The 278,679-nt window shown below is 51.7% G+C and overlaps 11 protein-coding genes, 1 long non-coding RNA gene, 1 other non-coding gene and 1 pseudogene across 31 annotated transcripts; 6 read left to right on the top strand and 8 right to left on the bottom strand.

Moving 5' to 3' along the window:
- The first annotated feature begins 12,660 nt into the window (after window positions 1-12,660).
- PALMD (palmdelphin) lies at window positions 12,661-50,852 on the top strand. 2 transcript variants are annotated; one of them, XM_036342838.1, is made up of 8 exons: window positions 12,663-13,241; window positions 27,158-27,238; window positions 32,472-32,599; window positions 42,505-42,619; window positions 42,765-42,798; window positions 42,917-43,030; window positions 45,008-46,084; window positions 50,474-50,852. In XM_036342838.1, the coding sequence occupies exons 1-8, from the start codon at window positions 13,197-13,199 to the stop codon at window positions 50,515-50,517; spliced, it is 1,638 nt and encodes a 545-aa protein (XP_036198731.1). In that variant the 5' UTR covers window positions 12,663-13,196; the 3' UTR covers window positions 50,518-50,852. The 2 variants fall into 2 exon arrangements, with proteins under 2 accessions (XP_036198732.1, XP_036198731.1); XM_036342839.1 differs by lacking the exon at window positions 42,917-43,030 and having other exon boundaries at window positions 12,661-13,241.
- LOC118672872 (basic salivary proline-rich protein 2-like) lies at window positions 21,413-24,810 on the bottom strand. The gene has a single exon (XM_036342840.1). It carries the CDS (start codon window positions 22,324-22,326, stop codon window positions 21,529-21,531), a length of 798 nt encoding a protein of 265 aa, XP_036198733.1. The 5' UTR covers window positions 22,327-24,810; the 3' UTR covers window positions 21,413-21,528.
- Window positions 50,853-54,972: 4,120 nt separating the features above from the next.
- FRRS1 (ferric chelate reductase 1) lies at window positions 54,973-78,293 on the bottom strand. Of its 2 annotated transcripts, none has more exons than XM_036343489.1 (16): window positions 77,964-78,293; window positions 70,958-71,153; window positions 69,745-69,881; window positions 68,425-68,519; window positions 66,980-67,127; window positions 65,367-65,549; window positions 64,202-64,300; window positions 63,189-63,336; window positions 61,764-61,877; window positions 60,800-60,912; window positions 60,011-60,097; window positions 59,146-59,243; window positions 58,853-58,911; window positions 57,877-58,020; window positions 56,593-56,654; window positions 54,973-56,141 (listed from the first exon to the last, which is right to left on the bottom strand). In XM_036343489.1, the coding sequence occupies exons 2-16, from the start codon at window positions 71,151-71,153 to the stop codon at window positions 56,049-56,051; spliced, it is 1,776 nt and encodes a 591-aa protein (XP_036199382.1). In that variant the 5' UTR covers window positions 77,964-78,293; the 3' UTR covers window positions 54,973-56,048. The 2 variants fall into 2 exon arrangements, with proteins under 2 accessions (XP_036199382.1, XP_036199381.1); XM_036343488.1 differs by lacking the exon at window positions 77,964-78,293 and adding an exon at window positions 77,232-77,445.
- A 13,736-nt stretch (window positions 78,294-92,029) lies between these two features.
- AGL (amylo-alpha-1, 6-glucosidase, 4-alpha-glucanotransferase) lies at window positions 92,030-133,792 on the top strand. Of its 2 annotated transcripts, none has more exons than XM_036343225.1 (34): window positions 92,030-92,201; window positions 92,767-92,913; window positions 98,978-99,188; window positions 99,936-100,102; window positions 101,003-101,206; window positions 102,427-102,608; window positions 102,768-102,879; window positions 104,168-104,294; window positions 106,309-106,411; window positions 106,504-106,601; window positions 107,687-107,826; window positions 108,868-109,055; window positions 110,379-110,502; window positions 111,444-111,607; window positions 111,873-111,974; window positions 112,327-112,482; window positions 112,580-112,730; window positions 113,196-113,320; window positions 113,409-113,521; window positions 113,629-113,763; window positions 116,670-116,800; window positions 117,691-117,827; window positions 118,890-119,023; window positions 119,492-119,667; window positions 120,648-120,750; window positions 122,420-122,645; window positions 124,113-124,224; window positions 125,704-125,839; window positions 126,737-126,849; window positions 127,379-127,590; window positions 128,574-128,671; window positions 130,043-130,130; window positions 130,234-130,367; window positions 132,747-133,792. In XM_036343225.1, the coding sequence occupies exons 2-34, from the start codon at window positions 92,832-92,834 to the stop codon at window positions 132,862-132,864; spliced, it is 4,602 nt and encodes a 1,533-aa protein (XP_036199118.1). In that variant the 5' UTR covers window positions 92,030-92,201; window positions 92,767-92,831; the 3' UTR covers window positions 132,865-133,792. The 2 variants fall into 2 exon arrangements, with proteins under 2 accessions (XP_036199118.1, XP_036199119.1); XM_036343226.1 differs by lacking the exon at window positions 92,030-92,201 and adding an exon at window positions 92,523-92,683.
- On the bottom strand, window positions 126,400-126,515 carry LOC118673824 (annotated as a pseudogene).
- Window positions 133,793-137,922: 4,130 nt separating the features above from the next.
- On the top strand, window positions 137,923-154,342 carry SLC35A3 (solute carrier family 35 member A3). Of its 5 annotated transcripts, none has more exons than XM_036344528.1 (8): window positions 137,925-138,073; window positions 141,729-141,933; window positions 142,543-142,697; window positions 142,777-142,899; window positions 145,880-146,051; window positions 148,297-148,415; window positions 150,471-150,604; window positions 151,636-154,342. In XM_036344528.1, the coding sequence occupies exons 2-8, from the start codon at window positions 141,747-141,749 to the stop codon at window positions 151,724-151,726; spliced, it is 981 nt and encodes a 326-aa protein (XP_036200421.1). In that variant the 5' UTR covers window positions 137,925-138,073; window positions 141,729-141,746; the 3' UTR covers window positions 151,727-154,342. The 5 variants fall into 5 exon arrangements, with proteins under 5 accessions (XP_036200422.1, XP_036200421.1, XP_036200424.1 ...); XM_036344531.1 differs by lacking the exon at window positions 137,925-138,073 and adding an exon at window positions 138,371-138,474; XM_036344530.1 differs by lacking the exon at window positions 137,925-138,073 and adding an exon at window positions 138,682-138,702.
- Window positions 140,007-159,161, bottom strand: LOC118673556. The gene is made up of 2 exons (XR_004973404.1): window positions 158,963-159,161; window positions 140,007-141,051 (listed from the first exon to the last, which is right to left on the bottom strand). It is a non-coding gene; the product is annotated as an uncharacterized LOC118673556 (long non-coding RNA).
- Window positions 155,794-155,898, bottom strand: LOC118673884. The gene has a single exon (XR_004973536.1). It is a non-coding gene; the product is annotated as a U6 spliceosomal RNA (small nuclear RNA).
- MFSD14A (major facilitator superfamily domain containing 14A) lies at window positions 157,595-178,784 on the top strand. 4 transcript variants are annotated; one of them, XM_036344522.1, is made up of 12 exons: window positions 157,595-157,645; window positions 163,573-163,668; window positions 168,074-168,136; window positions 168,919-169,046; window positions 170,457-170,571; window positions 171,124-171,342; window positions 171,539-171,652; window positions 172,254-172,325; window positions 175,203-175,315; window positions 176,426-176,523; window positions 177,194-177,357; window positions 178,008-178,784. In XM_036344522.1, the coding sequence occupies exons 1-12, from the start codon at window positions 157,610-157,612 to the stop codon at window positions 178,212-178,214; spliced, it is 1,425 nt and encodes a 474-aa protein (XP_036200415.1). In that variant the 5' UTR covers window positions 157,595-157,609; the 3' UTR covers window positions 178,215-178,784. The 4 variants fall into 4 exon arrangements, with proteins under 4 accessions (XP_036200415.1, XP_036200417.1, XP_036200414.1 ...); XM_036344521.1 differs by lacking the exon at window positions 157,595-157,645 and adding an exon at window positions 158,361-158,609; XM_036344524.1 differs by lacking the exons at window positions 157,595-157,645; window positions 171,539-171,652 and adding an exon at window positions 158,360-158,609.
- A 317-nt stretch (window positions 178,785-179,101) lies between these two features.
- Window positions 179,102-205,321, bottom strand: SASS6 (SAS-6 centriolar assembly protein). Of its 4 annotated transcripts, none has more exons than XM_036344518.1 (17): window positions 205,185-205,320; window positions 199,376-199,436; window positions 197,824-197,903; window positions 197,324-197,428; window positions 196,219-196,390; window positions 195,552-195,617; window positions 194,362-194,481; window positions 191,500-191,691; window positions 190,611-190,805; window positions 190,421-190,510; window positions 190,163-190,342; window positions 189,749-189,830; window positions 188,345-188,478; window positions 185,927-186,055; window positions 183,365-183,462; window positions 181,646-181,740; window positions 179,102-180,397 (listed from the first exon to the last, which is right to left on the bottom strand). In XM_036344518.1, the coding sequence occupies exons 1-17, from the start codon at window positions 205,247-205,249 to the stop codon at window positions 180,354-180,356; spliced, it is 1,908 nt and encodes a 635-aa protein (XP_036200411.1). In that variant the 5' UTR covers window positions 205,250-205,320; the 3' UTR covers window positions 179,102-180,353. The 4 variants fall into 4 exon arrangements, with proteins under 4 accessions (XP_036200411.1, XP_036200413.1, XP_036200409.1 ...); XM_036344516.1 differs by lacking the exon at window positions 179,102-180,397 and adding an exon at window positions 180,579-181,555 and having other exon boundaries at window positions 205,185-205,321; XM_036344520.1 differs by lacking the exon at window positions 181,646-181,740 and having other exon boundaries at window positions 205,185-205,319.
- Window positions 205,322-205,491: 170 nt separating this feature from the next.
- TRMT13 (tRNA methyltransferase 13 homolog) lies at window positions 205,492-214,503 on the top strand. Of its 2 annotated transcripts, XM_036344525.1 has the most exons (11): window positions 205,492-205,722; window positions 208,079-208,125; window positions 208,216-208,282; window positions 209,406-209,468; window positions 209,876-209,945; window positions 210,101-210,207; window positions 210,561-210,728; window positions 210,912-210,984; window positions 211,307-211,381; window positions 212,099-212,528; window positions 212,799-214,503. In XM_036344525.1, the coding sequence occupies exons 1-11, from the start codon at window positions 205,576-205,578 to the stop codon at window positions 212,992-212,994; spliced, it is 1,443 nt and encodes a 480-aa protein (XP_036200418.1). In that variant the 5' UTR covers window positions 205,492-205,575; the 3' UTR covers window positions 212,995-214,503. The 2 variants fall into 2 exon arrangements, with proteins under 2 accessions (XP_036200418.1, XP_036200419.1); XM_036344526.1 differs by lacking the exon at window positions 210,101-210,207 and having other exon boundaries at window positions 210,676-210,728.
- On the bottom strand, window positions 211,040-226,718 carry LRRC39 (leucine rich repeat containing 39). Its single transcript, XM_036344533.1, has 10 exons — window positions 226,568-226,718; window positions 225,284-225,474; window positions 221,051-221,156; window positions 220,319-220,475; window positions 219,001-219,137; window positions 218,050-218,195; window positions 216,965-217,117; window positions 215,332-215,471; window positions 215,140-215,214; window positions 211,040-213,267 (listed from the first exon to the last, which is right to left on the bottom strand). Exons 2-10 carry the CDS (start codon window positions 225,394-225,396, stop codon window positions 213,212-213,214), a joined length of 1,083 nt encoding a protein of 360 aa, XP_036200426.1. The 5' UTR covers window positions 225,397-225,474; window positions 226,568-226,718; the 3' UTR covers window positions 211,040-213,211.
- A 3,574-nt stretch (window positions 226,719-230,292) lies between these two features.
- DBT (dihydrolipoamide branched chain transacylase E2) lies at window positions 230,293-247,703 on the bottom strand. Of its 2 annotated transcripts, XM_036343662.1 has the most exons (11): window positions 247,609-247,703; window positions 246,187-246,310; window positions 242,923-242,998; window positions 241,043-241,224; window positions 239,479-239,600; window positions 237,604-237,820; window positions 236,775-236,941; window positions 234,798-234,875; window positions 233,428-233,619; window positions 233,244-233,315; window positions 230,293-231,642 (listed from the first exon to the last, which is right to left on the bottom strand). In XM_036343662.1, the coding sequence occupies exons 1-11, from the start codon at window positions 247,657-247,659 to the stop codon at window positions 231,475-231,477; spliced, it is 1,449 nt and encodes a 482-aa protein (XP_036199555.1). In that variant the 5' UTR covers window positions 247,660-247,703; the 3' UTR covers window positions 230,293-231,474. The 2 variants fall into 2 exon arrangements, with proteins under 2 accessions (XP_036199555.1, XP_036199556.1); XM_036343663.1 differs by lacking the exon at window positions 234,798-234,875.
- Window positions 247,704-250,385: 2,682 nt separating this feature from the next.
- RTCA (RNA 3'-terminal phosphate cyclase) lies at window positions 250,386-260,918 on the top strand. Of its 4 annotated transcripts, XM_036343973.1 has the most exons (11): window positions 250,387-250,664; window positions 250,770-250,870; window positions 252,769-252,912; window positions 253,547-253,670; window positions 254,550-254,608; window positions 256,013-256,154; window positions 256,523-256,647; window positions 257,778-257,836; window positions 258,812-258,906; window positions 260,027-260,131; window positions 260,499-260,918. In XM_036343973.1, exons 1-11 carry the CDS (start codon window positions 250,620-250,622, stop codon window positions 260,598-260,600), a joined length of 1,101 nt encoding a protein of 366 aa, XP_036199866.1. In that variant the 5' UTR covers window positions 250,387-250,619; the 3' UTR covers window positions 260,601-260,918. The 4 variants fall into 4 exon arrangements, with proteins under 4 accessions (XP_036199867.1, XP_036199866.1, XP_036199869.1 ...); XM_036343974.1 differs by lacking the exon at window positions 254,550-254,608 and having other exon boundaries at window positions 250,386-250,664; window positions 253,569-253,670; XM_036343976.1 differs by lacking the exons at window positions 250,387-250,664; window positions 250,770-250,870 and adding an exon at window positions 251,326-252,140.
- The last annotated feature ends 17,761 nt before the right edge of the window (window positions 260,919-278,679 follow it).

Genomic DNA, 278,679 nt, shown 5'->3' with positions numbered 1-278,679 from the left:
AATGTACTAGGACTGAGCAGGTGATGGGTGGTAACTAGCACTTTATTCCCACGGAAACGAAGGAGCAACGTAGAGAGCGAATGCAGCAGGGATTTAGAGGGGAGGTTTGAGTGCACTACAGAAGACCTTCGTGCCCTGGCCGGCGTGGCTCAGTGGATAGAGCATCGGCCTGCGGACTGAAAAGTCCGGGGTTCCATACTGGTCAAGGGCACATGCCCGGGTTTCAGGCTCGATCCCCAGTAGGGGGCTTGCAGGAGGCAGCCCATCAATGGTTCTCATCATTGATGTTTCTATCTCTCTCTCCCTCTCCCTTCCTCTCTGAAATCCATAAAAATATTTTCTAATTAAAATAGAGAGAAAAGAATATGCATCCCAGCTCCACGTAAATGTTATTATCACTGCTAGTTTGCATTTGAGAAGGCATGTCAAGGGCTGGGGAACTTCTCAAAGACGTGGCCTAGGCCCGTCCGTCATTGTTTCTACTCTTAGAGCCAGACTTGTCCCTGCCCTTTCCCGTGGCCAGCTGAGCCCAGGCAGGAGGCAGATGCGGCGCGAGGTGGTTATTAGGAGTGAGAACGGGTGAGTCAGGGTTTCCAGCCCACGCGAAGCTGCACCTGTTGTTATAAACAGGCCTCTTGTAACAGAGGGAGCGAGTCAGGGCAGGGCCAGGCGGCGAAGAGAGAGAAATGGCTGTGACACACGTTCTAGAGCTGCAGAGAGAGGACGCAGTCCCTGGTGAGGACAGAGGGCCACTAGCACAGCATGTCCTCTGTGCTGCCTTGAACACGCAGGCCCTTCCCGTCGGACTGCCCACCTCACTCAGGCTCCTCCCTCGGGCCCCCTCCCCAGCTCCTCCCTCGGAAAGGGGCTAGGACAGGGCCAGGCTCCGCAAAGAAACCTCGATGGTGCTGAGCTGTGCTCCTGCCTTTTTAAAAAATGTCCATCTCATAGTAGCAGTTAGGAATCTCCATACGGGCTTCCTGAGGGTGAACCATTTGAAGGGGGAGGATTTCAGGAGCTTTCAGCTCCTCCTCTCCCCTCCCCTTCCTCCTCCTTCCCCTCCTCCTCCTTCCCTTCCTTCTCCCCCTCCCCATCCCCCCCTCCTCCTCCTTCTCCCTTTCTCCTTGTCCCACTCCCCCTCCTCCTCCCCTTCCTTCTCCCCTCCTCCCCTTCCTCCTCCTCCCCCTTCCCCTCCTTTTCCTTCTCCTCCCCTCCCCCTCCCCCTCTCCCTCCTCCTTCTCCCCTTTCTCCCACTCCTCCTCCCCTTCCTTCCTCCTTCTCCCCCTCCTCCTCCTCCTCCTTCTCCACCTCCTCCCCCTCCTCCTCCTCCTCCTCAGGAAATGCCCACCCCTTGCAGCTATGACTTAGGTAGAGACTGCCCAGTCACCCCATTCTGATTAACCTCAGCTCCCGCTAGTGCCCCTGTGCTGACACCAGCCGGCCTGAGCGCGTTTGGTACCCGATTCTCCCCGCTGCCAACCACGTGCGCAGCACCAAGAGCAGCACGCGGCCTTGAGAAGCCGGGTCGAAGCCGCCCCTTCCCTTAAGACTATCTTTTCCTTCACGGGCCCCTCGGTGACACAGGCGCCTGTTTTCTTTATAAGCGTCAGGAACACCGCTGCCCTGGCAGCAAAGAAAGCAATGCTACAGCCCAGTGCGACTGGGCGACCGCCCGTCAGACGGAAACAGAGAAGAAAGCTCTGGAAAATAACAGGAAACTCGACGCGTTGCCTCTGCAGGGCGAGACCGTTGTCCCGCCCGTGCCCGGTGCCAGTGCCCGTCCTTCCCCCGGGGCCCTCGGGGCTCACTGTGGAGTCACCTGGCTGACATTGTCTGTCCTCCCCGCTCCGGCCACAGCAACTGACCAGCGACAATGTGGGGTGACTGGCAAAGAGTGGGAGGCCCCACGTTCCAGAAGGCCCCACGTTTTCAATTCCCGCCCGACCTACGGGGCTCAGTCATTGTGTGTCGATCTGTGAGCCAGGAGGTCAGGGTTCGATTCCCGGTCAGGGCACAGGCCCAGGTTGGGGGCCGGATCCCCAGTGAGGGGCGTGCAGGAGGCAGCCAATCCATGATTCTCTCTCATCATTGATGTTTCTCTCTCTCTCTCTCTCTCTCTCTCTCTCTCTCCCTCCCTCCCTCCCTCCCTCTCCCTTCCTCTCTGACATCAATAAAAACATATTTTTAAAAAATACTTAAAAGAAGAACAGTGAACTATGTCATTAGAAACGCACCCTGTTTGAGATGCAGGAGTGCCCGGCTCCCTGATCGCGCCCGCTCTCCCCGAGGCTGAACATTCTCTCCCAGTTGCCCCCGTGGGGGCCACGCTCTGCGCTATTCTTAGCTCGCAGCTCGGCCTCCAGCAGCTGGAGAATTCCGGGGAGTCCTCAGCGCCAGACCCGGGGACCTGGGGCTGGCCACCCTGCTTCCAACGCCTCTTTTTAAAATGCACGCGTGATTTCATAGTCTCCCTGCAGACTAACACCGCACGGTCCAGAACACGCGTGAACAGGATACATGGCTTCAGGTTTTAGCTACCAAACGAGTGCTGCTTGTACACGGAACGGAGGCGAGAGCAACGATCTCTCTATAGCCAGCGTGTAACAGGGCTGACCACGGGGCTGATAAATATAAATATACATACACGTACGTGTCTTTTTAAAATGAGCATCAAACTTAATGAAACACGGTTTTGGAGGCAGCTGTCTCCCGCATGCTCGAAGACAGCTGGGTGGTAGGTGGCAGAGAGGGTGGGCTTGGTAGGAAGCTTCGGTTTTCACTGTTTATTTTACGATGGGAAATATACCCGAGTATTTGTATCTTGATAGTAACATTCCAAGAAAGTAGAAATCAAAGAAGCAGAAGAGAGAGGGGAGATTTGGGGGGCAAGGACCTTGGTAGGTAAGAAAGGATGAGATCGCCCTGGCCGGGCGGCTCAGTGGGTTAAAGCGTCATTCTGATGCGCCAAGGTTGTGGGTTCGATCCCTGATCAGGGCACATACAAGAATCAACCAATGAATGCACGAGTAAGTGGAACAACAAATCTCTCTCTCTCTCTCTCTCTCTCTCTCTCTCTCTCTCTCTCCCCCCCCCTCTCTCTCTCTCTCCCTCTCTCATCAATAAGCAAGGATGAGATCTCACACATGAGTGGGGGGATCAGCTTTCTCTCTGAGGGGAGACGAACGCTGACGGCCGGGGTCAGGGCAGGTGGGTAAAACAGTGGTTAGAAGCTGGAGAATTCTCCAGGTGGAGCTTGAGGGTGACAGGAAGTAACTGAGGGCTGAGGAAAGAGGAAATGAGAAGCCAGTGCTGCTCATCGCAGCCGAAACCACCCGGGTGCCCATCCGCCGAGGACGAGGCACGGGAGCTGTGCTCTAGCCGTACGCCGGGCTGCTGGCTGGCAGTAACTGTAGACGGAGTTGCGACGCGCGCTCCAGCACGGATGGACTTTGAACACATTGTTCTGCGGGAAAGAGGCGGGAACAAAAGGCCACCAACTGTGCGCCCCCTCGCACACGGGGTGTCCACGACGGAGAGCAGGGCTGTGCCCAGGCTGGGAGCCGGAGCCGCGCTGGTGGCTGAGGGGGTGGGCTCTTTTGGAGGAATGACGATGCTCTAAGGCGGATCGCGGGGAGGGACGCACAGCTCCGACGCCGCTAGAAGCCGCCCGCTTTCCTGGGTGAATCGGGCAGCATGTGAATTATATCTCAATAGAGCTGCTTGTAAAACACAAAAACAAAAACAAAACCTTTGCCCCGGCCCGTTTGGCTCAGTGGTTGGAGCGCTGGCCCGAGGACCGAGGAGTCATGGGTTTGAATCCCAGTCAAGGGCACACACCCCGGCGGCAGGCTCCATCCCCGGGCTCGGTCAGGGTGCGAATCCCTGTCTCTCTCTCACATCGATGTAAACAAGAAAAAGAGAAGCTCTGAGAGAATTGGGGGGCTTCGGCCATTGGGCGGGAGACGTTTTCTGAGGCTGTAGCTCCACCCCAGCTGGGGATCCCCTGAGCCCCCTCTCTGTTAGCAGAGCTAAAGGCTGAAAGGCCTCTCTGCTCGGAAGCCGTCAGAAGGCACGGGTTCCACGCCCGCTGTGTCAGGATGCGCTTCACTATATAGAATTACTAGAAGCAGAGTCACTTTCCACCAGGGAAAGCTCTTCTCTCTCAAATAACCTGCTCGCAGCGAAAGCCGCTATCGCGTCATGAGGAGATTTTATTTTTAACAAGGACCACCGCTACCTGGAGGCCGTTTCCTTCTCGGAGACATTTACTCGGATTCCCAAGAGGAAGCGGGCGTCCCCCCTGTGCTCAGTGGCAACCTTATTTTTTTTAATATATATTTTATTGGTTTCAGAGAGGAGGGGAGAGGGAGAGACAGAGAGAAACATCAATGGGGAGAGGGAATCATGGATCGGCTGCCTCCTGCACGCCCCACACTGGGGATCAAGCCCGCACCCGGGCATGTGCCCTGACCGGGAATCCAACCCTGACTTCCTGGTTCATAGGTTGATGCTCAACCACTGAGCCACACCGGCCGGGCCCGTAAGCTTCTTAAATGTTTATATGGCAACAGCCGAGATGCTCAGTCCACTCAGCCAGAGCAAATAGACACCGAATAGGCCTTCGGCCAGATTCCATAAGCACAGAGCTGTGCAGGGAGAAATTTAATTCAGAAAGATCCCTGAGCGCTCAGCTTGGGACACAATTCAAACGTTATCCCCTGAGAGAGGCCTCCTGGGAATGAGCTGAACACCCACCCCCTCCCCCCCAAGGGGAACCTCCTGAAAGGCCGCTTTGTTCCCGCCTCAGCCCTTCACACCAGGGGAAGCCGGCCTGGCGTGTTTGCTCTTCCGTGGGGGTTGTCACCGCGGAAACCTAAGGCCCAGGAGGGCAGACAGCGTGTCCATGCAGCTCCGAACCCCAGCGGGTCCGGCTCCTTGGGGGGAGGTCCGAGGCCTGGGTGTCCCACATAAGAGCCCCATCCCATCGAGAAGTGACCCGTCTCCTAAACTGAGGTGCATGTCTTTGTGACAACCTCCTGTATTCAGAGGAGCTTCCTGACTGTGCAGGTGCTTCTAGCAGTTTCCGGAGCTTCGGAGACCAAGGATCAACTCCTCAGCTGCCCCCCCCCCCCCCCCCCCCGCACGCAGACCTCCGGAATCCCAAGGTGTACCCAGGAGCTCCTTCTACTGCACCCTCCACCCTCCCCCTGTCACAGGGAAACTCCAGCGTTGGGTGAAGTTGGAGCCTTTGAAACAAATGCAATCGAGCAATTTCAAAGCTCAGCTTAGCAGCTCAAAGCTCTTCTTTGTTTATTGAAGAATCTTAGCTAAAGTAGAAAAACACTACTGCAAAGAAAGAAGGGAAAGGGAGGAGGGAGGACAGGAGGGAGGGAGGGAGGGAGGGAGAGAGGGAGGGAGGAAAAGGAAAGGAAGGAAGGAGAAGGAAAGGAAAGAGGAGGGAGGAAGGAAGAAGGGAGGGAGGGAGGAAAAGGAAAGGAAAGAAGGAGAAGGAAAGGAAAGAGGAGGGAGGGAGGGAGGAAGGGAGGGAGGGAGGAAAAGGAAAGGAAGGAAGGAGAAGGAAAGGAAAGAGGAGGGAGGGAGGGAGGAAGGGAGGGAAGAAGAAAGGAGGGAGGGAGGGCTAAAGTCGGTGGTTTGGTCTGCAGTAAACGCAGAACAACAAAAGCCTGCTGCCCCAGCTAACACTCAGGGCTGCTCTGTGGGAGTCGACCAGCTCTCCCGAAAGGAGAGGCCAGTGGGCTGCCACCTGATGCCTATTCAATCCCGGGAACATGGTGTTCTTTGGTGTAAGGAAGCCTGTAAAGGAAGCCCAGCTATGAGGGGCGGGGGTGGGGAGAACCGAGCAGTTTGCGTGGTGGAATGTCAGGCGTCAGGGGAAAGTGCCGGTGGATAAACAAAGGCACAGCGCTGAGCGGGCGCTTTCTCGCTGCGGACAGCCCTTCTCTGTGCGGAGCCCGTGTGGGGGAGCCGCCACTTATGCTCTCATACACACGAGGCATGGGGGTGGGGAGGGGGGATACCCTTTGCAACGGCCTCTGCGTGTTTCCCCGTCCGGACATTCGCACACCGTGGGTCTGCATCCCGTCTGTCCGTGCGCACGTGGGCAAGGGGAGAAGGCCCGTCACACAGAGCCCAGCAGATGGAAGGGCCGGCGTGGCCCTGCTGGACCTGAGCTGCCTGCCTTCACCGCTCTGGCCAAGAGGCGAGGCTGTAATCCACACTCCATCCGCCACCCTCAAGCACATCCCCTCGCTCTCTCACACACACAGACATTCAAAGAAAGGAAAATGGGTCTGTCCTGCGCCCGAAAAAGGTCTGGTTTTCATTTCATTCCTATCCATTTCCAAGGGGGTGGTGTCAGTGAGGGAGGGAATCAGAAGAAAGCTGGAGAACAATCAGAGGTCAAGTGGGCAAAGGTCGTGCGTGAATGCGGCCTTGGGCAGCATGAACCGGTGGAGTCCCTGGCTGGTCTTTCCTTCCCGAATGAATTCCTGTTGTTCCCCACGCGGCAGCCGCCTTGAGAGGGCCGGGCGCACTGTGGGCCGGCGATGCCCAGGGTTTCAGCCTCGAGAATTCCAAGGTCCCCAGCGACTGAACAGATGGCTCTTTGGAATGTCACTTAGGAGGAGGTTTTCGTTCAAATTGTTTTTTTAAAATTTCCCTTCCGAAAACATGTTTATGTCACGGGATTAGCGCGAGATCGGGGCGAAGGGGTGTTCTTGTGGCTGAGACTTTAAACAATGAGTGACGGACAGGGGCAGGGGCAGCAGGAGGCAGCTGTCTGCTGCTGGACCGAACCCCAGGCCCTCAAAGCTCACAGGAAATAGGACTCGGTGCACCTCCGGCCCCAGGGAATTGCTGGTGCTCTGTTGGTAGCAACTGTATTTCTTGGAACTTTGTGTTCCCTGAGATTCTCACCCTACCCCCACCCCCACCCCACCGCCTGACTGCGGAGTGTGATTCTCTCAGCCCTTGCCCTGGGCACACAGGAGGCCACAGGACTCCTACAGTCAGACTCTCCAAAGGGGAGGGGAGAGGGGAGAGGGGAGAGGGGAGGGAAAGGACCCAATGATAAATTAACAAAGGCTTTTCATGCTAAGCGCAAACAAAGGCAAACTTCTAAATAAAATGGGGTATTTTTTTGTTTTCCTCCTGTTTGGGGCGCGGGGGGGGGGGGGGGTCTGTAATTTTTTTAGGTTTCTTTTTAAAGCCCTGAGGTACGCCGTCCTCACCGGCCCTCACCAAGCGTGCACCGCTCTGAAGAGGGGCCCATTAAATAGTGGAGAAGTCGACTTTCAGTTGGCATCTTTCAAAACACATACTTCCCCAATCTCCAGCTAGAATCACCGGAGTCTGAAAGCCAATCCCTCAGGAAGCAACGCCTTGGGGCCCGCCCTCCCGCCAGGGAAACGGACGGAAGGGCAGGCCGCTCACCCCGGGCGCGCTCCTGGCTCTGGCATCTGAATCCGCTTTCAAGGCACCAGCCGCACCCTGGCTCTCAGGGCGAGGGCTCCGCCCAGAAGCCAACCCCCCAGAGACGCTTAGAGCAGATTTTCCAAAGAATCAGACCGAGCCTCCCGAGGTCTCCACGGTCAGCCTCGTGGAAAGACTGCCGGGCGGAGGATGCTTCCAGGGAGCGAGCTGGCTCTCTGTCCACGTCCGTCCACCTCTGCCTCGGTTTCCCCATTTGGAAAGGAGCACATCTGACCGCTCCTTGGCTCACAGAGAAAGATGAGACTCCGAAGGAGGCCATGACTGTGTTGGGTTGTACATGAGGAAAGACACATTCAGCAAATGTCAAAGTCCTGAGAGAACCCATCATGTGACCTTTCTCAGCACTTGACTGAATGAATAATAAGCTCGTTGCCACGGATTACGGATCTGTCAGGCTCCGTGACCGCCTTTATCTAACGCATCACTTACCCTTGATCAAAAAGTAGCGTGAGCACTGCTGTCACACTCGGCGTCTCTCCGCTATGACGTGACTTTTCGAAGTCCATTCGCCCAGGACATGCAGAAGTTAGAACGTAGGCCCGCGTCTCCGATGCCAAGACCACCTACATCGATTAATTTCTGAGGGCGGAGAGTCAGGTTCTGGTGTATGGGAGTTGGTGGGAGATCCTTAATAAACATATGCAGACAAATCTATGACGTGTGCCTGTGTGTACACAGATGCGTAGCCTTTGACTACCACACGCCTTACGTAACCAGCTGAGGACTTACAGGCCTGCACACGACGGCTTGGCAAGTCTGGCGTCCCACCGTCTGCGAAGGGATCAGTGCCTGGGAGGATGAGTCAGCTGGTCCATCATTTAGAAAACCAGGGGCTGGGACTACACAAGTTTTCTCTGCCTCCCTGCCCGCACTCTCATTCGTTCTCTTGGCTAATTCACCGCACGCTGTCCAGCTCCAACTGGCTCAGATACTCGGCTCCGCGAGCGGGCCTCTCCGCCGGCTGACTTGGCGGGAGCGAGGCCCTGCCTCTGCCCTGAGCCGGATCTGGCTACTCAGCACTTTCGCACAGGGTCTGCTTGTCTTCTGTTTTCCTCCTGCCTCGCCACGCACAGGGGCTCCTTGTCTTGTGCATCCGTCTCGAGCACGTAGCACGCTGCTGGTTGCACAGTCAGCGGATGTTCACCCGACGTGCGACGTGTAGACGGATGAATGGACAAGCAACTGGAGCTCCCGTTTGCTGGTGTTACCCTCTACAATTCCCCATCCAGGGCCGCACCTGCACTCCCGGGGGGCCACGCTGTCCTGCAGGCCTCCTCAGGGAATGCAGGCCTAGCTGTCTGACCTAGGACTCCCCGTGTCGAAATTCAGGAACAAGTCGGACTCCAGGATCAATGACTTCTTTCCGGGGAGCACAGCTCCTCCACGGTCAGTTTCAACTTCTCTCTTTGCGTTTATGATCCCAGTGCAGACCCCACGGGAAAAGGAGAGTCACACGTAAGGAGAACGGGAAAGGGCAGGCAGGTGTTTCAGCAACAAAAGGGGCCCCACTCAGGATTCCTCTGTGGAAATCTACGGCGAAAACTTGCAGCTACTCAACGGTGACGCTTGCAATCCGCTACTCCTTCAACGAAAATCACCAACTTGGGAGGAAATGGAGAAATCATTTTCCAAAACAAAAGCTCTACACGCCCCGGTTCGAAGAGCAGCTGAGCCCACACAGAAGGCAAACCCAACCACCAACGCCAACCCCAGCGTCCGCGTGCGATCGCAGACCACGGCCTAGGCCAGGCGCTTCGGAGCTCAGACACACTCTTTGGGGCAAACATTTTAAGCAGCGTCGACTCGGCTGGAAATGAAAGCGCCCGGGGGAGGGCATCCCAGCGAACAGGGTTTCTGAAAACACCCAACCCCAGAACAATGGCGAGAAAGCTCCGGCACCCAGCCCACAAAGGAGGGGAAGTGAGTCAGGCAACGGGCCGTCCTCACAGAGCCTCGGACTCAGAACCAGGACGTGAAAAGCCCAGCCTACATGGTCCTTTCTCTCCCCTCCACGGCGCACGCGGTGCGGGGGTGTGGACGCCGCAAATGTCAGCGGATGGAGAGGAACCCACTGGGCGAAGGCACCTGTTGTCTTTGATCTCGGAGGAATGCGCACTCGGACTGCTGGCCCCTGACTCCTCCCCGGCTCACAGCAATGCCGACACATCCCATGATGCCGGTATCTCCACGTCCACCTGTCCACGGGGCAGAGGAGACCCGAGGCTAAGGCCCCAGCTATGTTCAGCATTCGTTTCTCCTGCTGTGCGCGCGTGAGAAGGGGACTCTTCCGGCTACAGAGCACTTTCGTTCCGTTCGCCGGGTGTGGGGGGATTACTCGGCTGTCTGTGTGCTTGGTTTGTTCGTGGGGTTTTTTTTAAATCTGTGGCTATTTCTATAGGCTGTTGGATCCCCGAGGCCGTGCTCAGGAAACAGCTGTCTCCTTCATCTCCAAAGGCCCCCGGGGCTTAGTTACATGTCCTTCTGCGCTAAATGCGGCAGTGGTTGGAATTCTAGGAAACTGAGCCTGAAAAAACAAAACTGTGATGTTCAAAGAGAAAGCAGCATGACGAACGCACACGTGCTGCTGTCTGCTAGAAGAATTCTTTTTTGGGGGGCGTAGGGGAGCACGCATGGGGGCCTCCGGAATACTTCACTTACAGGAAAGTCGCAGGCTAATCTTTACCAAGCGCCTAAGAAGAAACGGCTGTAGGCCGCGTCCTGTCTTTGGAAAACCATGCCACCGATCATCAGAGCCATCAGATCTGTGTGTCGTGCGCGAGGCATTCTTCCCACCTCAGCCGATGGCAACTGCCATGTGCTCCGTCTGAGAGTTACCTCGAAGCCTCTCTCCTCAAACCCCACATCCAACCGCAGGAAATCCTGTTCGTCCCACGTTAAAACACATCCACGGTCCAACCCATCCCCACTGCCCTCGCTGCCACCTCCTGGGCTCCAGCTGCCGTCGTTTCTCAACTGCAGTGGCGTCCTACCCGGCCGCCCGGCCTCCGGCTTCAGAGCATCTCCATGGCCTCCTGCCCCACACGGAAAACAGCCTGAGTCCTCACAATGGCCAGGACCCTGCCTGAGCTGAGGCCTGTGCCATTTCCAGCCACGTCCCCTGTCACCATCCTCTCCTTCCTCCCTGTCGGATCACCTTGTTCCTGAAACATGCCGGACCTGGGCTCCAAGACTCTCTGTAGCGTCGGTGACCTTCCTTAGACCCAGCCCTGCCCCCCTCTCTCCTTCACCCGGGTCAGACTCGCACCAGGTCTGACCCCTCTCCCAGGCGTTCCCAGCTCCGGCCTCTTCGTCCTACCTCCCCATGGCCTCTCCTATGGTCGTCCTACTGATAAAACCCAACAATCCACTCCATCCGGCACTGGTTCCTTAGAGGACTCCCACTAACATGATCCCCTTCTCCCCTCCTGTATTGTGCTTGCTCATGATGTTTGTCTTCCACCGTCTACTCAAATATGAGTTCCGGCGGATACATACGTACATCCATGCATCCCGAACACCTGGCCCAGCGCCTGACGCATCATAGGTGCTGGGTAAATACACGCAGGTTAAAGGAATAGCAAATGCTTTACAGTAGCAGCAGTTGTTAATGTTGTCCTCTACATAAATGAATACACGCACGGCGACGCCAACCAGTGGCCCCCACTCTGCTGCCTCCTGGATCCCCTGACCGCCTTCTTCTATCTCACCCTCCCCTTCAGGATGTTTTCCGGGAGCAGAATGAGATCCTAGCGGTAGGTTGATTTTAGGAAAAGATCCTGACCAATAACTGGATGGAGGCCCGTCGGTTCTGGGCAGCAGACACACACTCTTGACTGAGGTGTTTATCACCACCCGGCAGCCAGGATCTGCAGGTCGACGACATGGACCGTTTTGAAGGTTTGCTATTTCTTATCAGCTTAGATATCCCCCCAATGGGACTCACACTGGCCCACCCCTAACCACGCCTTCACACTCTTGTCCCCCTGAACATCTTTTGAGGGCGTAGGTGCTAGGACAGCCCACGCTCAGGTATGATTTCAGACGGGAAACCGGCAGCTTTCACCTCAGGTTCCATGGCTGGGTGGGGGGTGGGGATAGGGGGCTCTACATGAGAATATGCAGAAATCTCTTCTCTAAAGGGGATTCCCACAGGGTTCCACCGAGGGGTGACCCCGGCTACGTGTTCTGGGAGTTCCCTGGAGGAGGAGGCGGGGGGCCCTTCCCACCCTGCCCCGGTCCCTGAGCAGCCCGAGGAACAGCGGTTACAGTGTCGGGCTTCCAGGTCCCGGCCCTGGCCTTGCCACTGATTGGCCAAGTAAAATTTCCTCCCTGGGCCTCAGTTTCCACGTGTGTAAACCAGGCCTGTAGCATCTGTCTCCCAGGCTCTCGCAAGATCCACAGGATGCCCAGCATCTGCCCATAGGGAGCGCTCACGAGCACCAGCTGGTGTGGCACCGCCGTGGACAGCGCCACGGGCTTTGAACTGCGTGTCCCCTGCAGAGGTCGTCCCTGCAGCTCTCAGCTCAGTGCCCATAGGAAGGTGTCCGATGGCGGCCACACACGAGGGAGATGGTGATGAGGACCGCTGCTCAGAAGGGGATTAAGGAAATGGCAGGGAAGCATGGAGTCCAGGCCCAGCTCCAGCTCCGCCGTGAACTGAGCGTTCCAGGGGCTCGGCTTCTCCGCCGAAGGGGAAGGCCCGGCGGCGAGGACCCGTGGGAGCCAGGCATGTCTGCTCGCACCGACAGAGGCCCAGCCTTCCTCTTGCACAACCGGGAGGTCAGCAAGGGCAGCGTCCCAAGAGCCGAGCGTCATTTCTGATCAAGGTCCCAGGCAGGCCTGCCTTCCTCAGAGACCCGGGACAGGAGTTCATGGGGGGCGGTGCGCACAGGGGGTGGGGGGGGGGGTCCCTTGACAGCTGCGGGGCCAGGATCTCAACAGTCACCCTCATGCCCGCGATTCCCCGTGACCTGAAGGTTCCCCAAGACTCAAACCACTGCGGAAGCGGGAGGGTGAGGGAGAGGGGAGGCCAGTTTACCACTCTAGCAAGTTCTAAGGAAAGCCTCGAATTCGTCATGATTATCTATAGCCAATCAGAGGAGGGCTGACAGCAGGCAGAGGCCTGGGCCAAGTCAAGGTGAGGCCCTGTCTTTGCAGAGCCCGGAGGAGAGGGCAGGGGAAGTGCCTTGTACAAACACGAAGACCCCCACAGGGGCCCTGGGTGACGCTGGCGGAGGCCAGCCAGCCCGGGGAGGACCAGCCTGGGCTCCCCCTGCCAGCCTGGGGAGGACCCGGCTGTGGGCTCCCCTGCCAGCCCGGCAGGACGGGCGTGGGGAAGGAACAGTTAATGAGAGCGCTCGCTGTGCTGTGCGCGTTACAACAAAGGGCTGGCAGCTCCTGGAGGAAAGGGCTTGGGAGCCGAGCTCAGACTTGTCAGTCAGCGGAGCAGCAGCCGGCGCCGCCCGCCCGCCTGGCGCACCCTCATTACATGTGTCTGTCTGGCTGACCGGTGTGTCCATCTGCTCCCAGACGCCGCTGCCCCGCCGGCGGCCCCGGCTGCTCCCTGGCGGGACTGGGGGTGGATTTGTCCGGCTCCCGGTCACCCCTGCCCCTCTCCCAGGGAGGCTCCTGACCTATGGTGGCCGGGGACTTCCTGCAGCGTCGGCCGGGCTGGGACTCCTAGGATGGACGAGGCGGCGCTGCTGCGGGAGCGGCTGCAGGCCATCACGGTAAGTGCACGCTCCCGGCCCCGGGCTGCCTCTTGGGGGGCTGCCTGGGGGGCGGTGGCTGCCTCCGGGGGGCCGCGGAGCCCCCGCAAGTGGAAAATGAGCTGTCATCGCGCCTCTGCGGCTCCCTTAGCCCTCCGGACCCTCCCTCACCCCCGGGTTTCCGAACCCCCGTGCAGAGTACGCGCTCCTGATTTCTGCAAACACTGTGCCTGCGTTTCCAACAGCCGTCGGAGCGCGGAGACAGCCTGGCTGACTCCCGGCGCCTCAGAGACACAGTTTTCCCTGAAATCCCTATTTTGACAGACGTGCGATCCAAGGACAGGTCCCCACCTTGGAAACTGTTTAAAACAATCCCTCCAAAAGTTAAAATCCTTTTTAAAAGCGGGGAGAGAAAAAGACAGAACGCAAACAAGTGGAAACTCCGTGTTTGCGTGGGGGAGCGTGCCCCAGAAAGCCCCGCAGGATGGAAATGACGGTCCATGGCTGGGCTTGGGAGAAGCGCGTCTGTGAAGCCCCAGCCCTCGGTCTCCAGCGCGGGGCCTGACGGAGGAATGCGGGGCGGGCGGGGCGCTGGTTCTGGAAAATATTTCGTTGATGCCGGGAAGGAAAATAACGCATTTTTTTAGGTGTGTTCTGGGAACGAGTCAAAGCAAGAAATGAATTGCTTTCCTGAGGTGATGCAGCTTTTTAGACTTTAATGTTATTAAATCCTCTGCCTGGCAGGGACTGGGAACTCTGTGTGCCATGATCACTGATCATTAGCTTCACTTCGTTGTCTTTAGGAGAAGGAACTTTGGGAACTGGCACCCCAGCGTCTCCGCGTTTTCTGCCACTGAAGTGAGCTGCCAGGACGCGGGTGCTTTAGAGAAACCCGATGCCACAGCAGGGCAGGCGGGGGGGGGGGGGGGGGGTGTTGGTATTTTCCTTTGCTCTTCAGAGTCTCCGGCATAAGTAACAGCTAATCCCGGCTCTGGGTTTCTATGAAGTGGACACAGGGTCTCAGGGCCCCCCAGGGGGTCTGGGGAGTGGAGACATTCTCCCGGCGGGTGGGAAGGGCGGCACCGTCCATGAGACGTGAGACAATGCTCGTGAGACGTATGGCTTCTGGCGTCCACTTTCCTTTCTCGGGAGAAGGCGGGTCCGGGCCGCTGCTGGTTCGGTGTGCTGCTTCCTGTGTGAGGCCCGGCCACCGGCCGGCTGTCCTGCTCGGGGGGCAGGAGCTGGCCCGGCCGTGTTGGCTGTGGCCGGGCCTCTGGCCCGGCAGCTGTGGTGCCAAGGTTACTTCGTGCGGCTGCGTGAGCGGTGTGGGCACGGGCTCCGCGACCTCTGAGCGCCTGTCTCCGAAGGAGCCGAGGGGAACGATGAACCCCACAAAACACACAAGGAGCCTGGGTTCCGCATTGTTCTCTTTTGAACGGTGCAGCCCGGCCCGTGGCCCTGGTGCCCACCAGCGCACCTGTGGCTCTTACTGATTGTGCCCTGCCTTCCAGAGGCAGGACTGTGCCCAGCCGGCGTGGCTCAGTGGTTGAGCGTCGACCTATGAACCAGGGGGCCATGGTTCAATTCCTGGTCAGGGCAGGTGCCCGGGTTGTGGGCTCAATCCCCAGTGTGGGGCGTGCAGGAGGCAGCCGGCCCATGACTCTCTCTCGTCATTGATGTTTCTCTCTCTCTCCTTCTCCCTTCCTCTCTGAAATCAATAAAAATATATATTTTCAAAAATAATAAAGGTGGGGTGTGACAGGTATTCGGGAAGACGGGGACTCTTCACTGAGGCGCCAAACACAGGTGGAGACAGAGCAGGGGGGGCCACGGCAAGCGAGCGGGGAGGTCCCTGAATATAGCGACATGCACTTTGGGGACATTTAAAAACTGTATGAGTGTTCGGACCATTCCATTAGCGTCCACGGGCCCCATTAGCCAGGATTAAGCAGATCTCCCAAGTGAGACGCTGAAGCAATGCTGTGTTGAAAGTTATATGTTTGCATAAAGGTCGCAGGGAAAGAATTGGGGGAAGTCTACGGGAACAGATTTCCTCTAGCTGAGTCCAGTCTCCAGGTCCAGCACGGGCCCATTGGTCACCACCGAGAGGAAGGCGGGAGCAGTGCTGTGACCATGGAAACCACACAGGCCCTCGCCTCCCTCCCGGACACCCTGGAAATGCCAGCTTCCTGCAGCCCGGCCTCACCCAGGAAGCCACCTCAGCTGTGCCCCTGCCCTGGGAACACGCACACACATGCACACACATGTATATTCACACACGCACACACATGCGCATACAGTATCCAGAGACTGCAAGGACTATTCCTCTTTGGGAAGCACTTAAGATCCTCAAAATCTCCGGCCCAGGGACAATCTTCTCATTTTCACTGTTTCCCTCCCATTTCCCTCCACACCAAAGCCATCCTGTGTACGTGCCTCCAGAGCAAAATCATCAGGCGATTGCGCGGTGCTTCCAAACACGCCAACTCCGAGACGTCACTTTGTTAGAACGGGGAAAGAATGTTTTACGCTCTGAAATCTATTTGATTTTCATGTCGAGATGTGCTCCTCCCGTTCCTGGCTGTCAAACGCACTAATCTCCAGGCCGAATTCCTTCCACCTGGTTTTGGGTATCCAAACCGTCATTATTTCCACTGCAAGGAACTGGAAAAACAAATGCATGTGCCCGTAACTTCACAGAACCACGGAGCAGCCTTCCTGCTCCTCTTAAAAAAAAACAAAAAAAGGATCGCCCACAGTCAGCCGTGAAACGTGGCACCGGGGCCCTCACACCGGAAACCCAGTCGCCGTGATGGCGCCCTGTCGCTCCATCAGCGAGGCGGACTTCAGAGGAGGCAGAAGTCTTTCCAAGGAGAACGAGGCCGACGCCACCCAAGGCGGCTGCTCAGAAGCAGGCACTGCCGATTGCATGTGCGGATCCGGGCCCTGCTGTGCACACGGGCTCTCACCTTCCCCCTCGCCTGCTTCATCCCCGTGCAGCGCTTCCCCTCCCACATGACGGCCACAGCTCTCTCCGCCCAGGAGCTCAGTGTCCGGCCGCGGCCTCCAGCCGATCACGTATAAGTACCTGGTGAAAACGTCTCTCGAGGCTCATTTCCGGTCACCCACACGGAAACACAGCGGCTGTTCCACGAAGGAGGGCGGTGGAGGCAGACTGTGGACTGGAACTGGCTTGCGGTCAGCAGTCCTGGGGCTGAGGACTCCAGGCCCGAGTGTTCTCAGGAGGAGCGAGACGGAGGACCGACCGAGTCACCCCAGAGCCCCCTCTGCAGGCGCACCGGCCCCACTGCGGAACAGGGGGCCCGGGCAGCGGCTCTGTGGTTGGAGCGTCATCCCGTGCGCCAAAAGGTCGCAGGTTCGATTCCCAGTCAGGGCCCATGCCTAGGTTGTGGGTTCCATCCCTGGTGGGGTGTGTACGAGCGGCAGCTGATCAATGTATCGCTCTCACATCAATGTTTCTCCCTCTCAAATCAATAACCAACTATATCCTCCGGTGAAGATTGAAAAAAAAAAAAAAGAACAGGGAAGAGGCCCAGGGAGTCCCCTGAGAAGGAGAAGCTCCCGTAAGATCGGCCATGTCCGGTCCGCTCCTGCAGACTAAGGGACACCCTCCTGCTCGCGTCTCCATCCGGCTGTGGGTTGGAAAACACGGGCCCCGAATCGCATGGGGACTCGGGCAGGAAAGCTCCGGGTCTGGAGCTGGTGCCTCACACACTGAGGAGCCAGAGGGGGGCTCAGAAGGCTGAGCCCTGGATCTGTTTTCAGAGAACAGACCAGCGGGAGGAGAGGGCAGGAGGGAGCTGCCAGCCACCCTCTCAGCCCTTGTTCAGCTCACGGTGCTGAGCACCTGCTCCGCACAGCCCCGTGCGTGTCAGTGAGAAGGAGTGGAACTCGGGAATGGTGAGCGTGGGGGGCGGGGGGCGGGGCGAGAGGGGGCTGTTATTGGCAGCTGAGTGGCCGGGATGGGCCCGGAGAAATGGGTGCGAAGGAGGAGAGCGCTGTCCACGCTGGGACGTAACCACAGAGCGAGCACCTGCCCCGGACCGACTCCACCTGGAGGGGAGCCACGGGGAGTTCTGACCCTGGGATCTGACCACGGAGCCAGATGGGCAGCCAGCGCCGCGGGACCCGCGCTCATAAGGAGCTCGCACCCCGGACCCCCTCCCTCCTGCGGAAGCTTTCCCCGGGGCAGAAATCCACCGGACACAGAGCAGCGCCAGCACGGCCGCCCGGCTCTCCCGCACCCGCTGCCCCGCCACGGGCCCTCCCGTGCGGCTCATGGCCTTTCCGTCACTGTCCGGTCTCCTAGTTGTTACTGAGGCCGTTCACGACCACCGAGCAGGAACGACCTCACCGTGGGGCCCAGACACGAGGACAGTGTGGGGAGCCCTGGTCAACGGGTGCCCCACACTTCAGGACGGCAGCCGCGGAGCATTCGGTGACATGCTGGGCCCTCCTGGGCCTGCAGCCTTGCAGGGCGTCACAGTCACGCGCCCAGGGAGGGGCCCTACTCGCACCTCCCCGGCGGCCACGGGCCTCTCCCCTCCTCTCCTGCCCCTGCACACGAGGGAATGAAAGCAAGAGCGAGCAGCCGCTCTGACTATAGGGAGGCACCGCGTGTGTTTGGACCACTGCGCTGTGCAGCGTCGTCGGGGCTTCTTTTTAAATATATTTTCATTGATGTCAGAGAGGAAGGGAGAGGGAGAGAGAGAGAGAAGCATCAATGAGGAGAGAGAATCATGGATCGGCTGCCCCCACTGGGGATCGAGTCCGCAACCCCGGCCTGTGCCCTGACCAGGAATCGAACCGTGACCTCCCGGTTCATAGGTCGACGCTCCACCACTGAGCCACGCCGGCCGGGCAGGACTTCTTAAAGCAATAATGGCGCAAAGAGAGCATCCGCACCTGTACTCGGGGCTCAGACATTGTCACAGGAGGAACTGATTTGTCACGAGCATCTGAGGGTGCGCAGGAAGATGGCACCGGAGCTGTAGGCGTGCCTGCGTGGAGGACACCTGTGCCAGGAGGTGCGAACCATGAGGCCGGGCGCAACTTCCCACGGCGCAGTCCCAGGATGACTCCTTTCTCCCAGCGAAGGAATAGCGTCCTCACGCACGTGCCCTGCGCCTCTGTGCCAAGCACAGCAGCCGCCCACACGGAGACCACGTGGGGAGGCGCCGCGACGGTGGGAGCTCACTAAGGAAATGCGTTCTGATAACGGGCCAGCTTTCCCATTGCTGCGGGGTGAGAGGGCCGCCTCGCCAGCCCCGACCACAGGATGCCCTGAGCGCAGAGCACCACGGCTAGGTGCTGCTGGAGGGCACTGGGAGCTGCTGGGGAGCACTGGGAGCTGCTGGAGGGCACTGGGAGCTGCTGGAGGGCACTGGGAGCTGCTGGGGAGCACTGGGAGCTGCTGGGGAGCAGTGGGAGCTGCTGGGGAGCACTGGCTTGGTACCCGAGAGACCAGCATCTGCGGGGGAGCCCGGTCCCGTGTGGACACTCCCAACCCCGAGACCCAGAGGACAGAGCTCCTCCTAGAATCAAGCAAGAGAGTATTTTTGCCCAACTGGTGTGGCTGAGGGGGTGAATGTCTACTGAATGAACAAGCGGCCACTGGTTCAATTCCCGGTCAGGGCACATGCCCAGGTTGCAGGCTCGATCCCCAGTAGGGGGCGTGCAGGAGGCAGCCGATTGATGATTCTCTCTCATTATTGATGTGCTATCTCTCTCCCTTCCTCTCTTTTCCTCTCTAAAAAAGTTCAATAAAAAAATATTTTTTAAAAAAAAAAGAGTATTTTTATTCTACTATGAATATTTTAATTAAATGGAAACACTTCAGTTTTAATAAGAATAAAATAAGACTATTTTCACTTACATAAGTGGCTGTGGGGTCACTTTGGGAAGATGTACCGTACTGCCCTCATAGGGTATTCCCAAGCCCCCACCACCACGGCAGCTGAAGCACGCCCTTAGCTCACACGCACCCCCTCAGCTCACACGCACCCCCTCAGCTCACACGCACCCCTCAGCTCACACGCACCCCTCAGCTCACACACACACCCTCAGCTCACATGCACCCCTCAGCTCACACGCACCCCTCAGCTCACACGCACCCCTCAGCTCACACACACACCCTCAGCTCACATGCACCCCTCAGCTCACAAGCACCCCTCAGCTCACACGCTCCCCTCAGCTCACACGCACCCTGCTTGGGCCTCAGTAACGACATGGATCCGTTCGCGTCTGAGGCCAGAGTCACTTGTATGCATGATTTTCTTTCCTCATGAGAATGTAAGCTCCTTGGCGGACGCATCTACTTCTAAATAATTTTTAAATGTTACACAACCCTAGCGTCGCCTTGAACATAGCATGTGTATGGAAGTGCCTAAATGTTGGATAGACTAATAATTCAATAACTCGGGATCACTCCTGCCTTCCTCACAGATTCGGGCACTTTTATCATATCAGCTACATCAACATCAGCAACATCTCTCACATACTCATCTCTAAGTACTGTGCTTACTTTGGTCAAGTATGGGATTGAGGTCATATCATTGAATCACTGACGGTCACAATAGCCTTATAGTTGTCCCAGGTACATAAATTTTCATTATAACTAAGAGGTGGCCGTTTACAGAACTGGAATTTGAGGGTGTCACCTGCTGAAACAGTCTAAGTAAAACAACTAAAAATCTAGGCAATTGTTCTGTGAACAAAAAGCCCCTTTGTTAATTGACTTTAGACGGAAACAGAAATAGAAGTTGTCCGTAATGGTTAACACTGACACCCCTCGGGTGCCAGGTCCCAGCAGGTGTCTGTGGAGACACGCGGGCTCGTGGGGGAAGGTGGGGAAGCAGCTGGCACTTCACATCTGTTTCATGATGATGTGGGAAGGAATGAGCTGGCGAGGGTAACGTTTGGCATCACCAGCCGTCGAGCTAGACATACAACTTAAGACGGGCTGATCTTTTATTTCGCACATTATTTCTCAATCATGCTCCTATTCCTATGAAATCCGGCAGCAGGATAATCGCTCACTGCTGGGGACGATCTCATGAGGAAAAGGTGCTCCTTGCTTCAAGTAGAATCACACCTACGACATTATAAAATTTCCTTCTTAACGGCCTGGGTGATAGGAGGCATCACATTACCGACGCCCGCGTGACCAACAGCGTAGTCCTTAGCAACCCTCTGCCAGCCTGGTGTTGCCAAAACACTGGGGACGCGCCGCCTCCGCCTCCGCCTCCGGCCACAGCCTTCGTTACCTTCTTCCAAACCCCGAGATGAAACCGGCCCGAGTGGCTGCGGACAGGGGTGGGGCAGCGTGGCCGGGGCCAGCAGCCACTGCCGCACACACCTGCCTGCTTCTCTCTGCGGGCTCCCCACGGAGACAGGTGTGTGACTGCAGCAGGGAGCTAGCAATGTGCTCCTTTCCGAGGAGGCCCCCCTGCTGCTGGCTGTGCTGGGGCAGGTCCAGACCACGGTACTCCAGATGGCAGCTGTGGGAGCCGGACTAATTTGGCACCTAGAGGTTAGGGATTCTGCTAAAACCCTGCCATGCAGAGGCCAGCACCCAACAGACCACAAAGAATTACCCTGCCCTGCCTTGGCCGGTGTTGCTCAGTGGATAGAGGATCAGCCTGCAGACTGAAGGATCCCCGGTTTGATTCTGGTCAAGGGCACGTACCTCAGTTGCAGGCTCCTCCCTGGCCTGGGCCCTGGTCAGGGGCGCATGCAGGAGGCAACCAGTGGATGTGTCTCTCACATCCACAGTTCTCTCTCCCCCTCCCACTCTCTCTAAAAATCAATGGGAAAATATCCTCGGGTGAGGATTGAAAAATAAAAGAATTACCCGGCCCCAAATGTTAACGGTGCAAGGTGGAGAAAGGGCAGAGTGCAAGAAACCCTAGCACATGAATCCAAAAGAAAGACTGTGCCCGTCTCCATGGTAATAACGATGCCTATAATTCTTATTTAAAACAAGTACAAACTTTAATTCTACCAACTGGGCAAGGGGAGGAAGACCCTCCCTCGTGTGCCCTGGGAGAGGCGGGGCGGGCCAGGCGGTGGTGGGTGGGAGGGAGGGAGGGAGGGAGGGAGGGAGGGAGGGAGGCAGAGGTGTGATCAGAGCAGTGATTCTGCAGCGGATGTTGCCAGCTGAGGAGAGAAGGTCTGGGGCTGGGCAGCTCTGCCAGCCGGGTGTGGGGGGGTGGGAGGGGATCTGGGGTGCCCCTGATTCATGCGGGGAAGCGCTGGGCTCCCCGTGGTGTGAGGCCTTGACTAACCACTAACCGGACACAGTGGCGACCTCGGGCTTCAGGTTCTCGGGGGCCGGAGGCCGGGACGGTGTGGCCGGGGCTGGGGGTGCCCTCGCATCGGGGTGGGGCGCGCGCAGGGGCGGCTCAGGGCGGGCGGCGGGGGCCTCCCGTCCGCATGGCTGCAGGGGGCGCAGAGGCCCCGGCCTGGGCACGAGGGGAAGGGCCGCGCCGAGTCTCCCGATGGGCGCGAAGGCGGAGCGGCCGCGCTGGGGGCTGTGCCTCCTCCTCTTGGCTTCTGGGGTCTCAAACCAGAGCGGGCCGTCGAACTTGGCTCGTCCTTTGCTGCACTGGTTCAGCGCCTGCAGCACCGTGTCCCGGGCACAGGGGTCTGAGCGCTCTCGGCTCGGGGGGCATGTGTAGAGACTCCCCCTGCGCTCCGGGGGGGCGATCCTGACGGTCACCGGGCTCTGCGGGCGCCGTGAGTGCCGGGCACCGGGGATCCGCAGCGTCACCGTGCCCTTCGGAGCCATGGGAACAGCCCGCCCCGCGGGGCCCGGCCCGGGCGGGGGGCCGGGGAAGCGCCTCCTGGCTTCGGGCATCCGGCCCCTGCAGGCCCTGGCTCGGTGCCAGCCAGGCGGCGTGGGGGGCGGGGGGTGGGTGGGGGCGCAGAGCCTGGGGTGCGCACAAGGGACGTGGCCCTGCTCCCCACCCCGCTCCGGGCCCCGCAGGCGAAGCACGGGTCCGGGAGGGGGGAGCGGGCGCCCCCGGGCGGAGGGCCGCAGCGAGGCGCGGGCCGTGCGGAGGTACCTGCTCAGGTAGCTGCCCATGATGGGGCGACGGGGTCGCGGTCCAGGGGCCACTGGCTCCCGGGCAGTCCGGCTGTTTGGAGATTCCAGGCGGGTAGGGCTAGGCTGACCGTTGGCACCTCGGGGCGCAAGGACAGCGCGTGGGGCGCTGGCGTCTGGGGAGCCCCCGTGCGCGGGTCCTGCACGTGCCGGTGACCTGCGCGCACGGGGAACTCGGACCCGCCCCTGCGCTCTGAGGCGGGGAACCCCAGCTCCCACGGCTGGCCCTGGCGCTGGGCACAGGGCTTAGGAGGCCTTCACGTCTGCACTCGACACTCAGTGGGAGGAAATATCACCATTTCCTCCAGGTTCTGGAAAGTGTAGAAACTTGGCCGAAGGGCGCGTTCTTCCATGTCGTGAAAACGGACACATACACTCGCGAGCTCTTATAGGGAAAACGAGGGGCCTCCTTTCAGTGGGAAAGGGGCGCGTGAGTCTTTCTCCTGGGGACGCACATAATTTCCCGTCCGCTTCCATTCACGGGCACATCTGTTCTCTCTGAAGGCCACTGTGCTCACCAAGGCCGTGTCTCTCCATTCGTTTCCACTGGTGAGGGTGGGGGAGAGTGAGGCACGTCTAACACCATCGTTGGAAACATCCAAGTTCAAAAGCAAAGCACCCGCAGGCCTGGAGCGCTGGTGACAGTGCTCGGGTGCAGAGGCGGGTGCGAGGCGGTGGGACTCAATCCCTTCTTGAGAACTTCCCCCTCAGAAGGCAACTGTTGGGCCGGCCCCAACGCCGGGAGGGGAGATGGACAGAAAGGAAAAGCCCCCAGTCAATCACACCCACGAGTGGGCAACAGATCCCCCCCAGACCTGAGAAGCAGACAGCTGGATGGTGCGGACGCTGAAGAAGCCTTCATGGGGGGACCAGAGGTCCTGAGGTCAGAGACAGGCCGTGGTCTTGGGAGGCAGGCAGTGGGCAGCTGGTGGTACTGGGAACGGGATCCCTAACAGTCTCCACTCACGGATGATGATGATGATGATGATGATGATTATTTTTGCCAATTCCTTAGTTAAGGGATGACCCCCAGGTATCCTGTGGTATCTTTTTTTTCTGAAGACATTTTTCCTAATAGAACGACTCTCCGTAGCTCCCTAACCTATCTCTTACGGTGGTGATGGCATCAGACTACATGGTCTAGCGCCATTGGGGTTGGAGTCCTTACCCCGTATTTTTTCCCAATGTCTGCAGAAGTCCCCACCTCCTATCTGCGCTGTGACCCAGTGGGTGTCGTTCTGGCTTGAGGCCGATGCCCTCTGACACACCCGCCTCCTGCGGAAAGCTAGAGGCATCAGGGAGTCAGCCACCGTGTGCTTTCACCGGTAGGTCAACATGTTGACCCGGTAAAACCCGTTTTCGTGGCCATTGGAGACGCCCGTCTCTTCTCACGCTCCACCACGCAGCGGACCTCACTAGTTGGTGGGTGCTGGAGATTAGCGTCTCTCCGTGGTGCTCAGCCAGGACGTTGAAGAAGGACTGGAGATGTGTTCCGTTATCACTTCTCGGGGGCACTCCTGGCAGCCAGTGGGTGGAGGTCAGAGATGCCGCTCAACATCCTACCACAGGACGGCCTCCCACGACACAGCCATCGGTGCATGGGTGGGGGCCACGTGAAATTGATGGAGAACAAACAGTTCATGGAGAATAGCAACTTGCGGGGAATTGGCATTCACCATGTCTTCATGATGTCTTCCTAATCGTAAGGTGGCACCAGTTTTATTAATTCAAGTTTACTGTGTCCCTTAGGAATGTTTTACAAGTTCTTGTTGACATTTGACGTGAAGTTCACTCCCAGGTGTTTCAGTTTTTCTAGTTTCTAGGACAAGTAGAGCACTTTCTTCCCTGGTATCTTCTCATTGTGATTTGTATGCGTCAGAGGAATTGACTTCCATACATTAACATGGGGCCCCACTAATTGTTTCTCTAATTTCCTTTCTCTTTTTCCATCTAACTTTACTGGTTACTGCTGGAACCTAACTCAATTTAATATTTAAGATTCGGAACTCTTTCCACACTGGGCATGCTGTTTCCTTTTGAGCTGAGATTAATCTAGTTTATCAAGTTAGGGAATTCTCCTTAAAATTTTAATGTCTCATTAAAATTTTTTAAATGGTGAATTTTGTCAAATGTCTTTTAGGAATCTGTGGAAATGGAAACAGGAGTTTCCTGCTTAGATGTGCTGAGGGGATGATGTGTTTTAATCATAGTCTGTCATTCCTAAGACTGACCCTCCTTGCGACTGAAAAAATCCTACACGTGGACAAAGTACATAGTTCTTCTGATGCGCTCTGGATTCTGTCTCTAATATCTTATTTAGCTTTCTCTTTCCTAAATATTCTTGGAAGATACTGGCCTAGTGTTTACTTTGCGGGGGAGAGTCCCAATTTGGGGTGGGTTTTGGTTTCATTGTTACCTTGCTTCAGAAAATAAGAATTAAAGCCCTAGTCGGTTTGGCTCAGTGGATAGAACGTCAGCCTGTGGACTGAAGGGTCCCGGGTTCGATTCTGGTCAAGGGCGCATGCCCAGGTTGTGGGCTCGATCCCCAGAAGGTGGTGTGCATGAGGCAGCTGATCAATGATTCTCCCTCATCGTTGATGTTTCTATCTCTTTCTCCCTCTCCCTTCCTCTCTGAAATTAATAAAAATATATTTAGAAAAAAAGAATTTGGAGGCTTTTGTTCTTGTGGGGAAAATTTAATCAATAAAAATCCGGTGTAAACCGGTAAAAAACAGTCATTATAGTTTAATTTATTAAATGGGATCTTGTGTGTTGGTGCAGTCACCACCACGTATACTTCCTTTCCAAAGGAGAAACCAATGCCAGCCAAGCCCAAACTCCTCACTTAGAATAAAACTCATATTTGGGGGGGGGGGGGATCCCGGCTCTGCCACTGACGGGTTGCGAGAGCGTGGATTGGCCAGTGACCCCCACACCCGCTTCTCCTCCTGCGATGCCTCCTGTAACTATGACTATTAAGGGAAATATCACAGCACATCGTGTTATAACTATCGAGTGAAACGGTGCCCATAACGACGTTCCACAGCGTCTGGTGCAGGAAGTTAAAATATGACTAGTATTTGCTCCATACCAGCCTCCAGAGCGGGTGGCGACCTGACTCATGCGTTTGGGGAGTTTTTCTTCCCAACGGCCAGATCTTATCCAAGGGAAAGAAGTGGCCGGCTGGTTGCCTGGCGATTGCTTTTCCAAAAGAGCTGCTTCCGGAAGATGCCTGGTGAGGTCACCGTCTCCTTCCAGGCAGGGACGAGCAATGACATCAGGCTGAGCGCCGGGCTGTTTTCCTTCAACAAATGCACCTGAGCTTCCACATCCAAGCGAGTTCTTATCTTCAAAGCGGCCGCCTGGGGAGGCCGCCCCGCTGCAGTCACGCTGCCAAGGGTGTTTGGATCTCTTCCTTCTAACCGCCTTCGGAGCCGAGCCGGCTTCCGATCCCTCCGATGTCTCCACTGGCCACACACTTCTGTTCTGTGGGAGCCTCCATTTTTTTGGAAGCAGATTTAAAACCATCTCTTATAAGTCAGATGGACCGCATTGTCACCTCCGTTGAAAAATGACAATGGTGACCAGAAGGAAACAGGGCCTTTTGGCGCAGCTTGTGAAATCTCTCAAACACCTCCGACCACGGCACGCGTGATCAGAATGAGTGCCTGGCGTTCTGTGTGGTTAACAGGTTTCTTTAGCAAATTTTATCCCACGGAGACTCGCAGGAGACCCTGTGCCAAGCACTGTCCTAGGAACTCTTGCACATATCCGCTCATTTCATGCCAATGCCTCATGAGGCAGGTAGTGTAATCACCCATATGGTAGAGATGAGGCGATCGAGGCACCGAGAACTTAAGCACTGTGTCCGGGGACACCGAGCTGGCAAATGGCGGAGCCGGAACTGGAGCCCAGGCGATGGAGTACACGCGCTACCTTTTTCTCAACGGTGCAGGCCGAGTGCAGGCCCAGCCGTGCGTTCTGGGTTTTGTGAGGTTCTGCAGTTTGAAGTTGGTGAAAGATACAGTCTCGCCCCATGAGGTTTTTCTAACCTCAGTGTTGACAAGCAGTGCCTCACCCCTGTTCTCTCCATCTTCCCACAGCAAGTTACACAAGGAGGGAGCGGTGCCCGGGGCAGCGCCCGAGTCCGGCCTGCTTTCCCATCGCACCGCCCTTTTCCTCACCCTCACGCCGGGACGAGTCCCCCTCCCCAGGGTCCCCGGCCTCCTTCAGGGCGCCCTCCCTCAACTCGCTTTCCCATCGCACCTCTCCGCAGCTCCATCTTTCGTTGTCTTTCCTGATCATGTACTTTTGTGAAATGTTTCCATCACAGCTCACACCCAGCACCATTCTGCATTAGTTTCAGGCACACAGCCCGGTGGCCAGACAGCCCCACACGTCACAGAGTGGTCCCCTGGGGCCTCAGGCACCCGCCCGGCCCTCTCACGGCCACCACAATCCCACAGGCCAGGCGCCCCAGGCTGTACCCCGGGTCCCCACATGCCGGCTCTCTAACCCCCACGGCTCGACCTCGCTGGGCTCCTGGGGAAGACAGAGCGAGGAGAGGGGCAGGGGGGCAGGGAAGCGGCTTGGTTCTCTTTGAAAAAGCGCCGTGTCCTCCTCCAGCCACAGGTGCCCTGAACGGGCCCCTCTGCTCTCCTTGCTGTGCAGCAGGAGTTTGCAAAGCAGCCTCGTACCCGTGCCAGGCGCCCGTCGCTGGCCACCCTCTCCACCCCGGCACCAACCCGAGAACACGCGGTTAAGGAAACCGATGTGAAATGGGAAAGGTGACGCCGGGACTTGTGTATTTCAGGATAAAAGGAGAATACAGGAGGAAATCTCCGAGAAGCGCCTGAAGATAGAGGAGGAGAAGCTGCAGCACCAGCACCTGAAGGTAACGTGTCTTCCCTTCCGCCCAGCGGCTTTGTCCTCAGGGCCCTCCTGGCACTCGGGTTTCAACAGGAAATCGCGATAGGAAGAAAGACAGCCCCACACAGCCCTCCTAGCACCCACCCAGCACCCTCCCAGCACCCTCCCAGCACCTTTCTAGCACCCTCCTAGCACCCTCCCACCACCCTCCCAGCACCCTCCTAACACCCTCCTAACACCCTCCTAGCATCCTCCCAGCACCCTCCTAACACCCTCCTAGCATCCTCCCAGCACCCTCCCAGCACCCTCCTAGCACCCTCCTAACACCCTCCTAGCATCCTCCCAGCACCCTCCCAGCACCCTCCTAACACCCTCCTAGCATCCTCCCAGCACCCTCCCAGCACCCTCCCAGCATCCTCCCAGCACCCTCCTAACACCCTCCTAGCATCCTCCCAGCACCCTCCTAGCATCCTCCCAGCACCCTCCAGCATCCTCCCAGCACCCTCCTAGCATCCTCCCAGCACCCTCCTAGCATCCTCCTAACACCCTCCTAGCATCCTCCCAGCACCCTCCTAACACCCTCCCAACACCCTCCTAGCATCCTCCCAGCACCCTCCAGCACCCTCCAGCACCCTCCCAGCACCCTCCCAGCACCCTCCCAGCACCCTCCTGGCTCAGAGAGGCCGGCAAGCAGTGACGTCCGCCTTCCTGGCAGCATGTGCAGAGCTGAGCCTGCTTCTCACGGGTCAGCCTTTACTCCTGAGTGTCCTCAGGTGCCTGGACGCAGGGAGGGAGGCTTCAGCCCTGGCATCTGGCCCCGGACACGGCCTTGCTTACCATCCCGGAGGCGGGGCCACGAGGAAGCCCCTTTTCACATCCACGGAAGGCCAGGCCCGCCCTTCCCCAGGGGCCAGGCCCGACCCCAAGAGGCCCACCCACCGAGGACGCGGGGCCTGAGAGCTCAGCCCAGTGGGCGCCATGTTGGCTGAGAGTGGTTTGGGTCTTTGTTTTATTTTCTTTGGACGGAACATGAGATCATAACCCAAAATACAGCTCCATTTTAACATCAGACTTTCCCTCTCCCGTGGGTGTGGCCACTGTCATTAAAGCAGCTGCGACTCAGCATTTCCTGCCACTGGAGGCAACCAGGCCAGAACCTGGGCTCCCTGAGCAGGCCCGAGCAGAGAGCAGTCGGGTGGCGGGCTGCTACCAGCAGGGGGGACAAGCCCCTCGTGGGATCGGCCTACACTCACGGGGCCCACACCCCAAAGTCAGAGAGACCCGTTCAGCTCAGCCCATCTCTCTGGTGGACAAGGGCCGCCTCTGAGCAGACACGTCGCTGGAGACTCCAGGGCCCCAGTGCTCGGGATTCTGTGTGTCTTTGCTCCCATACGAACCGGCGTGTCCGCGTCTGGCGGGTCGGGGGGAGGCAGGCTGGCCTGCTACCCCAGGGTGTCCCCTGAGTTACCGAGCAGCGGACACAGCCAGGAAATGCAGGGTGTGCTCCCGGGGAACCCAAGGCAGTGAGAACCAGCTTTACCAAGTTATTTCACTGCAACGCGACCGAAGTCAGAAGACAAACCTACAGCAGTTTTTAAGATGGGCCATTTCTAACTCCAAAATCAGTGCTGTGGGTCGCTGCCTCTCTCTCTCTCTCTCTCTCTCTCTCTCTCACACACACACACACACACACACACACACAGTTTGGTCTCCCAGGGAACAAATTACTGCTCCTAAGCAAACACGTTGCTCTCTGCATTCAGCGATTGGTTTTGCTGTAGAACACGCAGGTGTGACCATTGCCTGGGTCCCTTGGTCCCTGGGTCCCTCTAGGACAGCGATTCTCAACCTTGGCTGCACATTAGAATCACCTGGGAATCTTTTTAAAATCCTGATTTCTGGTCCTCATCCTCCGGAAATTCTGTTTCTTTGTTACTAATGTGGTGGCTCCACCCCATCACAAAGGAACAGAATTTCCGGAGGATGAGGCCCAGAAATCAGGATTTTAACAAGATTCCCAGGTGATTCTACTGTGCAGCCAAGGTTGAGAACTACTGCTCTAGGACATAAGTTTCACACAGGAACCCTCTCACCCACGGGAAGGCCCACTCCGAGGTGGCTGCTCAGTGCAGCGCTTGCCAAAGCCGTCCACAAAGGAGAACATGATCTCCCATAGAACCCAGCGGGACTCTTCTAACCCAGCCCACCAAAGCGCTCATCATGCTTCAGCTGGTCACAGGTGTGCGGGCTGTGCCCAGGTGTGCGGGCTGTGCCCGGGTGTGCGGGCTGTGCCCGGGTGTCGGGATGTGCCCGGGTGTGCGGGCTTGCCCAGGTGTGCGGGCTGCGCACAGGTATTCAGGGTGTGCCCAGGTGTGCAGGGTGTGCACAGGTGTGCGGGGTGTGCACAGGTGTGTGGGGTGCGCTATGCTCAGGGCTACCTGGGAGCATGCTGCTGAGACCCTGCCACACCCCCACATGCACCAGGGCCTGCGGCCGCTTCTGTCTCTGCACAGGGAGCTGTCCACCCCCAGAGCTGTGCACTGACCCAAAGGGGTGGGAGTGGGGAACCGCCCTTCTCATCTGCATATTAATACCATGGAGACCAGCATGGCCCTGGTGGGCTATAGCCCTTCTGCCTGCAACCTAGTGGGAAATTCAAGATGAAGTAAATAATGAGGAGAACTTAGATGATGATTTTTAATTTAAATATAAGAATAGGCAGTAACAGGGCTCTGTGGAAGTGGGTCTGAAGCTGACTCTTAAGTAGAATTGGCGGAGGCGCACATGGGGCCTTTCCATCAATACATACCTCTTTTACTTATTGTTTTTATTGATATTTTTAGAGAGAGAGGAAGGGGGGGAGGGAGAGGAAGGGAGAGAGAGAAGAGAGACACATGGATCAGTTGCCTCCCATCGTACCCAGACGGGGGTCCGAACCTGCAAGCGGGGCCTGTGCCCTGACCAGGAGTAGAGCCAGCAACCTCTCAGTGTGCGGGACGATGCTCAGCCAACTGAGCCACGCCAGCCAAGACAGTAACGATTTCTTAAACACCTACATGTGCCAGGCACTAAGCTGGACGCTCGCCAAAGCTTCCAGAGAGTATAGAACGAAGTCCAGCCTGCGCCCTCACCGTGGAAGCTGCCACGCAACCTGTGAGGCATTTGTGCCGCCATGAGACTGCCTGGGAGGCCGAGGGGGCGGGAGGAAAGGGCGTCTGGTGAGCAGGCTCATCTCCCAGCTCTGCGGAAAGGGCTGGCTGACCCAGCGGCCACCGGGCACCCCGCCAGAGCACAGCTCAGGAATGTGGGCGAGCATTTGAAAACCTATCCCGGAGCAGGCGCACCCCGCCCAGAGCGCGCTGGCCTCCGCCGCGACCAGTGTCCCTTTCACTTGCTCCTTCGCCGCTTGTCCCCCCGCCCCACCTCGCTGACCGCGGGCCTGGTCAGTCCGCTCCAGCCACCACCCTAAGCGACGCAGGTGCACACACAGGAAGCGCACTCATTTCAAAGAGCTGCGGGCACTCCCTCCGAGCCCCTTCGCTCCGGGTCCTGCAAACACCCCGACCACACGCTGGGCGAGCAGCTTTCCCGGGATGTTGTTAGTGTCCTGACACCCGGGCCTGCCCTGTGGGTCATCTTGCCAAGCATCCTGGTCAGAGTCTCAAGCCACAGAGACACATAAAATACAACAAACCTAGAAAATGTCTCTTTTCTGGGAGCCCATTACATTCATGGTTTGAAGAACAAATGGATTCCCAACATCTGTGCCATGATGTGTAGGACGTAGAAGTGCTTCGGGAAACCTTTCCCTAAAACACTGCCCAGCCCGACCGCTGGCTCATTGGTTGAGCATTGACCTATGAGCCAGGAGGTCACGGCTGGATTCCCGGTCGGGGCACATGTCCAGGTTTTGGGTTCCGTCCCCAGTTGGGGGTGTGCAGGAGGCAGCCCATCAACAGTTCTCTCTCATCACTGATGTTTCTATCGCTCTCTCTCCCTCTCTCTCTCTGAAAAAATATATATTTAAAAAAGAAAAAAAACTGCCCAAAGTAACCAGAAAATATAAGCAAATATAATTCTTTAACTGCCAAAATGTCTGACTCCATACCACTTACATTTTCACATAGTTACTATGCCTTTGATTCTGAATGTCACTGTGAAATAGAGCCTATATGTTCATTAACTTCCTATGCTTAAGTCTAACTCGTGACATAACAGCAAAATAACTGTTTTTATTACTAGAATATGGCACCGAGTCATTCTGATTGCACATCCAAACGATAGGCTTTCTGTTCCTGCGATGAGCTCTCTGCCAGGGGAAATGGCGAGGTGTGGGTGACGCACCACGTTTTACGCGGCTAAAAGGAAAATCACTCTCATTCCCCGCCAGGCTGAGAGCCAAGAAGGCAGCCCCTCGCTGCCGGAATCACGCCACACGGCTCGCTCTCCGTGTACCGGCCAGCCCGTCCCCATGGCCGGGCAGTGACCAGGCCGCATGTGACTGACACTCCCGGCGAGGGGGCTGGGAAGGGCAGCAACGCCCTCTGACAGGGACCGCCTCTGTGTTACTGGGCACCATCGTCCACCAAATAAAAGCAAATTAAAGTCCAGGTGAATTCTTTAAAAAGGCGACAACTCAGGCTCACGTGGTGTCTTGGATTTCAGGAGATCAGCCCTGACCTGTGGGGATAACACGGACTGTGTCTGCGGGAAAACGTTTCCACAGCAGCTCAGCGGCTATAATTAGAGGCTGAGAGGACGCTCTGGCTCGCTGGGTGCGTTGTCCACGTGCCCTTGAACTCTGAGAGGTCAACCCAAACACCGTGACCTGGGAGGAGGGTGTCGCTCACTCCCGTGGTTTGCAAAGGGTGCTCCGTGCATCCCGGGTGGTCTGGCTGAGTGGATAGAGTGTCGGCCTGTGGACTGAAGGGTCCTGGGTTCGATTCTGGTCCAGGGCCCAGGCCCCAGCTGCAAGCCTGATCCCCAGCAGGGGGCGTGCAGGAGGCAACCGAGCCATGATTCTCCCTCATCATTGATGTTTCTATCTCTCTCTCCCTCTCCTTTCCTCTCTGAATTTAATAACAACATATTTTTTAAAAAGAAGGGTGCAGAGAAGGAAAAGGCCAGGTTTATTCAGGCAAGGGGAGGATTCTTTCTCTCTGAAGTGTGCCCGTGTTGAAACTCCTAGATTTGAGAGGGGTCAGAGGTCAGGGGCTGTGGACTGGCTTAAGGAAACGTCTCTGTGTCCCCTGACTCAGAAAAAGGCCCTGCGGGAGAGCTGGCTGCTGGACGGCGTCGGCGGCGGCGGGAAGGAGCAGGAGGAGCTGAAGAGGCAGAACCAGCAGGACCAGCGGCAGATCCAGGCGCTGGACCAGAGCATCCTCAGGTAGGGCCTCGCGGAGGCTCCCAGCCGCCTGTGTTCCGATTTAGTCCCCACGCTGCAGGGGGAAGAGCCGTTCTCACGTTTGGGGACAACGTCGGATCTTCCGTTTGAAATTTCTCATAGAAACTAGGGAAACACACCAAGGGGAACCATGGCGACGGTGCTGTAGATGTCCCTGCGCCTAGCAATGCAAGAGGGATTCGTCAAGTGCAGATCGGTGACGCCGCCGACGTGCTCATGCACAAGATAGCAGCACCGATAGCCTTTAGAGCAGCGCTTCTCACCCTGTGGGTCGCGACCCCTTTGGGGGCCGAACGACCCTTTCACAGGGGTCTCCTAAGACCATCGGAAAACACATATATAATTACATACTGTTTTGTGATTCATCACTATGCTTTAATTATGTCCAATGTGTAACAATGAAAATCCATCCTGCATATCAGATATTTACATGATGATTCATAACAGTAGCAGCATTACAGTGATGAAGTAGCAACGAAAATAACTTTATGGTTGGGGGTCACCACCACATGAGGAACTGTATGAAAGGGCCGCGGCGTTAGGAAGGTTGAGAACCGCTGCTTTAGAGTGATTGGCAGCTTACAAACACCGATGCGAAGCTAGAAGCACCTTCCTGGCCCATGGCAGGTGACCAAACAACAGGCCTTCGCAGCCCCAACCCCCGCCCGCCCCTGAGGACGGGACAGCTCTACAGGTGTGCTTCTGCTGCCCCCCTCACATCGCCCAGGCCTCCCTGGCCACACCCAGTGCTGGGAGGAGAAGGCGCTGTGGGAAGACCTCACAACAGTGTCTCTCATCTACTTCCCCAATGATTTGGGCACAGGCAGTGACCTCCTTCCCCAGGCCCACCCCTGCCCATCACACCTGCTCAGTGCAGCCGGCAGCTTCTGATCTAACCAAGCTTTCAATCACCTGGGTTTGAAATGAGGTAAAGGGTGTGGGGAAAAATCGGAAAGGTCAAATATACGATAGGATTATCAGTGTTATCACAAAAAAGAGACGGCATGGGAGAAAGAGAGAGGAGGAGGAGGAGGAGGAGAATGTATTTTCTAGCCACTTTAGACAGGGTGTCCCCAAAAACTGTATACAGACTTTAACAGCTGATAGCTCAATTTAAAAAAAAACATATATATATATATATATATATATATATATATATATATATATATATATGTTTTTATTGATTTCAGAGAGGAAGGGAGAGGGAGAGAGAGAGAAACGTCAATGATGAGAGAGACTCATTGATCCCCTGCCTCCTACATGCCTCGGATTGGGGACCAAGCCCACAACCCAGGTATATGCCCTGATCTGGAATCAAGCCCTGACCTCCTGGTTCATAGGCTGACGTTCAACCACTGAGCCATGCCAGCCAGGCCAGCTTCAATTTCAACAAGGAACTCCATGATGTAGAAATAGAAAGGTGAACGGATTTTGTTGCTGGTTATGGTTTAGCCAAATTTAAGTCATTCTCGTTCCGGTCCACGGTGAACCGCTACCTAAGGCTCCCATCGACCTGCACGGGACAGTGTGTGCCTTAATGAGAGGACCGTCTCCTCACAGCCAGCCAGCCACGCCCCGCATCACATTGCAGCGACGTAGACCAGCCGCTCCCCTGCGATCACGTGAGAGGGGAGAGAAACGGGGGAAAGGGCCAAAAGGGAGACACAAAACACCCACCACTTGTTTCTTCTTAAATTCCCCGTTGCCTAGAAACACTCAAGAAATTAATCCGCGGCAATTACAGGAGTCAAACCGTTCCCAGCATGCTTCTCGCTCTCCGTGTTTAACTCATTGGTTTACCAGATTTGCAGCAGTGCATCTGTTGTTGTTTTTAATTTCTCAGATATTCTGATCATTTTTAATTTAGGAGATTTTTAAGTTCAGCAAAAGGAGCTAAGTAAATTCATTTTCCAGGAAAAAAGGAAGAAATCTATTCACCACCACCCCCCAAAAATGCCTAATACATGCCTAGCACATAGCATGAGCATGTGACTGCACAGCTTAATAAATGAATGGATGAAAAAAAATGGATGATGAAGAGACAGAAGGATGGACAGATGGATGGATGGGTGGATGCATGGATGGATGGATGGATGGATGGATGGATAATGGATGGATGGATGGATGGATGGATGGATGGATGGATGGATAAATGGATGGATGGATGATGGATGGATGGATGGATGGATGGATAATGATGGATGGATGGATGGATGGATGGATGGATGGATGGATGGATAATGGATGGATGGATGGATGGATGGATGGATGGATGGATGGATGGATAATGGATGGATGGATGGATGGATGGATGGATGATGGATGGATGGATGGATGGATAAATGGATGGATGGATGGATGGATGGATGGATGGATGGATGGATAAATGGATGGATGGATGGATGGATGGATGGATGGATGGATGGATGGATAAATGGATGGATGGATGGATGGATGGATGGATGGATGGATGGATGGATAAATGGATGGATGGATGGATGGATGGATGGATGGATGGATGGATGGATAAATGGATGGATGGATGGATGGATGGATGGATGGATGGATGGATGGATGGATAATGGATGGATGGATGGATGGATGGATGGATGGATGGATGGATAATGGATGGATGGATGGATGGATGGATGGATGGATGGATGGATAATGGATGGATGGATGGATAAATGGATGGATGGATGGATGGATGGATGGATGGATGGATGGATGGATGGATGGATGGATGGATGGATGGAATGGATGGATGGATGGATGGATGGATGGATGGATGGATGGATGGATGGATAAATGGATGGATGGATGGATGGATAAATGGATGGATGGATGGATGGATGGATGGATAAATGGATGGATGGATGGATGGATAAATGGATGGATGGATGGATGGATGGATGGATGGATGGATGGATGGACTTAGAAAATATCGATGTGAGGGACCAGGTGAAGACTAGACAATGACTTGAACATTAATGAACTAAAAAGAAAAGTCTTGAAATTCTAAGCTTCTCAAAACACCTCTCTTTATATCCTTTAACTTTTCAAAGTGCTTTTGCGTTCAAAACAGTGTAAGGAACTTGAAGCATAAATATGAGACCACCCGCCGAGGGGACACAGACCTTGGGCTCTGGATGTGACTAAGGAAGGAAGGAAGGGGTAGGGGGTGTTGGTTTCAGTGACCCATCCCCCAGGTCCTGGTCACAAAGAAAGAAAGGCAGCCTTGGTTGGCTTGGCTCAGTGGGTAGAGCATCGGCCTGCAGACTGAAGGGTCCCAGGTTCAATTCCCGGTCAAGAGCACGTACCTCAATTACAGGCCCTGGTCGGGGTGCGTGCAGGAGGCAACCAATCTATGTGTCTCTCTCACATCGATGTTTATCTCTATCTCTCCCCCTCCCTTCCACTCTCTCTAAAAATCAACGAAAAAATATCCTCAGGTGAGGAATAACAACATAAAAAGGAAGTTCGAGGGCAGAGACTCATGGTGAGGGAGGAAGGTGTGTGTGCCAGGGGCGCAGGCTCACTCATTCCCCGGAGAGCTCCATACCCCCCCCCCCACCCCAGACGACGGCCTCACAGCCTTGCAGTGCATCTCGTCCACCAGAGTCAGATGTCGCTCCGTCCCTTTAGACCACCCACGACTAGCGGGTCCTTGTGGGTATCTGTGCTGCATGAAGCTAGCACATGGTCTTCAGAGAATGGGGTCCTGCTCTGGGCGTGCAGTGAGCACAGTGAACACTGGGGCGAAGCGAAATGCAGTGGCCGGGGAGCAAGAAGACAGTGGCGGCTCTGTTACCCGGAGAGAAAAATGTGAGGGGTGACCAGGACAAAGCCGGCGATTGTGTCCAACACAGAGTCAGTGGCTACAGGCGTCATTGAATGGGTTGTGTCGTTTCATTGTGTGATTACAAGTAGTTTATTCACTAAAAATATTCTTCCCTGCCACTTAAAAACAAGGAAAGAAAAAGGCTTTCCAAACTGAAGGAGAGGAACATCTGTGGTTAGCTTGCCACGCCCTGGGCACCATCGTTGAAGGCCCCTTGGGAAACTCCAGTCCCCTACGCAGAGGGCAACGTGAACTATGATTACACGTATTTAGGTCTTATTAAATGCCGGCACGTAGTACGTGGTTCCCAGCAGGACCTAATAAAAAATCGCACACCCAGCCCAGCCGGTGTGGCTCTCGGCCGTGTGGCTCAGTGGTTGAGCATCAACCTATGAACCAGGAGGTCACGGTTAGATTCCCGGTCAGGGCAGATGCCTGCTTGCAGGCTGGATCCCCAGTAGGGGATGTGCAGGAGGAGCCGATCCGTGATCCTCTCTGATCATTGATGTTTTTCTCTCTTTCCCTCTTCCTCTCTGAGATCAATAAAAATATATTTAAAACACACACACACACACACACACACACACAGCCTCTGCCTGCCAATGCGTTTGAGAGGCCCCCAACCACCCGTCCTCCACGCCCACCTGCAGGGTATGCGTTCACGGCCACCCACGTGAAGCTGCCTGTGTAACCAGCACAGGGAAGTGCCCGGCTCCCTGCCAACCAGGTGGGTTCCTGCATTCTGACGGCCGAGGAAACCCTTCCCATACAAAATCCTGTTCTGACGGAGAGGCTTTGCTTGCCCCCTAAATGATTCTCTCGTGACATCGCCTGCCTGCCTGGCAGCCTCAGACCATGGTAGCATCCCCTGCCCATCAGATAATGACTAACGTTTACGGCATTCTAGCTGGTGACAAGATTCCCCGCGTTCCTCGAGCGTCACTGGGAATTACTCAGCTTTTCCAGGCCTCCGCTCTGTCCCCAGTGCTCAGGGCCGACGCACACTTGTTTCAATGTCATGGAGGGTTATCTGAAGCCGCCGGCCGTGTGCGACTGCTGTTCTCTTAAAGGTTCAGGATTAGACGCAGGAGATCTGGCTCGAGGCAGACTCGCGCTTGCCCTTTGCCAAATGCCCTTCAGTCCCCTGGCGCGCTCCCCGGGGCGTGCGGCCGCTCCGGTGAGTCCGCTCTTCCTTATTGCCGCTGTCCGCAGCCGGCAGGCCTGGCCGTACGCGACTCCCGCCCTCCCTCCGTGCAGAGAAGTGCCTTGTCTTTTCCCATAGACTTTCGTTTCAGCTGGTGAGGACGTGTGCCTGCCACGTCGTAAGTGCTTATGAACGTTTGTTAAGTGTTTGATGGAAAGTATCGGACCCGTCTTTAAAACAATAAAACAAAGCAGCCCACGTTCGACTAGCCTACACTCTCAATTTTATGGAGCAGGTGTGGCTTGACATTAGCCTTGGCCAAACGATCTCTAAAGATAAAATATCTTTACCGCCGACCCATTAGGAACCATCCGCCGCCCATCACAGGTGACCAACCCCCTTCGGTCAGGGTTGCCTGGCCCAAGCGTCCGCTCTGTGCACTGAAGGGCATCGGCGAGGCCAGGGCTGTACCGTTACAGCTTCTCCCCTCCTTCCCCCCAGCATCCCCACCACCCCCACCCCCCCCACGGACCGGAGGCATCCGTATTAACTAGCTCATGACAATACAAAGCATCTCGGATTTGACGGGTCATTCAGAAACATGTAAATTCTTTACCCACCAGAGCAAAGACTGAATTATCTTTTTTCCATTTTTACTGGTTAACTACCCCAAAATGCAAGACCTGCCTGAGCAATTCTGCAAACCAATGAGGCCGGGGGGGGGGGGGGGGTCGCCTCTGTCCGGCTGGGAGTCATTCCAGGGGACGCGGGCAGGAGGCGAGTCACCTGATCTGCCTGTTGTTACTCTGCTCCCCCACCCCACCCCCCAAGTGGTCCCTTGGTTGCGTGGCCACCGTCAGCTCTCCACTGCCACCTCCGCATTCCAGCCTGGGAAGGGAAGATAAAGGGAGGACAAACACCTCTATTTTAAGGATATGACCTGAAAATGGCAGAGGTCGCTTCTACTACTGTCCTATTGGCCAGAATTTAGTCACATGGCACCATCTAATGCAAAGGGGGCTGGGAAATGCAGTCTGTGGCCAGGTAGCCAGAGAGACACGTGAAACCCTTACTGAGAGAACAGGAGCACTGGGGGTGAGGTATTAGCAGGTGGCCAAACAGACTAGTCGCTAGCCCGTTCCTTCATTTATCGCACGGATCGCATTTATTAATCAAGCACCATCCCATAACTATTACAACAATCCTGGCAATGTTGGAGCGCATTTTGGTTTTCTATCGAGAGCAGGATTTTCAAGGACAGGGTGTCCCTGAAGCTATATTAGCACCCCTTTGTTCCAAAAGCATCAATATTAAAATTGATCATAAGAGCATCGCCCCCATACGTCAAGGTTTCAGGTTGGATCCCCAGTCAGAGCATACAAAAGAATCAACCAATGAATGCATCAACAAGTGGAAAAACAACTTTTTAAAAATATTTTTTTGTTGATTTCAGAGAGCAAGGGAGAGGAAGAGAGAGACAGAAATATTAATGATGAGAGAAAATCATGGATCTGCTGCCTCCTGCACGCCCCCTACTGGGAATTGAGCCCGAAACCCGGGCATGTGCCCTGACCAGGAATCGAACCGTGACCTCCTGGTTCATAGGTCACACTGAAGCACTGAGCCACACCAACCAGGCTACAACAACAAATTGATCTCTCTCTCTCTCTCTCTCTCTCTCTCTCAAATTGATTGATTGATTGATTGATTGATTTTTTTAAATTTTTAATTGAAGATTGACTCTCCAGATGGACCTGGTAGGTTTTCTCTTTCCCTGGAGCTGTCGGAGCCGGCCCTCCCCCCAGCAGACATAGAGGAGAAGGGACAGCGAGTCATTACTAAGGAACACCTTTTAGGTCACACCCTGTGCCCGAGGCTTGCAACAGGACCTCATCTACCTCCTCCAGAAAGCCCTCTGGGAAACTATGACCCCAAACGAGGGAGCTGAAGCTGGGGCGGTTCAGTAACTCCAACGGGCGCCAGCTTTGCGCGGGCTCCCTGTCTGTGTCCGTGGCCAGAGCTGGGGGCGGGGGGGAAGCGAACCTTCACACACAAAATCACAAAATAGAGGCAAACCACCAGCGGCTTCCCAGTCTCCCGGATCCCGTGGGGGAGAAAGGAACGCAGCTCCCTGGCCCAGAGGCAGGGTCCAGGGTCAGGGGTCACACTGCTCAGCACTCGGAGCTGAACTCAACACCTGCTGGAGGCCACCTGCCTGAGAGCCTGTGAGTCCCGGACTCCGGCGCCGTTTGTCCAGCTCCGGGTGTGTGCTCTGTTCCACTCGCACCGCATCCGCTGCCCGTGTCACTCCTAAGCCTCCATCACTTTGGACAGCGTCGTGTTGAAGCAGAGAAACTCCTTGGCAGGGGCCTCGCCACCAGCGCCTCCCAGGACCAGGCTCGGCAGCCGAGGGAAACGGCGAAGCCAGGCCTGACTCCTGGGCGGAGGACGGCCCACCCAGCGGAGAACGGCTGCCCCGGCAAACCCTAAGGAAGGGCCGGGCAGAAAGGCTGCTTCCACATGGGGCTGGGCCCCACCAGCATTTCCATCTTCTCTCCTCATTAGCATGAAAAGTCGGAAACCCTGTCCCACCGCTGAGCGAGGAGGAGGCCTCTGCCTAAAACCCGTCTTACAGGCCTTGCTCCCACAGAGGCTGATGAGACAGGAGTTAGGAGCTCAGGCTCCGAAGGGAGGGTGTAGGGAGGGACTTGCTTCCCAATCCCGTCCTGCTCGGGCCGGGCCTCCCGGCCAGGGACCTTCCGAGGGCTCAGCTTGCTCATCTGTGCGATGGAACCATCGCAGGGCTCCGGGCTGGTGGGAGGACCAAGCAGGCCTGGCACAGGGTGACGCTCATACATGTGGCACGTGGTTCTAGTGGCTGGCAGGAGGTGCTGTGACATAGGACACGCGTTGCTGAGTTTGTTTTCTCCTGAGCTGCAGTCTGTCCGGCCCTCATGGCAGCCTGTCGGTTGTGTTAGCCCTTGCTTAACTCCACCGGCAATGGGGGGAGAGAAATGGACCCTGAGCAGCAGAAAAACCACCTTCCGAAATGACCCCTTCTTGGCGCATCCAGCGTTATGTTCTGTCCTTTTTCGAAGATAAAAAACTGCAGCTGTAATGGGACTGGGGACACTGTCTCGTGATGAGTAAGGGAGGTTGTTACCAGGCCACGGCACGAAATGAAAGCTGCCTGCTCTCCCCAGGGGACTCTCGAAAATAACCCTCCTTCCCCAGCCAGTGGCCATGGAGAAGGTGGACTGCAGGCACGGACAGCACCCCAAGTCCTCTCTCAGATCCTCTGTTATCTAAACTGGCACCTGCCCCTGCCCACCACCTCTCAGGAGCTGGGAGGGGCTCACGCGTCCATCGGCCCTGCCTCACAGCCCGGGAGGCACCAGGAGGCCAGTTCTCTGTCCCCACCGCCTGGTTCTCGCAGCCTGAGTCAGCACTCCCCCCGCCGCAGCTCCACCCGGGAAGGTGATACCTCCTAAGGAGGGGATGCGGCAATTACGGAAACTCTAACCCATCGCGGAGAGAGAAGCAGTGAAGGTTAGGGAGCCGTCGCCCAGTGACCTCCCCCAAAAGGCCCCAGGTACAAACAATTTTAGTTTTCAGTAGGGAGGGTGTCCCCCCAAAATGTCTACACACACTCTGAATAATTCCAAAGGCAGTGCTTATTAAAATACATCTCACTTTCAGAATTGATCTATCAGCTGTTAAAGTGTGTGTACCCTGTATATACAGGGTATACAAATATCTAAAACTAAAATCTTTTAAATATATACACACATATGAATATGTATGTGTGCATATGCATGTATACACATACTTTGAATAATTACAAGGATGTATATAGATACATATGTGTGTACATATACATGCAAATATCCTATATAATAAAGGGTAATATGCAAATTGACCCTAACGGTGGAACGACCAGGAATGACCGGTTACTGTGATGCGCACTTACCACCAAGGGGCAGATGCTCAATGCAGGAGCTGACCCCTGGTGGTCAGTGCACTCCCAAAGGGGGAGCTCTGCTCAGCTGCAAGCACAGCCGCAGTGGCGGGAGCCTCTCCTGCCTCCTCCACAGCGCTAAGGATGTCTGACTGCAGCTTAGGCCCAATCCCCCGGGGGAGTGGACCTAAGCTGGCAGGTGGACATCCCCTGAGGGCTCCCGGGCTGCCAGAGGGTGCAGGCTGGGCTGAAGGACCCTGCCCCCTCCCAAACAAGTGCATGAATTTTTATGCACTAGTGTGTGTGTGTGTGTGTGTGTGTGTGTGTGTGTGTGTGTGTGTGTTTGCCTTCTTCACTACACCACAACACAGCTCTCAGGAAACTGAAATCAGAACCAAGGATCATGCCCAGGGCTGGGATACAAAGGGTCCTTCCCTGTTAAATAGCTATGAGTCTTGAATTGAGCTTAATAATTATAATGTTCTAAAGTGTTGACTGGCTAGAAAAAAAAATTGCTATGATTTTTTTCCAAATCATTTATGTGGAGATGTGAGTACGAAACATTGGCGAACTGCACATGCACTGTTCCTTCTGTTCAACTTTAAACTTAAGAGTCTTTGTCCAAGAAATTCCTCGGTTTCGCTGGGAAGTAACATTAGTCATTGCAATGAAGACCCTGGGGCAAGGGCCAACCACTTCACCCAAGAATTCCTTTTGCCCAGAACACATGGTAACCTGGCACTGAGCACTGTTCAACCAAAGCTGGGTGTCGGGTGCCTCCCATGGGCCCAAGGTGCTGTGTGGTGGGAGCTGCGTTCTCAGACGGTACCTGGATACTTGCATGCCATCGCCCCAGGAGAGGGGGTACAGGGTGGGGGGATACACTTGAGAGCGACGCATTTGTCCTGCCGCAGCAATAAAACGTCTCTCTCTTTTGTTGTCAGGCTTGAGAAAGAGATCCAAGACCTGGAAAGGGCGGAGCTGCAGATCTCGACTCACGAGGAGGCGATTTTAAAGAAACTGAAATCCGTGGAGAGGACCACGGAAGACATAATAAGGGTGAGTGCCTGGATGAAGCCTAAAACCAGATTTCCCCTCCAAGCGGGTCCACGAGAGCGTACCATTCTTCAGCGCATACCCACACTCAGAAGCGATCTTGTCAACTGTATTAACCTTAAAGAATTCTTTTTTTTCTCTCTTATAGTCTGTGAAGGTGGAAAAGGAAGGAACGCCAGGAGGTACGTTTCTGAGCATTCTCGTCTGTCTCATTCAGATGTGTTTTGACAAGCCCACTGACATGTTTCCATGACCGTCCATATCCTCCAGCTGTATTTTGAATTGATATTAATTTTGCAGAGTCGATTGAAGACATCTATGCTAATATCCCTGACCTTCCAAAATCCTACGTCCCTTCCCGGTTAAGGAAGGAAAGAAATGATGGACTAGAAGACGATGAGCAAAATAGAAAAGGTACAGGAGGGATCTGCCTCCAGGGGCAGCTCGCGCCTTCAGAGCTTTGCAAGGTCACGTTAGCCACTTGCTCTGCCATCTACGCGCCCAGCTTATTCAATGGTCCGTTTCACAGACTCCCATGAGGTCTGGGGTCACCTACACAGGTAGGGGTAACCGGCCAGGAGTTCAGTCCAGGCGCTCTATTCCCTAGCAACGAGGTAAGGACGGAGGAGAGCAAGGCCGACGGGAACAAGCAGCTCTTGAAAGCAAAGCTCCTCAACTCGAAAGCGTCTCTCCCACCAGGTCCCACCCCATAGACACACTCTTGAGTGACTAAGATCCTCCATCAAACTAGAAACACTCCCCTTGGGCAGGCCAGGCGTAGTTTACCCCCATGGGGGCGGGGGAGGGAATGCGTGGCTTCCATAAAACAATGCTTCAAAGCTGCTGGGGAAATGAAGTTCTATAGGGGGAAGCTTTGCATTTTAGACCAGAAAGGGCAGGTACCAGCCCTTCGCTCATTCATTCAGCAACTGTTTAGTGACTGCGCCCTGCATGCCCAGCTCCGTCCTTGCGCGAAGAGCACAGCAGTGAATAGCACAGCAAGAGCCCGGCCTCGGTGGCTCAGTGGTTGGCCGTTGACCTATGAACCAGGAGGTCATGGTTCCGTTCCCGGTCAGGGCACATGCAGAGGGTGTGCAGGGGGCAGCCGAGCAATGATTCTCTTTCATCATCAATGCTTCTGTCCCTCTCCCCCTCTCCCTTCCTCTCTGAAATCAATAAAGACATATTTTAAAAATAAATAAATATAACAGCGAGAGCCGCTGCCCTCATGGAGCTGACATTCTAAGGGAGAAAACAGACAGACATGAGGTAAATAATAAACTATCCCGCATCAGGGAGTGAGGGTGCTGGAGAGAAGGGTGAAGCAGAGACGGGAGGGGTGGGGATGAGGGCTCTGCCATTGTCGTCAGGGAGCCGAGGCTGGGAGCCGGGGGCGATGAACGAGACAGGAAGGCGGTGGCTTCAGAAGGAAGGTGGGGACCACCAGCGGGAGCCTCGCCGCACTGCCATGGTGCCCACCGTCCTATTAGCTTCCTGACACAGTTAAAACGGCAGCTACGGGACCTCGCTGGGCCCTGGCGGGGCCCCAGCTCCCCCATCAGCAGGCTCGCTCCAGTCCGTGGTTGCAGGACCGCTGGCCGCTCTATTTTTAGCCCTTTCTCCACTTGAACATGGGAGTGAAAATGAGAAGCAGCGTCCGGCCAGAGGCGAGGCCTGTGACCCCAGCCCCCTCCCTCTTCACGGCCAGCTGGACAGTGACGCGAGCTCCCCTGGCAAGGGTGTCAGGAGTCCTCTATGGTCTCCCGTGGCTGCGAGGTCCCTGAGCAGCAGGGGCGGGGGGGGCTTAACCTGACACGGGACTGAGCGAGGCCTCTGCCTCTGGGAACGCAGTGCGGAACACTTCTCCCAGCTCACGAGGTCTGTGTCCTCCCAGTGAGTCATGCCAAAGAGCATAAATCCACCTCGTTGGGTTTGTTCCTTAGAAAGAACATAGCTTTGGGTGCCCGGTGAAAAGCCTGACCATCTGAAACCACCTGCTTCTCTCCTCCAATCCTTCCCACTTTTCGCTGATGTCACCCATCCTGACCTAACTCCCATCTCACCACAGTCTTGGTCACTGTGTAGTTGATGAATAAAATCAGAAATGCACAAACTAGACCATCAGAAGGGACCTTCATGTGTGTGTGTGCGTGCCTGCGTGTGTGTGTGTGCATGTGCACGTGTGTGTATGTGTGTGTGTGTTTGTGTGTGCGTGCGTGTGCATGTGCGTGTGTGTATGTGTGCGTGCGTGTACGTGTGTGTGCGCGGACATGTGTGTATGTGTGTGTGCGTATGCGCGTGTGTGCGTGTGCGTGTGTGTATGCCATGAGAAAGCAGGCTCGTGTACGAGAGGAAGCGGGAACTGATCGGAGATGGGCTTTGTCTCTGCAGCGCTGTACGCCATGGAAATCAAGGTGGAGAAAGACCTGAAGACGGGCGAGAGCACGGTCCTGTCCTCCATCCCGCTGCCGTCGGAGGACTTCACGGGCGAGGGGGTGAAAGTGTACGACGACGGGCGCAAGTCGGTGTACGAAGTCAGCTCCGACCACCCGGCCGCGCTCAACGGCACAGACAGCCTGGGGCCCGTGGAGGTGGAGGACCTCCTGAGGCAGGCGTCCGAGAGGAGCTCCCGGTCCCCGACCGAGTACCACGAGCCCGTGTACGCCAACCCCTTCTGCAGGCCCGCCACCCCGCAGAGGGAGAGAGCAGCCCCCGGGCCCCCCCTCCAGGAAAGGAGCCAGAGGCAAGCGAACGGACTGGGAGGCGACAGGAACCACTCCGTCCACCACGTGGACAACGGGCTGTCGGGGGAGAGGGGCGACCGCTGGCATCCCGACAGCCCCCCTCGGCCGACCCCTCACCCGCGCCGATGGGTGATTCCACCAGCAGAGAGGCTGCCGGCTGCTTGGGAAGGAGCCGATGGGACAGACGGGCCTCCGGGCCAGCAGGCGCCCTCCCCCAAGGCCGGGCCGGGCCCCAGAGGAGGGCTCGCTGGGAGGTCTGAGCACCAGGGCCCTTCTCCCACGTGGCAGGGGGCCGAGGAAGACGTGCGCTACAACATCATGCACTCCCTGCCTTCTGACATGGACGGCGCGGAGCCCGTGACCATGATCTTCATGGGGTACCAGCAGGCAGAAGACGACGCGGAGGAGAGCGGGGTCCTGACGGGCTATGACGGCGTCATCCACGCGGAGCTGGTTGTCATCGATGAGGAGGAGGGCGAGGGAGAAGCTGGGAAACCTGCCCCCCAGCCCAGGGCGCACGGTCAGGCGCCCCAGCCGGCCAGGCCGACACCTCTCCCCAGGAAGAGAGCGGAGGTCAAGCCCCCGGACCACGCACGCCACCCTTCTCCCCACAGACACTCCATGTCGCTGAGAGAGCAGGAGGAACGCCTGGGCAGCCCCGTCCGCCCGCCTCCACACGCCGCGCCGACGGCCGGGGACGGCACGGAGGACCCGTCGCTCACAGGTAATACGCGGGGCCGGGCTTGCCGCTGCTGTGTGGTCATGTGACAGCCCGGTCCTCGGTCGTTAACAAACCCTCTTGCTTTCCGCCTTTCGGACCATCCCACAGACTAACACACACTAAGATTGATCATTAACCCTGATTTCACTGTCACCCAACGTGAGTCAGTCAATTCAAAAGATAACAAGAAATGGGTTGGTTTTTTTTTAATCGTCGCCTTATTTGGGTATTGCACTGGCTGACATTGATAACTTGAAATGCGCCTTCTGTAGGGTGTGTGGTCCTGTGTGTGAAGGTATTTAGATCACTAATAAGTTAGCTCATTAATGTCGTATCTTTTCGCTCCAGAAGCCGATGCCAGCTACTTTTGTGTGCCTCTGTGATTTTAACTTCCTGCATACACTAACAAATGGCCTTATTTTTGCAAGAAAGAACAAAAACAAATTTTATTTTTAGTGTGATATTTTATCACTTTGCTATACCTTCTTTCTACTTTTCATAGTTTTATTAACTTTACTTCCTTAATTTTTCTATATTTTAAAATAGAATATCACTTTATCTAGCGGACATTATCTACAACATTTGATTTTGCATAGCCTTCCCTAACTCAGCTCATTTATTTTCACCATTTTCTATATCTTTGCACTTCTCGTTCCCTGTACAGTTTTATGGCTGCCTGTCTCTCTTAGCATCGAGTGGAAAACCACACTCTTTTTCTACAAAAGCGACAGCTCTTCAAGTTTAGATTCCTTGGTAGCACTTGACTAGGGTTCTCTACTCACCATTTACAAATACTAAACAAGAATCTGACAAAATCAATGATGAAAGCTGTACTTGCCTTGCTAAAGATGTAGACCACATACCCAGGCATATTGTAAGGGACATATATAAAGGAGACAGTCATTTCAAATGTCTCTAATAGAAGAATTCTCACTAAAAAGCAATAACTATCGCACTGCCTGTTTGGCTCAGTAGATAGAGTGGTGGCCTGCGGACCGGGTTTGATTCTGGTCAAGGGAACATACCTTGGCTGCAGGCTTCTCCCCAGCTTGGGCCCTGGTCGGGGCACATGCAGGAGGCAACCAATCGATGTGTCTCTCTCACATGGATGTTTCTGTCTCTCCCTCTCTCTTCCACTCTCTCTAAAAATCTATGGAAAAATGACCTCAGGTGAGGATTAAAAAAAAAAAAAAAAGCAATAATTATTGAGTCCCAACTAGTCTAGCAAGCAGAGCCTGACCATTCTACAGGAGTTTGCTAGTGCCTGGACCGTTCTTCTTCCTCTGCACCCGATAAACCCAGCCTTGGTTTGCCAATAACACAGTGAAATGGGTCTCTTCCCATCTGTGACCTCGTTCAATGAGGCTCATCAGCTGCACACTTACTCATCTGAAGCATTTCTAATCTCCTGGCGACTGGACACCTTCATTATCTTCCTAAACCCTGAACTCGATTCCACAAGCACCAAGCGTTGCATGGTGTGTCCCACACGATGGAGACCTGCTATCAGTACATTCCTTTCCCTTTCAAGAATGGGCTTTGTCTGCTGAGCAAACTTTGCATCTTGAATTCATTTTTAAAACCACACGAAAGACTTGGGATCGGGGAGCACGCTGTGTATGGCCGGGAGCTGTGACATGACCCACCCCGAAACCTCCCACTTTTTAGTTCGGACGTTAACGCCTCCTGAACGCCCCGACCCTCTCCCCTACCGTGTCCACGCCCTGACCTCAAGGAAAAGCCAGGAAGTGAGTCATGCTTCCAGACACTCCTGGCACTGAACTAACTCGGGAAAACAGGAAGCACCCTCCAGACCGAGGAACAATGCAAAGCCCGCGCCATCGGGCGGAGCATCTCACAAACAGGAGCACCGAATCCCTCCCTCGCCCGTCGGGACGCGGCCGCGTGTCGCTGCTCTCTAACTCGGCGTGTGGCTCGCAGAGCTGCTCTGCTGTGAGTGGGTCTTTTCAATAAGCACATCCCATCACCCATGCCCTCAGGGAGCCTCTGTGGGCATAGAATACCCAGCCCCTGCTTCACAAGCACCGAGTCGGTTGAACTTCGCCACCCACCCCCCTACCATGCCATGGTTGGTGTTTGAGAATTCACTTCAGTCAACCCCTTTGCTTATGGAATAGGTCCCCGTCTACATATCGATATTTCTGGAAGGCATCATAGTTAGGAATTTTTCTTCTCTTCATGTAAATGTTGTCATGAGAGCCTGAGCGAACAGCGATTGTGAACGTGGAAAAGAGCCTGGAGGAGGAAGAGAGATGGGAAAAGGTGGAGGCGGGAGATCCTAGAGACAATATTTTTCAGTCAAAACTTTGAGCAGCATACGACACGACAAGAACATGTCGGCATAACAGGGTCATGGTCTAAGACAGCGATCGCCACCCGGTGGCCCGCGCTCCACGGGTGATTGGTGAGGTCCGAAAGGCTGGCGACCGCTGGTCTAAGATACAGCGCAGTGCCAGACCTCCCGCCAGCAAGGGGCCCCAGCAAGCCCCTACCGGATGTCACCAACCTCCCCACCAGCTGGACGGCTGGCTCTCTTTGGCATCCTCACCAACTTGGACTTGGACTTCTCCTGGCTCTGTTCTCCCCTTAGATATGTCAGTGACGTTTCAGGATGAGGAGGTGGGGAACCTCAGCTCCGGGGGATTCACAGGCTGCCGGTGCCCATGTGGCCAACCTGTGCCAACCATTAGGAGCCAAGGGATCCTGAGAGTGAGGGGCAAGCTCTCTCACCAGGTTCAACCAGCCAACGCCATGAGCCTGCATCGCTGTGGGGAGGGGAGGCAGAGAGCAGAGAGGAGCAGAAAGGAGAGCTGAGAGCCCGGGTTGATTAGCTGGGCACCTCAGGGCCTTCCCACTGCCCACGCGCCCTGGCCCCACACATCTACCTACTTGACACTCACGCTACCTATTGCCACAGGAGCAGAGAAAGGAATTAGCACACTCTAACGAACGAGAATTCTTTTCCCCATTAAGGAATAGGAGAGTGAGAAACGGGACTGAATCACCCCACTCCTGAGCCCTCACACAGCTACACGTCCTCTAAGAATTTCACTGGATGTCATGTACGCTGTGTTTGCTCTACTCATTTTTCCAACCTTTACAGAAAAAGGTTCCTTCTAGTCCTGAGTCTGCTTCTGCCCCAGGTTAACAGTCGCTTGTTATTCCTACTACCCTTTTGTGCTACTAAAACAATGCTCACATTGTTGGACAAAACCCTCTCCGTGGACCTGGCCCTGCTCCCCTTTGGGGATGGGCAAGAGAGAGGGCCACAAAGCCACGAGGAGAAATGACAAAGCTTGTTCCGCCTCCAGCTCCCTCCTGCTGCGAGAGGACGCGTTCTCAGGTGGCACCTCCCAACTTCTCCCAGCAACAGAGACCACCCTCTTGGTCTGATCCCAAATTCAAGGGACTGTTCTTGACCCCGTCCACTAGAAATAACCATTCCCCTTCAGGCTTCCGGGGAAATACTACTCTTTTGTTTCACTTAGATGCGACCATTTCATGAGTGAAGTGACAATAAACACGATCATGGTTTTGTTACAGTATTGGATCCTATGTGTGAACAAGAGCTTCTTAGAGGTGTCGTCATTCATGTCATTTGTTAATGACAACTAATCACAGATGGCTGAGAAACGAGAGAGCATGCCTTCCCTTTTCTATTTTTTTTTTCATTAAATAACATTTTGCAATCAGTTAACTAGCTCTGTCACACGTGACTGTCATAACCGGTGCCTTGCAAGCCTTTCTCAACTCTTGGAAAATGTGGGGGAGCAGCTGAACTCTGAGCCCTAACTCTGGAGGGCGTGGTACCAGAATATCAGACGCGTCTTATGGATTCTAACTCGGCGTGTTATGATTACTCCAACTTTCATTACTGGTTCACATGCTTTCATTATAAAAAATTTTGCTTTTGTCACTCTCTATGCAAGAATGGAGCCCCTCGGTATAGTCAAGTTTGATGAATTAAAAGATAATGTAACCATGAAATAGACTTTGAGTCGATGCCTTTTTTTAGTTGTGCTTAGCTCAGGAATATGCACAAAACGCAGTCATTGACCTCGATGGAATTTATCGATAGCCAACAGTGAGGCTGTGCGCTAACCCTACATTGACTCCACCTTTGCCTTGCTTGCTGTGCTGATTTTTCTAATCTTTATAGTAACAGGCTCCTTCTAGTCTGACCCTGCTTCTACCCTGAGTTAATCATAGCTTATTATTTCTACTATCTTTTTGTGCTACTAAAACAATGCTCACATTGTTGGACAAAATCATCTGAGGTATGTTTCAAACTTTCCTGCATTCTATGAAATGGTCATTTCGAGTAAAAATTAAGATTTCTGTTTATAACTCTTTTTCTTCTTTAATTTGCAGCTTTAAGGATAAGAATGGCAAAGCTGGGGAAAAAGGTTATCTGAGAGGTGTACCATCTACATAAACATACTCCGGAGAAGAAACTACGAAATGTTTGCCGCTTTCTCTCCTGGATACTGTGTTTCTTTCTTTTTCTTTTCGATCCAAAAAAAAAAAAATTACGATTATATCCATATTAAGCCATGTGAGTAAGCAGTAGCCATTATTTGTAAAAATATATATATATATATTGCAAAAAAGCTGGGAGAACGAACACTCAGCTTTTCCAGTTACTTGACATGATTCAGTGGGGGTGAAAACCAGAATATTTTTATTGTCTTGATACCAAAGCATTTCTAATAAGAGCTAATTAAATTTAAGAATAAAGTTATTTAAAATAGCCTGACTCTATTCGATTCACTGATATTGTAATTTTGCGAATACAAATGAAAGATCATCGGGAGCCACTGTCCCTTGTCACAGAAACATCCATCTTTAAGTCTGACACGTGACCGGGCCTTCCCAACCCACCGAGGCTGTAAGACAACCACATCCTCCGCTGGGGAGAGACTTCAGCCCTTGGCACACGTCCAACAGGTGTGTGCGATGGTTACCCTCACATTTGGGGACGGGACTGGGATTATCTTGCCAGTGTGCGTGACTTTACAGATGGTAACTGACATGTTTATTCTTCTTGAAACATCACCCTTTCTGTCATTCAATTCAGTGTGAGCCCCCTGGTTCAATGACTGGGTACGACCCAAGGCTGGTCGATGGAGGGCTTCCCCTATTCTCAGAGGACACAAATCTGGTCTCAGGCTTGGCCGATGGTGGTGAACAAGACAGAATCCTGCTATCAACATACAATGAGAATGCGTGCAGCATGCATCCCTAAGGATTCTTGCTGGGGCATGACTCCTAATTTGAAGAATAGTCTGATGCCAGTTCTCTCCTACTCCACCCAACACCCTCACACCCACGCACACGCATCCTCCCCTGATCACGCCCACGCCTGGCTCCCAGGTCCTGTGAGTCTTCCGGTGAGTTTCCCTGCTGAGACGATGAGACCCAACCTCAGTAGCTGGGAAGTAGCAGCAGCAGACCCCACGGACCAGCATCACCCTGAGAGGCATCGGCCTCAGATGAGTTCTTTGTAAAAGCCAGCTGGTCTCGAGGAGGAAAGAGCTCCTCTGCTGTCTGGAATGTTCTAGAAAATCTGGGGATTCGAATTTCAGAGACACTTTTATGCAAACACCCCAACCCTGGGTCCCATTCCTTCCCCCTCTTCCCTAACCTTAGCCCTAACCCTGACCCTCCTGGGAGAAGTCGGAGGTTGGAATGCAATCTTTCCTTTTTCTCTATCTCCTTCCAGGATGTGCTCTGTCATTTTTGCTTTCAAGGGTTCCGCTATGACTGCATAAGCCTGCCTTCAGGTTTTCCTGCGCGACATGTCCCCCTGCGTCGGGAGTCAGTAAAGTTATCAAATTTGGGGATTTCCTAGTCGTTAGATCCAGAGCCTCCTCTCCTTCTGAGAGAATACCACGCAGGTTGTCATTCAACAGGTCCCTGGGGTTCAACTGTTCTCCAAAAGTTTTTCGTTCTTCTCTTCAAAGAGATCGTTTCTATTGATCGATCTATCTTCAAATCCACTGGCTCCTTTTTCTCTGCTGTCTCCATTCTGGTATTAATTCTATCCAGTGAGACTGTATTTGTTTTATTGAAGTGAAATTCACATAAAAATAATTTTTAAAATATACTTTTATTGATTGCAGAGAGGAAGGGAGAGGGAGAGACTGGGGATTGAGCCTGCAACCTGGGCATGTGCCCTGACCTGGAATCGAACCGTGACGTCCTGGTTCATAGGTCAACGCTCAACCCCTGAGCCATGCCGACCAGGTCAAAAAATAACAATTTAAAGTGAACTATTCAGTAGCATTTCTTACATTTGCAGTGTTGTGCAACTGCCACCTCAATCTCCAGAATACGTTCATCACCCCAAACTAAAAATCGTCTGTGCATCATGCAATGACTCCCATTCCCTCCGCCCCACAGGGAGGCAGACGATCAATAATGCTCTCTTATCACTGATGTTTCTATCCCTCTCCCCCTCTCCCTTCCTCTCTGAAATCAGTAAAAACATATATTTAGGAAGAAAAGAAAAAAAAGGAATGGGCCCCAGGGAAGGTCAGTGACCTGCTCACAGACCTGCAGCTTCTAAGCCTGCAGATGGTCGGAACCGGGAGGGAGCCAGCCCCGCCCGAGCGGTGGGCAAACTCACGTGCTTGGAAGGGCTCTAAGAGGAGGGTAGTTCTGAGCCAGAACCTGACAAGCTGGCTTTTGCCAGAGCGAGAGGAACCGAAAGGGCATCCCAGGCAGGTGGCCAGCGGTGACCTGGGCCCAGGGGTGAGCCGTGGGGGCTGGGCCAGGCGGAAAGAAGCGGACGCGGACAGGGACGGCGTGGGCCCTCATCAGCTGTGACAAGAGCTGAGAGGAAGCGTCCTTCCTTTCCCTCTCTCCTGGGTTATCTCACACGGGGACCTGGTCCTCTCTTCCTGCTCCACCAGAGTAACAGATCCACAGAATTCCAGCCAAGAGCTGCACGTGCCCCAGAACTTTCCGGCGGCAGGTGCCGCACTGCGCCCTGGGCGGGGCGGGCGGGACGTGGAAGGACGAAGCTCACTGGCCACGCGTTAGAGCCCAAACCCTGATGGAAACCATGCCGGGACTGAAGTGAAGTCATGCATTTATTCACAAACTTTGCCGCAAGCTCCCTGCGCCCTTAAGACTGATGACCACAGACCAGAAAATCATAAACACAGAACAGGCTCGGCAATCAATGCTCCCCAGCCACAGTCCTCTAGAATTAGTTTCATTTTTTTCCCCAAAAAACATACTTATTTGTATTGTATAGAGGAGCCCATCTTTAAGATAAACAAGCACCTGTGATTCTGCTCACTCCCGGACAACATCGCTAAAGACAGAAAGACATGTTGTTTAGCAATCACTGCTATCGAAAGAAATGTGTGTGTGTGTTTTTAAAAAGACACCCTGATCGTTTATTATAAAAATGGAGAGAAAGATTGAGAAAAGTGACGGTAGGCATTTTCTTTTATTTTTTTTTAAATTTATCTTTATTGTTGAAAGTATGACAGATGTCCACTTTGTTTGCTGTTATGCATACAAGTTCCACGGTTAAACTCTCCCCAACTACCGCACCCCCGCCTTCCCTCTGAAATGCATCCATCTGTTCATGGTTCTGGATCCATTTTGTTCATCAGTGTATTTTGTTCATTAGATTCCACATATGGGTGGGATCATGTGACACTTGCCTCTCTCTGACTGGCTCATTTCGCTCTGCATCACACCCTCCAGGTGCCTCCATGCTGTTGCTGTTGTAAGAGTTCCTTCTTACCATTCCTAGCAGAAGCATCCTGACTTGGTATTGCTAAAAAAGTTTCATCAATTAAGATTAAATGACAAAACCTTCACTGGGCAACTCTCAATCGATCAATGCTATATCCAAAGAGCACCCACAGATGAATCCGGGAAGAAGAAAAACCGACCATGCACATCAGCAAGTTCACGTACTGAAAACCAAACACACCGAGGTCCCCCTTCCCCTTCAGAGGCTCCTTCCCTGTCACATGCAGAACAGAACTGACCGCGAGAAAGGCACTAGCCTTTAAGCCCCTCAGAGGTGAAAACCGGTGAAAACCAGGTTAGCATACATTTCATTTTCTAGGCTTAAAAAACTTATTTCTAAACATACATGCAAAAGGAAGGGTTGGGCTGCGAGTAGCCGGGCACTTACGGAAAAGTCACATCTCACCCCTACGCTGCTTGTGAGAAACTCCACTAAAAGGAAGAAAAACAAACCTCCCCATCACTTCACCCAGTGAGAGGCGCCGGAGACATGGCCGAGGCTGCCTTACACCCGATAGAAGTCAGGGCCTCGGGCCAACCAGAAACGGTAACGTAATCAGAGCAGCTACAGAAGTGAACTGTGCGCCCTGCACTCTTATTATTTTCAGAGTGTCCACTGTGCTTGTGTCCTGTGCCGAGGATCGCTGTGTTCATCGGCCACAGGGTCAGAGGACTGTAAAGGGAAATATCAAACTGTTGTTACAAATAATCACAGGGAAGAAAAATCAAATGAAACAATGGACTTAATTTCAGTTTCTGACGCAAAATACCGACCCCCCCCCCCCCCCCGCCCCCAAAAAAAGGCAGGATTTTTTTTCAAATGAAGATCAAGTCAGTGGATTTTAAGGAAAATACGTCCATGATGTTATCTAAGTTCTGAAAAGGAATCTTGGCCCAAGGAGGCAGGAACCAAGCTGTACTTTGGTACAGCTGGTATATGGCGCCCCCCACTGGCTAGGAGTCCTCATGGCAGGTATAAAAGGCAGCCCCCAAATAGGAAAATGATTGCAGCAGGAAGGAAGATAACTGATTATTCCAGCTCATTAGAGCACCAGGAGTTCCCAGCAGAGCAGAACCCCACACGGCAAGAGAGGAACTTAGATGTGTCCACAAGGGTGAGCTTTATTAGTTTTGAAATTCGAGTCTACAATCTCCAAAGGCTGTCGGATTCAAATCTGATTGTCAAAACACCGAGCATATAAAAGGCCATCAGCTCTGTTGCTGAATATATAAAGGCAGTTTTTAAGCAGAAGATGCACACTCACATTTCACAGCTAGGGAAGACATAATATCCGTAATATGTTTCAATGTTAACAAAACCTACCATGGGGTCAGCCCCATTTCCACCTTTACCAAAGAAACAAGATACACAGAGCAAGGAATGAGTCCCCAAAACAGGACTGAAAAATACAGTTTCCCAAAAAGCCCTAGGAAAAAAGACCATTGAGATAAACTAGTAAAAATACAGGGTGTCCCCCCAAAAATGTATACACGCTTTGAATAATTATAAAGGCAGTGTTTATTAAAATACATCCTATTTTTAAAATTGAGCTATCAGCTGTTAAAGTGTGTACTCATTTTGGGGGACACCCTGTGGATGTTGTCTTAAAAGGCCCACAGTACTTCCAGAGCCCCAATATAGTTCCTCTCCTCGCCTTTCCATCCTAAGGTCATCCTTTATTTTCCAAATAGTTCTTGTTTACATTCCTAAATGCTAACATTCTTAAAATCTCAGCATAGAAATACTGGGAGGGGGCTAGGAGGAGGTGGGGGAGGGGAGACGGGGGATCAATGGTGATGGAAGGAGACCTGACTTGGGGTGGTGAACACACCAGACAGCGTACAGATGATGTGTGTGGAGTTGTTCACCTGAAACCTGTATCCTTTCATGAACCAGTGTCACCCCGATACATTCAATAAAAAGGTACAGAAAAGAGAAATATTCGAGGGTCACTTCTCCTCGACCTTCCCTTTAAGACTCGGACCTGCACCTAAAGGCTGGACGGCGCGTCACAGTCCACAGGACCCTAAGGGCCAGCCGCCAGAACCCCGCGTGGGCATGGCCTGGTCTCCAACTCGGATTTCCTGCCCACACCCGGCAGGCGGCATGGGCCTCGCGTTCCCCGGCTCGATGAGACCGTCACCTGGCCGGCACAGCAAGGCCGCGGCGGGCTCAGAGACGGCTGACGGCAGACAAGAATATGACGAGAAAAGTCACGTTCCCACAGATATACACGGCTAGCACCGCCTTCTTAAAGCCGTGGCCCTGAAAGGAAAACGCACAGGTGAGAGGATGGATCTCTGATCATGAAGGCTTTTGTCAATCCCATATCATAAAAGCCTAATATGCTAAGTTTCCAGTCATCCATTCAACCAATCAAAGTGTAATATGCTAATGACATGCTAAGGCCACTCGACCAGTCGCTATGATGTGCACTGGCCACCAGGGGGCAGACGCTCCGACCAGTAGGTTAGCTTGCTGCTGGGGTGCAGCCAATCAGGACTGAGCGAGATGGGCTGGACACGCCCTGGAGCCCTCCAATAGTCCATCCCCCACTGGCCAACCTCCCATGCCCCCCCCTGACCCCGATTGTGCACCCATGGGGTCCCTTGGCCCAGCCTGCACCCTCTCGCAATCTGGGCTGAGGGCCCCCCCCCCAAGTGCACAAATTTCATGTACCAAGCCTCTAGTAAAACTATAAACAAGAAGGACTTACTTCTGCCTCAGCCATGGTAAAGGTCTGCATAATCTGAATTCTAGTGTCATCCAGTATTTCAACTGCCAAGAGCAAAAACATGTGTCGGTAAGGCCCGTGGGTGTGCAGGCGAACACTTGCGCAGCGAGGCTCATGGGTAGGGTTTGCTGAGTCTGTTCTCCCATTTCCAGCTCCCGGGACATTCCAAACGTCCCCAATAGTAAGGCTCTCACACTCCGGACGGGCACTTAAACATGCTCTTTTCTAGGCAATTCCAACCAGATCAAACCCCTAACAATACAAGTGTGAAGTACATTTTTTTTCTTTTCTTTTTTATATTTTTTATTGATTTCAGAGAGGAAGGGAGAGGGAGAGAGAGACAGAAACATCAATGATGAGAGACAATCATTGATCAGCTGCCTCCTGCACGCCCCCCACTGAGGATCGAGCCCACAACCCGGGCATGTGCCCTGCCTGGGAATGGAACCATGACCTCCTGGTTCATAGGTCAATGCGCAACCACTGAGCCACGCCAGCTGGGCAGTACATGTGTCTTTTAAACAACAAGCCCCAGCTCCGTGGTCAGCAGAAGCCCAGCTGTATATGTATTCCTATCAGAAGCCAAGTACGCAGGAGTATTCAGCTCCCAAAAGCCACCGACTCCTAACGTCACAACATACTACATTAGACAACAAAGAGGCTGTGCTCGGAGAGGGCCACTTGATTTATCACTGGGGGGGTGGAGGAGGGGCGCAGAATACTAGACAGGACACCAAGGACACAGCCCAGACTCCACGCTGGTTGGACATCTCTCCACCCTCGGGCTCCAGGGCAGTGCCCTGCCTGGGACAGACAGCTGGGCAGAGTCAGCCCCTCCCTCATGGCTCACTCATGAGCCGGCTGTGTCCGACGTGCAAGGCCAGCAGAGGTAGCGCCCCGTAAACTATCAGAAGGGAACAGCTGTCTGCAGCCCTGCCCTGGGCTGACTCTGGGCATCCCTGCTTCCTCCGGCTCGGGGTCCCCCCCAGGCATGCGGGGCTCCCTGTGTCCACTGCCTCCCAGCCAGACCCGCGCAGCACACGTCCTTACGAAGACATCCTCCCTGAAGCCTGCAGTCGGCCCTTCTGTTTTACCCACAATTTATCATCCTGACAAACACGAAAGAGAAAGGCAGGAAATTCCCACAGTTTCTAGCCCGGAGTGATCGGGCAGGAGTGTTCAAGGCGCTCCCGGGAGCAGCCCCCCTTAGTATCGGGAACCCGACCGCTCCCCACCGGCTCACGGGACAACGATCCCGGGCAGTACCTTTGCGCGAGAGGCGGTACGCGTGGACCTCCAGCACGATCTCTGCCCCCACGTGCCAGGCGACAAACCCCAGCATCACGTAGGTCTTCCACGGGCCGGGAAGGGCCAGTCCCGGCAAATCCATCCCCAGGAACATCGCCGCCACTGCGTGCAGAGGGAAACAGAGCCACATGTGTATTTCCATGCAGTCGCCACCAAGAAGGTCTCTGTGTGTCTGCACGCACGCGGGTTGTAGCAGAGGACACGTGTCCAAAGAGCTGAGTGAATGAAATCACTATTTCAGGCCCAACGGTTACTCCGTGTTTCCTCGTCTTAGGACTAGACTGGGAGGGTCAGAGGAGAGACTGTAGCGATGCTCTAAAAAAGAGGCGGCTGCACTTTGCAGGTTTCAAGGCTGCGGGTGGAAGGGAGACCGGTACGGAAACCAGTGGCGACTGCGCTCCCCTTTCCACCAGGAGCCCCACGGGACACGGAAACGGGGGGGAAGCGGCGCCAGTTTAGAGACTTGTTACCAAGGCAGCAAAACACGGGAAAGTCAGACCCGACTCTGCAAACCGCCTTCTGGGAGAGGCACCATCCCCGAGGAGGGGCCTGGGGACAGAGGCCTGGGACGCCCCCTCCAAATCCCCCTCAAAGCCCAGCTCAGCCCAGCCCACAAATGACCCTCCACTTGAGCTCCTCAAACAGTTGGCGGCCAGCATCCTTTATTCTGTTTGCAAAGGCAAAAGCTAAAAAAAAAAGTCTTACAAGGAAAGTTTTAATGTCATTTTAAAAACCCTAAGCTTAAAACTGAAATAATGACTTAAATAGCTATCTCGAGAAATTACTTTCTGGATTTCAATGTTGAAGGCTGATTTCTCCTCAACAACCAACCACTCCGATCACTAATGCACCCAAAAAGGCTTTACGCCCAATTACAACTTGCATCATGGGCGACCGGCAATCATGTGTGAATGTGGGCATCACAGCCACTTACCGGCCACGATTCTAGCAGCTGTTCCCATCCCCCAATGCGTCCAGTTAAACAGGTGCCTCCTGCCACAATAAAGAAGCAAAAGGATCCTTAAAAGGGACGGAACCACCGTGAATTCCCCAGAGACCCCCCGACTGCCTAGGAATGAGACATCTGAAATCCACTTTAAAGCTTTTAAGTAAATAGAATTTATCACTGAATTTCACAAAATGCAAAGTGCTTCTGCTTGAAAAGAGATTCGTGTGCCGACGAATGCCCGGCACGTGAGGAGCGCCGTGTAGCAAGGCTGCGAGTACCTGGGGTCGTGTAGAGGTGGCCTCATGGCTGCCAGCAGGGGCTGCAGAACCGCCAGGACCAGCACCACGCAGCCGAGGTAGGGGTGGTAACCTGCACGCTGAGAGAGGGACCCCACGTTAATGCTCTCGCTCCCGCCCTCGGTTCACACCCACAAGTTACAAATAATACACATCTATGCATTCTTCATGCTTGCCTGTAGCTTTAAACATTGGAGGATGGTGATGACACAGTGATGCTGATGATGACAGTGATGATGGTAATGATGACAGCGATGGAGGTGATGGTGGTGGTGGTGGTGATGATGGTGACAGTGATGTTGATTATGATGATAGTGATGGTGGTGGTGATGGTGGTGATGATGATAGTGATGGTGATGGTGTGATAATGGTAGTGGTGGTGATGATGATGGTGGTGATGATGATGATGATGATGGTGATGGTGATGGTGATGGTGTGATAATGGTAGTGGTGGTGATGATGATGGTGGTGATGATGGTGATGATGATGGTGGTGATGATGGTGATGGTGTGATAATGGTAGTGGTGGTGATGATGATGGTGGTGATGATGACGGTGGTGGTGGTGGTGGTGATGATGGTGGTGGTGATGATGGTGATGGTATGATGATGTCCTTCACACCAGGCACACACTGCACACACTCATGCTCCACACTTGGTTATGAATAACCCACTTTTAAAAACGGGGGAACTGAGGGTCAGAGACACCAGTAACGTGTCCAAGGACGTGGCTGTGGCGTCACCCACGCACAGAAATATCTGTTTGCCCATCAACTGAGAATAAAACATCAATCTCCTTTGACGCTCAAGTGAATTTAAAGGAAAACACCCAGTGTAAGAGGTACTTACGCTACTCCAGCCTCCTCGGTAAATGAAAGGCAGGACGAAAGCAATGCAGGTGAGGAAGGAAGTAATTAGCATGAGCGCCCGATGCACCTGCAAGGGTGAAATGACAGTGAGAAGAAGTTACCTGAGCCCAAGAAAGGACTTGGTGTTACCATGGGGACAAGATCATGGGATGAGATTCCTCAAAGGAATGCTTTTGATTGACACCTGACATGTGACACACAAAAGATAAGGTGTGTTCTGCTTTGTTTTGAGGGGTACCAACTGACTCTCGCCTCTTGATCCCAAAGGGGGCAACATGAAAAGAAACGCTTCTAGTTCCCATCCCCCCCCCCCAGAGGAGACAGGTGACCTTGACCGGGGAGTCTGACGCGGATTGTTGCAGCACCCGGAGGACAGACCCCCTGTGGACACACAGGAAGCCCTCGCGATTTCCCTCCCTGCCCTCTGCCTTCCTGGCCCGTCTGTGCTCGGTGCAGCTGGACATGCAGGTCAGGGTCCTGCGGGTCCCAAAGTCTACGTCACACAGGGAGGCACGCGGCCCTGGCACGTCCTCCAACCCCGCCCGAGCCCTGCCTAAAGTCGCCTCTGTTGTGACCTCTATCAAGGACCTTGTGTCTGTTCTCAACTGGTTAGGAAACCAAAGGGCAAGAAGAAGAAATTACTAGGATCCCGAAATCACAAAACTATGCCACACACACACCAAGGGAAAGGAACCCACATAGTTCATGTGTTTGCTTGCTGCAACGTACAGCTAGTACGAAACCCCATGAACCTTCTCCTCCCGCCTACCTGGAACCAAGCGGATTCGCCGAAGAGAGGCCTGGACAGAACGGGCTTGAAGAACCGGGCAACGATGACACCCACGCTGACGGCCGTCATCCAGCTCATGAGCATCAAGGCCCCTGCAGGGAAGATGCGATGGTGACATCACCAACTCACCCCACTATCCTGCAGCGACCACGCTACGTGCTCGGAAAACAGAAACCACCAGCAAAGTACATTCAACTGCCATGGCATACCCTCAAAACACCCGGGTATCACAGCTTTCACTCTCACCACGACTGCTTCTAACAGCTAACACTTCCATAGCCCTACTATGTGCAAGGCACAGTCTCTAAGTGCTCCCCGTGAACTAACCTAATGGATCTTTACCACAATCCGATGAAGTGATTACAATTATTATTATTCCAGTTTTGCCGGATGGGGAAACCAAGGCAGAGACGCCATGTAAGTCGAGTCCATCCTGGCTTGAGCAGCCGTACCCTTAACCATTGTGCTACTAGAGCCTGAGTCACCTTGGAACCGTCTCACCTCTCACTCCAAAAACCAGTGAAAAACCAATAGGTGGCCCGGCCGGGTGGCTCAGTGGATTGGAGCATCGTCCCACACACCAAAAGGTTGCTGGTTCAGTTCCCAGTCAGGGCACAAGCCTGGGTTGCAGGCTCGATCCCCGGTGGGGGGCGTGCAGGAGGCAGCTCATCGATGTTTCTCTCTCATTGATGTTTCTATGTCTCTCCCTCTCTCCCTTTTTCTCTCCCTAAAATCAATAAAAACATATTAAAAAATAAAAATATTTTTTAAATATTTTTTACAGAAAGGTAAATACTGCTAACTGCAATGTGAATGGTCACACAGAGATTTCTAAACAGTTGCTAACTTCTGTTCGCCACGACTCCTACCCCAGCCAGCACCGAGCCACCGGGAAGGTTATGGGCGGAGTGAGGATGCAGCACACACACAGGGAGCAGCTCACCGTGAGCCCTCAGCAGGGGCGGGGCCCGAGACGCTCCCACGTCCTGCGGATCACCTGTCACCTCATGTTTTTCATATGTAATCAGAGGCTGCTGGGAGTGTCTATAAATTCGACCTGAAATTATAAAAAAGCAGGAAAAAAGAGATGAAGAAGAATTACTTCCTCAGAAGAGAAGGAATAAAAAGACTGTGTCAGGACCCTGGAAACAAAACTTCTCAAAATAATAGAAAATAAATATCAACAGAGATGCCATTCATATGCAAAAGCAACCTAAACCCAGATGCAGGGTCACATGACCTTATTGGGGGAAAAAACTAAAGAAATAATTTAGCCAATCAAGACATGAGGCTGGGAAGGTGGGAGTTACAGTGAGACGCCCACAAACAATGTTTCATCCAAATAATTACCATTAATGTGACCACAAATGATTGAAAATGGAAAGGATAATTCTTGAAAGAGAATACATGTGAAAAATAATCTAGAATTCTGGATTAAACCGACAGAAGCTGGGCCTGAGAGAAAGACAAGCACATTTCAATGCTCCATTTTGTGGCATTGATCGATTGGGACTGGGTTTGACTAACAAACCAAAGTCCCAAAGAAAAGTGATGTGCACAGTTTGAGAATGGGTTATCATATTATTGTTCATTATGTATAACTTTAAGCCTGTGGATGTAGAGTTATTCCTGTTAGTTTGTATTCGTGAGTATGGGTGTGTGTGAATTCCTACATTCTGAGAATCTACCCTACAGAAATACCCTTTACCCAAAGGTATATGTACAAGAATGTTCACAGAAATTTGTTTTATGCTAGCCAAAAAAATTTAAACAAGCTGAATGGTCATCACCAGAAGAATCAGTAAATAAATCATGGAGCATAGATTATTTTTAGAATACAATGTGTATCAAAAAGAATAAAAATAATCAAGAAATTTGAAAATATATATATATATATATGATATATCTTTGGCCCAAACAAAAATACATATTAGACCACGGACTACAAGGCAATAATTTCCAAAAAGATGTAACTTTATAGGAAACCAGGTATGTCATCTATCCAAAATGCAACAAAACCAAACATCAACAATAAAAAGCAGAAGAGCAATGGTCCCCCTAGATATTTATAAAATGACTTTCCTCGCTCTTCCGGCTTCTTATACCTGGCCCAAATGCTGCTTACCAGCCAGAAATTCACTTCCATCGTGAGCATGTGGCCTTACAGCGTAGTTGACCCTACCTTTGCCTAGTTTCTAGGGAAACGAAACTTAAAGGCCAACCAAGGTCAAAAGGGAAGGCAAGATGGAAGAGGGTTTTGGTAACTCTTTACCCGCAAGTGTAAATATTTTTTAAATGGGGGGAGGGGAGAAGAGAGAGAAGAAAACAAATCTTGAAAAGGTCGTTTTTATCAACACATAGTACTTACCATCCTTGGCTGCACCAGTTGCTAGAAATATGTAGTAGCTTGTGTTTAGGTCAAATCTATTCTCAACGCCAGGAAGGGTGATGTTTCTTCTGAAAGAACATTGCATCCCGCCATCCTCCAGCCTCCAGGCCATATCCTCGAGGGCGTCCTACAAGCGCACAGTGGGTCTCGTCAGCGCTTCCCCAAGATTTGCTAAAACCCGATGTGATCGCAGTCCTGCCCGTCCAAGCTCCTTTCTCGGAGACCCTCTGTGCGCGTCTGGTCTGCGCTGGCCTTGCTCCTCCACGTCCCCTTCAAAAAGTACAACAAACACTACCTCCCAGTCTGTCTTGATCTCACTTGGCACAAGTATTATTTTTACTTTGAGTCAAACCCCCAAATTCCTCTCCCCAGGAGAGAACCCTTGGCAGGCATAAAAACTCCATCTGGCCACTAACAATCAAAAACATTGAACAAACAATAGCAAGTAGCCCTAGCCGGTTTGGCACAGCATTTCACTGTGTGTATGGATATCAAAGCATCGCGCCCGCCCGGCGTGGCTCAGTGGCTGAGCGTCGGCCTAGGAACCAGGAGGTCACGGTTTGATTCTCGGTCGGGGGCACATGCCTGGGGTTGCAGGCTCGATCCCCAGTGTGGGGCGCGCAGGAGACAGCCAATCGATGATTCTCTCTCATCATTGATGTTTCTATCCCTCGCTCCCTCTCCCTTCCTCTCTCTCTCAAAAAAAATCAATCAAAACATTTTTTTAAAACACATCATGTTGCACACCTTAAATACACATAAACTTTATTCAATATATATGTATATCTAGTAAAAAAAAAAATAATAAATAAGGCAAAGTGCAGAAAAGCTTTCCCAGAGTGTTATGAGAGGGGAACCCTTTGGTGAGGCCCCTGCTCAGGCCCGACTAACTGCGGGTTCAAGGCCACTTTGCCACACAGACGTGCCGCTGTGAGCCGCGTGGCCAGAGGGTGGGCGGGCCAGGTAGAGGCTCCCAGAACTTTGACACCTACCCAGGAGTCCAGGGCAGGGTGGCTCCGCCCCGTCAGATGGGCAGGTCGGATGCTCACGGTCTGGTCCTCGTGAATACACAGGTAAGCGTCATCGTCGCCCTGGAGAATGATGGGAAAGGAGAAGAGTCTAAAGGAAGTTCAACGCTGTGCTTTTAAGTCCTTAATAAAAATCAAATAGTATTTGGTATTCTTAAATAATTTACTGGCAGCCTTGATACTATGGCTGTCCGATTTATGAATCAATAGGATTTTGTTATAATAGGAAAGCAATACAATTTCATTATAAAAAAAAAAAAATAGGCTAAAATAGACTTGACATGTTTATATGCCCATAAACCCATCCCCAATTGAACACCACGGTTAATGCTTTCATATATATTCATCCAAATCTATTTATATTTATACCTATATCTTTCTCTCTCTCCAAATAGAAAAATACACAGTTTTGTTACCTGTTTTAATTTATCATGAACATTATTCTGGATACTTATTTGTATAGATCTATATCTATGCCTTAAACATTTTCATGACTGTAAATGCGCTATATTATATCAGTTTTGGGGGGTAGCCTTCAAGATGGAAGGCACTGTAATCAAATATTGCTAATATTGTACACATTCAACACCCAATAGGGTAAGCATTACGTATGGAGGCCACAGTGTCTGAGCTCAGGGAGGCGTTCTTTGCCGGTCTGATTCCCATGTGTCCTTTCATCTCGAATGTTCTCTAAACTCAGATCTCATTTCAATTACTACCAAAGGGCAGGTTGCCCCTTCAAAGCACCTGGCATCATTCCAAGGTACAAGCGAATCTTCTGGATTTTACGTTACTGTGCGTAGATTTGGTTCTTTCGCCTATTCTAAGTCGCTCCCCCTCAACTACCCAGCAAGGTGTTTTATGGGCCTTGGTCGATAAGCTCCTTAAACAAGACCCAAGAACAACCCGTTAATCTTACACTCAACTCGGAATTAGCCCAGCTCAAGGTAAGAAATTTGGAGTCGCCGTGAATGACACCAGGAATCGACAAACCACAGCACACAGGCTCATTCAGCCTCAGCACCCGCCTCCCTCCCCACCCCTCCCTCAAGCGCCATCATCTGACCCGGAACAAACAGCTGACCCTCGGGGACTAATGTCACCCCACGGATTAGTGAGAGGTACCCACCATCCACCGGTCGTGGGAAAGCGCGAAGGACAGGTAGCCTTTGCTGGGGCCGCTCATCTCTACCGTCACCGACTGGTTGTCCCGCGTGAAGGACAGGAAGAGGCAGGTGGCCTCCTTCGCTGGGTCGCAGGCCCAGGGGCTCCGCACACAGAACTTCTTGCTCCCACAGCCCGAGGCACTGAACTGGGAAAATGAGGGGGCGGGGCTTCGTGATCAAACCAGCCGTTCATCCCCAAAGACAGAAGGGCCCCTCCCAGGGCACAGGTCCTAACGGACCCCCTTTTCACAACAGGACCCAAATAAGGGGGCAGGAGACAGGCCCCAAATTAGAAATGACCCGGGCAGTCGTTTTCAAGGTCATGAACTTTTCAGCGTAATTTCTTTTCATTAACATTTGGAAGGCACAGTAGTTGGACTGTAATTGTGCTCGAGTATTAAAGTCCCTTTAATACCCAAATAGTTCATGTTAATTATGTTCCCCAGGGAAGGCTCGGGGAAATTCTAGAAACTCCTCAGGGAGTGTTTAAGTCCACAGGGACAGTCTTGCCTGCAGGGTATCCTCCAGTTTCCAGAGGTGCAATTTAAAAATCAAACAGGCAAAACCTTTGCAAAATTGTGTATTTAGACCCTGGACTCTGCCTCTAGCATTTGGTTCAAATTTGATATTAAAATAATATAAGAGCCCTGGCCTGTGTGGCTCAGTCGGTTGAGCATCGTCCTGTGCACAGAGAGGTCACTGGTGCGATTCCTGGTCAGGGCACAGGCCTGGTTGCAGGTTCATCCCCAGTAGAGGCAGCCGATCCATGATTCTCTCTCATTAATGTTTCTCTCTCTCTCTCTCTCCCTCTCTCTCTCTCTCTCTCTCTCTCTCTCTCTCTCTCTCCTCTCTGAAATCAATAAATATATATTTAAATATATGTGTGTGTGGATATATATATATATATAAAAGCTCTACCACTACTTCAAGATTGTGCTCCACATTCCAAATCTTGTCTGAATAGAGCTTAAGCTTTAAGCTCCCACTCCATGTTTCATATTTGGTGGTGGAAAGAGAGAGGAGGGAGGGAGGGAGGGAGGGAGGGAGGGAGGGAGGGAGGAAGAGAATGGAAGCAGGAGGGAGGGAGGGAGGGAGGGAGGGAGGGAGGGAGGGAGGGAGGAAGAGAATGGAAGCGGGAGGGAGGGAGGGAGGGAGGGAGGGAGGAAGAGAATGGAAGCGGGAGGGAGGGAGGGAGGGAGGGAGGGAGGGAGGGAGGGAGGGAGGAAGAGAATGGAAGCGGGAGGGAGGGAGGGAGGGAGGGAGGAAGAGAATGGAAGGAAGGAGGGAGGGAGGGAGGGAGTTCTCTGCTGCTGCTTCCCCAGGTCTCAGAGGAACCGCATCCCGCTGGTAGGGACTGTGTCAGTGTGGTGGCCGCACTGGGAGGTGCAGGGCTGCGCTCCCCCCTCTAACCTGCAGCCCTAATGCTGGAGGAGGACCTCCCTCCTCCTGAGACCCACCTGCTGCCACCACCGCTCAGGGCGGCTGCTTCTCCTCACAGGGCCCCGAGCACGGAACCCCAGCTCCCAAGGAGGTGCTCCCCTAGACGGCGTTTGGGGACCCACAGGAGGCGACTCACTGGTTTGGTGAGACGGGAGACTGCAGGCGAGGCTGGCGAAGGCGCTGGTGTGGTCCCAGGTGTTGAAAAGGGCGGGGCCTTTGGCTGTGAAATGACAGGACTAGGAATCCTCACCCAGTAGATTTTATACTTCTCCAAGACCGTGGCCCTGAAACGCAGAACCGGGGTGTCAGCCAGAACCCCAACTGTGGCCCAGCAGGCAGATCAAAACTTCCAAGGGTGAGAAGGAGTTCAGAAGGGACACGCGACTTAGGAGTGCCTACCAGATCTCTGATGGCTCTCTCCCTCCTCCTCCTTCACCTTCTCCTCCTCCTCCTCATCCTGCTCTTCCTCCTCTTCCTCCTCCTCCTCCTCTTCTTCCTCCTCCTCCTCTTCCTCCTCCTCCTCCTCTTCCTCCTCATCCTGCTCTTCCTCCTCCTCCTCCCCCCTTCCCCTCCTCTTCTCTACTCTGACTTGTCATTGGGGGGCACGCTCCCAACGCCAGGCCAGAGACTAAACTGCACGATCCCCCCCCAACATGCCAAGACTGCACACCCTCATTCACCTCCCAGTGCTCGGTCAGCGGGCAGGGCAGCGGCCACCAGGGCGCAAGGCTGCCCGGGGCTCAGAAGCCGCCGCCAGCTGTGCGGGGTGACAGCCCCGTCTTCACAGGCCACACAACACGCGGGTGCGAGCCCTGTGACTGCGCGCGGGACCTGGTGCACGAGGTGGAGTGCAGGGAGGAGGCGTGTCGGGGGGCACTTCTCCCCTAAAGCCATGCCCCTCACGCCACTCAGGAGCCATTCACGCTACACCATGATGACCTTCTGGGAGGTTCCAGGGACACGCGCTCCGACCACCTAACCTGCAATGTGCCCCGCTGCCCCACATGTCAGGGCTGGTGTGGGTTTTAAAGTCTCATCCCAAGTCTATCAAGTCTCAGCCCAGCTCCCTGCAGACTCGAGGACTGTTGAGGGCTCCTGTCAGCGTGAAGGCGGGCGATGCTGCATTCACACATCCAGTGTCTACCCCGTGCCTCTCAGGAGGCAGGCAGGCCCTGTGCCAGGTGCTGGGTGCACGCTCAGGAAAAACGAACACAGCAGGCCTGGGCGTGGCTCAGGGACTGAGCATCCATCTGTGAACCAGGAGGTCACGGTTCAATTCCCGGTCAGGGCACAGGCCCGGGTTGCGGGCTCGATCCCCAGTGTGGGGCGTGCAGGAGGCAGCCGATCCATGATTCTCTCTCCTCCTCACTGATGTTTCTGTCTCTCTCTCCCTCTGAAATCAATAAAAATATACTTAACAACAAAAAAAAGACAGGGAGAAAGAAAAGAAGCCAAACAGCTGCTTACATACGCAGGCGGTGCTATCACCCCAGCAGCCCCCCCGCAGGGAAAGTCCGCCAATAGGTACAGAATGAGACAGACCATCGCTGTGGAATTACACCGGGGCAGGTCTCTACTCACAGGAACTGCACATGGTTGGGGGCGCTGCCGGGGGCGTCCCAGTAGACTCTCACTTCTGTCTTCTTGTGCGCACTGGTGTGGCTCACCGCTGACCCCTGTGATGAATGGAAAAGAGCTCTCCGTCAGCCCCTGGCCGGCTCAGCAGGGCCGGAGCGGACTCATTTGCAAAGGGACTTATTGGTGCACGGCCTCGGCCTCTAGTAGAGACCTTTTTATTAGAACAGGGTCTCACGTACCCAGTACATGCAGGTTGACTGGGGAGACCAGACTAGCTCTGGCTCTGAATAAATCCCAGTCCGCAGAAATGCAAGAGCTAAGGAGAACCCGGCCCAGGTGGCTCAGTGGTTGAGCGTCGACCTATGAACCAGGAGGTCAAGGTTTGCTTCACGGTCAGGGTACGTGCCCCGCTTTCAGGCTTGATCCCAGTGTGGGGTGTGCAGGAGGCAGCCGATCCATGATTCTCTCTCATCATTGATGTTTCTATCTCTCTCTCTGAAATCAATAAAAACATATTTTTTTTAAAAAAGGAACTAAAGAGAGTTATGAATACTGGGTGTGTTTGGCTTGCTATTTCATTTATACTATAAGTGTATATTCCTTCCATTCATACATGCAACTAGTATACAGGAGACTCATCAAAAGAAAAAATATTCCTGCCTCCAAATAGGTGGTGATTATATTTGCATAATTCCTTTCTCTCAATCTTACCTCCCTCTTCCTTTCACCTGGCAGATGCCCTGTGGTCCAGCTTTGGGGTCGGGTCCTCCAAGCAGCTCCCTCTCCATCCCCTCGAGCTTGGGTGTGGCTCCCTAGCTATGCTTCCCCCATCCTGTGGGTGCGCACTGTTCTACTCATGTGTCTGTCCTACATCCATGTCCTATCCGTGTGCTATGTCACGTGTCCGCATGCTTTACTCGTGTCCCCGGCTATGAGCTCTCCAAGACAGTTCCTGGGATAATAAATGCTTACTAAACAAACGAATGAATGACAAAAATTGAATTTCCGTCCCTCTCTAGAACTCTATCTTCAACATTTACACCTTCCCAAATCAACACGCTGAGTCAATAGCACATGAAGTATTAGGAGGCATACACTCTTCAAGCTCTGCCCTGCCTTTCCTAGGATGCGCATGTGTAAAGTAGATTGCCAGTAGTAAAATGGGGGCGGGGGGGGGAGGAGGGGTGAAGGGGGAGTTGGGTCACTGGGCATCTGTTTAGATGTTTGCATCACGTGGGCAATGTCGTTTATCTTGCACGCGCCACCCTCTTGTGACAAGGCCCGTGGAAACAGACAGAAACCAGTTTTAAACCAGCCACAAACCTGCTTATCTCCGCAAGTCAGAAGCTGGGACTCCTGGCTGTCAATCAGCGTGAAGGAGCCCACAGGAGCGCCGCTCAGATCCTCAGCATCCCGGGCCTCGATGAGAAAGCCTTTAAACTCCGGCCCCGACACCGTAACTGCGGCAACAGAGAGACGGGGAAGAGGTTTGGCACTGCCCAGAGGGAACTGCTGGAGGCGGCGCGGCCGGGTTCCAACGGCTGTCCACACACAGAGCTTCCCCAGGAGAGGACACGGCAGCGACCGTCCCCGAGACACAGCTCCAGGCTCGGCTGCACGGGACAGTCGCTGCGAGAGATGTTAACCGCCGTCCCGCGGGGAGAGGTGGGCCATGGTCAGGCCCATGAGGCCAAACTAGTGTGGAAAACGCTGGATGAAAGTAATGCTGTTTCTTCACTGCGAATCCTTAGGCCCTTTACCGTCCTACCACGCAGCATGCAACGCTAAGAAGCCTGATATATGCACATAAAGTGTGCTTTCCGAATACTCTTCTGGTTAGAGAGTGCTGGGAATAGTTGCAGGAAGTGGAGTTTGCAGAATGCTGTTCGAGATACACCTTTAGCCAGTCCACATTTTGCCAGAAGAATCAAAGAACTACTAGTATAAGAGATTACACTGTATCAAGAAAGAGAGCCCTAGCCAGTTTGGCTCAGTGGATAGAGAGTCAGCCTGCAGACTGAAGGGTCCCAGGTTTGATTCCTGGTCAGGGCACGTGCCCGGGTTGCAGGTTCAACCCCCGGTAGGGGGTGTGCAGGAGGCGGCAGATCAATGATTCTCTATCATCATTGATGTTCCTATCTCTCTCTCTCTCTCCCTTCCTCTCTGAAATCAATAAAAATATATTTAAAAATTAAAAAAGAAAGAGAAAGGCTCAATAAAAAGGAAAAAGAAAGATAAGGGTTTATGCTATCTCAAACCAAATAAAATAAACTTTATTTTCCTTTCTGTGGAATAAATAGTATTGTTCATGACAACACATTAAACATGATAAGCACATGTTTGAAAACCAGCCCTGAATGGGGAGCAGAGCGTCTGCAGCAGCTAAGCACACGCATGGGAAGCGTGGGGTGAGGACGATGGCATCCACCGAACAGGTGAGGGGCCTCCCTGGGACTGGGACTCCGACGGCAACAGCCCCTCGGGTGCAGCGGGAGGATGGACCTCGGCCTGTGAACGGGGAACCCCGCACGCGTACCTTCGATCTGGTCTCCCGGCATGAATGTCGTCCGGGCCACGGCCACGCTGTGGACGGGGTCGGGGCGCGGGGCGTGGCCGTGTCTGGGGACCATGTCCCCGCAGGACTCCGTCACTCTGCCGCTGGGATAGCCCGCCACCAGGCTGAGGCGCAGCAGCAGCAGGAGGGCCGCCGCGGTGCGTCCGGGAGCTGCCATCTGCACAGGAAGATGAAAGGGCGTTATTTTCAGAGGCAACTGAGATGAACGATAGAAGCTTCCACATGCAGGACAGGGGAGCCAGAGAGCCACTTGCTTTCAGCCGGCAGCCCCCCGAATCCTCAACGACGGGCCGCAGCGGAAGACGGTGGGTGGCGTCTCCACGGGCTGGCCCCCAGCTCCACCTCTTACGCGGTGAGGCTCGGAGCAAAGCCCCCGAAAGCCGGCACGGCCTCACGGCTTCCTGCCCCGGCGCCGCGACAGGACGAAGACAGCTGGGAGTCTGACCGGGAAGGACCGACTCGTCCAATAAAACCAGAGGCTTTATTCCGCGTCACCTAGAGAGCTTAGCGAGCTCACAGGAGCTGCTGCTGGATGCAAATGCGGCCCCTGAGCGCATCTGGCCCCTTCTCCGACCCCCTGCGCTAATCATGATGGCACGGCGGAAGGGAGGGGGGGCGTTAATTTGCAATCTTGGAAAGTGATGGCGACAGACCACCCATTGCAAGAGGCAATCTTTCTGTTCCCTGCGGCCCAGAGGCCTTGGATTAGGAAGCGCCATTGTCAGCCAGGTGTTTCTCCTGCATCCAGGTGAGGCCCTCCGGCCACCGGCCTCACGGGCACCACCGGCCTCACGGACACCACCGGCCTGACCGGCACTGGCTCCTCCGGCCTCACAGGCACCACCGGCCTGACCGGCACTGGCTCCTCCGGCCCACCTCCCTGTGCGTGTCTAACCCAAACCCGCAAACCATCCGGGCTGGGGATGAACAGGCGGGGACAGGTTACTGGTGGTGAGTAAAGGCAGCGTGTGGGCTCTGATGGGAAGAGCCCACAAAGCAGCTCATTCTCCATAAAAACGGGGTTTCCGCGCGGCCGGCGTGGCTCAGGGGTTGAGCATCGAGGACCCATGAACCAGGAGGTCACGGTTCAATTCCCGGTCAGGGCACAGGCCCAGGTTGTGGGCTCCATCCCCAGAGGGCGGCGTGCAGGAGGCAGCCGATAACTGCGAGGAGTGGGCCCTGCGAGGGTTTCCTGCTCAAGCACGGTTCTCAGGTCCCTTTGCTGGGGGCAGACCTGCCTTTGGGACCAGGTAACATTCTCTTGAGAAGATCCGAGTCATGGCTTTCACCAGGTGGCCGTGGCCCAGCCGCCACAAAACTAAAGGCAGGACGGGCCACGCGCCTAGAGAATGGCCCCGAGGGCGGGGCCGGTCCCGTCTCACAGTCACTGGGCGCTGACCTCTCTGCAGGGGGAGTGGCAGCAAGGCTGGGTCTCTGCTCCCTGCCATGCACGAGGAGCTGGATACTATCGTGAGGTCACGGGACCCCTGGCTCGGCTTCCTCATCTGCAGAACCCCGGCCGTGAGCCGGAATAAACGCAGGGCCGCCTCCCGCCTCCCGCCTCCCAGGGTGATTCCAGAAGGCACGGTGGGCACGCAGGCTGGGAACCGTGAGAGGAGAAAGCAGAAGACAGGAAGGGAAGTGACTCAGAGGCGCCCACCTGCCAGTCACTAGGAAAATAGGACATGTCCTAGCTGGTGTGGCTCAGTGGATAGAGCATCGGCCTGTGGACTGAAGGGTCCCGGGTTCCATTCCAGTCATGGGCACGTGCCCGGGTTGCGGGCTCAATCCCAGTAGGAGGCGTGCAGGAGGCAGTCGATCCATGATCCTCTCTCATCATGGATGTTTCTCTCTCTCCCTCTCTGAAATCAAAATTTTTTTTTTAATTTACTTTAAAAAAGGAAATAAAATATGACAAACACAAGGTCAGCGAGGGAATAAACAGGAGCGAGTCCCTGGCTCCGGGTCGGGTGCCACCGCCCAGGGGGAGGCTGTTTCCATGTCTCTGTGGCCAGTGATGCTTCTGGGATGATTGCAGGACACTCTTCCTTCAAAGGACACATTCACCGCATCGGCCAACCTGGGCCCCGGGACCACACAGGGAAGAGGGTAGGGCAGCCGTGGGCAAACTACGGCCCGCGGGCCGGATCCAGCCCGTTTGAAATGAATAAAACTAAAAAAAAAAAAAGACCATACCCTTTTATGGAATGATGTTTACTTTGAATTTATATTAGTTCACACAAACACTCCATCCATGCTTTTGCTCCGGCCTCCGGTCCAGTTTAAGAACCCATTGTGGCCCTCGAGTCAAAAAGTTTGCCCACCCCTGGGGTACGGGGTTATTCGTGGAAGCGTGTGAGCTAAGCCCTGGACTGTGCGGAGTGAGCGGTGAGCGAGAGGCCGCCTCCCAGCCAGAAGGGACCACCTTCGCGGCAGAGGAGAGGGCTGGGCTGGGCATGGGCGCTGCAGCGCGCAGACGGGGACCAGCTCCGATGATCAGAACTGTGAGTCCTGCTCTGTTAACCTGATGGTTTTGTTCGATTAGAGCAGTGGTTCTCAACCTGTGGGTCGTGACCCCTTTGAGGGTTGAACGACCCTTTCACAGGGGTCACCTAAGACCATCGGAAAACACATATATAATTACATATTGTTTTTGTGATTAATCACTATCTTTAATGATGTTCAATTTGTAGCAGTGAAAATCCATCCTGCATATCAGATATTTACATTACGATTCATAACAGTAACAACATTACAGTGATGAAGTAGCAACGAAAATAACTTTATGGTTGGGGGTCACCACCACATGAGGAACTGTATTAAAGGGTCGCAGCATTAGGAAGGTTGAGAACCACTGGATTAGAGAAAGCACATCCCCGCCTGCTGGGAGCTGTGCGCCCTGGGACAGGAGAGCTCACATCGGAATGCGGTCCATCCTCCTGAGAACTGCCTGTCATCATGGAAAGATTGACAACCTCGTGGCCGAAATGATCTAGTCCCGGAGGCACCTGCTCTGTACAACCCCCAGCCCCTATGGCCTGTCATCTGGTCCCGGGTGCCCAGAGGCGCCCGCCCTCCTGTACCCTCCCCCCGCCCCCGCCCCCGCCCCCAGCCCGCATGACTTGTAACCTGTGATTATCTGGAGTCTACTTTCCCACGCCTGTAATCCCTGCTTCCCCACTTCATCTTTGCCCTTCTACCCAATGTAAGCAGCTGGCTTATGGGGGTTGAACTGGCTCAAGTAGTGACAGGCAGCCCGGACGCCTTGGTTGTCCGGTTACATTTCCACTCGACATCACTGCCCCCTCCCCGGGGAGGTAGGCAAGTCCCGAGAGGAGCCGCGTTGCAGACGGAGCAATGTGAGTGGGGGCAGGACTGCGACAAAGGCTGCCGTGTGCATGAGCCTAATTCAGAAGGCCCAGCCACTCTCCGAGTCTGGGAGGCCAGGCAGAGATCTGGCTCGGGAACCAGAGCTCCTGAAGAACCAGGGTCAATTCCTAACTGTTTTAGTTCAACGTCTACAAACACTGGGTTGTCGGTAAATCGTAGCTGCCCCGTATCCACCACCCCTGCTGCCTTCCCTGCACCGGCAGGGGCCCACTTCTGACACTGTTGCGGTGAGACAGCTGGAACGCTCACCTGCTCTGTTAACGTAAAAAACCCATTGAAACTGTAAAGAATTTGTGTGAGTTTATTTGAGCCAAACTGTCGACATATGCCGGGAAGCAGAACCTCAATGAATTGAGATAATGCTCCAGAGAATGGAGGGTTACATCTGTATTTATACATTGAAATCAGAGGAGGGACGTAGGTGGGTTACATGAAATCCATTGGTGACAGATTAAGGAGGAGGGAGAAAGCAAAGGAGGGAAACCCCTGGGATTGGATAAAAAGTTAAATGATGGACACATACTTAGGTGGGTGCAGGATCAATTAACATGATAATGAAGGAATTTGTGGCATCTGTCCTGGCGCCCAGCACATTTGGCTGTGCCCCAGGGGCTCCAGAAAAAGGGAAGTTACAAGTTACCCAGACATTTCAAGGGTATGTTATCATAGATGCAAAAAGACAGACAGGCTCAGTTAAGGTAAAGGTTGACCTTGTCAGAGAAGATACCGGCCTAGGACGTAACTGCCCACCATCACTGCTTTTAAAGTTTAATTCTCAGACCATCCTTTATGGTGACTTTAGGTCTCTGAGTTTGCAAGACCCCCATGCAGGCCTCCCCTAAGCTGGTCAGGTCAGCATGTGGCCCCTTCCGTCCACACTCCTTTCATCCTCGTCTCCTGCGCTCACCTCCCAAAATAGTCCAGACCTTGCTTCCCGCTTCCCTGGCAATTTAACTCGCACGTCCTACAAACCCCCAAATCCAGGATTAATTGACCTTGAGAGCTGAATCTCAAACTGCAGGGGAACTGAAAAATGAGCCAAGTATTTCCACTTCCCCAGACGACGACGATGTCTCCCGCTCCGTTCTCACGGCGGGAAGCACAGGGAGGACGATTTTAAGAAATTAACCACTGAATGGGTCCGGTGGGAACATGATTTCCTCCCACCCTTCCAGGTTCCTCCGGCTGCACTGACAACCAGGTGACGCCAGGCGGGTCAGCAGGAGGAAGACAGGTGCCGCCGGAGACCCAGAGTCCCGCGTGCGGGGCCAGTTCGGCGAGAGCCATCACCTTCACTGCCAGCCTCAGCTGGAGGCAAAAGGAGAGCTTCCCTGAGCCTGTCCGTTGTCTTCCTGCAGCTACACTAACTGACCGGGATGTTAGGGTGACCCCCTCTTCCTACCCCTCAGGGCACACGCTCCCGCCAGAGGCACCAGCCCACGGGACCCCTCACTGTTTTCCCGTTCCCTGCAGATCTGTGGACGCACAGGGGCCACGCTACCCGACCAGCTCAGAGGCCTGAAGTCACCACAGAGGGTGGCCTGAATGGGAACTTGCTGAGTACACGCAGTTGGTGGTGGCGGGCATGTCCTGGGCTAGAATCTCCACGGCAAAGTCAGCCTCTACCTTGACTGAGCCTGCCTGAGTCTTTGGCATCCAGGGCAGCATTCCTGTGGAAAGTCAGGCTAAATTCCCTTTTCCAGACCCCTCGGGGCACAGCCTGTGGGCGGGCACAGAGCCTGGAATCCTCTCACTGTTACTGTTATCTTGTTAGTTGTTGGCTATTAACTCCCCAGTACTCACCCCTGTGAAAGACGGGTCACTTCACCTTCTACCCCACCCTTTACCCCATCCCAGAGGTCTCCCCGATTTGCTTTCTCTGCCTCTCTAATCCATCCCCGATGGAGCTCACCCAACCCACTTCCGTCTCCTCTGATGTAATGTATGAAACAAGGTGAGGAACTGCCATACTCCGGAGCTTCATCCCGACCCACTCAGCTCTCTGCTTCCCCGCAATGGTCAGGTTGGCTCAGATAAACTCGTAAGAATTCTTCACAGGTTTGGACGTTTCTGACGGCGACCATTTAAAATGCCATCAGTTACTGCGCCCTGAGAGCGAACAGTGTGGCCCTGGAAGTCACAGACCTGGGCCGGGCCCAGCGGTCACCGAGGGACCTCGGGCAAGTGACCTCAGCTCACCGGGCCTTCGCTCTCTCGTTCTGAGAGACGGTGGGAGCCACATCCAGGGCTTCCGTGAAGATTGCAGAGCCTCTGTGAACCCTCCGCACATCGCCTGCCGCAAAGCAGGTCCCCATTAAAGATGGACCTGCGCCTTCGGTGTGGCTCAGTGGACAGAGCGCCGCCTGCGGACCAGAGGGCCCCGGGTTCGATTCTGGTCAAGGGCACATCCCTCGGTTGCAGGCTCCTCCCTGACTGGGCCCTGGTCAAGACGCATACAGGAGGCCACCAATCGATGTATGTCTCTCACGTCAATGTCCCTCTCTACCTTCCTCTCCCCCTCCCACTCTCCCTAAAAATCAATGGAGACACATCCTCGGGTGAGGATTAACAAGAAGATGGACTGAAATCTCACCTGACTCCACCAGGCCTGACTCCACCACGCCCGACTCCACCACCTGCGGGACCACCACCTGCGGGACCTCTCTCTCTCAGAGCCTCCACCCACTCCCTGGTCCCTAATGAAAAACCCATCTCGGTTTCCTCCCACAACTGGAGATGCGCCTCTGGGCCAATTCCTGGAGGCGGCCGCCCGGTCCTGGTGGATCGGTCACAGCAGCCAGGAGCCCCCGTGGGACAGCGCCGGTGGCGACCTGGTAGGACTCACCCCTTCGCACAAAGCCGTCCTGAAAGGCTGGCTCCTGATGTCAACAAACCGACAGGCCAGGTCTAGTCCCGCCCTGCCCACCGAGGCCGCTCCCTCTGCTCCACCTTCTAATTCCAAGAAAAATGAAGATCTCTGAACTGAAGATGTTAGCTTAGCGAAGCAACGCTCCTGACAACTCATTTACAAACGGAAACACCCCCAGTGCCCCTGGGCGGCGTGGCAAGATGCAAAAAAAAAAAAAAAGGAAAAAAATTAAGGGCAGAGTTCACAGCTTTAAAGCTGCACCCGGGCGAGGGTGGGGGTGGAGGGAGCTAAAATTCCTACCTTAAAAGGCACTTAAAAAAAACCAAGTGAGGCCCTAAGTCACCTTCACACAGGTGACTACGTCATGCGGAGTGAATATAAAAGGGAGTTCCCACGGTTTAAAAGTTAAACCATAAAACACGTGGGTGAACAGCCATTGCCTGTCAGGCTCCACACAGCTCTGCTCTCAGCCCTCCCGTGGGGCGAAAGCTCACAAGTCAAAGTCACCGGGACCCGGTCAGCCCTGCCGGCGGTGGGCGCTCGGACCTCCAGACGGGCTCCGGGAGGCAGTTTGCTCACGGAGCGCCCTCCCCTGTCCCCCCCACCCCCCACCCCCCGGCCAGTGCTGTCACCTGGCTGAGTTCAACTTTTACAAATGTTTCCACGCTTTGCCAAGAGCTGGGACAGAAGCGGAGAAGACACCCTTACCTTGGGAAGGAGGCGCCGGCCAGCTTCCGGCTCCGCTACAACTCGGATCGCGTTTCAGCCGGTGGGTGGGGCCAGCGGATCCCCATGAAGACGGGCGACTTCCCAAGCCCAAGCCCAGCTGCAGAACTCGACCTGCAAGACGGGCCCTTGAGGGTGCGGGGTCTGAGCTGCACATTCTGTTTCACACCAAGGAACTTTTTTCTTTCTTTTTTTGCCAACTGGTCATTGTTTTTCTGAGAGAATTAGGTTTTTGTCTTTAGCTACAAACGCATGTGAAAACAGGCTATAGGGTGCGAAGGCAAACGAAAGAACCTGCTTGCCATTAGGTAGGGTGAACCAGATTCAGCAAATTAAAATATAAGACACCTGATTAAATTCGAATTCCAGATAACCAATCATTCCTCAGCGCCAGTGTTGTCTTACGCAATCTTGGCTGCGAATTATATTTTTTAAAGAGATCCGTTGTTTTTCCGAAATCCGAATGTACCCTGGCAGCCCTGTTACCCAGGAAATAACAGTAAATAGCAAACTCTTCCGTTCACTTCAAAAGACACAAGAGAGCCGGACTGCAGAGAACTGAAACTTGAACGTGTGAACGACACAGAGCAAAAGAATGATTTGACTTTGGATAATGTGCCCTGAAGTGGAGGAGTGCTGTTTCTTTTTAAGCCTTGAACCTTGTTTTTTTACAAGATTCTTTGGAGAGAAAAAAAAATGGGGCTGGGAAGGGCAGATGCATGTGACACTGAGGCGCCCGGCCTCACACTGTGACTAACACACACGTGCAGACGGGGAGAGGCAGGGCCGGGGCCTGTGAGCTCTGTAAACTCTAAAGCGATCGATCATAGGAGGCGATTCAGAGGGGGGAGTGTGCCACTGCGTTCATCTCTCTCCTTAGAACTAGTCCCCACTGACCAGAGCCCCTCGGCCCCTGAAGGGTGAGGGGAGGCTGGTTTCCGCGGCTCCCAGTGGCTCCCAGTGGCTCCCAGTGGCTCCCAGTGGGAGAGGTGAGCAGAAGTCAGCTGACCCCAGAGCCCCTGCCGCCCCTCCGGCCACCATGGCGCCAGCAGCTAGAGCAGCTGCTGTCCAGGAGGAGCCCCACTGAGCGACCCTGTGTGAGCCAAAAGCGGAGAGAAAGAGCCAGAAGCAAACAGCTCTCATTGTGTTACCGCAGCCTCTCACCCCAAGCAGCAGGACTCAGGAAGGAATGCGTTAATGGTGAGGCTTAGCACCGCCCAAAACCACCCTCTCCGGGCTTATCACTCCCCCAGAGGCCCCTCTAGTCCCCTGTCGCCGCCTCCCAGCTCCCCGCGGCCGCGGCCGGCGGGCTCTTTCCTCACCAGCCACTGGCCCGCTGTCAAGAGGAAGCCAAACTGACTGCGATGTTCGGTGGAGCCTGGGCCTGAGAAGCGGGCCCGCCGGCCTCCCCCGGCCAGGCCTCCACATTGGTCCACACCACGGGGTCTCAGGACCACTCTGCGACCGTAAAAATCCCTGTGACCGGCTGGTGCGGCTCAGTGGGTCGACCTATGAGCCAGGAGGTCACAGTTGGATTCCGGTCAGGGCACATGCCGGGTTGTGGGCTCGATCCCCAGTAGCAGGCGTGCAGGAGGCAGCTGATCCATGATTCTCTCATCATTGGTGCTTCTCTCTCTCCCTCTCCCTTCCTCTCTGAAATCAATAAAGATAAAAAGAGGCTGTGGAAGCCAAGAGGACACCTTGCCGCCGGCAGGAAGGAGTCTTCAGAGAAGAAGGCAGCAGTGCTGCCCAGCGGACGGAGGAGAACACATCGTAGACAGAAAAAAGGGGCGACAAACACCGCTTGTGTCCTCTTGGCTTCCACAGCCTCTTTTTATCTTTATTGATTTCAGAGAGGAAGAGAGAGGGAGAGAGAGAAGCACCAATGATGAGAGAATCATGGATCAGCTGCCTCCTGCACGCCTGCTACTGGGGATCGAGCCCACAACCCGGCATGTGCCCTGACCGGAATCCAACTGTGACCTCCTGGTTCATAGGTCGACCCACTGAGCCGCACCAGCTGGTCACAGGGATTTTTACGGACAGCACCGTGGGCTCCAAGGATGAATGATGACCCTAGACGCCCAGGGAAACGGGAACGGGGCTGTGGCCGCCCCGCAGCGCCCAGGTGAAGGCAGGAGCAGTCCTTACCCACAGCCTCCGCTGCAGGGAACCTGCGGGCAAACCCGGGGCTGAGCTCCTGCTGAGGCATCGAGAGCAAACCAGGCGAGCAAGCCCGACTCCACCTGGGACATGCGAGCTGAACCGTGTGGGCAGAGCAAGGGGCCCGGAAACGGGGCGCGGGCGGGGGGCAGTGGGCCAGCGAGTCTGAGAGTCTGACGGATGAGTCTGGATGGAGCCCAGGGCCCGGGTGCCCTTTCATGCGAGACCGGGCTGGCCTGGGCAAGTCAGGGCCTCCTGATGGGTAAAAGGCCACGGGCTCCACCCACCCCTCAGGCTTCCAGACGCCCAGGCAATGCCCAGCTGTCACCTCCCACCTCTGGGGGCACAGCTGCCCCAGGCCCCGCCCACGATCAGGTGGAGAGGCCACCGGAGGCAGAAATCCCCAGAGACCGAGGTCACTGGGGGCCACTTTTGAGTCTCTCTGCCTCAAACCGACTTACGGAAACCAAGCCACTGGGTGTCCTCGGGTGGCCCTCGCGCTGCCTGAACAGAGGGCCGCGTAGGAGGGAGGCGTGTTTGACAGCGAAGCCGCTGTGAGTCTGAAAGCGCAGGGACCTGGAGCGACTAGCAGACAGCCTGGGCCAGACCAGCCTGGCCAGGAAGCCCGGTTTGGAGTCAGTAACTGCGACCGTCCACAGGGGGGCAGTAGCTGCCAGGAAACTGAGTAAGACCAGCTGAGGGCCAGGTATCTTCCCACCTGGCCACCCAGGCTGTTTTCTGTCTGATTATTGGAAGGAGAGGGGGTGACTGGTATCTTTTTACCCACCAGCCCCAGCACGACCCACACAGGTCTCTGGACTCCTCCCACCGCTCCTAGGACAGCAGCGAGGTCTTAGGGAGGGGACGGGGGCCTGAGACAGGAACTTGGGGAGACCCTCCTTAGCAGATGCGGTTCCGGGGCTACCTTACACCTGCTCTGGGGAAGAGCCAGGTGGTTCAGAGTTGACACGAATGGGGGACTCCCAGGGGGAGAGAAGGTATCAAATATAAGGGGGATGTCGTGTCTACAAACGAGATACTAAGGAGGAAGGCTTGGTGCCATGTACACGCCTACACACACTCACATGTTCGCATGCACGCTGCACAGCAGCTCAGCGTTAGCGTGACCCGTCGGAGCAGGCAGATCTGACATGGACGAAACAGGACAAAACCCTGTGGATCAGAATGTGCCAGGGAAGGCTGTATTACCAGAGAAGCTTGATTACCTGTGCCAGGTATAAACTCAGAAATATTTTTTTAATATATCTATATACATTTTTATTCAGAGAGGAAGGGAGAGGGAGAGATAGAAACATCAAATGATGAGAGAGAATCATGGATCAGCTGCCTCCTGCACGCCCCACACTGGGGGTCGAGCCCACAACCCAGGTAAGTGCCCTGACCAGGAATTGAACCGTGACGTCCTGGTTCAGAGGTCGATGCTCCATCACTGAGCCATGCCGGCCGGGCACCTCACCTGGATTCTTGTGATGTGCCCCTCGCTACCCTCCCTGCTCACGCCTTCGCCCTCCTGCAGACTGCTGTCCACCACGTAGCCACAATGGCGCTGTGGTCATTCTGCTCTGAAGCCCCAGGCGGGGCCTCATGACACCCGGAGTAAAGCCAAGTCCTTCGAATCGTCTACCAAACTCTATGCCAGTGATGGCGAACCTATGACACGCGTGTCAGAGGTGACACGCGAACTCATTTTTTTGGTTGATTTTTCTGTGTTAAATGGCATTTAAATATATAAAATAAATATCAAAAATATAAGTCTTTGTTTTACTATGGTTGCAAAGATCAAAAAATTTCTCTATGTGACACGGCACCAGAGTTAAGTTAGGGTTTTTCAAAATGCGGACAGGCCGAGCTCAAAAGGTTCGCCATCACTGAGTCTATGCAGTCAGGCCTCTTGCCTCCCGGACCTTCTCTCCTACTCGGCTCCGGCCACGTGGGCTGCTTAGACTTTGTCCTGACCAGCGATGTGAGTACACAGGGTGCTGGACAAATAAGAGGGGGGCTCTGCGGGGGGCGGACCAGAGCTGCTCCCCAACGGAGGCCTGCACGCTCCCATCAAACAGCTCCGGGGGGCGTGATCCCGCCCCAGGCGCTAAACTCCAGCCTCGGGGACGTTCTCTAAAGCTGGGGTTTGAAGGGTTCACAGCTGGGAGTGAGTGGGCCAACACCTGCTCTCCACGCCCTCCGCAGCCTCGCCATTGGCCACAGCTGCCTGCTGACATCTGCCAACAGGACAGTTAAAAATAGGCGGGGACACCCTCAGAGCGGTCGGTGATGGTACAGCCGCCCGCGTTTGTTTGTCGGGTCAGTTGGCTCCCAACGTTTTCGCTTGTGAACCTTAAAAGAAACTGGAAATGCTATGTATCCTTCACGAATTTTCTGAGTTGGCAACCTAATGTTTTTTAATATGTCTACAAGTGTCTTTATCCATGGGTTAATGTTACTGTAGTGCTAGTCTGAGCCAGGGTTTAGCTACGCCTGTTTTTCATTTATATTTATGGGACTAAAACACCTTGTTCTTTTTTTATATATAAAATATATTTTTATTGTTTTCAGAGAGGAAGGGAGAGGGAGAGAGAGATAGAAACATCAACGATGAGAGAGAATCATTGATCAGCTGCCTCCTGTGCACCTCCTACTAGGGATCGAGCCCACAACCTGGGCATGGGCCCTTGACCAAAATCAAACCCGGGACCCTTCAGTCTGCAGACCGACGCTCTATCCACTGAGACAAACCGGTGGGGCTAACCCTTGTTCTTACACATCAGTAGATGACAATGAAAGTGTTATTAGGAAACCTTAAAATATACTAAGTTCGGGCACAACCTGAGAGAGAAAAGGAAAATCGTGGGAACGTGAAGTCGTTGGAAGCAAAAGGGAAAATGCTTCGAGGAGGGAGGGGTCGATGAGGTCAGATGCCACGGAGCGGGTGAGCCAGGTGAGGAGACAGCATCCTGTGTACCACTGGCACCCTCAGCTGGGGCCATGGGGACAGAGCAATGCATCCCCACGGGAAGCAGTTGTGCCCTCCAGGGGCCGTTTGGCAATGTCTGAAGCCATTGTCGGGTGTCGCAGCTGGTTGCAGTCCTTACCAGATGCCACAAAGGGGACAGGAAAGGAAGGAAGGGGAGGGGACTCGAAACAGTAATATTGAGCAAACACCACAGGATCCTAGCTGGGCAAGAAGGGATATGAATAAGGCAGACGAGAGCTGAGAAGAAACCGCACGAGTGAACAAACATACAGAGGAGAACTTTTTATCCAAGGCAAGATAGGAGCATGGCCGGTGACTTCCATCCATGTGACAAATATGCAAGCAAAGGCATGAACTGTCCCAGAGCAGGGCGTGCAGAACCAAGCTTTGATTATCATCAGTGACTGTGTGATATGGGCCCCTTTGTGGAGGCCGCCTGAGGCTCACTCGAGCTCAGAGGAAAGTTTACAATGTGCATTGTTAGGATTAAAACATGGGCTTTACTGCCTTGGCCGGTGTGGCTCAGTGGGTTGAGCAGCATCCCATGCACCAAAAGGTTGCTGGGTCAATTCCCGGTCAGGGCACATGCCCGCGTTGCTCAGTGTTTGGCTCTCACATCGATATTTTTCTCTCTCCCTCTCTCTTCCTCTCTCTCTAGAAATCAATAATTAAAAAAAATCTTTTAAGAGAAAGGCTTTATTGAGGGAACTCAAGGGGTCAGCAACAAGAACACTCACAGGCCCTTTGACTTTCATTTTCCCATAATAAAGCATGCAGGAGCCCTCGCCGGTTTGGCTCGGTGGATAGAGCGCTGGCTTGCAGATTAAAGGGTCCCAGGTTCCATTCTGGTCAAGGGCAGGTACCTCAGTTGCAGGCTCAATCCCCGGCCCCAGTCGGGGTGCATGCGGGAGACAACCAATCAATGCGTCTCTCTCACGTTGATGTTTCTCTCTCTTCCCTTCCCTTCCACTCTCTGTAAAAATCAATGGAAAATGTCCTCGGGTGAGGATTAACGAAAGAAGAAATATGCGGGAGCCTGGGCCACCTGATGGACACTCAGTCCAATACTCCAGGGAAGGGACCCACCCCAGGGTACTCTCCTGCCTTAGCGGGAGAGCATGAGGGCACCCTAGTAGGAGAGGCGAGCAGACACGTGAATGGTAGGCAGTCGGAAGGCACGCTGTTAATTCAGGGGCCGTGACTGTGAACGCTGGCTGGCCAGCCCGAGGACAGCAGCAACCACAGAAAGCCGCAGTTCCTGCAAGAGGGGCGATCGCGCCAGCGTCTGAGAGGAGGCTGAGTGCCAGTGTGGCTTCTCCCACGACAGAGGAGTGATTCCTGGCTCCCGAGGCCCGCTGGTCTGTGGCTTCTTGTGCCATGAAAGTCAATTAATAACATTGAGAACAGCTCGTCGTCACGTGTTTCAACAGACTCTGCTCTCTGCGTTTCTTCATCATCCTGTGTGGTCTCAAGAGAAAAGGAAGAGACCGAGGACATGGTTCCAATGGTTTCAAAGGGAAGAGGCGTCTTATGAAAGAAACCAGAGTGCTGTTGGCACCGGCCAACTAACAAGGCGTCCGTGTGCGTAACAGAGGATATTTCTAAATGCAAGTCCCGACACAGACGCAAAAGCAGCGCAGACATAGATCCCCAAGTTTCAGAATGGCACCGTGCTCCATGGGGGTCTTTTCCTTAAGGTGGAAAAAAAATAGAAAACAGAGAGAACGGACAAGAGAAAATGTCCGGTGTCTGGGAAAGATTTCCCCGCGACGGGCTTAGGGGTCTAGAATGAGGTCACAGAAGACACGGAGCCACTGCTGGGAGAGAGGAGGGCCAGAGTCCTCCACGTTGTGAAAAGCCAAAACCAGGGGTCCTCAAACTACGGCCCGCGGGCCACATGCAGATACAAATGTTGTCTTTGTTCCCGTTTTGTTTTTTTGCTTCAAAGTAAGATATGTGCAGTGTGCATAGGAATTTGTTCATAGTTTTTTTTTTAAACTACAGTCCGGCCCTCCAACGGTCTGAGGGACAGTGAACGGGCCCCCCGTTTAAAAAGTTTGAGGACCCCTGGCCAAAAGAGTTGAGCGTGGCAGAGAAAGCTACCAAGGAGCCCTTTTGGCTTCATTAAAAAGATGTTGTTATTGATGTTTAGAGAGAGAGGAAGGAAGAGGGAGAGATCGAGCCATCGATGAGAGAGAATACCAGTCGGCTGCCTCCTGTACGCCCCCTACTGGGGGTCGAGCCTGCAACCCGAGTGACCTGACCTCCTGGCGCATGAGATGATGCTCAACCAACTGAGCCACAGCTGGGTGGGGTTTATTTTTACTAGTAAACGCACTCCAAAGCTGCCTAAACATGTGCAATATTGAACTTAATCGCCTTTCTGGGAGAATTCAACAATGGATGCTGTCTGTCTCCCCCACCTGTGGCCCCACTCCCGCCCAAGAGTAGGAATGCTGTCATTTGACTAAAAGTATTGTAATCAGCCCTGGCTGGTGTGGCTCAGTGGATAGAGCATCCGCCTGCGGTCTGAAGGGTCCTGGGTTGGATTCTGGTCTAGGGCGCATGCCTGGGTTCCGTGCTCGATCCCCAGTAGGGGGTGTGCAGGAGGCAGCTGATCAATGATTCTCTGTCATCATTGATGTTTCTCTCTCTCCCTCCCCCTTCCCCTCTGAAATCAATAAAAATATACTTAATAAAATAGAAGTATTGTAATGAAGGCTATTGTTACCACATTTCGCCCAATCAGATCGACTCTTCACGAGACCCCAGGCCATCTCTGAAATGATGCCGTTTTATTCTCCAAAAAACTAGTTGTATGGCCACATCTGTTCCCTCTGTCTCTGTGCAATCCTCTAACCACTGAGCAACACTGGCCAGGGCAGCCTCACATTTTTTTTTAAATGTAACTTTCCAATGTTTGAATCTCTACATAAATTCTTTCCGGTAAAACGTTTAAAAAAAAAAAGAAAAGAAAAGAAAATGATTGCTTATAGGTATTTTTCTCTGTAACCAAAGAAGGACTCATTAGCTTTGACAAGACGTGCGGCCTGTGCTCCCAGAATAAACTCTCCAAAGTGCCGACTCATTCCACTTCACCGGGGAGTTTGCTGCTCGTCCATTCCCTGCATAAATAATAGTGCAAACCCATCACCGCTGCGCAAGCGGGAAAGTGATTCCCACGGTCGCTGTAAATTGAGAAGAGGGCTTTTTTAAACCGTAGGCAATTAAAATAGATTGGCCTTTGTAGTTACACCCCTGACCTTTCCTGCGAGTTCACGTGACCGGCAGTGACATACGTCAGTCAAGTGTCCGGGAAACCGGGTTGTGTTGGCCACAAAGCTGAGAGTTGAGATGCAGGTACCACTCACAGATGATACGTCATCTGATTTTATTCAGGCTTCGTATCCCCGTGGCCACCAACTCCGCCCGAAAAGGGCTGTCACCTTAGCTGTTGAGAACTGAATAGGACGTGAGTCGTTATGGCTTTGAAACAAGAAAGGAACCCATGATGGCGGTCCGAGTACAGCCTCGCTTCACATCCAAACTCAGGTATTTCATTTCAACAACAGAGTCGGATGGCACAGCTGCTCACTTCTGCACGATTTCCAGAACATTCCATATTTACATTTACAGTAAACTAACTACAGGGAAGTTACTGCGTGTGACACCTTCTCTCTTGAGGAAAGGCAGGGGAGAAAGGGCAAGGGATACACCGTCTCCTCTCATTATCTCCCAGGATGTTTTATGGGGGGCTTGCCAACAACAGGCAAAGATCTCCAGTTCTAGGCCGGCCAGTGTGGCTCAGTGGTTGAGCGTTGACCTGTGAACCAGGAGGTCAGGGTTTGATTCCTGGTCAGGCCAGGGCACACGGCCCATGTTTGGGGTTCAGTCCCCTGGAGGGGGCATGTAGAGGGCATGTCTCTCTCTCATTGATGTTTCTCTCTCTCTAGCCTCTCCCTTCCTCTCTCTCTCTAAAATCAATTAAAAATAAAAGATCTCCAGTTCCAAGTCCTGGGATGAGGGGACAATACTTTCCCCCCAGGAGCTCCCCGCTGATAGGGAGGTAGCACATAGCATTCCTGTGGGCGTATCTGACGCATCCTCCCACGTGCAAAGTATTGTTGGGAGACGCTGGCTTGTTCTCCGCCATTGTGAGGTGAGCAAAATGCCCACAGAGTCAGCCATCCACCAACTCCTCATCTTGAAATGGCGAAGGCCAACCCCTCCCTTTGAATTAGCCAATCAGGAAAGACCGAGCACCTGAGCTCCAAACAAGAGTGAGAGACGGGTCATGTGTGTCAGAGTAAAAAGCAAGCGCCAGCCCTCTCAGTGCGTGGTGCTCCCAGGCCATGTGCACGCCCTTCTGCAGGAGGAAGGATGTTTGCCTGCCGCCTGGCTCCCGCCCGCTGTGTTCCACCAGGACCCCTGAATTTGGGGTCGCCTTATTTCTTACAAAGGGACCCCCAAAGAGCCTCAACAATCTTGAAAAAGGAGAACAAAACGAGAGACCTCATGATTCCTAACTCCAAAGCTTACTGCCATGTTCACGGTAATGAACTTGGCAATGCTTTCTTGGATATGGCACAAAAAGCACAAAAAATAAAAAACAGACAAACTGGACTTCATGAAAATCTAAAGCTCCTATGGTTAACAGAGTGAAAAGGCAACCCACAGAATGGGAGGAAATATTTGCATATTCATACATATGACAAGAGGTTGATAGCCAGAAAAACAGAGAACTGAATAACAAAAATCTGAATGACTCCATTCAAAAAGTGGAAAAAGACTTGAATAGACAACTCTCCAAAGAAAATATAGGAATAGTTAGTAAGCCCATGAAAGACGTTCAATATCACTAATTGTTCAGGATAGGCAGATCAAAATACAATGAGGTGCCGCCTCACACCTACTGGGATGGCTACTAAAAAAAAGCAGAACACAGCAAGTGTTGGCAAGGAGGTGGAGTAACCTGAACCCTTGCAGACTGCTGATGAGCATGTAAATGGTACAGCTGCTATGGAAAACAGTATGATGGGCCCCCTCCCCCAAAGTTAAAAATAGAATTACCACACGGCCCAGCACTTCTACCTCTTAGTATTTACCCAGAATAATTGAAGGCGGGGTCTGGAAGAGATATCTGTACACCCACACGCGCAGCGGCATTATCCTCAGCAGCTAAAACGTAGAAGCAACCCGTGTCCACAGACTCCAGGATAAGCAAAATGTATACAGTACAATGCAATGTGATCACCATGAGACAGAAGGAAGTCCTGCCATTTGCTACACAAATGGACCTCGAGGGCATTATGCTGAGTGAAATAAGTCCAAGACAAACACAGTATAAAGTATGATCTCACTTACTAGTATATGTGGCATAAAAGGCTGAGCTCAGTCTCATCATGAAATCGGGGGTAATCGTACTGCTGTGCTGGGACTGAGCTAGTGCATGTGCTGGGCTTAGCACAGTGCCTGGCCCCTCACACATGTTTGCTGAATATTAGCTGTTACTACTTATAGGGCGTATCAGTTTTCAAACCATTTCATACATGTTAGTTTTATAGATCCTTACAAGAGAAAGTCCGAGAAGCTTAGGAACTAGAGCACAAGGGGTTACGTGACTTGCTTGATGCCTGGAGGAGAACGCTTCCCCTAATTCCGTTTCCTTAAAAGAGCTTCTTCCCTAAACAGACTCCCAGCGGCCTCTCCTCTGCAGCCCTCCCTTCCCCGGAGGCAGAGTGACTTACCTGAAGGCTAAACTGGGGAAGAAGAACCGGATGGGCTTGGCTCGCTCTGTCCTTCTTCCTTTGGGGAGTGGCCAGCAGCGAACATGACTCCCCCAGGCCTTCTGCGACTGGGGGTGAGCGGGCCGGTTCTGGGGTTTCCTCTGAGCTAGCTCCCTCGGCCCACAGACAGATCTGAGGCTGGCGTCTCCACCTAGACTTTCCTGGGGGTGAGGGGCGGGGGCAAGTTGGCTGGCTTCGTTGTCTGTGTGCCAATCATGGATCCGCCGCCAAGCCGAGGGACAGAAAACCTAGGGGTTTGTGAAACCTCTCTCCACGCGGTCAAGCATGCTGAGTCATCAGATCCACTTTTTCCTTGGAGACACTCTCCTGAGAGCCTTCCATCCGCCTTCCTGCTCCCAGCGTCTTTACTGCCTCGATAATGACTCAAATGGAGACTAAAGTACCAGGCAAACTGCGGCAGGGGCTACCGGTGACCTGCTCAAATCTATTCTCTCTCCCCTTAATAACAAAACGTGGGTTTGGCTTCGTTTTGTTGCTGCCTAGAGAGAGGGGATGTGTGTGTGTGCCTTGTGACTAAGTTCTGGCTGATAGGCGACACGCAGAAATGCCGTGTGGTGTGTCCAGGAATTCTTAAAGGGAGGAGGCTCGTCCTGCCTTTCTTCTTCCTCGTCCTGTTGCCCAAACTTGGATATGGCCGCTGTGGCTGTGGCTGTGGGTGTCTCCATACTGTGAGGGGGTCCAGAAGCAAGAGCGAGGAAGCTGTGGGCCAGCGAGGGCCTGGCTTCCTGTGACTTGACTGAGCTGCCACACCAGCTCTGAACTGCTAACCTGGAGGCTTCAGTGAGAGAAACAACCTTATCTCTGACTTAAGCCACTGTTGTTTTGTTATCAGCCCCATAGAAACAGCCTCAAGCCCTCCTTCCCCGTCCTTTCTCCCCAAGCAGACTGCCAGTCTACACCCTTTCATGTCAAACGCGGGAAGGGAGCCAAGATTTCAACAGCAAGTTAAATGTATTTGCAAGGGGGAAATGATTGAGCATTACATTGGGGGCCAGAGAACTTTAAAAAGCTCTATCCTAAGAACAAGGAAGTGGCCAGACGTCTGCACTTGGTGGCTGACAGTCCACAACCAAACTCCTGAATCTCACCCTCCAGGCCCGCGCCCGTCTCTCACACTGTCCACCTGGCGGACACCAGCCACCTGAAATGTAGCTCCCGGAATTGAGACGATCGGAAGTGAAAAATACACATCACACTTCCAAGACTTCACATGAAAAAAAGAATTTGAAATATCTAATTCATAGCCTTTTATATTGATCGCATGCTGAAATCATGTTTTCGATAGACCGAGTTAAGTAAAATACATTATTAAAATGTCACCTGTTTCTTTTTTTCTTTCTCTGACGGGGCGACTTGAAAATTTTCAATTACCTCTGGTATATGCTGGCACGGTATATTTCTATTGGACAGCAATGTCCTCTCAGGCTAAAAAACACGGGGGCCGTCTTTGTGGGGTTTTTAAAAAATAAATTTTTATTGATTTCAGAGAGAAAAGGAAAGGGAGAGATAGAAACATCAATGATGAGAGAGAATCATTGATCCGCTGCCTCCTGCACACCCCCTACTGGGGATCGAGTCTGAAACCTGGACATACGCCCTGACCTGTAACCGAACCAGGACCTCCTGGTTCATACAGAGGTCCATGCTCGACCACTGCGCCATGCTGGCCGGGCTGGAACCATCTTTGATTCCTTTCTCTCCTCGGCAAATTGTGTAGGCTCTGCCTTCAAAATGGGTCCATAATTCAACTTCTCACCACCTCCATTGTTCTGCACACACACACACACACACACACACACACACAGATGCGCGCGCCTACCTCCTGTATGGGTATTTGAAACAGCTTCCTAGCTGGTCGGTCTCCTTGCCTCCTTCCACACCATACCTGACAGTTTATTTAGCTACCAGAGGCCCAACGCACAAAATTTGTGCAAGAGTAAGCCTGCCTTCCCCCGGCTGCCGGCACCAGCTTCCCTCTGGCACCCGGGACCGTGGCACCTGGGCCACGTCCTCAACTTCTGGCCTAAAATACAGGGTGTCCCCAACAAATGTCTACACTTTAACCGCTGACGGCTCAATGTTGAAAATGAAATGTGTTTTAACCAACACTGCCTTTCTAATTATTCAGAGTGTGTGCAGCTGCAGGCAACAGGGATCCTTGATCTCACAGGATCCTGGGGCAGACACTGTGAGCACAGGCAGCGTGCACGCCGTGGGTGGTTACCGGGCCTCATGGTTGGTTACCTGGCGGGGTGGGTGGTTACCTGGCCGGGTAGGTGGTTACCTGGTGGGGTGGGTGGTTACCTGGCGGGTGGGTGGTTACCGGGCAGGTGGGTGGTTACCTGGCGGGGTGGGTGGTTACCGGGCGGGTGGGTGGTTACCGGGCGGGTGGGTGGTTACCTGGCGGGTGGGTGGTTACCGGGCAGGTGGGTGGTTACCTGGCGGGGTGGGTGGTTACCTGGCGGGTGGGTGGTTACCGGGCCGCCCGCACCCACTTAGTCCTGGGGCTGCATCATTGGGGAGGTGGCCCCGTATTGGGGCTACAGGTGGGGACACGTGACAGGGGCTGTAGCTAGGCCCTTCCTTTGAGACGCGGAGAAATCAAGGCTCAGACAACTTGGGACAAGTACACTGAGGCCACGAAATAAATAAAAATAAAAAATAACAGCGAAGACCCCAAACTCATGGAGGAACCGGCCCAGGAAGCCAGGTGCCTGGGCCCCCACCATCCCGCCCGTACCCACAGCGACCTCGTGACCTTCCCCGCGGCTCTGCGGGCTCAACAGCTCGCGGCTGCGACCAGAGGCCCAGGGCGGCCGTGCACCTGCCCGCCCCCTACACCGCAGCCACCGCGCCGCACGGCCCGCCGCGCCCACGCTCTCGCGAGACTAGCGGCGCGGCGCCCCCGGAAGTGGGCGAGGAAAGCTGTCCGCCGCCACCCGGGGCCGCAGCACTACAGGTCCGGTGGGCGACGAGGGTCTCTGGAGGGGACCGGCGCGAGGTGGCATCCGGGAGCAGCTCCAGGCCCCGCCCACAGAGTCCGGGCCCCGCCCAGGCGCCCTGGCCCCGCCCACCGCTGCTGAGCCCCGACCCCTGCGGCCGCCCCTCCCTTTGCCCTTCACGGCGCCCGGCCTGCCTGTGGGGCTCCCGCTGCTCCCGGGCAGCCTGCCTCTCCCGGCGCCGGCCTCCCGTCCCCCCCGACTCCGCTGCCGGCGCGGGCCCGGCGTGTCCCCGGAGCCGCACGTAGAACTTGCTGGTGTAAGTGCGAGGAATGCCGCGGGCCTCCGGGGGCTGCGCCTTCTTTCTATCTATAGCGCCGCTGCACGTCCGATGTGCACCGCAGCTATTCCGGGGGCGACAGCTGCCCGCGGCCCCTCTCCCCATTGGTGGCTGCCGACCCCAATTTGGGAACCGGGCGACCTCCCACCTGTTCCCTTGGAAGGACTAACCCCTTGGGCAGAGGTGCCATTGGAGCCTTCCAGCCGCTTGGCCTGGCCTGGGACTTCACCCCACCCACCTGCCTGATTCCAAACGCAGTGCTTTGGGGATTTTTGTTTGTTTGTTTGTTTGTTTGTTTGTTTTGGGGGGGGTTGTTGTTTTTTAATTGTAAGAATATAAAACAATATTCTTGCTTCGGTCATATTGTGTTTCAAGTGTCTAAGTAGCTGTCAGTTTGCCTTCTCTGGTCTTATTCATAAGACTCGCTCTTTCTCTGCGAGGGTGAACCACACTGAGAACATGTAAGTGTGCCTGGCAGCCCTGGAGGACTTGAGCACGTTGTTCTCTTTATCCTGACTGGTGTGTGTGTGTGTGTGTGTCTCAGGGGCCGCTCCCTGGATTCCGGAGTCCTCGTTCCGCAGAAAGGCCTCCAGCCCTCCAGCAGCCAGCATGGGGCACAGTAAGCAGATCCGAATTTTACTCCTGAACGACATGGAGAAGCTGGAAAAGACCCTCTTCCGAGTTGAGCAAGGTCAGTGGCCAGTTGTTGGAGTCGCTCTGCGTCTTTGATTTTTTTAAATTCGTTGTCATCTTCCATTTTTTAAAACTTTAAGATGGATGTAATTTCCAAGGACCCTTCGAAACTTGACTTGGGCAGAGACGGTGCTGTGCTCTAAGTGTCAGTAATGAAAGTCGATTGTCGTTGAAAAGATTTCGTATCAGCTATGTCGGAACCGGGATAAAATAGCCCATTTTTCTTTGCATGCAAACTTCCCCTTGACACAGAAGTTGGTAAATTAATTCCTGTGTATTTTTTTTCCTTTGCCTGTAACTGTAGTTTTACTCACTTGTAGCTCCTACTCTTTTCCTTTACTGGAATTTTGAATTAGCAAAACAGATCACAGCAAAAAGTGAACTATTATTTATGTTTATCCAAAGCCTCTCAACTATGGAGAAGGTAAAAGCTGAAAATAATTTTTTGCCAAATAAAAAGTGAAATGACTGATCAGATTATGGTGAAATACATTTGACCTTTTTAAAAGATCAAATTATATTTCCATAAGACTAATTCTGTACATGCTTTATTTTCCTAGACTTTTCGATTTTTAAGCATCAAAAAACATTTCACACTCATTTCTGTTCATGTAACCTGTGAAGTAGAAGTTTCATGTACGGAAAATAAAATGCGACCCCTTTTATTCATGTACCAACTGGACACTGTTACTAGTAAACATGTTGAAGGAGTTATTCCCTTCAATATCTCCAGTTAAATGTTTGAAAAAATGTCAACCATCAGATGTGTTATCTCCATGCCAAATCTTCTTCTACCTTTGGCATCACCAAGCACTCACTCCATTTTTGGCTTTCCTGACTCTGCACTTTTCTGGTTTTGATTTTATTTTCTACCCTCTTCAGCAAGCATGTCAAACTCACAGCCTTCGGGCCGCATGTGGCCCATAACGAATATTTTTGCGGCCCAGCCAATATAACGGTATATAAGAAACATTCTAATAAAAATTTCGTAACTTAACTTTTACAATATCCTGTTATACATAATTAATAACAAACTGCAACCTTCGCTAATGACTGATGACTATAATCATGTTGCCTTCATTTCCCTTACGCGCCTTACGTGCAGGCGCACCATTTCTCCCCACTGATACCAGCGGCGAATATTTTAGCGGCCGATGGCCATGCCAGTAGTCTTGGACTGACTTGTTTGGTGTACGCAACAGGAAATATTTCGCTTTCAGAGAACAAGAAAAATATGTTTATTTGCGTGACGCTTATTAATTTGTGCAGTTATTCAGTGTCTGTTAAGTGAATGTTCAAGAAAAAATATTAATTTCTATTAAAAAGTTCTATTATTTTATGTTAACGATGACTCATTTAGTTCAGCCCTTTGTATTCAGCATGTCTCTATTGAAATAAACCTGCGTTTCTATGAAAGTGGAAGCTTTTGGTTTTTGGGGGCCCACACACACGTAAACCTTGTTTATTTGGCCCATCTTAGCCTTTGAGTTTGACATGCTTGCTCTTGAGAGTTTCTGTCAACGTGGTGGTGCCTCCTGCTGTGCCCTCTGCCCCCATTTCGATTAATTGTGCATTTCTGCAGGGGATCCTGCTTGAGTTGTCCCTTCTCCTGCCTCAAAGGTTTGACACCCTCAGGGCTCCCTCGGAAGAAGGGCCGGGGCTCTGCCTGCCTCTGGGAGCTGGCCAGTCTCAGGGCGAGAGGAGGGAGCGAGGAAGTGCCTGGTTCGCCTGCTCACAGCCTGTGGGACTGCAGGGAAGTCACATTCGTTCTGAACATCGATTCTTCATCTGTGATGTGAAGGGCTTGCCCTGCTCTCCCACCAGCCTGGGCTTTGAGGCTCCCAACGAATCATAGGTGACTTCCAGGTCCTAAGTCGATGGAAGGCGTTGGTATCGCCACACCGGTCTCTTCTGGCCCTCGGTCCTCGGCTTCAGCCTGGATTGGGCGACAGCGGGCCTTCGGTAGCTCCTCTTGGACATGCCCAAATCCCCGTCCACAGCCGTCGCTCCCCATTCTCAACCCTTTGCTTCCCAGGTCCCTGGCTGATTTTTAGGGATGTCTCCATTTCCCTGGTTTCCAAGGCGACTCTTCTTTGACGATTTCTTCTCTTTAACTGCAATCTCCCTTTAAACCGTATGGTTTCTTTCCCCACATCTCTGCTTGCCCGTCTGTGTCTCTCCCACATGCCTGACTACGCCTGCTGGAATCGTCTTCTCCTAATCAGCTCTTCCCTTTTTATTCACCGGCATCTATGAAGTCACATTGAAACGCCCCTCCTGGCCCCCGAGGAGGTCTGTCACGAATGCACCGGCCCTGCCACGCCTGTGTCCTTGCTCCCCGTGATCAGTGGCCTGCGTGTGCGCGGTTCCCTGGTGAATTCCCTCCCCGGGGGCTTCCTCCTGCTTGTCCTGACACGTCCCCTCCTTGGGGTTCCCCCATGTCTAGTAAATCCCTTTCCTGTCCTTCCCCATGATGCCCACCTCTCAGCTTTCAGCTGGAACCACTTCTCCGGGAAGTTACAGCTGTCTTTGATTTCCGATGACACAATGTACGCGGAACGATGATGTGCCGAACCGTGTAGCCGTGTCTGAAAGCGTGTTAGTCTCAGAGTGTCCGGCGGGAGTGAATGGTCTGAGGCAGGGACAGGGTGACAAGCCCCGTGGACAGCGGTCAGTAGGTCTCGGCTGCTGGATTGCTCACCCCCAGGTCGAGCAACAGACATTGGAAACCCAGCCAAGCTACTGACGGCCTGTGAAGGGTTTATGAACCAGAGCGATGTGGTTGACTCTAACTTAGTGAAAACCGGTAATTCACCCAAATGACCCAAGGGGGGATATATCTGCCCCGGCCGGTTGGCTCCATGGATAGAGCATCAGCCCGTGGACTGTGAAGGGTCCCAGGTTCGATTCCGATCAGGGCACATACCTGGGTTTCGGGCTCGATCCCAGTACGGGGCGTGCAGGAGGCAGCCGATCTCTCATCATTGATGTTTCTCTCTCTCTCTCTTTCCCTCTCATTTCCCCTCTGAAATTAAACAAATAAATAAATAAATAGGGATATAGCCAATGTTTTTGTGCAGTAACGATGTGATCATATTATTTTAGAAGACAGTTGTGATGTGGAAAATGAGAGAAGGGGCATTGGATAGAGGACATCATTGAGAAAGCCGTTTTAAAAACATGCCCAGTTAAAGGGAAGGGCTTTCCTACATCAGACTTGGAAAAGAAGGGACAGAGTAGGGGACATTTTAAAAGGCATAGGACTTGGCAACCAAGTGGGTATGGAAAAGAACGACCTGGCAGTTTCTGGTTCTTTCATCTTTAATTGGTCACCAAGTCTTTCTTCATGTTTCTTTCCTTTTCACGGTTCCCTAACGAAGGATTCCAAGCACAAGACCAAAAAACTACCTTTTCTAGCCAAATCCGGGCCTTTCCCTGTCTTCCTATTGCATTTAGTGGCAGAGTAATGAACAAAACCAGGGCTCCCCATACCTGGACGCCTTCCGTCCTTTGTGTAGCTCAGCAGTTTTCAGCTCTTGCTGTGTAAATGGAGTGTGGACAAGAGAGAAGACTGAGTTGACAGTAACAGTGTGACTGGTCACCTCGCTGGTCGCCTGCAGGAGGGCTGCGGGGTGAGGACTAAGATAGCCGCGTCATGTGCGCTGTGACCGGAGCTAATTTTAGCCGGTGTGCAGTTAGCTATGGAGTCGGACACCCTCTGGGCGTTCTGAGCTTCACTTACTGTCTGAGAAGTTTAGTTCCAGGTGCTATGGACTGTGCACCCTTGGGGGGAAGCACTGGTCTGTCTATTGGGATATAGAAATAAACTGTAGATTCATCTTGCTTTTTTTGTGTGTTTTTTCCTCTCTCCCTCTCTCTCCCCCCATACCTACCTATCTATATTTGTGTTTCTTTAATATATTTTTATTGATTTCAGAGAGAAAGAGAGAGGGGGAGAGAGATAGAAACATCAATCACAAGAGAGAAGCATGGACCAGCTGCCTCCTGCACGCCCCCCACTGGGGATGGGGCTGCAATCTGGGCATGTGCCCTGGCCAGGAATCAAACCAGCAACCTTCTGGTCCCTGGGACAGTGCCCAACTGACCGAGCCACACTGGCCAGGCGCAGGCCATATACTTTCTGCTGCGGCTACTCAGCCCCGCCCTTGTCCCGGGAAAGCAGCCACAGACTCGTCCATAAATGCACGGGTGTGGCTATGGTCCGATCACACTGTACAGACACAGGGGTAGGTAGGCTGTCGTTTGCCGGCCTTGCTGTGCGGTGAGAGCATTTTGAACATGATAGTAATACTTCTATCAACAGGTTTGACCCATATAAATGAGTACCTTTCCACTTTAAAAAGTCGATAAAGTTTTCTAGTCTGTTTATATAACCTTCCAAATAAAGAATTTCAGTTGCTTTTCAAAGCATCTGTTTAGTATATAACTATGGCGCACCTTCTGGTGAGCTTGTAGAAACAATTGGTGCATGTCAGGGAAAATATATAGATTTACTAGCACCTTTCAACAAAAACCTGTGCCTAACCGGTGAACGGGACTGAAAGGGAACGCCATGGAGAGGACGCAGAGCCGCCAGGGGCGTCTGCCGTGCGGACGTGGGCGTCTTTGTGTGGCATTTTCCCAAATCTGAGGCCATTCAACCAAGTGTCCCAATGAACAGAACTTAGAGTCTTCAAATCGCTTTATCAAAAGGTGTTTAAAACTGATGACATGTACTTAACCCCATTTCTTCCAGAGACAGATCTGATCCATATTAACTATTAGCGACAGCTGGGATTTTCCCGTCCGTTCATAAATAAAATTCGCTCTTTAAAATATTGTTTACTTGTCTCTTACCCTTATCTTGCTGTCTTATAATGTACATAATCTATGAAATCCTCAGACATGTATGTTACATGGAAAAATAAATATCCATGTTTGGGGAATGCTTTTCCGGAGACAGACCGCGGATCCAGACGCCGCGTTAGCGTGTTCGGATGCCTTCACCTTTGTGCTGGGTCCTTGTGTCATCATCAGAGCAATGTTTGCACAAGCTGAGGGGACAGGTTGTCCACATCTGCCCAGACAGCCGATGTCCGCAGCTTGTCTGTGTTCAGAAGGGCACGCTTCCTCTGGGAGGGATTCGGTCATTCCCGCAGAGACGTAGCTAGGCAGGATTCGCACAGTCACTGCGCATTGAACCTTCAGATTTCACGTCTTCAGACGATTACTTCTCAGTCTGTGTCTTCATAAGCGTCGTGTAGAAAGGCTTCGTAACCAGCCCTGAGGAGCCGGGATGTAGGCAGTGCTTTGCTGGAATCACTCTCGCGGCTCAGAGCGCTGATGGGGCCTCGTCCCCGGGCAGGAATGTCGGGCTGGTAGCTTGAGAGGGTCTGTGTCCGACTGGTGAGCAAATACTGCAAACCAGAGCTCCTCATCCCCCCACTCCCACCCCTGCCCCCCGACCCCAGCCACTTCCTAATCTTCTGTCCCCCCCCCCTCTGGATTTGAGCGACATCAACAGGTATCGGGCTCGGATGCCTCTACAACTCCTGTTCGAGCCCCGCTTCTTCTTCTCTCCGGGAGGCCTGGCTTTCTCTGGATGGTGAGGCAGCTGTGCCATGGCGCCCCCCACACATGCCATACACTTGGACCCCCAGACACGCACTTCTCAGTTGGTTGCAGTTTAAAAAATACCAGCCGAGGTCTCGGGTTGCATGCCCACCACTGGGCAGTCAGTTCAGGGCTGGAAGGGGTTGTGGGGATGGTGTGAAATGGGGCCACGTAAGAACTCGCATACCCCAGCGTAGCCCTGAGAATCGGGATCCGTGTCCAGGGCAGAGGGCATGCGCAGCGCAGAGCGGACAGTCCTGCGACAGGCCCTGATGCTAAAATGTGAAATTGAGTGGAATCGGGAGGCAGTGTCGTTCCCAAGACAGCATCACGTCTGTGGCGGTCCGATGACCATCGCTGAGAAACCGCGGTTTTGTGATGCTTGCACTAAAAGCTCTATTGCGTCATTGTGGTCCTTCAAGTCCTGCAATAATGTGCTTTTCCTTTAGGGTTTGAGCTGCAGTTTCGATTAGGCCCAACGCTCCAGGGAAAAGCAGTCACTGTGCATACAAACTACCCCTTTCCCGGGCAAGCGTTTCACCGAGAAAAATTCCGCCCCCTGGAATGGGAGCATCCGTCCGGCAGAGAGGACGACTCGGACAAACACTGTGCCCTCCACCTCCAGCAGGCGGGCTCCTTCCACTACTACTTCCTTCAAGGGTGAGCCGGTTCCCAGCGGGAAAAGGAGCTTCACTTACTCTCTCGCTTAAATGTGTAGAAAGTTGCCTGATTCACCATGGCATTGCAGCTTCGACAGGGATTTCTTGAGATGCAAATAGAAAATGGCTCTTCTAGAAAGTGATTGGAAGGCTCATTGCAGATTCAAAGTATTATTATTATTATTTTATTTTAAAATGTGTTTGGATTGACTTGAGAGAGAGAGGAAGGGAGAGGGGGAGAGAGAGAGAAACATCACTGAGAGAGAATCATGGATCGGCTGCCTCCTGCACGCCCCCTACTGGGGATCGAGCCCGCAACCCGGGCCTGTGCCCCAACGGGGAATCAAACCAGCAACCTCTCGGTGCATGGGATGATGCTCAACCAACTGAGCCACACTGGCCATGCATTATTGTTATTTTTTTAAATAATAGCTTAAATACCCTAGACTTTCCGTGCAACCTGATGATAGGGTGCTACTGACTCGAGTGCCCTTGTTATCACGGACAGATTTTAGGACACTTATTTTTTTCTTAAAGCAGCATTATTGGACATATTATATTATTATGTAAAGATTGGAAAAGGATAAAACGTGGCTTTTCGTTGAGTTTTATTACAACTTTTTAAGTGGTTTTATGTGCCTAGAGATATACTATTAAATGGGACAGGCACTTCCAGCTAGAGTCAGACCATGAGACGAAGATTTCCCCCGTCACTGGGTGAGCGTTTTTATGTGTCTTCTTTCCTTAGGAATGAGAAGAGCGGTGGGGGTTACATAGTTGTGGACCCCATTTTACGTGTCGGTGCTGATGACCGGGTGTTGCCCTTGGACTGTGTCACTCTCCAGACCTTCCTCGCTAAGTGTCTGGGGCCCTTTGACGAGTGGGAGAGCCGGCTGAGGGTTGCGAAGGAATCAGGTACTGTCAGCGTTCTTTCTTTTCTCCTGTTTAACAACAAGTGTAATCGTTGTCTGTGATACAGATCTCACAGGCTTTGATTCTCCTTTTCATTGTGTTTCTTAGTACATTTAGTAATACAAAGAGATGGAACTAATGTAATTGTTGATGCTTGACCGTTTTTTAATGTATAAAACTGACAGATTACATGGTTCAACTCTAATGAAGAAACTCTGTGACAAAGTGAGATCATTATTGTTTCTGAAACTTTACTTTGACATATAAAGATGAGCGGTACACTATTATGATGTGTTGGAAAATGTATTATCATTACATATAACTTTAATTCGACAGATACTGATTACCTGCCTTCTGTGTGGGAGACATGTATGGAAGGAAGGCTGTCATACATGCAAGAGTAAAATGAAACTTAAGTTGTGTTTTACTCTTCAATAAGAGGTCATATTAGTTTTCTACTTTCAAGCTGACTATGGTGTGAAGAGATAAATGAGAAGTTCAATGTCATAACTAACACAAAATATAAGTATCGTGGGGCATTAAAAGTAGGAGAAAGATACGCTGATAAACTTGCTTAGGATGAATTTTCTACATGTAAATCTATCCATTCAACAAATATAAATCAAGCCCCTAATGTAACTAGACACTGCGTGTGATTTTTTTCACATACACCATCTCATTATCTCTGTCTTGTGTATGAAGACACTGACGGCCTGGAAGACTTGAGTGAACTTGCTTGAAGCGGCCTGTGGTAGAGCTTGGATTTGAACCCAAGCCTTTGCCTCCTTTCTGGTACCACGGTCGCCTTCAACTAATGTTTAGAATTACTTAAGGAGTTGTATTTTGCTTGGTTTAGGTGTTGTTTTCCTTTCGGTGATCTGTGCTTACTTTCTTGCATTGCAGGTTACAACATGATTCATCTTACGCCGCTGCAGACCCTCGGACAATCGCGGTCATGCTACTCCCTTGCTAATCAGCTGGAATTAAACCCTGATTTCTCAAGACCCAATAAAAAGTACACTTGGGACGATGTCGGCCAGCTAGTGCAAAAACTGAAAAAGGAGTGGAACATGCTTTGCATTACCGACGTTGTCTACAATCACACTGGTATGAGCTTCATTAACCGCTGTGCATTTTGACGAAAATATATTCTAGTTATTCATTCCTGGCCATTTCATATAACATTGGAAACACAAATGATGCTTAGGTATCCTTCAATTTAAAAACCACCTTATATAATACCATTTTTTCTTTAAAAGAAAACTGAAGTGTTGGTTGAATATATATAATCAGTATGTGAGTATCTGGGCGTAAACCAAGGAAGGGAGTTTTGTAAATCAAGGAGGGACTGATCGGGAACGGCAGGTGCAGGGGTTGGAAGGGATGAAGATGGAACGTAACAGGAAGTTTGGTGGTTAGGAGGTGGGTACCCTCGGCCGAGGGCCTGGTGCAGCGGGTTGCAGTGTGGGGAGACGGTGGAGGCAGCAGATACGGGATGGACTTTCAAGACATTTGTTCTCGCTACTAGGAGACTGTGCAGAGGTTAGAGAAGGAGCTTTTTAGACAGGATGTGTGCTTGTCTGTAGTCTCAGCTTTGGAGGGATAAGAGCGTATTTGAAGGTGGAGAGGAAGGAACCTCACCTCCCCCCGCCCATTCCCCCCGAAAATACCCGGGGAGAAATGAGTCTGTAGGAAAAAGGGGTGTCCACAACCTTTTGACTCTTAAAGTTAAGGTAAGAGAGAGAGCCCGAAGTTAGGTGGGATGGAGAAGGGTCCTGTCGCTCAGGAGACGGGAAGGGGGAGAAAACACATGGAAAGGGGACTGTTCTCCCGCCCTGGACCTCTCACAGCCAGACACGGAGCAGCCCAGACCCCAGCTGAAGGCACAGGCGACTCTGCCCACAGAGGCCAGGGGACTTGATGTTGGGCTAGAGCCCAGATGAGAAAGATGTCCTTCAGACTTTGAAAGAGTGTTTTATGGCCAACTCAAGGACCATCAGAGAGGTCGTGACCCTCAAAGGACACACCCCTTGTTACTGCCATCATGGCAGCGTGTTACTACAGCGGTGTTAGATCAGCGTGGCGTCCTATCTGCTCTCACTGAAAATGCCACAGCAGAAAAGCACCACGGATGGTGAAGTGGGTGGTGGGATCTGTGTCACAGACACAAAGTGTTTCCCCAGCACAGCATCCGCACAAGGCACTGACGTCTCACATATCAGACAACGAGCGGGCGACGGCGACGGCGTTTTTCACCTTTAAACCTAGCGCAGCTACTAACTTCAGTCCCTTACAAGCTCTTCCCTTACGTTTCCTTCTTCCTGAAGCTACGAACAGCAGATGGATCCAGGACCACCCGGAGAGCGCCTACAACCTGGTGAATTCTCCGCACCTGAAGCCCGCCTGGGTCCTGGACCGCGCCCTGTGGCACCTCTCCTGCGACGTGGCGGCCGGGAGATACCGGGACAGGGGGGTGCCCGCGCTGATCGAGAACGAGCATCACATGCATGTCAGTATGTATGGGGCTCCGCAGCCCAGCACATGGTCCCCACACATTCCACGCGTGGCTGAACGTCGTTTACGACCGGCCTTTTGATACGCGCAATGACATTTGCTTGAAAGGCTTTAAAAATAAGCACCTGTGTTTTAACTGTTGGCCATTTTTCAGTGCATCCGGAAGATCATCTGGGAGGATGTTTTCCCAAAGATCCAGCTCTGGGAGTTTTTCCAAGTGGACGTTGACAAAGCCGTTGAGCAATTCCGAGGACTCCTTACACAAGGTACAGCACACACACCAGTGCGCCTGTCGGGTTTCCGACACGTAACCTTACTCTTCTTTCCCCGCGTTAACCCTTTCATAGATGTGTGGCTATGTGGTATTTGTGTTGTTTTGATCAACTGTAAAACTATGCTTTGGGGAGCTCTCTGATAGTTAGCGGAGACCATCAGAGGGCAGGTCATAATCATATGTAACCTCATCCTTGCCTTTGGGGACTGTGTCTGTCCCTTCGTTCCTTAGTACAATGCTCAGAACACAGTAACTAGATTTTGAGAATCTATATTTAATCTTATTTTGTCTGTGCTTTTATAAGCCATTTCCTTTTTTAAAAATATGTTTTTATTGATTTCAGAGAGGAAGGAAGAGGGAGAGAGAGGTAGGAACATCAATGATAAGAGAGAATCATGGATCGGCTGCCTCCTGCATGCCCCACACTGGGGATCGAGCCTGCATCCTGGGCATGTGCCCTGACCGGGAATAGAACTGTGACCTTCTGGTTCATAGGTCCACGCTCAACCACTGAGCCACGCTGGCCTATAAGCCATTTCTCCGTCTCTTTAGAATAAGCCAGATATTAGTTCATGTAAAATCAAGCCCGGGAAGCAATCGCGCGCCAACACCTGATTAATCAGAAACACCTTCTAGAAAAGGAATGAAAAGTCACCCCACAGAACACTTGTTTACTTTTTAAATTTTTTCTCACTCTATAAGGAATGTGCTTGTTGGGGGAAAAGAGAAAAGTATGAAAACAACCCTGGGTGGAAAGAAAGTCAGGGGGTTAGTGAGACGGACTGTAGAAGAGAAAGCAGTCTTCGGGGAGAAGAACTCCTGGGGTTGTGTGTTTGTCTAAAATAACGTATAGAATGAGTGAATGCTGACGGAGGCAGGAAAGTGGGCCTGGGGTTGAACTGACAGGAATCCCTGTGTTTCTTCTTCCATGATGCTATTTTCTCCCAATCTCTCTTTTTATCTCTATCTCTCTATCTCTATGTCTCTTTACCTCCATGTGTGCATATGTGTGCATGTGTGTTGGGTGGTCCGCATGTGTGTGCATGTGTGTTGGGTGGTCTGCATGTGTGTGTGCATGTGTGTTGGGTGGTCTGCATGTGTGTGTGCATGTGTGTTGGGTGGCATGCAGGAGGTTGGAAGGGGGCAGGAAGGATGTTTGTGAAATAAACGTTTGTTTTATTGTCTATGAAAAGCATCGCAAACTAAAAATGTGGAGTCAGTAAGAGTTCATCTCCTTGTGGGTATTTGCATTGAGGATGATGTTGCCTTTTCTTCCTCAGGAAATAGGAAAGTAGCAACCCCACCTGATGCCCAGCGGCACCTGGAGATTATCCAGGACCCCGAGTACCGGCGGCTGGGCTGTGCCGTGGACATGAACCTCGCACTGGCCACCTTCATACCCCACAAGTATGTTGTGTGTTCTGTGCAATAGAGAATAAGCCCCACCCTGGCCAGCGTGGCTCAGTGGATAGAGCAGTGATGGTGAACCTTTTGAGCTCCGCGTGTCAGCATTTTGAAAAACGCTAACTTAACTCTGGTGCCGTGTCACATATAGAAATTTTTGGGTATTTGCAACCATAGTAAAACAAAGATTTATATTATTGATATTTATTTTATATATTTAAATGCCATTTAACAAAGAAAAATCAACCAAAAAAAATGAGTTCATGTGTCACCTCTGACACGCGTGTCATAGGTTCACCGTCACTGGGGTAGAGCGTCGGCCTGCAGACCGAAGGGTCTCAGGTTCGATTCTGGTCAAGGGCATGTACCTTGGTTGCGGGCACATCTCCAGTAGGGAGTGTGCAGGAGGCAGCTCATCGATGTTTCTCACTCTCTATCCCTCCCCCTCATCTATGTAAAAAATAAAATATCCTATCTAATAATAGAGAAACATGGTAATTAACCGTAACTTTGCTACCCTTCCCAATGGCTAATCAGGGAAATATGCAAATTAACTGCCAACCAAGATGGCAGCCAGCAGCCAGGCCGCTGAAGCGAACAGGAGGCTTGCTTGCTCCAGTGATGGAGGAAGCCAAGGTTCCCCGCCTGCCGCTGCTGGCCTCTGAGCTGCACTCTAAGAAACAATGTTGCAATTATAGAAGCTAAACAAACCCCAGAAACCTGCTTTCAGCTGTCAGAGCTGGAGCGAGCAGGACCGCAACAGTGTTACAATTATAGAAGCCAAACAAAGCCCAGATACCTCCTTTCAGCAGCCGAGGTCTCAGAGCTGGAGCTGAGCCTCAGAGCTAAAGCCGGCTCTAAGCTCCAGTGACAGCCATAGAAGGTAAATAAATCCCAGAATAAAAAAAAAAAAGAAAAAAAGGAGAGGTTGGGAGCTTCAGTTGCCCGCCACCCTGAAAACGGCCCTCAGCCCCTCACCCAAACTGGCCAGGCACCCCAGTGGGGACCCCCACCCTGAAGGGGGTGTGACCAGCTGCAAACAGCCCTCATCCCCTCATCCAGGCTGGCCAGGCACCCAAGCGGGACCCCCACCCTGATCCGGGACACCCTTCAGGGAAAACCAGCCGGCCCCCACCCATGCACCAGGCCTCTGTCCTATATAGTAAAAGGGTAATATGAAAACTGACCCTAACAGCAGAAGGACTGGGAATGACTGGTCACTATGACACACACTGACCACCAGGGGGCAGACACTCAATGCAGGAGCTGCCCTCTGGTGGTCTGGGAGCTCTCACATGGGAGGAGCTCTGCTCAGCCACAAGCCAGGCTGCCGGCTGCCAGTACAGCGGTGGTGGTGGGAGCCTTTCCTGCCTCCTCAGCAGCGCTAAGGATGTCCGACTGCAGTTTAGGTCTGCTCCCCGCTGGCAAGTGGGCATCCCCCAAGGGCTGCTGGGCTGCCAGAGGGATGTCTGATTGCCATCTTAGGCCCAATCCCCCGGGGAGTAGGCCTAAGCCAGCAAGTGGTCACCCTCGAGGGGTCCCAGACTGCGAGAGGGCACAGGCCGGGCTGAGGGACTCCCCCTCCCCCCCGAGTGCACAAATTTTTGTGCACCGGGCCTCTAGTATTAAAATAAAAAAAGAATCTATGACCCTTGGTAGAAATTATCTTTTCATTTCATTAAAAAATTATTTTTACTTTAAATAATATTGTATTTTCCAATTACAGTTCACATACAATCTTACATTAACTTCAGGTGTGCAGACCCATGATTCAATATTGATATAGCTCACTCCGTGGTCACCCTGATAAATCCAGCACCGCCTGGGCCCATACAGGCTCCTGCAATGCTGTTGACGGTGTTCCCCATGCTGTACTCTACGTCCCCATTTCGACTCTGTAGCTACCAGCTTGCACTTCTCCATCCCGTCACCTTTGTCACCAACCCCCGGGAACATTTTAAACGTAGGATGTGTAACGGCGTGAACGAACAGGCTTGTGTTGCTCTCTCTGCTCTAGCAATGGGCCGGCTGCGATTGACGAATGCTGTGCCTGGTTCCGGAAGAGAGTCGAGGAATTAAATGCAGAGAAACGCCAACTCGTCAACTCCCATCAGGAGCAGGTCTGGCCTGTCATTGCGCTGCCGTTGGTCTCCGAATCGCAGTACCGGCTATTGTTGTTGCTGTGACGTTAACATCACTTAATGTTTTCCAGGCGGTTAATTGCGTTTTGGGAAATGTGTTTTATGAGCGACTGGCTGGCCATGGTCCCAAACTAGGACCCATCACGAGGAAAGACCCTTTAGTTACCAGGTATTCTGTTTTTGTTTTCTTCTCATTAAAAGTTAAAAGTGGGCCCTGGACGGTGTTGCTCAGTGGATAGAGCATCAACCTGTGGACTGAAGGGTCCCGGGTTTGATTCAGGTCAAGGGCACATGCCTGGGTTGTGGGCTCGATCCCCAGTGCGGGGCATGCAGGAGGCAGCCAATCAATGAGTCTCTCTCATCATAGAGGTTTCTATCTCTCTCTCCCTCTCCCTTCTTCTCTGAAATCAATAAAAATATATTTTTTAAAAATTAGAAGTGGTACTTAGCTTTTCAAGTGAGCCTAAATGTTCCCTTTCGTGCATGACTTCAGTGCATCTCTTCAGTGGCAGTGGAAGCGCTGGTTGGGTGACTGGGCTTGCTATTCATTCATTCTGTTGGGCAGATCTTTAGAGACGCTATCCTCAGTGTAAACCACTGTACAGTTACTTACATTCATGTCACCGGAGGACTGCACCCTTACCGACCATTTCCGTGTCACTCAAACGGAGCAAGCATTCAGCTCCTTTTACGTGATGTGCGGCATCGGCTAGGCCAGTGGTCGGCAAACCACGGCTCGCAAACCGCGGCTCGCGAGCCACATGCGGCTCTTTGGCCCCTTGAGCGTGGCTCTTCCACAAAATACCGACTTCTGCGCATAGGCCACGAAGTTTCAATCGCACTGTACGTGCGCACCCGCACGTGGTATTTTGTGGAAGAGCCACATTCAAGGAGCCAAAGAGCCACACGTGACTCGCGAGCCGCAGTTTGCCGACCACGGGGCTAGGCACTAACGTGGAGCAAAAAATCGGTACCTCAGTGACTTTATTAGTCAGTTAGGAGACCTTGTGAGCTATTATTCACCGCGCTGACCCGATCCATTATAACGGCACCTCTCGCCCCTCAGATTCTAGGAGCTTTACTCCCAAACTCCGCTGCGGACGTTTCACCTGCTTGACATTTATCTCCTATGCATGGTGCCCAACGAGCCTCACTGGTTCTGCCCACGAGGGAGGAGCTTGAAGGCTCACAGCGCTCACTCACACCCTCTCCTCAGTTTCTCCGTGGATTTCACAGTTCCTCCTGTCGCCCCAGGTACTTCACGTTCCCGTTTGAAGAAGCGAGCCTGTCGGCGGAGGAAGCCGTGATCCACCTCCCGGACAAAGCCTGCTTCCTGATGGCGCACAACGGCTGGGTCATGGGGGACGACCCCCTTCGGAACTTCGCCGAACCAGGTGTGTGCGCGCCTTTGCTGCTCCTCTGTGGCCAGGGACAGGAAGCTCCTGGCAAACGTGAAACAGGGGCCATTTTAGCCAGTATTTTCCTTGCTAGGCTAGTGGTTTGTAAACTACTTCATCACAGAGGGACCAGAGGGCAGACGGTTTGAGAGAAAAGGATGATGAAAAGGATGGATTCGGCTTTCTCCTCCTCCCCCTCCTCTCCCCTCCTCCACCAGACAGCTCCTGTAGATCTGCTGTTCCCTGGGATTGCGTATAAGATTGTATTTGTGCAAAAATGTACGCTATAGCATTTTTAAAAGGCATTTGGGACCCCAGCTGTCACAGTTGTGTTGCCGTAGGAGAGATGTGCACTCATTGGCCAGAGGAGTAAAGTCTTCGAGGAGCAGCTTTCAACCAGAAACTAATCATCTCTGCGCTCCCTCTCTCGGAGCCCTGACACCTTATTTCTCGGCAGCTGTTTGTTGTTGCCGGGAGGAACTGACAGGGAACCCATCCATATATTTATTTTTCAACATTTCAGAACTAGAAGCCTGCTTTCATGACAGTCAGATTAATTTAAAGATCTCACTTAAAAGCAAAAAGGGTGTAACCTGGGGCGTAAGCATCCCCGCCAGCTCCTTTCTGGCCATTGTAAGTGAAACGTCAATAAAGCATCCTGTGTGTCATGGCCTTCATGTCACCTATTGCCACACGTGGGTGCAAGGTGGGGTGGAGCTTCCAAAGGGTTTGGTGGAACTGTAGCTCGAAAGGCCGATGACCCTGCCATTGCTGTTTTCCTTTAAGAAGCAGCTTTATTTTTTGACATCAAGCCCACAGTTTTAGAAGAGACTACGAGCCAGCATTCTTGCAAAGCAGATGAGACGTCAATTCATACTAATTTTTGAAAACTTTATCCCAAGCCACGCGAGGCATAATCTTAACCAGTATGTCCGTGGCTGCGGTAGAACTAGCCCACGGGGCGTATAAACAACAGTCTCCCTGGCGGCGTCTCCCTCTGACGCCTCGGATCACCGAAGGCACGCCCTCTCCTTCCAGGCTCCAACGTGTATCTCCGGAGGGAGCTGATCTGCTGGGGAGACAGCGTGAAGCTGCGCTACGGGCAGAAGCCGGAGGACTGCCCGTACCTCTGGGCCCACATGAGGACGTACACGGAGATCACCGCCACGCACTTCCAGGGCGTGCGGCTGGACAACTGCCACTCCACGCCGCTCCACGTGGCCGAGGTACGGGGGCAGCTCGTCTCCGTCACAAGGAGGCCCGCACCCCCTGGCTCCCCGGATAGAGTGCGCGTGCGCGGCCGTGCGCGCCTGGACACAGCGCGGACCTGCTGGTTGCATTTGAAACGCCTGCACAGTTTGCATAATTCTTTTTTCTTTTGTTAATCCTCACCCAAGGGTATTTTCCCATTGATTTTTAGGGAGCGTGGAAGAGAGAGGGAGAGACAGAGAGAAACCTCGATGTGAGAGAGATGACACATCAGTTGTTTGCCTCCTGCACGTGCCCTGACCAGGACCTGGGCTGGGAGGAGCCTGCAACCTATTGTGCCCTTGACCGGAATCGAGCCCGGGTCGCTTTGCTCGGCAGGCCGACGCTCTATCCACTGAGCCAAACTGGCCGGGGCACAATTTGCACAATTCTAACTGCATCCTTTGACGAGTTATTATGGAATACTGAGCGATAAAATGTTTGAGTTAATAGTTTTATCCTAATTTAGGGAAACAGAAAGTCTCTAGGACCCTACTTGTTAGCTGATAGAATTTCAAGTACTTATTAACCTTTGTGCAAACGCTATGTCGGAAATTTTGGAAGCGGACTGACTGTGGGTTAGGCGGTTATCATCCGCAAGGACAGCTGTCTGCAGCGAGTCGGTCGCTCTGCTCTGCGCCACACCGGCGTGCCTCATACAGGGGCTCCATCGGTGACGGCCTAGCCACCGCCTGGAACGTAGAGGCACAAACACACACACAAGCAGGGGAAAGCCTCACAGAACTGCAGCGCAGTGGTCTACCTTTTTAACGCGACACTAACATTTCTCTTTTTTCCCTTTCGTGTCCCTATTATCTTTACAAAATCTAACCATCCTTTGAACTCTTTCATTCTCTTTTTAAAAAAATATATATGTATTTTTAATGATTTCAGAAAGACGAGGGAGAGAGAGAGACAGAGAATAAAACATCCTTGATGAGAGAGAATCAAGGATCAGCTGCCTCCTGCACGCCCCACACTGGGGATCGAGCCTGTAACCCGGGCACGTGCCCTGACGGGAAATGGAGCCGTGACCTCCTGTTCCTAGGTTGATGCTCAAGCACTGAGCGCCACCGGCCGGGCAGTTTCGTTCTCTTTATATCTCCTCTGGTTTGTTGGGTATATCGGTCTGTTTTACTTTATTTTTTCACATGTACATTAAATGTCTGGAAATGCCTCCTGCATTCCCACCGTGTCTTGCAACATGGTCTGTTCCTGTGGAGTCCGCACCCAGGCTGCCCCTCCGCTCTCCTCCCGTCTTGCTTTCTGTCTCGGTGACATTCTGACTCTGCCTTTTGCAGTACATGCTGGACGCCGCCCGGAAACTGCAGCCCAACCTGTACGTGGTGGCGGAGCTGTTCACCGGGAGCGAGGAGCTGGACAACATCTTCGTCACCAGGCTGGGCATCAGCTCCCTGATCAGAGGTGGGCTGGCTGACGCGAGTGACAAGGCCTTGTGGAGCTCTCCATGAAGGCTTAATGGCTTCCAGCACAGTGCATGTCCTTTCAAATATTCCACACAAAATTCCCAATGTAACGCAGTCTGGTTTTGTTTTTGTTTTTGTTTGTGTGTTTTTTTTAGTAAAAATTTCCACTGTGGGGAAAAATATTTTATTTTTTTAATATGTTTTTATTGATTTATCAATCAACTGCCTCCTGCACACCCCCTACTAGGGATCAAGCCCACAACCCTGGCACATGCCCTGACTGGGAATTGAATCGTGACTTCATGGTTCATGGGTCGATGGTCAACCACTGAGCCACACTGGCCGGGTGGTAAAATATTTTAAACTGAAAGACCAGGGCGATGCATCGATGACTCCTGAACAAAACCATTTTGTTGTTGTTGAAAATATACAAATCTGTTTTTCCTCTTGACTACCTAGATATACGATAGAATCCTTAGATTCTTATCTAACCAACCTCCTAATAAACAACGCATGCTCCGTTTTATCTACGTGAGCCATTTTCCCAGTTAAATTATCGAGTAGATACATTTTTGGTCACTTAAGCTAGTGGACATTTGTTTAAATGTTTAAAGAAGTTTTTTAAAAAAATATATTTTTATTGATGTCAGAGAGAGGAAGGGAGAGGGAGAGAGAGATAGAAACATCAGTGATAGAGAGAGAATCATGGACTGGCTGCCTCCTGCACGCCCCACACTGGGGATCGAGCCCGCAACCCAGGCCTGTGCGCTGACCTGGAATCGAACCTGGGACCCTTCAGTCCGCAGGCCAAGCCAGCTAGGGCTAAAGCAGCTGTATTGTTGGTAATATTCATGTGGCCTTCTTTGGAAAGTCAGGCATGATGGGAAATCTAGCCTCGGACATTAACCACGAAGACTAAAGAGCCGTCTCGCTTTGCAGAGGCCATGAGTGCGCATAACAGTCACGAGGAGGGCAGGCTGGTGTACCGCTACGGCGGCGAGCCCGTGGGCTCCTTCGTGCAGCCCTGCCTGCGGCCCCTGATGCCGGCCATCGCCCACGCCCTGTTCATGGACATCACCCACGACAACGAGTGTCCCATCGTGGTGAGCGCCCGACCTGAGTCTCGCATGTTTCGATGTTGAGTTCTCCGCTGTTTAGCGGCAGTAACGTCCACGGACTTCAAAAGAGTGTTGGGTTCATAGGTGACTGGGGGACGTGGTGCTTAGAACGTCTTGTGATTTGTTCTAAAGCAAAGTGAGGCATCTTACAGAACGCATTTCTGTAATTGTCCTTTCACTTCATGATGCTGTCAGATGGCCCTTTGCATTGGACAGAAAATTAGCTTTGGGCTGTTTGTTTGTTTTCTAGCACAGATCCGCCTACGACGCCCTCCCGAGCGCCACGATCGTCTCCATGGCGTGCTGTGCGAGCGGAAGCACCCGGGGCTATGACGAGTTGGTGCCTCACCAGGTTGGTTTATGTGCTGTCTTCAGCACACGGCCCGGCCAGTGTGGCTCCGCGGTTGAGCGTGGCTCCATGAACCAAGCGGTCACAGTTCCATTCCCAGTCAGGACACAGGCCCGGGTTGTGGGCTCGATCCCCAGTAGGGGGCGTGCAGGAGGCAACCGATCCATGATTCTCTCTCATCATTGATGTTTCTATCCTCCTCGCCCTCTCCTTTCCTCTCTCTAACATCAATAAAGACACATTTTAAATAAAATAAAATAAAATAAAATCCATGTGGCCAGCAGCTTTGAGCATTTGCCCCCAAAGCTCTCCTTGTGGCGAAAGTGTCCACACGTTCTGCCTTCACTCTGTCCAGATTTCAGTGGTGGCCGAAGAGCGGTTTTACACCAAGTGGAACCCCGGGGCGTCGCCGTCCGACGCGGGCGAAGTGAACTTCCAGAGCGGCATCCTCGCGGCCAGGCGCGCCATCAACACCCTGCACCAGGAGCTGGGGGCCGGCGGCTTCATCCAGGCACGACGCGGGCTGTCCACGTTTCTTCCCTAAGGTGCCGTGTCCGCGCGAGTCTCCCCAGCCAGAGCGCTGACCTCTCGCTCCTCCTGCGCCGCAGGTGTATGTGGACCAGGTGGACGAGGACATCGTGGCCGTGACCAGACACTCGCCCAGCAGCCATCAGTCCGTGGTGGCTGTGTGCCGGACTGCGTTCAGGAACCCCAAGACTTCCTTCTACAGCAAGGAGGTGCCCCAGATGTGCATCCCCGGTAATGCCGCCTAAACGTGTTATTGGGGTCGTAGTATGTTGCTGTATGAATCCACACTCTGTTACTCACCCTGCCGTTGTGTGTCGCATGGACTTCAACCCAGTGACTGTGCTTGTCGTGGGGAAAAAGAATTCGAGATCTTGGTAATAATTTTGTTTTGTTTTTAAGCCTCACCCAAGGATATGTTTTTCATTGAGTCTAGAGAGAGAGAGGAAAGGAGAGGGAGAGAGAGAAACATCACTCGGTTGCCTCCCATACACCCGACTGGGATCAAACCCGGGCACGTGCACTCGAACCAGCTGAGCCACATCGGCCGGGGCGTTTTTGGGTTTTTTTTGTTGTTTTTTTAATTAACTGACTTTTCATCTTTAACTTTCAATTAAGTGGTTTTTAAAACCCCTTTTGCAATTCCTCATTTCAGATGGTTTCTTACGAAAGTCTGTGAACATGTTTGCACGCTCCTAGGTAAAATTGAAGAAGTCGTTCTTGAAGCGAGAACTATTGAAAGGAACGCAAAGCCTTATAAGAAGGACGAGAAGTCCATCAACGGGATGCCCAACGTCACCGTGGAAACCAGAGAACACATCCAGGTACTGGCGCTCCCCTCCCCTCCCGTGCTTAGCGTCCTGAGCGCGTGGGAATGATTCACTGAGTGGTCATGTCTCCCTTTGTCCGAAGCTTCACGAGAGTAAGATTGTGAAACAAGCCGGCATCACCACCAAGGGGCCCCACGAGTACATCCAGGAAATCGAATTTGAGAACCTGTCCCCGGGGAGCGTCATCATATTCCGGTACGGCAGCGTTCACACCGACGGCCCTGCTTCTGTTCAAAATAGTTTGCATTAATTTTAAGTAACTTACTCTTAGAGATTCACCCGTTTTCCACTCGTGTTTTCAGAGTGAGTCTCGACCCCCACGCACAGGTGGCGGTTGGGATTCTCCGGAATCACCTAACGCAGTTCAGTCCTCACTTCAAGGCCGGAAGCCTCGTGGTCGACAACGCGGACCCCATATTGCAAGTCCCCTTTGCGTCGTGAGTATGCCCCCTGCACGGAGGTCTGCCCCTTTAACACCCGGGGACGACCACCGGCCTGACGTGGGTGCTGTAAGGGTTCCTGCATCCTTGCCACTCACAGGGGGGCCCAAGGACCAGCAGCCCCCGCATCACCGATTGCTACCTTTATCCCATGTGCCTGCTCTCGTGTGTGTGTGTGTGTGTGTGTGTGTGTGTGTGTGTGTGTGTTGGCATGTGCGCTCTCTCTATAGATACAGGCACATATATGCACACACACACACACACACGATTCTGTCTACACTCACACACACACACTCACACACAATTTTTCTGAACGACTTGAGACGAAACTACATACCCACTTCCTACCACATCATTTTTTCGAAGATGCCAACGTGGCGTTCTGTTACCTAGCGACACCATCATTCACTTCTCCATTTTGGGGGCATCTAGGCTGCCTCCAGTTGTTCCCAGTTCTGTGTGTGTGTGCACTTTCACCTTCCCATAATCCCTTCTTCTCCCCCTCCTGCTCCCTGCCCGGGGGGCCACACCCAGGGAGAGGATGGGTGTGCAGTGTCGAGCTGGGCCCCGCTGCAGCCTCACCACCGTTAGTCTGACGTGAGACATGATAATTAGACGTCTTGTATCTCCGTGTCTCCGTCTGGAACACGGGCTTATAGCAGTACCTGCCGCTTAAAACCCGGAAGGGTTAGAGAGGATCGCGCATAGAAAGCGCTTAACACTGGCCTCATTGGTCATCGGGGGCGTTTCTGGAAGTGGAGTTCTGGGTTGGAACACATCCACCTGTTTGAGGCTTTTAACGTCGCCAGGTTCCCTCCAGAACGATTATGCTCTTTAATCACGTCCGTCTGTGCACGAGCGTCCATCACCCCTCCTTCCCAATCCCGAGTGTGGGCTGTGGTGTGAAGCATTTAAGCACAGGGCCTAGCAGCAGCTCCCTGGGACGCTCCATTTCGGACTCTTGTCCGCGGTGAGAAGTGAGACCGCGGGCGGAGGTCCAGTAGCGATGACGGGGGCCTCCCCACGGAGCTCTGGGGACTTCCTGTGTCAAACACAGCACATGTCTGACACATAGTAAGTGGTCCCGAAGTGTTAGCTGTTGCTACTCAAACTGGTTAACATAAAGTACTTTATAAAGGATATGTAAAGTTGTTAGATATAAAGCAACATCTCATTTTATTTTAAATATTAAATTAAATTTTTCTTTTGTTCGTCAGCCATTTATATTTATTGGTGATATGTCATTTTACACATTCACCCTTTTCTCTGTTGTGCTCAGTTATCTTTGTTGTTTTGTAAGAACTTTTATCATCAGAGATATTAACTTTTTAAAAATATGTATGTATATATTTTTATTGATCTCAGAGAGGAAGGAAGGAGAGAGAGATAGAAACATCAGTGATGAGAGAGAATCATTGATCGGCTGCCTCTTGCACGTCCCGTAATGGGGATCGAGCCTGCAACCTGGGCCTGTGCCCTGACCCGGGAATCAACCGTGACCTCCTGGTTCATAGGTCAGTGCTCAACCACTGAGCCACACCAGCTGGGCAGGGATATTAACGCTTAATTCAAACTCCTCTTAGCAAAGTAGTTGCACTCTGAAAAAAAATCGCGTGGTGCAGCAGCTTTGTGTTCCTATGGAATGCTCACAGAACGGACGCTCCTCCTCAACCTGCTCAGCTCACCGGGGGCGCCCCTTCCCCCCCCCCCCCCCCCCCCCGCTCCCCCAGGACTCTGCAGTGTGATGCGTCTGCAGCCTCCCCTTCTGCAGGGAGCTCCCTGGCCGCCTGTTGGGAAATAGGCCAGAACGGAGTTGGTGCTGACTCTGCCCAGGGATTTGGCCGGCAGCCTGCAGAGGGAGTCGTCCCAGCTGGGGGTGCTGGTTGAGACAGGACTAGAGGAGGAAGAAGGAAGTCCGGGCAACAGGGCGTGTGTTCCCATAAAATTCAAGAGGATGTGTATTCAGTTTTGGACAGGGAAGTTACCCGAGCACCTGGAAGCACAGGGAAGTGGGGGTCGGGGTACTGAGCTGTGGTCAGTTATAGAGCCTCCCTGCTGACCGAGCGAGCGAGGGAGGGACATCAGGCCACGATAGGCCCTTCCCTCTGACCATCACCGACAAGCATCTAATCCAAGGAGAGCCCTGGTGTCAAAGTGGCCGGGCCGACAGGCAGGGCGGCCTTTGGGAGAATGCCAGAGGCAGAGCCGGGACCTTGGTGACCCCTTTTCTGGTCCTTTGATAAGCATCTTGAGTTTCAGGAATTGGGGTAAAATGCTCTTGAAAATACAAAGGAGGGATATCTTCAAAATACAGGAAAATACAAAGGCGGGGAGACTTCGCCCAAACCAGAAAGATTAAGAAAACCAATTTGTGCCCTAGCCAGTTTGGCTCAGTGGCTAGAGCCTCGGCCTGCGGACTGAAAAACCCCAGGTTTGATTCCGGTCAGGGCACAAGCCCGGGTTGTGGGCTCGATCCCCAGCAGGGGGCCGGCAAGAGGCAGCCGACCCATGATTCTCTCTCATCATGGATGTTTCCATCTCTCCCTCTCCCTCTCTGAAATCAATAAAAATGTATTTTTTAAAAAATTAAGAAAACAAATTTGCAAGTTAAAGAACTTAGGGGTCAGGAGATGTTCCCAGGGTGCTTGTAACCAGCACCGTGAGGCCTGTGCTTCGCTCCCTGGGGTGGGAGCAGCGTTCCTCCCGCCGGACGTGCTGGCATGCTCCCCCTTTCACTGCTGTTGGGCATGTGGGCTCTGAGGCCTGTGGTAAGGATGAGTTGCTCACACCCGCATCGCTGAGACATCCTGTGGTCGTGGCGCAGGGTTTCCTCCTGCGTGTTAATGGGCGGCAAGTGGCCGTCCGTCCGTCCGTCCATCTCACCCGCTCTCTGTGTCGCTCAGCATCGCCTCCCGGTTGACCCTGGCCGAGCTGAACCAGGTGCTGTACCGCTGCGAGGCCGAGGAGCGCGAGGACGGCGGCGGGTGCTACGACGTCCCCCGCTGGTCGCCTCTCAAGTACGCGGGCCTTCAAGGTGAGCAGGGCGAGGGGCTTCAGCGTGGGGGGTGTTTTTTCAAGCGTCAGACGGTGTCTTTTTGATAAAAGTAAGAGTGTGGGCTGGGAGTCGGGCCGCCTGGGTTCAGGTGGTGCTCGGCTGCCCGCTCCTTCCTTGGCCTCTGCCAGGACGCTGCTCTGCCCCCTGCCCACCTCTAGAAAGTGTCCATCCTATTGTCCGGCATGAAGGCTTTTTTGAGGATGAAATGAGGTACGTCATTGAACTAGCAGAGTATGCTGTGGACTGCCCCCCGGGGGTGCGCAGTGGTTGAGCATCGACCCATGAACCAAGAGGTCACCAGTTTGATTCCTGGTGTGGGAGTTGCAGGAGGCAGCCGATCGATGTCCCTCTCTCATCGATGTTTCTTTTGTTTTTTGTTTATTTTTTTAATTCTTTATCTCATCGATGTTTCTATCTCTCTCTTCCTCTCTCTCTCAAATCAATTAGAAAACATATTTAAAAAAAAGAAAAGTCGCCCCTCTATGACAAAAATGTGCTGCGTATGCTTAGGACTTCTATTTCTCGTTAGGAGTTATTTAAAGATGTGCCCATATACCTCACTTAGACACTTGGTTTAGTTCCAAGTTCCTCTGTTCTGAATCAACATTGTTTCCAAAGTAGCTTTAGTCATATCACCATCGATGCTCTTGCTCTCGGAAACCAGCTCTCTGAGTCTTCCCTGAGTATGAATGAATCTACCGCCTGTCAACACAGACACACACAGACATCCGTTCCCTCCCCATGATGCCACGGGGCAGAGAGAGCATGCCAGCGGGGACACCGTCTGCCTCCCCAGAGGGTTAGCCACGAGCATGGTGGAGCCACGGCCTCTGCCAACGACATAACCTGACCTTCCTGTGACTTTGCAGGATTGATGTCCGTATTGGCAGAGATAAGACCAAAGAACGACTTGGGGCACCCCTTCTGTGACAACTTGAGAGCTGGAGACTGGATGATTGACTACGTCAGTAGCCGGCTCATTTCCCGACCGGGAGCTGTGGCCGAGGTAAGCACAGCCGTATTGTAGTCCAGATGGACAAGGGCACAGTAAGATCTGTGTTACCCGTTATACATATAATATTTACATAATGAGCAAGGGCACAGTAAGAACTGTGTTACCATGTTATATGTAATATATATATATATATATATATATATATATATATATATATATATATATATTATCTACACATACACACATACTAGAGGCCCGGTGCACAAATTTGTGCATGGGTGGGATCCTTAGGCCTGGCTGGTGATCAGGGCCAAGCCAATCAGGGCCTGCTGGCCAGGGGAGGGATGGGGCGCAGGAGGTTGGCCACTGGCCCTGAGGAGGGAGCTGGCCCTCGGCCCCCCTGGGAAAGGGGCTGTGTTCGCTGCCACCCGCTTCTGGTTCCCTGTCCCAGCCTGGGGCCCAAAGGCCCTGGTGGGGTCGGGAAAGGAGGCGATGGTTGCCGGGCCAGGCATGGGAGGAACAGACACTGACGCCACCGGCCGGCCATGGGAGGTTGGCTGTGGGAGGGCACTGATCACCAGGGGGCAGCTCCTGCATTGAGCATCTGCCCCCCAGTGGTCAGTGCACGTCATAGCAACTGGCCAACCGTTCATTCGGTTGTTCAGTTGTAATGGTTGCTTAGGCTTTTATATATATATATAGATGGCTAATATGCAAAGTGTCCCCATGGGAGTTCGACCAGGAGACCGATCGCTATGACGTGTGCTGACCACCAGGGATTGGCGTGGAGCGAAGGAAGGCCCCGGCTGGCAGCCGGAAGGCCCCGATCATCCCTGATCGTGAGTGGCCCTACCTGTGCACGAATTTTGTGCACCAGGCCTCTAGTATTTACATAATGAACAAGGGCACAGTAAGATGTGTTACCATGTCATATGCATAATATTTACATGGCTTGCTACCCTGAAACATTTTCCCATCATCTCTCAGTTCTAATAAATGGGTACCTGGTTGGTAGATAACTAGTCAGTAGAGTTGCAGGTTTGGATTTGCCTTTTCATCCACAGCCGGCCTGCAGACACGCCCCGTGCGCTTTTTGCATCATGTCCCCCGCAGGTGGGTAAGTGGCTGCAGGCCATGTTCTTCTACCTGAAGCAGATCCCGCGCTACCTGATCCCGTGCTACTTTGACGCCATACTGATTGGCACCTACACCACTCTCCTGGACACAGCCTGGAAGCAGATGTCCAGGTACCCCAAGCCTGGGAATAGGCGTGCTTGTGCAGAAGCCCTGTGCGGTCTGTTTATACGTGCTCTGAGAAGACCAGGTAGAGAGCACAGACGCAGAGAGCCGAGAGCCTTTGTAAGTGGGTCGTAACAGTATTAGCCTCCTGTCATTTGGAGCATACAAAAGCTTAGATAGTAAAATCTGTTCTGCCCGGCCGGTGTGGCTCAGTGGTTGAGCGTCGACCTATGAACCAAGAGGTCACTGGTTTGACTCCTGGTCAGGGCACAGGCCTGGGTTGTGTGCTCGATCCCCAGTAGGGGGTGTGCAGGAGGCAGCCAATCAATGATTCTCTCTCATCATTGAAGTTTCTCTCTCTCTCCCTCTCCCTTCCTCTCTGAACTCAATAAAAATAGATATTTTAAAAAATAAGTAAATAATGAAATGTTTGTGTTTCTACAAACAATACTTTCAGCCCCGCCACTTCCTTGCAGCTTCGTCCAGAATGGTTCTACCTTCGTGAAACACCTCTCGCTGGGCTCGGTGCAGATGTGCGGGGTGGGGAGGTTCCCCTGCCTGCCCCGGCTCTCCCCGGCCCTGCCCGACGTGCCCTACAGGCTGAACGAGGCTACACGAGAGCGGGAGCAGTGCTGTGTGTCTCTGGCAGCAGGTGAGGCGTGCGTACGAGGTGGGATGTGTACGTCAGAATAACTCAGAGAGGAAAAGCTATGGAAGAGGTTGTTACTTTTATTTTTTAAAATTTATCTTTATTGTTAAGAGTGGAAATAAAAAACACTCATGACGTTAGCCAAGATTTTATGTGGCTGCTTAGCAAGATTTCACTGAGGGTCACTAGAGAACATTAAAACCGCGCTTCCCATGTGATTGTTACTGTGCCGCGGGCATTTACAGTTACGTGCGTTTTTTATTGTGGCTGGTTAATCCTTTTCTCCTGCATGTTTCTGTAATTTTCAACTCTTGCCACTTTGTATTTTTTATGAAATATGTTTTACTACCTTTATTCCATCATATTCTACTTCTTCCCCAATTTTTAAAAATTAACCCAACCTTATAATGACCAAGAAATCATGAAAAGGCGCTCTACAGGCTGCAAAACACAAAGCGTCCGTTAAATAAGTTGTTATTATGTGTCTGGCTGCCGTCAAGCACTTTAACTGTGTTGTTATTGGCATTCTTTCCTGCAAGGGGCATTGAAACCTGAGCCAGCTACAATGGCCTATCTCTCGATGAACTTCGGTAAACGAGACAGTGGGGTTTCCATTAGCTTGCATCTTATTTTCTACTAGAAGCCCGGTCCATGAAATTCTTGCACGGGTAGGGTCCCTAGGCCTGGCCTGCGATCAGGGCCGATCGGGGCCTTCCGGCTGCCAGCCAGGGCCTCCCTTCCCCAGGCTGCTGGCTGCTGGCCAGAGCCTTCCTTTGTTCCACACTGCCCCCTGGTTGTCAGTGCACGTCATAGCAAGCGATTGAACTCCCGGTCTCTGGGTCGAACTCCCGAGGGGACAATTTGCATATTAGGCTTTTAGATAGATAGATAGATAGAGGAGAGACTTCTGGCTTCAACAAGCAGGAAGACAGACAGACAAGATAATGTGGATTAACATATGACTTTGCTGTGTTTTTGGTTAGGCTTGCCTCACTTTTCTTCTGGAATCTTCCGCTGCTGGGGCCGGGACACTTTCATCGCGCTGAGAGGTCTCCTGCTGCTCACGGGGCGCTACCTGGAGGCCAGGTAGGTGTGCCTAGAAAAGGCGCAGGTCGCTGTCTGAACGCTCCTCTCCTGCTCTTTGGACTTGCCTTCTCATGCGTCTGCTCTCAGCATTCGTGTTTTATTTTCATTTTCCACGTGTTCAGGTTTACACGTTCATAGGGTTTAAAGTCGTGCACATCCGTGACGTTAGTGCCTCACCGTGCAGACCCGGCTGTTGTCAGATCTGCTCCTTTGTCTCCATTCATGCACTGAGCACACCTCAGTCCATTTATGTTCTTTCACCTCTGAACGCCGTCCTGTGGCCACAGCCAGCTGTGAGGTGGGGGGACGTAAAGGAAAGCCATTTGGGGGGACGCCTGGACACATGCCCATGGACAGAGGTCTCTGTGTTCAACTTTCAAGCGTAGGGATGGCTCTGCATGGGGAAGATCGCTTGCATGCTAAGCTCTTTCTTAAAAGAATATTTTTATTGATCTTGAGAGAGAGAGGAAGGGAGAGGGAGAGAGGGATAGAAACATCAATGATGAGAGAGAAACATCATCGGTCAGCTGCCTTCTGCACGCCCCCTACTGGGGATCAGGCCACAACCCGGGCCTGTGCCCTGCCCGGGAACTGAACCATGACCTCCTGGTGCAGGGTCACCGCCCGGCCACGGAGCCGCACCGGCCGGGTTCAGCTCTTACTCATGGGAAGCGCCACTGTCCACACTAACACCTTTTCACTGTGGAAGATACGAAGTTTCCTATTGTGCTGTGATAAGAGATGGGCATTAAATTGGGATACAGAATTTTACATTTCTAAGTGGTTTAGCCAAACGCCCGGAGGCCTAGACGTGGTACATGACTTTCCGAGGCATTTACCGGTGGTAACTCTACCATTGAAACCTGCCTCCTTATCTCTTAGTTTCCTGCTCTTTTTAGAATGCCATGCCACCCACCGCCCCTTTAAAGGTAAAGTATCTCAAAAAACAAACAAAAAACCCCAAAAAAACAAAAATAAATAAATAAAAATAAAGTATCTCTTCCCAGTTTTTGAAAATTAATCATGTTCTTTAAGGTCAGCTTTTACCCATTTATTTTCTTACATGTTTGCTTTGCTCTTCATATCAGCTCTTTAAAAGAATAGAGTGCAGCCCGGCCAGTGCGGCTCAGTGGTTGAACATCAACTTGGGAACCAGGAGGTCACTGGTTCGATTCCCGGTCAGGGCACAGGCCCGGGTTGTCAGTTTGATCCCCAGTAGGGGGCGTGCAGAAGGCAGCCGGTCAATGATTCTCTCTCATCACTGATGTTTCTATCTCTCTCTCCCTCTCCCTTCCTCTCTGAAATCAACACACATATATTTTTTAAATAATAGAGAGCGTGTTATGTTTGAAATACCAGGGATTTCAAAAGGAGACTCTATAGCTCAAAAATCTCCCAGCCGCATCCCTGACTCTATAGGTGAGAGCCTGTCCCAGGGCGGGTCAGCCACACAGATGGTCAGCGACAGGCCAGGGCTGCACACGGGCTTCTGACCTCTAACCCAGTGCTCCTTGTCTGCCCTGACCACTTCCTCCGTGAAAACACCAAGAACTAGGGCAGGAGAGAAGGCGCACCCCATGACCGGCACCCCGAGGGCCGTTCTTGTTGGGTTCCTCCCGTGGGGGTTGGTGGCCCTTTTCCAGTGAGCCCCGTGCCTCTGCTGTTGCAGGAACATCATCCTGGCCTTCGCTGGCACCCTGCGGCACGGGCTCATCCCCAACCTGCTGGGCGAAGGCACGTGCGCCAGGTACAACTGCCGGGACGCCGTGTGGTGGTGGCTGCAGTGCGTGCAGGACTACTGCCGCCTGGTGCCCGGCGGCCTGGACCTCCTCCGCTGCCCCGTGGCCCGGCTCTACCCCACCGACGACTCTGCGCCTTTGCCGGCCGGCACAGTGGTAAAGCCCGTCTCCCGCCCTCACTTCTTTTCCCGAAAAATGACTCGGCTTCTCATACAAAATCAGACGCCGTTAGGGATCCTTCAGATAGCACTGGTTACCTGGCACCTGCGGGCCAGGAGGGAGAGCGGCGCTGAGACCCGCTGCCCGAAGTGGGGCCTGGGAGGTGCAGGGGCAGAGATGCCCGAGTGGGTGGGCGCCAGGGGAGACGCTAGGAAGTATCTAGCATGTCGCTGTGGCTGAACCTGCCCAGGTGGGTGGGACTTCAGCAGGAATGCGGACGTGGTGGGAAGACCTCAGAGAGAATGCGGTCACGGAGCTCCATGGAGCGAAGCCAGGTCAGGGTGTTCCACGCAGCCCTGTGTGGTGTTTTGTGGGGGGCCCCGAGGGTCGTTAGAGCCTGTGGACAGGAGAGCCAGGCTGGGAGGGCCTTGCCTACCAGTCCCAGGAGTTCAGAGTTTATCTTTCTTTTTAAATATGTTTTTTAATTGACTATTAGAGAGAGGGGAAGGGAGAGTGGTAGAGAGACAGGAACTTCATCTATCGGCTGCCTCCTGCACTCCCCGCACTGGGGATCGAGCCCACAACCCTGGGCATGTGCTCTGACCGGGAATTGAACCAGCGACCTCTTGGTTCCAGGGTCAGCACTCAACCGCTGAGCCATGCCGGCCAGGCGGAATTTCCCTTTCTGCACAGTCAGCTAGCTCACTTACTCTCTGAACAGTTCGCTCTAGTAGAAACTGTACAAGCTCCCAGGATTCCTTTCCATGTGTCAGCCAATGTCAGTGTGTCCATGGCCCAGACTTCAGGAGTCGAATGACAGTATCTATATATATAAAACCGTCCGACTGGTAGCTATGACGCGCACTGACCATCAGGGGGCAGACGCTCAACACAGGAGCTGCCGAGCTGCAGTGACTTGGCAGCTGTGGTTCTCAGGTGATGCACCCGGAACCAGAGAGGAGGGAGCCCGATTCCAGGATGCGTCACCTGAGAACCGCCCTCTCGCAATCCCGGACCCCTCGGGGGATGTCGGACTGCTGGTTTCGGCCCGATCCCCGCAGGCCAGGTGGAGGGACCCCCGCTCACTCCGCAGACACCCTTCGAGCCGTGGTGCTGCTGGCCGGGGAGGGAACATGGGAGGTTGGCTCCAGGGCGTGTCCGGCCCATCTGGCCCAGTCCCACCCCACCGGCCACCTAATTAATTTCATCTTGTTGTGCACGAATCCGTGCACCCGGGCACTGGTGTTAAACCTTCACGTGCCAAAGGTGGACTGTACTATTTGGCGTACGGAGCTGCCTCTCTCCCCAGCCCCACCCCTCACCCCCGTTTCTCCCCCCAAAGGAACGTAGATGTGTTCACAAGACTGGAGTTGCGGGGCTCAGGGCTCGGGGGGAGGAGGGCACGCGGGGGGAGGGATAAGAAAAGGGCACGTGTAACCCGAGGCGTCGCCTGTGTCCCCACAGGACCAGCCGCTGTTCGAGGTGATCCAGGAGGCTCTGCAGAGGCACCTGCAGGGCATCCAGTTCCGGGAGAGGAACGCCGGGCCCCAGATAGACCGCAACATGAAGGACGAAGGTACGCCCCGCCCGGCATGGGGCCCACGGGGGGAGCGGAACCTGACGTCGGCCACTGACGCGGCAAGTGGTCTATGCGTGTGCAGCGCCTCAGAACACGGCTGTGGGGAAGGCGGGCACCGTGCCTGCCCTCGCGGCTTAGCTGTAGCTTCTCAGGGAAAGGTCTAAACATTCACATCTTTGTCCGCCGCTGTGAAAGGCGGCTGGTGGCTGCATTTACGATCATGATGGTAGTCGCTAATAACCGAGTGCCCACTGTGTGCTGCCCACGCTGCAGGAGTTGGTCCCTTTTACACTCCCGCGAACACTGGGGTGAGTTATATGGTTCCCGCTTTTATTGCTAAGATGACTGGAGAGCAATAGTCTGTTACAAATAGGACTAAGGACTTCTTTCTGTTCATTTTTTGAAAGATCTTGTTATTCATTTTTAGGGAGAGAGGAAGGTAGAGGGAGAGAGAGAAGCATCCATGTATGAGCAAAACATCAATCCGCTGCCTCCTGCACGCCCCCTGCTAGGGACCCAGCCCACCACCTGGGCATGTGCCCTGACTGGGACTCAAACTGGCAACCCTTCGGTGCACAGGACGATGTCCAATCAACTGAGCCACACTGGCCAGGGCACTCTTTCTTATAACACTATTGCTTTTCATATAAAATGATAAGCTTTTTAAGTGATCTACCACAGGTATTTCAGATAACTCACTAACTCATAAGTTACATTTTAAACAGTAATTAACCCTATTTAGTTAATTTAGTGTTTGTAGTGGTAACATACAAATTTTACACCATATACACACAGACACACACACACACACACACACTATAAATGATATGGTTTTAAATCTTACATAATCACATACGACTTAGCCACGTACACATACGTGGTTGAATATATTGCTATTGTCCATAATTGAAACGTTTGCAGAAAAGGCATCTGACGCATTTCCTTTTGCAACTTGTTCACTCAAAAAATGTGCTCTGGGGCTTGGCCCATTTGGGCTCCTGTAAATCCAGCCGTTCCTGTCCGTGCCGCAGCTCTCCACGGGATCGCAGCCCAGGGCTGTCCGTCCCTCTGCTCACGAGCAGGGCTGCGATGGCACCGCTGGCTCTGGCCCAGGCGCGGGCAGGCTCCCGGGAGTGTCAGTGAGCAGGGCTGCGATGGCACCGCTGGCTCCGGCCCAGGCGCGGGCGGGCTCCCGGGAGAGGGGAGAGTGTCCGGAGCGAGCAGGGCTGCGATGGCACCGCTGGCTCCGGCCCAGGCGCGGGCGGGCTCCCGGGAGTGTCAGTGAGCAGGGCTGCGATGGCACCGCTGGCTCCGGCCCAGGCGCGGGCGGGCTCCCGGGAGAGGGCAGAGTGTCCGGAGCGAGCACACCTTGGAGGAAGGCGATCTCTGCGTTGCGGGCCTCCCAGCTCACCGCCGTCGTGTCCCTGCTGGTGACATGCCTTTTCCTGGCACAGATGTTCCCTTTGGCTCTCCTAGGTTTCAATATCACCGCCGGGGTCGACGAGGAGACGGGATTTGTTTTCGGAGGAAATCGCTTTAACTGCGGCACGTGGATGGATAAGATGGGGGAGAGCGACCGAGCGAGGAACCGAGGCGTCCCAGCCACTCCCAGGCACGGCTTCTCTGCGGCGCGTACAGAGTTACACCCTGGCTTTTTCTCTTTCTTTTCTTTTTAAATATATTTTCATTGATTTCAGAGAGGCAGGGAGAGGAGGAGAGAGATAGAAACATCCATGATGAGAGAGAATCATGGATCGGCTGCCTCCTGCACGCCCCTCACTGGGGATGGAGCCAGCAACTCAGGCATGTGCCCCGACCGGAATCAAACCCGGAACCCTTCATTCCGCAGGTCAAGGCTCTATCCACTGAGCCACACCAGCTAGGGCTGCAAATTCTCTTACAAACCTGTTTGTTTGGGTATATTATGAGCTCTTGGGCTTCCCTTTCGTTTTCCTTCAAAGCAAGCTCTCAAACGATGATGTTCGTCCTGGCTTCCTCCATCCAGTCCCACACCCGTGTTTGTGCTGTGATATGGGGAAGATCGCTCGCACAAATATCCCAAATATTTTCCCTGGGACTCCAGTTCAGTAACCTCTGAGTCTGCACGCCACCCCCTTGCCAGCCGCCTTCTCCTCTCATCCGTCATCTCCATCTGCTCCAAAGCATTCTTTTTAATGTGTCCCCATTCACAACACAGACCAGGCAAAGAGCCTGAGCTGAGGTGTACACGGGGTGAGTTTACTCTGCACAGTCAGCGTCAGCACAGCCTGTGGTAGCACCAGGAGGCCTGCTCCAAAGCATTTTTTAAAAATATGATAAGAGGGTAGGCGATGGCCAGTAGTAGGAAGCGGATCCCTCATCCACAGTCCCGTGAAGGGCGAGTGTCTTTATAGATGGTGGTTTTTATGACACGGCGGTTCGACAGCTCATCGCCGTCGCTGGTCGCATGCCCGGTAGGCAGTGCTTGCCTGGCTCCGACTCAGAGAATAAAACGTGTCTTTTGTTGTAGAGACGGGTCCGCCGTGGAGATCGTGGGCCTGAGTAAGTCCGCCGTGCGGTGGCTGCTGGAACTGTCCCGGAAAAACATCTTCCCTTACCGCGAAGTCACAGTGAAGAGACACGGTGAGCCGCCGTCGTATTGGGAGAGAAACTCCGGGCACGGTCTGCGTTCTTACCCTCCCCAGCCATCACCTGGCTCAGCGAGCTTGTCATGGGCAGCCCTTCAGATGAGCAGGGAAGAAAGCCGTTCATTTACTAACAGACTGTTACCAGGCTCCATAGCAGCTCTGAACTGAGATGTGAGAGGCGTCATCCTTACTAAGCCTCCTCCTGCACGCCCCCGACTGGGGATCGAGCCCGCAACCCGGGCCTGTTCCCTTGACCAGAATTAAACTCAGGACCCTTCAGTCCGCAGGCCAGCGCTCTATCCACTGAGCCAAACCGGCTAGGGCCTCCTGCTGCTTTCCTGTTCCCCAGCGGGACTGCGAGCGAGGTGTGGCTTTCCAATCAGGAAACCTTTACACGCCTTTTCCTCGGCCTGTTCTGTCCAATAGAACGCAGGCGTGAGCCACATGCATCATCGTAAACTGCCCGCTGATTGCGTGGGTCTCTCTGATTGCGCCCAACCATCACGCCTTGTGCAATGTTTCAGGAAAGGTTGTGAAGGTGTCCTACGAGGAGTGGGACAGGAAAATACAGGACAACTTTGAGAAGCTGTTCTACGTGTCCGAAGACCCGTCCGACCCCAACGAGAAGAACCCGGACCTGGTCCACAAGCGTGGCATCTACAAGGACAGCTTCGGCGCGTCCAGCCCGTGGTGCGACTACCAGCTCAGGCCCAACTTCACCATCGCCATGGTTGTGGTGAGCGGCGTGTGTCTGGTCTTCACATTTCAGAAACTGTGCGAGGGTGGATTTAGTTCCCCGTTCCCAGCTGTTCTCATGGGATTGATAAAAAGTACATGCTTAGTATCTGATTTAAATAATCTTTTCTCATTCATGAAGCAGTATGCCTGTCACCCTTAGCCAACCACATTCAGTACGGGAACATAGAAAACGGTGGATGGTGACGAATGAAGTCATCACTTCGTAACTCACATAAGAGAGGATGCTAATCGTAAGGCACAGCGGGCAGCTGGATCAGGTAGCGGGGCCAGATCCAGCCTGGCCACAACCCCGCTCAGCTGCCTTGACAGCTGAGGGCACCTGCACCTCCCTCACCCGCACTCCCTCACCCGCGCCTCCCACACCCGGTCAGGTGCCCAGTTTGGGGGCTCGATCCCCAGTAGGGGCGTGCAGGAGGCAGCGATCCATGATTCTCTCTCATCATGGATGTTTCTCTCTCTCTCTCCCTCTCCCTTCCTCTCTGAAATCAACAAAAATATTTTTTTAAAAACTTAATGCGGACTCTTAGTCACCGATGCTCTCTCCTCCTCCGTGTCACATGCTATTGGCGGCAAGTCCGTCTGTGTTTTACTCTGGCCCCAGAAGCAAGCGGTGGTGACCAGGTGAACTTCAAGGAGGCCACGGGGGCCTCCTCGAGGGGGAATTGGATGGGTCCACGTGGCCTGTGCTGTGGCAGCCACGGCAGCTTCCTTCCGGGCTGGTGCCCTGTGGGGACCGACTCAGGAAGGAACCCTCCAGCAGCCTCCTCGTTTCTAAGGCCAAGACCGGGGCTTCCAGTCAGCCCATTGCATTGGCTCCAGTTTGGCATCAGCACTCAGATTCCGGCCACACTGGGTTCTAAGTGGCTTTTCCAAGTGCGTAGCGAGTTTGAGTTTACGTTCCCCTGGGAGTGGAAATCATTCGTCGTGACCTCATGTGTGTTTGTGTCTGACACCCCGTAGGCCCCCGAGCTGTTCACGGCGGAGAAGGCGTGGAAAGCCCTGGCGATGGCCGAGGAAAAGCTGCTCGGGCCCCTGGGCATGAGGACCTTGGACCCAGAGTAAGTCGCAGGATGAGCTTTCAGAATGTGGCTCGGGTTCTAGTGAGCGTGGATTCTGTGTCATCGCGCATGAAAACCTGGAGGCAGATCCAGGTGGCGTGTCAGTATTAAGAAAGCCGTCGGTGTCGTCGTGCATTCACCATGACTGTTTTGTCAGCAGAAATCTCTGACGCTGCATTCACACTCAGTTTTAAACACATCTTCTGCATCTTCATAAAACATGGTGTTTGGAATGCCTTTAGCTGTCCTGCATTCGGCCGTCGGTAAAGGAGTTGTTAAGTCATAGCACTAACGTCGTGAGTGCCTTCTAATGTGACGGTGACTCCGTAGACACGGAAGTGCAGACACAGCCTCTCCTCCGAGCATCCTCACGCTCCACGTTGTCACTGCTCTCCCTTCTGCGCCGTCGCACCCCTATTTCTAGTGAAGCCAGTACACCATTTTGTCTCTATGTCCTGGTGATAAGTCTGTGCCCTTTTACATTCCTCCTCTTTCCCAGCTTTTATCTTTTCTTGAGTCTCCAATGCCCTATCTGTCTCCTTTTTCCCTTCAGGTTGGATGGATGCCCACCATCAATTCGCTTTCTATGTCCATGTGTGAGTCCCAGGTCCCTGGTGCCCGTTCTTTGTCCGTTTTTCCCATTTACGCACACTCACTTCAGCCTTGAACGTCGTGTTGTGTCTGTGCTTCCCTGCCTTCTGAGCGCGCTCCACATTTTCCGAGGCGATAGGAGCCACTGGCCAAAACTCACACCCACAGTTGACACAACTCATGTGGCAAGTCCTGTCTCCCTCCCGCAAAGAAAACAAGGAATCGTTTAATTAAACGGAGCAGAGGGAGCTGTCCTGTGTTATCTGTCGCAACCAGTCTGTCATACTTTGGTTTATAAGTGTGTATGAATTCCCTGTGTATTCAGTTGCTACTTATAATCTGATAATGTCCCTATTGAAGTTAATTTTAACATAATTTCACAGAGAACTTTAAAACACAACCTTCCCAATATTTCATAGTTAATAAAACTGTATCTTTAGTAACCACGAATTCACATTATTCTGTGTGTATTTTAGTGGTCATAGGCACACGAGAGGCCTGGTGAAATAATGTTCTGTAACCGATGTTAGTGTCGGGGTAACTCCTTGAAGGCAAGCTGGCTGGATGATTGGTAGACTTGTGCGTTAGCCAGTATTGGTCAGTCACTCCCGAATGCACCATTAAATTGCTCTGAACTCTGGGTTTACTCATTTAAAGTTCCATGAGGATGAGTGGGAGACAGAATAACATGATTGGCTTACCTCTGCTGTGGAACCTTTTTTCTGATGCTTCCTACATCGTGTCTGGTCTCTTTTCACCTGCGTGTCATTTCTGTTCCAGTGACATGGTGTACTGTGGGGTTTATGACAACGCCCTGGACAACGACAACTACAACCTGGCGAAAGGTTTCAATTACCACCAAGGACCTGTAAGAATTCCGTTTCTCTTTTCTGAGTTTTCGGGTTTTCCTCACTTAATGTCAGCTGTTCACAGCTCGCTCGTGCCTTCACTCGTTGCATCTTCTTTTCCAGGAGTGGCTGTGGCCCATTGGGTATTTCCTTCGTGCAAAATTGTATTTTTCCAAATTGATGGGGCCGGAGACCAACGCCAAGACGATATTTCTGGTTAAAAATGTCCTTTCTCGGCATTATGTTCATCTTGAGAGGTAAGTCGTGTCATGTCCATAACCAGTATTGGTAGAAAGCGACATTTCCTTAGAATTCACTGCTGTTCACTCCAGTTGTCCCAATGAAACAGGGAAGCTTTACTCTTCAACTCAAGGTCTATGAGGTAGTCCTGCCTTCCCTTCATCATGTTGGGTTGTTTATTTTACTCCTAAGACTTTATTGCATGATCTGTGCATAGTCTTTCACTTTAACTTCAGCTGCTCTGTCTTTTTGGATCCGGATAGCACAGGATAAATATAAAAAATGGGCCTTTTGAGTGAACAGATTTAAAGACATCGATAAATAATTTTCAGAAAAGCTCTCCTTGTCATTAAAGTATCAGAGTTGGCCTTTGGGCTCTTGTTTCAAACCCATTTGTCGCACCCTTTGTCCTGTTAGCAGATAAGTAACTCTCAGAGTTCTATGTCCTTATACAGTGAGGAAATTCAGGCAAAAGCTCTTCTGTCCCAAAGTCTAGGTTAAACCTGAATATGTACGTACATCTTATTGCTAACAATTGTGCATAAACAGCACGAACTGTATCCCCTTTGCCATGAGAGCTGAGGGACCTCCGTGTGTCACAGGAATGGGTGTGTTTGTTCCCTTCGCTTCAGTGCAGCCACGGGCACCCCCTGCACGCTTCTCTCCCATCAGCGTGAGCGTGTGTGACGGGAGCACCCCACGTCCCAGCCGGCACCGCCCCCAGCATTGCTCAGGGTCTGCACTGAGTCCGCTTTCTTCCCTCTGCCCAGGGAAGTCAGCACGCTCGCCCTGCCTGGTCGTTTTTCTCCTTCCGCCTGTGATCCCGTCCCCCCACCTGTCCCATGACCTTACTCCAAGGGTTACCCTGCACGTGATCTTCGCACCTGCCGGCTGGCTTTTGCGTTGCCCTCAGCACTCGGGCAGAGCCGCCAGTTTGCTGGGGCTGCCCTGGCAAAGCACCACAACTGAGTGGTTCGAGGGACAGAAAAGGATGGTCTCCCGCGCATCCCTTACTAGGGCGCGGTTCTCAGAGCGTCCACAAGACGGCACTGTTGCAACCCTCCCAGCAAGGGCTCCCGTTCTCTAGGTCTCTCCGTTTGGTTTTCTTTGCGGAAGAGCAGAATTCACTGCTAGGGTGCTGTTCTCGGGAGCCGGACATGCAGGCGTGGGTGGCCCGTGCCCCCTCAGAGGCGCCGGGGAGGATCTCCTCCAGCCCTCTCTCCAGCTCCCAGAGCGCCGCCCTGCCCGAGTGTCCCCGTTCTATAAGAACACCGATCAGGCTGGATCAGGGCCGCCTGCTGCACCTTCACTGACCTCCTCCGCTTCGAGGTCCTGGGCGAGGCCTCCCGCACGGGGACTTGGAAGGGACAGCATCCCCCCTCACAGACTCCCGGCCCCGCTGCTCTGCGCTTCCCTCTGACGTCGCCTGAACACTTGGAAACAAACATGGTCTACAGTTCCCATTTCTCTGTGGCAGTTTTTCACTAGCTGATGCTGTTAGTTATTATTCAAAGTATCTCCACATCTACCCAATGGAGTTATTTTTCTATTTTTATCATGAAATATTGGATAGCTACAGAAAAGCATATGTAACATAGCCACAAGCTACAAAGCACAGTAACGAAACAAACATGCTCCCAGACCCCGACTGAAGAAATGAAACGTCATAGAATTCTGTAATTTTAAACTTACGTTCTATATTGGAGAGCTTGCATTGAAATGAAGAATACACTTGATATGCTAATAACACTGTATTCTGATAGCAAGCTCTGCACGTCATCAACCTCCATAAACCTCTATAAACAGGAATCACTATATGGTACCTACCTAATGGGGCTTCTAGAAGCATTGAAATGAGGTCATGTGTCTAAAGCACTTAGTATAAGAGCATAATAAATGCACAATAAATACCAACTGTATTCAGCAGAATGAGAAATTAGTATGGAAGTTCATGTTTTTAATCACCATCTTTCACCAAATCATAATTGTATGTTTCTTCATTGTTTCACCTTAATTTTACAGTTTCCTCAAGATCAAACTTAATACATCTAATTTGAGTCTCATGAACTTACTCCAAAAGGAATGGAATTAGGCCAGAGGGACATTGGTCTCCTTTTCTACATATTGCTCAGAATGGGAGTTTCTCCTGTGTGTTCAATACCTAAAGGGATTCCTTTGTATCGGAAAGTCTTCAACCCCAAAGATGGAATAGAAAGAAGGATGTCCATCCAGACTCCTCATACACACACTTTAGGATGTCCTGTTTCGTAGCAAAAGACCCTGCGCGCATATTTTCTAAACAGGAAGGCAGAATCTCCAGGCCTCTTGCCTGTTTTGTTAACCCCACGGGATCCGTGTTAGATTACGTCTCATGAAACGGCTTTTCTCTCTTCTAGGTCCCCTTGGAAAGGGCTCCCGGAGCTGACCAACGAGAACGGCCAGCACTGCCCCTTCAGCTGCGAGACGCAAGCCTGGTCCATCGCCACTGTTCTCGAAACGCTCTACGACTTGTAGCTGACTTGGGGGCTCGTTACGTGTGCAGTCCCTGGTAGGTGGGAGCAGGGACGCAGTGCAAGTGCTTTACATGCACCAGCTCAGGTCACATGGAAAGTCTCACTCATGCAACATGGACGCACACTTAGGTCAAGCCTGTGAAAGCATTGATTTTTTTAAATGTACATAGGTAGCTTTTGATTTGAGTCAGAGAGACAGTCATCATGACCAAGGGAGTGTTTTTCTTTCGATTTCAGTAAGTGTCCTTCGAAGGCTCACGAATAACGAGTGTGAGACCTGGAGTTTGAGAACAGAGAAATCATGCCATCTTCTGTTTGTACATGAGTGAAATGAAATGAGAGGCTGGGATCCGTTTTCTTCGGTCACAGTACAGACTGAATAGGCTGTGGTTTGATGAATGGTCTTGCCATTGACTAGTATTTCTGGCACCTTCCCACTGCTTTCAACAACTGTTCAGTGAATGATGAGTTCTGGGAGGGTCCGCCTGTAGAATAATATGTGTTCAGAAATGGGGCACAGAGGGTCAGGCGTGCTTTTATTTGTTCACGGACACGTTAGTATGTGCTTTATCATTAATACCAACAGTATATTTAATATCACTTACTTATGCTAATGATGCATAGGATAGAGGGAAAAGCCACAAAGCATTAGGTATTTCCTAAAAGCAGTTTTATAAAATTCTTCTGTTTCCGTTTCTTACAATGAGATGGTTTACATTTTTAAAATGCAAAAACGGTGGGCATACTGCTGAGAACTTGAAGGGGAAAATGCTATATTAATTTTCTAAAACGGAGTAACTGTTCTCAGTCTGTGTGTCAGTGTGTTATAGGTCACAGTAGCTCCTGGCTGCCTATGAACCCACGCCTGCCATGCCGAGTGTAGCCTGGAGAAGAATCTCCATATAATAAAATTAGAGATAGAAATCCTCTCATTGTCTTTAATTCAGCAGAAGCATTTGTGATGTGTCCTCAGCTGTCCTGCCTGGTGGGCAGGCGTCTTTCTGTGTCTGTGTGCCAAGCATATAAATCTTTCCTCCAGGTCTGCACTTGCTTCCCTTCCTTCCTTTACCCCGAGCCGGCCTGCGGGCGCCGACGCCTGCCACGCGGTTCAGGCTCGGTATTCGGGGCCTGGTCTTTTTGCAGGATGTGAGGGGCACAGAGAGAAGGAAGACTTTAGGCTGTTCGGTAATTTATTTACTTTGACGTCAGGAGCAAAATAAACATTCGATGTGTAAATAGACCCGCTGGCGACTCTGCGCTCCCCTGGGATTTCCCCAAACCCGTTCAGGGCGGAGACGCTGATCTCGGTCTTCAGGAACCCAGGCCAGCTCCTCATGGCCCAGAATATTCTGTAATGTTCCAGGGAACGTCAGTTCACTGTCTCCTACATTCCGTGAGCAGCGCTGTACAGTTTTAATCAGTAGTTTCTCCAAATTATGGTTCCTCTTTGTTAATATATATTTTTTTATTTACTTCAGAGAAGAAGGGGGAGAGAGAGAGAAACACCAGTGACGAGAGAGAACCGGCTGCCTCCTGCACGCCCCCACTGGGGATGGAGCCCGCAGCCCGGGCCTGTGCCCTGACCAAACCAAACGGGCTCCCTCTTGGGTCCTGGGTGGACGCTCAGCCATTGAGCCACACCGGCCGGGCTTTCCTTTTCTTAAGCAGCTTCAAAGCACTGACTCTGACCTGGAGAAACTGTCCATCAAGTGAAACGAAGGCTCACCCAACCGGCTGGCACCCTCTCTGCTTCCTCAGAAATGAGTGTGCAGCCTACAGAGGGTCTGCATTGCTGTCTCCCATGTTCATTATTTAGCTTCCAAGTTATTGCAGGCAGCAGTTTTATCAACACCCCAGCGCACAACAGAGATCACCGTTATTCCAGCTTCCGTTGCCCTGGGCCAGTGCACCTGTCTCTGCCCATCCATCTTAATGACGTACAATACGCAGACTGAGGTCTTGTTTCTGCTGGGTGCCCATTGCTGGGGCCCTGCTCTGCACCTCCACCCTCCAGGATACAGGCTGTGAGAGCAGGCAGGACCGGAGCACGCCAGGCTCAGAAGCAGAGGGAGAGGTGCAGAAGGTCACAAATTGACAATTGGATGCTATGGCCCTGAGTGTCACACATACTCCTCTTACAACTGATTGGCCAGAACTAGTCACGTGGTCCCCCTCAACCCAGAGAGCCAGGAAATGCAGCCTACCATGTGCCCTGAAGGCAGACAGCAGGAAATAGTTGGTATGCAGCACAATCCAACTGCACATGGGGTGTACAATCACATGTACGCTAGGTCCGGCTGGTGTGGTTCAGTGGTTGTGTCAGCCTATGAACCAGGAGGTCACAGTTGGATTCCCAGTCAGGGCACATGCCCGGGTTTGGGGCTCGATCCCCAGTTGGGGGTGTGCAGGAGGCAGCCGATCCATGATTCTCTCTCATCATTGATGTTTCTCTCTCTCTCCCTCTCCCTTCCTCTCTGAGATCAATAAAAATACATTTTTTAAGAAGCGTTCTCCTGATGGGTGAATGGAGACCCATGTCCCTAGAATTGCAGCCCCCACCCCTTCCTAGCCCTGAGGCCCTAAGCAGCTGCCCAGCACAGCCCCTGCTCCTCACTGCTCTCCTAGTCGCCCGCAGGGGTGTCTGGTGACTCTGCCAGGTGAGTAGACCAGGTAAAGGGGAACCCCCAACACTTCCATTTGCAGTTCACCTGGACTCTGAGATGAAGCCAGTTCCTTGCCCCAAACCACCAAGCTGGTCCCCCCAAGGTGGTCCCCCACCAAGCTTGTCCCCCACCAACCTGGTCCCCCCCCCAAGGTGGTCCCCCACCAAGCTTGTCCCCCACCAACCTGGTCCCCCCCCCAAGGTGGTCCCCACCAAGCTGGTCCCCCACCAAGCAGGGACGCAGAGCATTAGGTCATCTGGTAGCTTTGGGCGGAATCTGCAAGCCCCACCCTCCAGGGAGCAAGCCTGCAGAGTGACCCCAGGTCCTGAAGGTGTAGCGAGAGCAGACGCCTCCCTCCCGGGAGACACCCCAACTCTAGACCCAGCAGGTCGTTGGACAGGAAAACCTTCCAGAAGCCCCTTCTGGCTAATGGACGAAATGAAAAGCAAGTTCACTTCATGCTGGTCAGGTGGGTGTTCTCCAAGCGAAAGGGTCCCATGGCTGCTGTCCGCACCATGAGGGGGGGACCTCAGTGAGTCCTCCCAGAGCCGCCTGATGGACGAGGAGTTAGTCCTTGTTTGCCCTGAATATCTGACACCTCGCCAGATGCAGCCCACTTGGCAGCTTGAAGGAACCAACTGGTTTTTCTCCTTCATGAGCTGGGATTTCAAGTCGACAGTTTGAAGAACATAATTGGGCAGGAACCAAGCATAAGGGACACTGGGAACCTGAGGTTAATTCTCTAAACACTGACTGTGTGTGTGTGTGTGTGTGTGTGTGTGTGTGTTTTCACTGTTTTGAACAGACATCTTAAAAAATATCACTATAGTCCCCACTCTCCTTGTTGTCTTTTCCTTTGTTGTTGTTGTTAATCCTCACCCGAGGATATTTTTCCATTGATTATTAGGAAGCGTGGAAGAGAGGGAAAGACCGAGAGAACCACTGATGTGAGAGAAACACATCGATTGGTTGCCTCCTGCACGCGCCCTGACCAGGGCCCAGGCCAGGGAGGAGCCTGCAACCACGGACGACTGTGCGCGCATTTAACCAGAATCGAACCTGCGACCCTTTGGTCCGCAGGCCAACGCTCTAACCACTGAGCAAACCGGCCGGGGCTTATTTGTAGTCTTCTCTTTCTTTTTTTGTTTCTTACTCTTAACCCATCCAAGTCCCTAACTGCCAGCCACGGAGCGGGGACCGTGACTCAGTGCGCGCCATGCTCAGTGCCAGCTGCGCCGGTGCCCTCTGACTCGGTCTCCACGTCTCCGCACCGTCGGAAACCTGTGGTTGCGCAATGTTTGAATGCGTTCATGCTTCCAACGGGGCTGCCAGGTTTCGCAGATAAAGACACAGGCTACCGAGTCCAAGCTGAACTTCTGATCAACAATGGATTTTTTTTAGTGTAAGTATATCCCCAATGTTGTAGAGACTAAACACTTATGCCCTGTGTATCCGACATTTCAGGGAAGCGAGGTGTCCTAAGTGTTACCTGGCAACTGCAGCGCCCTGTTGGCTCTGGCTGTCCTGACGCTGACAGGTGGTTCCCTTTGTCTGTCCTTCCGCTGCCAACGTTTTGCCTGTGAGCCGTTTCCACAGGGAGGCCGAAGCCGCCCTCTGCCCCTGGCCCCAGGCTGCCGGTTCTCTCTCTTCTTTCGCGGCCATCTCTGTTTTTACCGATACGTCTTTTATAAATTTACTAGAGGCCCGATGCACAGAAATCGTGCAAGAGTTGGCCTTCCTTCCCCCGGCTGCCGGCACCGGCTTCCCTCAGGCACCTGGGACCTGGGCTTCATCGGGATGGTTGTCGAAGGACATCTGGACTGTAGTTCCATGTTTGGTCGATTTGCACATTACGCTTTTATTATTATAGGTTATATTGATGTCAGAGAGGAAGGGAGAGGGAGAGAGGGAAAGAAACATCAAGGATGAGAGAGAATCACGGATGGGCTGCCTCCTGCACGTCCCTACTGGGGATGGAGCCCGCAACCCCGGCCCGTGCCCTGACCGGGAATGGAACCGAGACCTCCTGGTCCAGAGCTCGACCCTCAACCCCTGAGCCACAGGGGCGGCCTCCCTGGGACTGCTTATCCCCGGGCTCCCTTCGCTGGTTCGCTGGCTGCCACCTGTTCCCGCCTCGTTTTTCTCCCTGGGCAGCTAAGCGCGGTGGTTCTAGAGCTTCAAGGCGGACACATTGGGGTTGAATCCCACTCCCGGCTCGCAGGGAGGGGACCTGGGAACAGGGTGTAGGGTCTGGAGGCCCCAGGGCTCCTTCCCCAAATGCAGGGCGAAGCCTGCCTGGCGGCGAGGGCGAGGGCTCCGAGCTGCTGCGGGCCCACTGCCCGGGCGCACCCCGCACAGCTCCTCATCCAGAAAGGCGCTCCCCCCGGTGGCCCGGCTCGGACGGGCTGGGCCCGGGGCTGCAGCTCTGGCTGCTCCCGGACGCGCCCCGGGAGCCCAGCCCAGGAGGGCGGGAGGCAGGTGCCGGACCCGCCCGGACCCAGCGGCGCCAGGAGAGCCGGGCAGGGGGACGGATCGGAGCCCGGAGAGGTGAGCGCAGGGGCCCAGGGCGCCCCAGGCGCTGCGGGGCGCGGGGGGAGCCAGGGCCGGGAGGGAGGGGGGAGCCAGGGCCGGGAGGGGGAGGGGGCGCCGGGTCCGGGCCCCCACGAGCCTGGCCGCTGCCCTGGGCGGCGCGGTGGCCCCGCCCCCAGGCCTTTGCCCCGCAGGCCGGGCCCTTCCTCCCGCGGAGCCGCCGGCGGGCGGGGCGGGGGGCCGTGCGGAGGCGGGAACGGCGGGGCGCGGGCGCGGCGGCGGCCGGAGCGGCGGCGGAGGGACCGGCACCGGAAGCGCTGGCGGCGGGGACGGACGGGACGGCGGGCGGCGCCGCGCGGCAGGGGGCGCGGGGGACCCGGCGGGCACGGCAGCCCCGGGCGCCCAGCCGAGCGGGGCAGGTGAGCGGGGCGGGGGCGCGAGTGACACGTTGCGGCTCCCGGGCGACGTGCGGGATGTGCGGGCGGAGGGGGAAGGGCCCGGGGGCGGGAACCGCCACGCGTGGGAGCCGGGGCGAGGGGGCCGGGCGGGGGGCGGTCCCCATGACCCCCGGTGACCCCCGCGCCCCCGGTGGCTCCGCCCGCCGCCCCGGGCGCCGCGCTGAGAAGCCGCAGAGGCTGCCGGAGGTGGTGAGGCTGGTGGGGGGGCCCGGCCAGGTGAGGTCCGGGTGGGGGTGGGGGGGAGGGAGGGGTCGGGGCAGGTGAGGTTCCGGTCGGGGTGGGGGTGGTCCCGGCCAGGTGAGGTCCTGGCCAGGGGCCCCGTAGGAACGGCGGGGGGCCTGCCGGGGCGGAGGCTGTGGGTTCCCGTTCCCTTCAGCCACCGGCGGCAGCGGGACGGGCTCCGGGAAGGGAGGACCCTGGGGACGGGCCGGGCCTGGCCGAGCCGCTCCCATCCGCTCGCTCTCGGGCGGCACTGGAAAGCGGGGCTCAGGTAGCCGTTTCGTTCTTGGACCCCTGGGCCCGGACGGGTGGGGTCGGGGTGCCTCCTCGGTGCCCTCCCGCCGGGTCTCCTGCGCGGCCACTCCGCTCGGCCCTTCATTTCTCGCGCCCACGGCCCCCGGCTGAGCCTGGGAAACCGCATCTCCGCTGTGACCCGCGCAGGAGCGGGGCCGCCGGACCCCCGCTGCCGCCTGCGCCCGGCCAGCCCCTTCCTCCCCCACGTGCTTCCCGCAGCCGCAGGCCAGGCCTCCTCTGGCCACTGCTCGCCCGCAGTGAAGAAACCCACATCATCAGGGCGGCCTTCAAAGCTGCGAGCTGTCACGGCTCCATCAGACCAATGTGTCCCTTTCTCTTTTGGTTTTTAAATGGTTGTCCCTCGCACAGCCTCAGTGTCAGCCCGACCGACCGGGTGGTTGCTTTGAAATGTCATTTCCGAGCCTGCGCCCCGCTGCCTTGGCCTTGGCCGGCGACACCCTCCCTCCCCTCCCAGGCCGCCTCCCGCACCTGCCGTCCTGGCGGAAACATGCTGGTCCCTGGAGGCCTTGAGTGCCGCCCCTTCTCATCCGCTCTCCGGAGGCGACCCCTAGTCCAGCACATTCTCTCTGTGTGTCCGGCTTGATGAGCCTTACACTCGCGAAGGTTGCATTGTGCCATGGTTATTTGAGGGACTTATCCCTGCGAGAATGTAAGCGGCTTTGTTGTTTATTGATTTCAGAGAGGAAGGGAGAGGGAGAGGTAGAAACATCAATGATGAGGGAGAGTCATTGATCTGCTGCCTCCTGCACGCCCCACACGGGGGATGGAGCCCCCAACCCGGGCCTGTGCCCTGACCGGGAGTTGAACTGTGACCTCCTGGCTCATAGGTCGATGCTCAACCACTGAGCCACGCTGGCCGAGCTAGAACATAAGCTTTTTAAGAGAAGTAATTATATCTTTTAAGTTTCTTTAGCACTTTAATACTTGAGCACAGCATTAAAGAGATTAGACTCAATAAATAATTATTAAAGCATAGAATTTAATGAATCACAGTCAAACGCTCGCCGTGCTCCCGGAGGAAGGGCGCTCCTGTGTTGTGGTGTGACCTGGCTTCGGACTTTCATTAACAACCTTCTCTTGAAAGCGCTTTTCCGTCCCATGTTTTAGTCCTTCATTTGCTGCTAGAGGTCAGTTTTTGAGATAGCATTGTGATTCTCCTGTAGGAGGAGGAAAGTAATTTTCTCTCTGCTCCTCTAAGTTCTTAGCTGAGACCCCTATAATAAAAGACAGGTTACCTAGAGGAAAGCAGAAGTTGATAAGCATGCAAGCTTAAGGTCAATGTGAACGGGCGGCCTAACTTAGGCTTCAGCCCGCTAACGAGCAAGGGCATTCCAAGTCTGCGTGCTTGGTCCTGGGGTCCAGAGGCTCACGGTAATGCCGCTGGGCTGACCTCAGAGGATAGAGTCACGGAGAGCTGCCCCCGGAACCTGCACACACTCAGCCTGAGAGCCTCCTGGAGTCCTGGCCTGCCGCAGGCCTGCCCTCAACCTTATGCCCGTCCTCACCTGGCACCACCTGGAGGGCGTGGCGAATGTGTTTGAGTTTAGCCACGTGGGCATAATTGAAAAGAGGCCATAGTTTCCTGTGCTGTTGTCCTGCTGCCCTGTGACCTGGCCAGACTCTTTCTGGAGTTATTTGAGTGACACGCGTCTTTCATGCTGGAGGATGCGCCCCAGGAAGAAACAGATCCTGTGTGTCTCGTTCATGGTTGTGTATCCGCAGGAAGTGCCTATGAAATGCGGGTGGCAGGTGTGAGCCTCTACTGTGTCCTGCTCCCCGTCTCCTCAGTCCGAGCCTTTCCGAAGGGCCGGTGCTCGCGGGCCCACCCGTGTCTCCACTCCCGCCTGCTCTTTGCGGGACACGGGGAGCTGCTGCCTTGGGCTGCGTGGCAGGAAACCAGTGGGAAGTGGTGGGCAGGAGAGACGGGGGGGCGAGGGTCCCTGCGACAGTTTGTCTTCCCAGTCGTTGGCTGGACGGAAAGAGTACGACCGAGCACTTTTTAATCTAAAAATGAAAATATAAATATGATATGTTTATATAGCTGAAGGAATATTGATTTTACCTGAATGTGTGATGCAGATTCTGCAGACTGGAAAACCAAGGTAAAAATTAACTCACAGAAAGTTGACATTATGGTATATAAACAGTCACCTGACACCTGGAGGAAGAAAGGGAAGGAGAAACAATGGAAAGTTGTCTAATTCAGACGTCCTAGGGACCGGAAATCCGCAAAGATTAGAGCTGGGCGTGGTGTTGGGCAGGCTTACACTTTCCTCTGAGCACTTACGAGGGAACTGAGTTCGTGGAAGTTTTCGTTTCCATCATAGAAAGAAAACTGAATATCCCAATAGTGTAAATTACCTGACTCATTTATTGCACTTTTACAAGAAATAAGATTTGGGGGTTTCCCCAGGACTGCCATGGATTCCAGCGACAAGGTTTGCTTGCCCCCTTCTGAGGAGGCTGGTCTCCTGCGAGGTCTCTGGCCAGCTTGTCCTCTTTTCTTCACCTTTCAGCGTCTCCTGGTACTGGCTTCAGTGTCCGGTCCAGAGCAGAAAGAAGGGGGTGGAACGTACATACTCCATCTTGTTTGAGGCCTGATGGCTCTTACTGGCTTTTTTAATGTATCAGTTGATGTCTTTTCTAATTTGTTTATTTGCCCTGTTTATTTTGTTTTTCAGGCAGATGCAGATAAAACAATGTCTGCCAACCTCAAATACCTTTCCTTGGGGATCCTGGTCTTCCAGACGACCAGCCTGGTGCTCACGATGCGCTATTCCAGGACTTTCAAGGAGGAGGGGCCGCGGTACCTGTCCTCCACGGCCGTGGTGGTGGCGGAGATTCTGAAGATAATGGCCTGCGTTCTACTGGTCTACAAAGACAGCCGTAGGTATCCAGGTTGTTGTTTGTAAGTCATTGAAGTTTATTTAATTGTTTGGTATTATTTATATATGGCGTATACGTAAATACATGTTGGTAACTACACATCTGAACACTACTGCATTATCTAATACCCTAGTATATTCAGAACATTTCAATATTTGTCATTTTATTAAGACCGCCTTTTTTTTAAGATTTTTTTAAAATTGATTTTTATTAGAGAGAGGGGATGGGAGAGGGAGTGAGAGAAAGAAACATCAATGAGAGAGCAAAACATCTATCGGCTCCCTCCTGCACGCCCCCTGCCGGATGGGACCCGAAACCCAGCACGTGCCCTAATGGTGAACAACCTTTGTGTGCACGGACAGCACCCACTGAGCCACAGGGGCCAGGGCTCCGAGTAGAAGGACATACGGATTGTGCTGTTCTTAACATGCTTCCTGATAATAGTTAACATTGGAAAAGTTAGCCTCATTAAAGGTATTGTTTAGACCTAAAGTGTCTCAACATGTAGCCCAGTATCCTTCCTCAAAAGAGAACACTGCGGCCTAGAGAGAGGGTGCTAGTACTCAGCGTCACTCGGCGCCTGATTTCACCTCTGCATGTTTTTCCTAGAATGCAGTCTGAGAGCACTGAATCGAATCCTGCGGGATGAGATCCTTAACAAGCCTATGGAAACGATCAAGCTTGCTATTCCATCCGGGATATACACTCTTCAGAACAACCTGCTCTACGTGGCGCTGTCCAATCTCGACGCAGCCACCTACCAGGTGCCGAAGGCGCATTCCTCGGGTCCTTGTAACCAGCGGACCCTCGGCCATGACTCACGTTCGCTGTTTCCTCTCCCAGGTCACGTATCAGTTGAAGATCCTGACGACGGCTCTGTTCTCTGTGTCTATGCTGGGTAAAAAGCTGGGTGTGTACCAGTGGCTCTCCCTGGTGATTCTGATGGCCGGAGTGGCTTTTGTACAGGTACCTGTTCAAGATAAGCTCTCCTGTCTATGTCGCAGTTCCACAGCCTTGTCTTCTGCGCAAGGACAGGTGGCTCTGCTGTCTAGTGAAGCAAATCGATGCTTATCCTCCCCGCTGAGACTTTTGAGAGCTTCCTGTGGGCGATACATTGGGGCTGTGCCTGGTGCTAAGAAACATGTGAAAACCCAATGGTCTGACGCGAAGAAGTGGACCAGCTAGTTAGGGACTAGGACACTGTTGTGTGGAGGGAAGCTAATTGCTAGCGGGTCCCAGGAGCTTCGAGGTGACGGAGACTCCCTCCCGCCACCAGCGCCCCAGACCATTCCTTCCGCTCTTCGCCCCTCTTTCTCACGGCTCCTCGCGGGTTTCCTCCGGGTCCTTTTGCTGGATACTGACTTGGGGACCTGGTCCCCAGTCAGCTTGTGATTTCCTTAGTTATGTCCTTACTTGTGGAGATGCCACCATGTGGAGCCTTCTATTGGCACGCCTGCTGGAGGCTCCTGGCTCGCGGCCGGCAGCTCTGGTTGTCGCCCGCGGTGTCAGATTTGTGTATCTAACCCTGCTGGGCAGCGTGGCTGGGCTCTTCAATTGACCTGATAAACGAACTTGACCTCTTGCCCCCGCTCCTGTCTCTGTTTCTGCCAGTCACTCTTACTCAGCCTGGGGTGGGCCTGGCCTCTCCCTTCTGCCTGGACGTCCAGTAAGACTTCGCTGCTCTGCCGCTTGTTCTCCCAGATTGTGTCCTGCCTGTCTGCACCTCGCTGCCCTGCTCCTGCCTCCTGTTTCTCCTGTGGCCGTTTGGCTCTATAAAAGTACTGTCGTTGTGGGGTGAAAAGGATGTTTTCCCCTTCAGTCCTGACCGCCCCCCAAATTCAGCCTCCATGCAGTCACCGCCGTGGTCTGTCTAAGAACAATTCCAACCCTGTCGCGTTCCTGCCACTCAGAGGCCCCGCAGCACTTTCCCAGAGTGTAGTGTGTCCCTTGGATAAATCTTTTCTGTATTTATTTTAAACTAGAGGCTCGGTGCACAAAAATTTGTGCACTCGGGGGTCCCTCAGCCTGGCCTGTGCCCTCTTGCAGCCTGGGACCCCTCGGGGGATGTCCACCTGCTGGCTTAGACCCACTCCCTGGAGGGATCGGGCCTAAGCTGGCAATCAGACATCCCTCTGGCAGCCCGGGAGCCCTTGGGGGATGTCCACTTGCCAGCGGGGAGCAGGCCTAAGCTGCAGTTGGCCATCCTTAGCGCTGCTGAGGAGGCGGGAGAGTCTCCCGCCACCACCGCTGTGCTGGCAGCTGGCAGCCTGGCTTGTGGCTGAGCAGAGCTCCCCCTGTGGGAGCACACTGACCACCAGGGGCAGCTCCTGCATTGAGCGTCTGCCCTCTGGTGGTCAGTGTGTGTTATAGTGACCAGTCATTCCCAGTGTTTCTGCTGTTAGGGTCTATTTGCATAATACTCTCTTATTATATAGGATAGAGGCCTGGTGCACGGGTGAGGGCACGGCTGGTTTGCCCTGAAGGGTGTCCTGGATCAGGGTGGGGCTCCCGCTGGGGTGCCTGACCAGCCTGGGTGAGGGGCTGAGGGCCGTTTTTAGGCTGGCCACCCCCCCTTCAGGGTGGAGGTCCCCACTGGGGTGCCTGGCCAGCCTGGGTGAGGGGCTAAGGACTGTTTTCAGGCTGGCCACACCCCTTTTAGGTTAAGGGTCCCCACTGGGGTGTCTGGCCAGCCTGGGTGAGGGGCTGATGGCCGTTTTCAGGCTGGCCACACCCCCCGGTGACTCAAGCTCCCAGCCTCTCCTTTTTTTCTTTTCTTTTTTTTTTGGCGGACTGGAAGCAGGTATCTGGGATTTATTTATCTTCTACAATTGAAACTTTGTAGCCTTGAGCAGAGCGAGGGCCAGCAGGGCAGGTGGGAAGCTTGGCTTCCTCCATCGCGGGGGGCAACCCAAGTCTCCTGCTCACTCCAGCTCCGTGGCCACCGCCATCTTAGTTGGGTTAATTTGCATACTCGCTCCCGATTGGCTGGTGGGCATGGCTTGAATGTAGCAGAGGGATGGTTAATTTGCATGTTTCTCTTTTATTATATAGGATGGGTGTTGGAAAATACAACTGGCTATCACACCCTTATTTTCACAGATACTGCTTAGGATAGGCTAAAGTAGATACTCAGTTTACAAAGTGAGATATTTTAAATTAAAATATCAAGTAATGAATCCAGGTGGAACATGGGTTTGACAGAGACATTAAAGATGAAGGCAAGTGCCCTGGCTGGGAGCTCAGTGGTTAGAGCATTGGCCCACACACGGAAGGGTCTTGGGTTTGATTTCTGGTCAAGGGCATGTACCTGGGTTTCAGGTTCAATCCCCGGCCCCATACAGGGAGTGTGTGGGAGGAACCAATTGATGTGTCTCTCTCACATCAATGTGTGTGTGTCTCTCTCTGTCCCTCCCACTCTCTAAAGTCAATGGGAAAATATCCTCAGGTGAGGATTAAAACAGAACAAGACCATAGGCAAGTAAGTGGTCTCAGGAGCGCTGAGGGCAGGGTGCAGCCCAGATGGTGGATGGTGAGCAGGGCCGGGGTGCAGAGCAGGGTCGGGGTACAGGTGAAGGCCGGGGTGAAGGTCAGGGCCGGGGTGCAGGGGATGGCCAGGGTGGAGGGGAGGGCCGGGGTGCAGGGCAGTCCCAGGCTCCCTTAGCTACTCCACACTTCACACTCCGGGTCTCGGCGGCCATGGTGCTTGGAGAGGCCGCTCTGAGCCGCCGCAGTCCGTCCCTTTCTCTGTCTCAGGCTAGGCTGAGACGAGTAGTCGCCACAGCAATACCGCTGTGGGGTGAAGTAAGACGGTTCTAAGGTTGTCTTTCAGAAGCTCCTCCGCAGCCCCCAGGGCTAGCGTGGTGGCATTTTCGCCTCCGGGTCTGAGCGGGGCTCTGTGCACGGGGAGCTGCGCCGGAATTGAACTGTGCTGTGTTCCTTCGCCCAGTGGCCCTCGGATACCCAGGAGCTGGACTCGAAGGCGCTCTCGGCCGGCTCGCAGTTTGTGGGCCTCATGGCCGTCCTCACGGCCTGCTTTTCCAGTGGCTTCGCTGGGGTGTACTTCGAGAAAATCTTGAAAGAAACCAAGCAGTCGGTGTGGATCAGAAACATTCAACTGGGTAAGTCTGAAGTCTTTGCTAATGTGATTTTTTAAGGTGGTTGTATTGTTACATCTAAAGATTTCTGTAGATCTTCAAGTAAACAAGCCTTTCATGAAATGTGCTGTTGATCCAAGTACCTGGCAAGGTTTTGGCCCTTTAAAAAGGTTGTACTTTAAATGACTACCTTTACTCAGGAATGTGGGGTTTGAGGTCTGTGACGTAGGGTGGGTGGAGGCTGTTTCTGTCCTCAGCGTTTGGAGCCTGAATGTGGCTGCGTTTTTCCCGGAGATGTTGAGAAAGCATATATATTTCCTCTCCTGTAAAAGGTACTTACAGAGCTCTGTATGTTGCTCTGAGGGTTAGATGAGAGAACGCATGTGAAGTGTTGAGGACGAATACCTTGCACACAGCAGCCCTGATGTCAGCTGTTGCCATCAACATGCAAATATCAGAGGAGAGAGAGAGTCAAGGTTTGTGTGAGTTGCCCACAATTTTCTTGAATTATAAATGAGACGTGGAAATCTTTCCGAGCGGATGATTCTGTGGAACTTCATGGATTTCTGTTCATTGCTCTGACCTCACACACAATCCAGTGGTGAGCCGCCTGAGTTCTTGAAAGGACACGTAGATCAGTACAGAGCTTGGAATTACAAACCATGAATGAAAGCACTGTCGCATTTTCCAAACACGCAGATTGGTATAACCCAGCCGTGGGCAAACTACGGCCCGCGGGCCGGATCCGGCCTGTTTGAAATGAATAAAACTAAAAAAAAAAAAAAAGACCGTACCCTTTTATGTAATGATGTTTACTTTGAATTTATATTAGTTCACACAAACACTCCATCCATGCTTTTGCTCCGGCCTCCGGTCCAGTTTAAGAACCCATTGTGGCCCTCGAGTCAAAAAGTTTGCCCACCCCTGGTCTAACCTGTTGGATCCCAGTTTGGGAGTGTTTCACAAAATTTTAAATAAATAAAGTCAGTGATGCAAAACTCCACCTCTGGCGGAGAATTTATGCTACAGCTGGGCTTGCATAAGACCGGGAAGATAGGCTGTTCATTTCAGCATTGGTTCCATTGTAAAATGGACAGTGGAGAAGGCTGGTTAGTAATTGTTAAGGGGTCACCTAGTGCAATGGTCAAGGTCGTGTCTCCAGGTCGCGGTGGGGACCCAGTCCTGAGCCCGTCCCTTAGCTGCCGCCTGAGCTCAGCAGGTTTATTTAGCATCTCTGTGGCCCTGTTTCTCCAGCTGTAAAATGGACAAGACTATCTGCCCCATAGGTTTGTTGTGAGTTCACACACGTAAATCACCCAGAACAATTTGTTATATGTGCATTTCATATTATTGTTCATACAATGGACAACTATGCAATGGGTAGAAGAATGCAGATCTGCACATACTGCTACATATGTACCCTTCTGCATTTGATGCACTTTTGTAATTACCCAGTGTGATTCTTCTAATACAAGGCCGGACCTGTGCGAGCACTGATTTCTGTCATTTTGTAGCATGCCAGTATTATCTTCGAGTTCGAAATGAGAGTTCGAAATGTTAGAAGGATGGAGTTGGCAAAATGCAATTTTGGAAAGATGGCTTCCCCACCTCCCAGTCCCCTCCCGTGGAACACAGTGGCTACTTATGGCTTTATCAACAGTGGTGCCCTCACCCACGGCTCATTCCTTACAGACACCCCGAGGGTGCCCGTGTGCCCCTGAACTCCACTCCCCGAGGAGGTTTGGGGACCTCTGAGATCAGGTCCTGGGCAGCTCTGCGGGGGGTGGGGGAGGGCGGGGGCGGGCCACAGTGAGTGAGGCACCTGCTGTCCTGCGTGACCTTCCCTCCTGAGGCCTCGGCAGCGAGGCCCGCGACTGCCTCTCAGCGCCGATTTTCTGTTGTTACTTACTGACCCTCCAGCTTCCTGAGGAGGAAGGAAGAGCGCATGCCCCACACGTGAGCGTGCCTGGCCGCAGGAAGGCACAGGTGCCCTGACATGTGCCCAAAGCGAGCATTTTCCAACCCTTCGGAGGGGAGCCGCGGAGTCATGTGATTTCTGCATTATCTTGTGTTAATGCTCCAAGATCTAGATCCGTCGCCACTGCTCTCCTTCTGTTCCCGTGTCTTCCTCTTAAATTCATAGCACTAAGCGCACTTTTGTTAAATTTACATAAATGTCCAAGTAAACAATTTAAAAGAAAAGTATAAAGTCATGTGCAATGGCCAGACACCTCCGACAGCTGAGCTGACGGAAACTCCCGCCTTGCAGGCGTCTTCGGGAGCGTGTTCGGCTTGATGGGCGTGTACGTGTACGACGGAGAGCTGGTGTCACAGAACGGGTTTTTCCAGGGCTACAACCGGCTGACCTGGGCAGTTGTTGCTCTTCAGGTAAAGCACTCACTTTCCCGTGTGAGGCGAATGCACGGGCTCTAATGCAGAGGATCAGAGGCCCCGTGAGCTGCGGGAGGGGCCGGGTCCCCCTGGCCGGCTCAGCGCCCTGGCTTCTCCGGAAGTAAGCAGCGCTGGTCTGCGCGCCCCCGAGAAAGTGGCGGCGAGGAGGGGCCGTGCCTTCCCTTTACCAGGAGGAGATGCCCCTGAGGGCAGGAGGCTGGAGCCGGGCAGATAGAACTTCCCACGTCTCTGCCGTGGGCACAGGAAGGCGGTCACCCGTCAGCTCAGGAAGCAGGGCCAGAGGTGCAACTGGGGACAGCGCGCCCCTCCTGTGGCCACATGTCGGCACAGCCTGTGCCCTGAGTGTGCAGGCTGAGCCCTGTCACCTCCAGGCCGACTCACCGCCCGGGAGGGTGGGAGATGCGGCTGCAGGTCCTGCCTCGCAAAGCCGCTGGGGGGTCGGGGGCAGGGTCCCTGCGGAAGGTGGTCGGGGAGCCAGGGGCGGGGCCGCGAGGGCAGGAAGGATGCTCTGTCTGTACCACAGAGGAGACAGCGCGAGTGCAAGTTCAGAGAAGCGCGTAGAGGCAGGAAGTCAGTTCCGTGCGATGGCCTTGACCTTAGAGAGGAAGCCTCTGCTCTTAGGAAGTGGCTGTGGGACGGAAAGGTTTGGACGTTGGTCGGAGGGACCCACAGGAGTGAGTAGACGAGAGAGCACTGGGGGACGGGACTCAGACCTCCCCACAGTGACTCGGGGGCCTCCGCCCACTTCCTCCCTCAGGCTCTGTCCCTCCCCCAGGCGAGAGGCGAGAGGCGAGGGGAATGGTCCAGAGCGGCGGCAGGAAGGAGACTGGGGTGCCACACCCCCACTCACTAGCCTCTGAGGGGTTTGGTAGGGAGTTCTCTCTGCCCCTAAGGAAAGAGCACTGATAAAACTGCTCTAGGGAAAGTGAGGACAGTGAGAGGGGGGTTGGATGGGGAGGAACCGGGGGTGGGGGGGGGGGAGGAAGTGAAGTTAGGAGGCCAGGAAAGGCTGGCCAAGCTAACGCTCATGTGACCCGCATTCTTATTCAAAAGAAACACCTCGCCAGCTGGGAACCGGCCCTCACACCTGTCTGAACGCAAGGCTCATACTCACTTGGGTGAGGGGAGGTATTTCACTTGTACTCGGAGCAAACCCATCACAACACCCTGCAGGTCACACTGCGGGTCACACTGGGGGTCACACTGGTGGTCACACTGGGGGTCACACCGGCGGGTCACACTGGGGGTCACACTGGGGGTCACACTGCGGTCACACTGGGGGGTCACACTGCAGTCACACTGCGGGTCACACTGGCGGTCACACTGTGGGTCACACGGGGGGGGTCACACCGGCGGGTTACACCGGGGGGTCACAACGGGGGTCACACAGGCGGGTCACACTGGAGGTTCACACTGGCGGTCACACTGCGGGTCACACCGGGGGTCACACTGCGGGTCACACCGGGGGTCACACTGCGGGTCACACTGGCGGGTCACACTGCGGTCACACCGGCGGGTCACACCGGCGGGTCACACTGCAGTCACACTGGCGGGTCACACCGGCGGGTCACACTGCGGTCACACTGCGGGTCACACTGGCGGTCACACGGCGGGTCACACTGTAGTCACACCGGCGGGTCACACTGGCGGGTCACACCGGCGGGTCACACTGGCGGGTCACACCGGCGGGTCACACTGCGGGTCACACTGCGGGTCACACTGGCGGGTCACACTGGGGGTCACACCGGCGGGTCATACTGGGGGTGACACTGCGGGTCACACTCGGGGTCACACTGCGGGTCACACTGCGGGTCACACTGGGGGTCACTTTACCAGGCAGCTTTGGAAATAGAGGCTACGGAACAAAACCGTGGAGGCCACTGGTTAGAAGAGGTGCTTAATGAAAATCGCTTACTAAATGGGAATACATTGTAGGCCAAAGGCTTAAGGCTGCATTGAGTAATGACATTGTTTTGAAAAGCAGTTTTATAGATGCTTGTTTTTAAAAATAATATTTTAACACTTCTGCAGGCACTGGGCGGCCTTGTCATAGCAGCTGTTATAAAGTATGCAGATAATATTTTAAAAGGATTTGCAACCTCTTTATCCATAATATTATCGACACTGATATCCTACTTTTGGCTACAAGATTTTGTGCCAACCAGGTAACATCTTTTCTTTAAATCTCCAAAAGGGTATAGGAAAGTCAGGATTTCTCTTAAGATCTAGTCTGAAAAATGCTGTTCTATTACAACTTTTGAAGAATCATGGAAATGTAATGAGGGTTCCTTTTAGCTATCTTTTAAAAAAGGTTTTAAATTATGTGCATGACAGTATCTTCCACTGGAAAAGTTTTTGTACAAATTTGGCTGTCCAGGAGTTTCTCAGTGGATCTGAATGGGTTTTTTTCTCCCAAAGAAAAAGTCATGTAAAAGTCATATTTAAAAGTTCATTGACCTTATAAAGTCATAAAATAAGCCCCAAAATGACATTTTAAAAGGTTTGCAGCTTTCATTCTCTTGAAGAATATACATGTCAAAAGTTAGGGTTGGTATTCTAGTTTACGTCCAGTTTAAGGTCATTTCCAGGTCATAGTAAGGGCTCATATTTATGGATAAAATAAAAAGAAACCAAGTCTCCCTGCATTTAGTCTTTCTCTCTTTTAAAAAGCACCCTGAAAAATTGGTCCTGAGGTTTTCTGATTACTGCCTTGGATTTTAAACTGAAATTTACTTTGGTTTTAAGAGTGTAAATTTCCCTTTGCAGTTTCACATCTTAAAACAATTGAGGTCTTATTCAATGTATTGCAGGCACAAGGCACGTTAAGATGAAAGACAGTTAGACATCTTTGCTTTGGGGGACAGTGAGGAGGAGGAGGAGGAGGAGGAGGAGGAGGAGGAGGAGGAGGAGGAGGGGGCTGGAGCCAGACGCGTCACGGGGAGTGGTGGACTAGGAGCCAGTTACTTGAACTCGCTGCCTTCAGTTTCTTCTCGGGTTAAAAAGGAGAACTGCCACCACGTCCTCGCGGTGGCCGGAGAACTGAGAGGACATGTGGACACTAGCTGGGCAGCTGGGTGTAAACACAGGCTCGGTCCGCCTGTTACGGCAGCATCTCCCACCACTTGTTAGAGTAAAGAAGAGAAGGAACTTGTTTGCTTTTAATCTCATTTTGCCTTTTTCCTTTTCTCTTGTGTAGTGTCTTCTTCCTGGGAGCCATCCTTGTAATAGCAGCTACTTTCCTATATGGCTATGACCCCAAGCCTGCAGGCAACCCCACCAAAGCATAGGGGGCGCTGCTCTCAGGGCTCGCAGGGGTCCAGGCTCGCTCGGCGGGAACCCGCAGGACTGCTCAGAGCCCAGGGCGGTGTCGCCGCTCTTCACACTGTCCAGGTGGTTGGAAAACATGAATGTGCAGCTCAAGTCTCTGTCTGTGTGACAGCAGGCCTGTCGCCTCTAGAAATCCAAGCTTGAGGTATTGCCGGGATCAGAATCACTGCGGGGACTGGAGATGTGCGTCTGGGGGATCTGGCCGTTCGGACCGCCGCAGGGATGGCCTGTGCACGCGCTGCAAGAGCGCACGCAGCAGGTGTCAGCGGTCATGTCTGCAGACGAGCTACTTCATTCTCTTCGGTGTCTCTCACCCTCCGTGCAGGTCAGCAAGCCAATGGCATAGTCAGAGTTTGACGGTTAGGATTACTGCCTATAAAGCTGTGCAGAAATAGAAGTATGGTCCGAGAAACATTTTCACGGACCCGAGATTTCTCTATTTATACAAAAGATTGGTAAACAAAAGATCGCTAAATGTTATTCAGCTACATAAAAACTGGTGACGTAGCATTCTGGGTCTGGCTGGTCAGAGAATGAAGTGCAGAGTCCACGTTCACATTCCACAGAGACACACATTTCTCCATCTGTCCGTCACCTCTCAGCACCTCGGAAGCATCCCCGCCTGTGTGGGTGGCACCGGGCACGTGGGCGCTAGCGGAGCTGTCCCCCCTACCTGCTTCTTTTCTGTAAATCACATCGTCCTTAGTGGTGCTTTAAATTAATTCCTGTGTGTTCCATTAAAGTTTTAATACGTAATTTAAAGGGATGAAAAACTCATTTATTAACTTACAATAAAATAATTCTTGTCTAATATCTCCATTTGGAGAGTTTTGAACTATCACAGCATGAACTGTACACATTAGAATGTTTTTAATGAGTATTTTACTCATTAACCTGTAAAGTCTACAACTGTTGACAAAAACAACCACCAAAGTAGGACTGACATCAAGGAATTGAGACCAAAACGATTTTCCTTGGAGACATTCCAGGTTGCCACGGTATCACCTCATATGGATGGCGCTCTGACCGACACCCAGGGCCGCTCAGCGCTTCCCAGGCGCTCACACCCCGCCCAGGGGCTCTGAGTCCCCAGGGCTGGAGGTGGGAGGCGGGAGGCCCTGGCTCCCCTGGCCTCTGACAAGGCTTCCTTTCCATTTGCTCGGCACCGCAGGTGAAGTGGCAAATGGGATGAGTTATTTACCAGGGGCACAGGGAGAGGCTAGCAGAAGAGAGAAGAGGACTTTGTGGGCAAAATACTTCAGAAGTTGGAATGTGGGTTTACTTATTGATGCCTGGATTACCAGGGAGTAGAATTATTTTACTTTGTTTTTCATCATACTTAATATATTTTTAAAGCTTCCTGTAAAAAGTCGCTCTAATGGACTTTGCTAAATGTTATTTACTTCACTACTTCTCTCCACTACTTCGTTCGTTATAAACAATGTGCTAGTTCATGGGAGAAAAGTGCCAGTTGCTGGTTCTGTTCGAATGCAGAGCATGGTGTTTGGGAATGACCGTCTGGGCTGCCACATGAGGGTGTTTCCTCGCCCGGAGGGGTCAGTCCGGGGGAAGACGTGGCGGTGCTGTCAGCTGTTTCATGGAGGAACACGTAGTGTAGATGCAGAATTTACGTGTTTACGTCCGTTTATAGTGAAGGTCGCGTTTCATAGAAGGAGGGGTAGTTTGAGATGTAAACTGGATTGTAAGACAGACTCTGACAGGAAACTACCTTTGTGCTCAGTAGACGTGGTTAATGCTGACTGTTCCTAAGAAGCGGCACCCTTTGCCTGCTACCGAATTATTAGACTTAAAATGCATCCTGTAGTCATTCAACTGAGTTTCTTTTAAAAACAGGGTCTCGCATTGCTCGTTTTATTTACACTTCCATCGTTGCCACCTGTAACCACATGTGGATGCATGCGGTATGTCAGGGAAGGTCACAGAAGCTCGTTAGCTCTGTGGGAAGTCACTTGAACAGCCTGTAGGAGATGTAGCGTATTTAAAGTCCTCGTAGGACCAAAGAAAAAGCGCCTTCATCCAAACCGGTCCTGTGTGCCTTGCTTTACCAAAACACCTGGCTTTGCTCCCTGGAGGCTATGACTGTAGTTCACGGCTTTGGACACATAGGCAACAGTAGGATGTTTTAAGAATAACTAATCCACTGTGCTGGCTGTTTCAGCATTTGCTCATGAACCCATCACCCAGCAGGCTGTTAGGGTGGGAGTACTGCTCACACACTGGTGGGCAGCCTGGCGGAACTGCAGGCTGTTAGGGTGAGTGCCCTGCACAGGCCCGGGGGGCAGAACCGACTTGAAGAATCACCCAGTCCTCAGGCATGGAGCTCCTCTGACGTGGACCGTCGGAAGGAACGGTCATGCTTTCACTTTATTTCTTATATCATTTACTGTGATTTAAACAACTTTTAAATAATTTGGGTTCCGAATTTGTCTATATATATGTATTTGTTTTGAAAGATTCTTTTGGGCTTGGGAATGTAATTTGTATGTTTAAATTTTATGACATAATTCAAAGAAATATATAAAATGGTCTTTTGTTAAATGGCTTTTTTAAATTAACAAATTTCGTTGTCATTTTTTTGGTACCCGGTTATCCACTTTGTAGGTTTATGAAAGTAGATTATTTTCATAATTAGCGATGTAAATGTCTTCCTGCGTTCCCTGGCGTCCCGCTGCCCTGTGTCAGACATGGCCCATGAGTGTCCCCTTTCTATGCCCACAGCGACCCCACACCTTCCCCGGCCCTCTGGTTCCCGGCACCACAGGTGACCTCGCCTCGCTCATGCTCAGCCCGAAAGACTGGGTCTCATTTAGCCGAGCCTGGACGTTTCTCCTCGCACGGTGATGCTAGCTACCTGGTAACGTGTTTTGTTTTAAATTAATGATCTCTCTGCGAGCCTCAAGATTAGGTAATTACAGTAACTGGTACGGATCTTCTTCATAATTTGAATATAATTGTTTCTTTCATGACTATCAATTCAGTGCATAGAGGTCAAGTGATAAGCAACATACAGGATTTTCTTTGCACCACTGTCGCTGAAGTAGCCTTGTACAAAATGCTTTATCTTAAAGCATTGCTAAAATAAGAATATCAGTATTTTTTTAATGTGTAATTTTCTTTGGTGTCTGCTCATGAAAAGCACTTATTTAAATTTGGGGGGGGGCGGTAATGGGAATATTTCTTTCGCTGAAAGTATTGGAAAACGAAATAAGTAAAAGAAATGTCCACCTAGAAAAAAAAAGTACTGTATGCCACAGCTCACGAAGCGCAGGGCCATGCAGATACACCTGGGAGTCTCAATCTCATCGAAGCGACTGCCCTTCAGTCAGACGGTGACGCAGTGGCCATCAGAACGGTCTGACTGTTCTCACAGCGCATTCCTGCAGGGCCGGACCGGAGCATGCCCCCCCCAGAGAGCAAACAGCTGGCAGGAGAGCTGGATCCCGCTGGAGCGGGCAGTGCCCGGGGCAGCAGCTCTGGCTCTCCCAAGTTCTCCAAGTTTCATCGGGTGAGACGACTCATTAGAAAACCAGAACCACTGGAAGCTCTGTCACCCGCAGTCCATTCATCACAGAGAAGCCACCAGCCAGAGGAAGACAGCGTGCGAGTCCAGGGGCGCCAGACTCAGTCCTCCCCAGGTATGCGCGCCCCGGTCCGACGGTGCTGCCCACTCCCGGCCACGGTGCTGGTCACGGAGCACTGCCAGCAGGAAAGCCCCCACGCTGCTTGGCATCACTGACGGGTGCTCTGCCCACAGGGTGGACTCACTCCAGGCTGCCCGAGATCTGGCTCCAGGGCCCCCCTCCCAGTCACCTTGTGAGCATAAGTTATCAGCTATCATCTGGGGGGGCCGCCAGGAATAACACACTCTCATCGCCTGGGCCCCTAACGGCGCCGCCAGCTCCCTCACAGGGCCTGTGCGCCTCTACACATTCTCCTGGGCGAAGGAGGGAGCACAGCAGTGACAACTGTTCATACAGACCTTTCATGATGCACTGTCATTTTTTAAAAAAATACGGAACGCTTCACGAATTTGCATGTCATCCTTGCTCAGGGCCATGCTACTCTTCTCTGTGGTTCCCATTTTTAGTGTATGTGCTGCCAAAGCGAGTACTACACTCTCATTTTTTAAAAAATGTATTTCTACTGATTTCAGAGAAGGGAGAGGGAGAGATAGAAACATCAATGATGAGAATCATTGATCGGCTGCCTCCTGTACGCCCCCTACTGGGGATCGAGCTGGCAACCCTGGCCTGTGCCCCTGACCGGAATTGAACCCGGGACCCTTCAGTTCGCAGGCCGATGCTCTATCCACTGAGCCAAACCAGCGAGGGCTACAATGTCACTGTCATTTTTAATTTCAGAAATTTTGTCAAATGATTCTTAACAGAACGTGACTCCAGGGTAGGAAAACGTGGCTGTAATCAGATACAGTGCTCAGTGGCACGTACAGTGTCCACTTAATTTTGTTCCGATGTGTAAGGACAGCTTTGTCACTGAATGCTGTGAGGGCATGAGCTGCACTTCTGCAACACGTGGTGCGTTTGGGGTTTTGGATTCGCAATCGTTTCTTTGGGAGCATTTACTTCTAGGTCCCACTCTCTTCCAAGGGGCCTCATGAGCCTCCCCCTCGTTCCTGTTTTCCAAGCCTGGTTGTCGGCCTTCGCACTCGCCTGGGGAACCCCAACATCCTTCCTGTCGTTCCCTTGCTTATGGTACCAGTGCTCGTTTCTGCTGTGACCCGTGCACCCCACACAACCTCTTCGTGAGTCCTCACAACCCCAAACCGCACACAAGGCCACCGGCGGGAACCAGGCGTCCGCCACGGCCGGACTCCCCTCCCGCCATCGCAGCTCCCCCAGCAGGAGGCCTGCGCGCCCAACTCTAACTGCACCCTTTCCGGCGCCCCTCGGGCCTCCGCGCGCCCCCCCAGAGCTCGGGGCGGGCCGCACCCACCTGCCGCCTGAGGACTTTCCGAACAAACGCCGAGCGCTCCTGCGGGTGGGACGTGACTGCAGGTACCTGTCGGCTAAAATGCCGCTTTTCCCCGCGGAACTTGGTTTGTTTCTACTCCGTTCCAGGAACACAACAGGAAACTCAACCAAATTTATTTTTAAGCTCTATTTTGAAATACTTCAAACTTACAGAAAAGTTGCAACCATCATACAAAGAACACCGTCCCCTTTAACTAGTGGATTCGTGCTCCGTAGCTGTGTGATGGGTGACCCGGCGCTCGCTCCCGTCTCCGGTCCCAGCGCCGGGGCCGGGGTGGCGGGGGCCTCGCTCCGGGCTCCTGACGGGGCTGCAGGGGGCCTCGCTGGGTCCCCGGGCCGGGCAGCGGGTGCGGCGGGGCTGCAGGGGGCTGAGGCCCGGCCAGGACAGAGGCCCTGCTCCCAGGTGACTCCAAAGGCGCCCGAGCGCCCTCGGGACGGGGACCGAGCGGGACGGAGCCGGCAGCGGGCTCTGTGCTGCCGTGACCGCCCCCCCCTCCCTGCACACACACACGTCAGGGCTGTCACTTCGTTCCACCGGGACGGAGCCGGCAGCGCAGCCGCGTTCAGGAGAGGGCTCCCCGCTCCACTCGCCCCCAGCCCGGCGCTGGGTCGGCACCCGCGTTCTGCGCGTCACTGTCCCCTCCGCACCGGCGCGCGATTCCTCCAACCGCCTGGGGGGCCCGGGCCCCGCCCTCACGCCGAAGACTCTGTTTGAGGCTCACACGGTGCGATGACCAAAACCGAAACTCGGCACCGCCCGACGTCAACCTGCCACTGTCCTTCGTAGCGACCCCGCCCCACGCCCCTCCATCAAGTTGGCTGTTAAGCAAAATGGCAGAACAGGAAGCGGGCTCCAACGCGCGGCAGGTAACGCGTGCCGACAGGCCCCAAAGGCCCAGGCCCGGGGCCTGGCGGCTGCGGGAGGCGCGCGCTCGGTTCAGCTCTGGGGCCCCGCGCCCCGGACAAGGCCTTTCTGGAAAGTGGGTTTGTCTGGAATCCCAGCTGCTCCCCGCGGGGGCCTTTGCTGACAGCAGGTGGAGAGCGCGCAGGCTCCAGAGCAACCACTTGCAAGCAGGTGGTTTGCAGAACTAACGCCTCATCACCTGCGAGGGGGACCCAGCCCCCCCACCGCCCGGGCTGTTTAGGGCCAAGCGGGCGGGTGAGCGGAGGGCCCCGGGCACCGTAGCACCAGCAACCCCGCCGGCTTCCCTCCCGCGCGGCACAGCCCAGCGGCGAGGGGGCGGGGCGACGGCGTCACTTGGGGAGTGGCAGTGTCGCGGGGCGGGGCGACTGCATCACGTGGGGAGCGGCAGTGTCGCGGGGGCGGGGCGACGGCGTCACGTGGGGGCGGATGATGTCACGTGGGGTACGGGGGCGGAGCAACGGCGTCACGTGGGGAGCGGCAGCGTCTCGGGGGCGGGGCGAAGGCGTCACGTAGGGAGCGGCAGTGTCTCGGGGGCGGGGCGATGGCGTCACGAGGGGAGCGGCAGTGTCTCGGGGGCGGGGCGACGGCGTCACGTGGGGAGGGTCACTGTCGCGGGCGCGGGCGCGGGCGGCGTCGCGGGGCGGGGCCGGGCGGCTCGTCGCCGATCGCACGATGTGACGCGCCGCCCGAGGCAGGCCGGGCCTGGAAGATGGCGGCGAGCACCGCGAGCGGCTCGGCCCGGCAGTAGCGGCGGCACGGACTCGCCGCGGGGCCGCCGCCCCGGGAGTGGCAGCAGCGGCGGCGGGACTCGAGGATGGTAAAATGACGCAGGGGAAGAAGAAGAAACGGGCCGCGAACCGCAGTATCATGCTGGCCAAGAAGATCATCATTAAGGACGGAGGCACGGTGAGCGGGGCCCGCCGGGCGCCCCGGGCCCACCCGACCCCCTGCCCCCGCGCCGTCGCCCCGATCTCCCGCCACCCCGCCCGTCGCGGGGCCGCCGTCTCGGGTCCCCGGGTCCCGGCTCCGCGGGCTTTGCGGCCCGGCCCGGCCTGCGGCCTCCGGGGCCCGATCTCGGGGAGGGGTCGCCGGCCCGTCCTCACCTGCCGCCCTCGCCCCCGGCGACCCTCAGGGCCTGGCCGCGACCCACGTGCGCCTCTGCCGGGGACAGGGGATGCCGGGCCCGCGAGCCGTGGCCGTGCTGCCGAGGCGCCGGGAGCGGCGCCCGCCCGCCCGTCCATATGCTGCCCACCGGGTACCTCGTGCGGCCGCCTCTCAGGGCCCGGTCCCCGCTCCTCCTCCCGGTGAGCCGGCGGGGGTGGGTCGCCCCGCGGCCGCAGTCACCGGGCCTGGACCGAGACGGCAGCTCCCGGCTTTCCGATCACCTGTGGGTCGTAATGGGCAGCAGCCCTAACAGGACCTCCGCGCCTGCGGTCGGAGGAGGACGCTCCGAGAGGAGGGCGGGTCGGGCGGGAGAAAGTGCTGCTCCTTAGACACAGTTGCCATCGCGGTGACTCCCTGCGGGCCGGGCCGGGGGCTCCATCGGGAGCAGCTCGCCCGGCGCCGCGGCTGTCACCTCCCGCTGCTACACTTGGCGGTCCTGCCGGCACCCGGCTCCGAGCCGGCACGGGAAGGTGCAGCCGGCCTCGCTCCCGGGAAGCCTGCAGAATGGTTCCTCTTACCCCGCATTTCTTCGCATCGGGACCCCGACCAGCGGCCAGGCCAGAGCTACATGTGGTGGGCCGCACAGAGGGCTTGCTGAATTCACTGGAAACAAATACCTTTTCTTTTTTCTCTTTTTGGACCTTGCAGAATAGGGCCAGTAGGATGCTAAAATTTAGAAAGCTTGGGGTGTATGGGACAGTTTCAGAATATACTTTTAGGTAACTGTCAGGTTTCTTAGATGTCATAGATTTGACATTTGGTGGGGGGAAAAAACTTTGCAACTCAAATCCTCAGACTTCTTTTTGTTCTTGGTTAATCAAAGCATCACTTTGATCAGGTGTGGACAGCCCTGACTCTTGAGCAGGTCGGTAATCGCTGCCGGGCAGAGAAATGCTTGGAAGAATCCGGGCCCTGGATTAAATTTTTAAGGCAACCTGCCCCTCTCGGCAGCGCGGGGTGGGGTTGGGTAAGAGCAGGTGGTCCGGTGGCGCTGATGAAGAAACGCTTTCCTTTTCTCGTAAAGCCCGTGTTGTTTCCTCTTTACGGTTTTGACTCACTTCACAGACGCTTCCATTGCTCATCCTGTGAGATGTGAGGTTATTTTTCATCTTGTTACTGATCAGAGTTGTAGTGAATTCAGAGCTTGCTTTTGGACAAGCCAGTCTGCGCACCAGCAGTGTTTCAGGAGGGTGGAGGATACACGAAGGGGGGGGGAGGGGCGTGGGGAGAGCATCGTGTGTCATCTGGACACACTTGGTTGTACCTCCCTCCAGCCCTGGACGCCCTTTTAGAATAGAGGCTTTGTTTGTGCTTTGACTCCTGCAGGGCCTAGTATGTGAGTCTGAAGTGGCAAACACCTCTACTGTGATGAAATGTGTGTGCCAGCACATTGGTTTTTATTGATATTTTGCTTATTCCTACATATAATCAGGAGACATTTACATCTCGGTAAGTGTCAGGGTAATTTTTGGCAGGGTTTATATTTTAACCCATTCTAGCTTTTAATGAAAACAAGCAGAACTTTGCAAGTAAAACTTCTGCCCTGGCCGGTGTGGCTCAGTCGGTTGGACATCATCCCGTGCCCAGAACGGTCAGGGCACGTGCCCAGGTGGATCCACCCCCGGTGGGGGGCGCTGGGGGCAGCCCCTGGGTGTTCCACTCGCTTGGTGGTGGTACCTTCCCTTCCTCTCCCTCTAAACATCGATTTAAAAAAATAACAAAAGTAAACCTTTTATAAAGTCATAGACATGGTTTTCAAATGGCCTTTGATTTCCAGCCTCTCCTTGTAATTGGTCAGAGGACCACCATTACAAACACGTCCTAAGAAAGGGAGGAAGGCTGCACTGGGTGTTGTTACTGCTTCCCGTGCGGAAGCTGCGCCGCCGGGTGGACGTATTCAGAGTCCAGTGCGGGCACCTGGCCCAGCGCAGCTCTGGGCGCAGCTCCCTCCGGCCGGTGCCCTCCCCCCGCAGTTGTTCTGCTCGGGGCTCAGCAGCCTTAACAGGTTGCCTTGCTTTGTCCTTTGCGAAGGGCATCTTTCTAGCCTGGTCAGTCACCTTAACATCCATCACAGGCCGTGCAATGCGCTGTTAATGATTTGTCAGAAACTTGGATGTCGTAGTTTGTAACAGTTGGGGGAACTGAGCCCTTCCAAGATCCCCCTTCATCCTCAGCTCCTGAGTATCAGCGGGGCTGGGGGGGGGGGGGGGGGGAGCTAACCATTAGGCTGCCCTCTGAGTCAGACACAGTGAAGGCAAGTGACATGAAGGTGTGTGATTCTACACAGTGGGGCAAAGTGGGTTTACAGTTGTTCGTATGGCAAATAATGCAAAAATAACAATAAAAGAATAAACTGTGTTTCACGCACTTGCACCTGTAAACCCACTTTCCCTGCCTGCGTGTCAGGAGTTCCTTCTTGGGTCTGCTCACCTTGAACCTGTTTGCACCATTTGCTTTTGACATATTTTTCTAGGGAGATTCCCAGAAGGGTTTATACTTCCTGGAAGCAAGAACAGTTGTTCAGTGGAAAACAACGTAGTTTACTACAGAACAGTTCCCCAGGTTAAATTCAGCACATATGTCACCACCTGCCGTGTGCCAGGCCACTGGTAAAGGAGCCGTGGCCTTATCACAGTACTAGAGGCCCGGGCACGACCAGCAGGCGGACATCTCCCGAGGGGTCCCGGACTGTGAGAGGGCGCAGGCAGGCTGAGCCCCCCCCCCCCCCCCCCGAACGAATGTCATGCACTGGGCCCCTAGTGTAGAAATAACAGTTTTTCGTTAAAAACTGTATGTAATATTTTGATATATCTCTTACTCAGTGTGGACCATTTGGGACAGATGAATTTAAAAGTGCCTTCTTCCGGTGTTTTTTAAGTTACAGTTGACATACAGTATTACATTAGGGCCAGGTGTACAACATAGGGATTAGACATTCATATACTTTACACAGTGCTCACCCCAATAAGTCTAGCACCCATCTGACACCACACATGCTTAGTACAGTATTACTGACCGTATTCCCTATGCTGTACTTTACATTCCCATGATCATTTTTTAAAATATGTTTTTATTTCAGAGAGGAAGGAAGGAGAGAGAAACATCGGTGATGAGAGATGGGCTGCCTCCTGCACACCCCACACTGGGGATTGAGGCTGTAACCCGGGTATGTGCCCTGACCAGGAATCGAACCTGGTTCATAGGTCGACAATCAGCCACTGAGCCACGCTGGCCAGGCTCCATGACTATTTTTAAAACTTGCAGTTTGTACTTCTTAATCCCTTTCACTTTTTACCCAGCCCCCTCACACCCTTCCCGTCCCAGCTACCTGTTTGCTCTGTGTGTGAGTTGATTTCTGTTTTGTTTATTTTGTTCTATAGATTCCACAAATAAGCTAAATCATGATGTTTGTCTTTCTCTGTCTGATTTACTCACTTAGCAAAGTACCCTCGGGGTCCATCCATGTCGCAAGTGGTAAGATTTCATTCTTTTTTCTTTTTTTTAAATATATTTTTATTGATTTCAGAGAGGAAGGGAGAGGGATAGAAACATCAACGATGAGAGAGAATCATGGATTGCCTGCCTCCTGCACGCCCCCCACTGGGGATCGAGACCGCAACCCAGGCCTGTTCCCTTGAGCCTGGGACCTGAGCCTGGGACCCTTCAGTCCGCAGGCCGAGCTCTATCTCCTGAGCCAAACCGGCTAGGGCGGATTTCATTCTTTTTTATGGCAGCATAATATTTCACTGTACATACGTGTGTGTGTGTGTGTGTGTCACATCTACCCTATCCATTTGCCTGTCGATGGACACTTAGGTTGCTTCCGTATCTTGGCTGTTGTAAGTAATGCTGCTAGGAACACCGGGGAAAGGGGATTAGCGTTTTGGATTTCCCTGGGTAAGTACCCAGAAGTGGATTTGCTGGCTCACAGGCAGTTCTGCTTCTAATTTTCCGAGGATCCTCCATTCTGTTTCCACAGTGTCTGACCCCGATCTGCATTCCCAGGGACAGGGCAGTGGGAGGCTCCCTTTCCTCCACGTCCTCCCCAGCACTGGTTTGTTGATGTCTCGATGACAGCCATCCAGGTGTGAGGGGCACCTCAGGGTGGCTTCCATGGGCACCCCTCAAGTCTTTCCCCGTGTCTCCCGGCCTGTGTGTCCTCTGGGAGAAATGTCTGTCCGGGTCCTCTGCCCATTTCTAATCGGATTGCCTGCGTCTGGAGGTGCGTGATTCCCTGGCATTTAGGCGGTCAACCCTTATTGGCTCTCTCATGGTGACTGTGGTCCGTCGCAGGTCGTCTGCCTGTGCGGGTGAGTCCGCCGCAGCCCCTTAGCCTTGCGGTTATTCTCGCGTCTGACCAGGGTGCTGACGGAGCGGCCTGTGAGAGGCCGAAGCCTGAGGCTTACGTTTGCATTTTATGGAAAATGGACTTGCCCATCCGAGTTCCCTGAGGCTGGCTTTTTCTGTGATCTCCATGGGCTTGCCAGCACGGCGGGGGCCTGCCTCTCTGACACTGGAGAAGGCACTCGTTTTCCCGTGCGAATTGGAAAAATGACTCTAAAGCTGAGCTGGAGGGCCAGGCGCGAGCTGTTGAAAAGGAGAATTGAGCAAAAGGAAGTCCCAGGTGTGCCCGAGAGGCAGCGCCAGGCCCCGCTCCTGGGACTCGGATGCGGGCCCTGCTGATCGGCTGCCCTCTGTTTTCCAGCCTCAAGGAATAGGCTCTCCCAGTGTGTACCACGCGGTCATCGTCATCTTTTTGGAGTTTTTTGCTTGGGGATTACTGACGGCACCCACGTTGGTGGTAAGTAATCTTTCCACTTATCACTTCCTGTAAAACCTCTTTCTACAGTTCCGGGGGACGAGGGGGTGAGACAGCCCTTCTTCATTTCCGTGCTACTTCTCCTAGTACCGTCACCTTCAGAGCGGTTTTTCCACCGCTTCGCTGTCCTCAGCCCTGCTCTCCCTCGCTGTCGGGAGGGCGGGGCGGGGGATTCTGCAGGGACCGTGCCTGCCGGGGTGGACCAGGTCTTACACCCACCGGCTCAGGGACAGGAGTCTGCCCTGCGTCACTCGCAGGCTTATTCTGAGACTCATTCATGTGGCTGCGTTTCCACGTGCAGACTTTGGTTTAAGCCCAAGATCCAGAGGTGGCCGTGTAGAAAGGAGGCTTAGGACAGGCTGAGCTGATCTCACCCAGACTTTCCCACCTCTGGGACCTGGGAAAAGACCTCCCTGCCAGAGTGAACGAGCCAGGTGCTGGCTAGTGTTCCCTGGTGTAGACGGGACAGGAAGGAGGAGGGGGGAGTTAGTGTAGATGAGGAGGGAGGAGGGGGAGTTAGTGTAGGTGAGGAGGGAGGAGGGGGGAGTTAGTGTAGGTGAGGAGGGGGAGTTAGTGTAGGTGAGGAGGGGGAGTTAGTGTAGGTGAGGAGGGGGAGTTAGTGTAGGTGAGGAGGGGGAGTTAGTGTAGGTGAGGAGGGAGGAGTTAGTGTAGGTGAGGAGGGAGGAGGGGGAGTTAGTGTAGGTGAGGAGGGAGGAGTTAGTGTAGGTGAGGAGGAGGAGGGGGGAGTTAGTGTAGGTGAGGAGGGGGAGTTAGTGTAGGTGAGGAGGGAGGAGTTAGTGTAGGTGAGGAGGGAGGAGGGGGGAGTTAGTGTAGGTGAGGAGGGGGAGTTAGTGTAGGTGAGGAGGGAGGAGGGGGGAGTTAGTGTAGATGAGGAGGGAGGAGGAGGGAGGAGTTAGTGTAGGTGAGGAGGGGGAGTTAGTGTAGGTGAGGAAGGAGGAGGGAGGAGTTAGTGTAGGTGAGGAGGGAGGAGGGGGAGTTAGTGTAGGTGAGGAGGGAGGAGGGAGGAGTTAGTGTAGGTGAGGAAGGAGGAGGGAGGAGTTAGTGTAGGTGAGGAGGGGGAGTTAGTGTAGGTGAGGAGGGAGGAGGGGGAGTTAGTGTAGGTGAGGAAGGAGGAGGGAGGAGTTAGTGTAGGTGAGGAGGGGGAGTTAGTGTAGGTGAGGAGGGGGAGTTAGTGTAGGTGAGGAGGGGGAGTTAGTGTAGGTGAGGAGGGGGAGTTAGTGTAGGTGAGGAGGGGGAGTTAGTGTAGGTGAGGAGGGGGAGTTAGTGTAGGTGAGGAGGGGGAGTTAGTGTAGGTGAGGAGGGGGAGTTAGTGTAGGTGAGGAGGGGGGTTAGTGTAGGTGAGGAGGGGGAGTTAGTGTAGGTGAGGAGGGGGAGTTAGTGTAGGTGAGGAGGGGGAGTTAGTGTAGGTGAGGAGGGGGAGTTAGTGTAGGTGAGGAGGGGGAGTTAGTGTAGGTGAGGAGGGGGAGTTAGTGTAGGTGAGGAGGGAGGGGGAGTTAGTGTAGGTGAGGAGGGAGGAGGGGGAGTTAGTGTAGGTGAGGAGGGAGGAGGGGGAGTTAGTGAGGTAGTAGGGAGAGGGGGGAGTTAGTGTAGGTGAGGAGGGGGAGGAGTTAGTGTAGGTGAGGAGGGGGAGTTAGTGTAGGTGAGGAGGGGGAGTTAGTGTAGGTGAGGAGGGGGAGTTAGTGTAGGTGAGGAGGGGGAGTTAGTAGTTGAGGAGGGAGGAGGGGGAGTTAGTGTAGGTGAGAGGAGGGGGAGGTTAGTGTAGGTGAGGAGGGGGAGTTAGTGTATGTGAGGGGGGAGTTGTGTAGGTGAGGAGGGGGAGTTAGTGTAGGTGAGGAGGGGGAGTTAGTGTAGGTGAGGAGGGGGAGTTAGTGTAGGTGAGGAGGGGGGAGTTAGTGTAGTGTGAGGAGGGGGAGTTAGTGTAGGTGAGGAGGGGGAGTTAGTGTAGGTGAGGAGGGGGAGTTAGTGTAGGTGAGGAGGGGGAGTTAGTGTAGGTGAGGAGGGGGAGTTAGTGTAGGTGAGGAGGGGGAGTTAGGGTAGGTGAGGAGGGGGAGTTAGTGTAGGTGAGGAGGGGGAGTAGTGTAGGTGAGGAGGGAGTTAGTGTAGGTGAGGAGGAGGAGGAGTTAGTGTAGGTGAGGAGGGGGAGTTAGTGTAGGTGAGGAGGGGAGTTAGTGTAGGTGAGGAGGGGGGGAGTTAGTGTAGGTGAGGAGGGGGAGTTAGTGTAGGTGAGGAGGGGGTAGTGTAGGTGAGGAGGGGAGTTAGTGTAGGTGAGGAGGGGGAGGGGGAGTTAGTGTAGGTGAGGAGGGAGGAGGGGGGAGTTAGTGTAGGTGAGGAGGGAGGGGGAGTTAGTGTAGGTGAGGAGGAGGAGGGAGGAGTTAGTGTAGGTGAGGAGGGGGAGTTAGTGTAGGTGGGGGAGGGGGAGTTAGTGTAGGTGAGGGGGGGGAGTTAGTGTAGGTGAGGAGGGGGAGTTAGTGTAGGTGAGGAGGGAGGAGGGGGGATTTAGTGTAGGTGAGGTGAGGAGGGGGAGTTAGTGTAGGTGAGGAGGGAGGAGGGAGAGTTAGTGTAGGTGAGGAGGGAGGAGGGAGGAGTTAGTGTAGGTGAGGAGGGGGGAGTTAGTGTAGGTGAGGAGGGGGGTTAGTGTAGGTGGGAGGGAGGAGTTAGTGTGGAGGAGGGGAGTTAGTGTAGGGAGGAGGGGGGAGTTAGTGTAGGTGAGGAGGGGGAGTTAGTGTAGGTGTGAGGAGGGAGGAGGGGGGAGTTAGTGTAGGTGAGGAGGGGGAGTTAGTGTAGGTGAGGAGGGGGAGTTAGTGTAGGTGAGGAGGGGGAGTTAGTGTAGGTGAGGGAGGGGGAGTTAGTGTAGGTGAGGAGGGGGAGTTAGTGTAGGTGAGGAGGGGGAGTTAGTGTAGGTGAGGAGGGGGAGTTAGTGTAGGTGAGAAGGGGGGAGTTAGTGTAGGTGAGGAGGGGGGAGTTAGTGTAGGTGAGGAGGGGGAGTTAGTGTAGGTGAGGAGGGGGAGTTAGTGTAGGTGAGGAGAGGGGAGTTAGTGTAGGTGAGGGGCAGGAAGGAGGAGTTAGTGTAGGTGAGGAGGGAGGAGGGGGAGTTAGTGTAGGTGAGGAGGGAGGAGGGGGAGTTAGTGTAGGTGAGGAGGGAGGAGGGGGAGTTAGTGTAAGTGAGGAGGGAGGAGGGGGAGTTAGTGTAGATGAGGGGCAGGAAGAAGGTGTTCAGTCATCAGTTGCTGGTTTGATGACATTAGATCAGGAGAATGAATGGCCGTAGGTCTGAGGGTCTGTAATGCTCGGAGTGGCTTCCCTCTGACTGCCCTGTGGTCCTAGAAACACTAGGCCCGTGTGTGCTGGTCCCACTGCTCCTCGCAGGGCCCGGCGTGTCCAGGTGGATGGCTCTGTCCTTCGCTGCAGACCGTCCTGGGCACTTGGTATTTCAGGACTGTGGACTTTACTCTCAATTTCTGTAAGTTCTTAAAACGCCTCATTCCTGATGTTCTCGAGTTTCCGTCTGAGCCACCGGGTGGATTCTCTCGTTGGCGGCAGCGGAGAGGAACTGGGAGGCGTGCAGACCCTGGTGGAGGCCTCCCTGAAAGGTGACAGGAAGCACTCGCAGCAGTTTTTCTGCCCAAGGAGAGTCCCGCCCTTCCTGTGCCCACTGCCCTCCTCTGGGCCTGAGGGACGGGGCGGCAGGGAGAGCCTGGGCCCGTGGGAGCGCGGTGCGTCCGTGAGGCAGTGACACAGCCCAGTGCCAGTGATCGGGGCTGCCAAGCCGTGGAGGCCCTGGCGCAGGCGCCAGTTTCATTCTCGCACCTTCCCTCCGGCTGCTGTCACGCCAGGGCTCCCGGGGCCTGTGGTTTCCACCCGCCGGGCCTGGGAGCACTGACCGGCTCGTTGGACATTTCCATGGGTTGGGGTTTCTCTCACTTGATGGAAACTTTCTAGACCCACTTTTTGCAATTCACATGCCCCTGGTGTTCCCAGTCTTCGCTCTCGCCTGTCTGTGCGGGAGGGAGGGCAGCTGCTCACATGGGAGCAGACTGGCTGGTGATTGCACACACGGACGTGCACACCCTCCTTCCTGGTTCAGTTTTGGTTGTGCCACTTCCCGTGCAGCCTTGGGCAGAGGTCTGACCATGTCTCCGTGTCCGCATGGGGTCCTTCTTAGGGACAGGGGTCTGAAGGGCCTGGTTAGGGCCTGGACGGTGATGCCCGCAGTGCTCAGGGCAGCATTTCCTCACGTGCCCAGCACCCTGCAGAGCTGAGCTGCAGGAAATGAAGGGAGGGTGTGTTAGGACGGGATGGTTCAAAACGTAACTAAGATGTTTTACTGAGACAAATGTAGCCTGAGGTTTTTCTTTTGGTTCTTCAGGTGTTACATGAAACCTTCCCTAAACATACATTTCTGATGAATGGCCTGATTCAAGGAGTCAAGGTAGGATCAGTCGTATGTATACAGTCTGCATGCATGTGCTCATGCCCACCACCTCATACACTGGCATGCCATGTAATCTGCCAGTGTGTGAGGCTGGTTAATTGACCCAATAAGTGTCCATTTTTACAGCTAGAGTGTGTCTTGGGTTTAAGTGTTTAAACTCGCTGGGCTTTGAATCTAATTTGACTCAAATGTAGCCAACTGTGTACCTTGATAAACCCCTTCCCATCAGGCCCCCCGGGGTGTAGGTGTTGGCATTTTATCGCCGAGACCCGAATGCTTTTGTAAAGTGCCGGTAAGAACATAAACTGAAGAGAAAAGAGCTATTTTAGAAATGCAGAAATACAGAACTGTGTCAGTCTGGTCAGGTCTGGCATATTCTGCATGTTCTTTACTCCAGATTTCCTTTGAGCAGCAGATTTTGTAAACAGCCTATGACCATAAAAACGTAATTAACACGATAGTCTTTCTCCAGCTGCTCCTGTGGAATTCCTGGGGCTGCGAAGTCATCGGAGCGCTGCATATTTCATACGCAGCAAGACCCTGCAGATAATTCTAGACCAGCGGGCACCAACCTTCCGGACCTCGTGGACCACCAGTGGTCCGCAGGCCACCGGTTGGCGACCGCTGTTCTAGACAGTCCGGGGGCATTCTGAATCACGTACAGATAAGAAATGAGTTGTGCATCTAGAATTTGGTGATGCACTTGTTTTGGAAATAAGCTGGTTTGACGCTCCCGTAGACTCACTTTGGGCTCATCACGTGCTCCCTTCCCGCCGCAGGGTCTGCTGTCCTTCCTCAGCGCCCCGCTCATTGGTGCTCTTTCTGACGTCTGGGGCCGGAAGTCCTTCTTGCTGCTGACAGTGTTTTTCACCTGCGCCCCGATCCCTTTAATGAAGATCAGCCCGTGGTAGGTGCCGGTCGGGTTGCAGCAAGGAAACGGCCCTTCTGCTCATTGCCTGCTGACTCCCGTCACTCTCTCACTCTGGCCGTCCCGTCTAAGTGTTGCATTGTGCCCCTGTGCGTGAGTCTCCGCTGCGGAGAAGAGGCCCTTGCAGGCGGAGTAGCTGAGTGATGGGTCCCAAAGTTCTCAGAACGAGAGGCGACAGGCAGCGTGCGGACACCTGCAAGCGGCCGCTGGAGTTCAGGGACTGGCCAGGGTGCCAGCTTCCCATTCTGTTATGTGGAATGTTAGCACCGGTCACCGTCACTCTCTGTATTAATTAGGAGTCGCTTTGTTACATAGCAGTAAAGCCCCAGTAGCTTAAAGTTGAGGAGACCGATGCCTGTCCATGTTCGAGAAGCCTGGACGTGGTGGCCGCTGAGCTGGCGTGGCCGTTCCAGGGAAGCAGACCTCCCTCTGCAGTCGTCCGCTGTCACCTCGCTGTCCAGGAGGCAGCCTGAGCTCCAGCTCGTGTCACACTCCAGGCAGCCAGGTGGCAGGGCGGGCACAACGCCTTCTGGAAGGACACGGGGATTCCTGCGCGCTCCCCCCCCCCCCCCCGCGGCGTCTGAGTTCAGGCGTGTGCTGCTCGTGGTGTCACGGCTGGGCTCACTGTCCCCTGGTGAAAGTCGGCATCTTCGCTGGGGAGGCGCCGGAGAATGGCTGTCCCAAGGCCCAGAGCCCAGCTTAGTGGTAAATCCGTTCGCTCTCCGGCTGATGTCCTTGTCCACTGAGTGTTGGCGTTAGTGCTGCATCGGAGGGACCAGACCCTTGCGAACGCCAGTGGCCCATGAAATGTCACAAGCGGCTGCGAGGATGAGCAGAGGCCACGGGTGGGGGCAGCGCGGCCCCACTGCCCGGCTCGCTAACGCTCACATGCTCACGCGATGTTGACAGCTGCCCTCGGCGTGACGCTGGGACGTGTTGGGCTCAGCTTTTTATCATATCTTGTTCGCGCTTTATAGTCACTTCCCAGTTCACTTCCGAGCTCCGTGGGCCTCTTTGAGACGGAGCTGCCTGCTTTGCAGCACTCAGAGCTGGACACTGTGGGAGAACATGTAGGCTCTGTACGCAGGCCACAGGGACTGCAGTGACCTGTGTTATTGGCTGAGTTTTGTTTGTGTGTGTCAGTGCTGTGGGCGACAGTGGTGGTTGGATTTCAATAGCTTTGTTGCTGGTTTAAGTAGAAACAACGAAGCCACTTAAAAACCCCAACGGTTTGGTCAGGGATTGACTGGAGGCAGTGGCTGCTTTAAGTGTTCCGCAGAGTGTGTTGCTGCCCCAGGGCCGCCCGGCCTGTGCTTTCCTGGCCTGCAGAGCGCCGAGCTGCCCGGGGAGGTCAGGTCCTCACCTCTCCTGCCCCTTCTCTCCCTCCAGGTGGTACTTCGCCGTCATCTCTGTGTCTGGGGTGTTTGCAGTGACGTTCTCCGTGGTGTTCGCATACGTGGCGGACATAACCCAAGAGCATGAAAGAAGCATGGCCTATGGACAGGTGCGGGCCGCTCTCCTGCCACCCGGGGCTGGCTTGTCTAGCGATCTCACACGGGCAGTGCGTGGCGGTGCACAACCCATTTCCTGATGAGCTCATCCCTTCAGACCACACTGCACATGGTTTCACGTACAGCCTGTACGTTTGCATGCTTGCATTCCGTATGGATTTGGTCACACATGTCAGATTTGAAATTACAGAATCTTGTTACGTTATTGAAGTTCTTTTGAACATCATATAAAACTAAGGACTCCTTTACTAGGTCAGGAGTGGGACAGGGCTGACCTAAAATCAGGGGCGAACGCCCCGCTCCGAGCCCGCAGGCCTTGCTGTGCCGCGTGGCCCGTGCCTTCCCCTCGCGTCCGCTGGCCTTCGCACAGCTCTCAGGCAGGAGCCGTGTGGGCCTCGGTTAGGCCCCCGGGTGGTGCCTGGCTTCCTTCCTGCAGAGGAAGAGCGTGTGAGGCACCGGTGGGGGCGGGGGGCGGCAGGGGTGGCAGCCGCGGTGGGAGGAAGGGGTCAGTCCTCACTCTCACCTCGGACCTTGCCTGGCTCCAGGTCTCCGCCACGTTCGCCGCGAGCCTGGTGATCAGCCCTGCCATCGGCGCATACCTGGGCCGGGTGTATGGGGACAGCCTGGTGGTGGTCCTGGCGACGGCGATCGCGCTGCTGGACATCTGCTTCATCCTGGTGGCTGTGCCCGAGTCTCTGCCTGAGAAGATGCGGCCCGCGTCCTGGGGGGCGCCCATCTCCTGGGAGCAGGCCGACCCCTTCGCGGCAAGTTCACCCCTTCCCTCCTCTGGGGCGGGGTGCGTGCTGAGCCCGGCAGCGTGACCCGGGCTGCGGGTGCTTCTGGGGGAAATGCCGGGTCCTCTTGAGATGGTTGGGAGGACGAAAGGAACTGGAAGGGGTGTCCGCGCGGCCCGCGGCCGCTCGGCGCTGACGGGAACGCTCCCTCCGTGGTTCCGTTTAGTCCCTGAAGAAGGTGGGCCAGGACTCCATCGTGCTGCTCATCTGCATCACCGTGTTCCTGTCCTACCTCCCGGAGGCGGGCCAGTACTCCAGCTTCTTCCTGTACCTCAGGCAGGTGAGCGCTGCCCCGCTCCCGCGCGTGGGGCTGGGCTGGCGGAGGTCTCCATCGGAGGGAGCTGGGCTGGCGGAGACTCGAGACACGAAGGCCGTGGGACGCACCGGCTCACGCGTCACTGCCGCGTGGGCTGCTGTTCCTCAGGCAGAGCCTTGCGGTCCCGGTGGCTCAAGCTTGTCTTCGCTCCCACGCAAGTGAGGGGGGAGCCCCGGCCGCTCGGAGGCTGTGGCCCGTCGGCAGAGCGGCCGCCCAGGAGCGTCAGCCTCCTCCCGGCCCTGGTCTCGGGGCAGCGATGCACCCCGAGAAGAGCACAGAGCCTGCTGCTTATTTGTCAGGTGGATTCTGTGCGCTGACGGCTGTCTCGTTTCGTTCCTCTAAACAGGTTTAAATTTGCTGACCTTGTGTTTAGTGGGTATATGTTTAGCACATGAACACTTACCATAAATCTTGATTCTCCGGGAAAGCCAGGTTTTTCCTCAGAATATTTTGGTTACAAATGAGTTTTTTTTCTGGCTCATTTAATGTTGCTGTGCAAGCTGTGGCATTAGTGTGGTGTTTGCTGTGCTTTTCTGTTGATGTAATTTTTTCTCGAACCTTCCAGATAATGAAGTTTTCACCAGAAAGTGTGGCGGCCTTTATCGCGGTCCTCGGCATCCTCTCCATCATTGCACAGGTGAGTCTCCGTCAGGCACCGCGAGTGACGTCATGGAGGGTGGGCCTGGCTGCCGTCCGGCTGCACCCGGGATGGGTCTCGGTGGAGTTGCCCTGTCGGGCTTCGTGGGCTACAGGCTCAGAAATTTCACTGTCAGGCAGCTAATATGGATGAGATTTTGGGGACTGACTGACACATACCAACGTATGAGGCATAAGTCAGAGCGATAGTGTATTGATTTGCACCAGTAAGCAGGTGTACACCTGGATAAGGAGAGGCTGGGCCTGGTGTGTGGGGAGCAACAGGCAGGACGGCTCGGGGAGGGGACAGGAGAGTCGGGACAGGAAGTTCAAGAGGTGGAGGGACCGGTCCTGCGGGCGCCTGACTCGAGAAACCGGAGGCCTTCGGGGCCTTGGCAGAGGAGTGGCTTGCAATGGTGTCTTGGGACCCGATGTAACTGGCGGTTTGAGGAAGAATTTGGATTTTCTTAGATCTGTTTCCTGGCCAGCAAGCTCTCTCTGTTCCACAGTAAGTTCTAGTCCAGTGACCGGGACCTTTTCCCTCTCGGCCTCCTGTCGGGAAGCCCCGCCCGCACCCGGCCAGGGGGCTTGGCTTTCTCTGGCCCTGCAGGCGATCCATCGCACACGCTTCCCACTTGGTCCAGGCTGCCAGGCCCCGGGCCTGCTCAGGGGAAGGAGGGTCGTGCCATCGGGCTTGGCAGTCTTCATCCCTTAGCGGGGCGCCCCCTGCAGATATCATCTGTGCGTGGGAGCAGGTCTAGTGATAAACTTTAAATCCCGTAATGTGCCTCCTCCTGACTGTGAGTGCTGTTTGTGACTCGGTGCCACCTGGCAGCCCTGGGCTGGGAAGTGCTGCGTGTGGACACGCACTCGCTTGCGGCCTCCGAGGGCCTGCGGTGTGTGTGATCAGTGGAGCCCACGGACAGGGACAGGGCACGCGGTCAGAATGGAGCTGGGCGTGTCTGGCCCACCTTGCCTCCTGGGATTCAGCCCAGCTGCTCCCAACGCAGTGCTCTCTCTCAGAGGCCGCCGAGCTGAGATGGCGAGGACGTGTTTAGGGTTTGGATGGCGAAGCCGGGCAGCATTCACTGAGGCTGTGAGGCAGGGTGTCTCCCACTTGCCTTGGGCCCTCCCTCGCTGTCACCATGCCCGCAGCCCAGCAGATGCGAACTTAGGGCATGGGTCCCCCAAAGTGCTTCACAAGTTTGAAGAATTAGCAACAAGCTTGTCAGCACGGGGGGGGGGGGGGGGGGGGGGCGGGGTTAATATGAAACTGTGGGTATGCAGGGCCCGTCATTGGTTCTGGCAGGTGCTGGGCAGATGCTCTGAGGCTTGCTCTCCGCCGGCCACAGGCTCGCTACCTTAGTGCTCCACGTTCAGTGCCCTGCGGCCCAGGCCCTTCCTCCCTCCCTCTCTACTTTTCTCCTCCTCCTCCTCCCCCCTCACACTACCCTTTCCTTCATGGCACCGCAGCCTGGAGGTGCCTTGTGAAATAGGTGCTGTGTCCGCTTCTCCCCCAGGTCAGCATCTTCTGCTGACCAGCACTTTGCCCTGTTCACTGGCTGCACGGGCACTGCCCTCTGACCCAGAGTCCAGTGGGGTATCGTCGGGCCCTGGCAGATCTGTGCGTGACTGACCACAGCTGATGTTGGTTAACTGTTAATGTTAATCAGTTGTCATCTTGGTTACATCATGAATCAGTCTGTCCCCAAAACGAGTTACAGTGAATGACAGGATACGGCCTTGTTTCTTGTTGTGTTGTACACTGTATATACTAAGCAATTTGTTCCACTGAGAATATTGTGACGTTTAAAATCACACGTTTTCATAAACACTATTAAGAGCTGGTGCTGGGGTACACAGACGAGGCAGAACCTCTGTGCTGGGAGGAGCCCCCGCAGGTCTGTGTGGGCGGGAGGCTGCTCTGCGCCCTGCTTCCCGCGGGGCTGCCTTCGCGGCTGTGGGTGAGGATGCAGTCCAAGTCCCTGCCTTGGGAGCGCAGTCTCCTGCTGGCCTGGGGAAGGGGACGTCTGAGAAGACAGTGATGGGTCCTCATCCTTCAGGAACCCTTTGCTGGCGCTGAAACCTGAGGACACTCTTCAGTGGCTGTCTTACAGGCTGTGAGCCTTGATGATTGGGAGGTTAGAGTGTCACCAGTCGTCAAGTAGTCATTTTCTGAACTGCTTCCTGCTCTTGGCGGACTGACTCGCTGTCTTGTGTGGTAGATGCAGCACCTTCACTAGAAGAGCAGGAACACCTCCGCCGCCCCCAGGTCACTGCCAGACGTGTTACCTTTGAAAGAGAACGAGCAGCAGGAAAACCCCTCCGCTCATAGCATGTTCTCAGTGCTTGTGTCCACCGTGCCAGGCACAGTGTAAGCACGATGTGAACATGACCAAGTGTGAAGTAGGTGCTGTTACTGCCAGACGGAAGGGACACTTTGTAGGAGACGGGGTCTCAGTGAGGTGACCTGGCCAAGACGGGGGGCAGCTGTTTCCCAGGGGCCAGCAGCGGTGAGTGCCGGCGAAGGGCGTGTGGATAGCTGTACTGTTGAGGTTTCCTTTATTTGGGGAATAAGCATTGCAGAGTAATGCTGTCACATCAGAGGGGTCCCCAGGTCCTGGTTGGAACCCTCTGACCTGCCACCTCGACCTCAGCACTGCTCAGGAAGCTCTCTGTCCCGTTCCCCAAGTCCCAGCGCTGCACGGCGGCAGGGAGGCCAGCTCGGCCTGCCACGGGGGCGGGAAGGGGCTCGATTTAGGGCGGCTGTGCGGAAAGCCCCAGCTAGGAAAGGAGTCCACCTGCTCCCGGCGGGAGGCGTCACCCCATATTTTAAAGTGACTGTTCTGACAAACTGTTTGGTCTTTCTTTTTTCCAGACCATAGTCTTGAGTTTACTCATGAGATCCATTGGAAATAAGAACACCATTTTGTTGGGCCTGGGATTTCAGATCTTACAGCTGGCGTGGTATGGCTTCGGTTCAGAACCTTGGTAGGTGTACTTATTTTAATTCCTTTAAACCAGTGGTTCTCAACCTTGGCTGCACATTAAAATCACCTGGGAATCTTTTTAAAATCCTGATTTCTGGGCCTCATCCTCCGGAAATTCTGTTCCTTTGTTATGGGGTGGGGCCACAACATTAGTAACAAAGAAACAGAATTTCTGGAGGCTGAGGCCCAGAAATCAGGATTTTAAAAAGATTCCCAGGTGATTCTAATGTGCAGCCAAGGTTGAGAACCACTGCTTTAAACTGTTGGTGTTAGCCTTATTTTGAGATATAACTCCGTTTTTTGTAGTTCTTTATTTGTGTCTCAATTGAGGTTTAGACCTCAGTCTTACTGTGCTTTTTCCCCTCAAACGGTAAAATACACATCTCTCCTGTGTGTGAATGTTCTAGGATGGCCTGGGGACAGAGGGGCATTTCATAGCTGACTCACAGGCTGGGCTTTGAACGAGGTTATGGAGCCTTTGACTCTCTAATGAGCATTTACTGCCTCCATCAGTTTGTCTTTCAGAAAAAGCACATAATCCCATAGCAACTGGGCCTGAAAGTCAGTTACTTCGTTGGAAAGAGTTAAGTGGCCCCAGAGGCTATACCGACAGCAGCAGGGATCTGGGAGGCAAGCCCAGTGGTTCGGTCCAGCCTCCTGCTGGACACGTCTCCCTTCCTGCCAGGCTGGCTCCCTGCATGAGGGAGGGATGGGTGTCCCCGTCCTCTGGCGTCAGGACTGAACTCCAGTTTGGACTAACGTTGCACAAGCTGAACAGTCTGTTCTGGTGGCATTTGTTTTTCTAGTCCAGGTTTTAGGAGTTGTTCACAGTTTATAAAACATTTATTTCAAACATCAAACCAGGAGCATCCAAAGTTGTGATCAAACCAGTGATGCCTCCATTGAATCAGAAGTCGTGGGAACCTGTAGGAAGTTACTGACCTCACGTGTTTGGAAACATTTCCTGTTTGCTTGATACATTATTCTCCGCAGTTGGGGGGAGGAGGACCTTCCCAGGGTCTAGTGACGTGGCTTCCCAGCAGCGCTCACACGGTGCCCACGGAGACAGGCAGGGGGAGCAGGGGTCTGAGCTCTGCCACTCTGCCCACAGGATGATGTGGGCCGCAGGGGCCGTGGCCGCCATGTCCAGTATCACCTTTCCTGCCGTCAGCGCACTCGTGTCCCGAACTGCTGATGCCGACCAACAAGGTGAGTTGGGTTCATGGCAGCTGGGTGGGCAGATGTTCCAACCCTGTCCTCTCCTGGGGGACACACAGCCTTGGCTTCATGCTGACCCCTTATGTCTACGCGGGTGCACTAGACAGACCCCTGGGGGCGCTCCCGTGCAAGTCTCCCAGGCTCAGTGCAGACATGTATATTGTCTTAGCTTTGTGGTGGGAACACTTAATTCCTAAAATGCCAATAATTATTTGAAATGGCAACTAGTCATAAAAAAAGGGATCTTACAAGAGAGGCAGTGGCCACTTGGTTGGTAAATGAGGAAGGAATGCAAGTTGCATTTTGAATGAGATCATCTCAGAGACAAATAGGTACGAGAGGGCTACCCTTGACTACTGGGGACACAGTTGTGCTCCTGAACTGGCCGGACTCGTTGCCTGGGAACCTCGGCGGGTGTGTGTGTGTGTGTGTGTGGTGGTGGTGGGGGGGGGGGGATAAAAGGCTTCTGTGCACTGTCGCTGCGTCGCCCGAGCTCCCCTCTGCACAGCCGGTCACGCTGTCAGCCGATTACTGCGATGGCACTGCCACTGCAGCAAACTCCCAGCATCTGAGAAGGGCTCTGGCTTCCCATGTTTGGTGCAGGTTCCAGGGTCGCCAGGACCCGAGCTGCACTAAGTGATGCTCTGTCCCAACCATTCAGGTGTTGTTCAAGGGATGATAACAGGAATTCGGGGGCTGTGCAACGGTCTGGGACCAGCTCTCTATGGGTTCATTTTCTACATATTCCACGTGGAACTGAAAGAGCTGCCAATGACAGGAACGGACTTGGGGACAAACACCAGCCCACAGCACCACTTTGAACAGGTAAAAATTGGGTGACATTCTCGCTCTTTTAGGCTGACTAGCACTTAAAAACCAAGGCCTGATGGGCAGTGCGTACTTTTTCCCCCCCGAGAGTTACAACGGTTTCAGCCTGCTGGTTTGGTCATACTGCGTGGCCCAGAGCAGCCTCCTGTGGAAAAGGCTGGGGCGTCGTTTGCTAGGCCTCGTTACAGCTGTAATATTAACGCAGACAGTACAGGCCACTCAGCAATTTCCTTGCTCACTAGCCTTGTGACCAGCTCAGGCTGGTTTCAGTGAGTCAGCCGGTGGTTTGTGGGCGATGTTAGGCCTGCAGTGCGAGTGCGGCTGGAACCAGGTCTGCTGGAGCTGCTGGCTTTCCTTGTGAGGCTTGTCCTGGTTTCTCCTGAACAAGCGTTAAGTGCAGATCCTGTGCCGCCAGTGACACTGCTTCTGCAGAGGCTGCTTTCTGGGGTCTTATCCCCAGGCCCTCATGAGGCTGAGCGCGCCTCCTTCCTCCTGAAAGGGAATGCTTTTCCTCATTGTGGCTTTAATGCTGAAAGAGAGCCACGATGGCTTAGAATGCATAGCGACCGGTAATTACTACAAGATAAGCAATCTCTCACGGACAGTGATGTTGGTGCAGAAACGCTCACTGACTCTCTCTCCCCTAGAACTCCATCATCCCCGGCCCGCCCTTCCTCTTTGGAGCCTGTTCAGTGCTGCTGGCTCTGCTGGTGGCCTTGTTTATCCCGGAACACACCAACCTCAGCCTGCGGTCCAGCAGCTGGAGGAAGCACTGTGGCGGCCACAGCCACCCTCATAGCGCACAGGCGCCAGGAGAAGCCAAAGAACCCTTACTCCAGGACACGAACGTGTGAGCGTGCGGCCGCGGCCAGGGAGCCTTCTCCAGCTGCACCAGGCTGACTGCGCCTGAGTGCTGATGTACATTCCACGTCACCTCCACACTCTAAGGGTGTCTTAAGGAACGGATCTGCATGGACTCCGGGGAACTAAAGAAAGAACTGGACAGTTTTCCAAAGATGTTACAATTTCTTTTGAAAAGAAACCTTTTGTTTAACCGCACCACTTCCTTGCCACCAAGCTGTTTATTATATATGTCCTTTCATTAAAGCTCTATCTGTGACTTCTTAGATACTAGCAGTGTCTCTGCTACCATCCCAGGTATTGGGCTTTAGGCTTGTCCACATCACAGCGGATGGAGCAGAGGCGTGGCTGTGGGCCTGCTCGCTTTAACCTTGTGAAACCTGGGTCAAATGATTCAAAGCCTTAAATGCAGATGCACTAAAGAAATGGTAAGGGAACGGTCTGCAGGAGAGAAATTCGAGAGAATTATACTAAACCTGAATCATGTTTCAAGCCTGTTTGTAGTCATTTTAAACATTCTTCACTACTGTTTTTAAAATAAAATGTCAGCCATGTTTCATTCAGTTGCGTGTTGGGAGCCTGTAACCTACATGTTGGCTCAGTTGTTCCCCAGCTCCTACACCACTACCCTTTCATGTTCGCAAAATCATAACCTCAACACTTGAACACATAACCGAAACCTATAGTCAAGCTGGTAGCCTTGAAAACGTCCACGTGATGTCTAATGTAAATACATATATATAGTGGCCTTTCAGGACTGTCACAGTAACACTTACTTACAGAGCTAATGTGTGTCCTACATTTTCAGGACCCTAGAGAGAGCTTTATACGATTCCTGATGTGAATTTCTCTAAAGTGTATATTTTTGTGTCCAGTTATATTATTTAAAAAAGTGTTACTTTGTAAAAATTGTACATAAAGTATTGTATAGTTTACAGGGTTTTCATCTTGTGTGTGATTATTGCTTAATGCTTTTTAAACTTGGAACATTCACTTATGGTTAAATAAGGTCTTAAAAAATGTAAATACTCTGTTAATAAAATTAAATATTTTAATGATTTTTAAAAGAAAGTCTTGATCTGTGATTTCCTCTAGGGCCAGTTTGGCTTTGTCACCATAATCATTTCTCAGTAACAAATCACAGCTTTATGCCTTCTCTCTGAATCCATTTCTTTCCCTTCACTATAAAATACTCCTGTAGGAAGACAGTGAAAATTTAATCCATAAGTGAAAGCAAGTTTCTAAGCAGAGATGTTGTGTATCAGTCCTTTTCCAGTTTTCATATACTTTTGTTTTTTTCATCCTCACCTGAGGATATCTTCCCATTGATTTTTAGGGAGAGTGGAAGAAAGACAACAAGAGAGAGAGAAACATTGATATGAGAGAGACACATTGACACATGTGCCTCCCGCATGTGCTCCGACCAGGGCCTGGCCAGGGAGGAACTTAAAACCAAGGTATGTGCCCTTGACCGGAATCGAACCCAGGACCCTTCGATCCGTAGTCTGAAGCTCTAGCTGCTGAGCCAAACCAGCCAGGGTCGTATACTTTTTACAAGTCCTACTCCCAAAATATTCTTACTAACCAAGCTCACACAGTTCACAGAAATACATTAAATTCAACATTCTGATTATTAACGTATACTTCATACTGCAAAACAATTTCAAATAAAAGTTTAAGAGGTAGAGCAAAGAATTAGCACACTCAAAAGTCAGTACAAGTATATCTAATATAAAATCTTTGGCACATCAAAGTGATCGATCTTTTGGAAATTCTAATTTATATAAAAATTTTAAAAAAGCTACCTGTATGTCATCCCATCCACAGCCTGTCCATATATGTTTACACAATGTTCACAAGAGCAAATCGACATGGCCAGGAGGCTTCTTCCCACACTCCGTAAGCACTTTCAAGGTGCTGTAACCAAGTGTTCTTATGCATGTAGGGTATGTAAATGAGGAAACAACTACATATGAGAACTCATCGCCCAGTAACGGTTACTAAATGTTTTAGGGGAGTTCCCTAGTTCAGGATACCTTGTCATTGCTAGCAGTTGCAAAGTATCAGATTCAATATGGCTTCATTAAAAAATTAGCAAAGATTCTTTGTCTTACCCTGGAACTGTTGATATGTCAATATCTTGAAATGTCTCTTTCCTTATCTGTATAATATGGTCCTTGAAAATAATTTTTGAAAGGTTAAATGAACATTAGCAATATTTATAAATAAAAACTGACTGAGGCGTTTCTTAAGAGAATGATACTCTTGATTGGATGATTGTCAATAAGAACAATGGGCCCTAAGATTCTGGGTGAATTTTTTTAAATCACCTACTTTTTCTCAAGAAACTACTCATATTTGAAACTTAAACCAAGAGAAAGTTGCCTACTTTATTACGCACACAATTAAACCCGTTTTGAAATTAAAAAGCAAGTACAATGAATATTCATGATGCTCTTTTGTATAGTACTAATTTTCAAAACAAAACGCCACTAATACAAATTTAACTGCATAAAACACTAATAAAACTCCAAATGAAAGAAAATTTGGATGAGCATAGACTTTCAGGAAGCAATAAAATCCTCTAAACTGCAGCTCAAATGACTCAAGCAGTTGATACCTAATCTGGTCACGTAAATACACGTCCAAGTTATTCAATAGCTAACTGAAAGGTTTCAAGGAAAATACTTGCTATAAAGGATTGATTTAATTTTATGACTTTTTCCCTTTACTGTACATTATCGTCGATAATATAGACACCTTAGGAGATAACCATCTTCCCTCATAATTCTTAGGTGAATATTTAAAACTTTTTACCAACGAAAATGATAAAACGAATTACAAGCATCCTCTGGCTCCCAGTCCGTCGGACAAGTGTGACTTTACCCGGCGTCACTGTGATTAGAACGTCCCTTCTAACGACCAACCCTTGCCTTGGCACGTGTAAGAGCTGCTCAGGCTGAGTTTAAGGAACCCTCACTGCTGTCCTGTAAAGCACCGTGTTCACACACCAAAGCCTGGCACCGGCTCCGAGAGCCTCCCTTCCCCAAGTCCCCAAGTCCAATCGGCTCTTCTGAGCCGCCCGCCGGCAGGGACAGCACCCGAGAGGCGCACAGCCTGCTGCCCGGCCAGGCAGCTCTGCCACTGCTCCGGCGTGCGTGTGGGGTGTCCCCTGCCGCACGGTTCCTCCACCAGGCGGTGCCAGCTCATGCGGACAGAGGGCACTGTTAGCTGTGCGGCAGCTGCCCCGGGAAGTACGCAGAGGAGGAGGAAGGGACCGAGGCGGGTTTGCAGGAAGTCTGCAGCGCTCCTAACGGGCCATCTTTCTGATGGTCTGCAAATGAGGAAGAGAAGGTGACTTGGACTCCCTTCAGCCTCGGTCCCCTTCCCTCCCACCGCAGTGGACGGGACGCAGAGGCCTCACCTGCAGTGCTGAAGAGATTCTGGCTGAGCCCCCGCAAAGGAATGCTGTCCTCCCTTTTCTTCAGATACTTGGGCTCCAGCCCTACATTTTCACCACTTAGGAGGAAAACAGTACTTATTTACTTAAACTCTTATTTTTCTCTTTAGTAGTTAATTGTGATTATTCATCTAATCTATATACTATATATATGTTTATAGTTTTGTTCAAAATAAGTCACTTTATTCACTGTTTTCTTCAAGCAAATAACTTATGTGCCCACAAGCTGCATTGCCCTTCTTCCCAGCAGAGTGGATTAGAACACGTAAAACTAAACCCGCAGAGCTGGGCTGGGGATGTGGGGAAACGAGCTCTCTGAGGACTATACACACCTCCGGCATGCCTGAGAACATCATGCCATTGAGACTTTCCTACCTCGTCTGTTTAAATGAATGCTTTCTTCTTTCTTTAACCAAAAGCTCTTTAAAGTCTGTGCTTCAGAGGGGTCACTAGATATCACTACACAGTCACAACAGGGATTCTGGTTAGATGAATACAAACGTGATATTTCAAAAAGAAAGTCATGTCCGCCCTTGTCTTTTCTCCTTCTGCCACTGCATCCCTTCTTCCCGACCTGCCCCGTTAGCAGCTTCTCTCGTAGCATCCTTGCAATAGGAAAGGAAAAGCTCTTGCTAAATGATGACCTTATAACCTTAAAATTAGAGGTCTTTTCCCAGTTTTCAGGAAAGATGAATAGGTATTTTTTCCATTTTAATGTTTTTTCTTCTTGAATCTTTGATCCCCACTGCCACTTCTTACTAGCTGACAACAAAACCTAACAAATTTCAACAGAAAATAGCTGACCAGTCCTACTTTTATGGACACGATTTCTTGATTTTTGTTCTGCAAATATGATCATCACACATTGTGCAAGTAAGCTGGTTTGGTGTGTGACCTGAGTAAGTATGTAAACATCCAGAGTGGAAAAGCAAGAGGCTCCCAGCGCTGACTGCTGTCATATCGTCGGGTGGCAGCTTTAGAGCAGCCAAGGACAACGGCCGGGAGCTGGGGAAGCAGCCTCTGCTAGTCTCATAGTTTAAATCCCCGAGGTGACCGCTCATGCCCACCAGTGCCAGCAGGTGGCCCTGAATGCCATCACATTGTAACAAGGAAGCAGGCTGACAAGAAACCAACGTTATGAACATGAAGACCAGTCTGCACATCTGAGCTGTTTAATTCGGCCACAAATCGCTGATTCGACGGATGGCAGGTGAACCCATCTGAGATCCAAGGGACAGGAAGGCGCTGGGCAGGCCAGCGGGGCTGCGCGGACAGGAAAGCTGACGTACATATGCATGTTCGCTGGGACAATCTCATCAGCCTGTACGCTTACTTGCCGAAGGGTCCCAGCAGGTTAACGAGCTGCTTCCTCAGGTTACTATCAGGAAATAGTAAGATTTCTAGCTACCTGCCCGCGAATATTTGAAAGGGGACCTTCAGTTACCTAGGAAAATCTTTTAGAAAATAAAATTTTACTATATATCTGACTGCATCCTACAGTTTCAAAAATATATGAAAAACCCCTTTCTTATAGCCAAGAGTGACTAAATTTAAGTTCCATGGACATCAACTTAAAATGTCGCAGATAAGTAGCAGGTGCCCTGGCTTTTCAGGCCCCGATGAAATGCTTTCAGATGATTTTCAAAAGGGCGAACATCCCACATTATGTCAAGGAGTACTTACTTTTCCTTATCAGCGGAGCCGGGCACACTAAGAGTTGTTCCTGACTGAATGTCCCCTGGTGACGGATTTGGTTTTGTTAACTGCAAGTTAAACTGAACCTGTGAAGCGAGAAAACACCTCATGTAACGAAACTGGTGAGAACGGAGACAAGTCTATACGGAGCGAGGTGCTTACTTTTTTTTCCTGATAATCGACAGCGCAGAGGCCCAGGCGCACTACAGCTCATAACACAGACACATTTCGTGGAGGAGATTTAACCTGAGCATATTTCTCCTTGCCCCAACAGTTCCTATCACACAAGCAAGATGAGCGGCGGAGACAAAGCACGAACACATTTAGACAAGTGTATGCACAGAGCTATTTAATAAACAAGGGCTAGGAATCGAATTTTCCAACAATCCATGTAAAAGTGCAAACCAAACACCAGCATGAGATATGGAAGTCTATTTAAAGACATAGCGACTGTGACTGAGTGGGTCTCACGCCAGGGATGTGTACATGTATCTACGTCAGGAAACCCACAAACACAAATCCCCACCAATGGATCAAAGAAGAAAAGGCACATGAAAACTGTCTACATGTGGTAAAAACTCCTAATAAAGCCGGCACAGACAGAGGCTCGTGTAACAGGATAGAAAGGTAAACGCTGCTGTCCTTGGCTATCAAGGTTCCACAGTCTCAAGATACCGGTTTTCCCTACAGCGCTCTACGCATTTAACATAACATTAAACAGAAATAGGACTTTTAAGAGCCACACAAGATGGTTTTAGAACTCCTTATAAAAAGTCAACATGCAAAAAGAGAGGCAAATAGTATCAGATATCAACGCATAATGGTTTCTGACCACCCATCATAAACAATTAGAAAACTGGACAAAACAAAAAGAATGTTACCAAATACTGGACCACACTTCAGAAAAATTGGGCAGTTTCTTAAAAATTAAATATCTGCCCCACCCAGTCATTCTAATCACAGGTATTCACCCCAGGGAAATACAAAGGCTGCACACCAACGTTCATGGCAGCTGTAGTGGAGTCAGCCCCAAACTGGAAATGACACAAATGCCCATCCAATGGCAGAGGGAGGAGCAAGCGTGGCCTCCCCACGCAAGGAGCAGCACGAGCAATCAGAAGTGAGGTACTGATGCGCACCACCACCCGACCAACCTCAAACCCAGTGCTGAGCGGAAAGACGGGAAAGCGACAGCCTGCCCGAGTCCATCACATCAAGTGCCGAGGCAGGTCACAGAGGCAGAGAGCACATCAGCTGCCGCTTAGCTGCTTGGGGACGAGAGGGGATTCGCTGCGGAAGCACTAGGGGAACCCCGAGGAAAGTGTAAGTGCTCTAGCACTGCCTGCTGTGATGCTTTCACAACTGTATACACTGACTGACATTATTAAACTGTAAACTCAACAATGGGAGATTGATGGTATGTAAATTACACCTTCGTAAAGTTTTAAGTTAAAAAGGCACCAGAAAGAGACTAAAAAGATAAGTCCAAAATAGGGAAATAACCACAGTAAAAATACAAAACCAACAGTAAATGTCTGGAACATATAAAGAACATTCATGGGGATGTGAGGGCGATCTGGCTGCGACATCTGTCACCCCATTGATCGCCAGGGTTGATTCGGCTGATCTGGCTGGCTAGGCGGGTGTCCCCCTCCTCCCTCACCGATCCATGTGCGTCCCTCCCGAAGCTGCGCGCTCGGTCGAAGAGGACGACCTTCCCCCCCGAGGAGAGGACCGGTCTTCGGTCAAGGGTATACGAGTAGCTGCGCTCCCCTGCTAGAACCTCCAAACAAGCTCTCAAGAACATTCATGGCATCATTTTATAAGGATTAAATCGCCCAAAGATGAATAAAACTGATAAACAGAAATTTAATAAAAGAAACATAGCCCATAAATATATAAAAAGATGTTCCCCACTTAATTACCAGGGAAATGCCAGATAAGCCAAAATGCCTACGGCCCAGTTACTTTCCAGAATTTATCCTACAAATCGACTGCGTAAGGCCAGAGACCGTTGCTGAGCACTGGGCGAAGACTGGCCCGTAGCAGAGCGCCAGCTGAATGAAGGGGCACCGTTCACACGCAGCAGACGCTAGCACAAGACCACCCAGTCAGCAGTCTCCAAAGCAGGCAGTGATCACAACTCCATCCAGTACGAGAAGTCCTATGATTTTGACTTACACACTAGACCAGTGATGGTGAACCTATGACACGCGTGTCAGAGGTGACACGCGAACTCATTTTTTGGTTGATTTTTCTGTGTTAAATGGCATTTAAATATATAAAATAAATATCAAAAATATAAGTCTTTGTTTTATTATGGTTGCAAATATCAAGAAATTTCTATATGTGACACGGCACCAGAGTTAAGGTTTTTCAAAATGCTGACACGCCGAGCTCAAAAGGTTCGCCATCACTGCAGTAGACAGTCAGTGATGTACTCATCCAACACATTACCTAATACAACTGACCAGAACAGTTTTTAAGATAAAATGGATTTATAAGCTAATAACTGGTTATATATGTTTCCTTACATGTTAATTTTCTTACCTTTGGTCCTGAAGCCGGGTGGATGGCATTTTTGGCAGACACGGGATGAGAGAAGGTGTTCTGGAAACCAAATGCAGAAGAGACAGGATACCCGATGCCACAAGTTGGGTAAGTCAGCCTACCATCAACCTAAAAATGAACACACACAACATTTAAGCATGAGAAATTGCTTCTAAATAAGCATCTGCTATAATAACTGAGTTAACAGCACTATCTCAGAGGCCAGTTTTGTTCATCACACCACAAAACTCCTCTTTGTTACACACCACGAGGCTGGGGTAGCTCACCTTTCCCAGGGGCTGGGCAAGCTCAACAGACCAATCACTAGACCTGCCTCAAACTATTTTTTTTAAAATTCTTTTATTGATTTCAGAAAGAGGAAGGGGATTGAGCCCACAACCCGGGCACATGCCCTGACTGGGAACTGAATCCAACGGTGACCTCCTGGTGCATGGGACGATGCTCAACCAGCTGAGCCCCACTGGTCAGGCTCCTGGGACTATTCAGACAAAGACTCGGAAGCATCTTGGTTCGATCTAATGCCCCACACCCGTCCTTAAAAGGGGGACCATGGGATAGATTCACAGATCAATAAACCAAACAGGGATAAAATCATTTTCTGCCAGTGAGTAGAAATAAGAGCCTCAGTGTTCTTAAACTGACTAATGGAGACCATTATTTGCTTTACCAATAATTTTCATTATAGTAACGACACCATTAACCAATGTCATGGAAACAATTTATTTAATGAGCCCAACTGAAACACAAATCTGTAGTAAATGTACATCAATGGCTGCATGACAAAAACACCCTTCACATGGCTGATCAGGAGTCCTTTCAACTTTGTAACTCAGCACCAGGCACTTCTTTCCACCTTTTGTACCTCAGCCGAAATCCTCCCCCTCCCCCCCCACATCCCCTTTTTTTACTCTTCACTTGAGGATATTTTTCCATTGAATTTCCCAGAGTGGAGGGGGAGAGACACAGAGAAACATCGGTTTGAGAGACACACTGATGGGTTGCCGCCTGCACAGGGATGGAGCCTGCAACCAAGGTACATGCCCTTGACCAAAATCAAACCCAGGACTCTTCAGTCCACAAGTTGGCATTCTATCCACTGAGCAAACCGGCCAGGGCTCCTTTCCCTTCTTTAAACACCAGGTACTACCTGGTTCACTAGAGCAGATTGAAACTGTTAGGCATTTGAGTTTGAGGACCTCTGCCAATGCACTCTGGCCAGGACCACAGAACACACCTATGGGTGGGCACGCTGGGCTGATTACTGCTCCTGGCGTGAGGAAAACCGCACACCATGAGGAACACAGGCTGCTGAAGTACTGACTGGAATGACAGCCATGTGCTGGATGACTTCAGGGACGGTTTCAGAAAGTGGGGCTTTCCTGTGGATTGGAAGCTATCAGGAGGTGAGGGTAGATGTCTGCCTGGTAGCTGAGTAAATCTCCCCTAAAGGCAGGAGAAATGCATTCAGGCCAAAGCTATAACTAGGAATAAAGCACTCATGTGACCAAGGATAAGATGGTTGCCCATTTTGTTGGTTTGGCAATGTCTGGATTTTTGTCATTTTTTTTCCCTTTTTCTTTTTTAATCCTCACCTGAGGATATGTTTATTAATTTTTTTAGGTAGAGAGGAAGGGAGAGAGAGAAACAAAAACCAGTTGCCTCCCACATGCGCCACAACCGAGGATTGAACCCGCAACCTTTTGTGCACTGGACAACACTCCAACCGAGCCACCAGCCAGGGCTGGAGTGGTCTTGTTTTTGTCTTAAGGCGGCCCAGTCAGAGTGGACTTGTCCGACGTCGACACTGTGAAATGCGTAGGTTCCACAGGCGAGCCCAAGGCCTAGCTGGGAGACCCAGTCCAGCTCCTCACAACACCTAGGTGCCATTTCTTGGAGGGAAAAGCAAGGGATCTGCTTCTGGGAACTAAAAGCTTCTATCTCGCAGCAGTTTTTTCTAGACTCTGGAATTGAAAAGCCTCTTAACAGGGCTTTCCTCTTTCTAATACAATTCCGTTGAGGTCCCTTCCACCGCAGTTCCCACTTGAGCCCAATCCTTCTCACCTTCCCAAGGCCTCCTAAGTGAGTGAGTGAGTGAGTGTGTGTGTGTGTGTGTGTGTGCATGTGTGTAAGTTTTCAGCGCATTTGGCAGTACTTTAGTTAATACTGAATGATTTCAATCTACTAACGTCTTACAAGAAGTGGGCCCTGGAAGTACAGCCTCTCTGTTAGAGCAGTCCACCTGTTCCACTTGCAGGGACATACTCTACTCAGTGCTAGTGACTGTGGACTCCAGGCTATCAGCACCAGCCTGTGTCATGGAGACTTCGTGACCACCTGGGGATACTTTTCGTTTTAGGGAATTTACTAAGACCTCTCCCACCTGCATTTAAATCTTACCATGTTAGAGCTAGGAGACAGTCCACTTCTGATCGTGCTGCTAGCATGTACCGGTGGAGTGGCAGAAGGTCCCAGCACGTCCTGCTTTCTCACTAGCTGATTATCATTTAGTTCTTTATTTAACCACGTGATCACTTATAGAAAACAACAAGAAACAAGGCAAAGAACTTTATTAAGCTACTAGTGACCCGTCGCGCGAAGCGAGACCCGGGGACCCCCACCCCACCCCCGCGCCATGGGACCGCCCTGAGTCCTGGAGTCCCAACCTGCGTGGCCAGCACGCCACTGGATGGCCCTGAGTCCTGGTGTGCCGCCACGATGTCCCGCCTCCGGGCTGCGTGGAGCAGCTACCGGACCCCGCCCCACTGCCTCGTCCCCGCTGTGCGTGCTGCCATCTTGTGATGGCATTATGGTGTGAGGGTCAATTTGCATATTATCGCTTTATTATATAGGATTTTATTTTCCTAATAATTTTAAATATTAAAAATTATGCTGAGGTTATTTTTTTAATTTAAATTTCTTAAAACTGCCTTATATAACAGGAGAACAATATAGGTTAATTTAAATTTTTGTCATTTAAGATTCTTATTAAAAAAAAAAAGATTCTTATTTTAGCACATAGAACTCCTTATTCTATTACTTCCCCAAGTATGTGTCTGCTAGTCACGGATCTCTTTGAAGGCTTTCATTTCAAGAATGGTATCTTACAGTTTATTTAAAGTTCACACTCATATCTGACAACCAATATAATAACTCAGAAAAATGTTAAAGGCTTAATTTTGTATTTTAGTTTCAAATAATTTATATTACAGTGGGGCCTTGACTTACGAGTGTCCCGACTAATGAGTTTTTCGAGATACGAGCCGTCTCTCGGCCGATTTTTTGCTTTGAGTTGTGAGCTAAAATTCGGGTTACGAGCCAGCTTCAGATACCCCACCGCTAGCTGGTGCAGTGAACATCACAGTGAACGCCACAACATCAGCCCAGCATCATGTGTCTCACTCGTTCACTGCTGATTTGACATACGAGTAATGTGAGTTACGAGCTCTGTCACGGAACGAATTAAACTCGTAAGCCAAGGCCCCACTGTATTACTATTAGGTAAATACGGCAATTAAAAAAGAGGGAAGAATTTTAAAAGTAAATTACAGTTAATATTTCAACACTTTTAATTCTGAGTCACTGATATAGGTGATGTAGTTTCTTTTAATGATGGTAACTGTTTTCTAGGGCAGGTGATATACTTTACTATAGCAAAGACAAAAGACAGTATATTTCAAGCAGAAATTATTTGCATATACCAATACCCTGATTTTCCTAGACTTTTCTGTGAATTTAAGTATGACATTAAGGTTATGAGTAAAAACAATGAATTTCATTTACATATAAAGGTAACATACTTACACTTTTCATTATTTTTTAGAAGCTGTTTGCTTTCCTCAAGCTTTTGAACTGTAGCTTCTAATTGTTCTTGTAATTTGCATACCTGAAATAAGTCAATCCTCGTAAGTATAAAAAAGACTATATTAAAAACTGAAGAAATGTACTGACTGATATTAATTTAAGAGTTCATTACTCTTATTATTAAGTAATGAAGGCTCACCTATTTAGGAAATGAACACTAAAGGTATGTGAGTCATAACTAACTTTTCAAACAAAAATAAGTTATTAACTTCTGTTGAATCTAGTCATGCTCTCTGAAAAACAAAAAGAAGCCAAAGCCATTCTTGACTATAACAAAGTAGAAATCTGAACTATACGTCTGAGGAAATGTGTTCTTTCACAAATAATCACACAGAGGCATAAAACGTGCTCCACCTCCTGCTCTTTACTTCGGAGAGACTGCCCAACTTCTTGTAATTCCTTTTGTTCCTTTTGTAATTTTTCTTCCTTTTCGGCCAAGAGTTTCTCTTGCTGAATGGTGACTGTATTTTTCAGTTTCAATTTCCCCATTAAAGTTTTCAGATCCCCTTGTAACTTCTTGATAATTTCATTTGCCTGTAAAAGAGCTTCATATGTATATTTCTACATAATCCAATAAAATATTAACATTCTGTTAAATTTTCAAAGACAAACCTTAAGCAGTTCCGCTGATAATGATTTTATGGTTGCTTCAAGTTTTCCTATTTGTACCTGATTTTTCTCACGGTGTTCTTCTAAAGCCACCTGATGTATTTTTAAAAACATGAATAATTAGGGCCCTTTTTGAGGAAAAGCATCACTATAAATGTGATCATCAATTTGTTTACAACACGGTAAAATAGACCTTCTGTTCCTGGATTGTATCAAATGCCTCTTTTGTTCTGAGGACCAGCTGGTCCTTGTCCTTGATCTCCTGTTCTAGAACAGCCACTTTTGTCTGCAGCTGATTAGCATGCTTCTCCTTCTCGTGGCACTCAGCATCTAGCGTCGAGTTCTCTCTTCGCAGAGACAGCACTTCCTGCTTGGCCCGCTGCAGCTCCTAGAGGTGGTAAATAATGAGGCACTGCGAAAAAGCGAAGCTGCTGGTCTGGTTACCTATAATTAAGATGCTTAAAATACAAAAAGTCTTCAATAATTTTGAAGTTCCAGTACTGATGTTTTTTGAAGGATACAAAAGTCTAAGGGTATATGTAACTTATAGATTCGGAATCCAGTTGTGAAATAGGCTAAAAACTAACCCAATCACAAAGGAAAATAAAACAATCCTAACTTGTGAATAAATTACAACTTGAAAACACTAGCTAAGAAATTTGTCTTGAAATCTACAGTTTTAAAAATCACTTCAGTAATAAATACTGATTATAACAGAATTTCAAAATACATAAGATTAATAAATTAAAAGCCTTAACATTCCACCATCTACACAGTGGCTCTCAAGCTGATGTGCATATTGAATCACCTGACGAGTTTTAAAACCACCGCACTCACTGTACTGTGGGGCGCTGGAACCCAACCCGAAGTATCGCCCAGGTCTGTCTGTCCCGATGCCTGGTTCCAGCCTCGGGAGCTTCTGATCAGTTAGTACGAGGTATGGCCCGGGCGAGGCCCGGTAAGACCCCTCTAACTGATTTTAAAGAGAACCAAGGTGAGAACCTAAGTCAAGAGTGAACAGCTCTGTCTGTCGCTCACACTTCTTGACTTCGGGGAAAAGCACCAAGCCCATCGCTCGGTACCTCCTCAACTCCAGCCAGCTTTGCTTTCAGCTCTCTGATGGTGGAGTCGCCTTTGTATCTCCTCTCGGTGAGGTCTTTGTTAGCGGCTTCTAGCTCGGACAGCCTGCTCTGCAGCTGCTGGGTGTTGCGCTGATGGAGGATTTCTAGCTCTTTCTTCTGCTGCTCATGCTGCTGTTGGTACTGCACCTGCGCCTATTATATAATAAAATAGAGTACCAAATTCAAAGGGAAAAACCAGAAGTACAAATACAAGAAGATGTGAAGAAAAAAACAATCTCAGTTATTCTTCTGTGTAATTATAAGAGGTCCTTGCTTTGAAGAGGAGCTATTTTCAATCATGAACTTCATGAAGGAGCAGGTAAGGTCAACAAAGGCAGATTGACACTCTAATCTCGCTCGTAACTTCTGCTCCTCCTAAACACACGTTGAGATGTCATGGTCTTCAAGTTCAGGGAAGAACAATATAGGGTGAAGTAAAAAAGCAAACTGTAAAACAGTTTGAACCAAATGAGAGGGTACATAAGGAACTTACAGTATTTGCTTTAAAAAAAACAACAACAAAAGAAACCACACACCTAAATTTGTGAAATCAGCAAGGTATTGTGCATTAGTTCAGCCCTACATTTAGTAGTTACATTTTAGCTAAAATAAAATCTGAACATGGTATTAACTGTGTAATACCATGTTGCCTGTTTGAATCATACCACAAACATATCTTAATAATTTCTGTTGAGCACTATCAAATCCTAAATACTTTTTAAAAATAAACTACACTTTTCTGATTATGACAGTTATATATGCTATTAAAGGCACAAAGAAATCACAAATGACCAATAATCTCATCCAGGGACTCATCCTAAAGATTTAGGAATAACATCCCCCATACATATTTAAATTTAACATATTAGGGCTAAACTATTTATACAATTTAATCATGTTTTTCATTCCTTTACCATTTGCACCTTCTCACATCATTAAAAAAAACGCTGTAAACATGTGAGTAGTTGCACATCATTTCACCCAGAGCTGTACCTTCCTTCATTTAATCCCTGCGCTACTGTGGTCACTGAGTTTCCAATTTTTCACAATTACAAATAAAATGATTCCTATCATTGTACATATATATACATCCAAAATTCAGACTATTTCCTTATGATTAAGTATAGGTCAAAGAGTGTGAATAAATATAAAGCTTGATACAAGTTCTAACACTGCATTACAGCGTGTTCTTCCCCCTCCCCCCGCCCCCTTTTCTTTCTCCTAAGCTCCAAAGGCCATTCTTCTATCTCTGTAACTTGTTTCCTGAGCCCACCCAGCCGAGCTGGCTCAATTCTTCCATGGCTCACTTTTTACACCTCTGTGAGTTTCTAGATAAACTTTTGCTTTTAAAAATAAAAATAATAAAAATAAAATGAAAATAAATAAAATTGTATACCCATTCAAAAATTCCTACCACAGATGCAGGAATTTCTCATAAAATACTTTGGGAATGTTACATTACTACTTTACAAATTCCCTCATTTTTTAAAAACTGGAAAGGGGAGAAGGGAGCAAAAAAGGTAAAACAAGTAAGAGTCCAGATAGAACTGCAAGTGCCACCCTGGAAGACAACACTGAAGGGCGATGCAGAAAACAAGCAGAGCCTGGGAGAGGCGCTAACTGCGGCCGGCTAGGGGTGACACACGCTCACGGCAACCGAGGCCAAAGGCAGCAGAAGGAGAAAACTGGCTTTGTCCCAGTGATCATCACCATTTTGGAGTGTGTGTGTATGTGTGTGTGTGATTTTTTTTTGAAGGGTGAGGGACAGAATTACATCATTTAGACTTTCTACTTTATTTCAGATGATTCTGATACACATCAAAGTTTTAATCACTGCCCCACAGAATATCAATCAGCAAGAGGAGAACAAAGCAGCTGGTTTTAAAGTCTCAAAGGACTGATTCACAACCTATCAGAAAATGCAGGAGGGAAGGCAAACAAGTCCTTCAGCCACTCTGACATTACAGTATGCAACATCCATTAGTATTTTATCTGGGTATATTGCAATCTCACTTCTAGAAACAAGGAATGTTCATTACAGTATTATTTATAATAATCAAAAATTTGAAGCATTTAAATGTCCATCATTTGGGTAGGCAGTTAACTTATTATATCCAAACAATGAATACTATGCAGCCACTGAAAAGGAACAGCTGAACCAAAAAAGAATGATACCTACAATGTCATGTTAGTGAAAAAACATTACAGCCAATAGATCCAGGAGGATCTCACTAGCAGAGGACCAAACCAAAGCCCAATGTGTATACACACCTATTTATATATATAAAGAAGTAATATGCAAATTGTCCTTTACTGCGTCACAGTAACGACCGTTCAACAGGCTGGGCAGGGCTGTGCGCAGCCAGGGGTGGAGCTGTGTGCACAACCAGTCACCAGGAGATGCATGGAGCACCTCTAGGTCCCTGCCCTGCTCCTGCAGGCAGCGGCAGCAGCTCCCTCCAACCTCCGGAAGCGGTGCGGCTCCCGCCCGGCTCCCGCAGAAGCAGCGAGGCGGCCTACTGTGCGTGACATCTCGCTCTGGGCCACTGGTGTATCTATAATTATGTACAGTTTACACATTTCAAGTTTTATAAATATAAACAAATATTTACAAATTACATATTATTTACAAATATGGAGAAAAGTCTGAAAAACCCATTGAATATTTATAGTTTATCTCTGGGTAGTAAGACTTTGAAGGAGACAATTTTTCTAGACTCTGTGAAGTCCGAACACTTTAAAGTAAGCACACACGACTCTTATAATGAACACTACGACTAAGCAGTAACAAAACATTTCCCCCGTTCCCTCTGATGTTCATACCTGCAAGGCCTTTTCCCTCTCACTGGTCAGCTCCTGGGAATGCTTACTCGACAATTCTGCTGTGTGGGATGCCCATTCATTCCGTAACTTATCTAATTCTTGAACTTTTTCTGATAAAGTCTGCATCAGAGTTCAATACAAAATAGTAAGAGTCTCTTGAACAGGTCATTAGGTTAGAACATGCCAATATAACAAGGATATCAAGGAATACGGAACCACAGCTTTTCAAGATATACGCAAAGATTTTTTGAATTTGAGGAAATCAAGATTAGAATAAAAGCAGTTTCAGATCTGCAACGGCCCACCGGTCAAGCTTGTCTATCTTTAACCTTTCAGTTAAATCTGGCTCTTCCCGCCGAAACCGGTTTGGCTCAGTGGAAAGAGCGTCGGCCTGCGGACTGAAAGGTCCCGGGTTCGATTCCGGTCAAGGGCATGTACCTGGGTTGTGGGCACATCCCCAGTAGGAGATGTGCAGGAGGCAACTGATCGATGTTTCTCTCTCATCGATGTTTCTAACTCTCTATCTCTCTCCCTTCCTCTCTGTAAAATATCAATAAAATATATTAAAAATAAATAAATAAATAAATAAATCTGGCTCTTCCCCACCCAGTCCCCTCCTCTGGCATGAAGAAGTATAAACGCCGGCTGGAGCCAGACAGTCAGAAGCATTCACTTAACACGGGAAGCCTGGGCACAGGCTCCCAAGCTGGGCCGTGCTGTGCAGAATAGCAGGTTATCAGATAGTGTGGTCCTCAATTTCAAGTACGAGGGGCAAAAAGTAATAGCTCTAACTGAAACAATAAACCTACCAGAGGAATTAATTCTAAACATAACAAAACGGGAAGGTTTACAGACAAACTGAAAGGCCGTTTTAGACAAGAGGAATGAGGGAAACAAGAGGAGCAGAGAAGGAACCTGCAACAGACACTCCATGTTGTCTTACTTAATGAAGACGTGGAGGAAACATGTCACATGCTGGGAATAACAAAAGTGTTTGGATGGAATAAAATATCGAAGAGATAAAGCATCCGGTTACGATAACTAACTGGTAGGTAAAAGGTGGAAAAAGGAGGAGGAATTCTGTGATAGCATGCTTTAAAAAAAAATACACAGAAGCCTGGATGGGATTCCAGAGGCAATTCAGGACCAATGTTTGGATGACTTACAAAGAAAAATGAAACCTGATTTACCTTTTGTGTGAAATTCAGTTGCCTAGTAACATCCTCTAGTGATTGTGTCAATGATAATTTTTCTTCCTGTTTATAAAAATAAAATGATGTAGCTTACAATTTAATTACGCTACTGCTCAAACTTTAGCAAAGTACAGCCTCAACATCAGGCTGGAGTTTGTTAGAAACTTGAATCACAAGCCCCACCTCAAACCTCTGAGTCAAAATCTGCACCAGCGAGATCCCTAGATTTGTGTGCAATTACATTTTGAGATGCACTGGTCTACGGCACTTGACTAAGGAGACTTCCTGAAAACGCTTAAGAGGCCTCCCAATGTTGGTACAGAGCATTTGCTTTATTTGCACTTATTTTATTTCATTCAATTTAAGATGGGCTAGATATTCCCACACTATCGATAAGCGGACGAAACCATGACACCCAGAGTTTAGTGACCTGCCCAAGATCGCAGAAAAGAAGTAAAACCCTGGGACCTAACTTTCTCAGTTCCTGGTCCAGTTCTGTCTTTGTATCTTGAGGAAACGAAAAATAAACAAACTCATTGCATGTTACAAAAATTTCTGGTCATCTTACTCAGAAAACCAAAGCTAAAAGCAATATAGCTCTTCAGTGGTTTATCGGAGTCCTTTGGTAGTTATTTTAAAAGAATACCTTGAATTCAACTCTTACCTTGCTACATTTCAAACAGCCTGCTAGAAACTTCTTTATCTCCACATCACTGCCAGGTAGAAGTTTTAGTGAGAGGTGTGTAAGATGCTTAAAAGGATTTGTCTCTACCACATTTAGAAGGACAGGAGAGTTATCCAACACAGCCGCTGGAGACACTAACTGCAGCAGAAACCTTGGGAAACGAAGGGTCATGTTGTCACACGGTTGAGATAGTGAAACTCTCCCACTGAGTCACCTTCCATGACTCAGTGGATCATCAATGATTAGAAGGATCAGGAAAGGGGGCATATTGGAATCCTAGGGGCCAATATGAAAGACTCCCAAAGGTAAAATGTGATAAACTGGTGTAAATGGTAAAACGTGTAACTTGGATAAGAAAAATGACTGATTGAAACATAATGAATATATTAATACCCATGATTTTACGATGAAAGACACATGAGAGAAAGCAAAGAACTAAAATAAAAAACTGAAACCACAAAAATAACTACAGTACCAACTTCTTACTCTAAAAATTGACAATTTAAAAGAATTAAGCATTTATTCTTTATTGTATGACTTTTCAGAGTAATCAAATCTCCCTAATTGATGAGGGTAAGTTCTTGATTATGAATGAATTATAACCAATAAATATAGAAAGAATAGGATTAGAAAAGCATAATTTTGTACGCCCTGCTGACATAACTGATTTGATCAACAACCATCAGCTGAAGAAGCAACAAATAAAGCTTGGAGAAGTTTACACTGAAAGGATCAGGCATCAGCATCTTATGCCCACATGTGAGAGAGCGTGTGCGCGCGCGCGCACACACACACACACACACACACACACACACACAACCACTTATTCTCTCCTTTTTCCAGGCTCATTATAAAAACATACACTTGATGCTATTAAATATTTCAGATAATGAAAATTAAGAGTAAATATTGCTGATTTTAATCATGAGATTAAGTAAATTTAGGATTTATTGGAGCCCTGGAACCCCTGTTTTTAAGATGGACAGGGATACCTGTCACACATAGAGAATCCTGTGCCATCCATCTGTCCTATACAGAGGCTGGTGTTGAGAGAAGGCAGGTGACGTGGTGCTCTGAGACTCACCTTGGGGTTTCCTTGGCATGCTCCTGAGTACACTGCTGAAGCAGATCGATAAATTTCTGCGGGAAAGCTAAAAAGTCTACCAGAAGACCTTGCTGGAATTTTAAACTACACAGAAAACAGGAAAAGATATTTTTAGAAAATTTAACTACTATCTTTTATTATAATTAACACTCTGGAAGATGATTTTTTCTTTACTAGCAATGCATAATCAAGAACTTTGACTTTTATAAAATTTATTCAATGAAAGGAAAAAGGTCAATAAATTTAGCTAAAGATCCAAATTTCTGAGCTACTGTAAGCAGAACTCTAATAATCTATGAAATACTTATTTTCCCAAAAACGTTCTGAGTGATTATAAATAGTCCAGTGTTCCCAAAATCCCTAAATGTTCCTTTTGGTATGTATGTGTTTCAAAGAGAATAGTACTAATACATTCATAGAACTTAAAAACTTACTTATTCCTAGATTAAATAAAAGATCAGAAAAGTAAATTTAGTTACCTCTGAAAATCTTCCTCCGATATAACAAGGTTATAGAGGAAAAATGGATCTGTGTCATCGGTCAGACGGATAACTAAATCCTAAAAGAAAGTGATTTTTAATGTGTTTAGTAGCTGTACCTTTGAGTAAAAAGTGCGATCACCCAACATCAATGCATCCGCATCAGCCTTCAGCTGGCTCTGCTGCCTGCAGCTGCTGGCTTTCCCTAGTCTTACAGACTTCCATCTTCACAGGGGACTTATTCTGCTTCTTGAGAGCCACGGGGGGAGGGGGTTAGGGGGTTAGGAAGTTAATTAAACGCTAGGAGCTTTAAGTTTAGGAATATCATCCTAGCAGAGCCTTAGGAAAATTCTGACCCAGCCCTTGCTACACTATGACACAATGACAAAAATATTCTTTACCACTGACTATACCATAATCAATTATATTTTCAGTTTCCTGCAAGTTAATTGTCTGGTATTTCAAAAGTGGCAAACACATGAGCAGAAATCACAACCGTCCACCCTGGGAAAGGAGCAGAGGACGGGGTATCAGGTGACATGCTGCCAGGCTTCCTGCTCCGGGCCACCCTCCTGCTCCAGATGGCCTCATGTGGAAGCCACCTGCCTCAGTCTCAAAGGAGTCAACACCTTTCATCAAGACCTGCTTCCAGACCAAGCTGACCGTGTGCCAGCTCCTCACAGCAGCCAAAGCTGACAGAAAAGTACGCCAACATCACAGACTCAGAGGACACGGGTGTCAGGAAAACAGGCAGAGCGACAAGATGATGGAGACAATAACGAAGCAGGCACTGGGGTCAGAATAAGGTTCCACTTGACACGAAACCTACTTGTGGCGACTGAGGAACTGTTAGGGGTCCTAGAAAAACCTAGACCACCCATGAGGAGAGCTGGAAAATGAAGGGTCCCATGGCACGCATAGGAAGAACATGGATAATCTCTTCCAAAAATCAGCAATCCAGGCATTTGCTCTGCCTCAGAATGCCCTGTTCTTCAAGCAACTGCAATGGAAGCACTTCCTGAAATCCACCCCAAGGTGCTGTAAAAAACTGAAGCTGCTGCCAGTACTCCCAGGTCCCTGATGTTTTAGAGAAAGCCGTGGTGGAGAAAACAATGCCCTACTTTTCAGCTCTGTAGTCTGTATCCATCTGAAGACCATTTAGGACCGATGCTCTAACTGCCGCTCTTCCAAAGGCAAAGTGAAAGATTTAAGAATAACTCCCTGCAGAGATTCATCCATCCCGTTCTCACATGCACACCAGCAAATGCCAACTCTCTAGGGTAGCAACAGATATTCTAGCATCATAAGTGTCCTTGGCAAACCTCAGGGACCCAGCCTCCCCACCCCCATTCTTCTGTGCTTTAGAAATAGGTGGTATCATAATCTCTTAGTTATCGTAGTTCATTCCCCGACTCGGGACCGGCAAGTACAAAATGGCCCCAAATTAAAAGCAAAATAGGTGTAAAAGAGATCTCACATTCTTAAACCACAAAAATAATTACCTGCAATGTAAGAGAAATTATCATAGTTCAAAATCGAAGTGAATACCCACCTTTCTGTGAACCGGATTGGACACTGCTTGCAGCTCAATGCTCACTCTAACACTGACTCTCCTGTGTGAAGACACAAGCCCGACTATCAGAAGCCATCAGAGGACACAGTTACCCCCCCTCCTATATTAGCTACAGGGTCTTCACATGTGAGGTGATGCTGGGAAAGCACCCTGGGTTCGAAGTTCAAGTTCTTCTTCTCCCACTAGTAAGTAGTAATCAGGTCTGTAACCTGAGGCTAGATTTGTCTCTCCTGTAAAATGAGATTGTCCTGAGGATTAAAAGAGATAAGCGAAGGGGAAGGCCTAGTACTAGCCTGGACCATAACATTCCTACCCTGATGCTGAAACAGCATCTGTTGAAAGGTAAACCATCAATGTAATAACTTCTCACATTAAAAAATTACCAATTCAAATAATCAAATGATTTATGAGAGATTCCATTTAAAAAATGGAATGTGATGTAATAAAAGAATAAAATGTGATGTAATATTAAGATACTGGAATGTTGAGTCAAGGACTAGGATAACATATTCCCTCCCCTCACACACACAAAATTTTTTTTTTCCAGATCCACAAAGTACATCTGTTCAATATACATGCAGTACATGCACAGAAGTATCACCAACAGGTTACCACCTATCTTATTCTAGAGCAGTGGTTCTCAACCTTCCTAACGCCACGACCCTTTAATACAGTTCCTCATGTTGTGGTGACCCCCAATTTCATTGTTACAAATTGAACATAATTTAAGCATGGTGATTAATCACAAAAACAATATGTAATTATATATGTGTTTTCCGATGGTCTTAGGCGACCCCTGTGAAAGGGTCGTTCGACCCCCAAAGGGGTTGCAACCCACAGGTTGAGAACCGCTGTTCTAGAGGCACTTTAGGCCCTAAAAGAAAGAAACTGTAGCTTTCCACATTCTATACGGCACCCTGCAGAATCCAGTACTGAACAGAGGCATACAGATAAAGGTACTCATAAACATTAATCAAATTGAACAAAGATATTTAAATAATTAGGAAATAAAGGGAAAATATTAGTGAAAAAACATCTCTACATAAATGGTTCTCAAACTATTGTGCTAGAATTAAATAAGTAACATGGAAAGAGAAAGAAACAAATAATTTGTTCAATATTAAGTTATTCTTACAAAGGTGTGTTTTAAACCTTTCCCACAGCCCACCACTACTTATATGCTACAGAAATAAAAAGTGTGGACAGAGCAATGCGCCCAGATGGGAAACCTGGTAAGAGCTGACCAAAGCTAGATTCAAGTGCTTTGATTTTTTTATGCTCTGACTTATAATTTTACATTGGCTTAAAATCCTAGCTCATATGATGAGGTTACCATAACTTGTGTCTGTTCTCTGAACACCACAAAAATAGGAAGAATTATCTTTAAACCCACAGAATGTTTTCTTTCTGTTTTGCTAGTATGGAGAGCAATATATGCAAAACAGATCAGAGTCCTACTCCAATTCCACTTAAATTAAGCATTCTTGGGGGTGGAGGGAGAGAAAACCTTCTCATTTCCAAATTTGTAATAGTTTTCCAATCATATTAATGCTTTTGTTGCATATATTCCAAATGCTTATACCCATTAGATGTGGGGAAAAAAAAGGAGGAAAGGCCCACAGACTAAACCTATTCCCCATGTTTACTTCAACTCCCCCACGCCTCCCCAAATATCTTGTAGAAAAATCTGTGCTTTCAGAGGATATACTATCTGAAATCAGAAATCTTATTTTATCCATTGTAATGGCTAATGTCACAGGAACATTATGAAACAAATCAATAAAACCTCAATAAAAATGCTATTTTTCAAAATTAATGACACATTCTGAACAATGCATACATCTACATAACATCTTCCTTGTCAGGTATGTCTGGCATTACAGACCTGGATTCTAGCCCAACTCTGCCGCCTATAAGCTATGACTTTAAACTCTCAATTCAAACAACTGAAAGCTACTCTAAGCCAGGTACTGTGCTGGGTGCTAGGGTTACAAACAGAAACAAACATGGTGCGTGTCCTCACACTGAGATCAGATGAAATGACCTGACCCCAGATTTGCTTCTGACTGTATTGTAGGGCTTCCAGAGAGGGAAGGAAGTCACACTCACTGAGCGCCCACACACGGAGCACTTGCCAGGCCCTTGGAATAAACCTCCTTAGTCAACAACAGCCATCTGAAGTCAATCTCATTTGTCTTACAAAGGGGGAACTTGAGGTGCAGTTGTAAACCTGGTGAAGGTCACATTGCAGAGCCCAAGCCGGAACTCAGATTTCTCACCGATATCATGCCATCTAAGAAATAAAGTCAATTAATTTCAGCGTAGGCAACCTTGAACAGGCCCTCATGTGGACGGGATCGCAGACAGACCTTGAAAGTTGTGCAGGAAGCAGCACTGGAGCAGAGGCGAGCAGGACTAGAGGCAGCACGGAGAGGAGCTGCACTCGGAGGGGAACGAGTAGCCTCGTGTGACTAGTATACTGGGGAGAGGAGCTCAGGAAACACAAATGAAAAGCAGGTTGGAATCAAATCATGGGCTTCAACATTTTTCATCACTTTCCTCCAGACAGTTCTCCGAGCAGTGCCACTGTCTTCCACGAAACTGCCTCCTTCTCTATGACGTCAGTAATTTGTAAACGTCATGCATTAGTCACACGTTAATAACAGCTAACGTTTAGTGAATGCGTACTATGCTCCAGGCACGGTTTGTTCTAAGCACTTTAATATGTATTAACTCACTGCAAATTCATAATACTCCCATGAGGCAGGGACTTCTATCATCGATTTAAAGATGGGCACAGAGACATTCAGTAAACTAACAAACAAAACCAACAACAAACCTGTACAAAATGAAGGTCAGTAAGTGGCAGACCTGGGATTTCAAGCCAACCTGGCCCCGAGCCTGAATCTGAACCTGTGCTGTGCTGCCTCCCCCGGGGAAACTGCTGCCCCTATTGAAGCTCAGTTCCTTCAGGACCAGAATGAAAACCGGGGTTTTCTGTTGTAGTTTTGGGGCTGGAAGTGAGGAGGCAGGAAGCTTTACACTCTTAGCACCCGGACAGCTCCTGGTACACAGTGGGCATTCGTCAATGTATTTGTTGAGTGACCTGGCCTTGAATACTTAACTAGAGTCTGATTGTTCCCCACAGGTCAGGGATCAGCAAACCTTTCTGTCAAGGCCAGACAGTGAGTGCTTCAGCTCGGCAGGCCATGGGTCTCTGCCACAAGTACTCAGCTCTGCCCTTGCAGCTAAAGCAGCCACAGAGGATTCCCCAACAAATGAGAATGGCTCTGCTCCAATACACATAAAGCTTTAGTCACAAAAATGGGCAGTGGGCCACCTGGCCATGGGCTCTAGTTTGCTGACCCTGCTACAGGGGATAGGAAAGGTTTCTAAACAGGAGGGTGAAGGGTGACACTGTGTCTTAAATTCTGAGATATTCTCAAAGACTAGTAAATGAGGGCCGGAGGGTAAGCGCAGCAGACAGGAGTAATTAACCAGTTAACAGCTGTGGGCCAGTGGAATCCGGGCTGCCCTCCAGGTGGCTGTTTCTGCGATTGGCTGAGAGAACGCCTGGGCCACCCAACGCCAGGAGCTTCCACCTGCAGCCCACAGCGAGCCCTCCCAGAGGACGCCTCCTGGGGACTGCGCACCCGCCCCGAACCAGCCGCCTCACCTTCGCCCACCCCCTTCCCTAGAGCCAGTGTAAACCCTCCCGACACAACTTATCAGTCTCCCCAACACACACACGACGTATACACACACTCGCCCACTCCAGCACGGCTTTTCCAGGCGCGTGCTGCTGGTAGTTTAGGTTTCATGCCTAGCAATGGCCCGATAACCCTTCGCTTTAAAAAGACCTTCTGCTGTAGCAGTTAAGTTTTGCTCAACGACATAATGAGATGGAGAAGAGCTAGGAGTTTCGACGTTGGAATCAGAAATTACACCCTCACCTTTCATCTTTCTATCCTCGTTCTAGAACGAGAAAGAATGGAGGCCATGAATATGAGCCACAGCATAATTTTACATTTTCCAGAAGCCACATTTAACCCAACATACCCCAAATAGCGCCATCTTAACACAGTTCGGACCAGTAGTTTTATTGCCAGCTTCACCCAGTGGCCAGATAAGTTCCTACTGAACGAGTACAAAAAACGCTTTACATAAATGTTAAAGGCACGCTTTAAAATTACATACCCATTGCATTTTGAAGTTATTTATTACATGTTCTTACAAGCTAATATCTTTTTAAAGTATGAGACTTGGTAAAACACTGTGTAATATGAAGCGAGAATTCTCGCGATCCGTCGGCAATGTTAATACACATAATCAGCATAAAAATCGAGATATTTACATCCCTTTTCTTCACAGTCTTCGTAGCCCACTGTGCATTCACTCTATGGCACATCCCTTTGGATTCGCTCCAATTCAATGTCCAGTGACCGCCCCGGCGGGCACCTGGGCAGCAGGAACCAATGGCCGACAGAAACGACCCGCACATCTCCGCCCGCAGCTGACGGGGTGGCACCACGGGGGTGGGGGTGGGGGTGGGGGTGGACGCCTGGCTTGCCCACGGGTCTTGGACCCAATCGCACTATCTACTAGTTCCACGTCACTGGGCAAACCAGTGTCCTCACCCTCCAGCCATCACCTGGGCGGGAACCTTATACCAGTTCACAAAGCAGAAGCTCACGAGCGGCGGAACCAAGACAAAACTGCAATCTCCTGGGGGAGGGGGGTTAAAGAGAGGAAAGGGGGGTACATGGTGATGGAAGGAGACTCGACTCGGGGTGCTGAACACAATACAATACGCAGAACTGTGCCCCCGAAGCCTCGGTAATGTTATCAACCAATGCGACCCCAATAAAACAAATAAAGGGGCGGGGGCAGCGTGGCTCAGTGGCTGAGCCTCATCTATGAACGTGAGGTCACCGTTGGATTCCGGGTCGGGCCGCAGCCCCGGTTGCGGGCTCCATCCCCAGTGGGGGGCGCGCGGGAGGCAGCCGGGCAGTGATTCTCTCTCATCACTGGGGTTTGTTTCTTTCTTTCTCTTTCTCTTTCTCTTTCTCTTTCTCTTTCTCTCTCTCTCTTCTCTCTCTCCCTCTTCCCTTCCTCTCTGACATCAATAAAAATATATTTAACAAAGGGGGGGGGGGATCCCACTACCTGACTTCTGGTCCGACCTCCCCACTGAAGCGCCGCCCCTAGTGAGGGCTGTCACTGCGTCTGCCGGCGAGATGGGCCTTGACTCCCGCCTCCCGGGCTGTCAGCCCCGGGGACAAGGCCGTCGGCCCGACCCTGCGGCCCAGCGCGGGGCCCGGCGGCGGTATTTACTCGGACGAACGACTGGAAATTCTGGTTGGCCCCTCTGGTTTTCCGCCGACTTCAGTCACTTAACGTGTGGTCCACGGGGACGGGCGATGCACCACCGCACCGGCTGTGGCAGAATCCCGGGACCCGGGGCCGGCCTGAGGCCCAGCGCGACCCGGCCGGGCCCACGTCCCGCCTGTCAGAGCGGAGACGGGCTCGCACCTCCACGGTCCCCACACCAACTCGCGGCGGCGGCTGCCGCCTCCTCCCCCGCCTCCCTCCGCGTCCTCGGCAACGGCCGCTCGGTGCGACAGGTGGCCCTGCCTCCCTGCTGAGTCCCCCCCACCCCAACCCCGCGTCCCGGGGCCGCCGGCCCGACACCCCGCCGCAGGCCGCAGCCCACCGGCCGGAGCCGCCATCTTCCCCCTCGGCCCGACCCCAACCGCCACCCGCAGGCAGCGGGGACCGCGGGCCTCACCTCTCCTCGCAGTCTCTGCACTTCACCTGCAGCGGGACAAGCTGCTGGAACAGAACCTGGCTCATGCTGGACCGCGGTCCCGCCGCTGCGCGCAGCGGCCACAGGCTCGGCCCCGGCACCCGCCTCAGCGGCGTCCGGCTGCTAAGGTTTGAGTTTGGCGCCCGACTTCCGCTGAGGGGGCGGAGCAGACAAATAGGCGGAAGCTGAAGGCGGGTTGGACCTCGCCGGCCACCGTCCCCTTCTTCCGGTCGGGTGGGGGCGGGGCTGGCAGAGCGGTAGTCCCGGCGTCACCAGCGTGGCGAGACCCGAGGCGGCCATCTTTGATAAGGGCAGAGGTTCCCGCGGGGAGCTGACAACTTTCCCTCCCTCCACTTGCTGCTTGCCCTGAACGATGGCGGCCTCTGCGCCGACTCCGCACGCGACGGGCTTCCCAGCCGAGGGTCGCTGCGGCTACTACGTGGCAAAGAAGAAGAGGTTCTGCAGGATGGTGGCGGCAGCCGGGAGGAGGTTCTGTGGCGAACACGCTGGTGCCGCGGAGGTCTGGTAGCTCCCCGCCCGAAAGTCGGAACCAAGTTTCCCGGCCCCGCCCCTCCCCTCTCGCACCGACTTGGGCTTCGGTCCCCCGGGTTTTCCAGCCTCTTCGGTTCATCCCCGCGGTTCTGGGCCCCCGGGGGGCGACGGGGAGAGGGACTCCCGCGCCCGCCGCGTCGCCGCCCCCCGGGGTCCCTCCACGACGCGCGGGGATCCGCACCCCGTTTGTTTTCGTCAGTGCGGCGGAGAGAAGCTCCTTAGAGTGTGACTTGGAAGCAGGTGTTTCTTTACTTTTCGGTGACAGTTGACACGCAGTGTCATCCTGTGTTGGTTGGGGGTGCGCAGCACCGTGTGGACGAAGGGACACCCCCCCCCCCCGTCCAGTCCTGAAATGAACAGCCCGTGCGGCCTCCCGGGCCCACCCCGAGGATGGGCCCCCCCAGCTCCTGGAGGGGCAGTTTTATTGTTTCACTTTTCGGTTGCACATAGCCTGTCAGTTCCGGTGCACAACAGCGATAGACAGTCCTGTAACTTAGGGTGCCCGCCCCCCGCCCCAGCCCCCAGCTGGTCCCGCGTGGTTATCGCCATTGCTGACCGCATTCCCTGCGGGCGCTTTACATCCCCACTGTGCTGTGGCTGCTCGCCTTTTAAAAATCTTTATTGTTGAAAGTGTTACAGATGCCCCCCCCCCATTGACCCCTTACCCATGGGTTATGCCTTATGCATACAAGTTCTGTGGTTAATCACTCTCCCCACCATCTGTACTTCCTAATGGGCGGGGGGATTTTAAAACATGTCAGAATCCACTCTCCCTTTAAAAATGAAACCAGCCCTGGCCGGCTTGGCTCAGTGGATAGAGCCTCGGTCTGCGGACTGAAGGGTCGCGGGTTTGATTCCCGTCAAGGGCACAGGCCTGGGTTGTGGGCTCGATCCCCAGTAGGGGGTGGGGGGCTGATCGGTGGTTCTCTCTCCCTCTCCCTTCCTCTCTGAAATCAATAAAAATATATTTTAAAAAAATGAAAATGAAAACAGGCAGCCATTGTGTTCACTAGTACAGTCCCCCCCATAACTGGACTGTGAGTTGGGGTGTAGATGATAGGAAAATAGGAATAGGAATGGGAACAGGGAAGGGGGTGCCGGTGGCAAAGGCCCTGCCGGTAGGCTCTGGGTTAAGGAGAAGAGGCAGGTGTCTGCTTCGGGCCTGGGGGCCGCCCAGTGCTGGGTGTGTGGTTTTTGTTAGTCAGTCCCGGGTTCACCCTTCCAGGCTCCATGCAGGACAGCTCGGCCCCTTCATCCGCCGCTGTCCGTGGTGGCCATCGCCCTGCTTCAGACGCTGAATGCCCTGGCACTGGCCTGGAGGGCAGCACACGGGAACCAGCTTACCCTGGTTTGGGGGTGGGGCGGCCTGGACTTAGGGTGAGAACTCAGGCGCACACCCACAGGTGTGTGGGCCGGCTTTGAGGGGACCGGCAGACGTCCCTCGATTGAAGAAGGAGATGCGTGGTTTTGTTCTCACTCTGAGACCTCGGACGTGAGCTTAGCCACACGGCTGGAAGGTGACAGCAGACTCAGAATCAGTCCTTACCAGCCGGTCCGTCGGTCGGTCGGTCGGTATTCCCCGAGAGCCAGCCCCGTGCTACGCAGGTTTTTAGAAACAATTAGCTCACTTCATCTTCCTCCCCGTTTGGAGGCAAAGTTAATGGTCATGTTTGGGTGGAGGCAGGAGGTCTACTAAGGTCACAGAGTTAGGAGCTGGAGCTGAGGACCAGACCTCCAAGTACTGCCCGTCCCCTACAGATCGCGTGGAGTTGCCATCACGATTAATTTCCCTTGAATTTTCCTAGTGCCTGTGGTTCACTCCACGTGACTTAGAAACAAACGGTGCGACTCTGCTCGCCTGTAGAATTTGGCCACCGAGCCAATGGTTAAATGCCATAGTTCATCGTGTCTAAGACCCTGTCTTTGAGCATCTCTGAAATCAGGATGTATCCCGAAATCAGTGACATCACAACTTAAATTGGCAGTATTTTTCTCGCTCAGTGGTGCCTGGACTGATAGTGGTGTCTTCGTCAGTGCTGTCAAAGGTGCAGGTTCGTATGCAGGCCGTCTTCATAACCTGTAGGACGCTGCGGGGCCTCGTCCAAAGCAGTATTTGCTCGTCTGTGCGCACACCAGCCGCACTGGACACTAGTTGCTGAACCCTGTGACCTGCTTGAGCCAATGTTTCATTCACGGCCACTTAAGGACTCTCTGCCTTGTTTCGGGAATGCATCAACTTAGGATTGCACTGAAGTCAAAGCTAGTACCTGTAAGCAGTGAATTTGGTATTTTATTCAAATAAATATATCCTTTTTCTTTACTAGGAAGAAAATGCTCGAAAAAGAATCCTGTGTCCTTTAGATCCGAAACAGTAAGTACGGGGTCAGATAAGGGGTTTTTCTGTGCCGGAAACAGTAATTGTCACAAGTCTTACTTTAAATAATTTTCTCTTCAAATGTAGCACAGTCTATGAAGATCAATTAGCAAAGCATTTGAGAAAATGTAACTCAAGAGAGAAGCCCAAACCTGTAAGTAGCTGATCGATAGAACTGAATGGTGACCGTGTGTTGTGTGATGTTTTACAGACTCAGTAGATTACAGATGTGAGCACTTAACTCTCGTCTCCGAGGCTTGAATGCGGTCACTGCGTTTGCATGTGTGAAGGCCAGCACTGTATCCGACAGAGTCCTCGTTCAGATAATAGAATTTTATGCAACCAGAGTGTAGTTCAGAGAATGATTTCACAATGTGTTTATTCAGAAATATTTCCTTAGTGCCTCCTAGGGTTATTCCAATTAAATTGATCCCAAGGGGCTTATTTGAAACTGGTAAGTAAGCTGTAAAGAACGGGTATCGTAATAAGGTCAACGGAAGGAGTGCACATGTGATAAGAACACACACTTACATAAAAATTAAAATTAAGTCCAAGAGACCAAGACAGGCTTCCCAGAGAGAATGATTATCTATTTTCATTAGTATTTTAGGTGGAAGAAATCAGACCTAAACTGTTGCGACATCGGTATCTTGCCTCTGGTGTTGGTCATGGTTCCTGTCTGATCAGCAGCCATGGGTATAGTTGATGCTTTGTTTTTGCTTTAATGCCGTGAACAGAACTGACACAGCCCTCCGTCTGCGCTGTAGTGAGGTTAAAACTCTTCATAGAAAATTACTGATGAATTTCTCTAGACGACAGATGTTCACAGAACCACTCGCTAGGATAGAAGATCCGTGAACACAGAGTTCCTTGTTCTGTTCTCTCCTGTGGTGAATCCTCAGCACCCAAAGCTAATGAAGGACCATAGTAGGTGCTCAGTGACTTTGTAATGAATGACCACAGTAGGTGCTCAGTGACTTTGTAATGAATGACCACAGTAGGTGCTCAGTGACTTTGTAATGAAGGGCCACAGTAGGTGCTCAGTAACTGTAATGAATGGCCACACTAGGTGCTCTGTAACTGTGTAATGAATGACCACACTAGGTGCTCAGTAACTGTAATGAAGGACGACAGTAGGTGCTCAGTAACTGTGTAATGAATGAATGGGTCGAAGGGAGGCACAGACAAGGGGAGAAGGGAAGGATCAGTTTTTCAGTTCAGTTTCTATGAGCTCTTCACATTAATAACAGCATTTTTATGGTTTTGTTTTGGTTAAGGACTTCTTTATTCAAGATATTAATGCAGGCCTAAAAGACGAAACAGAAATACCTGAACAGTTAGTAAGTACTTGACTTTTTACTTTTTTTTTTAATATATTTTATCGATTTTTTACAGAGAGGAAGGGAGAGGGATAGAGAGTTAGAAACATCGATGAGAGAGAAACATCGATCAGCTGCCTTCTGCACACCCCCAACTGGGGATGTGCTCGTAACCAAGGTACATGCCCTTGACCGGAATTGAACCTGGGACCTTTCAGATCGCAGACCGACGCTCTATCCACTGAGCCAAACCAGTTAGGGCGGGCGGACTTTTTACTTTTAAACAGTATTTATAAGTTGTCTCCACGTTGAATTAGCTGCGTTCCAATTTTTGTTTGGAATAAGTTAATTTTTTAAAACTTAGAATGCATTTTCTATAGAATTGATATTCTTAGTGATCAGCTCACCCCTCATTTTTTTGTATGTAGGTTCCAATTTCTTCTCTCCCTGAAGAACAGTTGGAAATTTTAATTAAGAAGTTGAAAAAAGCAAGTGAGGGTAAGTCTGCCTAAAGTTGCGAGTTCAAGATTTTGAAGAACAGTTAGGTGGTACGTGGACCGGCACCAGCGTGGTTTAAGGGTATCCCCACCATTGTCCAGAGCCTGTGGTTTCAGGTTTGGCTGCTTAAGCTCTGGTGCTTACATTTGGCACAGGTTTGAACTCGACACTTAAAGATCAAATTATGTCCCATCCTGCATTGCATGATGCCCTTAATGACCCTAACAATGGTGACTCTGCAACCAAACACCTGAAGCAGCAGGTATGTGTAGGCCACGCTGATCTTGAACATGGCCTCTGGTCTGTCAGAAGCTAACATTCTGTTCTTTCTAAACATAGCTACTAATGAGCTTTCACTCAGTGTGCCTTTCAGGGACAGAACCCTTCCATTCTAATAAGTATGTGTAAACGTCTACTAAAATGCTTGGCCTGACTGTGGGTCTGAGTACCGCGTGTTAAATATTTAAAAACAAAGCAAGAGAAAAAAATTTAAAGCCACACAGACATCTTCCTTGTGACCATGCCGCCTTCTGTAGACATTACCTTCTGCTATTTTTCCCACTTGAGCCAGATGTGTTTGCTCTCGTTTATAAAATAATCTCGTGAGGTTTGCAGGCTTCTATTTTAGGTAACATTGAGAAATTAAAGTTACTTGGTCCAAGAAGATGCTTTGTTGAGTTTGGAGCAGGAAAGGGGAAATTATCTCACTGGGTTGATATTGCCTTAAAAGATGCCGAAGAAGTTCACTTCATCCTCGTAGAGAAGGTGCCCACGAGGTTCAAGGTGAGCGACCACGGCCGCACGCTGCCCGGATGGGCTTGCACGTCCTCGTAGGCCAGAGGCATGTCTCTTAGTGAAAGGGGATTTTGCTCTGCATTTTGAAAACAAATAGAACTTGTTTATTTTAATAAAGCTTTTCCTTAAACATAGAAAAGCCATGGTTATAATAATGTTCTGTTTGTGCAGGTAGATGGCAAACACAGAAAGAAAAATTCAGTGTTTCAAAGACTTCAGATCGACATTCAACACCTGTGTTTGAGTGAGTTGCGTAACTTTCCGTTGTCTGCCATAAATCATAGACGTTTCCAGCTCGGGTTGCTTGGAAGTCCAGCCACGCATGACACGCGTCAGGCGCGAGGGCGAGGCCTGGTCAGGCAGCCGCCACACTGCTCGCTCACAGCCGCCTGTGTCCTCCTCCAGCCGCTGCGTCTTTGAGCCTCATTCCTAAACCACCAAGTGCGAACGTTTGTTTGAGTCTCTCTCAGCCCTAAAACTCAAAGACTCTACTTAGTTCTCTGTTTGATGAGGCACCGTAAGGCCTTATCCCACAAGGGGCTGACTTAGTTCTCCTTTTATTTCAGACAGGATTCCCGTGCTGAGCAGGGAGAGGCTGCCTGTGGTAGGAATCGGAAAGCACCTGTGTGGTGCGGCGACAGGTAAGCCCGCACACCCATCGCATCTCCACGCTCTCGAGGTCCTAGCGCACGGCCCCACCATTTCAGGGGTGTCTCTGTGTTCCCGTCACGTGGTCACAGCGTGGTGGTCTGCCCGGGAGCACTGCCCGTGGGAGACCAGACGGCCTCCTGCTCAGCTGCTCATGGCCCCGGGTGAGATCAGACACAGGGCCTCCTGCTCCCCTTCTTGAATGGCGTGCTTCTCGGTGGCTCTTCTGTCCTGGTTCTCCCTCTGCGTCTTCCCTCCATCTCTCCTTTCAGGACTGGCACCTCCGCCAGCCCACACGGACGCCTGGCCTCTTCATTTCTTTCTTCGGCTTTTCTTGAGGTGGAAACCTCCGTGGCTTGTAAGTGTAGGGAGATGAGTTTGCTCCGTGCGAGGCATTTCCTCCGCCAGGGCAGGAGACCTGAAGTCAGTCCCAGGATTTGGACTGAAAGATTTTGCAAACTAGACCTTAAGCTTCGGACAGTTTTACTGAGAAGTAGACTTTATGCAGAATAAATCATTCAAGAAAGTGAGACGATAATGAGAAAAGAACAAATACAAACAAAGCTGACCATTCAGAAGAGAATGATCACTGGTGGGAAGCTAAGCAGGTTGGCTGCTTTTGGTTTGGGGTTTTAGAAGCCAGAGTGCTCCCTCGAAGTGAAAGGACTCACGGGGAAGACGCTGCCGTGGGGCCGTGGTTGTGTTTGCAGATCTGGCATTGCGCTGTCTGGTTGAAACGTACGGAGCCAGGCGTGAGGAGGGGAATGAGGAGCCTTCAGCCAAACGCATAAAGAACAGTAAGGCAGACAAGGACCTGGACGCTGCGGCCGGGGACGGAGGTGAAGGACTCGTGGCGGAGGAGTGGAGCCCTGTGGCTGGCATTGTGGTCGCGCTGTGCTGTCACCACAGGTGCGAGTGGAGACACTATGTGGGCAAAGACTATTTCAGGGCCCGGGGCCTGGGAGCCCTGGAGTTCCACTATTTCCAGCGCATGAGTAGCTGGGCGACGTGTGGGAGGCGGACAGCTGCTCTGGAGGCCTCCAGTGTCCCCAGGACAAGAGAGGACGAGAGCAAGGACGGCGAGGAGCATGATGGCGGGGGACACAGAGGCCCTGAGGACCCCGCCGGGACTTTGCCCGGGTAAGTGACGGGGAACTGGACAGCTCTGGGGCGGGACTGTTCATCTCTGTTCTCAGACGAATGCTGCCAAAGTTCATTCATGAACATGTGTGTGGCCGTCAGCTCAAAGCCTCACGTCTGCATCGTGGTCATAAGTGAAGCGTGTCTGGGAAGCGTGGGACACAGCGCCCAGGGCTGGCAGCTCACCGGCGGCTTCCAGTACAGAGGAGCCAGAAAGAGCTTGTTGCAAACTGACAAACGCGAGCGTTGCTGTGTGTGTTCTTTGCGTAGGTTTCTCCCTGCGGAGGAGAAGGAGAGGCTGGGGCGCCTGTGTAAGCTGCTGATTGACCAGGGCCGCCTGGAGTACCTGCAGCGGCGGGGCTTCCGGGGCGCGCTGCAGCGCTACGCCGACCCGGGGGTGTCCCTGGAGAACGTGCTGCTCACGGCCTTACCCGCGCAGGCTCCACCCGCAGACGCGACTGCTTGACGGAGAAGAAACTGAACACCATCTGTCTTCCACCAAAAAACAAGGCCTTCTACATTGTATTTTTATATTCACAAAAATATCATTGATAGCAGGTGATGCGAACTTTAAAAAAACGTTGTGCCTCATTGAACTTGGGTACTAGCTTTGTTTTTTACTTGAGAAGAGTCCAGACCTGAGAGAATTCACCAAAGTCACTTCAGTAGGCGCCTGGGTCCCGTCAGCCGTCGGGGTCTGTAGAGGCGGGGGGCGTGGTCGCACGGTCGGCTGCGGTATCTGAAACACAACAGGTTATCATGGGACTAGCGCAGTCACTTTCTAGGTACATGAATTTTGGAATTCACTGTCCCTTGGTTTTATTTAGTCCTTTTTATTTCTCAAGTTCAAGGCGTAATAATCAATTGTCAGTTTCTAACGGGGCAGCTTGAGCACTGGTTTCTGTGTGGGTTTTTCTTTCCAAGCAGATCTGGAAAGAATAGTCAGTTTGTTTTTTTCCTTTGCAAACAGACCCAGAGCTATTCACAATCAACCAATAAATTCACCTTCAGATTTCCAGGGTCAGATCTGCGTGTATATATTCTCAGAATTTGTCCAAGCAAACTCCGAAACCCAAGCGATGTTTTCCAGGGGAAGAAAAAAATATTTCGTTCTATTGGGTATTATACAGTTAGAACTTCCAAAAAGACACTGATAAGCTCACTTCACAAATTAAGTCGAAATTTGCAAATAACTTCTGAAGTTAATTATCTCACATCTCTTAACAGGCTACTTTTACATGTATAAATACAGATATAAGTGTGTTCTCTCTTGTTTGGGAAAAGAATTTGGAGTGTAGTGAAAATTAGGTAGTGAAACCAGACACCTCACACTGAGGCCTCATTTACCTCGTAAAGAGTTTCTATGCACAGCAATATTAAACCAATCACATGGCGCAACTGGTATTTTCCACATCGCATCCTTGAGTGATTCTGCCTTTATTTGTAAACAAATGTGTTCATCATTGGTACGTTTGCCAAGACAAAGATTCAGAATTACTAGTTTTGGATTAATGATACTCTTAGAAAACTTTTTTATAGGTCTGTGGTTACATGAGTTGTAAATTAAACAGCCTATTTTTAATTCCTGACTTTTCTATTTTAGTTTAATCTCATGTTTTGTGAAACTGCGTGGGTTCAAATCCCAAGCCTACCACCTCTCAGCTGTCTGACCTTGGGCAAGCTACCTAATCTCTGTGCCTCAATTTCCTCCTAAAATGGGGGTGATGGCAATAATAAAGCCTATCTCGCAAGGTTGTTGTGAACATCAGATGAGATTATGAATGTAAAATGCTTAGAATGGTCAGAGCACAGAGTAAGTACTCAATGAATACTAACTGTTATAAATAGTGCTAGTTCATGAATCTCATTTTAATAAATAATAAGCAGACTTGGTTGTATTGACTGTTTAAGTTACAACCTTTTTCTCTTGTTATAAGTTGTATGCAAAATATTATTAAAGTAAGGTAGTTTGATTATATTTTAAGTTAGTTACTTATGTGCCCCCCATTCAAGGAAATATAAATCAAGATAATACATCCTATATAATAAGAGAGGAATATGCTAATTAGCCATTATGCCCTGAGGCACAACGACCAAGCGCATCACGATCAGATCATGATCAGCAGGAGGGTGGGCCAGCAAGGTACAAGCGGGGTGCGGAGAGCTACAGGAGGGGGCAGGGCAGCAAGCCATGAGGGGGGTGCAGGGGAGAGGGGGGAGCTACAGGAGGGCGGCAGTGAGCTACTGGCGTACAGATTCATGTGCAGGGCTACTAGTCATTCAATAATTAACCTGATACACTGGGTCAGACCATGCTCATTTACGTCACAACATCCGTTTTCTACCATTCAACAACTCATGCCTGGAAATAAGTGATTATGCTATAGGAGGCACAATCACTTAAGTTTCATAAAACATTTACACACACACGAGAATCACCAACAGTCTTCTGGTCCATTTACATTTCCGACACTGGTACCTAGTTCTCTATGGGAAGTAACGATTGCCCTTCAGCATGCCAGCCGTAGGTCAATCGCAGCTTTCCCCCACCCTGTTCATTTTCCTTAGCATCCTGACCGACATGTGGGACGTGCACCTAGCTGCTCCTCACCTGCAGAACCTGCAGGTTCAGCTGGTGGATGTTCCTCTCCCATCGATGTTTCTCTGCCTCTGCCTTCCTCTCGCTCTAGAATCAATAAAAACATGTTTTAAAAAGATAGAAGAAATCCACAAAGGAGTTCATGAACATAAACACTCCTCCACCAGAAGGAATACGGAACCTGTGGAAGCACCAGTCGCATACCTGCTTGTCTCCGGGACTCCTGGATGTAGGTGTGCATGAACTGGAGGCCGAATAATTCCTGCTCCTCCTCCTCCTCGGTGCTCTCAGGGGCGGGAAGGGTCACTTCCAGTCTCAGCGGGTTGTCTCTGAAGTTGACAAACCTAGCAGAGTGCCAGAAACCAGGGTTTACAGGTGCCGTGGGAGTGTGCACTTCCCTGGAGACAGAGCAGTGATGATAGTATAAACCAGCGGTTACCAGCCTTTCGGACCTCCTGGACCCCCACTGGCCCACGGACCACCGGTTGGCGACCGCTGTTCTAAACAACTCTAGCTGGTCCCAATGACAGCGTCTTGGTGAGATGTGACATAGCCCAAGAATCTTTAAGTTTCTTTCTTGAAGAAAAAAATACCAGCTGGAGACAACTTATTTCCAGAGCTCGGAAAAGTAACTGCTAGTCCTGCGGGTGTGACGGTTGGGCGTCCTTCAGTGCAGGAAAGGTCACTGGTTCGACACAGGTTCGACTGGTCAGGGCTCATGCCCAGAGTGAGGACTCCTCCCAGTAGAGGGCGTGCAGGAGGCAGCTGATGGATGTTTCTCTCATCAATCTTTCCCTCTTCTTTCCCTCTCCCTCTCTAAGATCAATAAAAACATTTTAAAATAAATAAAAGCAAGCAACTGTTGGCAGCATGGATTTAATGTGGAGCAGTGGGACCTCCCAGGGCATTCCGAATGCATCTCAAACACACAGAGGCTCCTCCACCTGACTGGGGTTATGTCCCGATAGGCCCACTGTAACTTGAAAGTCAGCCGAAAATGCATGTAATTCCCCGAAGCTACTGCACAGGATAGCTTCACCTGGCCGACCTGACACATGCTCACATCACTCCCATTCGCCTGCACTTGAGCCAGGCCATCTAACAGAAAGCCTGCTTTATCTGTACAATGAACGCAATAAACTTAAAATATGCGTATTTTATAGACTTGTTTGTGTCTTTTTATCATCGTAACTTCACCATCTGGTACAGACCTTGGTAGTCGCTGCACATGTGAATGAATGAATGAATGAATGGTTTTGTTACAGATGTGGGATTTGGCATGAATTCTCATGTCTTATGTTCACTGCCAAGAAGTTAAGTTTTGGGAGGAAGATACCAAAGGAGTTTTAATAGTAATGAACTTAGGCGATTTCATGAAAACGTCACCAACAGAGGGCATTCCTTGCCTGGCCATGTGCTCAGTGGTTGAGCATTGACCCAGGAACCAAGAGATCTCGGTTCAATTCCGGATCAGGGCACATGCCTGGGTTGTGGGCTTGATCCCCAGAATGGGGCGTGCAGGAGGCAGCCAATTGATGATGTTTCTCATGGATGTTACTCTCCCTCTCCCTCTTCCTTCCTCTCTCTTTAAAAGTCAATAAAAACATATTAAAAAAATATAGGGCATTCCTTGATGTTGATAAATCCCAGCACGGCTTTAGTTTTATGGACTCGGTATTATATGCATCCGATTTGTAAATTAGAGTTTCAAAGTTGGACACGTCTTTTAAATGGGTGTATTCATCTGAAGGAGAACTCAGATGTGCAGTGATTCCGCTGTGTGGCTTTGTTCCGCAGCCAGAAAGGAGCGTGCCAGTCTGGTGTGGAGAATCTGTACCTCAGGCTGGGCATCTCGCCCATGCACGCCGGGATGTCTTGCAGTTTGTTGTTGCAGAGAACGAGCGTGCCCAGGTTTTTCAAGCTGCTGATGGACTCAGGCAAGCAGGCGATTTCATTCCGCTGCAGCCACAACGTGTGCAGACTCTGCATCCTGAAGAATTAAAAGAGGTTTCTGCGATGAGTCGATCACACACAATATGGACACCCTGGTTCTTAGGAACTTAACAAAGAAATGTCACCTTCTGTAGCATCTCCACTAGCCAGCACACTGATCGAGTGAACTCACCTCACCTCACCTGCTTATAAGGGAACGGCATTGGGGAGTTCATTCCTATAGGGCAGCGTCATGGTGCAGGAGTGGAAATGAGATCAGTGTATTCTAGACTTCTTCACTGCTCTCATAGACTTTCTTAAAGAAGGCCTGCTGTAAATGGGATCGAATCCGAATCAGCGAAAATCAGAGATTACTAATGTGCTCAGCGGGCAAAGGAAGTGTGCATGTGGTTAACACCATAGACTCTGGGGGCAGGCGGCCTGGGTTCAAGTCCCGGGTCGCACACTGACTGTGGCCTTGAGCAGTCCAGCTTCCTCGTCCACTCCTTAAGTGCACAGAAGCGTGTGGCGCGCGCTAAGCAACATTGTCACCATGGCAGCATGTTCTCGTCACATTGCGGAAGCCAGGTAGCCACGTTTTGCTATTTTACTTTCTTTTCTTTTTTTGGAATAAGTGAAACTTTTCTATTAAATGGTAGCACAGTTAGAACTAGATGTATCTACTGTGCTTATGCCTGGGGTCCCCTTCATTTTCTTTATTTCTTATCCTAGGTTACTTCATCATGCCCGTTGGTAGCATTAGAAGTTGTTTGCTTGCCTGGTCGGTGTGGCTCAGTGGTTGAGCATGAACCGATGAACCAGGAGGCCACTGATCAATGCCCGGTCAGGGCACATGCCCGGGTTGCGGGCTCGATCCCCAGTGGGGGGCGTGCAGGAGGCAGCCGATCCGCGACTCTCTCTCCTCACTGATGTCTCTCTCTCCGTCCTTCCTCCCTGAACTCAGTGTGGAACAGAAGCTGCTTGCCTTACCTCTCTATGGCATCGGGGAGCTGCTCGAGTTGGTTGCTCCCCAGGTCCAGCCACTCGAGGGCGGGCATGCTGAGCACGGCGGCGGGGATGGCGGTGAAGCTGTTCATGCTCAGGTCCAGGTGGGTGAGCTTCGTCAGGCGGCCGAGCTGAGGAGACAAGCGAGGGTCCCACAGTGAGGGCCGGAGCTGGACACGCCCCTGGCGAGGGAGCTCCGTTACAGCGAGGAGAGCTCCCGTAGGCGTGGGCGCGATGTCCTCAGCGTGGAAATCAAATAAACCGAAGTGACCTCCAGCATGGAGCCCTCTCCCACGGAAGCTCATCTACTCCCAGGAAAGTCTGTCCCGAAGAGACCCAGTCCCAGGCCTCGCAGACCTGCCGGAGGGACGGCTGTTCCTTCTCACAGTAAACATGAGCGGAGATTGGCGTGGAAAAGCTCAAATTCAAAATAATCTTTAATGGGACCCTCTCCTTTATCTCTCTCTCCCTCTCCCTTCCTCTCTGAAATCAATAAAAAGATATATTTTTAAAAACAACCTGGGCACTCTATTACAACCAACTAGTTACCAAAGAGTTTTTTCTGTCAACACATCGTGCTTCATGATGATGGTTCATTCCTTCGATACGCATTTATTATCAACTACATCCTAGGCTGTGCCTTCGCCTCCAGGAATGGAAATCAGTAAGACTCACTCTGGCCTTCAGGTGGATCACAGCCTGGTCAATGGAGGATGTGAGCACTGTGACAGTAACAGAGTATCTTATGCTAAGCAGAGGTTTTTCTTGTTTAAACAATGCCTCTTACTTACAGTAACAGGAAACGGCTTTCACTACACATTCCCTGGAAGGAAATGGGTACCATTTCTTTACTGGTGCTGCTTGGAATGACCCCACCACTGAGAGAGGCAAGCCACTAGCAGATGGGCACCGGCGTCGCCGGCACGCTCCCCTGACCTCCGGAGGAAGCTCGCAGATGTCTCTGTTGACAGCCAGTTCCAGTTTCTCCAAGCTGGCACAGTTACTCAGCTCCGGGGGGACCGTCTTGATCTTGTTGTAACTAAGAGTCAGCTCCTGAAGTCTAGTAAGCAGCCCTATGAAAAAGTGCACAATGAGACCAGGTGGGTGGACAATGTTTCATTGGGAAGTATTACACGTTAAGAACTTGCCAGGCCCGGCCGGTGTGGCTCAGTGTTGAGCGTCGACCTATGAACCATGAGGTCACGGTTCGATTCCCGGTCAGGGCACATGCCCAGGTTGCAGGCTTGATCTCCAGTGGGGGGCGGGCAGGAGGCAGCCGATCCATGATTCTCTCTCATCATTAATGTTTCTATCTCTCTCCCTCTTCCTTCCTCTCTGAAATCAACAAAAATATACCTTTAAAAAAAGAACTTGCCAGTTTTATGTTGATATATTCACAGTTGACAAGTTGTTAACTCTTCCCAGATAAGGGGCTGGTGTACCAGTGCTTCAGGCAAAAACACATTTTTTTCATCCCGTTTTATCTATACTATATCCTGACCAATTTTCTCTTTGGGGATTTCCTTTCTCCTTTAAGTGATCTTGCTTTCTTTTTTTTAATGTATTTTTATTGATTTCAGAGAGGAAGAGAGAGAGAGAGAGAGAGAGAGAGAGAGAGAGAAACATCATTGATGAGAGAGAATCATGGATAGGCTGCCTCCTGCACGCCCCCCTAGTGGGGATCAAGCCTGCAACCCAGGCATGTGCCCTTGACCAGAATCAAACCCGGACCCTTTAGTCCGAAAGCCAACACTCTATCCACTGAGCCAAACCGGCCAGAGCTAAGTGATCTTTCTAATTTCCTTTCTTGCCTCCACACTGTCTCTTTCAAGGAGGAATTACTGAACCAGGAATATTGGTTTTAGAATCTATACATTTCTGAAAAGACTTTTCTGCATGGATCTCTCCTCCTGAATCACCTCAGTAAACCCAGAAGCATGGATCCCCCCAGAACGTCGATGTAGATCAGAATGTTTAAAATTTTCTCAAGGGCTATGGGACGATGAGATCTTTATGCCACGTATTAAACAAAAACCAGGTGTGTTTTTTTTTAATGTATGATTTTTTATTTTAGAGGGAGAGAAACGTCGATTTGTTGGCCCACTTATCTAAGCATTCATTCAGGGATCAAACCCGCAACCTTGGCGTATCGGGGTGATGCTCTAACCAACTGAGCTACCCAGCCGGGGCCTCAAACAAAAATCTAATGAAAAGCACACCTGCGTGCGGGTGGGTAAGACAGCACGTTCCTTACCTATCCCTCGGGGTATCTCTGAAATCGTGTTTCGAGATAAATCTAACACAATGAGGTTCTGGAATCTTCCGATGAACTCAGGGATTTTCAACAAACCAGTTCTGTGCAGCTGCCACTCCTGTAGCTGATTCAGTTTCAGGAGAGAAGAAGGAAGGGTCTGAGTCGAGAGAAAGGAAAGACAGGATGTTACTCCATCATCACTCCGTGTCCTGCCGCACGGAAGTGGGGTTGTAGAGGTAGTGTTGCATCTGTGAACAAACCTTAGAAAGTGGGTGATCTTTCCAGTGCTTTATGTTACTCACTTTTTGGGGGGCTGTGTGTGTGCCTGTGTGTGTATATGAGAGTTAGTGGACCTGATAAAACAATAATATCCATTCCCATTTTGTGCAGTTTTAACTGAGTTATTTGCTTCAGAAACGCTATGTGATTTTCAGTAGGCAGATGGTCATCCTTTATTTTAAAAAAATGAGAAATTAATTCTGAAAAGGATTAGAAGAAGAAATACTACAAATGATTTAAGTTTACGCAGAGGAGAAGCAAATTGAGTTTTTGCAGACACACACACACAAAAACCGTGACATTATATTTCTTCTCAGCTGTTCATTCCTTTGGGTATGTTATTAAAATTAGAATTTCTTAACTAATTCCAGTCTTAATGACCCAGTCTCAGAATCATCCTCCTGCGAAAAGCAGAATGTGGACAAACCACCGAGAATTACCTGCCACGCTTACCTTCCACTCCTCCTGCTCTATCTTCAAAATAACTCTGCCGCTTTCCCTGGTGACCTTCTCCTTCAGCCTCGTCAAGGTGACCCGCTCCTCCCAGATCCGCACAAGCCTGGCAGACAGGAAGCCCCTTAGCTCACAGGCCGGGACAGAGGCCACACTCACCTTCCTATTCAACCGGTCAGAGCAGACATCACACTGGATGTTAGCCAGAGCATTCACTCTTCTATCGAGAAGGGCCCTTCAACAACTGATCAGCAGTGTCTGGAGAGCGAACAAGAACTTATTTTGTAAGGATGTTAAATATGATCAGTATCACAAATGCTTTGTTTTTTTGTTTTTGTTTTTGTTTTTAAATATATTTTATTAATTTTTCACAGAGAAGAAGAGAGAGGGATGGAGAGTTAGAAACATCGATGAGAGAGAAACATCGATGAGCTGCCTCTTGCACATCTCCTACTGGGGATGTGCCCGCAACCCAGGTACATGCCCTTGGCCGAAATCGAACCTGGGACCTTTCAGTCCGCAGGCCGACGCTCTATCCACTGAGCCAAACCAGTCAGGGCACAAATGCTTTGTTTTTACGTCTTTGAAAAGTATCGTAACTCCCCATGAATTTGTTCTAGCGGCTTTATGGAGACATAGCTTAGTGCCATAAGCCGAACCCTTTTACAGTGCAACTCAGCGGTTTGGGTATATGCACAGAGCTGTGCAACCATCTAATCCAAAACACTGAAGCAGTCATCAGAGAATGGAGGTTTAAAACATTTGAATATTTCTTGGCCAAAATCTCTTGACATCTGGGAGGTAAGATATAGTCTTAACAGTTTTGCCTATTAACTGATCTTCAGCAAGGGTTTTATTTTAATGCACAGAAACCCAAATATCTCTAAAAGTGTAATATTTGCTGTTTGTGTTTGTAAAATATTTCTGTAGAGTCTGTATATTTTCATCTGCGACTTGCCTAAGATTTAACTAATCAGCTAACAAGGGAATGTCGGTGTGTGTGGCCTTCTAGACTGAACAGCTGAGCTCCTGATTGACAATGAAATTGTTTTAAGATTAAAATTAAGAGAAAATTTACATTTTGCAAATTCCAAGTAAAGATTCTAGCTAGAACTAAAAGCTAATTTTGGTCTAGGTGTGAAAAAAGATAGGCATTTTCCCTAAATTTATCAAATGGTATCTGATTTTCTTTTCCCCTAAAGATGGTCAGAAACCTCTAATATGGCTTATAGTAATTATAGCTGTTAGCATAAGTGTTGTCTGTAACCCCAGGGCAGAATCTGGGGGTGGCTTGTCCTTAGCGCGCCCTGGTGCTCAGGCCAGGTGACGGACAGGTTGGTGCATGCATGAATGAATGTCCCCAGGGGCTGACCTAAGTAAGGCCAGAGCGGAGTCTAGATGTAACCTTAGTGATGGAGGAGGGGTGCATAACAACTTTTAGAATTTACATTTTACTAACATTTACTCCCTCCCCATCACAATCTAGTCATGAAGCCGAAAAAGAAGACACGGTAGGGGAAAATACTAGTAATTCACACTCCTTACTCTTGCACAGAGAGAACTCAGAGCTGCTGCAATAAATGATTCTTGACGAGACCCAGGTCATAGGTGAAATTCAAGAGTTTAGAACAGGGGTGGGCAAACTTATTGACTCGAGGGCCACAATGGGTTCTTAAACCGGACCGGAGGGCCGGAACAAAAGCATGGATGGAGTGTTTGTGTGAACTAATATAAATTCAAAGTAAACATCATTACATAAAAGGGTACGGTCTTTTTTTTTTTTTTTTTTTTTTTTAGTTTTATTTATTTCAAACGGGCCGGATCCGGCCCACGGGCCGTAGTTTGCCCACGGCTGGTTTAGAACCACGCCATGATGCCTGGCCACTGTTTTAAAAACGAGTAGGATTTATTACGAGTGCGGTAAAGTCAACTTGATCAGAAGTGTGTACCCTAAACAAGGGGTTTCACAGAGGAGCTCCCTAGACAGAGCCAACCTAGGGCAGTGGGAGACCTGGGGTCGAGGTAATGCACAGGGCGTCGGACTGCGTGAGTGTGAATACCGCTTCCACACTTGTTAGCAACGTGATCTTTGACAAGTGACTGATGCCTGTCCCTTGGGTTTCCCATCTTGAAAATGGAGAAAATAATAGGACCCATGGGTGACAGCGACTGCTTATCGTCCCCAGTATCTGTTACCCCTCTTCTTCCTCAGTAACAGATCCTCTAAATGTAAGTGGGCACAAGATGTCATTGGGCCATCCCCCCCCTTGCAGCCAGATACGCGTCATGGGAAGCCTTGGCCCATGGGGTGCTGGCAGGAGCAGGGAGTGTATTTGCCCGCTGGCCGGAGTCCAATCCCCTGGCTGCAGTTGGTGTTTCTATTTGGGGCCTTGGGGTGACTGCAAGAATGAAAGCCACGCACAGTTGAGCAACAAGGTAGACGCCGGAGATGTGACTCAGTGGCTGCTCTTCCAGCCCTGGGTCCCTTCACCCGGAAAAGTGGACATTCTGGTTTAAGGCACTAGGATGCTGGTTTTCCTCCTCAGAGGAGGCTGTGTTTCAGCATGTTGAGAGGATCACGTGAGGTGGTGCAAAAACGTGGTGGTGCTCACAGCGTGCCTAGTAAGCAGTGGGTGCACAGCGAGGGCTGCCACCCTCATCACTGCCAGCAGCATCATTATCTCTCCTGGCTTTGGTTGGGAGAATGGCTCCTCCCCATGCTTTTAGGGACAGTTATCAGACACCTGTAGTTGCTTATCAATAATCTTTTCCTCCTCTTCTTTGCTGGGAGAATACCTGTTATTTTCAACCGTCTACACTTCCCCCAAGTAACCCAGGTATACCAGTAAGCCTTAATTTGTCTGAATCAATCATACAGTCTCATTTCAGAGAAGGTAACTGGATGAGGGGTGTACACATGACCCAATCCTGGCCAACAAAGAAATAGAAATACTTTCCATTCTTCCCTTCTCTTCTCTGGTGCCCAGCTATGAGGCCTGGGAGTGTAGTCATCCTGTGACATTTCGGGGAGCTCAGCGGAGATGGGCAGTGGAAGGTGACAAGAGAAGCTGACTCTACAAGGCTGTTGGCGTTTTGCAAGTGCCTCACCTCAGGACTTTCTTCCCGCTTATGCCGTTTTCGGTTGCATTTTCTGTTATTTGCTAACTAACACAAGCCCGTGCAGTGCTTAGAAAGAGGACTGGAGAGTGGAGCTATGGGGAATCAGTGAGGAAAGGGCTCTCCTTGCAAGAATAGCAGCGCACTGGAGACATGCAGTGGGGAAAGCAGGCAGATACCGAGAAGGCAGATGAGAACCAAATGACTTAACTATAGCCAAATCTAGGAGTCAGGGGATTCTTGGAGGCCCTGGCTGGAGCTCACTGCTATTGAAACAGGTGAGAGTCGACAGAGCCTTCTGCCAGATGTTGTTTTATTTTTTAAAATATATTTTCATTGATTTCAGAGAGGAAGGGAGAGGGAGAGAAAGAGAGAAACAGCTCTCATCGTGATGAGAGGGTCATTGACCGGCTGCCTCCTGCACGCCCCGCCCCCCGGGAATCCAGCCCTCAACCTAAGCCAGTGATGGCGAACCTTTTGAGCTCGGCGTGTCAGCATTTTGAAAAACCCTAACTTAACTCTGGTGCTGTGTCACATATAGAAATTTTTTGATCTTTGCAAGCATAATAAAACAAAGACTTATATTTTTGATATTTATTTTATAGATTTAAATGCCATTTAACAAAGAAAAATCAACCAAAAAAATGAGTTCGCGTGTCACCTCTGACACACGTATCATAGGTTCGCCATCACTGACCTAAGCATATGCCCTGACCGGGAATCAAACCATGATCTTCTGGTTCATAGATCAACACCCAACCACTGAGCCCCGCTGGCCAGGCCGGATGTTGCTTTAGACCCTAGGGGATATGGTGTTGAGCAAACAATCACTGACAAGTAGACTAAATGGTACTCATCAAACTTTGGTGAATGTTGAGCAGAGTCCTCTGGGGACCCAGGGGAACTAGCGTTCTCACAGAGAGACCTTGTGTTTTCCGAGCCCCCGTCACACGGCCACTCTTGATTGAGTTGGGTGTCTGCTTTGGGTATGTGTTGAGGTTTCAATAAATAAACATCTCTATCAAATTCAATACTAAGGCCTGTAACAAATGCTCTTTCCTATAAGGATGCCATGAATTTCCGCTCATTCAAAAGAATAAAGGAAGTATAGCCTACTTCTGTTTAAACTCCTTCTCTCGCTTCAGGTCTTCCGTGAGTATCTGTATCCTCTTCTCCCACACTTCCTTCACGGCGTTGACAGCCCCGGCGCAAACCCCGTTCCCTGACATGGTTTCTCCACATTGTCACAGAGTCCCCAGCTTCCTTAGGTTTAAATGGCGGGATCACAGGTGCGTCTCAGAAAGGACCTGATTGTACCAGAGGAGGAAAGAAATGCATTTCAGAATGCTCACTGAGTACATCATGATCAAATAGCATATATATATATATATATATATATATATATATATATATATATATATATATATAAATATATTTTTTATTGATCTCAGAGAGGAAGGGAGAGGGAGAGAGAGAGATAGAAACATCAATGATGAGAGAGAATCACTGATAGGCTACCTCCTGTACGCCCCCTACCGGGGATGGAGCCTGCAACCCAGGCATGTGCCCTTGACTGGAATCAAACCCGGGACCCTTCACTTTGCCGGCCGACTCTCTATCCACTGAGCCAAACCAGCTAGGGCTGCTTTTCATTATTAATTGCCTCTACATTATTGATTTCTTTAAAGAAGAAGTGTGCAGTATGTGTGGTAAGAGAGACCAAGACAGACAAATAATTGATAACTAATTGCCAATATGCAGAAAACCCTAAGGAGAGGGTCTCTGTTTCTAAGCAACGCCCGCAGAACCCACACAGGGGAGCTTGTGGGATCTTGTGCCATTTAGAAACCTTGGGATACAAGTGCTTAGAATCCCACCACCCGGCTCTATCACAGTCAACCTGCAATTTGTCTCAGAGGTGAGCCAGTCTGAAGTATTTGCCTATCAGACAACAAAGTATTTATTAAAATCCCAAGTATCTACATGTAAATGTACGTTTTACTAGACTTGCATGGGCTCACTCATTTCCTCATCTGCCGTCAATGTGGGGCACCTTCAGTTGTCCGGTAACAGCGCGGCCACGTTCCCTAGGACTGCGGTCTCCTCCTAGCTTATCCCCTGACAGGCCAGCGCGGTGCCTGGCCGGACCGCAGTGCCGAGACCAGGAACCTCAGCTTCCCACAGTCAAAAGGAGAGAAATACAACCTCAAAGCAAACGCTCCTGAACCCTCCGGAGAAGGACAATCACACGAGTGACCAGGAACCCCCAGAGTCATTTAGATCCAGTTCCAAGTTCAGGTGTACATTCTGGCCAACACAGGCACAGTAAAGGCACCATCAGCAGCAGCAACCTATTTATATGTGAAGGAGGAGAAAAAACATTTTTTTAAAAAGACTTACCATCATCGGTGGTGACAGAAGCTGACATGCCCCACGCTAGCGGTGACCAGCTGAGGGTATGGCAAGGGGACCCGTCTCCAGCGTGGCTCTGAGTGAGTGAGCCCTGAGTCAGGCTGTCACCGAGTGAGAGGCAATGTCAGCCTAGTTCTAAATTTAGTTCACGGGCAAAGCTGAGAATAGCAGGGACCACGTGGAGCTTCTGAAGCATCAGCAGGTGACGATGTGAGTGCGTTCCCAGTGCAGCAGGACGCCGAGCCGCGGGCATCACAGAGCAGCAGGCCTGCCTCCTCCTGCGCTCCGAGAAGAGTGCCCGCTGAGAGTCCTTCCGCTTTCTGTGACTTCCACATTGTCAGTATTTAATGTAATTTCAAATATATGTATTTTATTGATTTCAGAGAGGGCGGGAGAGGGAGAGAGAGACACATCAGTTGAGAGAGAATTATCAATCAGCTGCCTCCTGCACGCCCCCAACTGGGGATTGAGCCTGCAACCCGGGCATGTGTCCTTGACTGGAGTCAAACCCGGGACCCTTCAATCTGCAGGCCGACGCTCTATCCACTGAGCCAAACCGGCTGGGGCTAATATAATTAATATATATATGTATGTTTATTGATTTCAGAGAGGAAGGGAGAGGGAGAGAGAGATAGAAACATCAATGATGAGAAAGAATCATGGACCAGCTGCCTCCAGCACACCCCTGACTGGGGATGGAGTTCACAACCCGGGCATGTGCCCCGACCGGGAATGGAACCGTGACCTCCTGGTTCATAGGTCGACGCTCAGCCCTGAGCCGCGCCAGCCGAGTGATAACGCTGTTCTCCGGAATCTATCTGCGCAGTCTCTGCTGCAAAACCTTTCCTCATTTTCCTTTGCCTCTGACCTCCCTCCAACCTCTTATCTAGTCACCACCTTTGGACCCACCTCAGCCACCCTCAGCCTCCGAGACCAGCCAACCCCGTTTTCTGACCTTAACTCCTTATTGCCCAGCAGCCGTGAACTCCAAAATTTATCAGAGTTATTCCCCGAGGAGGTGGAGGCCCCGTCAGCTGCCTGCCACCCACCTCTGCGGCCTCCACACCCACCTCCCTCTGGGCTTCCGTGTCCACCGCCAGGATATGGCTTTGGGGGGCGCGGGCTGTTTCTTCCGAGAGTCGAGAGTCGAGGAGAGGCCTAGGGCGCCCAGCGTCCCTTAAAGATGCAAAACCAGCGTGGCGGCTGCTTCCCTTCCCGGGCGTGCCACAGCCTCCCCAGGTGAGTGGGTGACACTAGGACGCCTGGAAGGACGCCTGGAAGCCGCGGGGCCTTGGAGAGGAGCCTGACCAGGCCCCCGTGGACCCTCAGGCTGTTCCTCCCTGCAGAACCACTTCCGGGGCGGAGGTGACCCTCATCAGGAAGGTGGGCAGCACCTGGCTCACCTCCCAGGCGGCCCCAGGCTGGCCTTGGCGAGCGGCTCTTCCTCTCTTCCACCGGCCGGCGTGACTCAGTGGTTGAGCGTTGACCTAGGAACCAGGAGGTCACGGTTCTATTCTAGTCAAGGGCACAGGCCCGGGTTGTGGGCTCCATCCCCAGTGTGGGGCGTGTAGGAGGCAGCCAATCAGTGATTCTCTCTCATCATTGATGTTTCTATCTCTCTCCCTCTCCCTTCCTCTCTGAAATCAATAACAACAATTTTATATATATTTGTATCTATCTATCTATCTACTCAGTATAATATTTTTTAAAAAATGGGAATGCCTTGCATTTACATATCCATGTTTCTAATATTCACCAGCTTATGCGGGGAACGAGTGCCGTAAGTGACAGTGGCGGTTTGAAAAAATCAGGCCCCTCTGTGACAGTTTGTCCTGCGCCGTCTGAGCAGCACTGGAGCCGAGCGGCCCTTCTAGTCCTGCGCCAGGGCCACGGGCCACGGGCCACGGGCCACGGCCGGGCCACGTGCCATCGGACGCCCCTGTCCGCAGCCTTGGGAGTGTGGTGCCCGGCCCGGGCCTGCTCCCGGTCCCCCTGGAACAGCTAATGTCCCCAATCGCCTGACTTACATGCGTCCCTGCAGGTGGACTTAACTGGGTCGCACCTGCCATCCGCGTCACTGGCCTCTGCTCCCGCGGTTGGCACTCTGGCTGCATTTTTCCAGGAAATTAAATCGCTAGGTTTTTCCAGGTGGTTGCACTCTTGTGACTCCTGTACGGACTTTACAGCCTTGATTTTTTTTTTAAATGTTCTTTTTAAATCACATTTTCCGAACTACTCTCCCGCTTAGGACTTCCCTCTCCGTGTTTTAGAACCGTTTCTCTGTAAGTGGAGCATATTCAGGACCTTCTTGCAGGAAACTCCGTGTGACGCAGAGGTGAAGGGTGCTGCCTCCTCCGCAGGCTGAGACGAGGGTGACCCTTCTTGGACTGTCCCGACTCTCCCCAGATCTAACTAAATCCTGCCCCGTTTGCATGGCTCTGCTGGCTGTCAGGCCGCCCACAGCCGCCCACGCCCTGCCTGCTGACACGCCTCGTGGTGCCGAGGAGCAGCCGAGGGAGGGAGGGAGGGAGGCCTTTTGAACAGCTGCAGCTGTGCTCGTCACGGGTCTGATGTGTCTGTGGCTCTGGTCTGGGCCGTCTCCAGTGTCCCCTGCTCAGCGAGGGCGAGTGGCCTGCCTTCTGCCCTGGGGCCACCAGCATGTGTGTTGGTGTGTGGCCAGGCCCTGTGCTCGGTCCTGGGGCTGCCTCGCCTCGGGATCGATCCATCTCCGTTGCATTCAGAGCTGGCAGACCTCCAGGCGTGTGTTCCCTTAGATCGGCGGTTCTCAACCTGTGGGTCGCCAGCCTGTGGGTCGTGACCCCTTTGGGGGTCGAACGACCCTTTCACAGGGGTCGCCTAAGACCACCGGAAAACACATATATAATTACATATTGTTTTTGTGATTAATCACTATGCTTCAATTATGTTCAATTTGTAACGATGAAAATACATCCTGCATATCAGATATTTACATTATGATTCATAACAGTAGCAAAATTAGTTATGAAGTAGCCACGAAAATAATTTTATGGTTGGGGGTCACCACAACACGAGGAACTATATTGAAGGGTCGCGGCGTTAGAAGGGTGAGAACCACTGCTTTAGATGGTGGTGTGTCCAATACCGTAAATAAGCCCTCTGGTCACTTCGATGGCGAAGGAGAACATGAGCCATGTCAGGTTCGGCACCAATTATTCAGAGTTGGCTGCCCCCTTTTTCCTCAGACGTCAGCACAGAGGCCCACTCTGGCTTCTCCCCTTAATGTCAACCTCTAGGAATACAGCAAAGCCTTGCGGGCCCACCGCCCTCCCGATGGTGCCCCTGGCCTGGTACTGTAGCCATGTAATATTGAAATGTATAATAAACACACACAATAGAACACTTTGCAGCCATTTAAATGTATGATAATGTAGAAGTGTTTATTGACATCTAAAGTTACCTATATGTTAAATTTAAAAAAATTATAAAATAGTATAGTATGACCCCATTTTTATAAAGAATTGCTATGTATATAGATACATTGTCAACATGTTCATAGTGGTAGGATTATGGATGCTTTGTTTTCTTTGCAACTCTTCATATTATCTGAATTTAAAAATATAACAACATTCAGTTGATTCATTAACTTATTTTTCTTTATTATTTATTGATTTTTAGAGAGAGGAAGGGGGAAAGAAAGAGAGGGAAACATCGATTTGTTCCACTGACTTATGCATTCATTGGCTGCCTCTTGCACGTACCCTGACCGGGGATTGAACCCACAACCTTGGTGTATGGGGACAATGCTCCAACCAACTGAGCTCCCTGGCCAGGGCCAAGCTCTTGTTTTCTAATTTAAACATTACTTCCATTATTAACATGTATAATCAAGTACATGTTAAAACAATTTTTTTCTAACATGTAACACTTGGAAGTTCTTTAGACATTTGCAACAACTAAATTTCTGAATCAAATCACAATGTTGGATTGTGTTCATCATGATGCTATTTCTGATTAAAGTAGGCCTCTACCCAATGATATCTTCATTTTTATATGACATTTATTTTAATGTCCATAATTACCCATTTGACTCCTCTCTCTCTCTCTTACTCTGTCCTCTTCTTTCCTAAATACTTTTTATTTCAGAGAGGAAAGGAGAGGGAGAGAGAAAGCATCAGTGATGAGAGAGAATCATCAACCGGCTGCCTCCTGTCTGCCCTACGTTGGGACGGCAGCCTGGGCGTGTATCCTGACTGGGGTTAACCATGACCTTCTGGTTCGTAGGTCGACACTCAACCACTGAGCCACACCAACTGGATGGCTCTCTCTCTTCACTGGTTATAAACTGTAACTGGGCATTAAGATCCACTTACAATCTCCCCCTTTAAAAGATACTAATTTACATAAATAAGGCATTGCCGACGATGACCTTTGCACAGTAACATACCCCTGGGTATCTTAGATCCAAAGTATAATTGCACTTAGTTTATACAGCAATTGCATTACTGTGGGGAATGGAAGGTATTTTTGTACACAGTCCTTTTCCCTACTTAGTGTAATCAAAAAGTTTCACTGAGTCAGTTTAAGAGAAGAGAAGGGAAGGAATAGGGCAGATACTATCTATGGCTACCTGTCTTCCAGGGACACGAATTGTGTTGTTCTTGGCAGTTTCAATCCATTGACACAGCGGCCTCAGCACCATTAAGAACTAACACCATGACCTATACAATGTGACTACAGCCGCGGAAGAACCAGCCCACTGTTCCTCGCTTGCAGGAGAGGGTATCAGAGCAGGGGTAAGCGCGGCGCCTCAGAATTTAATCATCCAACACAACGGGCACGACACGGACTGTCAGGGGCGGCACGGCGAGGCTCTATTCTCTTTGGAAGCCCCAACAGCTGGGGGCGTCCGGTCTTCACTTCAGGTCCAGCAGCATGGACGCTGGGTTTTCCAAGTAGGACTTCCACAGGTTGGAGAAGCGCGACATGGTGGCCCCGTCGATGACTCTGTGATCGGCCGACCAGCTCACGTTCATGATCTGCGCCTTATACACGTCTCCCTTCTGGTTGAACCGAGGAAGGGCCTGGAAACACAGAAAGAGGGCGTCAGCTTTCGCCGCGCAGAGCAGGAGACGGAGCAGGAGACCGGAGACACTGTGCGCGCCCCTCCTGGCGGAGCAGGGAGCCTTCCCAGGGCTCTGGAAACGCCATCCTGCTGGCCTCCCCCTGAGGACGAGCCTCCAGTCTCAGCTCCCCTATGGCAGCTGGGCCCGGGACTTCCACACCCACAGTGACTTTCATCTCAGATTTCAGCTACTGAACCCGCGTTTACTGAGCACCTGCTACATACCAGGCCCCTTCTAGACTCTGGGGATGGAGCAGTGAACAGAACAAGTGACCCTTCCCTCATGGAGTGAGCATTTTAATGGGGAGAGACAGACAGGAAAAACAAGTGAAATATACAGAGGGTCTGACTGTGAAAAGCGCAGAAGAAAAAGCGAGCAGTTGGCAGGGGGCAGCGTGCAGAGAGCAGAGGGGAGGCGCATCTTTTTGGACGGGGTGGGCAGGGCGAGCCTCACCACGCGGGCCTCCTCACCAGCAGTGGGGACCCCCGCCATGTGGATGCTGAGACAGAAACTGTGGGAGGAGAGAGGAGGGCGGGAGGCCAGCAGGGGGGCAGGGCGGCCGCGGGGCTGGGCACGTGAAGGTGGAAGAGGCCACGTATGTATGGAGCACGCTGTTCAGAGGCACGTACTCTGTCTTTGGTAAAGGACCTATATTTTCCCCAAATTTCTAGCCCACTGACAGCTATTTAAAAGCGAATGACTTAAAAAAAGCAGAAAGGTTCTTTTGAAATCCTAAAGATCAAAATCGAGGTTGATGTAGTGATAATGACACGCAATAATGGTGGCATACAAACGCCATCCATGGCCTTAGAGTTTTACCTCCGGGGGTTCTGGACCCCGAGTTAATAGGGATGCCCAGCCCCCAAATTCTGATTCAGTTGGTATGGGGTGAGCTTGGACATTTAAAAAAAAAGGAAAAACCCCCATGACTCACATGCAGCCAGGTTAACAACCCTTGCAACCCTTACTCCTTGGCATTCTGAGCAAGGCACTGTGGGAAAGGAGATGGCTTATCTGTGATTCTCCATAGACTCGTAGTGGGACTCGTGGGACCCTCAGGACAGACCCCAGGTGGACCCACAGCGGGGGGACCCACAGCGGGGGACCCACAGGGGCAGACCCATAGGGGAGGACTCGCAGGGGCACAGTCAGGCCCTCCCTGCAGAGGCCGCTGGCCGGGGGGATCGCTGGCCGGGGCATCAGGAAGAAACAACTGCTCACCCCGCCGAGCACTGCACTCAACCCTGCAAAGTGAGGGAAACCTCAGAAATGGTTACTCTTGTCCTGGCTGGTGTGGCTCAGTGGATAGAGCGTTGGCCTGCGGACTGAAGGGTCCCAGGTTCGATTCCCGTCAAGGGCACATGCCTGGATCGTGGGCTCGATCCCCAGTGGGGGGCGTGCAGGAGGCAGCTGATCAGTGATTCTCATCATTGATGCTTCTCTCTCTCCCTTTCCCTTCTTCTCTGAAATCAATAATAATAATAATAATAAAAGATTACTCTTGTTTGTGCTCACTCTCCCGACTTGCTTAAACTGTTTCGGTTATTTCACAAACGCACCTTAATTGACCCAAGAGCCCCAATGGCGACTTCCGGCGGCAGGATCACTGCTTTGGCGTAGGTACCGCCGATCTGAAAAACAAGCGAAGACGAGTGGAAACGTTAGGCCTGTGAGGAGCAAGCGCCCGTGACATTTCTAAAAATTTTTTTTGAGTCGGGCTGGTGAGCGTGCACGGGCACTCACGGAGCCGATGTTGGAGAGGGTGAAGGTGCCCCCGGTGAGGTCGGCGGTGCTGAGCTGCCCCGTGGAGCCCAGCTTCTGGAGGCGGTTCAGCTCCGCCGCAATGTCCACCACGGAGCGCACCTGGACGTTCTTCACGTTCGGGACGATCAGCCCCTGCTCGGTGTCCATGGCCACCCCGATGTTGTGAGACGCCTAAAACAATAACAATAACAATAACAATAATACTACTACAGTAGCCTTCTTGTAGTAGCAGGAGAGGACCACCTCCACTGCCCTAGAACAGCTGCCAAACATTACTTCCCCAGAATGGGATGGCTTCAAAGAAGTGATTTTTAAAGGATTTCAAGACATTTTTTGAAAAAGAAACTCTTTTTGTCGGTAAGAACATACATTGTTAGTGGAGATGTAAGCTGACACAGGCTTTCTGGCGAACATTTAACAATATGTACCAACAGTTATACAAATCTGTTACAGAGATAAAGACAGAGCATGTAGACACACACGGATGGTGAGTTCAGATTGTCAGTAAATCTGAGACACTGAAAGCAACCACAATGTTTACAACACGTCACTGGCTAAATAAATGGTAACAGAGTATTTACTGACAGGTAATGATGTTCATAATATATTAAATGAAAAAGAAAGAGTTTTTATACAGTTCAAAAGTTAAATAAGCAATATTAAGCAGTATGCGTAATTCCGTGTGTGTGTGTGTGTGTGTGTGTGTAATGTATGTAAAAATAAAATCCCGGAAGTATGCACATCTCATCGTAAACAGTTGAGTTGTCCCAGGATCCTGGGATCGGAGACAAACATCATTTCCTTGTCTGAACTCTTTGTAACCAGCCTCTCCTCAATCAGGAAATGGTACTGATCGCCTGGGAAGACTTTAGATACAACCCTCAGAATATCCAAGTCACTTCTTGCTCGTACATTTCTAGTGAGACACACAGGTAAGAATTAGCTTCCCCAAGAGTTGTCTTAAGATTAACTTTCACTCCAAACAGAAGAGTTTACTCAAACGGAATTCAAACTTTTCTCACTTCTCTCATTTAAATCACCCTTGTTTTAAGAATCGCAGGAATTCTGTTTTGAAAGAGGTTATTCTTTCTGAGGGAAGGGGTGATGGGATGGGTAGTATGACCCATTGCCTCAACCACAAGGGCTGAAGAATGCATAGCTGCACAGTATCATTGTTAACCAGCAAACCCGCCACAACCACCACCAGTGAGACTCAGCTTACTGCTCCCTCCCTACCTGTGATTCTAGTCTAAAACGCATCACGTTTGCGGGACCCAGACGCCGCTCAGACAAGCACACCTGCACCGCGTTCTGTGTAGGCCAAGCACATTCTCACACACACAGCCAACCTTGTAGGTGACCTTCTGGCAGCTCTCGTCCACCGAGGCATTGAGGATGGGGAACTGCAGCAATCCCAGGGAGGCGGCCTGGCAGCAGAGAGCGAGGTTAGCACTCGGAACTCGGGGGGGAGGAGGGGACGCCTGCTTATGCCACCTTCCACTGCAAGCCCACATTCCCCGGGGCAGGTGACTGCCCTGCAAGGTGGAACAGGGTCACCCTGGTGACTTAAGAATAAAAGAGAAAGCAGCCAGGAGCTTGTAAACATCAAGATTTTCTCCCCACAAATTTTTTTTTTTAATTTAAAAAGGTTTTTCAAAACAACTACAGGGTGGGACAAAAGTAGGTTTACAGTGGTTTGTATGGAGATAATACAATAATTAATAAGTAAGAAAAAAAAAATTAATAAGTAAGAAACAGTAAACTGTGTTTTGGGTACTCACAACTGCAATCCTGCTTTTGCCCCACCCCACACATGGGCTGGCCAAGTCCCAGAGAAAATGCCTCAACTCTAAGGGATTTCCTCACTCTGAGGAGAGTTCCCATGAGAGGCAAACCTGTGGTCCCCAGGCAGGAAGCTGTCCGTGTGTGAAAAGGACAGTGCTAACGACTTCCTGGATTGAACTCAAATTGTAACAGCCACAGAAGGCTCATGGAGGAGGCTATACTCAGGATACAAGTATTTGACCAAGGAGGGAGGGCACAGGGCGGTGGATGGTAGCTCAGTCTGACGGGACAGAGGAAGCGACTGAGAGCTAGGACTGGAGAGGGGAGCAGCGCCCCATGGTCGCACCTGAATGCTGCACTCCGGCGTTTAGAAACCATCTTGAAGGTGATGAGGGGAGCCCGTGTAAAGAACTGGGGAATGGTAAGAGTTTGATTTATGGGAGCTCAGCCTCGGTGCAGTATGGGGAAAGGCTGGTGGGAAGCCACACTGCAGTTAGCGATAACAGTATGTATTTTGAGTAAAACAGACCAGAACCAGAAATTTAGGGTCTCGCTTCTCTGGGCCCCCATTTCCTTAAATGGAACGTGGGGGATGTCTGGGTCATTCTGAGAATTAAGAGAGATCCCGTATGCAGCATGCTTGGTACGGGGTCTGGCACATGTAACAACTTTGTGAGTGGTGGTTCATGTGAGCTAGATTGTGCTCAAGGTTAGTGGATGGTTTTATTCCATTTTATACTGGTCCCAAGCCTAGTACTAGAAACGATCAGGAACCTCAACATAAGTTTCCTGAATAAATGGAAGCCCTGGCTGGTGTGGCTCAGTTGGTTGAGCATCATCCCATGCGTCCAAAGGTTGGCGGTTCCATTCCTGGTGGGGGCATATGCCTGGGCTGTGGGCTCGACCCCTGGTAGGGGGCATGCAGGAGGCAGCTGATCAATGGTCCTCTTATTGGTGTTTCTCTCTCTCTCTCTCTCTCTCTCTCTCTCTCCCCCCCTTCCTCTCTCTAAAATCAATAAAAACATATTTTTTTAAAAATGGAAGTAAATATATGTCAGTGATACGCAAGATCAATACCAACTCTCCCTTTTGTTTAAATCAGAGCTTCGCTGGAGTGGGCCTTACAGAACAAAGGCTTCACCCACTGACAGGACCAGCCGCACCAGCTCCAAGAAGCAAGTGGGTGACAACAGGGCACGTTCTTCTAGGTTAGTGGTCGGCAAACTGCGGCTCGCGAGCCACATGCGGCTCTTTGGCCCCTTGAGTGTGGCTCTTCTACAAAATACCACATGCAGGTGCGCATGTACAGTGCGATTGAAACTTCGTGGCCCACACACAGAAGTTGGTATTTTGTGGAAGAGTCACACTCAAGGGGCCAAAGAGCCGCATGTGGCTCGCGAGCCGCAGTTTGCCGACTACTGTTCTAGGTGATCTGGTGAGAAGTAGTATTTTTATTCAAACCCGTAGTTAACACGCTGGGTATCTGGAAAAGAGCATTTACATGCCCTGCTCCACCCTGGCTGGCAGTGAATGGACCTCACCTTCATGAAGAAGGGCATGAAGGAGAGTCTAATGCCACGAGCAGAAGCCACGGGTTTCAGTTCTTCTCGCAGCTTAACCAGCTCGGTGAGGTCGACCTCGTCGCAGTACCCGAAGTGCGGGATCTTCAGGGCTGCGGTCATGGTCTTGACCATTGCTTTCTGAAAGCCTGGAAAACAGTGTATTTTCAATTGTTAAATCCTTTAATCCTTCTCCCTTTAACCTAAAATAGAAGGCTAATGTTGTTTACTCCCAATTACACTCCTCCCACACCATTATGTAGCTCGAAAGCCACGAGTGTCAGCGCTGAAGCCCTGAGTGCCGCACAACCCCCAGTGCCAAGTTCAACAACACAACAGGTGGCCGCTTTCAAGGCTGTGTGTGCAGATAACTCTATAGGCTGCAGGCCAGGATCCACCAGCAGCTTTCCTGCAATATCCCTCTTCAGGAACTTATCATCCTAGTGTTCATAAACAAGTCAGACAAAATTACTTTGAGAGCTAACAAAAAATAATGAATATTTAAAATATCTGGAGACTTCAAACTGAACAGTTATTCGTTTACACATTCATATTCCAAGAAACTGGCTAACACGTTACTTACGCTTCAGAAATTAACAGTATAAATTGGGAAAACTGTTATTTCATCATTAAAAATAAATTGTATGCTGAACTTGAACCTTCCCTTCAGTAAGAATTACAAACACCATGTTATTTAAAATAAATAAAGAAAATTTTAAAAAAATCAAAATACCCTATTATATGCATGGACCTAAGGAGGCCGCTGCTCCCCAGGAGATTACACTGTTACCGGCAGTACCGTTACTGTTACCTGTTACGGGCTCTGTTCTGTCCTGGCCTGTGAATACCACAGGTTTTGCTACTGGGGTAGGAAGAGGTTTGTCTTTTGGTTTCGGTGGAGGTGGCATAATTTCGGCTTTTGGTGAAGGAGGTAATATAGCTCCTGTCTGCTTCTCCAAAAAGTTGAGAATATCTTCTTTGAGTATTCTGCCATCTTTTCCTGAGCCAACAACTTCACTCAGCTTAATCTAAAAAAGGTACACTTAATGTGAAAAATAGAACTACCTGAAAATAAATAAATCCATCATGAAGGTCGCTAAGTGGAATTCAATGCATTGTAGGTAAAAAAAGAAGAAAAAAAAAGTACCTCTGCCCAGGAAGTTAGCAGAAGGAAGTAACATTTCCATTACCCTAACAGAGCGCGGTAAGCACAGCGCCCTCCTAAGTCATCACGTTACTTGTGCACATACCGTGTATTTGTCCACGTGGTAACCATGCGGTATTTATGTTGTTGATAATCCATGCTTACGAATGAAAACTTACATTTGTAAACAATCAACTCTTCCTAAATTTCTTGCACAGTCCTTAATTGATTTTTTCTATTTTTAGAAACTACAGAGAACTGAGGTCACCTGATGCTCTGAATGATCTAGTGTCCCATGATTATCTCTATGTTCTGTTATGCTAAATGGTCTTCATATGTGAATGCATTTAATGGCGAATAAATGGCCATGAAGGCTCTAGGCTATACCATAGCTTATGTAGGCATCTCCCTGATTTGAACACATGCGCTGCTAATTTTGGGCTATAAAGTACATGAAGGAATACGCCCCGGATTCTTCCCCGGGCTAGCTTCTGGAGCAACCGTCGGATAACTGCTGAAGGGATGTGAACACTTCAGTGACTCTTCTACTTCCAAAAAGTGCACATTTGTTTTTCCCACGGGAACTTAGTTACTTCTCTCAAAAACAAACCAACAAAACACCTGCCCGTGGGCACACTGGGAAGAGCTCGGGCCCTGGAAGGAGGCAGATCTGGGTCCAAGTCCCCAGTTCAGCTACCTCCTCGATTTCAGGCAACTTCATCAACTCTGGCCTCCCACATCTGCAAAATGGGGACAGTCCGAACCCCCTCCGGGGCTACAGTGGGGTCAGTGTGCAGCGTCTGGCTCAGGTCTCCTATGAGGAAAGCAGTCAGTGGAGACCGGGAGACGGACTTCAGAATCCTGGCTCCACCACCGCGCTGTGACCTTGGGCTGGTTTCCTGACCTCCTCCTATCTTATCTCACAGAGTTGTGAAGATTAAATGAAACACCATGTAAATTCTCATTGCCCGCCCGCGAGCCACCTTCCCGGGAGGTTAGGCACCAAGGACCGGCTGATGAGAGAATTCCAAAGGCCAGCCTCCTTGACTCAGTTCTGGGGTTCTCCCCACCTCCCCGAGATCAGGGCACATCCTAGAGACCCATCCTTGCCTGGCGCACTGCTCGCCTCTGCCCTCCCCTATGCTCATGCCCAGTAAAGGTGCTCACTCTTTCAATCAATCAATCAATCAATCAATCAATCAATCAATCATCACGTCCACAATCCTGTCTCAATCTCTGCTCCTAGGGCACCTGACCTAAGACACGAGTATTTACAAGAGCTGCATCAATGGTGGCCCTGACTCTTATAAGCCCTAAGAAAGCATAGTAAAAGCACACTCCTCATTCAGGAGAAGTAATGAGTTCCCAATGGTTTTCTCATTTCTCACGAGTGCCTTGACGCAACTACCACTTTCCGGTAACAGACATTCCTATGTTTTCTTCCACCCCAACTGGAGCCATCTCATCTGGGCAGCTGGCTAGTTTTCAGATGCAAGCACACACTCTCTCTGCGTCTCACGTTTACACGTTAAGAAGACGTACGTTGTTCTCCATGGCCAGGCGGCGCACCGCCGGGGTGGCCAGCGTCTTGTGGCCTTTTATCTCCTGGTGAGTGTGCTCGTCATGGGACACGGCGGGCGTCTCCACCACATCCTCCTCGGAATCTGGTAACAAGGTACATGTTTACTCTTCAGCTGAGAATATATACATAGATCCTACATTATAGACAAAGGCGTAATAGTCGGGCTCCTTCAGAAAGGAAAACAAACAGGAGAGTGTGGGGGGCTGGTATCCGGTGGGGGGTGTTCCATGGCTTTGTACCTGGCATTCACTTCGTCACGTAGCCAGCTACCTGTTAAAAAAATGAGAGCTTCTTCCATAAATCTCAAAACATGTTGTATTTGAAACGCTTTCCTAATAAATTTCTTTTATAAGTCGCATGAAATAAGGATCAGATGGGAGGTAAATTACACGGGAGGATCATGTAAAGTCTGGGACCAGTCTAAATGCTTCCCTGAGATGACACAGCATTTAAATGTTCCTCTACTTTGAACACTGATGTGTTAAGAGTGGTGATTTCTGAGTAGCGGGAGCATGTTTTCATTTTCTTATTTTTGGTTTTCTTATCTCATAACTTTCTCTAATGCAGCGTCCTGCTTTGATAACAGAAATTAAATAAATGATGAAAGGCTTCAATAAGCTACCTCCCAGCTTTTGGAGGGAGCTGGTCATGGTGCAGAGACTCAGGACATCCCAGGTCTAAACTGGGCTGTCACTGCCGTTGGGTTGGGTTTAGTGCCTACATCGGTTCAACAGAATTACTCACGTGTAAGGATAAGAAACGTAAGTGTGAAACCTGACAGATGACGAAGGGACTGCATTAGTATTACACTCTTGCACAGCCCCAGGGCCTTCGTGTCTCAGGCACCCTCAGGGCTTCTGCCTCTCACTGCGGACCTGTCCGAACCCCAGCGCTTCCTCCAGGTTGCGGGCGAGGGCTGCCTCACAGACGGGTCCCCGCCAGCCTCCGATACAGCGCTGTTTCCGGGGAGACAGAGCCCTGGGCTTCGGGGAAGGCAGCCAGCTGTGCGCCCCACGGCACCAGCCCGGTGCCGTTTCCCTGGAGCGCTCTCATCTGGAATCCTTGTCAGTGCACTGATGGCGAGACCCACGGCCGCTGCTTCTTCGCATGCGGGTCTCCGCACTGTTCCCCCGGCTTTTCCTCCTTTTCTCTCCTGCGTCTCCTCTCCAGGAAGCCTGGCTTTCACAGCCATCAGCACGAGTGCTGTTCGGTTCCGTGTCCGCGGCACACACAGCCATCCCACTGTGCACACTACACCTCTGGTTAGCAGTGACCAGTGTCCTGGATCTTTCATTGTTGCTTCTGTGACCACTATGGTTTCCAGAAGCCTGGCCACCAGGTCACTGTTCCTGTCCATGTAGTTACCATGGCGACTGGTCAAAAGATAATCACGCATCACCAAGGACCTTTCTATTTCCCTGACTTCCTGTAAGTTATTAAATATAAACATCCCTTTTGATTGGTACCCAAGGACACAAGGACAGCAGCGATCAACTTGGCAAACAGGGACATGCACGTCAGTACCTTTTAAAGCTTCCGTTTCTATGTCGACGAGTGGCTTCCCCACATAGGCCGTGTCCTCTAGGTTATAGTACAGTTTCTTAATGACTCCATCGTAACGACTGGTGATGGTAACAGAAGCTTTGTCGCTCTGAACTTCACAGATGCTGTCGAACTGAGACACGGTGTCTCCTTCCTTCACGAACCTACGAGAAACAGGTGTCAGACCTGCCGTGTGACCAAGCGCCGAGCAGCCTGCACCGCTGACGCCACGCTGAGTTAGGCCCTATCCACCCAGGCTAGCAGTGAGTCCCAGAGGCGCACCAAAGAGTGTTCCAGAAAAGACCACCAGGGTTTCCAGAACCTCTCTGGTGTTATCTCCAATACCAACTTTTTAAGACCATTCATAGATGTGCAATCTGAAAATTTAATTAAACTTTCAGATTTTCTGCTCTACCCACTCCTTGGAAAAAGTTCTAAAAAAGTATTTTAAATGTGTGTGTGTGTGTGTGTGTTTTCCTTTCATTGTTTTATATTAGCCTATATCAAACTTTAAGGGGTGCCTATTATTTCTAGAATTAGATTGAAAAATTGATGTCCCCAGCACACAACCTTTGTAATTTCATGAATTTTGGCTTGAGTTCTCTTCTAGAATTATTGTTGCCTGTCCTTTTATATCGATCCCTTTATCCCATAACTGTTTTAAGTGTGCTTTACCAAACAGAGCAGGGAGAATGAGACCAACCTCAAATACTGCATGTGATTCTGAGTTTAATACCATTCTTTTTTTAAAAAAAATTTTTAATTTATTCTTTTTTCTTTTTCTTTTTTTAAATTTTTTTTATTATTAGTTAAGGTATTACAAATGTGTCCTCATCCCCCCCATTAACCTCCAACCTCCCCCCCGCCCCGCCCCGCACACTCACGATCCCATCCCCCTGTTGTCCATGTCCATTGGTTTGGCTTATATACCTGTATACAAGTCCTTCGGTTGATCTCTTCCCCTTACCCCCGCCCTCCCCTACTTTCCTTCTGGGGTATTTTTTCTTTATTGATTAAGTTATTACATATGTGTCCTTATCCCCCCATTGCCTCCTCCCCCCCACTCATGCCCTCCCCCCGCTGGTGTCTGCGTCCATTGGTTATGCTTTTTTTTTTTTTTTTTTTTAAATATATTTTATTGATTTTTTACAGAGAGGAAGGGAGAGATAGAGAGTTAGAAACATCGATGAGAGAGAATCATCGATCAGCTGCCTCCTGCACACCTCCCACTGGGGATGTGCCCGCAACCCAGGCACATGCCCCTGACCGGAATCGAACCTGGGACCTCTCAGTCCGCAGGCCGACACTCCATCCACTGAGCCAAACCGGTTTTGGCTGGTTATGCTTATATCTAATACCATTCTTGACGTATCTAGCACATTCCTGACATTTTGCATTAATTCTTCACTAACATCACTATAGTTCAGTCATTCTTATGCCTTGTCTTCCTGTCCTAACCAGGTCTCAGTCCACATAACACACCACCCGTGACAGGCACATGAGGTGTGAGAGCACCTATGGGGCTTTCCCTCCCAGACAGGCAGGGCCCCGGGGATTCCGCCCCTCCGGAAAGGCAGCAAGTGCACTGACACACGTCACCCCTTAGAGGTGAACTTCTCTGCTTTTAGCTGAAATGAGGGGTGGGCTGCGAAAGTCTTTAAAAGGTGGAGAAAATGATGCTTCAGACACTGCCCAGAGTAAGACGCAGTGACGTGTGAACTGGCTCACCAGCATGCTGGCACCAGCAGCTCGTTTCACCACTGCTTTGGAAGGTGATAGCCAGTTTCTCCATAAAATCGAACCTACTTATTTTCACTCCGATTATCTTAAGATGGACTTACACCTTCTTCATAATAACTTACCATTCTTTGACAGTTACTTCTCTAATGCCTTCTCCAATGTCTGAGAGTTTGAACTGAACAATCTGTCCCCGTTGACCTTCAAAGACAAATGAGAAATAATCTCCTTAAACATGTCACATGTTGTTAAGAGATGCTTTTACACCTAAAATTAGAAAATATTCTCCAGCAGAGGCAGAAATGATTTCATTTTACAGATAAAAATTTCACAATTTTTAACAGCAGCATCATCATTCATAGCCATCAAACATTCAAATAAGTCCATCGATGCCACCGACCCACCGCCACTGCCACAGAACTCCCACTTCCCAGCTTCCAAAGCCATGTTCTGTTACAAGGGGATGTAAACAGACTGTGAAACATGGCGTGTATTAGGGAGACCCCACCGCACCCCCTGCTTCATGTTATGGAGCTGTAATAACCACCAACAGCCTGCTCCCAGGTCTCTGTTGACCTTGTATTTTGGCTTCAAACTCTCATTCTTAGTGGCTAAGGATCAGGCAGATCCCTACACAGAAAACTCAATGGGAGATTCTTATTTGCCCAAACTATGTTCTGCCAACTTATTACATTTGAGTCTTTTCCTTCCACTTTCCACTTTTTACCCCTTTTCAAAGATCTACCCCCTTTTTATAACAATTGGATGCCAATGAAGCTTTATGGTAATTATTCCCAAGAAAGTCAGTATGTTTGGTTAGCAAATGGCTCTGAAGTGGTTTGAGAATGTGCCTCTATTTTTAGACTGCTAATAGGTACAACTGCTCATAAAACACACAAACAGCTGATTAAGGAGCACATTTTTCTTTAATAAATATGAGGAGGTAAGTTAGTAGTAAAGAAATGTGTCTTCGATATGAGGTCTCAGGAGCCTGTTTCCATTCTAGGAAGCGGGCCCTCTCTCGGCCTGCTGCTCATTTAAACGGGAACCTTTCGGGAACAGTTTGGTACTAAGTACACAAAGCCTTAAAAAAAAGGCCCACAACTTTGAGCCAGCAACTCTAGTTTGAAGCCTTTTTTGCCCGAGGACATAGAGGCACACAGAGGTCAGTGCTCAAGAACAGTTACCATGGAGACCGGGACCCAACCTGAGTGACTAAAACGTGACAAGTAAATGCACAATGACACCTCTATGCAAAGTCAGGTTATGCAAGGAACATGATGAGCCAATAGCATGTGCAAGAGCATGGACACGTGACAACACGGCTAGTGAACGGCCAACCGTTCCATGTGGCTGAGGCCAGGACCTGTGGGGAGAAATCAGCCCAGACTTTAAAAGGCCTTGTGTGCCAGGCGGAGGTGAGGTGTTCGAAGTTTATCCTACAGGTAATCAGGGGCCAGTGAGGGTTAGTCTGTTTCACCATTCCTAAAATCTACGCTGGCCTGTGACTTGCTTTCACCTATAGAATATAGCAGAAGTGAAAGTGTGTAAATTATTTTAAAAAAAGAGGAAGGGAGAGAGTTAGAAACATCAATGATGAGAGAGAATCATAGACCGGCTGCCTCATGCATTCCCCCTACTGGGGATGGAGCCCGAAACCAGGAATCAAACCGTGACCTCCTAGTTCAACGCTCAACCACTGAGCCACGCCGGCCAGGGAAAGTGTGTAAATTCTGGAGCCTAGGCCTCAGAGGACCTCACCCTCACAGCTCTCCCTTGTCCCTCTTGGAAGGCGGCCGACCTAACCTGGCGGAGTATGAGAGGCCAGGGGTGGAGCAATGTGATGTCCCAGCCGGAAACCAATACTAATCGTTAGACATGTGAGGGAGAGCGTCCTGGACCCTCCAGCCCAGGTGAAACTCTAGCCAAACAGTCACATCAGTGAGCCGGGCCGACGCCCAGGATCCTGACAGATAATAAATCATCGTCGCTTCAAGCCGCTCTGAGGACGGCTGCTACTCAGCAGTGGTTTACTGCCAGGGAGTGCCCGTGGCCATCTCAGGCCTGTAGCTTTAGGTCTGCAATGTTAGGAGACAATTCTCTCTGGCAGGAGTGTGGCGGAGAGAGATGGGAAGGGGCGGCAGGGAAGGCGGTTAGGAGGCTACTGCAGGTTAAGAAGCTGAAGGACGGAGCTTAACAGATTTATACATGTTTGAAGCTGCCTGAAAAGGAGAAGACAGGTTTAAGAAACATATAAGCTGTAAAATGAATAGATCACAGTCATCAGTTTGAGGTGAGAAAGGAATCAGGCTCTAGGCTTCCAGCTTAGCTACTTACTAAAGAAGAAAGTGTATCCCAAGCACCTAGAGCACTGCCTGGCACACAGTAGGTGCTCAGTAAATATCTGTGTTGCATGAACTGCTTCTCACACCAACACAAAGGGCCAGATACTGTGATTACTCCCACTTTCCAGGTGACACTAAGTCACTTGCTTGATGTTACACAGCCAGCAAGTGGTAGGCCACGAACCCAGAGCTCATAACTGCCTGCACTGGAGCTTCAGTGGTCTCTATTCTCTCACCAAAGACCGACTTTTGAAAATAAAAATCTTAAAAAAAACAAATGGTGACAGTAGGTTCACATATCTTAGGGTGTTGTGGCAGATGGCGTGTCAGAGGCACGGAAGGACTGACTGTCCTCAGGTGGGTCTGCCTGGAACCCCCTGCTTTTCACTGCTAGCACAGACCCAGGTGCCCATATCTGGCAAAAGGGTAATGACACAACAGAAGTCCAGGGTTCTTTACCAGGTTTCTAAAGAGAACATCAGAAAATAGAGTTTAGTGTCCTCGCAAATCTAATCCTTTCAGCCTCAAGTTCTTCAGAGAGGGTAGAAAACGTAGGGGTCGGGGGGAATTAAATGGTAAAAGCAGGGAACTTTATATCTAGGGGCACTTCCAGCGGTTTCATCCCGCCACCCACCAGGACAGATGAAGTCCTCCTCCAACCACCAACACGGCAGGGAGTACAAGGGCAGAAACGATTCTATCAGACGACCAAGTCACATTTCCCTGACTGAGACAGTCTATCCACGCTGACTGTTGCACACAGATGAGCCAGGTGATAAAGACAAGATGGCCCAAGACAACCCATTCCCAACTCCATGAAGACACACATCAAGGTAAAGTGTGTGACAGGGGAGTGGGGGAGAGGTAGGGTGCAAAGATAATAATAAAAAAAAGGATAAATGTGGGGAGAGCAAGGAGGGCCAGGCTAGGAATAAAAGGTCCACTTGAAAAAGAAAACAAACGTTGATAAGTCTACAATCACTTGAGATAAAGTGCTGAGTAAGATACAAAACGTTCTCGCGCGGCGATGGTGGCCACACTCACCAGCAGTGGTTTTCAGCGGTCGGTGCGGATGGCTAGCCTCGAAGGAAGGGTGGCTGAAGAAACACACATATTTGGGTTTCAAAGCACGAACATCACTCCGTGTCTGAAAGTAGCGAACGCAAACCTAGGACCAGAAGACCAAAAGGAAAATCTGATACGCGATCTTTACGGCTTCCCTCTCTAAGTATAGACGGAATTTCACGTCCATTCTAACACTGGAACAACCGTTACCACTGCATAAACGACCTGAAATGATCTAGGCCCCAATCAGAATGCTAGACATCAAGTGGCAGGAAGAAGATCGGGGAGCAGGTCCCAGGGAAGCTAAGGATGGGGGAGCTCTCAGGGGAGCCAGGCCGGGACCTCGCCGGGCAGGTGCTGCTGGGGACGGCTGACTGGCTTCTCCCCGGTACCTCCTACTTCTCTTTCACAAAGCTCAGGTTATGCAATGTCCTCTGGGAACTCCGGTCTGAACACCGGGACCGTTCCTAGGTGTTCCTGCAGCTGTAGGACCTGTCCATGCATCGCACGCCTTACGCTGTGCTGTAACTGCTTGTCTACGGCCTATCCCTGTCTCTCTGTCTGTCTGTCTGTCTGTCTGTCCTCCACCACAGGCTGTGATTAACCTCTGTGCGGGCAGGGATGGTGTTGGTCTTATTCATATTTGCATCCTGGATGCCTAGCACCGGACCTGGTCCGGAGCGGGTTCCCGAAAGACCTTGTAAGATTAGGGGTCGCCCCCTGTAGGAAGCTCTGGGGCAGAGGGGACTGGGGCAGAGTAGGAACTGAATACAAATCAGATGAACACTATGATGACGGGATGTTCACTGCTTAGTGCTGAAACACCGAGTGACAGTGGGGAACGGCAGGGTGATGGTGGTGGGTCGCAGCTGCATGGAGCCAAAGGTTGGGAAGACACAGGTGCAGACCTGGGAGGCAAGGACACGCCCCAGGAATGAGGCTGGAGCAGGTGTCTCCGCTGCTCGGGGGCAAGGACCGTGCAGTGATGCTTTGCTCCGAGGGCCTCTTCCTGGACTGCGAGTCCCTTGAGAGCTGGGTTCGTCGCGTCGTGTCTGGCACCCAGTGGGTGCTCCCTGAATGCTCAATGGGTGCATCCCCGGTGCCTGTCCCAGCGCCCGGCACCCAGATGCTGCTCAGCGACAGGCCAGCTGGGCCTCGGGGTGCAGAGGGAGCGGGAGGGCGGCCAAGTCCCGCCAGGTGCGCGCCCAGGTGAGGGGAGGGGGTGGGTCTTCAGATCCGTCGGCTCCCACCTTCGGTGCCCTTCGCTCTGCGCGTGTCCCCCCACCTCTCCATCCCGCGTGCCCGGTACGCGCGGCCCTCGGAGGACACACGCACACACCTCCCCCGCAAGACTGCGGACACATCACTGCTCCCCGACCGCAGCCCGCCCGGCCCGCTCACCAGCCGCCCGGCTCTCTGGCTCCAGGTCCGCAGCACGCGCACTGCGGCCATCTTACTCCGGAAACTACAGCGGCGCCGCGGTTGGGGGCGTGGCCCCTGCCCGGCCACCTATTGGGATCCGGGAAACGCACCTCCCCCTGAGCGGCCAATGAGAGCGAAGGAGCGGCCCACTGGACAGCCAATCAGAGAGGGGGGAGGGGCCGGAGCGACACCCACTGCGGGGGCGGGGCGGGGCGGGAGGGATGCCCGGAGGAGGAAAGCTGGAAGATGGGGAACCAGGGGGAGGAGGGCAGCAGGGTTTCATTTCGCGGACGATGTCGGACGTGTGCACCCACGGTCATCTTTGTAGTCCATGCAGCGGGGGCGGGGGAGGCAGAGTTAAGGGAACACAAAGGAAAGGCACTTACCCGGAGGGAGGTGTGTGACTCAGCCCTGAGGATGCGCAGGAAAATAGCTCCGGTCTTCCGCCGGGATTGCAACCGCCTGGATGGTGGGTGCCAGGCTCCGAGCCACTGATGGGGTCCCAGGCCTGTACTGAACCATGTCCCGACGACTGGCAGCTCTTATCCCAGCGAGCATCCCTGACCATTTGAACTGGCTGTTCAGTATTTTTTCATGGAAGATGAACACGGTTACCCTGATGTCTAAAATAAGCATGTTATTAACACGTTCTTCCCTTCTCAGCACAGGAAATATATGTCACAGACGTATGAACCGGCTTTATTTGCCTCTTGGACTACAAAGATGACCGTTGGTGCCCATTTATTTGCCTCAAATTCAGAACCAGGAAAGAGGAGATCAGAGCTTGCACAGCCAAGTTTCCAGGGTGGCATTTGTCTGTTTTTGCCTCTTAGTAGGAATGAAAATCTGCACGGATGTCTAAAGAAATACAGAGAGGAAAAAAAGTAACTGGGACAAAGAGAACATTGTAAGTCCTCAATTGTTAAGATTAGCGGCTGTGAAAGAAAATCTCAGGTATTACACAAATTCAATGTCTAATATTATCTAAACTCACCTTTCTTTATCTGCCTTATTTACCTTTCAGTGTATTTCCCTCTCTTTCTCTCTCTCACACACACCTATACACACACACATGCACGCGTGCACACACACGGACTACTGTGAGCAATAAATCAAAGCCATTATCTTTAAAAGAAAATCTATCAAAGCACTTTATAAGCACTGTTAATACTACATGCAAGTGTTTACATAAAAACACTTTGAAGTGAATTATTTTTTCCCTAGGGTCCCTATACCACCTCTTCCTCTTAATGTCCCTTTATCTCTACCTTTTCCCAAGAAAACATCTAGTTTATTTCCTTTCTTTTATCCTCTTTTACCTCAATGGCTGACTGCTTCCAAATTCAGTATTATGTTTTCTTACCTTTCTTTCCAAAAGCAAGAGGCATGCCTCCTACTCACTAGTTAATCCTTTCACTCAAACGGGACAAAGAATTAATTTCTTCTCTTTTGTTAACTAATAAATATGACTATGTCCCAGCAATTCCACTCCTAGGTGCCTGCCCAAGAGAAAGGAAAACATATGTCTACACAAAGGCTAGTACAACAATGATTGTAACAGCATTGTGCACAATAGCCAAAAACTGGAAACACCCCCAATTTCCTTCAACAAGTGAATGGATAAATAAAATGTGGTACATCCATATCGTGGAGGAGGCGTATTCATCCTTAACAATGACTGAAGTACTGATTCGTGCTCTAACCTGCATGAACATCAATTTTTTTCAAACTATATTTTTTATTTTAGAGAGAGGGAGAGAGAAATGTGGGTAGATGTGAACAACATCGATTGGCTGCCTCCTGTGCGCCCCCTCCTGGGGATCCAGCCGCTGCAACCTGGGCATGCGCCCTGACCGGGGACTGAACCCGCACCTGCCACCTGCTGGGGACCTTTCCGTGCCTGGAAATGTCCACACCAGGAACATTCTTGATCCTCCTCCTGCAAAAGTTTCTCTAGGGCGGTGGCTTTTAGCCTGCACTGCACATTCATATCGACTGGGGGTCTCGTCTTATTAACATGCAGCTCCCAATGCAACCGACCAGGGCAGGACCCGAGAGTCTGCACGTCTAACGAGCTCTATGACACCGGTGCTAGTGGTTAGCCAATGGCATGTGGTTAACAAGGTACGAGTTTATACCTGAAAATGCACTTGTTGAGACATGGGTTCATATATATATATATACTTTAATTTTAACTACGATCATGAGGAACTGCCGGACTATTTTCAAAAGTGGCCTCGCACCATTGCGCGCGTGTCTCGCGAGAGGAAAAAAAATAATGGGGGGGTGAATGGGGGGCAAGTTCACATATGTAATACCTTAATCAATAAAGACAAAAAAAAGCAATAATAATACTCGACACCAGGGCACACGCATTTCAAGGGACAGGCTGCGGACGAGGCACCCGGACGGGAGGAGGAGTCGGTGCGTGCAGGCCCGGCCGGGTCTCGCACCCGCAGCTCGAAGAGGCCCGAGCTCCGGGCGCGGCGGGTCGTGGAGGAAACGGGGAAAGCACAGCCGTTCGCACAGGCCTGCGGGGCCGCTGCGGGGCCGGGCCCGGGAGAGGAAGGCTTGCAGCCCGCGGCACTGCGGCCCGCGCTCAGGGCACCGCCTTGGGGACGCATTTCCTGCGGCGCTGGGGGCCCCGCCCGTCCGCCGCCGGGATTTGCTGGAATCCGGTTCGTGTCCCCACCCCCTCCCGCCCCTCCTCCCCCCGCCCCTCCCGCCCCTCCTCCCCCCGCCCCTCCCGCCCCTCCTCCCCGAGCAGTGCGCGGCGCGCAGGCGCAGTGGCTGCTGGGGGTGCGGACCCGGCGCGAAGCGGGTGGTCTCGGCGGAATCGTGTCCCGGAGCCTCCGATCCTTCCCTCTCCGCCGGCCCCGCGCCCCAGCGAGGACCAGCTTTCGGAGCTGCGGGGCGGGAGCCGGCGTGTCCTCCTCGCCGCGCGCGGTTGGAGGCTGTGCGCCTGCGGGCCGGGCCCCAGGGCGCCCTCCATGGCGGGGCCGCGGGTGGAGGTGGACGGCGGGCTCCTGGAAGGGGTGAGTGCGAGCTCGAGGCCGCGGGGTGGGGTGTGGGGTGTGGGGTGTGGTGGGGAGCTTAGTGGTCTCACCATCTCTCTTGTCTCCGCCCCGCACCCTGCGCAGGGCGGCCAGATCCTTAGGGTGTCCACGGCCCTGAGCTGCCTCCTGGGGCTCCCCTTGCGGGTGCAGAAGATCCGAGCCGGCCGCAGCACGCCCGGCCTGCGGTAATTGGGGGTCTGGGGGCGGACCAGGGGGTCTGGGGGCTAGGGGACAGGCCGTGGGAGGCGGGTTCTGGGGCCTGGGGGATGGCAGGGCCAAGGGGATGCCGGCTGGGAGACTGGGATGGGTGGGCTGGGGCCTGGGGGGTGGCAGGGCCAAGGGGATGGCGGCTGGGAGACGGATGGGGTGGGCTGGGGGCTGGGGGGGGGGGCGGGCTGCGGAGCCTGGGGCTTTGGGGATGGCGTGGGGCTGGGGACTCAGGAGCGCCCGCAGTGATGCTGAGAAGATCCGGGCAGCAGGGTCCCCGTGTGCAGGCTTCAGCCCGGGCTGTTAGCTGTGGCCTGCGTTGTTCGGTCTTGAAACCCTCCAGCGGCAAACTTAGAAAACAGGCCCCCAACCCCCTCCCCTCTGACAGCTGTCATGGGGTTGGGGGGGGGAGGACGGAAAGATTTCGTTTGGGGTGACGGGCATATGCCGTGTGCAGATGATGTTTTGTTGACTTGTGCCCTTGAAACCTGCGTGATTTTGTGAACCAGTGTCACCCCAAAACATTCAATTAAAAAAACAATCCAAAAGAAAGGAAGAAAACAGGGCCTGTGTCCTCTGGCTAGAGTTGTCTGGTTTCCTAACGAGTTATCTTTCAAAATGCTTCCCCTCCTCCTGGGGCATCGCAGCTGCCAGGGGAGCGCCGAGCAGCGGGCAAGACAGGTGAGGCCGATGGGCCTGTGGAGCCAGAGGAAACGCCCCTCTTTGAACAGCACATTTTCAAATCAGAACAGGAAGGGGCTGAGAGCTGGGTCCGCCCGCTTTCATTCAGGCCACTAGGCAGCTGTGGTAGGACCAGGACGAAGGCTGCGTGCGGAGAGGGGGAACACGTTGCCCTGGGCCTCCTCCCGTGTGTCTGGAAGCCAGGGATGCAATCCCACAAGGTTCGGGTGGATGCACCTGTTAGAAGAGGACCCAGCTGGAAGCCGGGCGGATTCCTCTGTGAGCATTTTGTATGCGGTCCATAGCCATTGATCAGCTAGCTCTTAGCCTCTTCCTTTACCCACAGGCCATTCTGAAATGATTAAAAGGCAGTGAGTGAGCTGGTGAATATTCACTCCCTGTGCCAGAGTTCGCAGCAACCCCGTCACCAGCAGGGACATCCAATTCATGAAGGTTGCATTAGGCACATTATTGCTTTGCTGGGGCTGCCGTCACAACATCCCACAGGCTGGGCGGCCTAAAAACAGAATGTTTTCCCAGTTCTGGAGGTCGAAGTTCAAGATCAAGGTGCTGGCGGGGTTGGTTTCCTCTGAGGCCCACAGGGGAGGGTTCTGACCCAGGCCTCTCTCCCTGGCTTGGAGGTGGCCACCCTCTTGCTCTTCTCACGGTCATCCTGCTGTACAGGCACATCCCGGGTGCCTCTGTGTGTCCTGATCTCCCCTTTTCATAAGGACACCCTGAGAATGGATTACCGCCTTCACTGCCCCCTTTACCTTAATCACCTCCTTTAGGGGCCTGTCTGCAAATAGAGTCACATTCTGAGGTGCTGGGGGTCAGGGCATCAGCGTATGAATCTCAGGGGAACACGGTTCAGCCCCTAACAGGTGCCATAGACTATTCAGGGAAGGGCAAGGGAGATTGGGGGCTCTTAGGCAGTTTTATTACTTTCCCTCTTTTGCATACTTCTAATTGACAGCATGTCAGTGTATGTGTTTATAGCTAAATGGTCTGGAAGGATCCCTTAAGATGACGCCTGCTAGCAGGTCTTCCAGGCGCATAAAACCCCGGAGGAAGCGCTGACCCTGGGAGGTGTCATGGCAGTACCCGGGGGTAGGCCTCGCTGTTCTCCTGCCGGGCACGCGGGGCCGTAGGCAGTCGGAATGCGCGCGTTTTGATGCAGTGTTTTGATCTAAAGGCCTCAGCACTTATCCGGACTGGAGATGATTCGAGACCTGTGCGCTGGGCAACTGGAGGGAGCGGACATTGGCTCCACCGAGATAACGTTTACACCCGAGAAGATCCAAGGTGGGAGCCACACGGCCGACACCAAGACGGCAGGGTGCGTGGCTCTTCCTTCCCCCTAAGTCTGGGCTTTGGAGCCAGGCCCGGGTTCACATGCAGGTCCTGCCCGCACCTGGGCGCCTGGCTGAGCCCTCCTCAGTTTCAGTTCCCTCACTTTTTAAAATGGAGATAACACACCCACCTTTGAGGGTTTGAGACTTTGGGGGACGTAATTGTTTATTAACTGCAGCTATTACATAGCTGGGATTTTCTCGTGTGTATAGGATAGCATATTTGTGTCCCTGCTTTTTGTGAATAGCAATTGCACATGTGAAAACGGCTGTTTTCATGCTGTGTAGTCGTCCTCGTCTCTGCCTGGGAGTATACTCCGTTCTTGACTCACAGCTCATTACGAACCCTGTGCTACTGCTTTTAGAATGAACTTGGCTTTCCTTTTTCCCGTTGGAGAAATGGGTTTATCACATGTACGTCAGGCCAGTTTCTGCGACTATGTCTTTAAGATGGAGGATTTCGTCATTCAGTGACTGAAATGGTTTTTAACTTTAAACTTGAGGGCGTGGACCTGCCGTCCCGCTGTCTGTGCTTCCGCCGACGGGGATGTGTCAGGATCACCTTCTTGCAGCCGCGTCTCGAAGGAAAGCGCAGCTAAGCCCGCTCTGCCTTCCCCTCAGGAGCGTGTGCCTCTTGCTGCAGGTGTCCCTGCCCTGCGTCCTGTTCGCCGCGTCTCCCTCCGAGCTGCGCCTGCGAGGCGGCACCAACGCTGAGATGGCCCCGCAGATCGACTACACGGCCACGGTGAGGGCTCTCAGGCCGCCGGCACACCGCGGGGACCTGCGCGCGCCATCTAAATGTGTCCGAGTGGTTTTGTGCGCATTCCTCTGTATTTCTTCACGGTGCGCTTGTGTTTACCGTAGATTTAGTGTTGTGGCTTAGGTAGGGTTCATAGTGAACCCTTTAAAAAGCTCAAGAGTCATTATTACACGAATTCTCTTACTTATTACACAAAAATCAGTTCTGGGACTTAGGATTTGGAAGAAAAAAACTCAAAACCAGAATGAAATACTATGATTGACAAGTGTTGCGAGGAGGTGGAGAAAGTGGAGCCCCTGTGCACTGCTGGTGGGAATCCAGTGTGGTACCGCCGCTGTGGGAAACAATATGGAATTTCCTCAAAAAGTTAAAAATAAAATGACCTCCAGATCCAGTAATGCAGCTTCTGGGTATTTGTCCAAGAGAACTGATAAATTAAGATCTCCGAGAGAGCTCGTGTTCATTGTAGTACTACCCATACTAGCCAAGAAATAACCTAAATGTATGTTATATTTTAAAAAAGCGAGAAGGCGGAATAGAATCCTGTTCGCCAAAAACCCCTGATTCCTCACGGTGCGTTACAGGGAAAGGGTTAGAAACAGCGACCTCCCGGGTAAAATGATCATTGGGATCACAGACCCCCAGTTGCGGTTTTTATTCTCATGACACAGACTTGCGCAGCCCTGGCTCATGAAATGTTAAACTTTCCATTTCAGCTCCACACCCCTTATTTTCTTTGAAAACTGGAACTAGCCTACACGTTGTTACTAGCTCAGTCTCCGTGCGGGGCACTTGTGTCTAATAGATGCACTTGTTGAATCAGTGGCTATTGGTTGTTAAGGCGACAATGCTCTGATTTTTCAGGTGTTCAAGCCAATCGCTGAAAAATTTGGTTTCAAGTTTAATTGTGACATTAAGATGAGGTAAGTTGCTTATTTTGCGGCCGTTGGACCCACCACTTAGGATAAAAATAGTGGAGAGGTCAGACGGCAGAGAACAGCGTCCTGCGCCCCACTCTCCTTTATGTCCTGTAGGGAATCTCTGTGCTCTGTGGTTTGCCAACAGCAAGCAGCAGGGGCGTGGGCCTGGGAAGGAGGTGCATGGGATACTCACTTGTTTTGGGGGAGAGAGATTTTCAGGGGAATTCTGCTCTGAGGCGCCTTCCTGTCTAGTGTGAGCAGGGCTCGGAGCGGGTCGAGGGCCCACTGCGCCGGCGGCTGGACAGGGACGGCGGGGTCACAGGAGGGACTCTCTGCCACAGTCCCTCAGGGTGCTTTTCCAAGAGAAAGGCCACATTTCTTGCGATGACGCTGAAGTCTTGTTCCAATGTACCTTCTGGCTTCACTGTCCCCCTCTTTTTAAAAAAAAACAAAACATTTTTTATTAATTTCAGAGAGGAAGGAAGAGGAAGAGAGAGACAGAAACTTCAGTGATGAGAGAGAACCATGGATCAGCTGCCTCCTGCTGGGGGTTGAGCCCACAACCTGGGCCTGCGCCCTGACCGGGAATGGAACCCTGACCTCCTGGTTCCTAGGCCGACGCTCAACCCCTGAGCCGCGCCGGCCGGGCTCACTGTTCCCCTCTTCCTTTCCACATCCCGTGTGTCCTGATTATGCGACCGCCTGCTATTCCTTAACCCTGCTTGTGCCTTCACACTTGCGTGTCGTTGTTCATGTTTTTCCTCCCCTGCTCTCCTAAAAGTTGGAAATCCTATATTTTTTTCCAGATGAAACTTGCAATTTCTTGTGTGACTTGTCCGTGAGTTCATATCCGCACCTCTGGTGTGGGCCTCTGGCTCCTGCCGTGTGAGGGGCCATCGCCTCCCGACGGGGAGCGCCTCGTGGACCGGAGCCCTGCGCCCTCCCCCGCGGGTTCTCAGCGTCTCCTGTCCAGTCAGTTGTGTCGGTGTCCAGCTCCTTAAACACCCACATTCTTCACTGAGCACCTGCTACACGCCACACGCTGTTTTAGGCACTGGAACGTGGCAGGCGCAAAAGAGGCACGGTCCTACCTCAAGGCTTTATTCCGAAACAACCCTGTGCAGGATCGCCTCCTGCCGGGAGGGAAACGTCCCCCACCTGTCCCCCTGAGCCCTTGGGATGCGGCTGGTGCGACTGGGGAGCTGAGCTTACGTTTTATTTCATTGAAGTAGTGCCTTGGTGATGGAGGCTACCCTATTGGGCAGCAGAGGTCTCAAAGGGGGCTTGGAAGTTTTAACCAGCATTTCTGTGGTTGGCTATCATCCCCCGGTTATTACCTGGTCAATAGCGAGCTTTATTTGTGTCATGCCATCAGGGTGTGTGAGTGTTCGTCCTGCTTTTTTGTAGGGGCTACTACCCGAGAGGGGGTGGTGAAGTGATTGTCCAAGTGTCTCCAGTGAAACAGCTGAACCCGATAAGCATAACGGAGCGTGGCTCTGTGACGAAGATATCCGGGAGGGCTTTTGTGGCCGGCGCTTTGCCATTTAAAGTAAGTCGTCCATTTTTTAAAAATTATTATTATTTTTTATTGATTTCTGAGAGGAAGGGAGATGGCGAGAGAGATAGAAACATCAATGATGAAAGAGAATCACTGATCTAAAGTAAGTCGTCCAGATGTTCTTAGCAGTGCGTGAAGTCTTGATAAGTATTCTAGCAACTAAACTTAGAAATGATTAGAAGAATTAATTTGTTAATCTTTTTATTAAAAATTTTTTTCTTACAGTTCTGTGCTCTCTGCTCATGCAAATCAAGCCTTTCTGTAACGCACATAAAAGTTGTTTGTCTCGAAGGTGTGAAGACAGTTGTCACAATCATCGTGAACTTGGTTTACTCTGCATTTCTGTTTCTCCAAAACAGGTAGCGAAGGAGATGGCGGCGGCGGCCGTGAGGTGCCTCCGGAAGGAGTTCAGGGACCTGTACGTGAACATCCAGCCGGTGCAGGAGCCCCGAGACCACGCCTTCGGCAACGGCAGTGGCATCATGTGCGGCCCCGGGCTTTCTCCCAGACCGGGGTTGAAATAACTGTCTCATTCACGTGCAAGATTTGGAGGGTGGTTTGTTTGTATCTTTTGTTGAAGTTTATCGATTTAAGGAGATCTATTTTAAAGGGCATTTACACCTGAAACAGCTGTGCAGTGAATGAGATGATTATTTTATTCCGAATTTTTTTCTGAGGACGGTTTGCCTTCATTGCATTGTAAGAGCCCTTTGTCTGTATGGTGAACTTCAGCGCCGACGCTCATCAGAAGCCAGCCTTTGAAGCTGATCTGGGAGAAATATTTCCCGTTGCTTTTCTGTACCTTAGTGTGAAGTCAGTTTACAAAAGAATATTAGCTATGGCCAAGATCTTTTGGAAAAGAAATAGAGCCCTAGCTGGTTTGGCTTAGTGGATTGAGCATTGGCCTGCGGACTGAGAGGTCCCAGGTTCGATTCTGGTCAAGGGCATGTACCTCAGTTGCAGGATTCACCCTGGCCTGGGCCCCTCCCTGGCCCTGGTCGAGGAGTGTGCAAGAGGCAACCGATTGATATGTTTCTCTCACATTAATGTTTCTCCTTGTCTTTCCCTCTCTCTTCCACTCTCTTTAAAAATCAATGGAAAAATATCCTCAGGTGAGGATTAAAGAAAAGAAATAGAAATATAACTACTCTATTAATCTAATTAGGAGTTAGTCATTCGAGTGTTATAGAAATGCTTGAGGTATAAAAGTCTCTTTTGTGGGTGTTTAAATGTTAAGGTCCTTTTCGGAGTTACTGCTAACGGGGTTATAGTAAACGCGTGCTCTAGTGTGGTAACACTGTCTGAAACCTAAAATGAAACCCAGCATCTCTGTGGAAAGACCTTCCCATTTAAGGTCACCCCTGACTGCTGTACGGCAGTGTGGCTGCGGGGCGGGCCTCCCCTGGGGGTGGTTGGCATCGAGGGTGAGGCCCCTCCCGCCTCCCTGAGGAAGGAGAACGCCAGTCACGCTGCCCTCCGCGGGAAGCGCTCACTTTGGCCGCGTACCAGCCCGGTCTCAGTCTCCCCGTCGGCCCGCAGCCGCCCTGTGTCCTGCTGGCATGTCCGCCAGGGTCTCGGTGGCTTGGGCACTCACGCTCCTCTCTTCCTCCGCAGCGTGGTGGCTGAGACGTCCACGGGCTGCCTGCTGGCGGGGTCAGCGCTGGGCAAACGAGGTACAAACGAAGGGGGTCCCCCGCGCCCAGCGCCAGTTAAACTCTCCACTTCTCTGGCGGGAGGAGTGCTGGGTGGCAGGCTGAAAGGGTACGGTTGACTGGTTCTGTTTTAGAGTCCTTTACGTTTTCAGTCTTTCCCCAGCTTTACGCTTTGAAAGATTTGAAACCCATAGAAGGGTTGCAGGGCTGGTGAGCGCCCCACCCTGTTCTCACGCGCCCCCCCCCCCCCCGCACTCCCCCCCCTACTCCCGTCCTGAGCATTGAGCTGCAGGATCTCTGAAGACGGCAGCATCATCACAGCACCATCCTTACGCCCCAGGAAGGTGTCTGTCACCTACAGACGTAACCAGCAGCCTCCAAAGTCCCTTAGTGCAACGTGGGGTTTTCAGAAATACTTATTTTATTGATGTCAGAGAGGAAGGGAAAGGGAGAGCGAGAAACATCAATGATGAGAGAGTGTCATTGATCGGCTGCCTCCTGCACGCCCCCCCCCCCCCCCCCCCCGCCCTCCCGGGAATCTAGCCTGCAGCCCGGGCATGTGCCCTGACCAAGAATTGAACCGTGACCTTCTGGTTCATAGGTCGACGCTCCACCACTGAGCCACTCAGGCCGGGCGGATTTTCTTGTTTTATTATCTTTTTTAAGCACAGACAGCATTTGGTCGTCACGTCTGTTGAGCTCCTTTTTGCTACAGAATAGTCTCTTCACCATTTCCCCCCCTTTGGTGATATTGACATTTTAAAAGTCCAGACCATTTTCTCATAAGATTTCCCACCTTCTGGGTTTGCTTGATCATCTCGTGGTTGGACACTCATACGCCGGGCGTCCAGAAGATTAAATACAGGAAAGCTGTCCTGGAAGTCGCACTGCCTGAGTGGAGAGGCCTGAAAAGTGTTGTATCCGCGCTGACGGGGATCTTCGAGTTCAGGTTTTGGCCTCTCCATTATTGCAGTTTTTTTACTCCGTGTCTCGTAGGTGTCAATGCAGACAAGGTTGGCATCGACGCTGCCGAGATGCTCCTGGCAAACCTGAGGCACGGCGGGGCCGTGGACGAGTACCTGCAAGACCAGGTAGCGGCTTCCGGGGCCAGCCTCGGAGCCTGTTGGATCTGAGCGCTTGGTAGTTGCATTGAGTGTACATGTTCATACTGACTGTCAGGCCCCGGCTGGCGTGGCGTAGTTGAGTGAGTTATTACAGTATTATCCTGGAATTTGTTCCTTGGATTCCAGACCTCCCCTACGTGACCTGGCTGCAGCACTTGGCACAGCCCGTCACCCTTCCCTCCTGAAATACTTCCTCCCCGTGGTGCTGATACACTGTCTTCCTGTCTCAAGGCCGTCTATCCAGTCTCTTTGCTGGCTCGTCCCTGTTGACATTCCCATCTTCTCACCCTGAGCTGTTGGGAGCCCGGGGCTCAGGCTCACCCCTCTTTTCTGGGTCTGTATTCACTCCTATAGTGACTCTGCCCCGTCTCATGGGTTAGTTCCATCTGCACTGACAGCTCTCAGGTCTCCGTCCCCGGCCCCGCCTTGCTCCTCACCCCATCGCTCAGGCCTGCAGCGCCTCCTCTCGGAAGTGCCGTAGCCTCTCTACCCGGACACGCCTGCTCCCACTGAGAAACCAGTGACTATTTCCAAGCATCTCCCGTGGCCCACTGTCTTGAGAGATTTTCCTTCTGCCACACTTTTCTCCATCTCAAGCCAGCAGCCTCCCTTTAGAAACTGTTCTTCAGGCTCTTGACCAGTTTCTTAAGACCATTTCCCTTACTGCCAGTCCCTTCCTTCCGGCCCAGGTCTACGCCACCCTCGCCGTAATTCTGAATTAGAGTGTTGATTTACCGGTTAGAAGGGTGTACTCTTAGAGGGTGGAAGAAGCCTGTCATATTATGTAGACCAGCCTGTACAGATAGTTGGTCTGATTAACTGTGTTGCCTTTCAGCAATAGTTTATTCTTAAGCATTAATTTTTAAAAAAATCTATATTGAGGACTGCTGTGGAACAGTTTGATACCACACTATAGACTTTGGGTGATGCGGGTTTTCTGTCATCTTCTTAGGGTTTTGGAAACCTGAAGAAATAGGAATTCTTTCAGCTGCTATGATTTCTGCTGTTTATATGTGGGAAGCAAGGGAATTGTAACTCCAGTATTAGCCGCTGTGTGAGATGTTTCTTCTTTACTCCTTTTCCATAGCTGATCATTTTCATGGCACTGGCCAACGGAGTTTCCAGAATAAAAACAGGACCCGTGACACTCCACACGCAGACGGCTATACATTTTGCCGAACAGCTAGCAAAGGTGAGCAGAAGTAGTAGCTGATTTTTATCATAGCCGGTTTGGTACCATTAAAATCATGGTACAGATTTTAATAAACAGAAACCCAGTTGTCTTTATACATTTTATATTATTTTATAAAACTACATTATAAAGACTGTAGTAAGGTGGACGCATGCTCCATGTTACTGAAAAAGGCAAGAAATGAAGCTGTGTGCATTAACTGTAAAAAGTTCAGAGAACCAATTTTAAGAGAGAAGAAAAAATACTTAAATGCTTAATTAAAAAAAAAAATTTAAAAGGTCTTTGATGTTAGCTACCCACCTGTTGAAGCCCATGGAGCTGTGGGCACTTCCTACCACCTGCGCACTGAGCTCTCTCCTGGTTTCAGGCTAAATTCACGGTGAAGAAATCAGAAGAGGAAGGAGATGCCTCGAAAGACGCCTACATCATCGAGTGCCAAGGGATCGCGATGACGAATCCAAACCTGTAGGGGCTGTGCCTTGGGAATGGCACCGCGGCGACCTATTGCGCTGACTCATGTCGTAAATACCACAGGGCGGCGCATCGGGAGTCCTTGCTATCGGACCCACTGAAACTCCAGGCGGAGTACAGAGTGTTCTAGATCTGCGGGGCCGCGCGCCGTCCATTCGTCTTACTCAGAATGTCCCCGGCACGTGGACAGGGAGCTGTCCGCCGGTGGGTGTCTGACAGCTGATCTCAGTGTGAACGTGTTGGTATAAAATCTTCTGTTCCCCCGGAGTACGTGTGCTTTCCTTTCTTACTTAATAAATGGAGTCGGGGATGTCGAGGTGCCCGTGATACCTGCGTGGTCTGATCGCTGCGCCGAGTCTCACGCACCGTGTGAATGGACCGCTCCCCGCTCACGCCCTCGCTGTGTCCACGACTCAGTGAGCGTCGTCTCATCCTAACTCCACGCACCCTCTCCCTCGCCCTCGCCGGGCCCGGGGTAACACGCCGGCGCCGAACCTGTTGGGCGTGTTGTGAAAGCCAAACAAGGAGAATTGCAGGACGTGGGCCCCAGCTCTGTTACTGTTCCGCTCGCAGGACGAACTGGCCGAGTGTCTCGGAACGCAGCGTGCCTTCCATCGCCAGGCATTCTCGCAGCCCCGGGCGCTCCCACACTTACGTTACTTCCTGCCCTGTGGGCAGTGGGAACCAGTTTGGTGTCTGAGCTAAGCGGGCTGAACTGTGCTGTAGTGAGGGATGCACTGAAACTTGGTTCCGTCTGGGACTTCAACCCGTGATGATGAAAACAGTCCAAGACATAGATCAGAGGGTGCCGTTACCACACATTCAGGAAGCGCTGAGCTGGTCTGTATAGAACAGTCGAGCGAAGTACATTTGTTATGCTTAACTGTACAGTAATTGAGGAAGGAAGGGAGGGAGAGATTGGAAGGGAGGAACAATAGGAAAGCAATACATGGAAAATGTTCAAGGCAGCTGACTAATGGGAATGAGGGCGCTGTGTACACAGGGGTGGGCAAAAGCAGGTGAAATCCCAGCCATCATTACCTAACAGATAAGTCCTAAGGATAATAAAAAGATAATAATAATAGAAAGACAATACAAATGAATAATACAATAGTGAATAAAAATACAAGAATAAACTTTTGTGTACTCACAACTGTAAACCAACCTTTGCCCACCCCTGTAGATACTGCTGCTGCTTTCCGTTTTTTTTTCCCATTTTCCAAATCATGTAGTTGGGATAATACATTAAGACATAAGGCGATTGAAGGCGGTTTCTAGGCTGCGCTTCTGAAGAGCTGTGTCCTGGCTAAGAAGCCCAGTGCGGAGGCACCTCGACGTTCATCATGAACCGGCTGTCTTCTCAGGCGCCTGGGGACTGGCTGTGCAGCCGCCGGTCGGAGCCACTTGTCCGGGGCTCGGGCTTCTCCAGGGGCAGCGTGCACCAGCGTCTCAGGGCGGCCTACACAGGTGCCGCTCCCAGGCTGCCCGCTCAGCCCCCTAGAATTCTGACCGGGTAACTGGGGGGAGACCCAGGAGTCTCTGTTTCTAAAAGGGCCCCAAGGCGAGCGACTGGTTCGGACTGGCCACCTGACACCCTGGGAGGAGCACTGGCCCCAGGAGACTCCAGGCTGGGGCACAGCTGGTAGAATCCACGCCCGACATGGGAAGAAAGGCGCAGGCCGGTCGTTACCCCGTTGTCATAGGATCAGATTCCAGAAACTCAAGTAGGAAGGCAGCCCCCAATCCCTGCTCGCCTCTGCTCAGCGTTGATTCAAAGTGCAGCACATCCCTCCTCGCGCTCAGGTTACCAGCCTTGGTGTGCAGGGGGTCCTGCCGGCGGGAGAAAGGCCAGGCCGCAGCATGACGCTCTCTTCCCAACCATGTCACGGCCCCGCCAGAGCCAACAGACAAGCAGATGCGAGTTTGCCGACAGCTCCACCGCTTCCTAGTTGTCAGCTTAGGTGAGTTAACCAGCCCTGGAGCCTTAGCTTTTCAGGGGACCCTATTTTTTGATCGCTTACAGAAGTTTCAGTTTAGTTGAAATGCTTAGAACTGTTAGATTTCCATTCTTTTATAAAATTACTAGAGCCCCAGTGCACGAAATTTAGGCACTGATAGGGTCCCCAACGGGGGTCCCCCTCCTTTCCCCCAGCCAGCCCCGCCCCCTGGTCGAACTCCTGGACAACTCCCGGTTGAGGGGACAATTTGCATACTATGCTTTTATGATATAGGATGAGGACTAGAATCTGATATTCTTTTTTAAAAAGTATGTTTTCATTTATTTCAGAGAGGAAGGGAGAGAAGGAGAGAGAGAGAGAAACATCAATAATGAGAGAATCATTGGTCAGCTGCCCCCTGCACGGCCCCTACTTGGGATGGAGCCTGCAAGCCGGACACGTGCCCTGACCGGGAATCGCACTGTGACCTCCTGGTTCATGGGTCAACTCTCAACCACTGAGCCACACCCTGGCCGGGCAGAGTCTCTGATATTCTTCCCAGCTCTACCATTCTTTGTATATTCTACCAGGATCCTATTTCTATTTTGAGTGGAAACATTCGGGTCCTTGCAGAACACATAAAGTCACAATGTTGAGATAAAGAAAGCCATTAGAATCATTCTGGTGCCTTGGGCAGGACATTTTTAAACAATCCATGTATTCCTCCACCGAATAGGGCGGTGCCTGCTGCAGGTGACATGAGACCGCAGGGTGAGGCCGCCTCCGGAACCGAAGGCAATCTTCGCAGCTACCTGCCACCCCGCCCCCCCCCCCCCCGCCCCCCAAGAGCTGCCTTATCAGGCAGATTCTGGTGAATGTCCTCAGTGGACTTTCTGTCTCGGAAAAGAGTGCCCATTGATGCGAAACCCGAGGTCCGTCACGCCGCGTCGCAGCCAGCGGCTCCCCAGTGGGCCGTGTGAAGAACCAATGACGTCGAATTCCTAAGGCGCTTTTGAGCCGAAATAGGGCACGGCGTCTCATCTCACTCCTGTCCTGGCTCGGGTTTCGCCCCCTCCGTCACCCCAGAGAACACAAAGGGGAAAGGTTCCCTCTCCAGGCCGGGAGCCTGGAGCCCTGCCCTTTCCCACCCGCTCACCTTTCTGGCCGCCTGGTCCCCTCCCACACGCAGTGGGTAGGCGTGTGCAGACAGCCAACCTGGATGGCATGGAGGGGTTCTCAGGCACTAACGCTTGCAGTTGAGATATTTTTCTCCAGTGCCCTTCACATCTCTCAGCTGGCTTTGCATATTCAACCTCCCAGTTATTCATTCTTTAAAAAAAAAAAATTTTAGAGGGAGGGAGGAAGGGAGAGAGACAAACATCGATTTGTTATTCTATGCATTCATTGGTTGATTTTTTTTTGTTGTTGTTAATCCTCACCCGAGGATATTTTTCCATTGATTTTTAGAGAGAGTGGGAGGGAGGGAGAAAGACAGAAATAGAGAAACATCGACGTGAGAGAGACACATTGAGTGATTGCCTCCTGCATGCACCCCGACCAGGGCCAAGGATCGGGCCTGCCACCTACATACGTGCACTTGACTGGGATCAAACCCAGGACCCCTCTGTCTGCAGGCCGATGCCCTATCCACTGAGCCAGACCAGCTAGAGCCATTGGTTGATTCTTGCATGTGCTCTGACCAGGGATGGAACCCACAACTTTGGCATGTCAAGGCAGTGCTCTAACCAACTGAGCCACCCAGCCAGGGCCCGCTGAGCACTCTCGCCACATGGACTTGCAGGTGTAGAGTACCAAGCAGGTACTCTTTAAAAAAAATATATATATATATATATTTTATTGATTTCAGAGAGGAAGGAGGAAGGAGAGGGAGAGAGAGAGATAGAAATATCAATGATGAGAGAGAATCATTGATCGGCTGCCTCCTGCACACCCCCTACTGGAGATCGAGCCCGCAACCCAGGCATGTGCCCTTAACCGGAATCGAACCTAAGACCCTTCGAACCTGGGACCCTTCAGTCTGCAGGCCAACGCTCTATCCACTGAGCCAAACCAACCAGGGCCCAAGCAGGTATTCTTGGCATCCACTTAGCACCGAGGTCTCCATAGGGACCTCAACTCCCTGGAGATTGGTTACTCTGATGGCCCTCCCCCCTTTTCCATCCTGTGGGCCTGTCTGTTCCCTGGACGCCTTGCCCTCACCCTGGGAGGCGGTGGGTAGCGTCATTGAGTCTAGAAGGAGCAGAGCAGGTAAGGGAACCAGGCTCAGGGAAGCCATGGACAGGGCCAGAACGAGTCACAATAGAGAAGGAAGGGCTCCTCCAGTCACACGGTGGGAAAACGTGTCAGGGGTCAGCGGTCATGGCCACGTCACAGGCCAAACCAGGAGAGCTCCCAGGACACCAGAAGTGGATGCGGAGCTCCCCAGGCGAGACCGTGGACCCGAGCTGCAGGCTTCTGCAGAGGGAAACCCTGGCAGTGCCTCCCAGCTGTCCTGCTGAGTTCTTGTTTTCTGAGGGGTCCAGGCGCCCGACTTTCCCACCCAGCACCCAGCGCTGAACTCCCCCGACCCCTCCGGAAGGCCTGGGTTCCACCCTGCTGCGCTCCCCATCCCCGCAGTCCCCGAAATCCACTAGATCCACGTGGTCCACACGCTGGCTATTGGTGAAAGCTGCCCGATGCTTCCACATGCCCTTGGCTGGGGTATCTTGTCCTTTCCCTCCCTGGAGATGGTGTTTTCTCTGTAAAGACCCTGGATAATCTGTTTTCCCGTCTTCTTACTCTTGGCGTTTCTGACACTGAGATTCTTTGGATTCTTCCTCACGGGTTTCTCTCTCTTCCTCCTCTTCGCCTCCTTTGTCATCAGTAGATCCTGTCGCACTCACTTCTCCCCCTCTTCCCGGCAGGTGCCTTGTCATTCGCTTAGCGTCCCCCCACTTTTCCCTCCCAGCTCCTCACAGCCCCACTTCCCGCGTCTCCCGGGACCAGCCGTCTTAGGTGCTGCAGACGTGACCTCACAGTTTGGCTCACATACGTCGTCAGCCTGCTCACCGTGGCTCCCATGCCGATGGAAGTTTTATTGTCCTGCCTGGGATTTGCAGTGTCTGTAACAAACGGTGTGCTCTAGACAAGAATTTTTAAATGTTTGCTTTTCCAATTCAGTGACTGTTTTAAACATTAATATGTGCACATTCAGGATCATCTGAGTGCCATCGTATGGCCACACGCTGTCACACAATCCCAGCGTTCACACTCGCACATGTAATTGCCTGGCACCACAGAGAACAAGGGGACTCAACATGTGACTGGCGTGTTTGAACACAGCGGAGGCTGAGTGACATCATGGGACATGGTGCAGACGGATGTTTTCCAGGGACTTAAACACACAGGACGAAGGGAGGAGCGAGTCACCGCAGCCCGAGGCAGGCAGACCTGTTTGGAGCGAGGACTGCTGTGCCCAGTTCAAGGCAAACCACCTCCTCAGGCACCTGCAAGCTGCCATTAAAATAATGCTGTTCATCTGAGCAAGTGTTACTTGCTTTTGGATTTGACTATAATTAATTTATAAAATTTAAAGCCTCGTTGTATAAGAGTCATGTACATACAAGGGACTTGTAACTATTATTTATTAAAATATATTTTTATTGATGTCAGAGAGGCAGGGAGAGGGAGAGAGAGAGAGAGAGAAACATGAAGGATGAGAGAGAATCGTGGATGGGCTGCCTCCTGCACGCCCCCCACTGGGGATCGAGCCCGTAACCCGGGCCTGTGCCCTGACCGGGAGTCAAACCCTGACCTCCTGGTTCATAGGTCGATGCTCAACCACTGAGCCAGGCCAGCTGGGCCGTAGCTATCTGTTATCTGTGGATATTTACAGGACACATAACCAACACGTTTGTCAGCTCCTGTTTCCAGCCGGGCTGCGGGACAGGTGCTAGGTGCACCCTTCTGCCTGAGAACACTTGAAAAGCGAACAGAACGTATGGGGCGGTCATGCTTGAGACGTTGCCCATCAGCCATGAAGGAGATGCTGTCTGAGCTGGAGGGCAGACACCGGGAGCCCGTGACCGCCCCGCTCCTGCGAGGAGAAAGCGTCCAGGCCGGGGCAGGGCGGGGAGCCCCAGAACCTGGTAAGCTCACTGAGCGGAGGGTGCGGACTGAGAGCCTGAGGAGACCTGGAGGGTTCGAGTCCGCACCACAGGGTCCTGGAGAGGAGCGAGAGGAGCCCAGAGACCTGCAGAGGGTCCCTCAGGTGCTCAGCAGAGCACTGACGAGCGCACGCAGGTGAGCAAGTTCCTGGGGCCGCGACCAATCACCTGAGAGGGTCAGAGGGAACAGCACTTGGCGCGCACACACCTGCCCACTGCGCCCCAGCCCCCACCCCGCCTCCCCACCCCCACCTTGTGAGAAAACGGCCTAGTTCACAGAGCATTGTCCAGAGCACTCAGACGGTCACTCCAGAAGTGGGGCAGAGCTAGTCCTAGAACAAATGCTGACTGGTGCCCCCTAACACATTTAAAAGACCCCCGAAAGGGCGCACCTGCCTCCCACTAACTTAACTGTGGCCCGGAACCATCTCAGGGATGTTTACAAGGACACGGAAATATCAGCCCCCAATAAGGGAAAAAACCGTAGAGTCTGGCATCCAATCAGAAATTGCCAGGCAATCCATGCTGCAGGAAAACAGAACCCGCCATTATAAGAAAGCTCACTATGGATGTGTACAAGGGAAAAAGGCGCAGAGCCCAAAGAATATCCATTTTAGCTGAATGAGGATCGGGGGAACGGTCAAGGGCCGTGAAGGAAGCGGTAGGGGCAGGTGACGGCTTTGCGAGGGTGTGTGTCTGTTTACCAGTTTATATCTCAGCGGCGGGCAGCTGGGGATTCAGGAATCCGCCACCGTGTGCTTCAGAAACATCACGCCATCACCTGATGCAGTTGCATCACTTTTTTGGGCTCCTATGGAAATAGCAGATGCTCCCTTGAAAATTCTGTCTGCTGAGCTTTGGGACTCTCGTGTTATTTTATAGCATATTTCAGTTGTTCTCTACATAATTACAGCTGCCTCTTCGATGGGCCCAAAGTGCTTCTGCCCGTTCGTGGGGTTTCCCAGGCAGCTGCTGGGTCTGAGCTGCTGTCTCCTGCTCGCTGGGACTCTGCGGGCTCAGCCCTCGCCGGGATTTGCTGCCGGCCTCCTTGCTCACTGGCCTATTTGGCCCCAGTCCTCGGGCTGGGCCTTTGGCGCTGTTTCCCCGGGGAAGATCAGGTGTTTGGCCTTCGGCTCTGAGCCCTGAAGTCTGTGGAAAGGGTGCTCCGGCCTCCCGCCTCCCGGGACCCTGGCCCAGCTTGTCGCAGCGTTGTTTCCTCGTCACTGGTAAGTGTGTGATCCGTGCTTACCTCCTCTGTGTGTTGACTGGAGTCAAAGAGTGAGGAAACCTAACCGCTACGCAGAGTTATCTAACAACATGAAAAAGCTGGAGTGTGTTCATTCACTCATCGTCCATCCATCCATTCATTCACTCATTCACTCATCCATCCATTCATTCATTCATTCACCTATCATTCATTCATTCATTGTCCATTGTGTGCCAGGCACTGGAAACATGTAGGTAAAAAGGACAGACATTGTCCATCTTTACACAGAGTTGAATGAAGGGCAAGGGAGGAAGTAATTTTAAGGCAGCCTTTTGCATTGTGGTTTGTGTATCATTTAGTTATATGGTGAACGTAGTGGATGGGACATATAGGCGAGAGTGACATGACAAAGATGGTGTGTCCTTACGCGGCTATTCCTGGCTCCAGAACAGAGGCCCTGGCAATTCTGGAGACAGTTTGGTTGTCACAGCTGGGACGATGGACGTGGTGGGTAGGTGTCAGCGCTGCTATCGAGTCCAAAATGGCCGCAGGATGAGGTTGGGAATCCCTGGCCAGTGTCCACATCAGTCCTCGTGTTTCTGAGAGAGCAACTGTCGGGAAAGGTCCTGTTAGCCTGGTATTGATGGGTATAGCCAACGGCTGGCATTTATTATCACCAGTGCTCTTAGCGTGGTATTGATGGTTATAGCCAATTGCTGGCGTTTATTAGTATCAGTGCTCTTCTACGAATGGAGAAACGTGCCCAGGGCGTCATTGCTCCCGAGTGGCAGAGCTGGGAGTTGAACCCAGGGAGTGTGGCCCTTCACTCTTCACCAGCACAGACGGTTGGCCTCTCCAGCTCAGAGGCCAGCCCTCTCTCCCGCTGGTCCTTCGCTCACCACAAAGCGCCTCAGTGACACCACAGGCCCCGATGCGCTCGGCCTTCCTAGGCAGGCCCGTGGGCTTTCCTCCAAGCTTCCGGGCAGTTTGGGGTAGAAGTCTGGGATCAGGCTGCACGTTGTGCCAGGTTGGTGTTTTCTGACGGCAAAGCCTCGCGCTCTGTCATCCATACCCGTCCTTGCCTTACGACGCCTGCACACCTAGCCTGTAACCCAATGCGATTCCCTTGGCCTGCAATCTAACTGATAGAAGGTAACCGAACCCCCGGCCTGCCCATGTGATAGGGCAGACCTCTCCTGTCTTCTCACCCGGGTACAAGGGGCTCGTGCCGCCCAGAAGAATGAGAAGGTGACTCAGAATATGTGGGGTCCTTACAGCCCAAGCGGGTATCCGTATGCAGAGGAGGAAGTATGGGCCCCACAAATCGCAGGTCAGTGTCCCGGGGGGGTGCTTTGGGCCCAGGAGGCGTCTGAAAGGACTTGCTCTAGGAAGCGTGTGTGTGTGTGTGCGCCCGTGGATTTGGCTGCTTCGTCTCCAGGTCCTGGGGGAGGGGTGGGTCCGGGCATCTTTCACGCGCCCTGGTTGTGTTTACAAGAGTCAGGTCCCTGGAATCTGTACCCGGTTGCCTGACTCAGAGCCTGTGACAGCTTCTAGGGGGTCAAATGTCAAGGGTGGTTGTCTCTTTTATGACCTCTGTAGTCGGAGCTGCTGTCATGTAAAGGTGAGCGGCAGGCGATCTTTCGTGGGTCAGCCCTTTCCCCTGCTAGCTGCCCACACCCGTGTTACTTCTCTCCTGCGTGACTCAACAGGCCTCGTAAGCACTATTTCATTCGTCGCCTCTCTGAGCTCCTGGGGTCGGGCTGCCTGGTGCTATGTTTTTTTTCTTGTCCTTTACAAGTTATAGACAGGGTATCTTCCAGTGAAGGCTAATCCAGTGATGACAGCAACTACCCTTTGTTGACTGCAGTTGCCAGGCACAGTCTGACGGCCTGGAATGCTCTTCCTCACTTCGCTGACTCCCACGGTGCAGAGGAGCACAGTGATGCCTACGTTAAGCGATGCAGGTCGGGTTAAGTCACGGAGCTGGGAAGAAAGCAGCGAGGCGGGATCCGGCCCGCGTGGCTCAGTGGCTGAGCGTCGATCTAGGAACCAGGAGGTCACAGTTCCCGGTCAGGGCACAGGCCCGGGGTTGTGGGCTCGACCCCAGTGGGGGGCCTGCAGGAGGCAGCCGATCCATGTTTCTCCTTCATCACTGATGTTTCTGTCTCTCTCTCCCTCTCCCTTCCTCTTTGAAATCAATAGAAATATATTTAAAAAGCAAGCAAGCAGCTAGGCTGGGATTTGAACGCAGGTCGGCTGACACCAGGTCCAGTTGATTAGCCAGTTTCCTGCTGTGGGGACTCCTCTTGGGCTCAGGGTGGACCTGAGGGATTGGCAGAGTGTGGAGAGGATGGATCAGAAGAGAAAGAATAGAACGGGGGTGTGTGGGGGGAGGGATTGTGGTGGAGTGACTTGTTCCCAGGACACTGGCTGGGCATTTGTCCCGATCTCTTGAAGCCGGGCCTTGCTTCTGTGACTCACAACAGCCCTCAAGGTGGCAAACTGTTCTCCAGAAACCAAGGTCACTTTCCAGACAGACAACACAGTATTTCCCGGGTTCCCTTAGACAGGCGCACACTTTAGCACATCTTCCTGGGGTTGCAGATCTCAGCCCCGGGAAGGGGCAAGTAGGAGCACGTGTAGGCACTGGATCAAAGAAGCAATAGCCCGAGTTATAATTTCTACCCCAAATTCTGCCTTTACAGGGACGTTTCTCAATAGTTAAGCTATGCACAGACCATGCACTTGAAGGGTAAAACAGGAAATGCAGATTCTTCCCAATACGTCCAGACTTTTGCCGGCTTTGATTCAGCCGTCCTGCCTGCACAGGTCTCGCCGGCGACCCCTGCAACAGAAGGTCGTGGAGGCGGTAGCTAGGGAAGCTGCCCATTCACCGGCGGGCGTAACCTGTGCGAAGGCGCTTCAGTCACCTTCTGTCATTTCCTCCTCCCACCCACGGCGTGAGGCTTCTTTCTCGTCCTTTACAAGTTACAGCCAGGACAGTGTCATCCTCGCTTTGCAGAGGACACGGCTGATTTGAGGGGCGCTCAAATCGCAGAGCCTAAACCCATCGGAGGTCTACTGTCAAAGGCAGGCGTCTCAGTGTCGCCTCCACAGTGTCTGGGCTGCGGCGGAATGAGGAGGGCTCCGCACGAGCAGGGGTTCTGCTCTCTCTCCTCTGCTAACAGTCTGATTGCTCTGGTTTTCAGCCCAACATAGACTTACGGCTTGAAAACAACCAACAACACACGATAAGCCTGGCGCACTGTAAAGGGGAGCTGAAGGAATCAGGACGCGGGGTGGGGGGGGGGTTTGGGGGGGTTCGCGACACCCCGAACGCCTCAGCCCGTGGTTAGAAACGCCCATTATGCTCCAGTTTTATATCCCGAACTGCCTTTCCCGCGCCCTTTGCTCCAGCCTCTCCGGATGACTCATCGTCCCGCAGACAGGCGTCACCTTTTCAGGGAGCCAGTGTGTGGAGGATTTATGGCAGGCAAGGCACCCTTTGAAAGTGGAGGCGCTCCACAGCCTAGTGGGGGTGGAGACATGGACCGAGGGCCTTGATGGCAGATGCTAGTTAGTGTGATCGGCGCCCCCAAAGAGAGGTGCGGGAAGATGTCTGGGGGACACAGGAGAGGGAGTGACTGAGTCGGACAGAAGTATCATTTGAGCTGCTCTCAGCCACGAGGACTTCGGCAGGTAGAGACGCTGGGAAGGGCGTTGGAGACCTTCCCAAAGCTGTGGCGTCAGAAAGGGCCCCTTCCCCACACCTCACCTTCTGCATGGCTCCCATTGGGCCGTTCCTGGTTTGAATCCTTTATGAAAACATGAGCAAGAGTCAGGAGGATGTTTTCCCGAGGCCTGGGAGCTATTCTGGCAAATGGTCGGGCCTGAGGAGAGGCCTGACCCGGAGCTGGACGGTCAGAAGTGCAGGGGCCACGCGGGACTTGTGGCGGCTTCGGAAGTGGGCCCCGTCTTGTGGGACAGACCTGTGGGGTCTGCGCTCACCCCGGGGAGAGTCAGAATTCAACTGGATTGTAGGACGCGCCGTCGGTACCCCCGAGAGATGGAGAACCACCTGATGTGAAAGCCCACACACAGGTGGTGGCAGAGGTGTTAGGAAGGTCCATGTCCTGCCCCTTGAAGGCACCAGCCTGCTGTGAGCGTCGCTGGATCGGGGATGAGGGTGAAAGTCTAACGCATGCCGTTCACATCTGTGGCTTCTAATTATGTGGCGTCTGGGAAGGTGCGAACCCGGCAGCAATGCTCAGTGCTCTGGAGAGATCGCCTTTCTGGGACGCTCTGTGAGTGTTAACGGTTCGGCTGAGGCTCCGTGAGGAGGGTAGGTGGCTTGATGGTCAGGGTAGTGATGCTCTCGAGGGCCTGGGGTTCTCAATGCAGCAAACCCTACAGCTTTGAACATGTCAGACTTCTTTATAACGAGGAAGAGCGGACTAGATCCTGCTCTTAAAATCTTTTAAATGTATTATTTATTTATTTTTAAGTTAACCTTTATTGTTGAAAGTATTAAAGATGGTCCACCTTTCCCCCCATAGACCGCCCACCCCCCAGGCCTTCAGCGCACTACTGTCTGTGCCCATGGGCTAGGCATATGTGCACACCAGGTCTTTGCGTGATCTCCCCCCCACCCCACCCCCTTCCCTCTGAGATCCTCTGTAATGTAACTAGACACACACTTTCCTTTTCTCTCCTCTTCCAGAACATTCAAATGCTTCTCGCGTCGTTTGAGAGCCTGCCCGTTAAGTTGAGGAGACTCTGGCACCGGTTATTTCTACCCAAAATTCTGTGTCTCAATGTCTCTGTTTTGGTGTCTTTTGAGGAAAGGAAACCATCTGAAGCTCCCTTTCCCCTTCTCTCCCCGCCCCCTGGAATGTCGGGTGGGATTCCCCGGGGTGATTCGGTTTTGCTGCCCCTCTGGTTCCCTACGCGCTTCCTGGGAGGTCACTTTTATTTGAAGCGATTGGATAAACAGGCAATAATTAAACAATGAAACCAATGGCTTGATTTTTAAAATATTAAAATCGTTCACTCCCGTGGAAGCCATTGTAGGGTACCCCTGACGTCTAGGCTTTCATCGGCCTTTTCATCAACGAAGCCTTTTACAAGCCCAGTCATCGCTGATGACCCTAACAGGTCAGGGCCTTTGCTGAAATGTTTGCACGGAGCTCAGAGCCCACCACGGAGTTTCTTCTCTACCCCAAGGGTCTCACTTCCCCACAAGCACACACAGGAAAGGCTTCCTGTCAAACAGCAGCGAGTGGCCAGCGGCGGGGCCTCACCGTCTCAGCCCTCAGGCATCATGCCCACTGCTTCCCCGTCTAGCTCCCTTTCACTCCGACCCTCCACCGTCTCCCTCTGCAGCCTGCTTGCCTACCTGGTCCCTTTCTAGAACGGACATTTCTTAAGAACAAGGACATTTCTGCCTGGTTCTCGATGATGACCCTGGCACCCAGCACAGGGCCAGACACATAGTAGACAGCGACTACTTGCTGAACGCACGGGGCACGGGTAGAAAGCACATGTCTATTTCGTGTTATGGAAAACATACCATGGTGACGAAGAGAAGCATTCTACCTAAGATCTACATTTTAGGAAAAGCAGAAATTATGTTTGTTTGTGTGCGTGTTGCATTACTCCTACCATGCGTATCCTACATGAACAAATTCAAATCCTACTTTAGGCCTAATCTGGAGAACATAGAACCCTCATGCAGGAAGGCGTGGTACATGCAAGTGTGTTTTTCCCATGAGAGTCAATCTATACAATGACAGGGGTTAGTGACAGCAGTAAGAGCAGCCTTCAGGCATCTGTCCAATAACTGCACAGCATTCTGATGGGAGAAAGGGAAACCAAAGGCCCCCATTAGTTGACTGAATGTATTATTTTCTCCCGGAGTTTCTGGTCAGGAGACCTAGAGTTCCAAAGGGGCATCCAGGGTTTCCATGGGAACTGCCGGGAACAACATTTGTGCCCCAGGCTTCTGGAACAGACCAAGCGAGGGAAGGCGAGCCAGAGCAGGGCAATTTAGGAACCCCCTGAGGACTCCTGCACAGGGGCGTGGGGGGCGTCGTTGGCCCCCATCACACCATCACCCTCTAGAGACAGCGCCATGGCCACGGGCAATCCGAAATGAAGGACCGTGCGCCCTGTGCCCCGTGGAGTTGTCCTCAGCCGATAAGTAGAGCGTCTCTGTGAGTGCATATTGTGCTTATGTGGTTAAGTAGGAGGCCGTTAAGTAACAATACCTACGTTCAAATAGATACAATAAGTTGAAGTGTGTGAAAATCATATTTTGGAAATAATTTAGTATTGAATATAGGCTTTTATATTAATAACACATTTTTGTGTACAATGGCATGACAACATGGCACACTCCTTTAATTCGACTGTTATTCCTATGAGTTAGAAATTATTATAATTCCTACTTAACGGCAGAGGAAACGACCTAAGAAAATGCATGCAGTTGGCGACAGAGCGATGCCTACAACCTGGGCTCCTGATGAAAAATCTACTGTTTTTTCTGTGACTCCAGGCTACAAAGAAACTGACTTATATACCCAATGATTCACATAAGTTCATCTCCTAATACTTTATTTAAAATTTTTTAATATAAATTTTTAGCTTATTGATTTTATAATGTTTTTAAATTTGTATTTACTGATTGATTTTTTTGTTTAGAGAGAGAGGAAGAAACATCAATTTGTTGATTCTTGTATGTGCCCCTACCGGGGATCGAACCCACAAGTACCTGGATGATGCTCCAACTGAGCTACCTGGCTAGACCTAAAACTACATCATTTTTTACTGGCTGCAGCAGTCAAGAATGATTATTGGATTGTTTTACTTAATGTTCACTAAACTAGTATTTCTTCAACTATGTTCTATAGAATGCTGTTATGCTATTAACAAATCACAGGAGTGGAAAAATAACTCAGATTTGTACAGAAGCCACATGACAACAATAGCAATGGCAGACAATACAACATCTACTTTTTTCATTCTGAACTTAAATTATTTCAACATCTTCTCTAAAATTTGAAGAAAATAGTTAAGATATTGTGCATATACATATTACTCGATACTTTATCATCTCAAACGTTTAAGAACCGGTGAGCTAAACAATGTAAAATAAGCCAAATTAGGAGAAAACCGAGGAAAGATTGTTGGTAGCGGACCAGACGATGAACGCTGGTCTTGTTTCTACCCCCGGCCGGCGATGTGACTTTGGAAAACCCGTTCCCCACTCTGCACCTCAGCTCCTTCTCTCTTCTTTCCTCTATGTTATCGCATGATCTTTCACAGATGAAATATATGAAACAGGTAAAACCTAGCCAGGTGGGACCGCTGCTTCCTTGGACACGGGAACTAGCTCATGTCCCAGGTCCCGCCTGGCTCCTGCTGTCTTTCCTTCTCGTTTGGAACTCTTGAACGCATCGGTGACGAGTGGGGTGCAGAGTGTGGCATGGGTAGGCCCAGGTCTCAGCATCGTGGGCAGCTGTATTATGAGCTACACTGTCTACATATTTTTGGTATTCTTCTCGTAACTGTCATAATTTCTTGTATGTATATTTTACTAAAAATTGCTTTAAATTATTCTTGGCATCCGGCAAGGAATTAATTCTCAAACATTCAAACAATTCACATGACCTTGGATTTCAAATTCCTCAGCAGTGCAGGGTTCTGCAGTCCTGGCTCCCTAGTTAAACTGAAAATTGCTTTAAAAGAGAATTCAAAGTATGTGTGCTATGTTTTCTTTTACTTGTTTGGATCCCATCACCATGGCATGAACTAAAAGTGCATGTTCCGATGACACATGCTGAGAAATGATAATTTTAAACAGATACAAGATGTAAATATCACAGCTGTCAGGCCTTTGACCATCCTGGGCTGCTTTTTTCTTGCAAGAAGATATTTTCTCATTTTCTTGCAGCTAAGTAATAACATTAGTTTTTATGTTTTGTATGGCTTTCCTTCCCATCTGAATCTCCCCTCACTGCTTTCTTCTGATATCAGAGCTGGCGGCACCAGGCCACCCCTGGCCTACGTTCAATCTGGGACACACTTTGAGGGTATAGACAAATTCGAGAAGAGAATGACTGGACAGGAAGGGGGGCATGGAATTTAGGAGAAGGCTGAAAAGAAAAGGGGAGGGGGGAGGACTTAATCTGGGAAAGACTAAGAGGAAGACGTGGTCTGAGAGAGCGCCTTTGCATTTTTAAAAAATATACATATTTTTATTGATGTCAGAGAGGAAGGAAGAGGGAGGGAGAGAGAGAAACATCGATGATGAGAAAGAATCATTGACTGGCTGCCTCCTGCACATCCCACACTGGGGACTAAGTCCACAACCCAGGCATGTGCTCTGACCAGGAATGGAACCGTGGCATCCTGGTTCATAGGTCCATGCTCATCCAGACTGCCTTTGCATTCTGGAAGGTTTGTTAGGCTCAAGAGTGACTAAGGGTGATCAGTACAGCCTCAAGGGACAGAATTAGGACGGGGGGGGGGGGGTTGACGTATTTTGGAGCTGCCTTTAGCTCTGAGTTTTCCAGCTCTGCTGGTCACAAGCAAAGCCTGGGCCTGCTCTCCGGGCGTCACAGGCAGCACTCACATGGCATTTGCAGAGTTAGACTAAATGCTGGTCTTTTCAAACTCCAGTCACTTCTCTGCTATTAAATTTCTATGAATAACATTGACTCCCTTTCCTGCAGTTGAGTGACATCTTCGTTCTCTCAGAATTTCCTTTGTCTGAAACACTTTTTCATTTGTTTGTTTAAAAGCAAATTCCTAACTTTTATATGAAGCTGGGTGATTGGAAAGGATTGTCTTCCATGATCCTCCTCCATAGAGGGTGAAATCATGACTTTATTATGAAACTACAACCAGTGAGAACTCTGACTTCATAACTGAGAGAATAGTGTTTGTGATCTCGTTAGAACTTTGACAGGGGTGTGTGCTGTGTGCACTGTCTTGATTTTTCTTGTAGACTTTTCTATGCCATGTAGGTTCTGAAGATTTTGCTTGAGAGCTTTGATTATTCAGACAATCACTTTCTTTTCATGCAAAACTTTTAAAACTTACTTAGAGTCTTCAAAATGAATATTTTTAACTTCAAAAATTTCCTTATAATGTTCATATTGCATATGTGCTAAGGAAAAAGAAACCCTTTCATTTTGAGGGCTTAATTTGAAGGACATCTATTTGTTTAGGCCATGATTCACTCATGACCCAAATTTCTAAGCAAGAGAATTATAGGACAGAATGTGTTTCTGTAAATTCAATTTAAAAAACAACAAAAGGGTGTTCAATGAAGTCTGCCTTCTCTGAAAGTGCAGTGTTGAGTTCTTTTCATTAGACCATTTCCTTTGAGAAATGTAAAGTTTACGCATTGAATGAGAACTCCAACTTCCTTTTCTAATGCAGCATTTCTAATACAAAACTGGGATGAAAAATTGTTAAGGAATCTGCTAAGCGAATTTAGATTCTACATGACTTTTAAATTGGCAAATTTGGATAAAGCTCTCCATCATTGAATTAATTTAGCCTTTCCAACAGAGTGGGTACGTTTATTGAGACACTCGAATGCTTGGCTTTTCCACATACCAATCTCAATGAGAATTTTTCAAGAACATAATGTGAATTGGCCAACGTGCTTGCAGACACCAAGATTCGGGGGAATACACATCAGGCAAAATTCACCTGATTGTGTGACTGTGGGCCACGTGCTTAAGAGATGGTTCCATTTTCTGAACTCAGAGCCATGGGCCCCTGGCCCCTAAAACAGGGAATGCGTCTCAACAGAGTGTAGCCGGCCTCACAACGCCTCCTTTTCAGGACGTTCACATGTTTAAAAAGTCTTTTGAGATCGTTTTCCGCCTGTGAAGACGGGGGGATGGTGAAAGGTGCTCTTTAGTGACTCTTCCAGCTCCCAGCTGGTGGGATTCTGGCCTTAGGGCTTAGAGATTCGGATGTGAGGGTAGGTTTTCCTCTTCACTCTCTTCCAAAGGCGAGTGCCAGTCGCAGGAGATGCTCTGAACCCTTCTGAATATCGAAGCCATGTCCCTCTACCATCGCCGGGCCTGTTAGCTTCTGTGCACCCAGCAGAGCTGCCCCGGGGCTGAGACCAGCGAGAGCCCAGCTAGACTCGCCCGCCCCGCGCGCTGCCGCCCAGCCGGCTGGGGCCACGCGCGCCCCCTTCCTCCCCGGGTGGGTAAGGGAGCCGCCGCCGGCCCCTCTGCGTTTCTGCACAAACCACTCAGGGCGCATGCTCTTCTGACGATGGTCCGGAGCGCCATTTTCATATCCAGCCGGTCCTCTCCCGGGGCACGGCCGCGGGACACCCGGCCTGAAAGTTGCCCAGAAACCCGCCCGGGCCTCTGGGGGAGGACCCGGCCCCCGCGCGCTTCTGCCGAGGCGCCGGGAAGACACTCTTCCGTTGGTGTCCCCCGAGGACACGCGGCCCCTCCCGGCCTGTCCCCCGGTCCCCGGTCCCCGGTCCCCGCCCCCCGGCGCCCCGCCCCGCCCCGGGCCCGGCGATGTAAAGGTGGGCATTTGTGATGCTTTCTGCGCCCCAGGGGCGGCCTGAGGCTGAGCGCGTGGGGCCCCGGATGGGAACGTTTGCCCCCATGAGAACAAAGCGCACATCCTCCCAGGGCGCGGTATGCGCAGAGGAAACCAGTTCGAGGTGTTCTGAGTTCGGAGGTAGCGCGTCTGCTTTCAGGGTTCACGGCCCAGACGGAGGGAGGT

Source organism: Myotis myotis, unplaced genomic scaffold (genome assembly GCF_014108235.1).
Source record: "Myotis myotis isolate mMyoMyo1 unplaced genomic scaffold, mMyoMyo1.p scaffold_m19_p_18, whole genome shotgun sequence".
NCBI classification, from domain to species: domain Eukaryota; kingdom Metazoa; phylum Chordata; class Mammalia; order Chiroptera; family Vespertilionidae; genus Myotis; species Myotis myotis.
The sequence above is the reverse complement of the archived record's forward strand: the minus strand, read 5'-3'. Positions and strand labels throughout refer to the sequence as shown.

What these genes read in the sequence shown, in the direction of transcription:
- PALMD (XM_036342838.1), top strand. Translation starts at nt 13,197, where the DNA reads ATGGACGAGGCGGCGCTGCTGCGGGAGCGGCTGCAGGCCATCACG. An exon ending in TGCAGCACCAGCACCTGAAG is followed by an intron (nt 27,239 to 32,471) that starts GTAACGTGTCTT and finishes CCCCTGACTCAG; the next exon opens with AAAAAGGCCCTGCGGGAGAG. An exon ending in CGATGAGCAAAATAGAAAAG is followed by an intron (nt 43,031 to 45,007) that starts GTACAGGAGGGA and finishes TTGTCTCTGCAG; the next exon opens with CGCTGTACGCCATGGAAATC.
- LOC118672872 (XM_036342840.1), bottom strand. Translation starts at nt 22,326, where the DNA reads ATGGGCAGCTACCTGAGCAGGTACCTCCGCACGGCCCGCGCCTCGCTG.
- FRRS1 (XM_036343488.1), bottom strand. Translation starts at nt 77,411, where the DNA reads ATGAGTTGTCAGGAGCGTTGCTTCGCTAAGCTAACATCTTCAGTTCAG. An exon ending in GCGAATCCGCTTGGTTCCAG is followed by an intron (nt 60,098 to 60,799) that starts GTAGGCGGGAGG and finishes TCACCCTTGCAG; the next exon opens with GTGCATCGGGCGCTCATGCT. An exon ending in AGCTGCTAGAATCGTGGCCG is followed by an intron (nt 58,021 to 58,852) that starts GTAAGTGGCTGT and finishes CTCTGCACGCAG; the next exon opens with TGGCGGCGATGTTCCTGGGG.
- AGL (XM_036343225.1), top strand. Translation starts at nt 92,832, where the DNA reads ATGGGGCACAGTAAGCAGATCCGAATTTTACTCCTGAACGACATGGAG. An exon ending in CTGTGTGTCTCTGGCAGCAG is followed by an intron (nt 119,668 to 120,647) that starts GTGAGGCGTGCG and finishes GTTTTTGGTTAG; the next exon opens with GCTTGCCTCACTTTTCTTCT. An exon ending in TCAATTACCACCAAGGACCT is followed by an intron (nt 130,131 to 130,233) that starts GTAAGAATTCCG and finishes CTTCTTTTCCAG; the next exon opens with GAGTGGCTGTGGCCCATTGG.
- SLC35A3 (XM_036344528.1), top strand. Translation starts at nt 141,747, where the DNA reads ATGTCTGCCAACCTCAAATACCTTTCCTTGGGGATCCTGGTCTTCCAG. An exon ending in GGGCAGTTGTTGCTCTTCAG is followed by an intron (nt 148,416 to 150,470) that starts GTAAAGCACTCA and finishes ACACTTCTGCAG; the next exon opens with GCACTGGGCGGCCTTGTCAT. An exon ending in CAAGATTTTGTGCCAACCAG is followed by an intron (nt 150,605 to 151,635) that starts GTAACATCTTTT and finishes TCTCTTGTGTAG; the next exon opens with TGTCTTCTTCCTGGGAGCCA.
- MFSD14A (XM_036344521.1), top strand. Translation starts at nt 158,526, where the DNA reads ATGACGCAGGGGAAGAAGAAGAAACGGGCCGCGAACCGCAGTATCATG. An exon ending in TGACGGCACCCACGTTGGTG is followed by an intron (nt 163,669 to 168,073) that starts GTAAGTAATCTT and finishes TTGGTTCTTCAG; the next exon opens with GTGTTACATGAAACCTTCCC. An exon ending in CACAGCACCACTTTGAACAG is followed by an intron (nt 177,358 to 178,007) that starts GTAAAAATTGGG and finishes TCTCTCCCCTAG; the next exon opens with AACTCCATCATCCCCGGCCC.
- SASS6 (XM_036344516.1), bottom strand. Translation starts at nt 205,249, where the DNA reads ATGAGCCAGGTTCTGTTCCAGCAGCTTGTCCCGCTGCAGGTGAAGTGC. An exon ending in CCAATCCGGTTCACAGAAAG is followed by an intron (nt 197,904 to 199,375) that starts GTGGGTATTCAC and finishes ACTTTCTTTTAG; the next exon opens with GATTTAGTTATCCGTCTGAC. An exon ending in ATACAATCCAGGAACAGAAG is followed by an intron (nt 190,511 to 190,610) that starts GTCTATTTTACC and finishes AAAATACATCAG; the next exon opens with GTGGCTTTAGAAGAACACCG.
- TRMT13 (XM_036344525.1), top strand. Translation starts at nt 205,576, where the DNA reads ATGGCGGCCTCTGCGCCGACTCCGCACGCGACGGGCTTCCCAGCCGAG. An exon ending in CCTGTGTGGTGCGGCGACAG is followed by an intron (nt 211,382 to 212,098) that starts GTAAGCCCGCAC and finishes TTGTGTTTGCAG; the next exon opens with ATCTGGCATTGCGCTGTCTG. An exon ending in CCCGCCGGGACTTTGCCCGG is followed by an intron (nt 212,529 to 212,798) that starts GTAAGTGACGGG and finishes TTCTTTGCGTAG; the next exon opens with GTTTCTCCCTGCGGAGGAGA.
- LRRC39 (XM_036344533.1), bottom strand. Translation starts at nt 225,396, where the DNA reads ATGTCAGGGAACGGGGTTTGCGCCGGGGCTGTCAACGCCGTGAAGGAA. An exon ending in CTCCCCGATGCCATAGAGAG is followed by an intron (nt 217,118 to 218,049) that starts GTAAGGCAAGCA and finishes TTAATTCTTCAG; the next exon opens with GATGCAGAGTCTGCACACGT. An exon ending in GGCGAGATGCCCAGCCTGAG is followed by an intron (nt 215,472 to 216,964) that starts GTACAGATTCTC and finishes GCACTCTGCTAG; the next exon opens with GTTTGTCAACTTCAGAGACA.
- DBT (XM_036343662.1), bottom strand. Translation starts at nt 247,659, where the DNA reads ATGGCCGCAGTGCGCGTGCTGCGGACCTGGAGCCAGAGAGCCGGGCGG. An exon ending in CAGAACAGAGCCCGTAACAG is followed by an intron (nt 236,942 to 237,603) that starts GTAACAGTAACG and finishes ACTGTTTTCCAG; the next exon opens with GCTTTCAGAAAGCAATGGTC. An exon ending in GCCAGAAGGTCACCTACAAG is followed by an intron (nt 233,620 to 234,797) that starts GTTGGCTGTGTG and finishes TTATTGTTTTAG; the next exon opens with GCGTCTCACAACATCGGGGT.
- RTCA (XM_036343973.1), top strand. Translation starts at nt 250,620, where the DNA reads ATGGCGGGGCCGCGGGTGGAGGTGGACGGCGGGCTCCTGGAAGGG. An exon ending in ACGGCGGGCTCCTGGAAGGG is followed by an intron (nt 250,665 to 250,769) that starts GTGAGTGCGAGC and finishes CACCCTGCGCAG; the next exon opens with GGCGGCCAGATCCTTAGGGT. An exon ending in ACGAGTACCTGCAAGACCAG is followed by an intron (nt 258,907 to 260,026) that starts GTAGCGGCTTCC and finishes CCTTTTCCATAG; the next exon opens with CTGATCATTTTCATGGCACT.